The sequence below is a fragment of the Cupressus sempervirens genome, chromosome 2 (genome assembly GCF_028749045.1).
Source record: "Cupressus sempervirens isolate cs-2001-9-10 chromosome 2, ASM2874904v1, whole genome shotgun sequence".
Classification (NCBI taxonomy): Eukaryota; Viridiplantae; Streptophyta; class Pinopsida; order Cupressales; family Cupressaceae; genus Cupressus; species Cupressus sempervirens.
In genome coordinates, this window is record NC_143119.1 from 588165955 (window position 1) to 588454312 (window position 288358).

General features: G+C 36.8%; 1 protein-coding gene across 5 annotated transcripts; it reads right to left on the reverse strand.

Annotated features, from left to right (window-relative positions):
- Positions 1–12134: 12134 nt before the first annotated feature.
- LOC149574782 (uncharacterized) lies at positions 12135–218078 on the reverse strand. Of its 5 annotated transcripts, none has more exons than XM_089814609.1 (17): positions 217441–218075; positions 199231–199648; positions 198629–198745; positions 198048–198167; positions 197807–197926; positions 196908–197577; positions 182447–182487; positions 182276–182344; positions 182026–182126; positions 181059–181137; positions 180842–180940; positions 180665–180733; positions 84220–84269; positions 83960–84041; positions 41072–41166; positions 40839–40943; positions 12135–12322 (listed from the first exon to the last, which is right to left on the reverse strand). In XM_089814609.1, the coding sequence occupies exons 1-16, from the start codon at positions 217659–217661 to the stop codon at positions 40856–40858; spliced, it is 2439 nt and encodes an 812-aa protein (XP_089670735.1). In that variant the 5' UTR covers positions 217662–218075; the 3' UTR covers positions 12135–12322; positions 40839–40855. The 5 variants fall into 5 exon arrangements, 4 of the variants coding, with proteins under 4 accessions (XP_089670735.1, XP_089670737.1, XP_089670736.1 ...); XM_089814611.1 differs by lacking the exon at positions 12135–12322 and adding an exon at positions 40140–40753 and having other exon boundaries at positions 83960–84026; positions 217441–218078; XM_089814610.1 differs by lacking the exon at positions 12135–12322 and adding an exon at positions 40140–40753 and having other exon boundaries at positions 198644–198745; positions 217441–218076.
- Positions 218079–288358: the final 70280 nt, after the last annotated feature.

Genomic DNA, 288358 nt, shown 5'->3' on the forward strand with positions numbered 1-288358 from the left:
TACAGGGAAAGGACATGCTCTCTCTGCACGCACATTGTCCTCTCCAGCTTCTTGGATTCTTGATTTTGGACATATGAGTAAGCACTTTATTTGAGCACATGGTGTCTACAACATCTCTAAACGTGGGACACCTTGTCATACTTATCCTCTCATTGATGCACATATATTCATGCACAATGGAGGACATGTGCTTAGTTGTCATGCTTATCTCCTCGTTCATTCTAGAACCATTCTAGATGCATCTTAGAGGCCTTTATATACAGGCACTCCTAATGTGTATGTACATGTTTTGAAATATGCATTTTCATATTGATCATACTCTTTTGGTCTACTGTTGTGCTTGTGCTTGAGTCCCTTGATCTTGGGTGAATTTTGCCCTAAGGCAAAATCTTACATGGTATCAGAGCTATACCAAATTTTTATAAAAAAGCATCCCAAAAATAACCAATCGAAGACTCGAAATGGTTAAGTCAAATATGTCATAACATGACATCACCAAGAACAAACCATACCAAACAACTCAAACCTATAAAAGCGACTGGAAAGAAATCCAAATACAACTGATTGAAAACTCAAAAGTTACATTAGATAAGTCACACCTTTCACCTCAATTTCACAAGAGAACACTAAGAAGTAGTAACAATCAATAGATCAACACACATCATAGAGCATACCAGACACATTACCATAGTTGAGCATAAAAGATTAAAATCAAATAATCATAACATCACAAACACAGAACTCCCAAGCCTCTAGTAAACATACTAACTAGCCAAAGCTAAGACAAACCAAAAAATCCCAACACCAGTAAATCACACATCACATAAAGCACATACAAAACTGTATTTTATAATTTATTAAGTTTTGAAAACCCTAAAGTTCAATATTTACTAAAAATTTTCAGATTAAATCACAAACAATTCTATAATGAAAATTAATTTTCTCAAACAAGAGTTTCAACATAGAAAACTTCTAAAACCAGAAACACAACAGACACAAAGAAGATAAGAATTTGAAAAACGAGCAACTACCGCACAAACCCACACAATCTTACCTAAATATGATGCTAAAACAATGAACACACAAACATGCAAGAATCTTCTTTTTCCTTTGAAAATCCTCTTTTCGAAAATTGGCTCCTCCAAACCTGTGTATTTAGAAATGAGCTCTAATTTCTTTAATAAAGAGTTTTTCCCCTAAATCAAGACTTTGATCATTCAATCATGTGAAAACTCTTTAATTATTGTATTTTTAATTTTCATACAAACACTTTATGTAATTTAATTAAAATAAACTTTATTAAATTAAAAATTTCTCTCTCTTATTAATTTTTGAAGTGTTTTTAATAATATATTTATTAATTTAATTAATAATATTATTTAAAATTTATTATTAAAATAAAACTCCTAAATAATTATCATTAAATTAAATAAATATAATTACACCACAATTAGAACCATAACTTTATTTTTAAATTTTCATTCTTTTATTTAAATGAATTCATGAGACATTTTTTTTTACTAATATATTTATTAACACAATTAATAACAATATTTAAATTTTATTATTAAAATAAAACTACTAAATAATTATCATTAAATTAAATAAATATAAACATGTTTAAAAATAGAATTTTAATATAGCCTTTTATTCATGTACATTTAAAAAACTTTTAATTAAAATACTCTTTTATATTTTCTTTTCCTCCACTTTATTAATTAGCGCAAACACTATTTAAACCGTAGTTTATTATTTAAATTAATAAAAATAATTTACACTCATTATTTAAATGCAACTCTAATTTAATAATTATTAGTTAAATAATCACAATCAAACAATATCAAATCTTTAATTTTTTAATATTTTAATTATCTTTTATGTTTTCACGCATGCTTTTTGCGATATAAAATATCTTTATTAAATTTATTTGGTTTCTCTTTTAATTAATTTATTATATTTTAATTTCATGCATAAATTTTATGCAATTTCATTAAAATAAACTTTATTAAATAATTGCTTACTCTCTCTTATTAATTTCATGCATAACCTTGATGTTATTTAATTAAAATAAGCTTTATTAAATAATTGCTTACTCTCTCTTATTAATTTATTATATTTTAATTTCATGCATATGCTTTATGCAATTTAATTAAAATAAACTTTATAAATTTTATATTTTCTCTCTTTCGTTAATTACGAGATGTTTTAATAATATATTTATTAACTCAACTAATAATATTATTTAGATTTTATTATTAGAATAAAACTCCTAAATAATAATTATTAAATTAAATAAATATAAATACATCAAAATAGAACTTTAATATAATCTTTTAAATTTAATTTTTTATTTAATTAATTAAATATCAAATTTCTTTATAAAATTTTCATTAAATTAAATCATTAAATTATCTTTTAATTTGATATAGTTATAACAAAATTTCACCACATACTCACAAAACTAAAAATGACAACTCAATTGAAGGCAAAGAACATAATCAAACTCTAAGGTCAAAATCACAAATTCACGTCACTTGACGAATTTGGATGGGTAAACTAACTTAGATACTTGTCCTAATTTTCTAGGACAAATGAGTTTAAAGGTTAAGATTTGGACTTAAGAATTTATTTCCCCTCTTACCATTGAGATAACGCAATAGGGTACGCTCATCTTGGCAATTCAAGGAAGTCGATACCCAGTAGCTATAATCTACATAAAATCCATGCATATACAAACACATATATGCTAAACTTGTAATGTCCCCATTTTAGCAGTTGACCAAGTGTGTGCGCGTTAGCCTTGTTCTACATGGTCCCGAGGGCTAACGAAGGGTTTAATGGGATCTTGGAGTGTTTTGGCTTAGTCATTTCCAGTTTGGGCCAAAACGAAGTTGATTTACTCAGTTTCAGGCATACTTACTATTTTTAGTAAGTCGGCAGGACACAGTGCAGGTCAATTTTGGTGATTGGATTCGATACTCCTCGGTGAGAGCTTTCCGATGAGCTATCATTCGCATTATTCGGAGTCCGATTGCTAATACATTTTAATGCCTGAAGTTTTATTAAAGTAACGTCTAATTTAATTGTAAAATATTAAAGTGTTACTTTAATATTTATTTTATGGTGATGTGTACCCAAGGGAGACATAAGGGGTATTTTTTTATATAGTACACATCTTTTATCCCACATTGCCCATATGAGTTGAGCGGACCCTTGGAAATAGAATAAAAGGAAGCATTTGTGGCTTCATTAGGCAGGTTGAATATGAGAAGAAATTGGTGTGTGAGTTGCAACTTTGTTCTTGGCATTTGAGGACGTCTATCCTCTTTTGTAACATTCTAGACGTCATTCCCTTGGGGTTTGGCCTTTGGAATTCTTTCTTATTGGCTTCATTATCAGGCAGTTTAGTTGCATTTCCGGCTACAGGCAGATTTGATATTTTGCTCATATCTTCTTCACTACTTGTCCGACGCTTATGCCGCTTGGAGGGAATGGTATTATGAAGGTAGTGGACTGATTGGAGAACAAAGTATTGTAGCAGCAAGTTCGTAAGCATGGGCTAGAGTATTATGACAATATTGCTGAAGTAATTAGTGAGTTGATAAATCTGCCATGTATTTGGTTTTATGAATTCTGAAAATAACATTTTATTAGCAGCAGTTCATTTTCACTTTGCATATTATTGTAGTTTCTTTCTTGTTTATGTTGTATGATACCAATTCCATGCATGAAACACAACAAACAAATAAACGTTTGATTTCCGGAGTTATAAGGGGTTTTAAGAAGTTGAATGCAAATTGTTTGACATAATTCCTTTCAGCAATTTGGTTTAGTTTTTTGGGACATCCAGGGGTGCCCATTTCAGTGGTATCAGAGCTATAATTCCTGCCATCCTGTGGAGGTCTTATAGGGAATTTGGAACAGCCGGATAGAGGGAAAAAGTAAGTAAAAAACACAGGCTAAACATTTATGTTTGAGCATGCGACAGGGGTCTTATAATTTCTGCGATACCAGAGCAAGACAAAATAGGATTTCAGACTTGCAAAGCAAACAATCTAGTACATCCATGCAGGGGGACATTGAATTCAACCATACAGACACAGAGGAGATATTCTGTGATCAGGACAATAATATGGGTGATCGAGATGACAGGAATACAGGATTAGGCGGAGGCAGAAATGCTGGTCCAGATCAGGGGGAGGTACTGTTCCGACAGTTACTGGATACATTAGAGCAGGGGCAGCGTATGCAGCAGGAGCAGAATAGGCGAATGGACATGATGTTGCAGCTCATGGCTAGACAGATGGGTGTCAATATTAATCCAGATGATGCCAACAACAGAGACAATAACAACGGGGGAAACAATAACCATGAAGGCCAAGGCAACAACAATAGTCATGAGAATAACATTAACGGTAATAATGGACATGGCAACAATGGGAATGAGGCTGATAACTTTAGACACGTTGCATGCCCAGCACGGACTACGAGCTCAAGACCTCTTCTACCCACGTTTCCACCCAGAGATCCGGTTCATCCAGTAAACGAACCGCAGATTACCGAGTTACAGGATCAGTTCAGGAGGGACTGGGAGGCTAGTGGACCAGAGTTTCAGGCGGATATTTCTCTTAGAGATTATATGGACTTGAGGATGAGACACATGCCTAAAGCAGGAGGGAGGAATCAAAACTTTGAGCTGAGGAAGAAAGTTGGAAAACTTTCTTTACCTTATTATGATGCTTCAGGGAAGATGACTGCACGAGCTTGGGTGCAGAAGGTAGATACATACTTGCAGCTTAATCCTATGCCTGAGGAGGAGGCTATCAAGTATGCGGCTATGCACTTGGATGGCGTTGCACATGAATGGTGGCATCATGGCATGGTGACTTTGGGGCATAATCAGATTACATCCTATGAGGAATTCATCGAAACATTGATTGGGAGATTTGACACTAAGGATCCCGAGTTACATTTCAAGGAGCTAGCACAGTTAAAACAGTCAGGTTCTGTGGATGCTTACATTGCCGAGTTTCAGCGCTTGTCTGTACTTGTTATTGATATCTCTCCTAGGAGATTGGTGGTGTTATTTTGTGATGGTCTTGCTGATCCATTACGAGGTTGGGTGAAGGGACATGATCCACTCACGCTAGCTGAAGCAACTAAAAAGGCACGAGATTTAGGCCCTTCGGTATACAAAGGAAAAAACCATTCAACAGATTCTTCCTACCGCAAGGATAAAGACAAAAAATCATTTCAGAAAGAGTATAGCAATCCCAAAGAAGGATCAAAAGGACTAGACAATGAAACCTTGAATGAACTTCGAAAGAAGAAGCTGTGCTTCCATTGTAGAGAGCCTTGGGACTTATCTCATAAATGTTCTCTCAAGGCTAAGGCAAATCAAATAGAGTATTTTTCAACAGAAGAGTCAGAGTCAGAAGGGGAGGATCAGCACTCCGATTCAGATGAGGGTAACACTATAGAGGAGAGCAGCATTCCTAAGGATGATAGATCGTTGGCACGCTTGACAGGGGCCCAAAAGGCAATCACATTTAAGGTCAGGGGTACTATCCAAGGGCAGAAAGTGATATCTCTTATTGACACTTGGGCTACACATAACTTCATAGATGCACAGTTGGTAGCCAGGAGAGGGTTACAGATAGAGGAGCATGATGGGTTTAGAGTCATGGTGGCTAACGGTGATAAGTTATTATGCACTCGGAAGATATCTAATCTTCGCATCAGGTTTGGAGATGGCTACGAGTTGGAAGATGAGTTCTATGTTGTGGACATGGGAGATTATGATGTCATCCTCGGCATGACATGGATGGCTTCACTAGTTGAGTTCACACTCAATCTAGCAAAATTGGAGATCAGATTCCAGCATGAGGGGAGAACTGTGGTACTTAGAGGGCTTTCAGATGGAGGTTGCAGAATAGTGTCCTTGAGGAGAATGCAGAGACTTTTTCGTCATGATGACATAGAGTGGGCGGCAGAGTGCCACATTATGCCAACTTCACCAGAGCCACAAGAAAAGAGTCATCCACTAGATGTCCAGAAGATACTTGATAGACACGCTAAAGTATTTAGCGATATTCCTCATGGGGTTCCTCTTGACAGAGGGATGGAACATGTTATTGAGCTCGAGGAGGGAGCCAAACCAGTTATGATTACTCCCTATCGTCATCCTAAGAAACACAAGCATGAGATAGAGAAGGCGATTAAGGATTTGTTGGAGATGGGGCATATCAGGCCCAGTAAGAGCCCTTTTGCTTCAGCAGTAGTATTGGTAAAGAAGAAGGATGGGACAATGCGCATGTGCATCGATTACAGGGCACTGAATAAGAAAACAATTAAAAATAGGTATCCCATTCCTAGGATTGATGAGCTGATTGATGAGTTGCATGGGGCATGCTTCTTCACCAAAATTGATTTGCGATCCGGATACCATCAGATCAGGATGAGAGCAAAGGACATTGAGAAAACAGCCTTCCGATGTCACTATGGCCACTTTGAGTTCATGGTTATGCCATTTGGTCTAACCAATGCACCTGCTACATTTCAAAGTTGTATGAACCAGGTATTCAGGAAGCAGCTGAGGAGATTTGTCTTGATCTTCTTTGATGACATCTTGGTCTTCAGTAAGACCTGGGAGGAGCACTTACATCATCTGGAGGAGGTGTTATCTATTCTGGAGAGAGAGTCATTATATGCCAAGGAATCTAAATGTGAGTTTGGCATGACTGAGCTCCTTTACCTTGGGCATATCATTAGTGCAGATGGCGTTCGGGTTGATCTCGAAAAGATTAGAGCTATTGTAGAGTGGCCTACTCCCACAAACCTTACACAGCTTAAGGGATTCTTTGGTTTATGTGGTTTTTATAGAAGGTTTGTTAAGGGATTCTCACAGATTGCTACACCCTTGACAGATCTTACCAGGAAAGGAGCCTTCGTGTGGACAGGGGCAGCACAGAGGTGTTTTGAGCATTTCAAGCAGGTAATGTCTTCATGTCCAGTTCTAGCTCTACCGGATTTCACAAAGCCTTTTGAACTTCATTGTGATGCATCAGGTGATGGGATTGGAGCAGTATTGATGCAGGAGAAGCATCCCATTGCATTCGAGAGTAGGAAGCTCCGAGGAGTTGAGAAAAGTTATTCTGTCTATGACCGGGAGATGTTGGCCATAATGCATGCATTGGCCAAATTTCGATCATATTTGGTAGGTGGACGTTTTGTGATCAAGACTGATCACAACAGTATTAAATACTTCATGAGCCAGCGTGATCTTAATGACCGGCAACAAAAATGGGTGACTAAATTGCAGGCTTATGACTTTGACATAGAGTTTGTCAAAGGTAAGAAAAATGTGGTGGCTGATGCCTTATCTCGGAGACCTCACTTATGTGCTCTGGCAGAGATTTCAAGAGATTGGAGAGATCGGATTATAGCAGAGTATGTCGGAGATGCTTGGGCTTCTGGATTGATTTCAGGTACCATACAGGATGATCGCTATGAGGTGATAGATGGATTGATCAGAGTTCAGGACAGGGTTTATTTGATTCCGTCATCACATTTGAGAGAGGCGATATTGAAGGCATTTCATGATGCACCCACAGCAGGACATCCAGGGGTCTTCAAGACCTACAGGTAGATCCGAGAGCGGTTTTCATGGAAAGGGCTCAAGGATGATGTTCAGAGGTATGTCAGGGAGTGTATGGTTTGTCAACAGAATAAGGGAGAACACACATTTCCTGCAGGTTTATTACAGCCCTTGCCCATTCCTGATAGGAAATGGGAAAGTATTTCGATGGACTTCATCACTGGTTTACCACGAGTGCAGGGAAGGGATTGCATCTATGTGGTGGTGGACCGCTTGACGAAGTTTGCTCACTTCTTTGCTATTCTGTCCACTTACACAGCAGCACAGGTGGCAGATCTTTTCTTTAAAGAGATATTCAGGTTACATGGGCTGCCCAGATTCATTGTCAGCGACCGGGATAGTAAGTTTATGAGTGTTTTTTGGCAAGAGTTGTTTAGGTTGTGTGGTACAGATCTTACACCTAGCACTAGTTATCATCCACAAACAGATGGGCAAACAGAGATTGTGAATAAATGGGCGGAAGGATATTTGAGGAACTATGTAACTACACAACAAAAGGCTTGGATCAGATGGTTGCATATGGGAGAGTATTGTTATAACACCACTTATCATATGTCCATCAAGATGACTCCTTTCATGGCACTCTATGGTTATGAAGCACCTAGCTTCATCGATTTAGTTTTGGGGGACAGTAGAGTGCCCAAAGCCAAAAACTTATTGCAGGATAGTCAGGACATCCTGAAAGTGCTCAAAGAGAATATACAACAGGCCCAGAATCAACAGAAATTGTATGTTGATCAGCACCAAATAGAGCGTAGCTTCGAGGTAGGGGATATGGTTTACTTGAGGCTACAACCATATAGACAGTCATCGCTCAAGAAGAGCGGAGCTGAAAAGTTGAAACCTAGATTTTATGGTCCCTACAGGGTGATTCGCAAAGTGGGCAAAGTCGCCTATGAGCTTGAGCTTCCAGAGGGCAATCGAGTGCACAATGTGTTTCATGTGTCTAGGCTTAAGAAAGCCATTGGTCAGAGTGTAGTGCCTTCTGCAGATTTACCCCCTTTGGATGAGGAGGGGAAGCTTGTGTTAGTACCTGAGGCTATTGTGGATACCAGAGAGAGGAAGCTTAGAAACAGGATAGTGAAGGAGTATTTGGTCAAATGGAAAGACCTGCCGGAGGAAGATTCTACATGGGAGAGTGAGCAGGTTATTCAGCAAGCTGGACTGAGATTGCTTGAGGACAAGCAATTTCAAGGGGGGCGGACTGTAATGTCCCCATTTTAGCAGTTGACCAAGTGTGTGCGCGTTAGCCTTGTTCTACATGGTCTCAAGGGCTAACGAAGGGTTTAATGGGATCTTGGAGTGTTTTGGCCTAGTCATTTCCAGTTTGGGCCAAAACGAAGTTGATTTACTCAATTTCAGGCATACTTACTATTTTTAGTAAGTCGGCAGGACACAGTGCAGGTCAATTTTGGTGATTGGATTCGATACTCCTCGGTGAGAGCTTTCCGATGAGCTATCACTCGCATTATTCGGAGTCCGATTGCTAATACATTTTAATGCCTGAAGTTTTATTAAAGTAACGTCTAATTTAATTGTAAAATATTAAAGTGTTACTTTAATATTTATTTTATGGTGATGTGTACCCAAGGGAGACATAAGGGGTATTTTTTTATATAGTACACATCTTTTATCCCACATTGCCCATATGAGTTGAGCGGACCCTTGGAAATAGAATAAAAGGAAGCATTTGTGGCTTCATTAGGCAGGTTGAATATGAGAAGAAATTGGTGTGTGAGTTGCAACTTTGTTCTTGGCATTTGAGGACGTCTATCCTCTTTTGTAACATTCTAGACGTCATTCCCTTGGGGTTTGGCCTTTGGAATTCTTTCTTATTGGCTTCATTATCAGGCAGTTTAGTTGCATTTCCGGCTACAGGCAGATTTGATATTTTGCTCATATCTTCTTCACTACTTGTCCGACGCTTATGCCGCTTGGAGGGAATGGTATTATGAAGGTAGTGGACTGATTGGAGAACAAAGTATTGTAGCAGCAAGTTCGTAAGCATGGGCTAGAGTATTATGACAATATTGCTGAAGTAATTAGTGAGTTGATAAATCTGCCATGTATTTGGTTTTATGAATTCTGAAAATAACATTTTATTAGCAGCAGTTCATTTCCACTTTGCATATTATTGTAGTTTCTTTCTTGTTTATGTTGTATGATACCAATTTCATGCATGAAACACAACAAACAAATAAACGTTTGATTTCCGGAGTTATAAGGGGTTTTAAGAAGTTGAATGCAAACTGTTTGACATAATTCCTTTCAGCAATTTGGTTTAGTTTTTTGGGACATCCAGGGGTGCCCATTTCAAAACTAAACAAACAATGGTAGGAAGCGGTGTATCGTGTAGATCCAAACCAGTAGGTGACTATGACTCCCTTCCTTAACCACATCAAAAATGTCATACATCAAAAAAATATACACACACACCATACACATGCAGTATGGGGTAAGTATCCATAAGAAAATACATGATAATCCATCTAACTAGTCATCATCAATAACTGAAATCACTGTAATAATCATCATAAAATTAACTGAATATGAGACAATATCTAATAATATGAAAGATAGTGCTACTAATCAACAAGCATAAATTGGCCTAAAAGAGTTCGGCAATGATAACAAAATGCAAACTAGGGGCAGGCACTACAAGTGTTCTAGAGAGATCAGTAGGACTTGACACTGACAAACTGAAGTCTGGCAAGAGGAAAGATGTATGCTACAAGGAATTATCAAATAACACATAGCACCTACACTCAAAAGAAACTAGAAATTCTCAATTTGTAGTTTCTTTGCAACTTTAGAATTGAAGGGTGCTAGTTTTTGGCATGCTGACTCTCTTTCTGTATATGCTAAGGATGGTTTAAGCTTGACCTTTGTAAACTTGGGTTTTGGTTGGTTGAACATGAGGACTTGACTTCTCTGTGCACAAATAAATAATTGCAATAATAAATAGGAAAAGTAATCTTTCAAATAGACAAAGCAATGATACAATTTTACAATTTCAACCAAAACAATACTAGGGTTGTTGTGAATGAGCTTCCTAATAATATGTCCGTATCGAAAGATATATTTCTTCACAATAAATAAGATATGTGAACAAATAGTCTCTCAAATGACATAACAACTTTGAGAGCGACATATACGTAGTCTTTTCTGGAAAAAGGACTTGTGGAATATATAATCAAGAAATGTGCATGTTCAACAAATGTTTTCACGAGATTGAATCACAATGCAAGCATTTCAAAAGCACATTATCCCTAAGGTCAAATTGGCTTTTTAGAATATGGCTGAAAAGGCAGCTATTAAGTTGGTTCATAATTAGATTTGTGGAGTCCTCCCAAATGGTCCAAATGATTAGTACACACGTGAGCTACTTAAGAGTCTATTATAACCATATTAAAATCATAGGAAAGTTTTCCTACCTCATATTACCATTAGAAACACATCGCCTGAACTTGCAGGGATATAAAGCAATAATGTTCTTCAATGCATTGTTTCTATACCAATCAGGGAATTTACCAGAGTGAAGTCATTCTCCTATGGGGTGACACTTTCCAATGGACATGTCTCTCTAGAAGTGCTCCTACGATTGTTGCAAATGATCTTGATGCCAACTTTTTGGTACACACATCACTGAATTAATTGGATTCTAATATGCATGAAATCAAATGAGCCCACAGAAGTGTTGTAGAAGCGCTCCTAGAAACACAACAAAATGTTTGTTCTTTCCAAAATGAAGATTTTAAGTTGTTTATCTATGACATAAGACACACATGATTAAGATGTAATATTCATTTTTCTAACTTGAAAATGCATGTAGTCAACTTAGTAAATTGATGATCAACTTAATAAATTGTTCTAAGGGGTCAACTTAATCAATCGAATTGTGAAAGATGTAAAGAGAAGGGAATAATAGCATGTTAACCTTAATCATTCAAGAAGTGTGCATTCATTTTAAAGCCTAAATTGAAGTGTGAAATTTGCAATGTTCTTTGAAACTTTATGCATTCAAGATTGTGTGACTTCATTTTAGACCCAAATCGAAAATTCATTTTTTGGTTCATTCCCTTAATCATTACATATTGTGTGTATGTGAGAGCATGCATTGATCTTTTTAGTGCCCAAAATGAAATGTGAGTAAAATTTTAAGATTTAAAAAATTTAACTCCTGAAGCTTTGTTTAAATCTAAAATAAAAATTCCAACCTCCTAACAACATCACCAACCTATAAAAAAAATTCATCTACCAATGCCTTCATCTTCTCCTGAAAGAAGTTTTTAAAATAAAAAATCATGAAATTTTATAAATTGTCAAATATTGATCCAAAAGATTTGAATTTCTTATTGGAGGCGGCTGACATCAACATCAACTTGCAAAAAATAATCACTAGCTAATTCCTTACTTTTCTACCAATATAACTTTATTGTTAATCAAAACTCATGAAAACATTATAAATTGATACAAATTGATCTTAAAATTTTGATATTTTTACTGTAGGCTTCCAATATCAATATCAACCTACAAATTTTTTTCATCATCCAATTATTTTATTTGCTCTCAAAATGATTTATTTAAAAAAAATAATGCAAAAATATAATTATCATAAATTTATCAAAAATTTCTAAATCTTTTCACTGGTCTTCAGACATCAACCTACAAAAAAAATCATCCAATTTTTTTATTTGTTGACAAAATAACTTATTGTAATGAAATACTATGAAAAAAATATAAATTATCACAAACTGATCCAAAAAATATTTTTTTTACTATAACCTGCGAACATCATTAGAAACCTACAAAACAAATTTCACTAGACAATTCTTTTATTTTCTCAAAAAATGTTTTTTTTTTTATGAAGAATTGTGAAAAAATAATAAATTATGAAAATTTTATTATAATATTCTAATTTTTTTTGTAGGCTACAAATATCAACAACAACCTGCAACAAAAAAAAATCATCTAATTCTTTTATTGGCTTCCAAAATGAGTTTTTCTTATTGAAAAAAATATAAATTGTCAAAAATTGATTCGGAAGCTCTGAATTTTTTATTGTAGGCTTTTAATATCAACCTTGACCTACAAAACCCAAGACACTATATAAGGGAACTACAAAAATACAAAAATGCTAGATAATCCATTAGGCCTTTAACAAAGATAAACGAATTTTGGATCGCAAAATAACTCATTTGCAGGGTGCCACCAATGCATGCCAACATGTATGTTATAAAATTAGTGAGCTAAGAATTATGGGTAAAAGTACAAGTTGTGTCAACTTTCAGGCTAACTTATCAGAATGACTAAATTTGAGTATTTCTCTCTAAAAATCAATTTTGGTCAAACATATGATCAAGAAAAATAATTCTAGCTAAGTTATATATGGTCTCACACTTCTCCAATTGAAAATGTCTATTAAATGCATGTTTTATACTAGTTTATATCGAATTCCTAAAGAAATAAAATTATTTTTAAAAAATGATGTTTCAATAACTCTTACTATTCTTTAGGATTTTTTTTAAATAACATACAAACACAATTTTATAGAGTTCAAAGTCAAGAATATTCTCATATAGATTTTATAGTGTTTTAATTAGATATAGTATATTGCAATTAAAAAATTCTACAGGCACACATTTTAACACTCAGAAAGATGTCAATTTTGAGAAATATAAAAACACTAAATCATTTTTAAACATTAACACATATATTATGTTCTAGAGGAGAGAGCGCTCTTTCAGAATGTATAATTTTTCTTCTGATTAGAATAGATTTGTTTTGAAAAATGTTGTGGGAGATGAAAACTATTGATTTCAGGTGAGTTGAAATTCAAATCATTATAAAAGAGAAAATATAGGTCTAAAGCCAATTTTTATTTTCGATTGTTCTAGCTATATATGTTTATATAACATAGTCTAAGATCAAAGGGAAATAAGTTTATTCTCATATAGTTTTGTGGTGGGAACTAGACTCCTAATTTTCAACATTTTTCAGCAACTAAAAAATTATCTATAAAAATCAAGAAAATACATCAATTTTTAATCCAAATAATTATTAAAAATTATAATCCTAAACTTCTTCCATTTCTACACATTTCATTAATTTACTTCATTTTCAAATTCTAAATAACAATATCAGTTTTATGTCATTGAAGTTGAACAGTTATACTTTTGTTAGCCTTTTTCTTTACAAAAGAGTGACACAGGTTTGTGCTTACTAAGAATAAACCAAGCATTCACTGACTAATATTAAAACAACAAATAGATAAACTAATAAGGAAAACATAAACATAAAATTCAAATCTTGATATCTCAGTATAGCCTCCTTGATGTATAGATGTGTTCATGATTATGGATGTGTGCTCAATGGTGTTCTCAATGCTTTGCCAATGGATGGATTTGATAGATGGATGCATGAAAATATCAATATCATCAAATAATTCTTTTAAAGCAATTAGCTCTCAAAATAATATAATAATTTTACCCAAAAGATGGATAATTTTTGAGGAGCAAAGGGTTCAATTTATAAGCAATTGAGTGAGAAGAAGATAAGAATTGTTGATGGAGATAATTTAACTAAGTGAGAGGTGTGAGATAGGCTTGAGTTGACTAAGATAGGTGTAGGAGATGGACTTATGTGTCTAGAGGTGGATGGGGGATATGTGGCATAAGAGTGGACTTGAGCCTGAGTCAAAGGGAATAAATCATGTCTTAATTCATGCAGTGATATGAAGAGGGATTTTAGATATGGAAGATGATGTTATGTGTTTTAGTTAAGGTGGGTGAGGAGGCTTAGTTAACTGGATGATGTGGGAGGTGGATGGGTTTGTTAGAAAAAAAGGTTAGTGGGTGAGCTTAAATTAATAAATAATTATTTAATTAAAAGACAAATTAGTGGTGCATACTATTTAATTAAATAAATGAATTATTTAACTAAAACATGAATTATTGGCGAATGAGTTGAGTTTGGGTAATTGTTGGTTTAGATGATGAGTTTGTTGTTGGAGGCATTTAATTAATTAAATAGAGATGGGTTTTGGAGGTAAAATTAAATGAGTTTTGCATTTATTTAATTTAATAGAGGAAGGGGGATTTTACTAATAAATCAGATTATTGATTGTCTCTTAATTTATTAATTGGACTATAATTAATTAATTAAACTAATTATGTAGGGGATAGTGCTAAAATAATAAAATATAAAATATTTAATTAAAATATGTTTTAGAATATGACTAAATTAGATTATGAATTTATGTGATCATATTTAAGTGTTTGTGGTAGGTATAAATAAAGCCCATTTGATTTATCATGTACTAAAATCTAGATTTGTGAAAGAGGTATCTTCATATGAGCATGAAAATGGGAGATGGAATAAATCTACCATAATTTATTTTTGATTGGTAATATAATTTGATTATATTGATAGTAGAGAAAAAATCACAAAATTGGGATATAGAGATAATCCCGTCAGTTGATAAACAGAACCCCCCAATTGAAAGCACCCCCACCATAGAACAAACTAGCCCATACCTAGGATCATATCTTACATAGAAACAAACAAAATGACAAAACATTGATCTAACCTAAATGCCCAAGACACAAAGAAGAAGAACATAATCAAAACACCATGTTGCATTATTTGAGCTACTGAGTTGCATCTTCCTTGGAAAAGTTTGGAACTGCCCAATCAACAAGAGGGACCATGTCACGACCACCTACCCGAAGGCCACTGGAAGACTTAGCACATGAAAGGATCACTAGTATGTCCACACCCATGCTGATAAATAGGCTAATCGAGGGCCCCAACCTTACTTCATCAAAATATGTGGCTATCTAAAAACCACCTTGCTCCACATTGTCCACCACAGAAGCACCACGAGCCTCAACTTCCACCACCACCTTGCTCTACTTACTAGCCCTTTTCGAGATTTGGCATCGAATCAAAGGACATCCATGATCATCCATCGACGCATTGGATTTCACTAGTGTAGCTTTCCTCCAACTCACCAACCTGCCACCATTAAGTGCCCGCTCCATGTTGACTTTGTGAAGGAAGAGTAATAACTTGTGCCAACCCCACCTAGTCACCAAAAGGTGGGATTCAAGTGGGTCATTGGAGGCACACACCATTAGAGGCTGGAGTTCTCTGAGGCCACCACCAATCAAAAGCAATGACAATTGGCTCATGTGAATGCCCACACCCAACTCAACACGATGATCAATTCCTTCGAGGGCGCCACTCAATTTTGGTTCTAGGCATTCTCTAGCAACAAAAATCACCTGAGGCTTTCAATCTACAACCATCAATCTGATTGCCAAGAAGAGGGACCAGATTTCCAAGTTGGATCTAGGTCTCCAATCAGTCTCCTAGTAGTCCTCACCAAAAATGAATTTCAGAGCATCCCAAAAGAGACACTCATCTAGTTTCAAAACATGTTGGCAATCCACCTTCCTGTGTTCAGAAACAAGTTGGCCTCTATTTTTGCTCAAAGCTCTATTCAAACTAAAAAAACTTACTATTTTGTGCAACTGCAATGCCAAACTGATTATTTAAAAGTCTTTCAAAGCGTCAAGAAGAATCCATTATTATTGGATTGATTCCAATCTCTTAAGCATGTTAAGAGCACAAATAAAATTAAAGGCTTTGCAATCATCCCACCTCCAAATGCCTAAATTCAGTACAAATTAGGACCGATGTGATGGGAAGAGTTGTATGCCTGAACTTGAAAGACTGAGTATATACCACAACATCAATTACTTCTTACTACATTTGTGTGATCTCCCAGGCAATTGTGAAAAAGCCACCTATGTACTTTGAAATCATTGTTAGGATGAGAGTGGATAACTACCAACTAGCTACATGACTTTTGCATGTCATTTGGATTACTTGTGTAGTCAAATCAGCAAGCCTTGAATCACATGGCATTAATCATCAAAATTTGTGGGTAGAAGAAAGGTTTAGTCTTCAAGTAATTCAAATCCATTTTCAAGGGAGCCCACCACCCTGATATTAGAAAGTTTGTGAGCAATGGAGTTGGCACTTCTTCCAACATGGGATACTTTGAATTCCTCCATGTCGTCAAGCAAAATTCTAATTTTCTCAATATACGTGTCTAAACCATGAATTTGTACTTCCTTTGGCAACTCCATTGACCACAATCATAGAGTCGCCTTCCAAATGAAGTTTCAAGACACCTAGATCTACCCTAGGGGTGAATGTGTCTAGAGTAGCCTTGCATTTCTGTTGGTTGTTTGTTCCATCACCGATCCATTTTGCGTTCATAGACAAGATGCTATTGGCATTGAACAAATCGCTACCCTGATACCAGAACGACCCGAATTGACTTTGGATGGCTCGTCGAAGTTAATCTTTATCCACCTATGGTCAAGGGGAGACCAAGTAGTGGGTCTAGACTTTAGCAGAGAGTCAACTACCGAGAGCCCATTAACAAGAAAATCTACCACAAATATTGGTTAGAGGCACTTAGAGACTAAATAAAGATGTTGGACACATGATATATGGATCTCGTTGAGCTACTTAATGGAGGAAAGTCATTGAAGGAAAATGAGTATTTTAAAAACAAATAGAGCAAATGAAAAGTTGGAACAATATAAGGCTCACTAGTGGCAACAAGTTACAAGTTGAGGGATTGAATTTTTGTGATATTCTTTCCACTCGTGACTAAACTAAGCTCCATTAGATTCCATTTATCTAGTGTCATCGCTTTTCATTTAGAAGAAAGAATGTTGTTTACTTTCTTACATGGAGATCTTGATGAGAAAGTGTCTTTAATTTTATTGTAAAGGAACAAGAACACTTGGTTTGCAAGTTAAAGACATCTTTGTATGGTTTGGCAGAACAACTTGCAAGAATGTAGTATCAAAAATTTATTTAAGTTTATATTGAATTGTGAAGTTTTAGAAGTAAAGACCATTGTGTTATTTCAAATTAATTAATGACTAGTTAGTTAGTTTGCAAGTTAAAGACATCTTTGTATGGTTTGAAGCAACAACTAAGAATGTGGTAAATCAAAAATTCATGCAACTTTTCATTGAATTGTAACTTTTTTAGAAGTAAAGATCATTATTTTTATTTCACATTAAATAGTGACCAATTAGTAATCATTCTTATTCCTTTTTACATCCATGATATGTTATTTACAATAAACAATAAGGGGGTGATAAGGGAACTCAAAACTTTGTTATCTAGTACATTTGATATGAAAGATTTCAAAATTGAAAATATATCTTGGATATGGAAATCAAGAAGGATCAAGTTAACTTAGAATTATGGATAATCAAAAGTAAAATAATATTTTGTTGTGGTTCTCCACGCATAATTATAAACAAGTATTCATTTTCTAGTTAGCACATAACTATCTCTAAAACAATGTTAGTAAAATAGACAATAAACTTTAAATAAATAAATAAAGTTTTATAAGTTGATCATGTAGGAAGCATTATGTATACTATGGTTTCTACAACCTGATCTAAAATTCCCCAAACAATGAGAGTTCTTAGTAGGTCTATGGTAAATTTTGGTAAAGTACATAAGACTTATGTGAAAATGGTTTTCACATATTTACGTGGGACTTCAAATAATTGTGTTAGTTATTATGTGTCATACAATATAAATAGGTTGATTGATTTATAGAATTTTGTTTGTTTAGATTATGTTGGTGATCTAAATTATTGAAGATCCACAAGTGGCCACATCTTTACTTTCTATGGTGGTGGTGTTGGATGAGTAAAACAACATATAGTTGCATTGTCCACCATAGAAGTAGAGTGCATGACTACAATGTTTGTAAGGAGACAATGCAATAGAGAGATTGTGTTCACAGATTGGATTTTAGTGTAAATGAATAAAAATAAGATGTGGCAATCAAATTTTCATTTGCTTTGTTAAAAACCCAATGTATCATCTATGTTGAAAACCCAATGTATGCATCTATATATGTTTCAAATAAAAATTGGTTCCTCCTAGGTGTGCCATAAGGGCCAAGCCCACTAAAATCTTTCTAAGGTGAGAATAGTTATTCCAAGTGTTCAAGGTAAGATAAGGTAAAGATAAATATATTAATGTCCAATAAGAGACCATCTATGGGAATAAACGATACAAGAAGGAAGAATCAACTTAGTATTGGGAACCCCTTATATTTTTGGAGAATATAATTATATGAATTTGACATTATAATATGATTGATTTATGTGGTTTAGATATTTTCTTAAGAGTTCTTCTAATTATCAATTACTATTCATATCTATTATAGATAATGTTATATATTGCAAATTATGTTTGCTCATGTATTAACCATTTTATTGATTATATTACTAACATTTGTAATATCCCCCCTCCTAAAGTTATTTATTAATGAGATTAACCTACAAAGATTTGTTAGTAAAAACTATTAAATTCAATTATTATAATTAATATTTAGATATTCACTTATTTCTACATAATTATCAAGGATTCCTTCAAATCAAGCTTTCTAACCCTCAAGGAAGATCCCCCGTGTTCAAGAGAACAATCCTTGATTATTATATCGTCTTCCTTGAAACTGTTAATCAAGTCTAGCTTTATAACCCTCTAGGAGGACCCCATATGTTCTAAAACATGATCCTCAATTAGTTATCCATCTTTCTTGAAAGGTATTACTTAAGGTCTATAGGATTTTCCTATGAAATCCCCTACATTTCCCTTGAATGGGATCACATAAATCCATGTCCTTCCAAAATTTATTTGATTCTAAATATTGAAATGAAATGAATTGATATCATTCTCTCATATTTTATTTTCTCCCTTCGATACGATTCTCATCTTGTTTTTCCTTATTCAATGTTGATTTTATTTTCACAACCCTTCATAACCATAATCTTTTTGAAAAGTCACAATGCACCATAACCACAACCCATTCGAAGAGTCACATCCTTTCATCATTGCAACCCTTTTAACAAAAGCTCTAAAAGAGCTAGTGTCCTTGCCTTTTGCCAAAAAGCAATGATTTTTTTTTTCTTAATGATGATTTGCATAAAATAGAAACTATATTTATTTAATTAATTAATTTATATTAATATTTATTTTAAATTAGTTTATACTTTTCAAATCTATATTAATAATGCATATCACATACATAATATTCATAATATAAACTTAATTTGTATGACATTTATTCAGTTTATATGATATTTATTTTAGTTATACCATGTTGTTGCAACAATGACCATTCTAGTTTCAGCTCATATGACAGTTGAACACTGACAACATATTTAATATTATATTTTACCATTTAACAACTATTATATTCAATATAAAAAATTTACGTTGTCCAAAAAATATTGAAATGACAAAAAGTGGCGGAAGGAGATCTACAATAAGCTTATTGAATGTTGGTAGTTGAGATCCAATGCTTATAATAGAATGTATAGATCAAAAGCCCCAATTGCGAATCATGTTCTATATCAATAGTCAAATCTAACCATCCACTACTATCTATAATAGTAACAGAGACAATAGCACATGAAACAATGTTGCTTACCTTCTGCAATTGTTTCAAAAAACCTATTTGAATTAAGCTTTGTTTAATCCACTTTAATGGGAATGACACATGGTGTACAAGGATTAAGGGATTTGACTTTATTTTTCCCAATTTTTTGGCTGAAATAGATCTAGTTTTTCTTAATGTTGATGGGTTTTTCAGATTATTTCTGGATTTGGACATAATCGTGTTCAATTCACTTTAATATTAATTATGACTTGCTCTAGGGTTTAGGGAACTAAATTTTGCAGATAACTAATCCAATAGTTGCTTTAGCAGTAGCAATAGCTAAGGTACGTAGGTCCAACCTTCTGATCTCTTTCAAAGTCTGCAATGGAAAGTGATAATGTATCATTCTGCAAAAAATATTATTTGTTGGGCTGGCATGAAAACTAGTTTGGATGGGCCCGTAACCAAAGCGTTCAGGCATGATACCAAGCTCCTATATCTCTTTTGATAAATGTTGAGCTAAGAGTATCTGCAATAGTTATATTGTTGCTCCTGACAACACAGATAATTCAATCTAGAACTAATAAAGAGAGGGGGCCGACACCCCAATATGGCAAGAATAATTTGAATTGAGGCCAGGTGTTTGAGGTTAGCATACCTTCTCAGGGTTGCAACTCTTTGTCTCGACTGTGAAATCAATCTCGACCCTTCGAGATTTATTTAGGAAGTTGGCCAGCAATAGTTAGTTCATCGATCACTATAGGGATTGGGGGTATATATAGTGGTGAGAAGCAATAATATGCCCAACTTGGCGCCCACCTAGCAACCTATGCTATCCCTGCTCCCACTTGTTCAACCTAAGTGTATTGTTGGAACTAGATTGGAGGCTCAAGTAGCTCTCGATTAGGTAAGTGTAGCTATAGCCAAGCAAGGGGGAAAATTTGTCCAATGAGCAAACCAGAATAGATTAAGTTGAATTGATGGCCTGGCCTCTTCTCCCATAATGATACGGCATTATCACTCAGATGTGTTAATTGCAGTGTTGACATATGGTGTTAGTGATCGACGATGTAGGGGAGCGACGATCATAGAAATGCTGACGAGAAAGTGGCAGACTTGTGGGTGATTTTTCAGAGGTTGGACAAGGCTACAAACTCATTCTCAGATATTTTTCGCCAAAGACAAGGTGCACTTTAATAGGGAAAACTATGGCTACCCAATCATTTCCAATCGGTAGGTGCACGTATGTTCAAAAATCTCTTCATGTCAATGTGAAATTGCAACCATGTCAAAAATCTTGGAGGCTTCTTTAATTTCTCATAGAAAATATGTGATTGATGCCAGATTGGGTACGAAAGAAATGACATTAGAAGAAGCTTCCAGAAAATAAGCTTTGATTTAAAAAAGAAAATTACTCGTCTTATCTGTCTGTCTTTTTCTGTGTATTTTTACAATAAAAAAAGAAAATTATGCCTGGAAAAGATGCACTCAACCAATAGAAAATTAGATATTAGAACACAAAAAAGATTTTTTAAATGTTCAAGTTTATACTTTAGAAAACTATGTGCTAATTTAAACTAATAAGGTGCCACCACCGAAAATATTAGTTCTCCTTCCTTATTTCCTTCTCATTCATTTCATTTTTCATCAATCTTTCTTTTAACTCCTATTTTTACCTCTTCTTCCCCCTTTCCAACAAACTCTATTTAATTATAAGGTGTCACACCTCTTTAGACTTTTCATTGGATTTAGTAAATTTATATTATTCTATACTATATTTTATATTTACTAATTAATTATATTTATTATTAAATCTTTTTAAGAAAGCAACAATATTCTCACTTATAGTTAATTTTATTTATTTATTCATTTAATTTAATTTTAATTTTTATTACATTGATAATAGATTATATATACATTATTATTTATATAATAATAATAATAATTTATCATTATTTCTTTTTATATTCTAATTTTAGTATCATTATTTATGTAATAATCTTGTATTATCTAATTATTATTAAAATGATATCTTAAAATAGAGATACAATGTTACTTCACTTCTAAAGAAAAGTGACATTACAATCACAATAACTAATTGCTTTAAAGTCCAATTTTCTTGTTAAGCCAAGAGTGAGAACTTTATCTCCAAAAATAAAAATATATTCTCCTTTTTTAACAACTACACACTTCAATTACTCTCTTATTTTCTCATTTTTTTTAGAAATTAACATATAATTTCCTAAATGGCAAGTTAACCTATAGTTTCTTTTATACAATCCAAATTTGATTTTTTTTAAAAAAATTAATTTAATGTTTAATTTTTAAAATTAGTTTAGTCTTTAATTTTTATAATTATTTTTATTTATTTATTTTTCTCTTACCTTTATTTGTATTTTTTCATGTCATTTTTCTATTAATTTTTCATAATAGATTTTCTAAGTGAACCTATTTTTAGATAATCATTTAATTTATATATGATTAATTAAATATAAACAAATAATTTATTTAACTTATTTCAAATATTTATTTAACTTTTTGTTTTACTCAAATTGAAAATTAATTATAATTTAATTTATTTAAATTAAACTATATTTACAAAAACTTTACAAGTCCTAGTTAATTAGCAATATTAAAATCAAAAAGAAAATGGCGAGAGCGAAAAGCGCAAGAAAATTCTTTTCAAAAGTAGAATATCAATATTTTCACACTTATGGGAAGTCCAAAAATTTAGGGCTTTCAAAATTCGGCCCTGAATCACAACCAACCAAGAATGCAGATTCCATTCATAGAAGCAAGCAAGCTTTGAATCCTCGGGTTGAATATCACCAGAAATCTTAAAACTTTGAAGTAAAGTTGTCAAATTCGTTTAGCACTCTAGATTGCGTGCAGGACTTGGAGGTGAGTGATGCTTAGAATTGCAGATCTCAACCTCTAAGTAATGTTCCATTTCCGATTCACTCAACTATCAGCCTAGATAGGCAGATTTATAATTTTAATCATACTAAATATGCTTGTTCCAATCTTAAACCCTTATGCATCTAGCAGATAGATTTCACATTTAAACCTCCTTTTGCTACTATTCAGAAAACCCTTACGCCAGACCCTTTGAAACCCTATGTTCCATCTCATCGAAGGCCACCTCTTTTTGTTCCTTCTTTTCAGCCTTCTCTGGTTTCACCGTGGTCCTTCAGATTTGCGCCTTTAGTGCAAGATGATGAGATCTTGATCATCAGCAACCAAAATAGTGAGGATTGCTGGCAGGAATGCCAAGAAGTCAGTTTATTTGCTTTCTAGAATGACCTTAAAGCTGAGTTGCATAATGTTATTGGCTGGTTGGAAGACTTCTGTGGTCACTAGTGTGAGGCCTTGCCCCGACCCTTCGTAGCCTTAGTTGTTACACTATTATTTTGATACTCACGACTCGAGATGTCGAGACATTATCTGATGCTTAGAACATATTATATTGTTTCATGCTGTGTGATGTTACTTCCAGATATTTGATGTTCGTCATTTAAGGTTTTAGGTATAAGTATGTTGATGAATTAAGTAAAATGTAGGATTAACACATTGATTTTAGAATCTTTATGATTAAGGATATAAGTAGGATGAAAGAAACCCTGATTGATGTATGTTTCAATTTATGTGAATTTCGGATACGTATATATGTGTGTGTGTGTGTGTGTGTGTGTGTGTGTGTGTGTGTGTGTGTGTGTGTGCATGTGATTTTACGGGACTACTGATGTGTGCAATGAGTGTGCAGATATTTTAGCTGAGAAAACCAACGGAGGAACAAAACTGATCTCTATGTACTAATTTTGGAAACCTTGTTTGTAATTCAAGTATTTTAATTGTGAGATGTATGTATGTATCTTTCTGTGATCAGTAAATGTTAATGTTCGTAATTGTGTTCTTTTAGTATCGCTTGACACTCGTGAATTGTTTATGTTCTCAGTGTGCTAGTTAGGGTTAGCTGTGTAACCTTTGGACCTAAGTCAGATTAAGTTAGTGTCTTTTTGCTAATTTGGTTCTTAATTGAGTTTAGTCACCCTAATCCGGATTAGTGCTTAATCTACATTTCTAGTGTTGTTAGATGGTCCTAATTATTTTCTAGCTTTTGTTTGGTTCCAAACCTATTACTAAAGCTTTAAAACATGAAATATTTATAGCCAAGGGGTATGGGTATGGGCTGAGGGTCTTTTCACACCCCTAAGCCCCTTTTATTGACTTTTGAGGTCACTCAAAAAGTCTCTTTTTGCCTTTGTGCGAAAATTGACTATGGCTACCATGAGTTTCATCACCTCACCTCCACTTAGTGATTAACCGTAGCGTAGGTTGAGTTAGGAGCTTCTAGATTTGTAGGTGGGTGGGTGAAGTTATTGATCCTTTTGGTGGTTGAGTTTGAGGCTTATTTAGAGGCCCTTCTTGGAATAGTAGAGGTTGTTACCCAATCTCTACTTTTAGAGAGGAGTCTTGGAAAAGTGAAGGAAGGAAGGGAAAAGCTCTACTCAAATTGTTCATTTGCCATTACCTCTTTGTGAAGGTAGAAATTTTCATCTCTCTTGTTCAGATTTTCATGCTTGTTTCATGCTTATGCTACTCGTTGTTGTTTGGATGCTTGTATGTATGTTGGGTATGTTGGGAAGGATTGAAAACCATGTTCTTGAATGCTTTTCTTTCTTGTTTATGTTTGAATTTTGAAGTTTTCTTGTATGGATGTTTTGGTATTACTCACCCTTGGATAGGGCAGAAGTGACCAATTTTAGGAAAGGTCATTTTAGTTGGACTCCAACAGTGTAGAGTCTCTTCTCAGGACGAGAAGAGGGAGAGAGGGTAGGGTGTTATGGGCCCCTACTTGTTAACACAAACCACGTATGAGTTTTGGCATGTAAGAATGGAAGAACAAAAATTCTTGATTTATAGCCCCGATTGGGCACCTGGTTTGGTGTTGTGTCTGACATCTCCTATTGGAAAAATCCACCTTTCCCTAGTTTTTGATTCATTGTGAATCCTATTGTGAGAACCTAGTACGAATATGCATGCTTGATTTTGTCTCTTTGTCATGCTTGTTTGACACCTGATCAGATTTTGTTCCCTCCATGGTTCTTAGAAATGTGTTGCAGAAATTGATAGGGAACCCTTGATGAGGGTCATGAAGAAAATTCAATTACATTGTTGTAAATTTTGGGATTGGAATCCTATGTATTTTGTATTTCAAAACCTTGTTGTAATGGCAACGACGCCGGGTTTTCTTCCTGATTCTTTCCCAGGTGAGTCTTTGAATCAGGTTTGCCAATAAAAATGTTGATTGAGTATAATTTTTTATCATATGATTCAATCGTAATTTTAAATTAGATGGATGCACATCAAAATAAGATGTTTTGATGATGGTTTAATTGAGCAAAATTTTCAAGTTTCCTTATATGTTCAAAATGAAAATTATGTTAAGGAAAGAAAATAATGGCTAAGGTTGATATGTTTCAATTCAAGTTGTATAGGAGATCAAATAAATCTGGTGTTAATGTGACACAAACTATTGTATCAATGTTTAAATCTATTTTTTTTTAAAATACACCTTGAAAAAAAAAATACATTGCCTTGTAAATCTATACTTAGAAAAAAATTTCAAAAAAAAAAAAGTGTTTCAAGAGAGTAAAAAATCTGTCTTTTGTATGGGAGAAACAATTAAATGGTCTTGGGCAACAGAGAATCTTTTAAAGATTCCTTTTATATTCTGTTTGAAAATATAAATATAATTTAATCAATTTATAAATAGGCGTAAAAATTCCAAAATAGACTTTTAACATTTTAAAAATGTCCTAAATATCTATATTGTTACCTAATAAACTTTTTGTCTTAAATTCCTTCCCATCTTTCCCTTGGGCGTCCCTTTTGAAAATGCATTAAAAAAATGGTATTATGAAAAAGGTTTGTACGACAAAGTCAGAATGATCATGGGGGGTGATGTCACCCTGCCCCCATGTCCCATCCCCATCTCCCTCACTTTAGTGGGCGCTCAACTTGGAGGGGATATCATTAAATTTTTTATTTAAACTAAGTTTTGTGCAGACCAAGGTCTCCTTGTTCCCTTGCATTTCTTTGTTTGGTCGCCCACCTATCCAAGAGGTTTGTGTAAGTCTTGTTTGGGGCAGAGCGCTGTCCTCCTTGGGAAGCGCTGCCCATGGATGTAGGGTGGTGTGTAGGGGAGCTTAGGGATGGAAGAAAGTTAGTAGAGTAGGGTTTAATGTTAGTATAGGTTAGAGTTAGTTAGGTGTTAGGTTAGTGTGTAGGTTAGTTTAATATTAGAGTTTTTGATTGTAGTTTTGTTTTGTTTAATTGTAGTTAGTTTGTTTTAATCATATTAGTTTGTTAGTATTAGTGTTAGGATTAATTTATGTTATTTTATTTGTGTTTTGTTAATAGTTTTTACTTAGTTGTAACTTCATTTAGGTTTGTTTAATTTTGACATGTAAATTAATTTAGTTTTAATTTAAGTAAAGATAGTTATTTTAATTTAACTAAGTTTAGATTTTTGATTAATTTATATAATTAAGTTTAGAATTATAGCTAGTCGATTGTTTAGCTTTTTAGATTAATTTAGTTGTTTAATTAATTTTGAAAGCTTTAGTTTCATAATTAGTTAGAATTTAATTAGTTGTTAGTTGATTAAATTTAAATTTAGTAAGATTTTGATAGTTAATTAATATGTTAAAATAGTTGAAATGTTTTAAGTTAATAAATTTTATATATATATATATATATATATATATATATATATATATATATATATTCAGTTTTAATTCTAGTTAATTGTTTTCTTAAAGTGACTTTTTAATATCGGTTAAATTGTCAATCAATAATTGTCTAATAGATTTATAGTTGAACTTGATTAAATAGTTTCAATTAATTTTAAATCCGAATTCATTGACATTGTGATTTAAATAATTTTTAATATATTGTTGAAAAATTAATATAACGTGATTAATGATCGATATCAATCTTTTAACAAAAGTTTCAAAATCTTAATGATGTATTCCTTCACAAGTTTTTAAACTTAAGATGTAATGTAGAGAACCTATACTTAAACTGTTATCATAACCTTATCGAGCTTTGAGCATTCTAATTATTATATTATTTTTTTGAAAAAAAGTATGTGTTTTTTTACCTCATAGTTTGGGCATGACAACTAGGTAGGTAACTCTTATTATTCTGACAAATTAGTCTTTATTCATTGTAGTGAGGAGGATCCTTATCGAGCTTTGAGCATTCTAATTATTATATTATTTTTTTGAAAAAAAGTATGTGTTTTTTTAGCTCGTAGTTTGGGCATGACAACTAGGTAGGTAACTCTTATTATTCTGACAAATTAGTCTTTATTCATTGTAGTGAGGAGGATGTGAAAAAAGATTTTCTTGTCAATTCTGTCTTTTTTTTTCAAAGGTCATGCGGTTAAATTTTTTGATTGGATACCTAATTAAAATGAATAAAGCTTAGATTTCTCAATTCCAACTTGGTTTTCTTTAAACCCTATCCCTCCGAAATTAAAACAAATAGATATTATCAAAAGGATAGGACGTGCACTGGGAAATCTGATCAGATTAGATGCTTCTTTTGAAGTTTGTAATAACATCAAACTGCTAATCAATTGCAAAACAAACATTAGAATGCTCAAACCACTCAAAATTATCACCAATAGATCGGTGTAAATTTAACTTTCAGAAGTATGAAGGAAAACTCACAGAAATTATCAGACTTGATGATCAGAGGAAATTCTCCTACAAAATACAGCAAGCTAAATCAGATCTTAATGACTTCTTTCCCATGATCAGAACAAGGTATCAAGAATTGATGCAAGAGGAATGTCTGGCCAAGGAAGATATTTTAACAATCACTAGAGATAACCTAGATGGAAAATGGGCAGAAAAGTCAAAGAAGGTTATTGGAAAAAATAACAAAAGCTCAATACTCCAAACCATTGGAAATCAGAAGGAATGCACCAAGATATCACAAGGAAACAACAAAGAAAGGCTTTTACCAAAAAAATCCATTAGTTCATACAAGAACAAAGATAAAGAGTATTTACCAGAGGTGATGAAGCAAAAAGAACATAATCATAACACGAAGAAGTCCCTTTTGCCAAACAAGCAGTCGAAATTACAAAGTACAATAGTTAACAACAAGAAATCTAAAAAGAAAGGAAAGAGAGATAAAGAATGGAAAAATCCTACAAAGGTAATCAATAATCAGAGGAATTTGGAATCAGAAAATAATAAGGAAGATGAAAAGAGTACAAAGAACTTATTCAGAAGTCTTGAGGATATGGAACATTTAGCCTTATATGGAGGAGCTTCAGGTAATGTTAAACCTAAACATAATGAAGATAAAACAATGGTACAAAGGCAGAGGACTGAAGAACCTTCTTTGGTGATTGCAACTTTTGATAAAAAGACTCCGAAGTAGTTATCCAAATTCTGGTAGACGACCTCCACTAAGAGGGAGTTTCTTGGAGACAACCACATAAAAAAATTTTCAAAAAGAAAGACATCTAGAGATATCCCTGTGCTAGATTTTCAAGAATTCTTAAACAAGGAGGTGGAGGAGAACGAAAAAATTGAGGTAGAAGCTCTTAAAGAGGAAGATAAGGAAGCTATAGAAAGGCTCTTAGAGGAACCAATCTGAGTATTTGACTCCAAAAATAAAGAAAATTGCAGTAACTCACAAAAAGAGGAACTTATGCAGCAAGTATTAAAGTTGGGAGGAGATAACTATACTTTTGAAGACCTCAGAAGGGATCTTCTATCCTTTGAAGAAGAAAATAAGTCAAACAAAAAAACAGAGGACCTGGCTGCCAGACAGTCATGTGAGACTAAGGATAAAATCATCTCAGAACACCAAAGCATTACAAAACAAATTCTACAAGAGTTGGTTAATGAAGAAAAGGAGAATAGGGAGAGTAGTCAATCAGAAACAACTAAAGGAGCACAAGAAAATATGGAACAATTGGGCATAAGTATGAATCAAGAAGGGGTTAAATCGCCTAATTTTGGTAAAAGAAAATCCAAAAGAGGAAGGAAATCTCACAAGGAATTCAGAGTAGTAGAAGGAATGGCATGTGAACAACCAAAAATCAGTCAGATTTTAACACAAGGAAGGGGAAGATACTTCCCAAGGTCCAATGAAGATCACTACATGGAATGCTAGGGGCTTAAACGCCCCTAGCAAAAAAAGACTATTAAAACAAAATTTAAAATTATTTGAATCAGAAATCATCTTACTTTAGGAAACTAAATTAAATTATATAGAAGGAATCAAACTAAGTAAGAAGCTAGGCAATTGAAGTATCACTATGCAAGAATCTGTAGGAGCATCTGGAGCCCTAGGATTCATCTGGAATCATAGGAAAGTAACCTTAGATATCTTAAGCACAAATAATAATTGGATCAATGGTATAGTCAAAAGCCTGAAATCCAACCTCAACTTTATTTTAATAAACATTTATGGGCCTACCAACAATATAGAGAAAAACTTAGTATGGAAAGAAATCGGTCAATTTATGGAGTTCCATCGAAATATTCTAATTTTGTTAGGAGTTGATTTTAACACCATTTTAAACTTAGAAGAAAAAATAGGGGGCTCTCAACAAATTCCCCAATCTTCTAAAGATTTCAAACAATGGTGTGACCTCCATAATCTAATAGACATTCCATTTTAAAATGAGAATTTTACATGGAATAACAAACATAAGGATTTTGCATATATAGCTGAAAAACTAGATAGGTTCTTCATTAAAGGAAATCTAGATGAGGACAATTTAAATATCCAAACCACAATTCTACCGATTGTCGGTTCTGATCACTTTCTAGTCAGAATTGAATTTGTCGAGTCTCATAAACTGACTAGGAGTTCATTTAAATGTGAGAAAATGTGGTTTTTAGATTTCAATTTTTTAAACAACATAAAGAATTGGTGGACACAAAGTGATTTCAAAGGATCTAAGATGTTTATTTTTGTGTCTAAAATGAAGACACTCAAAGAAAAATTCTCAAACGGAACAAAGAACACTTCAACAATATCTTTAAAGAAAAATTGGACATTGAAAACAAATTAAAAGAATTAAATTTAGAAATCATTAAAAAAGGTATGAATAATGATAGCTATCTTTTAGAAAAAAAAATTGCTTGCCAAACAAGAGGATATACTATCTAAAGAGGAAATCTTCTAGAGACAAAAGTCTTGAAAAAGGTGGCTAGAAGAGGGAGATCAGAATACTAAATTCTTTCATAACTTGACTCTATAATAAAGCCAAAAGAAAAATATCGAGCATTAAAAATCAACTGGGTATTTCTACAGAAAAACCAAATGAAATCTTGGAAATCTTCGTGGATCATTTTCACAAAACACTTAATAACTTTGAAGGATCAAACAGAGAGGCTCAAACCAATTTGCTCGAGGTGATACCTAAACTAATTACAACAGAGGACAATAAAGCACTAAATAAACCAATCACATTAGAAGAAGTCAAAATGGTCATTTTAAACATGAATCCTAATAAATCACTAGGTCTAAATGGATTTCAGGCATTTTCCTATCAGAAATGTTGGGATATTATTGGCATAGATCACTGGAATGCCATTGAATCTTCGAGGAAGGGTGGATCCCTACTATCCAAAATTAACCACTCCTTTCTCACTTTGATTCCAAAAAAAACAGATTCAGAGGTCCCAAGAGACTTTAGGCCTATTGCACTTTGTAATACCATCTATAAAAAAAAATTCAAAGATTTTAGCAAATAGGCTAAAGTTAATCCTTCCAAATATCAGTTTAGAGGAACAAACAGGCTTCGTTCTAGGCATATCCATCTTGGATGGTATTCTCATCATTCAAGAAACTATTCATTCGACCCAAAAAAATAAAGAGGCAGGTATGTTTATGAAGCTTGATATCCAAAAAGCCTATGATATGGTGAATTGGTGTTTCCTCTATAAAACCCTCGAAGCATTTGGTTTTTCCCGTCAATGGATCAATCTTATTTATAAATGTATCTCTACTACCAAAATTTCAATCCTTGTCAACGGGTCCTCAAAAAGTTTTTTTGACATTTCAAGGGTATTAGGCAAGGTGACCCCTTATCTCCATTCTTGTACATTATCATGGCTAAAGCCTTCAGGAGATCTCTTTTGAGGACCTATAACAAATAGGATATTAGAGGTATCACCATCCCTAAGAATATCCCTAATATTACTCATCATCAATATGCAGATGATACTATTTTGTCAAGTGAGAGTTCAGTAAAAGAAGCGAGGGCAATAAAATCTATTATAGAAAGATACATGAATGCATTTGGTCAGAAAGTGAATGTCTCAAAATCTGAGATATATTTCATTAATACTGATCCTGAGGTGGAAAAATAGATCTACCACATTATGGGATATCAAAAAGGATCGTTTCCATGTAAGTATCGAGGCATTGAGTTAGAGAAAGGTGCGAAATCTAGTAAGGTTTGGAATAATACTCTAGAGAAATTGGAAGCTAAGATTAGATGTTGGAAAGACGAGTGGCTTACGAAAGCTGGTAATACCAAGATTAGATTAGTGTTATTAGCCATCCCAACGTATCTGCTTTCTTTCCTTTCTCTTCCTGGGTCTTTATTTCATAAGTTAGAATCCAAACTCAGAAATTCCTTATGGAATGATTGTGAGGAATCCAAAAAATTGCCCCTCATAAAATGGGACAATATCTCTAGACCTAAGGAGTGTGGAGGTTTAGGTATTAAGAATTTACAATGGAAAAACGAGGCTCTAGGGGCTAAACTCTAACGGAACCTCTATACAAAAAGAGAGCATAAATGAGCCAAGGTTATGTATAATAAATACCAAAAGGTAGAAGACCTAATATCGATTTTTAGGATGGAGACCCTTCCTAAAGGTTCGGAAAGCTGGAACTTCATGGTTAAATGTCGCCACCTTGTGGGTAAATACCTTACTTGGGATGTTGGCAAGGGTGATGAAGCCATTTTTTAGGAAGATTCTTGGAACGGGCATCCTCTGATAGACTGCAGCCAAATCCTAGGAGACCTTAAAGGAAAATTAACTAACCTTTTGGGGAAGCAGAGCATGTGATTACAAAATAAAGGTCACTTCAGAAGGATACTTGAGATGGATTTGGAAAACTCCAAAAGATAATGAGATAGACCCAAATGCTATAAAGGCATATGAAAAGATCATTCAAGATAGGAAAGTCAAACAGCTAGAAAGGAAAGACAAGCTCATCCGGACAACATCAAACAACGGTAAGTATAGTGTGAAAAATGGGTACAATGCACTATTAAATTCAAAGAGATGGGAAGAAGTGGAAATCCCACTCAAACTTTGTTGGGATCCTGCATGTTTGTCGAAGGCAGGATTCGTCTTATGGTTGTTATCTCAAAATAGGATAGTGACAGTAGATAGAATCTGTAAGCTAGGTTTCAAAGGTCCTTCGAGGTGTGTACTATGTAAGTATGACAGTGAAAATGTGGACCATCTACTCTACTACTGTCTATATTCACGCGTCTATTGAGATTGGTTGAGGGAAAGTGTAGGATGGAGTGTAGAAGTTGATGAAAGTCCACTTCATAGAGCGCCAAAATCACTTGCATGCAAATAACCTGTTGAAGAGAAACTGAAGAAGGAAGGAACAAGAGCTTGAAGTAACCAAAAAAAATTATATTGCAACAATGAGAAAATGAAATTGTTGTACAATATGACTTGAAAGATATGAAAATATAATAGGAGAGCTCGAATATAAAGGCCTCTAGGAAGCTTGTAGAACAAGCTAGAAGGTGCTAGGAGATAAGGTTGACAACTAAGCATACGCCCACAAAAAGTGGGATATCCTCGATCAAGGTGAGAAGATAAGTATGAATTAGATAGGAACAAACTCTCGTGTTGTCAACAACTCCTAGACTACAACTAATAAACAAATGCATTACCCTAAGTAAACTTAAGTAAAAGGGTAAATAATTATTATTTACTCTAACACCCCCCCTTAGTGCAACTTAGGGGAATGCACTTAAGCTTACAAAAAAAAAAGATGAAATGCAAAATGGGTCCCGTGAACTAGGCCATGTTTGGTACCCATGTGAAATGCAAAGAAATGCAACCTCTGAAAATGGGGAAAGAGGGAAAACCTCATGGGAAAAATCCTCCCCCAAAAAGAGGTAAGAGAAAACCTAGAGAAGGACTGAAGAAGCCTCCAACTAGAGGAATGTCCCAAAAAATAGGAACAAGAGAAGATCATGAAGAGCATCACTGAAGCATGAAGAAGTCACAAACTTTGTCAGAAAGAAATTGCTGATCTAAAGAACCTCCACAAAAATAGAAGGCATGAATTGAGAGTGTCTATACGGTAGATGATCCATCTCACTGAAATGCATAGGTAGCTAGCCACTACAATCGCCTAGTATATAGGATCAAATACTGAATACATAGCTCACACTATTGAACCATCAAACAAGGACGCATTAGAACAACAAAATAACCCCCCCTTAATGCAGACGAAGTGGGGTGACAGGTAACTGAAAAGGTGGGCAAAAATTCTCTGCAGAAAGAACCAAGAACAATGAGAGAGAGGAAGAGATACAAACACCTATAAAGGCATGTGTCACTGACACATCATGGAGCTAATGTCATGGAAGGGACACTCACTTGACAAAGGAAGAGGGCACAAAAATGGCAACAACTAACCCCCCCATGGTGCTTTATAAAATAGCGCAAGTAAAGTTGTCTCAAAACAATGTTTAGGATCTCGAAATGCAAGAGTGGCACTTTATCTCAGTGTGTTTGCATAAAAATGCTTACAAATGATATCAACAATGATCAAAAAGGGAAAAAAACTAATACAAAAGATAGTACAGCCCAAAACAAAAAAATCCCATACCATGAAAAGGATCCTCAGACCTAGAACACCCAACATATCCGCCATAGAGCAAAAATGTCAAAAACATGATAGAAAGAGCATGGGGCAGAATCTAAAGGAAATTAAAGCATTTCTAAAAAGTAGACAGAACTAGCTTTCCAAAAATATAACGTTTTTAAAAAACGGAGATGGGTCGCACAAGATAAGCTTGTTGGAGTGAAAAACAGAACATCCGACTTTAATTGCAAAAACAAGCAACAAAATTGCATCAAAACCACAAAATACCTGCACCAATGTCTCTGTCTTGGAACCAACTTTCCAACGCTTCTTTCAGATCGGAGAAACATCTCTGTATGCTCAAGTTATGGCCAAAAAGTCGTGAGTAGGTCAAAAAGGGACCTAGAGTGCTTGTAGGGGTGTTGATGTACTGCTGACATCAGCATTTTACGAGCTTAAAATTGACAATCGTCGTGGCAAAAAAGGACTGCCACGTGGCATCCACGTGGTAGTACGACAGTTGATGTCTGACATGGCACAGGCCACTGACAAAGGGCCACACCACCCTACCAACTCACAACCAAGAATGAAGACCAAGAGAAAATAAAATGCTTCCCAAAGAACACTTTTATTATACTTGAAAATCCAATAGCAATTACATTAACATTTTTGCAAGATCTCTCAAGATCTAATCCAAACCCAAGCTAGTCCAGATCCACACTCTGGTAGAAACCTCTGAGATCTCAACTTGTGCTCGCAAGCCACCAAGCAACCTCCTTGTTTCTAAACCGCAGTCACTAGCTCTTCTCCAACTTTATCCAAGATCCAAGTGTAAACTGCCTCACATTCGGCGCTCTGTCTACACACTCACAAGTCCATCACAATCCTGCTGTAAACTGCCTCACATTCGGTGCTCTGTCTACAGACTCAAGAAAACTTACTCTTCACTTCCTCCTTCTCTTTCACACCTTGAAACTTTCCAAGCTTTCCAAGCTTCCACTACTCAACTTTCTCCTTCTCGAGCTTCTACTTCTCAAGCTTCTCCTTGAGCTTCCACTTCTCAAGCTACTCCTTGAGCTTCTACTCCTCAAGCTTCCCCTTGAGCTTGATTAGAAATGCTTTTTTTCCAATTTTTTCTTATTTTCTTTTTTTTCAATAATTTTCCCATGCAAGATGCTCCTGCATCAACCACGTGGCAAGTGTCAAACTTACCAATAGTGTTGCAATGGTACTGGCGACAATGGTCACAATGGTTGCAAAAGTAGGCGGAGGTAGTTGCAGGGGCAGCAGCCGCTGGTGGCGGTGGCTGGTTGGTGGTCTGTCGGCGACGACCGGGCCCTAGCATCGCTGCGATGGCACGACTGGCTGCGGCGGCGCCCAAGCTGAGCACTGGTTGCGCGATGGTGGGGCCGCGGGGCAGCCTTGTAAAAAAATATTTTTATTTTTATTTTTTTCATCCATACAATCCTCCCGAGGGGGCAAACAAATTGCCAAATGCTAGGGAAGCTAGAAATAGAAAAATTTATATGAATCCTGACTGTAACGAACCTTTTGAACTCAATGGCAGAGTCTGTTCAGGCCCAAAGTGCTCCGAAAAAATGCTCTCCTTCTTGATTGAAGAAAAAATCACAAACAAACAAGGGTTTGTGTCTCCAAATCGCGGCTTCAAAAATCCTTCAGACTAGGAAGCAGCAGGGAGGCTCCGATACCATGTAGAAGTTGATGAAAGCGAACTTCACAGTGTGCCAAAATCACCTGCATGCAAATAACCTACTAAAGAGAAACCGAAGAAGGAAGGAACAAGAGCTTGAATCAACAAAAAGAAATTATATTGCAACAATGAGAAAATGAAATTGTTGTACAATATGACTTAAAAGATATGAAAATACAATAGGAGAGCCAGAATATAAAGGCCTCTAGGAAGCTTGTAGAACAAGCTAGAAGGTGCTAGAAGATAATGTTAACAACTAAGCATACATCCACAAAAGGTGGGATATCCTCGATCAAGGTGAGAAGATAAGTATAACTTAGATAGGAACAAACTTTCGTGTTGTCAACAACATGGAGTTCCCCACTACCTAGATCATTTTTTGACTTGCTTAGAGGTTGGCCTACAAATCTATGTAAGGGCATCTAAAACAAACTTTGGAATATTTTCCCTTCCATTCTAGTGTAGGAGATCTGGAAAATAAGGAACAGAAGAACTTTATGTTGTATTGAGTTGAAACCAGAAGAGCTAATCCATAAAATAGAAGCTAGCATAGTCGAAACAGCTAACGCCCATCTTAGGAAATCGAGAATAGAAGAGGGCTCCTCCTCTATCTGGGACAACCAGATTAAGAAGGTTTGGCCAAAGCTGATCAATCCTCCTCATGTCTATTTGAAGAAAAGCAAGGAGGCAAGAAAAAGGTGCAAATGGACTCCCCCTTCAAAGGAATGGGTTAAAGCTTAACTTTGATGGAGCTGATAGAGGTAATCCAAGAATTGCAGGAGTTGGATGTATCATCAATGATCATATAGGCAAATGGATAGCTAAAAAAGTGAAGTCTATTAGCCCTACGTCTAACAACCTGGCAGAGCTCGAACATTTGGAAGGTGGTCTGAAGCTTTGTCAATATTTGGGACTATCCAAAATTGTAGTCAAAGGTGATTCTTAGATTGTATTAAACACAATAAGGAACAGAGCAAAACTTCTAACTAGGTTCTTAACTCCAAATTAGAAGAAGTCATTAATTTATTGGATGGATTTGAAGAATTTAGGATTTGTCATATTTACTGAGAAGGTAACTAGAAGGCAGACCTTCTGGCTAACAAAGGAGCTGATGGTGTCAACCTATTGCTCTACAGAGATGATGATCTTTGTATTCCATTATCTCAATCTTTATATTATGATTATGTCTCATCTAATGTTTAGATGTATCTGGCATCTCTTTTAAATTTATAAAGGATAGCTAGATTAGATACCCATAGAAAGGATGGGTTTCAAAGGGCAATAATAAACTAAGACCGGATTTGTCTTTTTTAAACCTTTATTGGTTAATAAAGCATATAGGTGACAAAGGATTAGTTCCTTTTATAAAATCAAAAGAGACATCGTGGCACTTAAATCATCGGGGGGTTATTCTTAATATGTCTACAGGCTTTGGAGTAATAGTTCATTATGAGAACTTAGATGTTTTTTCGATTTCTGTCCTTCCATTGATGAATGCAGAGTCTTTTAGTAAAGAGTGTCTGCCTCATCATTCCACAGTGACGTCAAATTCTGCAGTAAGTGTGGGACACTCGTGAAGCTTCTAGAGTCTTCAGAGTGGTTTTATTTCTTCTCCTCAAAGCATTTTGATTTTGTCAAGCGGTCTTGTCTTCTCAGAGATGGATACGAACGTCTGTGTATTCCATATGATGAGACCCGCACCATGGCTTTTCGAGGTAATATTAGACCTGAAAGATGGAATCGTATCCTTTGTCGAGTGGATGGGATGACCCAAATAGTGGTCAATAGGGCTATTGGAGAAGGATTTTTTGATTATGCGTATACCTGGAGAACAAAAAATGACATAATTGGCACTCTTATTGGATGCTTAGCCAAAGCAAGGATTTCCAAATGGGCCATGGTAAGGCTTTGCTTAAACTTATTTGATTCTATTTGGTGCCAAGGTATTATTGAAGTCATTATGAGCTTGGATGAAGACCTTAGAGTGCCTCTTCCTGAGATGTACATGAACCACCCACCAAGAAGTTTGATTGTGGCTAATATCCTGAGGAGGCCTACCTTAATTGTTAGGGATTTGATAGCTTTCAATTTGGTGTGGCCTAAGATGGAGTCCTGTGTTCATTTCCTACTACTGTGGAGGAAGATTACGATGGGCATTGAAAATGTATGGTTGAGCAATTATCTTGGCATGTTCAAAGCTTATGTTCACCTGGGAGTGGATCTCGAGAATCCAGATTTGCTGGATTTTTGCACTCTGAATGTCGAGAAATCCAGTAGGGATGGGTCCTCGTTTGAATTCCCCCCATATTTTCGATCAGAAAATTCGAATGATATTTCGGAAGTAATTATGGTATTCTGGAAAAAGTCAAAGGGTGGTTTGGTACGACGACAAGTTTATGGCCCAACATCTCAATCAGGGTTTGAATGAATTTCGAAAGGTTTCCTTTTGATCTTAAAATGTCTATAGTTTATATGCTTACATATCTCGAATTTTACTATAATAGATAGGTTTTGGTTAAGCTATACTAAGGTTTTGAGGTAGTGATAACGGTTTAAAGGTCGATAATGTTATGCAGTCAGGGTAGGGTTATTATAGTTCTTGTTATTCGAGGATAAATGTAACTCTTTGCTCAATATGAATAGTTTATAAATATAGTTGGATTTTTCTTTTTCTCATTACGACTTTCGATATTTTGTGATACGGTCATCAGGATCTCAAATTTAATAAGAATTGTATTTCTGCTTAAATCATGCATTTCTGATCTGTATTCACAAAAATGGTTCTCTATTTTGCTATTTATAGATTACAAATGTTTTCAAACTATCTAGCATTTAGATAGGACAATTAACTGTATTCAGCAGGGCATATTGCGTTTGAAACCCTAAATTGAAAGAATCGAGGGCTTGGATCTCAGTTTTGTTATATTTCATTGTTTGATGCCCCGAGATTGGAATGTTGAAGAAAGGAGATGGTTTTAAGGTCTCCGTTGGTAATTATGGTCAACCTAGTTTTAGTCTGAGCTAACCCCTAGTTTTCTCTCTGTTCTGATTAAGAGATTAACTGAGATGTTAACGTAGATCAAGTAGTATCATGAGTCTTTTTTGAAATCGCTAGGATTCAATTTTTGTTTTTTTATCACTTTAGGTATTGTTATCAAATAGCCTAACATATTAGGCAAGGAATAGGATAATATTTTCTCAATTACAATTTTAATGATAATTTTCTTGACAGGGATTAAATTCTAATAATTGTATAGATTGTCTTTAGTCTGAAACAAGGCTTACTACTTCACTAATGTATTGGCAAATATACTGTGAATTCAAAAGGTATGATCAATAATTTATTCGATTCAAAATAGCCTCAATATTTTAAAAATTATTGTAGCAATATTATTAACCAATCTGAATGATAAGATAGCCAAGCAGGGATGAGCGTATCTTTCAGTAGTGGAAGGACGCAAGGATAAGTGAATGTAACGGTTCACTACAAGGACTCGACTGTAATTTGATATTACTTGATTAATTGTATCTTTTTGGAATAAAATCATTCTATGTAATAATAGCAATGTTGATAATTTGACTGGGGTATGCCCCTTTTATGATGTAATAATAAAGGACCATGGTCCTGGGCTAGACTGGAGGTTTTCTTCCTCGTTCATCAAGGCCTTGGCCGTTTACCAATAAAAAAAAGTATTAAAATCACAAAAACTTTACAAGTCCTAGTTAATTAGTAGTATTAAGACTAACTTTTATATATATAAAAGCTCTACTATCACTTGTGGTGCATAAAAGATATTATTATTTTTATATTTTTATGTGTATTGAATGGGGTTTCATCCCCTATATAGACAATCTTATATACTAATATATCTTTAATCATCTATATAATATATACTAAATAAATCATGTATTCTAATAATTACACTAAACCAAATAGATTCATTTTGTGCCCATAGCCAAACAAACATTTCAGTGATCTCCAAATCCAGAAACACCCACAAAAAGCGATGAAAATATAAAGATTTAACCATAATGAAAAACCTTACAACTAAGGTTTTAAGTTACTAAACCCACTACCAAACTTGAACTTACTGTATTTACAAAGGGGATGTCTCTTGTTCCAAACAAAACATGCTGCATCCCTCTTCTCGATTATAAATCCCAATTAAGAATAAAATCAAAGTGTAAGGACAAAGTCAGCTCATCTAAACATACCAAGCTACTTTCTAAACATTTCAATTTTTCCACTCCATCGAGACAATTGTGTCCACAAACGGTTGTGGAATTTGTAATTTCACTTCATGAAAGGTGTTTTATGTCGATACCAGTTGTCTAATCCTCCAAACACTCTTACTCATTTTCACACCTTCCAACAAACTTGAGACTACAGCAAAATTCATACCCTTTTGCAAATTTATTGACCAGCAAATCCTGTTTTAACACCTTTCAGCTATATAAAAGAATGCTGTGGCATTTGAAAATGTGACCGTGAATTCTCTTTTAACACCAATTCAGTTTAGTAGCTACCCACCTTCCCAATGCCTATCCTCCTCTAAAAATACAACCTCTCCACTTTGCCTAACAGACTTGTGCCACTATCTAGGTAATTATACAAAACCAAATTGATTTGAATCTTGTGCCCACTAGGAGTTGGTACAGGCATTTTATTACAAGACGGTGCCTGTATGGGGATAACCCTCAAAAAAGTGAAGATCAAATATATAAAGGTTTTCCCATTACAAAAACCTATTAACCTCTACTCAGACTGCAAAACGATAACAAACTAAAATCTATTTTATTTAATAAAGGGGTAACTTCTGTTCATAGCTTGTCTAATTAAAGCTTATTTGGATCAAAGTCCTAAACTAATTTAACATAAAGCCATACATCTCTCCATGCCATATTGAGAGCTCCTCCTCCTATCCATGCCCAAATTCTTGGGAACTCACGTAAATGAATAAATCCAAAATTTCATCACGCCTTAGTTTGACCTTCTATCCTTCAAGGACAAAATTTTCTTATATCAATTAGAACAGGAAATTTTCTTGATATCAATTAGAACAGGAGTTTTAGAGATAGTTTACCTTCTCTCTGAAAATAACTAGTCATCACCAAATGTATGTTCCAATCTTAATAATTCTTCCATCTTCTCAACTATATTATTGAAAGATGGTCGTTGCACAGGGTCACTGTAAAAAGAAGGTTAATATGACATATGAATCGTCAGAAACTTAACCATCAAATAAACATTTAAAGTGATTTATCTAACAAAATAACAAATATTAAATGCAAGAACTATTGAACAAATACAAATCACCTGTGCCAACAATCACAAATAAGTGCAGCAACTTTCGGATCTAATCCTTCGGGTATTTCTAATCGACAATCCTTGAATCCCACCATTCCAACCACCTAAGATTATCCAAAACTTTAGATTTTAAAGTATCTTGTAATAAAATAATAAAGAATAAAAAAAATTCATTAGAATCCATAGTCTATTCAAGGCTTAGTCGTATCTAATTGCACTTGTTTAAGCATTCATAAACCTTAACTTGAATCAAGAAAGTTTGCATTTTACTTTTTATTCCAATGGGATCTTTGAAATCTTCCACTAAAATGAAAAATAAAAAATTATTAAAATCCATGATTCAGCCTTATTTTATTTAATCATCTCTAATTGCACTTGACTAAGCATTCATAAACCTTAACTGGAATCCAGATAAATTATATTTGTACTTTAGTGTGAATATTTGAAATTATACATGGAATTGACCCACACTCAAACCAAAAAATTAGTGGATTTTTTTTTCCCCTGATAAAATTCATTCATAATAGAATCAGATTTTTAAATATATCTCCATTTTGAATGAAGACTACTCTTTGTATTAGTAAAGAAGAGTACTAGACATCTTAATATACGTTCTTGTCATGTTGATCTTGTGTGTGAATATATATCAAGAGTCAAAACCATTCAAACAAATCTCATGGTAAATGTTGGGAATCTAAAAAAGGAAGTTCATATATTTAGTCCTTGATCAAACAAACAAAAACGTGTATAGAACAAATGCCTCCACAATGTTATAAGACTGGAGAGTTTTAACGCAAATTATTGTTTAGCATAAGAGTATAGATGGAGTTTTAACCACAATTACTGTTTCTATTTGTAAGCTTTATCTAGGGACACGAAACATGAGACAATCATGAGAATGTTTTTGGAGTTGATGATGTGACTTTTAAGTCTTTATCCTCGACATTGAAATGATTCTCCCTTCTATGCTGGTCAAAGAGAGCTTTACATTTAACTCAATACTCTAAACATCTCATGTATGGTGACCTAGATAGTATGTCCGTGTCTAATTTTTAGTTATTTTCTTATATTGTGTGACCAAAAGGAATTGTTATTATAAGCCCATTTAATTCAAGTGACTCTTGTTTCAATTTACTTTGAAATAGTCGAGGCAAACTAATAATCAGTATGAGGAACAATTTCTTTGCTCAACAACTTCTTTTTCATAACCACATCAACATCACATACAACTCTTCACATGTGAGATGAGTCAAAATTATGCTATTAACCTATATTCTTTCATATGCTCTCTAGTGATACATCGTACGCTCAAAATGACCCCATCCTCTATAGGCCAAGTTACTGATTCAAGTGTGGGGATGGGTGCAAGTAAATGAACACGATAGGTGGGTGCCTAAAAAAATTACAAGGATTTGGGTGCGTAAGGGTACGTGTGTACAAAAAACAGAGAGATATATAGAATTGTAAAACTAAATCTATTGTTGTTGCTTTAGGTATCTAAGATGAATTCTTTGTTCAGCATATATGCAACTAAATAAAAATGCTTTGTATCTTTAATGCATCCCAATCAGAACTTTCGGTCTTTATGCCACCCACAATTTTCTTAGAAATTAATTGCACATAACAATCTTGTGATAATTTCACTCTCATAGCACAGGTATAGATTATTATTTTTCTCCAAAAATATTATTAACCCACAGGTCCCACACACTTCTCTCTTATTCAGGTTTATCAGGCCTCATTCTATAGAAGTTTCTCCTATCACATGATTATAATGAAGCTACAAATAAGTTTGTAACATCTAAACTAATTGTGCTAAATCATTTCCATTGGATATTATAATCATTAAAATATTGCACGATATAATTAATATGAACTAAAAAGAATCAGACAAAGCATTATTAAACTTTCCACCACCGATATTTATTAAGACTATTTGCTTATCATGCCAATTAAATAACTTCTTCTAAATGCCTTCTTTTTTATTCTGTTCTAGCAGTAACCAAAAACAAAATATTTAAAATATTTTTTATTAAGTCTTGGGCCCACTTTTAAAAAGTCAGCCCATGGGTGCGCCCGAGTTTGCATTGGGTGTGCACACAGCACTATGGGTGCACACACACACACCCAACACACCCATAAATGCACCTGAACTGGGTACGGGGCCTATTGGTATGAACCCTACAACATAGCTTATAGTAGACATTTCGAGGATGTGGATATGGGTAGAAAATATGCCCACCCCAAATGCTTTTACATATAAGTATTGTCAATTTTTTATTTTTCCCCTTAAATTTGAGAGCACTAACCGAGCATACCCATCAAGGTTCAGAGTCCAACAATTCTAGCAAACCTGGTGAGTTTAACTAAACTTATTAGGTTCCTTAGTCACGAGTACTTGAGCCCTAACTCAGCATACCCATCAAGGTTCACTGAGTCCAACAATTCTAGCAAACTTGGTGCATTTGACTAAACTCATTAGGTTCCTCAGTCAAGAGTACTTGAGCCTCAGTTTGGTCTAATTGGCTCAACTCGTCTTGGCACTCGCTGAGCGCTAAGGGGTTGGAACTAAAATAAACCTTGAAATAAAGATTAAAAAATTTCACGACTTCACAATCGATTAGTTATGAAGATTCATTTTTACTATTAATAATAAGGAATTTTCTCTTTAAAAAGAAACTTGATAAGAGTTATAGTAAATTAATAAAATATTTTCATAGTGGAGCTTATGAAGATACATGTACCAATTATGATAATGATGCTTTTGATGATGTAATGTCCCCACTACAACACAAACATTCGAATCTTTCACACCACTGAAGATGACGAGAATTTCTGGTTTGGTTTCTCATGTGTGTAGTTACTATTGGGTAAGTGCACCAAGTTGTGGTGCCAAAAAGATGACACCTTTTTTTTCTCTAGTTTTACAAAGCGCGTGCGCGCTATACTTGGGCTGCCCAAGCCATAGCACATATGCGCTATAAAAACAAAAAAAATTATAAATGGGCTGCAAACCCGCAACCCATTTCATTTTAACTTCATTTTGCAAGATTTCCTCCTCATAGCACGTACGCGAGTTGAAGGAATTGAAGATTTTCGCCACCCACCTCCTCAAAATGCCTCCTCGTCGCCGAAGTTTGAGATCGAGATCATGGCGTATGTTTTCTACCCTTGTTTTTGCATTGTTTTGTAGGTTTTTTTCAATTTTGCTTTAAATTTGTTTATTTACTTAGATTGCAATTGGTTTCTTATCAGGAAATGTAAATAATGAACCGGAAAATTCTCAACAAGATCAAAACCAAAACCCTCCACAAGATCCAAACGAAAACCCTCCACAAGATGAGAATCAAAACCCTCCACAACAAGAACAAGAAATTCCGTAACTAGCATCGATTGGAAGACCTCCTCCTGGCACACAAGACAACATAATAAATGAAATAGAAAGAGGGAAAAATGAATTAGAAGCACTCATTGGTAGGTTGAAAGCTTATGCACAAACCAATCCAATGAGAGCACAATTGGCATCCTCTCTCGAGTCCATTATGACCCATGTAGCTTATGTTAGTGATCAGTTGGATATTTGACATGTTAAAAGGGAGGAACAAAAAAGATATTATGCAAACAAATTATCATATCAAGACGTAAAAAAAAAAAAAGAAATACCAAAAGGTAGCATTTGTGCATTGTTTAGAAAGCCTAGTGAACAAAATACTGTTAGAAAGACAACTAAACGGTTCCCCGTCCATTGGTGTATACACGATGGTATTAGAAATCATTTTTGGGATAGATGGTGGATGGTCTTTAATACCCCTCCCTACAATAATCACGAAGTCCCAATGTATTTCTTAAGGAAATTGTATTGTGAATTTGTCCTTGGGGAGATCCTCAATTATTTTGATATATTAGAATCTCAGGGTAGAGGTGGGGGGTCATCATTTGAGAGGCCGGGGGCACGTCGTGACCCTAATGTAGTTAGGGCACCTGTTTTCAAGCCACAGGGTGAGCATGTGATTATTCTTTCAGTTGTGAAGGAACATGTAGAGACCGGCACTTTAGGGACTATTAATGCTTTGACGCAAACCCTCATTCATTGCACGAGTCCATTAGTTGAGAAGGAGCCTTTTGTGTGTCGCGGTCACATGTGCACATCATGTGGATCCTTATGCACATTTGGCAGTCATGCTGGAGATTGTATGGATGATGGGCTAGTGACTGATCAGTTCCTGAATGATACATTCGGCATTGACACACAGGTAAATTACAATAATAATAAACTAATTTGATCACATTTCATATGTATAGTGAATGACTAATTAATTAGCATGTATTGACATTGTTCAAAATTCAGGGTCAGAGTGTTAGCGGCCCTAGTAGAGATCCCCCAGCCCCATTTTTCGTCCCATCGACGAGTCCAGAGGTATGTATCGATTTAATCATTTAAATTAATACATATATTTATTAAGTAATCATATGAAGGATTGACAAAAAAATTTATGCATGTGCATTAGTTCTCTACTGGACCATCGACATTCACTAGGGACTCTGAGCCTAGGCATGATACGAGCTTCGTAGAGGTACATTTGTTTCATGTTAATTTAATTCATTTGATTATATTTGTTTTATGTTTTATGTTACATGTAACGTGTATTGTATAACATGCAGCTCTTGACATCTGAGACTCCTCATCTTCGGCAATCCATCGATCGTGGAGTTGCTATAGTGATGGCTAGTTCAGAGCCATTGACTGAGGTATGAAAGAATTTTTTTAGTTTTAGTTGTTTCTAATAGTTAGTATCGAAATTTCTAATGTTATTTATAAGTGATTATATTGATTGAATTGTTGTAGGGCCTTGTTACACCCAATTGTCCGTGAGCCTTTGAGGTGGACTTGCAAAATGACTATTTGATGGCAGTAAGAAAATAATTAATTTTGTGTGTACATATATTTCATTTCAATATATAATAATTATTGATTCATATCTACTTTGTTTGTATCAGCGCGAGTTAGAGAAGAGCCTAAACAAGAGGACGAGCGAGCGTGTGAGGAAAAACCCATCATCTCCCTCCACACGACGACCAAAGACCTCTAGGAATTTGTTTCTTTCCCCTCGTGGTAAGGAGAAGATATAGTTGATAGACACACATGCATAGGCATAGTGGACATATATGTTGGATTTTATGTCAGTGGACATATTCGATATACATTTGATGTATATATGACATTTTATATTTGATGTATGACATATATTTGATGCATGACATTATTAGACTTATGACATTATTGGTTAATATATGATATGTTTGTTCATGTATGACATAATTGGTTATCACAATATATTATGTGTTTGTTAATGTATGACATTATTGGTTATCATTTTATATTATATGTTTGTTCATGTATGACATTATTGGTTATCATAATATATTATATGTTTGTTCATGTATGACATTATTGGATATCATAATATATTATGAGGTTGCATGGGTACTTGTACCCACACCCCTGGTACTCGTACCCAAGTACCAGGTACTCTGTGGAGAGCATCATAGCTAAGGACCTTGATTGATATTTATGAATTTTTTTTTTGGTTTTTTGTGTATCAACTCGTCGTTTATCAAGCTTAATGCAATACCTAATCAGTTCAAATCTTTGACAGAATATTGATTAACAATAAACTTTATCACTGTTCACGCATAAGTTTATCATTTCCAATATGTCATGGTCATATAATTTATGATCTTATTCATGTTTAAATTTTTCCTTCTCTGTTATTTGTTTATCAAGCTTAATTCAATACCTAATCAGTTTGAAACTTTGATACAATATTGATCAACAATAAACTTTACAAGTGTTAAACCCAGAAATTTATCATTTGCAATATGTCATTGTCATATGATTTATGATCTTCTTGTTCATGTTTAAAGTCTGCCTTCTATGTTTTGCATCTAAACATTTATCATAAATTATTATTACAAACATATAACAAATCTGAAACTGAAAACAATACATTACATTTGCGAACTTTATCACTATTCTTGATTTGAAAAATCATTGTCATGACTCATAAATTCAGGTTTTCTATAAATATAAAAGTATAATTAAAAATAAAGTTTGACATACCCAAGTACCCCCGCCCCTATTATAAAAAATAGTTGTACCCATACCCCTACCCTAAGTACCCTCATCCCCGTGCAACCTTGTATATTATATGTTTGTTCATGTATGACATTATTGGTTATCATATGTTAGTGAACAGATTATCCTCCAAAGAAATAAATACAGATTAACTCTAAATGCCCAGATAGAAAGATTTTATCAGCATTAATAGTTGGATAGGTTGTCATTGAATTGATAACCTTCATCTAAATTTTATCGGATACAACTCTAGGTACATGATTTACAATGAATTAAATATGGATGCTTTTAACCAGAAAGCACAAAAGGTTTACAAACATCTACTCGTAAACATGAAATAGATGCGAAAACTAAGTGACTAAAAGAAAAGAACAGGAACTAACATAAAGTCTATTTGCCTGGATGTTGCATTACAAAACGAATGAAAATCCTGAGAAAGTGAAGAATCATATCTTTAAAGGTATCTTGAAATCAAATATATTCAGGAAATAGCGATACTAAATGCGTTTAGATAAAACTGAAAGTTATACCAAGATAACGATCAGTGGAAAGAGATCTGCCCAAACTCGAAGTTTTGGCATACAATTTTCTCCCAAATCTCCCTTCCCTAACATGTATAAGATTACACAGACCTCAACACATATTGCATCAGAATCACTATCTGAAATAAAACAGAATCTTCATTACACCTAAAATCAAAATTTCCTATTCTTACTAACACAAAGTTCAGAAAAGACAATAAAGATCAGCTCTCCCACAGTCCCAGAATCTATCGTCTCTCTTTCCTATTGTAGCACCCCAGTCTACCTCCGAGAAAGAAAAGTGGAACCCTCTACCTTTGGCTCTCTCTCTTTATATAAGTTTTCATCTTCTTGACGGGTCTTATCAGTTATAATAACTGATTCTTGAAAGAAAACCACCTCCCTCTGTTCTCTTATACTTCTATATGTGCATAATGCTTAATTCATAATTAAACATTTTATTATGATTCACTTTTAGCATTACATTTGCTTCTTTTGTATGGAATGGATAGCATCTTTAGATTTATATTTGGTTAGGAAATAAGTAATGACACTTGTTTAAAGGAATCTTTGTACTTTGTATATTAACCTCCACATGTCATTGTTTACCAACACCACATCTTCTTTTCACCACATTCTTCGGGTTCCCACAACTTCTGATTTGTGACAATCATCTTTTGATGAGGAATTCAAAGCTCAACTTTGGTGAGGGTGCTCCATAAATCGTGATTCCTTCGAATCTTTAATAACTTGACCTGTCATGAAAACTCTCGCCTTCTATCTGAATGCCACGGTTTTGAGTCTTCATGTGTTGGCTTGGGACGATGCTAACCATCTTAGTATCTCAATTACTTCCTTATCTACATCCTTCATCTCAGTATTTTGCGTCATTTTCTTGTGACAACAAGAGTGAGTATTTTGAATAATTTGTTTTCTGCTTATCCATATTAACAAATTTTGACAATGAATTATGATATTCTTGTCCATGTGAAGGTTTTCAATATTCTTTCTGAAGATGGCTTTTGATCATCAACCTTCTCTATAGCCATGTCTATGCCTATTCTAAAACATTCCTCCTCCCAAATCTGTATTAATGACTGAACCATTTTCACAGCCGGTCGAACTTGAGACAAAGGAAAATACATTAGTTGATGCTAGTTCAAAATTTCTTGTACACTCATATCTCCCTCAAGATCACAAGTGCTCTCTCGCTTATACAGTGGCTGTCTTCTATGGCTTGGAGAACCTTCCATGAAATCCAACACACGTTCTTTTTACTTTGCCCATGGGTCCTCCTAGGGTCGGATCATGTTCAATGCAAGTGCATAGGTGTTTTAACCAACACTTGATGGATGCAGGTTAAACTTCAATTTTCCTATTCAAGGCTCAATCCAATCCCATTAATGAAGAGTGTATGCTGCCGGTATTTGAAAGAAGAGTCATCATAATAAGTTCGATCTAATGATCTTTTTCTGCACTCGGGTCACTAGCTTTGTTTTTAAACCCACAGCCGAACTAGTGTAGAGCAAGGAGGGACAATTCTGTGGTGAGATTTCTGAATTCTCCCTAACAAAGTTTGCCTCTTCACGGTAGAAGATGAGCATCAGTCTCCTTTCTTTTATTTAAATCTGAGACTCCTCCTTGCCAAGGCTTCATGTTAAGTCCAACTTCTCAACTCGGGATGCACCAACAGAATGGTAAATATGAATTTACAATTCTTCACACTCGTGTTTCTACTTGTGAGTGTTTCGAACATGGAGATGATGGCGTTGAATCTAACCTTTTCATGTTAAATTATAAACTGTGACTTTCATTTGGGTGTTAAAAACCACCAAACCAATTTGTGCCTCTTAAAGGGGATCAAGGGTCCCAATTAGTCATCGTAGAATGACTTTTCTTTCTATTATATCTCCCCATACTTGGCAAGGCAACTACCCTGCATCTTTCATCTGAATGGTTTGGTGGAGATCAGGATACTAATCACCCTCGAGAAATTCCATCCATGAGATATTGTACCCGAGTCTCTATTCATTCTATTGAATCTCCACCAATATTCAAACAAACAAGTTATGATGAAGAAAGAGTGTATCTACATTGTTGTATCTAGCCATGGGAATCAAAAATGGGGAATAATCAATACATCCTAGAATAATGAGTGTCTCTTTTTGCAACCTGACATCATCATTCCTCGCATTTTTAGATTCATCTACTTTGTCTTTAAAACTGCACTGCTTGTTGAGTGAATGTATAAATGTTTTTGGTGCCTCTCATGATATTAATGGTAACCAATACACTTTATTCTCTTCTTCCAAACTGTGATAGTTCTGCATATTCTTTAAGTGCATTTTCCCAGCATACCTCATGAATTTGGTCTTCACAACTGGTACCATGAATCTTAAGAAAAGATCTTGAGTTTCTACTTTTAGTCTCTATAAGTTATCAATGCCCAATCATCTCATGATAGACAACTGTAATTGCCATTGCTTTGTATCTAAAGATTCAATGTCTTTCTTCTTCTTAACACTTAGCTCGAATCTCCCTCAACAACATCACACATGGAATTGAGAAAAACTGTGTATTTGATCTTTTGAACATTGACTCTTGAGCCTTTTGAATTCAGACTGAAACTAGAGGCTGAACTTCAATCTTGACAACAACTGAATTCTAGTGTTAAATCAAACGTGGATTCTGAACTTTTCTTGAACTGAACCTGCAAGATGCCTCTTTGAACCACTTCAAACTGCTTTGAACCTTAGTTCAAAGTGGTTCGAAACCATAAATTTAAAGTTTTTAAAACTGTGTCTATATTGGGTACCAACATCATAATATATATCTTGTTTTTATTGTTTACGTTTTAAGTACCCAGAGCTAACGGAACAGACAGTTCGTTCCCATGACGAAAGGTGAGAGATTTGGCAGTTGGCAACTTTGTACTGGCCAACACTACAAGTTTCAACATCACCCAAAATGGCATCGCAAAATCAAAACTAAGTAAGATCACCAAAAAGTGAGAGAGGTTATTGTAGGTCTCCGCAACATGGTCCTATAGCACCTAGAATCACATTCATATCTCGCACGAGCTTCGAGATATGCCCCGTCAAAGATCTCTGCCCTATGGCATTTAGTGACCCTTAGGGACGTTTCGGTTCGGCATGCCCGAGAACATTCGAGCGCTCAACGAGATGGGATGAGCTTGGGGCTAGAGTTTACCCCACCACCTAGAGCTAACGGAACAAAAAATTAAATCCCACAACAAACGGTGAGGGAGATTTGGCAGTTGGCAACTTTGTATTGGCCAACACTACGAGTTTCAGCATCACCAAAGATGGCGTCGCAAAATCAAAACGGAGTAAGATCTCCAAAAAGCAAGAGAGGTTATTGTAGGTCTCCACACACGATCCTATAGGACCTGGAATCGCATCCATACCTCACATAAGCTCTGAGATATGCCCCGTAAAAAATCATTGCCCTATCGCATTTAGTGACCCTTAGGGACATTTCAGTTCAGCGTGCCCGAGAACATTCGAGGGCTCAACGAGGCTAGACGAGCTTGGGCCTAGGGTTTACCTGGCCACTCGGAGCTAACGGAATAGATAGTTCAATCCCACAACGAATGGTGAGGGAGATTTGGCAGTTGAATTTGTACTAGCCAACACTATGAGTTTCAGCATCACCCGAGATGGCGTCGCAAAATCAAAACAGAGTAAGATCTACAAAAAGCGAGAGAGGCTATTGTAGGTCTCCGCAACACGGTCCTATAGCACTTGGAATTGTATCCATACCTCGTACAAGCTCCAAGATATACCTCGTCAAATATTGTTGCCCTATGACATTTAGCGACCCTTAGGGACGTTTCGGTTTGGCGTGCCCGAGAACATTCGAGCGCTCAATGGGACTAGACGAGCTTGAGGTTAGGGTTTACCCAACCACACAGAGCTAACGGAATAGATAGTTTGATCCCACAATGAACGGTGAGGGAGATTTGGCAGTTGGCAACTTTGTACTAGCCAACACTATGAGTTTCAGCATCACCCGAAATGGCGTTGTAAAATTAAAACGGAGTAAGATCTTCAAAAAGCGAGAAAGGTTACTGTAGGTCTCTGCAACACGATCAAATAGGAACTCGAATCGCATCCATACCTCGCATGAGCTCCGAGATATGCCCCGTCAAAGATCGTTGCGCTATGGCATTTAGTGACCCTTAGGGACGTTTCGGTTCGGCGTGCCTGAGAACGTTCGAGCGCTCAACGGGACTGGACGAGCTTGGGGCTAGGGTTTACCCGGCCACCGGGAGCTAACGGAATAGACAATTCGATCCCACGATGAACAGTGATGGAGATTTGGCAGTTGACAACTTTGTACTAGCCAACACTACGAGTTTCAACATCACCCGAGATGGTGTTGCAATATCAAAACGGAGTAAGATCTCCAAAAAGCGAGAGCTTATTGTAGGTCTCCGCAACACGGTCCTATAGGACCTAGAATCGCATCCATACCTCGCACGAGCTCCGAGATATGCCCTGTCAAAGATCACTACCCTATGGCCTTTAGTGACCCTTAGGGACGTCTCGGTTCGGTGTGCCCAAGAATGTTCGAGTGCTCAATGGGACAGGATGAGCTTGGGGCTACAGTTTAGCTAGCCACTTGGAGCTAACGGAACAGATAGTTCAATCCCACAACGAACGATGAGAGAGATATGAGCAAGATATGTATGCCTAGGCCACTTTGTGCAAGATATGAGCAAAAGTTGTTAATTAGGCCAAATTAAGTCTTTTTGAGTTTTTGGTCAAGATAGCCTAAGATTAGGTGTTTTTAGTTGTTTTTAAATAGTTTGGAACCTTTTCCAAGTCCTAGAAGTGAAATCTAGTGAACTTTGCATAAGTTGCACTTTTTGTGCAAAATTGCAAAAGTTGTAAAAGTTGCTTAAAAATGCAAATCTGAATGAAAACCTTCTAACCTTCAAAACAATGTTTCTCATGCTCATATACCCGACCATGGATAATTACAACTTCCCAAACTTCCATTTGCAACTTTTTTGCAAAAATTGCAAAAGTTGCTCAAGCAACTTTTTCAGCAACATTGCAACATTGCATTTACAGGACTTGGGAAGCCAAGATACTCAAGTTGGGCATGATCCCTCAAAGTTCTCATCAAAATATATTAATGATCTTAACAGAACAACAAAAAGCTCATTGCCACCTTTAAATGGAGACTTCAACTTAAATGGAGATTGTCAGTTCCCAAACATGTCCCAGTCAAGTAGATGATTGGTTGACAAAGCAACCAGTAGGAAACGGCATCGTGGAAATGAACTCAATGCTCAAAAAGGTTCGGCAACACTAAAATAGCTTATTTCCAAATGCTCACTCTTCACCAATTTCCAAACTCCTGCCATTCACAAATCAACACGCTACAAAAGATCACATCCTTCAAGGTACTTGACCTAGGGCTTGATTGGAAAAATCACAAAACACATCCTCTAGTCTTGAAACCCTGGAATCTTAAAAAGGACGAAATTTCAACCAAGGAAATTGTAGTTAGAGGCCCATTTTTGTTGTGTGCACCAAAATGCTGTCCTAAAAACCTAGATTCACTAATAATGCAATAACTTGAGTTAGAAAACACGTAGAACGATGAGACTAGAAGAAAAAAAAAGCTGATTCAAAGCTCTATCTCAAAAATCCATCACATCTAGTCTGAAAATCCGTGCATTTCGTGCAGCGTGCAAACAACAGTAAAAATGACTCGAAAACTAAATTTCTTTCTTTGCAACTTCTTCCAATCCATATATTAATGCCCTCTAGACCTCACAAATGAGGTATACATCTCCTATGTATATTTTAATGGTTAGAACCAATATTTTAATAGTTATAACCCTTTTCCCACTAAGTTGCAAATTTGAGCAACTTTTACAGCTTTCAACAATGCAACTTTGCACAAAAAGTGCAATTTTTACATTTTTGACTTGATTCCATTTCTAGGACTTGGAAAAGGTTCCAACATACCTAAAACCAACTAAAAACAACTTAGTCCTAGGATTTCTTGACCAAGAACACTAAAAATCCCGAATTTGCCTAATGAGCAACTTTTGCTTATAAATTGCATAAAGTGCCTTAAGCATACAAAATGGCATCTTTTCCTTGACAACCATGGACTTCTCATCCAAGGGTTGTTTATTCTAGCCTAAGTAGGTAGAAAAACATGAAAACCAAAATATAAACCAAGTAGCTTGGTGCTCTGCACCAAGAACATACCCCCAAACATGAATGAAAAGAGAACAATGACCATGGACACAGTGAGATTAGTGAAATGCAGCAATAAAACTCTTCGTGTTTGCAGGTTTGCAATAAATGGCATCCAATACCCATACTACCACACCTAGTTCCAATTTGAAGTTTTCATTTATTTAGATGAAGTGTTGTAGATAGTCATTTTCACATTGTTTTTGATGTAGAGCTTACAACCTTCTTTCACCAAAAGCTTCCTAAGTGCCTAGTAGCACCCAACCCACTCCAAGATGCCAATCAGGCTTACCAGCCTTTACCCAATGCTGACCATTGTCTCTCCAAGTGTACTCCACTTTTCTAAGGTCTTTCCCCTTCTCTAGGGCTCTTAGCAAACTTGGGTCAATTATAGGTTTTAGGGACACTAGCCCTCAACTAGGCCAAATAAGGCAAAATGTGAAATCTGGTTTCCAAACTCCAAACTTAGGCTAAGATCAACATCACTAGGCTCATACCTCAGAGATTAATGCACTTTTAGGGTTCTAACACCCCAAAAGACCAAATTCCCAAAATCAAGCCTAGAAATCCTAGTAGGTCAATTTTCAGTTTTCTATGGCTAACTTCCAAACTTTCCAAATGAGGTATCAAACAAATTACCTTTTTAAATACCCTTTACCAAGTTCTTGAAGACTCCAAAATATCTTGGGCTAAACCTACTCCAACATGTCCTAACTCCCCCTTGGTTCACAGACCTAATAGGCCTAATAAGGCTGGCTTTCCGGAGCAAGTGTTATTATATGGGTTCATAGAACCAGAAAAACTACATGGAACTCTTCCTCCCCATGCCACATATCCATTTCGCCCTTTTCCTGGGTCAGATCAATTCGTTTGGAAGTTTAATCACCACTTCTCCTACAAATCTGGGCTAAACACATAAGGGATGTTCAGCCTAGGGTCGGCTGGTAAAAATATGAAACCTTCTCCTCCAGGCCTAAAACTCTACCATATCAAAGTACACTCCCCTAACTTGCATCCCCGCAAGTGGCATCAAATTCCAACCGTGGGATTGCAAGTTAGAGGCACGTGTTTGCCAAAACCCTCGAATTCAGCCCCAAACAAAACTTGAATAAAAAATGCAATAACTTGAACAAATGTAAAGATAAATCCTTCAAACCAAAAGCAAATGAAGCCTAGTTGATCAGGCTATCCAACCATGTCAACTGATCCCTTCTCCCAATCCGTACAACACAGAAAAACAGTGAAAATGGCAGAAAATCAGAGTTTAATTCATGCAAATGTTCACCTGTCTGTACCATCATGTTGTCCTCTCCATGTACAACATATTTAAACATGTCCTCTGTGTCTTCAATGGTCATAACCATATTTCAAATGGTTATGCCAACGTACAACCATTTTTGCAACCATATTGCAAAGTTGTCAGCATTTTTGCAATTTTGCTTGACATTTTTTGCAATTTTTGACAATTTTTGACAACTAACTTCCTATACACCTAGGATTTGACCAAATGACCCTAAGAACCTTTAAAACCTTCTAAGGATCACAAAAATCCTATTTGCATTTAAAAACCACCAAAATTGTTTATTTTTGACCCATTGGTACAATTTGGCACTCTGGCTTATAGTGGCACCTAGAGCCAAATTGACCTTACATTTTGGTTTTATTACAACATTCTTATTAATGTTCCAAATCGAAAACTAGGACCACTATCCATTTTCCTTGGTGCCCTGCACCAATTTCCTTCAAGCAAAATTATGTAACCATCCCCTTTCTATTCTAACTATGACTTGGGGATGGATTATTAAAATGTATCATATGTAATTATACATACTACTGCAAGGAACAGTCAGAGGATGCAGATGATCATCCAACTAGACAAGTTTGGAGTGCTTGAGTGCATGAAAATGCATTAAATTTGATGCCATAAGTATAGCAGCGAGAGATCTACCTAAAGGAGGTCATGGTTTTATGTAAAACAGTCAAATTAATCATCATAAACATGGTGTAGGATCAACTAAAAGGTCCTGAAAGTGATTTCTTGATCAGATTTGAAGAGGCCCTAGTTTTTGGCCTTGTTTGATGAGGGTTTCATAAAAAGAACATATAGAGAGTTGATGGGTTCAATCCAATTGAAGAATCCTCACTTTAGGATCATATTAAGATACTTTACCAAGTTGTATGGTTGGGGGATAATTATTCCATATAGTTCTTTTGTAAATGGAGGGGTTTTATGCCTAAAAAGTGGTCCAATGTAACAACAGAGACTTGGTTCAAAACAACCATACCTCATCTTTTGATGTGTTATAGAGAATCCAAATGTGTATCCTAATCTTCAATTTATTTTCTTGATGTTATGGGAAAATGTAGAGAAAAATGCAAGAGGACAACATTTGAGGGCTAATTGGGGCTTGTAGGCCTAGTAGGCTGGGATGATTGGTTTACCTTAGAGATAGGCCTTAAGGTTGCATTCAGAAGCCTTTGGGAAAACACATTGTTCGGAGTATTTTCTCATAGAACTTGGAAGGACCCATCTTGCTCTGCATCACTTTGCCTACAAGTGTCTATAAAGAAGATATGTAATCATACCCTAAAGACTTGATTGCAAGTGTAGCAGAGATACAATATGTAATTGGGTCCTAGAGCTACATTACAAGTTGTAAGTTCAATACATGTTGATATGTACTCAAGTCTCAAATACTTAACTATGATTGTGTTAAGAGGGTGATATGCAATTATGTCTTCAAGATTAGATTGTAGGGATGCAAGACTTAACCCAATGACATATGAAGATGCTTAAAGAGCTTGCAATCAATTCCTAGAGACTTAATTACAATACCTGCCTATCAACATAGAAGGATGACTTATTGGTTGGGTCTTAAGGCCTGCCAACCACTTAGGCATGAGAAAACTTGCATGAGAAAACTTGAGAAGGTTTGTGAGACCCAATTGCATTTTGTTAATGCATGTAACTTATGACTTGTAATTGATGTCAAGGACCTTGACTACATATGAGAACTAAGACAAACTATTCACATGTTGAGATTCAAATATCGACCTATACACTAGTAACTATGAGGATAATGCAAGGGCATTCAAAGACATAAAAAGGGCCTAAGTGATGCAAGTGGTAGGGTACTAACAAGGTAGATTGGGAGAGTACAACCTACAAGAACAACCTAACAAGGTTTGACAGCCCAAACAAGGCTCAAGACCCCACACTTGCACCTTGACAACAAATATTGCTTAATACAAGAAACCTACACCAGACATGGAACCAAGAACTCAAACTCAAGAAATGATGTTCTTACATCAGCATAGGCATATAGACTAGAATTGAAGATCCCAAATTGAGAAAAGGACATAGTTCCTTCATTAACCTCTTGGATTCCTAGTAGCCCAAGGAATGAGACTTAGATCTGCAACTTGTACACTTAGCATGAAAAGAAAGACTAACACCAAGATTACTTCCTATTTCTGATGTAGTATCAGATTCCAAAGTGGAGAGATCCCATTAGCAAGCAAATTGTCAAAACCCGTAGGGACAGCATTTAGACACAAGGGCTAATTAAGCCACATTTACAAAGGAGGTACCATTTAAACACGTGTTAAAAAAATGAGACCAATTGGAGATGTTGAGGAATGATCCAAATATGCTGATTACCAAGTTAAAGACCATAATATGGAGTTTTGAGGCCTTAAAATGCTGGGACAGCAGGTTTGTGTATTGATGCATACAAGGTATATGCATCTAGGGCATCATGTTTCTTCCTTCTCCCTACATCTTATCACCAGAAACCAAAGGCATCTTAAACTGCATTAAAAATACAAGGATTCCACCAAAGGCCATAATTTTCCTATGGTGGAATCTCACATTATATCTTGATTTCAATCAAAACCCTTGAAACCCTTGAATTTCGGGCTGTCAGCACTAAAATAGGAATAACTTGAGTTCTACAGCGTTTCAAGACCTCAAACCAATTGCATTAGAAAGGTGATTCAAATATCTATCCAACCATACCAAGCACGGATCCCTAGGCATCCGTATACGACCGTACCATGCAGAAAAACAGCCCAGAATGCAGAAAACAAGCTTCTTTTTATTCATTTCAATGCCAAAAACGTACTTGTACCTTCCACCCGCCTGAAAGGACTATATGAAGGTCTTCCCCAACTGATCCAACCATATTTGAAAGGTTGTGACCGTTGGAGGAAAGATTAGAAGAATTTTTGCTTAGTTATGCAAAAAGTTGCAAAGTTGCATAGCAACTTTTGCACTTGTAATGTATTTTTTACATGTTACAGCCTAAAAGGAATTTTAACCATTCAATTGAGTCTAGATTGACCCAACACAACTACTAGACCCTAGATTATAAGTATATGCATTCAAATTACTTAAATTGTGCCCTCGTGACCTCATTGAGCAACAAGTTCATAATATACCCAAATTGCTAATGGGCCACACAAAAGGGTTAAAGGTGAACCTAAGAGGCCCAAACACCCTTATCTCATCATTCCATATGAGAGTGCTCCAGCACCAGTAAGGGACATGAGCCACAATGCAAATGGATTTTTGTGTAGATTTATACTTAATTCTTACAAAGCAAAAATCAAGAGCAACATATTGAAAGGTTATGTTAAACAAAAATAATGTTGATGATGACCTTCAATCTACCTTTGAACCCTTTTAAAGAAAGTCAGATCTCTATATACTTCATTATTTCAGATGAAAAAATATGTGCATTGTTCAATTCACTTGCTTCATATGTTCTTTACTCTTTTCTATCCCGGCCTATATAATTCAAACTTCTACTACATGCAAAATACTTTCTAACACTTCCAACTTGTTAAATGGGCTATCCCTTAGCAATTCCATGCTAGGGACCCTTCCCTAAGCTAGAGACTTATCCCTGAAGTTGCTCATTGCCCTATGATGAGGTATGCCTTGACTTTTAGGCCAATTAGTGACTCTTCCAAATACATTGTGACTTCCTACACCCTAGCTATCACATCTAGTTCTAATGACCCTTATTGATGTAGAGCACACAGCTTACTTTTGCCAATTGGTTCTTAAACCTCTAAGGGTACCCAAACCCACTTCAGGATGATGTCTTGGATACCAGCCTTTGCCAAATGATGACCTTTACTTATCCAAGTGGACTCCACTCTCCTACGGTCCTTCCCTTTTCCTAGGGCTCTTGGCAAACTTGGATCAAAATATGGCTTTAGGGACAATTGCCCTCAACTAGGCCAATTAAGGCAAAACAAGTAAAAAGGTTTCAAGACTTCAAACTTAGACTTGATTCAACATTTCTAGGACTAAACCACTAGGATTCATGCACTTTCAAGGCCCCAACACCTTCAAAGGATCAATATCCCTAACTTAGGCCTAGAAATCCAAGTAGGTCAAAATTTAGTTTTCCTTAGCAAACTTTCAAACTTTCCAAAGGACAAGGCCAACTTATCACCTTTTCAAATACCTTTTACCTAGTTCTTGAAGACTCCAAAGGATCAAGGGCTGACTCCATTCCAGCATACGCAAACTCCACTTTAGTCCATAGACCTAATAGGCCTAATTAGACTGGGTTTCCAAAGCAAGTGCTTGAAGATGGGTTCATAGAATCAACTCAACCCCATGGAACTCTTCCTCTCCTTCCTACAACTCCATTGCACCCTTCGCTTGGGTTCAGACAATCAGTTTGGAAGCCTAAATGCCACTTCTTCAATTCTTGGCTGAACACACAGGGATGTTCAACCTAGGGCCGGCTGGTAAAAATATCAAACCCATTCCTTCAGATCTGAAACTCTGCCATATCAAAGTACACTCCCCTAACTTGCATCCCCCAAAGAGGCATTGAATTACAACTGTGGGTTTGCAAGTTAGAGGCACATGTTTGCCAAAAACCTTGAATTCAGGCCCAAATAAGCAACCTTCACGAAAATTGCAATAACTTAAGCAAATGAAAAGATATAACCTTCAAACCAAATGCAAATGAGACCTAGTTCATCAGGCTATCCAACCATGATAGTTGATCTCCTTCTCCAATCCGTACAGGTTAGTACAACTCATAAAAATAGAGAAAAAGGCAAAAAATCAAAGTTTTATTCATGTAAATCTTCACCAATCTGTACAACTATGTTGTCCTCTCCATGTACAACATTTTTAAACATGTATTCCTTGCCTCCAACAGTCATAACCATCATTGAAATGGTTATACCAACATTCAACTTCATTTTCAATTATTTAGCAAGAAAGTTGTCATTTTGCATTTTTTTTGCATGACAACATTGACATTTTTGCTTTAATAACCTCCTAGACACCTAAATCTTTGCCCAAAGACCCCAAGGCATTTAAATCTATCTAAAGACCTACAAACTCCTTATTGATAAAATAACTCAAATTCCTCAAATTTGACCTTTGGTTCAATTTGATATCCTGGCTTATAATGACACCAAGGATCCAATTGACCACTCTTTCTCTCTCTCCCTCTCTCCCTATTCAATCTAATGAACCAACTGGATTTGCTCTACATTTTAACGTCTCAAGTATTGCCTCGTGGTCTGACTCACGAACTTTCCAAAGAGTCTTATTCTGTGGTTTTCCACCGTATTTTATCAAGTGGACATTTGATGCGACAACAAGGTTTGAATAATGAAGAATCTTCCTCTTTGTTTGCCAACCTTGAATAACCACAAGTCAGGGTTCTTCATAGAATATCGTCTAAGCCATGTGCCGGTTACAACCACCACACCGATATGGTACTCTAAACCTTCACCATCTATAACTGAGTAATCCAAAAAAAATTTGGCTTGGAGACAACAACACAAATAATAATATGTCCCTTCTTCATTGTCTTCAGGTGCAATAATAGCAAAAACATGGCCTGCAATGATAAATGTACAAAATGCAGTCATTAATTCAGAAAATACTTAGGTAAAAGTTATAAAGTTACATATTGAAATTACAAAGATATATATATATATATATATATATATATATATATATATATATATTACCAGGTTGCACTAGATCAGACAAGCGGTCAAAGTCAATAGACAAATCCATCTCTACCATTTCCAGTACTTGTGGGGGACGATAGGTGTCAATTGGGTCCAAAACCTGTATATCCCATTTGTCCATCCATTCAGTCGACTCACGGTCATCCCAATTTTCCTCTGCACATGATGGACAATAGCATGTCATTTTTCGTGTGTGGATACTCCATGAACTTGCATCAAAGCTTCTATAAGAGTACAACTCACTTGATCCTATTAGTGTGCAACAATTCTCATATGGTGCAATATTCGTATTATCTATCACCAAAAAAATTTACAAACCATAGACTCACCTTCCTTACCTGGACCCATTGTAGCATTACACCACTGGACGATAGATTTTGAATCTGTTGATATTGCTCCATCTTTGTACTTTAGTTCTTTACGAGCTAAGGCTCTTTTGATGCATGCGCCTGCACCATCGTGCTCTCCCTTTCCATGACCAACCTCTGTGAAATTCCACATATATTGAATTCTACACAACTTGTGCATCTTGCTCAACCAATAGAACATCCGTGCATTCTTGAATTGAGATACGCAATTGTCTGACCAAATAATGTGTTGACAATATGGTATGCCTCTGTTAGCCAAATCTCCATAAAATAGTTGAAAATAACCATGTACAAACTCCGTAGAATGTGATTGATCATCGCTGATGTAAAAATGGTACTCCCTCAAAATCTTCCTGTCATCCTCTGTACTTGTAGGTGAATGCATGAATGTTATGTGAACAAATATGGAAACCTATTAAGAAATATAATACTTTGCTTGCACCTCATTTTGTGGTTGTAGTGTGTAGTTCTCTGCAAAGTTTACAATTGAAACAATGGTATCCAGTGGAAACGTATCCTTACACAACTTGAATTGCAAATCTAGCCATCCAACTCTATGTGTATGCCTTGCATACTCGTAAATAATGTTTTCACGAAAGATCTTCATGAACACATACACTAGAATCTTTTCAATGACTAAATCACATCTTTTACCCTGTTTGCCATCTTTTAGAGCATATGTCACTGTCTTAAATTTTCCGTTACTATTTCATTTCCAAATGCATGTGTACTATCCATATGTTCACAAGTTGATAAAAGTTGCAAAGAACCACAAAATAAGCATGTACCATCCAAGCATGATGTCTTGTAAAATTGTTGGTCATCCCCTATTTCACATAAAATGTTGGATATGAATTCCCTTAAAGATCTCGGTGGCTCATTCGTGTCACAATCCTGCAAAACAAACTTAGAATGCAAAAACACACATATGCCTAAAAACATCAAAATGGTTAGAAAAGTCAATATGTATCCTACAACAAGATGTTGTGCATGTGTGATTTATCTTCACATAAAAAGGTTTACCCATCTCAAAAAGTCCGAATTTTTCGAATTTGAGGATACATACCAATAAATTTTGCAAAACATTGTCTAAGTCGAGTCCAAAAAAAGTTTCGCATGTGGGTTGCAATTTTGGCTACCAATCCTCATTCTTACAACATCTCTTTGATTAGGGGAAACACGTGTGTTATTTTTCCAAAAATCTTCGATCAATGATTTCAAAGCTTCACTAATTTCTTTATCATTTCGCGGTAGTCTACCACTAAATGTCCATAACTCATTTTTTGTCGGATCTTCCAATCTCTCACGCCTTAGCATCGCTCTCCTTAGAGTACCTCTACCAATTTTCAATGTTTTGTTTGTCTTTCTCATGAGTCAAACTTTCTTCATTTGGGTACTTACTATTGTCGATGTAAGTACTCATCTTGTGATATTAGTATCTTTGGTGCATGATTTAGAGCCCACTTTGTCATAAGCACTCATTAGATTCTTTACAATGCTTTTTTCATTTGAATCGTCCATCGTTCTTAGCCCAAGAATCTTCTTGATAGGCCTAAATTTCAAATTCCTCATCATTTCAACAAATACTTGGTATTGACTTATAATATTTAATTCTTCAAAGAATAATCTCCACATACGATTAACTTTTCTTTGACAAGTACGCTTGTTAATCTTGTCAGGCATTGATTTCAAAATGTTAGTATCAATATCAATAAAATATTTTGGTCTTCTAAAACGAATTCTAGAAGGTGTTATAATCTCTTCCATTCCCTCAACATTTTGAACATCAACATAAGGTTGAGTGTTTTGCGTACCTTGAACCAAAGATGATGTGCCTTGGCAATAAGATGCAAAAGATGGAATATCACCTACTTGATATGTTGATGTTGTGCTTTCAACATAACATGATGGAGTGTGTACATTGTTGGATCTACAAATTAGCGTTGTAATGACCCTCTCTATAAAGGCCACAGAAACCCTCAAACTGAACTTAGGAATTTTGTCAAACACTTGGCGTGTAACAGTAACAATATTCAGAATATGGTAATTTCAGATTTGATACTTTCAGAATATAATCACAGAATTACAATATATATAAAGCCATTGAACTATATTTCAATTACAATGCAATAAATTCTGAAATTATTTTATTACCAATTCTGGACTGATTATTACAATGACTGTATGACAGCAAATTTACCCAAAAATTGACATATATTTCAGAATGCAAGAACCTGGTTTGAAGAATTATGGAAGAACACCACGTTTTGCTGCAGATCGTTGATGAAGACCTCCAACCGCACCCCCAAACTGTCCTTAATTTGCTGCTGCTGCCCAAACTAGCAAGGCCGTACCAGGCCGTACCTGTACGGCTGCTGAAATAAAATAATATTAGGGTTTTGGGACCCCCAAATGCAAGGAAAATGGGCGCCTAGGGTTAGGTAGTAACCCTGTAAAACCATAAAAAATAACTCCAAGGGGTTGAGGAGATATGAGCAATTATGTGGTTCCGAACCCTGCTTTGCCAATTCTGAAAATGCACTTATTCTGTCTTCAAACTCTTGTCAAATGCTTCTCCAATGATAGGGCAAATCTGAAATCCTTATTCCAACCAAAAACAAACCCTAACAACGAATTCTCAATAAGCTCCAATGAGATGGCTGAATACCAACTCCAATTATGCAACAATTCAGGTGATATTTCACACCCTCAAAGTCGCCAATCCAAGGGAGTGATTCGTTCCCAAAGATCGAATAATTTGCAAATCCAAAGTCCACAAATGTCTTCACAATGAAGAAGTAGAAGAGTTCTCCAATCCAAGCATGTCCAAATGAGAGGCCCAGCCCTCTATTTATTCACTTTTCTAAGAAGTTGCTAGAACTTCTAGAAACATCCTTTATAAATCCTCATTATAATGCACTTTTTATAATAAAGTAATTTTATAAAATAAAAAGTGCAACTCAAATTAAAATTATAACATGTGGGCCCCAATATCACATAATGATAAAATATAACCTCTTAACACTTCTTCAAGAGCAAGATATGACTATCTGATCCGCAAAATTGACTCTCTTTCCACACCATTTGCCTACGAGAGTCTGGAATAGGCAAATCCATGATCAATGCCATGTCGAACTAAAGAGGGGACATTACAGTCCGCCCCTCCTGAAATTGCTTGGCCTCAAGCAATCTCAACGCCGGGTGCTGCAAAATAGCCTCCCCCTCCCAAGTAGCATCCTCAACAGGTAAATCTTTCCACTTAACCAAGTATTCTCTGATCACCCTTCTACGAAGCTGCTTTTCTCTGCTCTCCAGGATGGATTCTGGTACTAAAATCAATTTTCCCTCATCGTCTAAAGGAGGTAATACTGCAGAAGGCACCACATTCTGACCCAACGCCTTCTTGAGGCGTGACACATGAAACACATTGTGCACTCTGCTGTCTGCGGGAAGCTCCAACTCATAAGCCACTTCACCAACTCGCCTGATAATCCTGAATGGTCCATAATAGCGTGGCTTAAGTTTCTCTGCCCCACTCTTCTTAAGAGTAGATTGCCTGTATGGCTGCAACATGAGGTAAACCATATCATCTACCTCAAAAATACGCTCAGTTCTCTTCTGGTCTACATACTGCTTCTGCTGGTTCTAAGCTCTTGCAATATTGTCTTTGAGGGTAGCAACTATATCCTTACTCTCCTGTAATAATTCACCTGCACTGGGTACCCGGCTGTCGCTCAACAACAAATCCAAGAAACTAGGTGCTTCATAACCGTAAAGTGCCATGAAGGGTGTCATCTGTATAGTCATATGATATGTAGTATTGTAACAATACTCGCAGAAATATATCCATCTGACCCAAGCTCGCTGTTGAGCTGCCACATAATTCCTTAAATACCCTTCCACCCATTTGTTCACAATTTCTGTCTGACCATCGGTTTGTGGGTGATAGCTAGTGCTGGGTGTAAGCTCCGCGCCACATAACCGGAATACCTCCTGCCAAAAGTGACTCATGAAACGGCTATCCCTATCACTCACAATGTTTTGAGGCAAGCCGTGCAATTTGAAAACCTCCCGAAAGAAAACCTCTGCCACCTGAGCTGCTGAATGTGTAGTGGTGATAGGAAAGAAATGAGCATATTTCGTTAATCTATCTACCACCACATAAATACAATCTCGTCCTTGTACCTTGGGCAAACCTGTGATAAAGTCCATGGAGATGCATTCCCACTTCCTGTCGGGAATCGGAAGTGGCTGTAGGAGCCCTGCCGGATAGCTGTGTTCTTGTTTGTTTTGCTGGCAAACAAGACACTCTCGAACATACTTCAAAACATCAGCTTTCAGCCCTTTCCAAGTGAACCGCTCTCGAACTGACTTGTAAGTCTTGAAGTACCCGGGATGGCCTGCTGTCGGTGAGTCGTGAAGTGCTCTCATAATCAGTTGCTTAACCTTCGATCCTGGGACTAGGTAAATCCTGTTCTTGTAAATGATCAAATCATCCACAAGTGTGTATCTGGTATCAATCACTGTTCCCTCTACTATATCAGAGGCCCATGTATCCCTGGCATACTCTGCTATAATCAAGTGTCGCCAATCCTCTGATATCTGAACCATAAGAGTGAGGTGTGGCCTTCGAGATAGAGCGTCTGCAACAACATTCTGAGTTCCCTTGACATATGAGATGTCAAAATCATATGCCTGCAACTTACTTACCCACTTTTGTTGGCGATCATTCAGGTCCTGCTGTCCCAAGAAATGCCTCAGACTGTTATGATCAGTTTTAATACAAAACTTGCTACCCACAAGATATTGTCTGAATTTGGCCAAAGCATGCATGATGGCCAACATCTCCTTATCATATATACTGAATGAACGCTCAGGGCCTCTGAGCTTCCTGCTCTCATAAGCTATGGGGTGCTTATTCTGCATAAGTACAGCACCTACTCCCTCTCCAGATGCATCACATTGAAGCTCAAATGGCTTCGTGAAATCAGGTAATGCTAGAACTGGGCACGTAGTCATTATCTCCTTAAATCTCATAAAACAGTCCTGTGCCTTCTGAGTCCACACAAATTCCCCTTTTTCAGTAAATCTGTCATGGGAGCTGCATGTCATGAGTAGCCACTGACAAACCTGCGATAAAAACCACATAAACCAAGGAACCCCTTAACTGTGTAAGGTTCTCTGGTGGAGGCCAATCAACAATAGCGCGAATCTTTTCAGGATCCATCCGCACTCCTTCTGCACTAATGATGTGTCCTAAATATAACAGCTCGGTCATCCCTAAGTCACATTTGGACTCCTTTGCATACAAGGACTCCTTCTGTAGAATGCTCAACACCGTCTCCAAATGCTCTAGATGCTCCTGCCATGATCAAAATGTCATCAAAAAACACCAGCACGAATTTCCTCAACTGATGGTGGAAAACTCTGTTCATAGTGGACTGGAAAGTGGCAGGTGCATTGGTCAGGCCGAAAGGCATGACTACAAACTCAAAGTGCCCACAATGACATCTGAAAGCAGTTTTCTCAATATCCTGTTCACGGACTCTGATCTGGTGATATCCTGATCTCAAATCAATTTTCGTGAAATAACAGGCCCCATGCAATTCATCTATCAACTCATCAATGCGAGGAATAGGATACCTGTTCTTAATGGTTCTCTTATTTAATGCCCTGTAATCAATACACATCCGAAGCGTTCCATCCTTCTTTTTTACCAAAACAACAGAAGATGCAAAAGGTGACTTACTAGGTCGGATGTGCCCCATAGCTAGCAACTCCTCAATGGTCCTTTCGATCTCATCCTTGAGTCGCTTTGGATGTCGATATGGTGTGATCATGATAGGTTTAGCACCTTCCTCCAGTTCAATAATATGCTCAATACCTCTGTCCGATGGCCTGCCTGGTGGAATCTCACTGAATACCTTTTCGTACTTAATCCTCAACTTCTGAATATCAGGATGATATTCCCCCTTATGTTGCTCCTCCTGTGTAGGTATCAAAGTACAAACTGCTGCCCACTCTATATCATTATGCCTAGTTAATCTCTCCAGCCGCCTAAATGAGATAGTCCTGATGTCTCCATTACGGATAGCCTTTAGCACATGAATCCTACCATTTATTTCGAATTGTATCTCCATATCCTCTAATCTCAAGGTAACCACCTTCAATGAATGTAGCCACTGCATCCCAAGTACTATGTCCATGTCACCCATGTTGACCACATGATAATCCGCCTTAAACTCATAGTTGTTCAAGCGCAAAGGTAAGTCTCGTACCATCCTGTCACAACGAAGAGTGTATCCATCAGCTACCTTGACTCTTAGTCCTTCGAACTCCTCAGTAATGAGTCCATGCTTCTCTACAAATCGTGCATCAATGAAATTATGCGTGGCACCTGTGTCCAACAATGTAATAACCTTCTGTCTAGCCAAGACTCCCCGAAGTCTGAAAGATCCCTCTCTCTGGATACTAGATAGTCGTGCTTCCTGTAAATGTAGCTCTGTTTCCTGCCTTTGCCCTGCACTGTCTATCTCCTGCTCTCCCTCTGCTTCATCAGGATACTCATCATGATGTTCTGAACCATCTGAATCTGAGCCTTCGTAATAAGCCCACATTGCCCGGTTGGCCTTCCCTTTTGGCCTCATAGGACAGTCATGGCCGTACTCATACGGGCCTTTGCAATAGAAGCATAGCTTCTTCCTACGCAAGTCATTAAGTGTCTCCTTGTCCAGCCTCTTACTTTCTTCCTTAGGTAGCTGTGCCTCTCTATGAAAGGGTTTCCTGTCCTTATCTTTTCCTGAAGGGAAACTCTTTGCCTGAAATTTATTTTTAGAAGCTGAAGAGGAATCCATGTCACAAGCTTTCTTAATGGCTTCCTACAAAGTGGGAGGGTTGAGAGCTTTAATCCACCCTCTCAACGGATCAACTAACCCATCCATAAATAAAACCAATAGCCTTCGTTCAGATACATCTGTTACTAACACTGCAAGTTTCTGAAACTCTGAAATGTATGTTTCCAATGAGCCCCACTGTTTAAGTTGGGCTAATTCCTTGAAATGGAGTTCTGGATCTTTCTTATCAAAACGTTCAATCAGTCTCTCCGTAAACTCCACATATGAGGTAATGTGTGCATGACCCATAGTGATCATACCATGATGCCACCATTCGTGTGCTAACCCATCCAGGTGAATTGCTGCATACTTAATAGCTTCTTCCTCAGACATAGGATTCAATTGAAAGTATGTGTCAAGCTTTTGAACCAAAGCTCTTGCTGTAGACTTCCCCGAGCCATCATAATATGGTAACTGTAGTTTTCCTACTTTCTTTCGTAGCTCATAGTTCTGAGTCCTGTCTTGTCCACGAGGCATATGCTTCATCCGCACATCCATATACTCTCTAAAGGTGATTGCAGCTATAAAATCTGGTCCTCCTGCTTCCCAATCTCTCCTCAGCTGATCCTGTATGTCAGTGATCTGGGGTTCTGGTACCGGCTGCTCTGGAGCTCTAGGAAGGAACGTAGGAATCATAGGCCTCGTACTTACCGTCCGAGCTTGCTGGGGGGCATGACCGAAATTGTTCCCAATTTGTTCGCCTCCATTAATTCTCTCATCCTGATTATTCCCATTCTGATTGTGACCATTCTGATTATTTCCTCCACCTATGTTAGCGTTCAACCCCATTTGTCGAGCCATCATCTGCATCATAAGCTCCATTCTCTGATTCTGTTCTTGTGCTCTTTGTTCGGCTAATCGCTGTCCCTGTGCCAGGGTGTCTAATAACTGTAAAAATCTTTCCTCTTGCGGATCTGGACCGGCATTCCCGCCTCTATCCATATTGTAGTCGTAGTCTTGATCAAAAAATACCTCCCCTGTGTCTGTATGACTGGATTCTATGTCCACCTAGATAGATGAGCTAGACTGTTCGCTCTGCAGGTCAGAAATCCTATCTTGTCTTGCTTTGGTATTGCGGAAATTATAAGGCCTTTGTCGCATGCTCTGATTTTAGTGTTTTGACATTTCGTCAAACACTTTCCCTCCTATCCAGCTATTCCAAATTCCCTATAAGACCTCCACAGGATGGCAGGACTTATAGCTCTGATACCACTATAATGACCCTCTCTATAAAGGCCACAGAAACCCTCAAACTGAACTTAGGAATTTTGTCAAACACTTGGCGTGTAACAGTAACAATATTCAGAATATGGTAATTTCAGATTTGATACTTTCAGAATATAATCACAGAATTACAATATATATAAAGCCATTGAACTATATTTCAATTACAATGCAATAAATTCTGAAATTATTTTATTACCAATTCTGGACTGATTATTACAATGACTGTATGACAGCAAATTTACCCAAAAATTGACATATATTTCAGAATGCAAGAACCTGGTTTGAAGAACTATGGAAGAACACCACGTTTTGCTGCGTATCGTTGATGAAGACCTCCAACCGCACCCCCAAACTGTCCTTAATTTGCTGCTGCTGCCCAAACTAGCAAGGTCGTACCAGGCCGTACCTGTACGGCTGCTGAAATAAAATAATATTAAGGTTTTGGGACCCCCAAATGCAAGGAAAATGGGCGCCTAGGGTTAGGTAGTAACCCTGTAAAACCATAAAAAATAACTCCAAGGGGTTGAGGAGATATGAGCAATTATGTGGTTCCGAACCCTGCTTTGCCAATTCTGAAAATGCACTTATTCTGTCTTCAAACTCTTGTCAAATGCTTCTCCAATGATAGGGCAAATCTGAAATCCTTATTCCAACCAAAAACAAACCCTAACAACGAATTCTCAATAAGCTCCAATGAGATGGCTGAATACCAACTCCAATTATGCAACAATTCAGGTGATATTTCACACCCTCAAAGTCGCCAATCCAAGGGAGTGATTCGTTCCCAAAGATCGAATAATTTGCAGATCCAAAGTCCACAAATGTCTTCACAATGAAGAAGTAGAAGAGTTCTCCAATCCAAGCATGTCCAAATGAGAGGCCCAGCCCTCTATTTATTCACTTTTCTAAGAAGTTGCTAGAACTTCTAGAAACATCCTTTATAAATCCTCATTATAATGCACTTTTTATAATAAAGTAATTTTATAAAATAAAAAGTGCAACTCAAATTAAAATTATAACATGTGGGCCCCAATATCACATAATGATAAAATATAACCTCTTAACACTTCTTCAAGAGCAAGATATGACTATCTGATTCGCAGAATTGACTCTCTTTCCACACCATTTGCCTACGAGAGTCTGGAATAGGCAAATCCATAATCAATGCCATGTCGAACTAAAGAGGGGACATTACAAGCGTCTCTTCAACATGAGAGGATGATATGACTCCAACATTGAAAGATGGTGTAGCTTCACAATTCAATTGTCTTCTTAAGCGTAACAATCTCATTCGTTCTCTTTGTCTTTCCAATTCTTCCTCTTTGTTTCTTTGTATCAGTGGTTCTTGTTCCTCTTCGAAAGTCAATTCTTCATTATTGCTTTGCAATTTTCTTTGTTCACGTAGTAGTTTCATTTTATCTCTTTCAATTGCCAAATCTGTCTCTCTCTTTGTTTGAGTTTTTGGTTTCTTCCTTGGCAGCTGATCATTTCTATATGTCAAATTATTCAAACATCTGAATTACTTACAATTTGTAAATTACAAATCATTAAAATACATATAAAAATTACAATTATTTCAATGAATACACAATATATATTAAACAACTTGCCTAATTTCTAACCATTTTCAAATAACAATTCATTCAAACATACAAATTTCAATGAAATCACTATCTATTAAACATGTCAAATTATAATCAAATTTGTCTCTATATGTCAACAAACAATATTTAAAAAGGACTGCACTAACCTTTTCTATAGAAAGAATATTTAAAAAGCCTTCAAATAGCGTATCCAATGATTGAATTTGGTGTTTGCTAGCTTCAAAATGTCTTCAAATAGTGTTTGCTAACTTTCAACAGCTTGAAACCCGTGTTTTCTATTGGAACAACAGAATGTACAACAGACAAAGCAAAATATGGATCAGCAGGGACCCAAAAAATGGTGATTTCACATAGTGCGTATGCACTATAGCGCGTATGCACTATGTGAAAATAAATCTCTCCCTAGCTCACCATTCCCCATCCCCTACGCTCTCTCTCCCCCCCTCCCTACTCTCTCCTCTCCCATCCCCTACTCTCTCTCACTCTCTCTCTCATCCCCTACTCTCTCACTCTCTCTCCTCTCCCATCCCCTACTCTCTCCTCTCCTACTCTCTCGCTCTCTCTCCTCTCCCATCCCCTACTCTCGCTCTCTCTCCTCTCCCATCCCCTACTCTCTCTCTCTCGCTCTCCCTCTCCCAGTGCCTTCTCTCTCCCATCCCCTACTCTCTCTCTCTCTCTCTTACACACACTCATCCCCCCCTCTCTCTCTCCCTCCCTCACCACCTACTCTCTCTCTCTCCCCTCTCCCATCCCCTGCTCTCTAGATCTCTCACACACACTCCCATCCCCCCTCTCCCTCTTTCCTATCCCATCCCCTACTCTCTAGATCTCTCACACACACTCCCATTCCCCCCCTCCCACTCCCTCTCCCACCGCCTACTCTCTCACTCTCTCTCCCTCTCTACTCTCACTCTCTCTCACTCTCTCCCATCCCCTACTCTCTCTCTTACACACATTCCCATCCCCCCTCTCTCTATTTCTCCCTCTCCCACTCCCTCTCCCACCGCCTACTCTCTCTCCCATCCCCTACTCTCTCTCTCTCTCTCTCTCTCTCTCTCTCGGGCTACTCTCTCTCTCTCTCCCCTCTCCCATCCCCTACTCTCTTTCACACAGCCACACACTCCCATCCCCCCTCTCTCTCTCCTCTCTTATCCCCTACTCTCTAGATCCCTCACACACACTCCCATCCCCCCCTCTCTCTCCTCTCCCATCCCCTACTCTCTAGATCTCTCACACACACTCCCCTCCCCCCCTCTCTCCCTCTCCCACCGCCTACTGTCTCTTTCTCTCTCTCACTCTCTTCCTCTCTACTCTCTCTCTGCCACCCCTACTCTCTCACACTCTCCCATCCCTTTCTCTCTCACATCTCCTACTCTCTCTATCTCTCTCCCCTAGTCTCTCTTTCACACACACACACCCATCCCCCTCTCTTTCTCTCTCTCCTCTCCCATCCCCTACTCTCTCTCCCTCTCTCTCTTTGCCACCCCCTACTCTCTCTCTCTCTTACACACATTCCCATTCCCCCTCTCTCTCCCTCTCCCACTCCCTCTCCCATCGCCTACTCTCTCTCTCTCATCCCCTACTCTCTCTCCCCCCTCTCCCATCCCCCACTCTCTCTTTCACACACACTCCCATCCCCCCTCTCTCTCCTCTCCCATCCCCTACTCTCTCTCCCCTCTCCCATCCCCTACTCGCTCTCTCACTCGCACACTCTCATGATCCTCTCTCTCTCTCTCTCTCTCTCTCTCTCTCTCTCTCTCCCATCCCCTACTCTCTCTGCCACCCCCTACTCTCTCTCTCACTCTCACACTCTCTCCCATCCCCTCCTCTCACTCTCTCCCCCATACTGTACTCTCCCTCTACCACCCCTACTCTTTCTCTCCCATCCCCTACTCTCTCTCTTACACACACTCTCATCCCCCCCTCTGTCTCCCTCTCCCACTCCCTCTCCCACCACCTACTCTCTCTCTCCCATCCCCTACTCGCTCTCTCTCCCCTCTCCCATCCCCTACTCTCTAGATCTCTCACACACTCCCATCCCCCCCTCTCTCTCCCTCTCCCACTCCCTCTCCCACCACCTACTCTCTCTCTCACTCTCTATCTCCCTCTCTACTCTCTCTCTCTGCCACCCCTATTCTCTCTCACACTCTCTCATGCCCTACTCTCTCTCTTACACACTCTCATCCCCCCTCTCTCTCTGGCTACTCTCTCTCCCCTCTCCCATCCCCTACTCTCTCTCTTTCACACACACACACATCCCCTACTCTCTCTCTCTCTCTCTCTTGCTCTCCCTCTCCCACTCTGTCTCCCACCACCTACTCTGTCTCTCTCTCTTTGCCACCCCTACTCTCTCACACTTCCTCTCTCTCCTATCCTCTACTCTCTCTCCCCTCTCCCATCCCCTACTCTCTCTCTGCCACCCCTACTCTCTCTCACACTCTCACACTCTCCCATGCCCTACTCTCTCACACACACAGTCCCATCCTCCTCTCTCTCTCCCTCTCCCACTACCTTCTCTCTCTCTCTACCATCCCCTACTCTCAATCTCTCTCTCCCATCCTGTACTCTCTCTGCCACCCCTACTCTCTCTCTCACTTTCTCTCTCTCATCCCCTACTCTCAATCTCTCTCTGCCACCCTTGCTCTCTCTCTCACACTTCCTCTCTCTCCCATCCCGTACTTTCTCTCTGCCACCCCTACTCTCTCACTTCCTCTCTCTCCCATCCCCTACTCTCTCTCTCCCCTCTTCCATCCCCTACTCTCTCTCTCTCTACCTCTCTCCTTCCCTCTCTATGCACTATTTAGGTCTCAATAGCACGCACTATTAAGACTCAAATTTAAAAAACTTTAAATAGCATGTGTCTGCTCTATTCAAAGCTTTGCATTCTACCAAGCCTAAGGCTTGGTTTTGCCTTGGGGATCCAACCCAAAGGTTTGGAGTCTGTAAACTGATCTAAGATGTGTTTTGCTGCAAACATACAAAAAATGATTTATTTTTCTTGTGTGCTCTCCTTTAAGTTTCCTTGTGGTTGAGCATCGATAAAATAAAGTTACATGACATTATAGGTCTCTGTGTTAGCTATATAACCATATAATTTATTTTTTATTTGAACTATTTCAAGTCTTTCATCTATAATTTCTTTTGGATGTATGTCCATTTTTTGTCAAAAACCAACATGTACTAATGGGCTGTAGATTTTAGCGCGTTCGTCAAATTTTGCAACAACTTAGTTTTTTAGAAACTAGAGTCCATTCTACACACTTTGAAAAAAAGAAGTTTTGATTTTATATTAGTTTTCAATCATTTCCAGGGGGAGCACACAAATATTTCACGTTTTTGAGATGTGTCTAATTAAAAAAATCATTAAAAAAAAATACACTATAAAATTACCTAAAAAGTCAAGGATAAACTACATAGTGTTAGGTAACTTTTGACTAGAGAGATTAAAAAATTTCAAAAAAAAAGAGTTAAAATTTTAGGGTGGCCACACTTTGTACCATGTTATGTTTTTTGGAATAAACGGTACCACTTTCTGTGGCCCCCTTTTTTGAGGACCTAAACCTAAACCATTTTGGAAAAAAATTAGTAGTTTAGAAACTAAATTCAAAGGACTACTACTTTTGTTTTTGTCATATCTTAGAATTTTGAGCATAAATATCTTCAAATTATTGTTGAAGTTCAGAAATTGTTGTGATTTCAAAAAAAGGTGTCCACTTATACCCCCTTTTGGCACCACAACTTGGTGCACTTACCCTATTGTATGGCCTGAACAGATACCACCTCTCCTTAAAGTAAAATTGAACAGTCAACATTAGAGCCTCTTCCCACACCATGTACGACCAATACACCGTCATCAACTGTCATACGGTATTAGTGGTCATTGCCATATAGTACAGTGTTTCCTTATAGACTCTTCCTTGGCTATTGGTAAAAAAAACCCATCTACTTCATATAGACTTCCAACTATTGATCAAAATGATGTCTTTCCTGGCAATAAGCAGTCATACAATTTGATGTTTGTATGGGTTGTTATCACCATCGAGTGATAGTCTTTGGTTGTTAACTCTCGTACAATAGCAAGTCAGCCCCTCCCTTCACGTGGATACTTGTACAATAGAAAAAACAGACAATATGGAAGACCACACTAAGATATTAGGCAAGGTGTAAGGTAAATTATCTCGAACAAGAAAATCAACTTTCTCTAAATACGAAGAAATGAATGAAGATTCACACATGCAAGACATATTTTGATTAGTAATTATAGCACTTTAGATTACAAACCATAGATTCCTTCGCACATATCTACAACATCTTGATCAGATATGGTATTTATTACAAATATGTCTTCAAACATGAAGACCACAAAAATTTGTTTCCAATGGCAAACTAGGGTGGTGGTGAACCATCAAAACTACAACTACAAATTAGGGAGGATCTTCCACCTTCAAAACTGCGCATAAACCATCTTTACCCTCTAGTCTCTGCAAATGCATTCCATAAAGACTTACAATGCCCAACCATCACCTTATAAAGGCCTCCAAAGATTTAGAAAGTTACAATATGTACGGGCAGACAATATTAATTTATTTTATTATTTAGGCACCTTTATTTTATAATTAAATTAATTAATGAAATAAGTCATGATATTATTCTAATTTTTGGACTATTAATTAATTAACCCAATTAAGATGCTTACTAAAATTGGGGACATATATAATGTTCCCATTTTAAGATAGAATTTTAATAATGATTAAATAAGATAATATTATTAAACAAAGAACGATAATAAAATCACATATTAGAATTAGTATTAATATATAAAAAGTTAGAAATAATTTTCAATCAAAATATATAAAAAGTAAGAAATCGTGATAAAATATCATTACAAAATATTAAATATAAATAATAATATAATTTACTAGCAACAACATAGAATCTTTAAAAAAAAAATTATAATGGATGAATAAATAAATAAAATTGACTACAAGCAATAACGTTGTAGAAAGTAAATAAATAAATCAATATCATAATATAAAATAATATAAGTTAATTAAATCTTTAATGAAAAGTCAAGAGATATGTTATAAAGAGACAAGACTCGTCCAAAATAAGATATAAAAGAGGAATATTTTGTTCAAAAAGGAAGATACAAGAGGAGGAAAAGATAGGAGTAAAAGAAGGAATAATGGAAGAGGAAAATAATGAGAAGAAAATAGGGAAGTGATTTGCTCAAAAGGTATAATGATATTGAAAGGATGTGGCTCTTCAAAAGGGTCATAATTATGAATGGTTGTGACTCTTAAAAAATATTGTAACTGTAAATTATTGTGACTTTTTGAAAGGATAATCATTATGAAGGATTATGAATTGTTGAAAAGCAAGGTATTTTTTAGTGGCTAATATTTGTAAATTGGTTAATTTTAGAATTTTTTTGCTAGTAATTTGGCTAATAATTTAAGATTTAATGCAACCTAAATTGCCTCATTTTTATGAAATTTAGTTCTAAAATATTTAAAATCACTCAATAATCTATTTTATTAAAAAAATTCAACTCAAAGATTCAATAAATGATTATATTTGATTCACCTAAATATTATATATTATCAAAGAAATTAAAATTAATTCACCAATAATTATCATAATTATTAGTTACTTTAGGGATATATCACCAATATTTAGTTTTCAATATTGATTTAAAATACAATGTAATTATCCTCATAATTTCCATGAGATAAAACATGTTCAATTTTGATTTGTAATATTCTATGATGATTAGCGAACTTCCTATTATTATTGAGATTCACCAATATTTTCTACTCAAAAAGTATGATTCCAAAATAATCGTCAATGTAAATAATATTTAAAATTAAAAATTTGAGAGATTTGCCGATAAAAATAATTTGGTTTTTCAAAATAATGAAAGATTCACCAATATTTTATATCTTTTTATGGAGGGTACTTTCTTAAAATTTACCCTATCGAAAAGATTGTAAGTATAAAGGGTTGTGCCTTTTCACGTGGATGATAACTATTAAGGGATGTGACTTTTCGAATGGATTATGATTATAAAGGAGAATATAAATACAATGAGATTTCTTCAAAAGGAGGAAGAAATGAATAATCTCATATGATTAAGATATATTATATCTATATGATATACATGTATATATTAATAATAAGATTGTGTACAACATATGAAAATTAATGTTATGTGGAACGTTAAGATAATGCTATTAGTAAACAGGATAGGAACTCCTTGTGTGTAATATAGTAATGGGTAGGGTGCTTGGATAGGGGGAAGAGTAATTTGATCATGTTGAGGCATTTGAGTCCCAATACGGGTAAGAACCTTGAGGGAGCCTTGGATATAGATTGTTTCTTCCTTTGAGCACATAATTAGACACATTAGGGGAAGGGCCTTACTCAATATTACTAATGGGTATTATCTTTTAATACATTCCTTAAGATTAATAGCTAATTTTGGCTCTATTCCATATTACTAGGAGTAAGGGGACATCACACCAGTACAAATCCTTGTCACCCAATGATTACTTGCCCTCAAGAAATTCATCATCAAACAGTTTGTAGATGAAGCCCTAGGATCCAAAACCAAGCCCAAACATCAGTAGTAGTTTCTATTGAAATCTCCATACTACTTTAGGATCACATGCACGAGTAAACCACTATCAAGCTTACACTGCACCACTTGATATAAACATTGCCATGTCTAGAGTCACTAGGATCCCAAAGAAGCCAATCATAAAACACATTGATGCTCCAATCCAAAGCCTTCCTACCATCATACTTGTCAACCTTTTCATGAATCTCATAGCTCAAGTAGATCTTGTTGTTTGCATGAGGAAATCCCTCACACGGTGATGCAACCATGGATGGAGGGACCTCAAAGAAATAAGTCCAAGTGTGCAACAAAAGTAAACACATTGAAAACAACAATTTGGAATAGAGAGTGTGTGATCCACCCTTATGCAATAGGAAATCAAATTACATTCAATTGGCAACACACATCCCTCCATACATGCCAAGCTACACTAGGCTTGCTTGATTACACTCCTTAGTTGGAGATCTTAAATCTCATTTCTTCACTACTAGATGACCATCGCTCCAAAGATACATTGCATCAAATATATACGCATCGCGATATGTAGGTCAGCCTTGAGATCCATTACATTCCCAAGAACAAGACTCATATTACAACAAATAGGTGTGATCCTAAATCATAAGGAACTCATGACATAAACGTTTGAGAGCTTTCAGTTCCGAATTTAGGTCCTCATGTGATCCAAGAGCATAGCTAGATGTGTCGCTAAAGATCACAAGTCGTAGATCTCCATCGCAAATCCAAATTCCAAGATCAGGTCCTAGAACAAATAAGAACACACTACCCGAGACAAAAGAATTCGTAACTCAAGCAAATAGGTCCAAATATGTTATGAACCTAGGAATATGATCCAAGATAGGTCTTGAATATACTTTGATCATCGCAATTGCCACCTTGATGATAAGAAGAGCCATTGGATTAATATCCCAAACTATACAAACTAGCAAACTAGAAACAAAATATTTTTGGTTGATGCAAGATTGCTCCAAACCCAAGATGCTCCTACATCAGACACCCAAGGGTTGATAAGAAAGCAAGTCTCCCACTTAAATGCCTAAGAAGAATCAAAATGATGCAACTTGACTTGAGAAATCCATGAAGAACCTTCACCTAGTTTGTCCTTCCACTTGATTAGATACTTTTAATACTCTTTACCTCTTGTACTCCTTCCAACTCTGATATTCTATATTTTTTCTATCCTAACCAACTTCTTAAGATATTGTTGCTTCATGTTTGAATCATCTGCTTCATTATACTCAAACATATCTGCAACGTTGAATATAGGTGAAATGTCCATATTCTCAAGTAGCTTCACTTCATAAGCATTTACAAAATCAAACTTCTTCAAGATCTTACAAGGTCCAAACTTTCTTATCTTCAATTTGTTACAAGTCCCAACTAGAAATCTTCCTTCCTTCGAGTGAACCATAACTTCATCTCCTAATGAGAAACCCTTGTCTCCTAGTCCTTTGAGCCTTCTCCTTATACTTTTGATTCACACTTTCCAAATGATACTTAACTTCCTCACGTAAAGATTCATAAAATTTACAAATTCCTTTGATTTAGCACTCCTCTTATCCTCCTGCTTAAGATCCCTTAACTCTAGAACTCCTTTAGGACTCATGTCAGTAACTCCTTAATAGTGTTTTTCTTGTGCTCGTATTCAATGAATTGTTATATGCAAAATCTGCTTGTGCTAAGACTAAATCCCAATTACCAAGCTCATCTCCAAACAACCTCCACAACAAATTCCCTATACTCCTATCCACAACCTTTGTTTTTCCATGGATAAAAAGTTATAACAAAACTTCAAATTAGTATTCAACTTCCTCAAACGTATCCTCCTGAAATATCTACAAACTTGTTATTTGTATCTGAAACTATACTCCTCAGTAATCCATGCAATCTTACAATCTCGTTATAAATAAGTTAGCTAAATTTATTGCATCTAATGTCTTCTTACAAGGAATGAAATATGACATTTTAGAAAATCTATGCACCACCACACATATAAAATCATTACATCTTTGTGTCTTTGACAATCCAAAAAAACGTTTCATGCTAATATCCTCCCAAGGTCTACTAGGTACAAGTAATGGTGTATACAGACCTACACTTTGACAACTACCCTTAGCAACTTGACAAATTCTACAATTTTGAACAAAATTCCAAAAATCCTTATAAATTTGTGGCCAATAATACCTCACTTACCAAATTTGTTGTCTTGTCAACGCTAAAGTGTCCTGCAAGTCCTTCACTATGTTTCTCCTTAATCAGATTATCCCTCATTAATTATATCATCCTGAACGATATAATCGAAACACTTGCTTCGGTCAACAATAACACGTTCCTTACATTCATCCCATGCTTCTACAAAATTAGGGTTCCTTTTGTACAAGGTCTTCAATTCATCAAATCAAGTACTTCTATTCTCATCTCCGCCAACAAATCACTTCTACTCAATGCATCGACGACTCTATTTGACTATCTGCTCCTACGTTTCAACACAAAGTACAACTCTACAACTCAATACATCTCATGTGTCTCTTATTTAATTTTCCTTGACTACTCGGATATGCAATGCTTTATGATCAATATACAACACAAACTCCTTAGGAAACAAGTAATGTCTCCAATTCTTCAAAACTTGAACAACCACATAGAACTCCTGATCATATAGAATGAATATTTCCTCTTGGCATTATTCAAATTTTCACTGTAAAAAGCAACAGGTCTATCTTCTTGACTTACAACTGCTCCAATTGCATCACAGCCTGCTTGAAATACCTTGTTGAAATCCAGGGTGATTGTATGAGACTCTGGTTCAACCAAAGTATTACAATTAACTACTGGCTTAGGAGTTGTTATTATGTCAACCACTAAGTCACTAGTATTATTGTAGCAATAAGAGATTTTTGCAAAGTTGTAGTTTCTTGTGAATCATTTTTGAGAAAAGAGGAATAGATTGAGAGAATCAGCACGTCATATAATTTCATCTAAAATCATGTTGTAGGCACCTTTAGTAAAAAGGGAGCCTCCGCTATTGCTAAGAGGAGAGATTTATCTTACTTAACCATTGCTTAAAGTCGCAACTTTTAAGTTGTACTCTTAGTAACTAACAAAAAAAATAGCTAACAAGGCATGTCAGCTGCCTTCCTCAATTGGATGAGTTCCACCAATAGGACATAAACATCTTTAGGAGGCTTGAACCTTTCTTCAAACTTGGCTAAGAATAGCCAAGTTTGTCATAGTCTATGGTACAAGATGATAAAACCAGTCATTAGCCACACCTTGCAGAGTTTCCCCAAATAGCCTCACAAATTCCTCCTCATGTTCAACACTATGAACACCACATGCAATGTACAATGAAGTAATATGTTCATCAGGATGTTGTCTGTCACCAAAGAGCTTAGGAAACATATTTCTTGAGCTAGCAAGAAGAGCATGTAGAGGTAGAGTCAAATTCAACGGACCAAAAGCATTTTCCCAAGGACCTTGGGAATTTACAATTCTTGGTAAAAGCTTGAAAAACTACAAGAAATAAAAACACAATGAATAGGATGTTGGTATGCTTCAAACAAAAGTGTGAGGCTTTTGATTGCATATCGTGTCCCTAAGAAAGTCGCCAAAAACCATGGGATGAAATTTTTGTAATTGGCAGTTTTTAAGAATCAATTACAAAACAATGGTTCCAGCCACAGTGCGTGAGACACAATCTCTCCTAATTGTAAGAGAGGGCTCTCCCTTCTTGTTGCAACTAGAATCAACAAAACACTTAACTAATATTTACACTAAGCTAGATCAAGGCGGGACATTCAACCTATTTCTTATTTCAGAATAGATGTTACCATTATAGTACAATCTTTAAGCAATGGCATGTTTCACTTGCAAAGTTTTCACTGAAGCAATAATCCTAATAAATAGAAGATTAGACATAAGAATAATCTTTGGCGTACCAACAACTTTAAAAACTCGTGAAAGCTCAAAGTCTTTCCACTACTCATGATATTTTGAGAACAAGAATGAAACACATGTGAGCTCAAGGTCTCCAACATGTATTTCACCTTACATGCACAAATGAAGAAAACGAATGAGCACGAATGGAGCAGCACAAAGCCTGCAAGCTATTCCCTTGATTGAGTTTCCTATGTTAGTCTCACACTTGATAAGCAACTCAGGTCTAGAAAACCAAATTTAAGACCAAATTATAACTTTGAACGCAATATGCAACTCCAATCTGCAAGATTGAGTTCAACCCCCTTTTGAATGGAAGCACAAAACTCACAATCAATATCTAAACAATGTCATTACATTACACCTTGAATCAACCCAAAACTTCAAAGCAAGTTGCGTATTTTGTTAAAAGCAATTTAATTTACATCCAAGCTCAAAGTCTTAGACTGCATATACAAGCTTGCAAAGTTTTCATTGCCCAAATGATAAAACTACAAAGAGCACCCTCCTTTATTCAAAAGTGAGGGGCTGAGAGCAGAAAGTGGATAAACCCAACTAATCAAGACTTATTCAGCAACTACTACCTATAGTGGATGTCCTATAATGTGATTACATGTTATAACTTTGCAAGTGATACTATCACATGCAATTACATTTTGTTTTTACATTACACGTAATCTGTTGAAATAGTTATCTGGGGAAGATACTACATGGGAGAATGAGCAGATTTTAGAGCATCCTAATCTGAAATTACTTGTGCGCAAGCAGTCCCAAGAAAGGGAAACTGTCATGTCCCCTAATTAACAAGAACCAATAAAATGATTCACTAATAGACCATTTGATTCCCATCTGTCATTAAACTTCTTTTTTTTTGATAGGTGATGGGCCGAAGCCTAGATTATTTATTATTTATTTATTGTTTCTCATGGAAATTAGTTATTATTATTATGTGTTAAGCTCGAGTAGACTCGAACCTAAGACTTTCCATATGAGATGCTCGCAATTTGCCGTTATGGTGTAGGCTCTTGCCTTCCCCTAAAGATAAGGAAATTACCATTTTCTTTAATTAGAAGCCCGGTGAATTAAATTGGTTTTCATAAAGGCTACTTCTACTTAAATCCTCTCTCTCTTTGGGGGCTAGCTTGAATTCAAATAATGGAAAAGGCAATATCTATTGAAGCCCTTGAAGGAACTCGGAGGCATCAATATGTTTTCTTCATAATATATTTCAAGTCTTGGAATCAAGATTTCTTTGCTGTTTCAGTGGCTAATCACCACCCTGGTCTGCTGGGCATTTCACAATTTTCTTACATCTCCATAGGGAAACAAAACTGCAGTCACTTGGGGAAAATCTTGTAATAATAAGGATGATCGATGCTGAAAGACAAGATCACTGAGATTCAAGGTTTCACTCAGATCCAGGAGGACCAAATTACTAAAATTGCATATGTAGCATAGGCCAACTCATTCATAGCCATTCTAATCCTATTTGCAAGGACCTTAGTGTTGCTGCAATACATTTTCTAACAGCATTTACAAGAATTGCAGACCTGCAGTTCCCATATACAGATTCATTAGCATAGAGTGGCTGCAATCTTAGGATCATTGCATCATAGAAGCACTATACATCCACACCCCTGTACTAACTGTGTGATGCTTCTCTGTACGATTTTGGGCCTTTAATAATATAACTCTTACAGCTAGAGGAATGACTACCAGTCTACTGACAAAACCGCATAGATTCATGAAAATGATGTTATGATAAGAATCCCAGTAAGTTTCAGAGGCATCCAAACACAGAATCATCACCACCATACAGTCCTGATTGAAATGAGACACCATATACATAGAAATCAGGGATTAACGAGGACCAACCATTTCAATACAAGTGAGCTCCCTTCACTCCAAATTACATCGAGAGATTTAGTCCATGAATACATTGAATCATCATTTTAAGAGAAAGTTGCAAATTATTTACAGCCTACACATTGCTTGTACTCAGTTTCAGATTGAAATAAAAATCCAATTTTTGCTCAGATATTGTTCCAAACTGGTGTATTTGCTCACTGTTTGTTTTTGTTTTCTTTGAAATATTTGCATGCTGTTTTCTTTTGTTTTCATAGTTTTGACCTAAAGAATGGATCAAGTTGGCTAAATCAGGATTAACAATCATTTAGTTCCAAAGAAAATGTACACTAAGGACTAGTCTACACTGATTACTAGAGTGTGACAACAGGACAATTTTAAGCAATTGTATTAAAATTAAAAGCATCTGATGGTTTATGTCAATTAAATATATTAAGAAACTAAACACACCTGCAAAGCATTGAAATTTTTCCAAGGTATTTGGCTCATTGCTAGCTCCCATAGTATGACCCCAAAGCTGTACACATCAGACCTGTTACAAACAACCAATAAATGTTGATGATTTTGTGAACATTCTTCACAAAAGAACCAATTATGATGATTTGAACTTTTGAATCAACACATTTTAGGACCATTAATCTTTTACCCAAAAAATGAACGCAAAGCAGAAAAGTTCCACAAACAAAATAGTGAAGGAAATGATCAATTACTTCTTATTAGATGACTCATTACGCAGAACTTCAGGACTCATCCATTGTGGCTACAAAATAAAAGGACTTTTGGTCAAATCCTCAAGTACATAAGGCTAAATGTGTACAGGTATCAATACCTTTTCAGTGCCAAGACTAAAGAGAAATAAGTTCATCTTCCACCTGTAGTTGGATTACTGTTATACCTTTTGCATAGAAAAGCAACATGCATTGACTCAATGCTTCAACATAATCAATGAAAATTCCTAGTGATGTTCTCCTTGCTTCAATCCTTTCGTTATGGAAAAGTCATAATTTAGTTAATTTCTCATTAAATTGGCAATAGAGATGACATAAAAAGAAAAATTTATCATTACCAATATGGAAACATGGAAAAGATGTAAACTATCAAGTTGGGATTCTTATAGAAGAGAAAAAATAAAGTTAAATCCTATTCTGACAGCATTCAACCTGATTTAACATGCATGGTTATTAGGTCATAAAGAAATCGTACATGATGGCACCACATAGAAGCAATAGCTCAAAAAAAATCTTTAATATAACACCAAGATCTTGGACAAGCTTCAATAACTTCACATTTTTCCCAAAGTATTGAAGACCTCAACCCACCCACTGATTTCCTCATTAGTTATCTACAGTGTCACTCGTCATCTTGATGAAATGAAACGTGGGAATTATGATAATTTTGGATGAATCTAGACTACAAAAGGATAACGACCAATGGAATACCCTAAAAATAGGATTTAATGGCTTTCATTGGAGAAAATGCTATAAAGGATAATTTTGATAATTGTATAATGATAGAAAAGAGGCTTTTTACCTATGGCCTTAACCTTAACTAAATCACCGGATTTGTTGTCAATCATAATACTCTCATGTATTTAGGATAACAAATTAATAGAAGGGGTTGACTCTTGTGTGTGATGAATTGTCTTATTTTCTTTACTCCTTTCTTTTCTAAACTAGATCTAGTACATTTAAAATTATGACAAATCCTGAAGCTTTATTACTTCTATGATTCTATCTATTTCAAATTGTTGGAAACCTAGGGATTTTGAGGTGAGACTCAAATATGCTTAGAATTTCTAAAAGCTACTTTAACTGTAAGTCCTTAGTGATATTATGATACAGTCAAAATTCACATTATCTCATTTTGATGACTTCCACAGCTTGGGTGATTAAGAAATAATTATAATATAAGTTGTCTTAAAGAAGAAATATTAAAAGGAGCCTAAGTTCTTATTATTTATTAAAAGGTGATTAAAATCATGTCATCAAATAATGTCTAGGAACAAACGGGTCTTTTCATTTAATGAGTAATTATTTAATTTGAGAAAAGGACATTTTGGAGGAAAAAGGGGATATTATTATATTAAATGTTTCCTTCAGAGGAGGTTGAACTTGAGACCTCATTATTGAGGTTAGCCACATTATGGTATTTGCTTCTACATCTAAGAGAACTAGTGTTCATCTCTAATTTTTTTGTACATGAAAATCCTCTTGAAAATACTGGTTTTGGGGAGAAAAAAAACCCTAGCTAAGTTTGGTGATTTCACAAAGTCACAGCAGCACCTGCAATTGTATTTTATGTTGGATTCTTCGAGAATAGAGGCATTTGATGTGTTCTGATGAGTTGTTTGGATTTGCTAATGCTACTAGTGTTGTGTGGATTCATCATTGTTTGGAGTGCTGATGGAGAGGTTATTCCCTTCCTCATGCCAGTTGTACCAATTCTACAAACAGCTATTGCCAACTGTACCAAACTTCACCTATTTATCTTGTAGATCTATCCCATTTTGGTTGTAAAGTCCTGTATTTCTGGTGTGCTTGTTGGGCGATGAAATTTCATCAAGTTAAAAGGATCGTACATATTTGTCCAAGTTATACAGAATCTAGATGGGTATAAGAATTTTGCCCATGAATTGCTACCTCTATTTGTTGGAGTTGGCTTTTGGCCACCTTGGCCAGGTGATGTCATCCTTGAAACTTTGGTGTTATACTTTATATCTTTGCAAAGTATTTTTGTGGGTCCATACTGCCTCACTCCTGATTGTACCAGCAACATATACTCAGTTACAATCCCACTTGATAATTTATCGTTTCCAATGTGTTTTGGTTTCATAGTCTTTGAAATGTGTTTTCAGCAGTTTGCATATGGATGGTTTAGGTGTTGTTTCTAATCTACAGTTTACATTCTGCTATTAGTGCATTAAGTTTTGGTTTGACAGTTTATCAACAAACAAAGTGATATCAGACCTACAATCATTCTAATGTCATCAATCAAAGGTATTTCCTTTATGGGTGCATACTGTAATGTACCCTCTTCCAGTGTTAAGTATTATCTTGTTTTATGACAAGCCTTGATAGGTGAACCTAGACCGGTTAGAAGATACACATAAAACATGTTTATAGATAGATAGATAGATAGATAGCACAGTATCTATTTCCCACCTAATCCTTAGGGAGAGACCGCAATCAGGTTCTTAGTTCTCTTTGAAGGGTCTATTGGGACTCTAGTTGTCTTAATGGCCATCCCAGAATGGTCCTCGGGCTATTTCACTATCTCATAATGCCCTATCTCTCCCTAAGGTCTTATGGATGTTCAACACCTTGGTATACCCATTCCATCCTTATAGTCCTTGGGAGAGATTTTTTATCTTCCCCAGCCTTGTGGATACCCTATACTTTGGCATATCAATCCTCAGATATACATATGTCATTTGTCTAACTATGCCTTAATTCTGTACCAGGAATTTTAATACTCACTTAATTCAGAGTATCCTGAAATTGAATGCTAAGTACAAAGAAATATTTGTACAAATATATTCTGGCTGTTGTCTGAATTATTAGAGATTCTTATTCTTGTTCTGGTATACTATTAACTCCTTGTGGCCTTGACCGCAAGTCTTGTTGTTAATTCTCATATAAACTCTTTACTTGTAAATGCTAATTCCTCTAAATGGCTCCTAAGTAATATGTCCTGAACTCCTGCTTCCTTAATTCTGATTGTTTATTTTCTTGATATTTAACAGCTGCTTTTCCTTTGATGTTTTTCTGATCAAATAATTTGATGACCAACTATCAATATCTTTCTGTTTGTTCTATTTGAGTTCCAACTTTGATTTGTTGATACTGATCTGCAAATCTTATGTGTTGGCTCTGATAAGAATCCCTTATTTTATAATGATCTGAATTTGGAAGGAACTCCTATATGATGATATGCTAAAGGAGGAATAAAAGAAATATTTCCCCATTTTAAATCTCCTTAAGCTGAGTTCATTTGTCTGTTGTTATATTTCAGACATATGCTCTTCTAAGACTTATTATTCATGTCTTTCACTTGCACATCTCATATGTCTTCTATAAATTTATGAACTTCTGTACATACACGATGAACACCTTTCAACTACAATTCACAATCTCTATTTATATCTGCATTTCATCAATAAGACATGCCTCTTCAGGAAGAGTCTTCTCAAGGATTTCACACTCTTCTCTAATCTCCTCAACTCTTCTCAAATATCTCTCAATACACTTACATATATTTTTGCTCAATAATTTTCATGTCTTCGCATATCCATTTAGTATATTTCTATTCTCCTGTACTAAATCTGCTCTTATCGAAATTTGAATAATATTTAAATCCATTTACTCACTACTTCCACACAAATCTCATTTTTTTAATTTTATTCGTTTCTATATATTCTTTGAAACAACTCCGTCCTATTTCCTTACATTGAATGCTACTTTTAAATCTCAATGTCTTTAGAAGGGAAAATTTGGTTCAAAAGAAAGATGACTCTTCATATCAGAATAAACCGCAACTCCTTGTCAAATAAAATAGCACCCTCTTGTTTGTTACGCTGTTTTAAATTCATTGTCTTTCTTTGTACCTTTTCATTAATTGCCATTGAAAGTTTCAATTTCCAAAGGACTTTTTAGTCAACACAAATCAATTTGATAAGAATGATTGCCCAAACAGATATATATGACATCACTTCATGAGGACAGGCTGGAATAGGAATAAGACAAAAATACTTCTTTTTGAATATAGCAAATTTGTCTTATTATGGCGAGTGTTGATTGTATAAAATATTCATTTCTTTGTCAGACTGATAATTGTTTCTTACTCTTTATCATATTCACTGCACTTCCTTGATATTATTTGCTCTCAAACTCATCACTGCTAATTCAATATTAATTGCTGCGTATTATAATGTCTCCGCCAATTTGAATTGATGTGCTTTTAGTATATTTTTTCACTATCATACAATTTACCATTTTCTGTCCATATATTATTATTTTGTGATTAGATAACAAATTGAATAATTGATCATTGCCAATCGTATTTTTCTTTATTTTCTATTGACAAGTACTTCATGTCAGGAACTACTGGCAGCTTTTTCACATCATCTGTAATGTCCCTTGCTTGTGTGGCATGAAATCTCAAAACAACAATTCCAACTTCTCAGTTTTATTTTATCTAAATCTTGCACTTGGACTATGTAGTGGAGATTAGGCTCAATAGCAATCACTATTTCAGATTTAATCAACAGTTATAAATGTGACTGTAATGTCCCCTTTATGGGACATGGGACATCGAGAAAAGTAAGGTCAAACATATATAATATTAAATTTGGGTTTTAAGAGATTAATGTAGAATTAAAAAAAGGCCAACTTAATATTATTAAAGTGAGCTAAAAGATAACAAAAGGGGAATAAGACGAAAAGACAGGAGAAGGGGAGTTGAAGAGTCACACCTATGAGGATTAAAAGGAGGAAGCTTCATTCTTATGGGGATGCTTAGATTTCGATATTGTTTTCAGTTTTCCCTTTGAGGAAATGGAAGCTTGGCTTTCAGTTTCATGATCTTGAGGACAAACACCTTCATGCTCTTCTTGAGAATCAGACACAAACCTGGTTCAGCCTCGTGGTGGATTTGAGATGGAGTTCACACTGCGCATACAGGTTCCTGTTTGGTATTTCCAATCCGACTGTAATACTGTTTTTAAGATTGGATTTTATGCATGTTGTTGTATTTGCTGGTTTATAATACAATAACAATTCTAAACTTGTATTAAAACTTAGTACTGTGATGAGCATTTTGGTTCATTGTGTTATCCTATCTTTTGTCCCCACAAAATGTAGGTAATAGTACAATCAACTTAGTTGTAATGTCCCCATTTCCTAGATCGATTTTTATAGTAAAGTTAATATAAAATAAATAAATCAATAAATATAATTTATAATTATGATTTCATTGGTAGAGTAAAATAAACAAATATTATATATATATCATTTATTTTGATCCTATATCAAATGGATATAACATTATATCGATTGATAAAACATTAAATAAAAAGAAATAATAATAATTAAATATACAATAATAAAAATAATAATTTATTAAAATTAAGACTATACAATACAAGAGTACAAATGAATATAACTTAATAAGAAAATTAAAATGATAATAATCATAATAAATTAAATAGTTAATTTTAAATAATTATAATAATGAAATATATATTAGAAAATAATGGAAAATTCATGCAGATATTATAGAAACGGTGAAAATCGTCAAAGAAAGAAAAGTATGTTATAATATTCAGCAATAAAGGGAATAACAATATAACATTGAATACAAATTCCAGGGACATTGCAAAAAAGGGCCTGAATTTGTAAGAAAAGCTGAAATTATAGGAAGTTAGAATTGAGAAGAATTATTAGCCAAGAACACACAATATTCATAATATTAAAAGGTATGGGAATAAAGTATGAAAGCACACGACTTTTGGCAAGTTTAGTGTTTCATCCTATTAATAAGGGATCAAATCAAATATCATAGATATATGGGCATGGTTTAAAGGGAACACCATAAAATAGGAAAAAGACTCTTAATTATACTTCAACGTCAGACATAACTTAGCGTGGGAATCACCAAACGCAGTGGCATAGTACTCGGACAGAACTAATTGCACGGGCAGATAATCTTCAAACACGATCTGAACAGTCACTAGGAGAAAGCACGAAACACTTTCTTTCTTATTTTCGATTGATACCCGGACAACATTTAGAAAGGGAAATATAACTGGGAACAATAGACATGAGAAGCTAGAATTAATCATTTTCCAGAGTGCAGCCAGTGAATCCCAAATTGACATTATCTCAGTAAGGGATTTATATTCTATTAGAGATAAGAAGGAATTAAAGAATACAAGAACATTGGAATCTGGCAAGAGCCTGAGGAGCATATATATGTTGTAAGCATACGATAACAGATAAAAGACATTGCAACTGACAAATATATAAATATAAATACCCGTGAAGGATTGAGGGTTATCACCACTTATTTTTATTATCATTTCAGAAATCATATCAGAATTATAATTATTTCGAGATACTATTATAGAGATATTTTGTAGACTATTGGTCATCTATTTCCCCAAGCTGAGCACATGATCATAAAAAAAAAGAAAGGACTGTGATCTATAGTGATAAAAGATCTGAAAATATATCTAAGAATATTTGATCTATACATTCTTGATGCAGACCAGTCTTGCAAATTAAGTCCCTTTAACTCCTTTGGTGAAAACTCAAAGTTCATAAATAAAGATAGAGAAGATAAGAGAAAGAGAAGACAATCATTTGTCCTGTTATTCCAAGGGTTCGAAAAAAAGGGACATTACATTAGTTTCACATTTCTCTGAGATAATTCATCATTTAATTGGCCAACATTGATCAATCAATCAATCTCAATTTGCATAATGAATCCTTTTACTAAAAGTTTTCATGAAGTCCTTTTCGTTTTTCATTTTATTAAGCCCATGCTTAACTTTTGAAGCCTTCAACGTCCTTATTTGCATTTTTGAGTGAGTGTTTAGTTGCTTTTAGTGTTTTTGTTTCATGTTATCTCTTACATTCGGTTTTCCCTTCGATTCAATATATCTTAGGGCTTACTTGGACTTGGCAATCAAAAGACATGACCATTTAAGTGCCCAAAAAGTGGACTCTCCAGGTGCAATCGCATATTTCAAATATGAATGTTATATTTCATAGTTGAGATACACATTTTGAAAAATATAACATAAATTGAGTTCATGATATCTTTTTAAGTTACTTAATCACTTAAGTGACTATAGTGCACTTTATGTTATATTTTCATGTTGAGTTGCTTTTTAACTATTCTCTTAAATGATTTATCACTATTTAGTTCTAATTTATTTTTTAGTTTTACTCTAAGTTAAATATTACTTTCTGAATAAAATTTGTACATGATATATAAACTCTATAGAGTAAATATTATTTTTGACCCCTTCAAGTGATATTAACTCAAAAATCAGTTAGACATGCGCTTAATTGGTCATTTAAGTTGTGCGAACTCAATAACATGTCCTTTTATATGTTTACATGCAAATGCATATGGAGAGTTCGATTTTGACTTGAAAATGCATATTTTAAATATGTAATCGACTTGTAAGAGTCCATTTACATGAAAACTTCACTCTATATGCAAACAAATTTATATGTAATAGCCCTTTGAGAGTCCAATTTCCACTAGGAAAGCAATTTGTGGACTTAGGAAAATCAAAAAGTGAGTTTCTAAAACATGCAATCACCTTCCTAGAGTCTGATTTGCATGTAAATGGCTTTTCCAAGCCAACATGTGACATGCAATGCCTCCTCTAGAGTGTGATTTGCACTTAGAAGCAAAAATAACATATGCAATATCGCCCAAAGAGTATGATTTTGCATTGGGAGGAATGTGTTTGGCTTTAACTTGTAAATGCAAGGGAAAATAATTTATGTCATTGCATCTTGAGAGTCTGATTATGCATCTAGAGCCAAGACATTGGCATTTCAAGTTAAAGTAATACATGACTTTGCATTTGAAGAGTCCAACCATGCAAGGGAACTCATGCAAATGAAGTTGGAGACCAAGTTTTTTAGCATTTTCCACAAAAACGCCAAGGTTTGACAATCTAAGGGCACATTTTTGCTCAAAAAAAATCTAGAAAATGCATTTCCAGCTCAAATGATCCATCAACAAGGGCACTTTTTTGCATTTGGAAGCTCATTTTGGCATTTTGAGAATCGCGTTTTTCCCTTTCTTTTCGAAAACAGCCCATTTGGAAGAACTATTTTTGCATGCGAATGCATTTTAATGCATTTGATATCCACGTTTTTTGTCAAGAACATCAAAAACGACCCATATTGATGTATTTAGAAGGCACATTTTTACCCAAAAACATCCTTTTACATGCATTACATCAAAACGTTTTGGCATTACATGCTTTTGTCACTTGCATTTCACCATTACATGCAGTAACGCCCAAATATTTTTACATGAAGATTTGCATTGCAACTTTGAAATAGTCAAAAGCTATTGAATTGCTGCATGCAAAAACACTTGGACAGTTAGATTTTGGAGAAGACTTGTTCATTTCAACTTCTCTTTCCTCCACATTTGGCTCATTGAGCTCCAAGTAAGTAGACAATTTCAAATTTTCTTGTATTTCTTGCTTACTTTATTAGTATGTTGCACTATTTAGCTCATCTTTGTCCACTTGTTCAAAGGTATGCTATATCTTTTGCATGTTTTCTTTAAAAAAGATGAATTCTTCTCATTACAAATACTTGATAATTCTCCAAACTCCTAAAATGAAATTGCACGCAGAAGAACATCTTGATGTTTGTCATGTCCGAGTCAATAGCGAGAAGTATGTTTTTGTTTTGTGCTTAATTTTCTTGTTTGTTTGTTTGCTTGTTTTGGTTTCTTTTTTGGAAGAAAGTTGAGGAATCATATCCAAGAATGCAAGTGCATCCACATCCTTTCACCTTTGATTTTTTCATGCCAATGCATATTCCATCCATTTTCCCACACATGCAATTACATCCTTCCAACCCAATTACATGTTTACCTCAAGTAATTACTACATGTAATTACCACATGTAATTACCTCTAAAGAACCCAATTTTGGTAAAAGGTCACTCTTTTAAATACCAAAGTCGTCATTTGCACACATTCCTATGCGTCCAGCTTGTATTCTTGGTCATATAAACGAAAATCCATCATTACCCACATGCATTACAGCCTTGTAAGTCCCATTTTGGCCCTTTTAGTCCAAATGCATATGCTTTCCAGATCATTTCCAGCCATCACATGTGTTCCATGAGTATCTAATCAATACTCTAAATACCTTGTTCTTCATAGATCTGCCTTTGCCAATCAAAGTTAGTCTTCAAGGAGCCAATACCTTCAGATAATGTCTTTACTCTAGAATTTCCATGTTGTAGCACGACATGTTTGTGCCAACAAAATCCAAAGGGAAGATGAAATACCAGTATGATAAGGAGTTGGCTCATGCAACTGCATCACTTGTTTCATCTCCTCTAGATCAAGTATTAGATACAAAGATTGGGCATGTGGACATGACTGATTTCTTACAAAGTATCGAAGCCCCTGCTAGTAGAAAGATGAAATGTATCAAAAGAAGCAATAATCATCTTGTGTCTACTTTTCCCAAGGCTGCCCCAGAACTTGAGTTTGTCTTGAGATGTGCTCTTTCAGCCCTAAGACAAAAACAATCAAGAATGCAGATGGAAAGGACATCGGATCCAGACGTCATTGAGAAAATCTTCAAAGTTCCTTAGAATTCAGAATGTGTAGATTTCACTAAAGAAATGTCTTTACAACTTTGGAATCATACCAAATTGGATTATCAAAGGCAAATAAATGCATATTGGTTGGATAATAAGAAAACTAATTTCTCTAGGTGGCCAAGAACAGCAGATAGATCTCACTTCAAACCAAAAGTTAAGGATTTGATAACTCTTCTCAGAAGAGTTTGTGGCCTCAAGGAATCTTGTGATTTTGAACCATAGATGTTTAAGTTTATTCTTTGGATCTCTGATAACAAGGAACCCATCTACTGGGGAGAACATATAAGCACAATGCTATGTGAGCAGTTGCTTAATGTGGGAACATCAACACCTTTCTACATGAATTCGTACTTGGTATACATTGTTGCAACCATGGGAATGTTCTCAAGACTTTCCACCAAGAGGGATCGGACTCTAGTTCCTATCTAGGACTATTATGATCAAATTACATTGACACAAAGCAAATATCATTACATGAGCGTCCAAGATGCATATTTTGGATATTTCAGGTGTCAATTTGACAAAGAGATGGTAATCAAAAGAAAAATCTTTGGATGCATATTTTTGCAATTTCCAACTTTCACCTATTTAAGAGTTGGTTATTTTCAAGGTTAACCGTATACCTTACCAAGATATCCTATTGATAGGATTATTCTGATGGAATTGGTCAAATAGCTCATGGAGGTGCAATCGTACGAACACAGTGAGCACAGGTTGGGATTCGACATCACCACTGCTAAACCACTTGCAATTGGTCAATATAAGCTCAATTCGGTATACAAAGAAAAGGGAATGGAAGAAAAACTTTAGTTTATCACCTTGAAGAAATTCGAAGCTAGGTTCAACTTCGATTATTGAGGAATGCAATCAAGAATCAAATGGAGGATGTATGGATTGGTTTGCGCACAGAGGTGGACATCATCAAGATGGACTACTGTAGGCTCACGTTGCAGAAAATCATCAACCTCAACATGGTTGAGATTCCACCTAAGTTTACAAGTTGAAGATGATGGCATCATCCTAGTTCCAAAATATCACAAGGCTAGCTTTGACAAGAACTGTCCATTTCCTATTCAGTGGCAATAGAAGGAAGCAATTCAATCTTTGATAGATTCCAATCTATCTAAGTAAATAACAATAAGTGGCTGAAAATCCAAGGCCTCAAAAGAATACATCCAAAAATCTGGTTAGATTGCAATCATTTTGGACGTATTGGAAGAACATCTCAGGTGGAGATCTCAAGCAAGGATGGTTCATCCTCTTTGGTGTTGGGTAAAACTTTCAAATTCAAGCTCAAAGGTGGAAAAGGATCAAAACCACTTGTAGAATATTTTCAAGCACCCATACAGGGCCAAGGATCAGAGGAAGAATCTAATGAAGAAGCTGAAGGGGAAGAGGGAGAGAGAATGATTTTATCTCCCCCACGGCCAACAAGAAATCAGGATCCACCCATTCAAGAAAGACCCTTCTTGGATACCATAAACAACAATGTGGACTCATTCTCCACCATTTTTGCAGCTACAATTTCCGTCTCAAAAATGAACATGTCGGCACTTCCCATCTCTTCGGCAGCTCCTCCTATCCTCATAGCGGAGCAGTGTGAGAACTTTGGAAATGTGTTTGAAGATTTTCCAACTCCCACAGAAGATCAAGTTTCCCAACTTAATACCTCGGTTCATGAAAGAGACATCTCAGAGGACACCCATGGTTCCAGCCATGCAAATTGAAGCATGCACAGTCACAACAGATATACAATCAGGATCAATATCTATAGTAGCCACTAACCCTATTCCAACAAACAAAGGTTTCAGCTTGTCATGTCCCCGAATTTTAATGTAATAATTTAATTTAATTAATTAATTAACTGGTGCCAGAATTTAAATAATATAACAAAAGGACCTTTAATTAGTTACTTTAATTAATTAATATGGGGTCCAAGTTAATAATATTTGTATTTGTGATTCCGATTGATTTAGTATAATCTCGAACCCATTTTTATTTTAATTATTTAGACAGGTGTTGTCCTCGGCTATCTTTGTAAACCCTCGGGAGTTCCTCCGAAGGGTATTTAAGCATGATGTGTAGGTAGTAGTTGTTATGCGATTTGGATTATTTCTTTGTACTACAAATTCCTGTTGGAGTTCATTATTGTTCGTCATATCGGAAGTGAAAGATCTTCCCTACTTGGCTAATTCGGCTTTGGTGGGATTCAATCCTCACCCTGTTGCTTGTAATACTTTGCTCGAATCTGGCAATTTTGACCACCATATTTGTTTGCAAATACATATATCTATATATCTGTGATTGGATTTCAATATTTGTATTCGCATTAATTGGCATTTCTGGCAAATATAATCACTTTGTTCTATCATCTCAAAGTGCGGCTCCACTCATCACCCCGACAACCCTCTACAACTTCCATACCCATCCGCACAACTCCCAGACTTCCCCGTACGACTACATTTCAAACCGTACGGACACCTCAATCAATACCATACGGCTGCCTATGTCGCACACAAACCGTAAGGGTATTTGCATACCGTATGGCCATCTTGCTCCATACCGCACAACCATCTCCAACCAATCGTACGAACACCTCTCATCACCCTCAGGCCATATAGCCATATTGTCTTTCCAATCTAAACCGTATAGACTATCTGAAGCATAAAGAAACACTACCCGAAGCACTGAGGGAGAAATGCCTGAAGCATTGGCTAACCAAAGCATTGAGGAAGACTACTCGAAGCACTGAGGAAGACTACCTAAGCATAAAGAAAGACTACCCGAAGCACTGAGGGAGAATTGCCTGAAGCACTGGCTAATTGAAGCATTGAGGAAGACTACTCGAAGCACTGAGGAAGACTACGTGAAGCATAAAGAAAGACTACCCGAAGCACTAAGGAACACTAGCTGAAGCATAAAGAAAGACTACTTGAAGTACTAAGGGAGAACTACCTGAAGCACTGGCTACCCGAAGCATTAAGGAAGACTACTGAAGCATTGAAAAGGACTACCCGAAGCATTGAGGAAGACAACTTGAAACATAAAGAAAGACTACCCGAAGGACGGAGGAAGAACTACCTAAAGCATTGGCTACCCGAAGCATTGAGGAAGACTACCAAAGAATTGAAAAGGACTACCCGAAGCATAAAGAAAGACTACTCGAAGCACTAAGGAAGAACTACCTAAAGCATGGGCTACCCGAAGCATTGAGGGATACTACCTGGAGGACATGACAAGACTACCTGAAGCATACTACAAGATGTTGTTGGAAAGATGGAAAATAAAGTAACAAAGAAAACAACATGCAAAGGGCTACATATGGGACTTCATAAGGAAACTCTAGAATAGAACATTACAGTGGCCGTGTGGTTGGGAAAAATGAAAATTCACTATGAAGATAAGGAAGGTTGTAGTACCTCTTGACAATTTTCCTGTCAAAAAGACTGAGTATCTTCAAAAGTCAAGGTCGTTTCAAAGATTGTTGTTGATTCTGAAAAGACCAAGAATGTCGAGGTTGCGAAGCCTTTAGTAGAGAAACAAACTGAGGAGCTCAACCACTTAGATTCCAAGTTAACCAAAATTGAACTTGGTAAAGTCATAGCTAGGGCGTTTATAGGATGCCCAAGATGTACTCACCAATTTGTCAAAGAGAAATCACGAGCTTTGGGAGAAGAAGAATCAACTGAAGCAGAAGGTTGGTCATCTTAATGGGGTCATTCGTCAACAGTCTTCACACCCTGCAATCATCACACCTCAAATAGCTTAGGAGAATCAAAGAGTCGAAGTAGTAAAGGCTTGGTTCGAAGAAGTGACCTCTAAAAGAATTCAATCTATCAAGGATGCAGTCAAAGTTCTTGAACATATCAGAGGTGTTGAGGAGATACTAGATGACATGATTGCCTCTTTAAATCAAGAAACCAATACCTTGAAAGAAATTTTGAGTGTTTGGAATCAAATGGCAAACATTGACCTAGATACCTTGATTGCATGTTTCGTCATCCCATCTTCTGATATGTTCTATTGATATCAGGGACTCATGGGGCATAAGGAGGTACTTGGAAAACTTTTGACGAAGTTATAAGGAGCCTTAGAAGGTTATCAATCAATGGAAACAAATATCATGTGCGATCTGGAGCAAATGGGATGCAATGTCCTTACTGAACATGACAACCTATTCACAGAAGATGAAATGACCTCAGAAATATACTGACAAACAAAAATATACAAACAGAGTCAATGTTGATCTTGATTTTGAAGAATTCAGATCACACATGATGAACAAGTCCATTGCGTGCAAATCTATAGCAAAACACTTTGGGATTCTCTCTCAGAAACTACAAAGTTGTAAAATCAGCAGAGATCTTCCTACAATTCATGATTGTATTGTCAAATATAAGGCTTTTTAGAATAATCTTTAGGATTGATTCAACTTTTTCCATCTTCGTCTTTAATTTTTTAGTTCTTCATGTTTGTACTTGGAGAAGATGAATTGCATGCGATTTAATTACATGTAATCTGATTGCATGTCCTCCTGACATGTAATCCAATAATTCTTCTCACATAGTTTTACCGGGTCAAAGTGGTTGAGTTGCTCCTACTTTTTCCTCCTTTTTCTCGCTTCTCCTATAAAAGAAGTGCCCCCCTTATTGTAAAAATGATCTTTAATTATATGCAAGAAAGATTTGAAGAATTGTGCAAGTATAACTTTGAATGTGTTGTACTATTTTGATGAAAAGTGAATACAAAGAAGCAATTGGAGCTGAAACTTTGATCGAGTGCAATTGTGATAGTGCAAATTGGAAGCTTTTATTGTAGTTTGCATCTATTATCTTTGATTCATGTTATTGTTGTGTGTTTAAATAATCGAGTATAAAGAGTTACGAAGCAATCAGAGCCGAAGCTTTGACTGGGAGCGATTGCAGTATGCATAGACTAGAAGCTTTGACTATAGCTTGTATTACCTTCTCAATTCACAAAAATAGTTAGAATTCCCTATTTCTAGAAGTCTTTGTGCCCCAATGGTAGAGGTTATTATTATAGAATAAATTAAAACAAGACTTAGAGCCAAACTGGTACGCTTTCAATCAGCCTCTGAGTTGGTGTTGGTTTATTGGTATCCCGTTTCTAGCTATTAGATAGAAGTGTGCTTAGAGATTTTATCTTGCTCATTACTCGCTCCACAATTAAGTGGATTCTTTTCTAAAAGTTATGAGGAAAAAATATAGTAACACCCTTTCAAAATATCTCAACTTCTTGCTTAGCTTGAGTTGATCCACGGAACGGTGAGAAGGGGGAGCCTTCCCTTAAAGGTAGGAGAGACTTTGTCTCATGCACTATAGCTGGTCTACCTATTTTGCGATTGAATTCTAACAAACTGTCAATTGCAAAATATCCACCCACCGCATTGCTGGTTTTATTTGCAAAACATATATGTTGTTTTCTAGAAAATTATTTGAGTAAATTTAGAAAAATATCCATCAGGGATATTGCAATGGTATCTGAGTATTGAACATGCCATACTGTTGGGTATAGTCAGAGGTTCGATCAAAACTTAGTTGTAGTATACAAAAGGGTCTATCATTTTCAAAGCTGGAAATTATTTATCAAAAAAAATTAGCAAGGTCAAAATTATAGAAGTTATGTCAGAAACAAGATTTTATTAGTAAAAGTTTGATGATAAATAATAAAAGAAATAGTTTGAATGTGTGAATTTTTTTGTAGCTAATTGGTGGAAGTTGAAATCACTTATGGGAGAAAACCTCTAGTTAATGTTAGAATCAGATTTTTCTGCATATTCAAAGCTTCTTAAGGGCTATACTTGATTTAATCTGTGAGCCAAATTTATGCCTTTGAGAGTTATTTTTAATATTTGATATTGTTGTGGTGACTGTGAAATAATCGAAACTAGGCAACTAACGTTTTGTGTGTGGACTATAGAAAAAACAAAGGAAGTCTATTAGGGTGCAAATGATATTGTTAGAATTCCTCTTGCGGTAACAAGATTCATACTATAGAGTCCACACAAAGGAAGGAATTGATGTCTTTGGGTCTATTGTATCTCAGATATAATCGGGTCATATTAAGATGGGAGTTTGTTGTTCTTTAGAAGCAACCACTTTAATTGAATCTCAGAGCTCGTCTCTCTGTTATTGTCATTGCAGTGAAGTTCAAAGCAACCCATATTCAAAAATTGCAGCACTCATTCCTATAAAACTCCAGTGGAACGCATTAGTGCATTAGGGAGTCATCTACGAGTGTGTCGTGGTTATTTTCATGAGTAGCCGTCTGAGAATATATCATACACCATCTGAACACTGGAATTTTATTTTTATTTTTATAATAACGTTGCTTCTAATGTTGGGTGAAAACATTTATGCAAAGGCTTGGAATTTAAATCTTATATTCCCATAAATTTAAGCTATCCTTGTTGTAGCTATTGCAAAATTGTGTTTGGAATCATCTTATAATCTCTAATTAATGTTTCGGTAAATAAAGAAGGCCCAAAATTATTATATTTCAGCTGAAGTTACTGCATGCAATAAGTTGGGCGTCAATTACTTTGGGATATAGAATCAAATATTTCTTTGGTAAGAGACTATGGGGTTTAAATTATCATAAGTCGAAACCTTTATACGTATTTGGCCAAGGGTTATACAGCAGAATATTTGATCATTCTTGTCGCAATCGACAATAGTTTTTATGTTGTGAACAAGGAATTTGGTCTTGCCATGGGTCTCTAAAAGCAAACATTTGAAAATAGACTTCCACAAGATCTATTGAGTTGCATTTATGATTACTAGAATATACTCTGAAAATAGTGAATGAGTTTGAAAGAACGGTTACCAAGAAATAGTCTCTATGTAAAGTGGGAATAGATGGGAACAACTATTTGGCGTTGCAAGAAACAAACTTGCAGTAACAGTTAGGAATCAAAATCATTTTATGGAGCATAATCTTTCCATTGCCGTATGTTGATGTTTTTATTAAACTAGCAGCTACCACCGTCACAAGCAAGATATTGCACAAGCCATCAGAATCCAAGTTTGCAAGGAATATTTTACAGGAAGTTTATCTATTAGTTGAGCCTTTAGAGACCTTGAAATGTAACGCACCATTCATGTCGTTACCTAAATCAAACCGCAGAAGGGAGTATTAAAAAAACGAGTTATTACAATTACAAGAATTGAGGTTTAATAAATAACACAAATATCTGGATTCGTGGGTTTGTTGTTGTTGTCATTTTTATAGGGGCTCCCAGATAATTACTACTCTGAAATTGTGTTAGTTTAGTGGTATATAGATCATATGATGTTGTTCATATTGTTGTAAGGGCATAAAGTTAGAAGATTGTATGCAATAATCAAAAAGTGGAATTGAGTTGTCTATCAAGCTTCCAATAGCCACAAGAATCACACTGTTGACATTACACAGTTGTTGTTGTGCATAATTGGACGTCCAACAATTTATGGTGTTTCATCGTCTGGAGCTTGCCTAGAGGATATTATATGCCTATCGCACCAAATAACAATGTTTCTTGGATTTAGTGCAGAAAGAGAGCTGTTGGAATATAGAAACCTGACTCTAAAGATTATTTTTTGGTTTGTATGTTGGATAACCTCAACCAATTCATATTGATCACTATGACATTAGGAAGACCGCCGCAACTGGAATCACTGGTGATTACTAGGAAAAATATATTGGTGTTTTTCATGCAAAAGAGCACTCTGCAAACCTGAGACAAATAGATATAGATATTAAAGGAACTAAAATGGTGAAACATTAGGCAATATCACATGTAGGGTTCATTCTCAATTGTTTGCAAATGTTTGACTTAATGAATGTTCAGACTCCTCGTATCTTCTTTCAAAAAGTTCCTATCACTGAAAAACTCAAGCTTGGCATAAGAATCGAAGCTCTTAGATCTTTGTGCATACAATGAAACTCATGAAAGTGCAGACATAATATGATTTTGTTCATAGCCCGACTTCCTATAATCACGTATTAGAGTGGTATTTGTTGTGGCAAAGTAAAATGATAACTCAGTTATAATTGGTTATATGTGAAGTGGAATTGGTGAAGAAGTAAACCGGGGTGGACTCAGAGAATTTTGAGAATCGCAATGGCAACAAATAACAAGAGTTTAGCTAGACTGCTTTCTTAAACAAGTAACAAACTTGAACTAGAATTTATAAGTAGGAAAAAGGGTCTCAGCATATTGATCCAATTGGAAGGATGTTTAACCATGGTAGAGCAATCACCCCCTAATTTATTGCAGACAACTCTTGTTCCTACAATGTCAGGGTTGAATCAACACAAGTGGCTGAAACATTCAAATGACGAAATAAAACTACTAGTTGCTTATTGTCTAATGGAGGTCATAAGAATTTTAGCACCACAAGAACCTTATGAAGAAGATATCATGAAGGAGGTAGTACAACTTATTGTTGATAGTTTTCAAAATCTTGGGGATAGCAGTAGTCATCATTTCCCTAGAAGGGCCGCTATACTCAAGTCATTTGTAGAAATCAGATTATGCAATCTTATGCTTGACATGGAATTGTATGATTTAATACATACCATGTTCCATTATCTATTAGGCATAATCAGAAAAGAACACAATCCAGATGTTATTGCAGCCATGGAAAACATTATGTCTATGACACTTAATGAGAGTGATGCTCATTTTCAGCCATTTCTATAAATGTTGTTAGCAATTTCAAATAGAGAACAAAAGGCTTTGAAAACTACTTGTAAGTTGGTCAACAAGGTGCTAACGTAATGTAAGCCAAAATTTGAGAAGTACCAACAACAACGGGCTAAAGACGAACTAAATGCAAGGGAATTTGCAATAAACCTAATGAACATAATCTATTTAATTTACACCACTATTACTTTTGTCAATAGAAGCAATATAATTTAATACATAAATAATTCTTAACAAGTCCATATATATGTTTCAATTCCTCACCCATAAATTTATCAAGATATAAATAATATGTTCTCCTCAATTTTGACATCACAAAATTGAGGCAACCCTACGGAATTTTCTCATGGATTCGTAGGCACATCCTCTTTGTTTTAACACATTGATGAAGCATCATGAAAACAATTCATTATCTTCGAATTGTTCTTTGTGTAGGCTTGTCTACGTGTTCTTTTGAAGGTTTTCCGTCGAGATTATCCCCAATTGTTTGTAGGGAAGAGTTTTTCTTCTCCCTCTGCAAACACTTGATTTTTGGTTAACTTTCTCGTCTTTTCTATGTTTTTGTTTATGTTGTAAATAGTTTTTGCTCATTTTTTGCCTTAGGTGAATAGCCCTTGAAATTCTACTTGATTCGAGCTAACTTTAGGTCCAAAGTAGAGTTGTCTAACTCAAGTTATAAGGGAAAAATTGGGGTTTTTCAGGTCAACTGCATATTTTTATTAAAAATCTTATAAAAGTGAGTTTTTTATTGACAATTGCACGATATGAAGTTATATATAATATTTAAAGTGGATTTTGTGGTTAAAATTTCAACTCATTCTAAGTTGATTTGACCATAGTTTTTTTATGTTTTATAAAAATAGTTAATTTTAAGGTTATTTTTCATGTTACTTAAATAAAACTATAGTTAAATATTAAATATTATTACATGAGATGACTTAAGTGCATAACTGGGATTTCTATTTCATATTGCATATATCCATGAAAATCCACTTTCAATAAATTCCAAGTCCCAACATCATTAAAAGTGTGTCTTTTATATGCGATTGCATGTGATTGTGTTTAAAGTCTATTTTTAATAATTAGATGCATGTGTTTTTAATGATCATTTAAATTGGATTTTTGACAGCCATTTACATATAAGTGATTTTGGTCCCGAATACATATGCTTTTAATTAAAAAATGCATTTTCCTCAAAGAGCAAAAGTGGCGATTTTCTATCATTTTGCATGTGTTCTGTATATATGTGAATGTCTTCTAAAAACGCATTCAAGACTAAAGTGGTGATTTTCAACCATTTTACATGTTCAAAAGTCCATGTGTTTGCCTTCAAAAAGTGCGTTTTGGTCTTCATGACATATGGTGGCAATTTTTCTTGACTTTACCCGTCATTGCCCTTTGAAAATGTGTTTTCATTCATCAAGCCAAAAGTGGCGATTTCCAAAGGGTTTACATATATGTTAAGACATGTTAATGAACTCCAAAAGTGTCATTAACTAGAAGGGCAAAAGTGGCGATTTTTATTGCTATTACATGCATGTTTTTGCTCTCTAAAAATGTGTTTGAAGGCAGCATTTGAACAGGTCTACATATGGTGTTAATTTTTTGATGCTATTACATGTTTTTGGTATATGCATTTGCACTCAAAAAAACATGTTTTAATTTTCAGCGTCCTTTGAGAAGGTTTTTGGGCATATTGTGTTGTGTATTGGGTCTCGAAAAGTGTGTTTTAGTATCAACAACATATTGGCATATACATTTGCCCAAAAAAGACCCAATTTTAGTCCAAGTCGAGGCCTTTTTGGAGGCAGTTGAAAAGTAGCAATTTTTGAAGGAAATGTAAGTGTTATATAGCATTTGATAGAAAACAGCCCATCTAGGGCACGTTGTTGGTCAAAAACTTCGCATTTCTTCATAGATAATGTTTTCCAATCACTTCAAGAAGCATTCTAGGGTAATTATTTCAATTTCCAGCTTGTTCTTCATCATTTTGCAAGCTATTTTCTTGCCCTAGACATCATTTTTATATGTCTTTGCATTTGAAGTTGCTTAATCAAATTTTGTTCCCTTTTTTTGTGCATTGCTCTTCTCTAACCATATCCACATGTCCAAATTCGAATCATGTTATGAGGATTTCAAAATCTATTTAAGTTTTTGTTTTAAACAAATCCAAAATCCGAACATCTCTTGGATTTTCAGATTTGCTCAAGATTCAGACAAGGATTTTGTCTTTCTCATTTTTTATGGAGTTGAGTTGTAATGTTCCGTTCTAGAGTTGCCTTATGAAGTCCCGTAGTATGCCTCAAGTAGTCTGGTTGTCTGTTCTAGGTAAGTATCCCTTAATGCTTTGGGTGCCCAGTGCTTCAAGCAGTTCTCCCTCAGTGCTTCTTGTGGCCAATGCTTCAGGTACTTCTCCCTCAGTGCTTCAGGTGGCCAGTGCTTCAGGTCAGTGCTTCAAGTAGTTATCCCTCAGTTCTTCGGGTGGCTAGTGCTTTAGGTCAGTGCTTCAAGAAGTTCTCCCTCAGTGCTTCGGTCAGGTAGTTCTCCCTCAGTGCTTCAGGTGGCTGCTTCAAGTAGTTCTCCCTCAGTGCTTCGAGTAGCCAGTGCCTCAATTACATATGGTATTACCTTGATGGTCGTACGGTAGAGTGTATGGCCATTCAGTGTAGAGTGGAGGGTACAGAGTGAAGATCAAGTTGTGAAGCAGATGGTGTACGGGTTGTAGGAAAATGACTAGTAATGCAACTAGAATTTAAAGACCCAAATTCATCAATTAAAGCCAAAACATGAATGGAGATAGAACATATATAATCTTCAAATAATATTTTCCACAAGATGGTGCTTTGATTTGCCAAATCCAAGCGAAGTATTATAAATGACAGAATAGGGTGAGGGTTGAATCCCAACGAAATCGAAAAGCCAAGTAGGGAAGATCTTTCACTTCCGAAATGGCGAACAACAGAGAATCCCAACAAGAATTCGCAGTACAAAGAAATATAATCCAAATCACATACTTACGACTACCTACAAGCCGTGCATACAATACCCGTCGGGGAAAACCTTTCTGAGGGTGTACAAAGATAGCCGACAGTAAGATTCCTTGGTTCTTTTTCTAAGGCATTTGTATATATTTGTCTTGATTCTTGCAAATCTTTGTCATTTCCATTTTCAAAATTGCATTTCTTTTGTGTATATGAAGTTGTTTCTTCTATCTTTCGTCTTCTTCTCCAAAGTTGCATATGCAAGGTCTCATCTTATTTGCATATGCAGTCAGGTGTAAAATCTCGTTCATATATGGAAGCAAGTCCCTCTTTTCCCCTCATGAGAATATAGGTGCAAGTCCCACCTATATGCATTCCATGAACCTCCATATGGCTACCCTATGGTTGAAAAAGAATTTCCCACATGCTTGCCGGATACATAGCATGACCTTTGCCTATTAAAGTATGCTATGTTTCCAATTACACTTCACTCCTCATTTGCACATTTTAAAGTTCGCTGTCCACATATGCAATCCACTCCAAAAAACCCGTTTTTGGCTATTCTAGTCATTTTTGAGTCATTATGAGCTTGACCCATTTGGTCATTTTCTATCCTCAATCATTTCATCCATTCTCCCTATCCATACCTCGCCTAAAATCCATGTTTTTTACAACAAAATCTTGCCATGGACCCCTCACATGATGATGTTCTTACACTATGGAACCTTCATATAACAATTGCGCAGGCGCACCATTCGGCAATGTCAAGAGAAGTTACACCAGCACAAGAGAAACAGATTGTTGCTAGATTGAATGACATTCTCAAGTCACTCAACCATCAACTTGAGTTGCTAGACGAGGATCTTGGTGTCTAGAATAGCATGACAGTGATTGATTTGGATGTATTGTGTGAGTATGAAGTCATCGTGTTTGTTGAGATGTACCATGATTATGCACATGTGATGACCAACAAAGAGCAAGTTTTACAAAGATTTGTAAAAGATGCAAAGGCAGCAATTGCCAAGATAACTAATCAAGAAAGCACGATTAGAGAGGCCATCCGCTTACAGCTTGAAGTGGATGGCTTCAACATCAATGTGTTAGATACATTGGCAAGTTGGAAGTATTCATTGAAGAATCTGCAAAATCAAATGGATATTTGTAACAAAGAGATATCTAGAGTAGCAAGCATACTCAGGAAGGTTACAATGATCTCGCAACACACCAGTGAACTAGATGTTGCAGTTGTACACAAGTCCCTGCGGAAGTTTGGAGAGCTAGTTGATACCATGTGAATACTTCAAATCAGATTTTTATATGCTTTAAGTAGAATAGCAGTAGGAGAATTACATGTAAAGAGCATCTATGTTGTAAGTACAGGATAACATGCACCTGTACAACCAACTCATGTAATTAAGTTGCAATCACATTAGGCATGCAACTTTGAATAAAGTCAAAGTAGTTAGTTAGAGATAAGTCAAGGGGATTGAAACTGTTCCACTTTTTCCACCACCTTTTTCTCTCCTATTTTTCTATATAAAGGAGGGAGGTCATTGTAAATAATCATATTTTGGCAAGGCAAGTTAATTCTGCCAATTTGTATTGTGCACTCTAAGACTTTGTGCTTGGATGTAAATCTAAATTGTTATTAATAAAAGAGGCAACTTGTTTTCAAACTTTGTGTTGATTCAAGGTGTTATGTGATGACATTTTCTGAATATTGATTGTGAGTTTTGGAGCTTTGATCAAGAGGGATTTGAATTTAATCGTGCAAACTTTGAGCTACCTATTGCATTTAGAGCCAATTTGAATTTTTGAAGACTTTGTGTTGCAGGAGGACAAATTGTAATAGATAGTAGTAGCTGTAATCACTTAGAATTGAAGACTTTGGGCTTCAATTGTAAGTGTTGTTATTGAATTTGAGGGTATCCAGTAAGAGACTTTGTGCCTTACTAGTTATTTTGCTTGAATGTTCATTCGGGACAAGTGCAAGAGACTTTGGGTTCTTATTTTTGTTTCACAAAATATTAAAAGTAAACTGCTGCACCTAGTGTTATTCTTACGTCAATTTCAAGGTCACCAGTATTATCATAGGAATAAGACACTTTTTTAAAGTTGGAAAGTTAGAATTGTAGGCAAATCATTCTTGAAAAAAGAGGAATAGATCAAGAGAACTATCATTTTTGTGCTTTCGGTTAAGTTCCTATTGAAGCCATCTACGGTACAAAGGAAGTCTCCCCTATTGCTAAGAGGAGAGAGAAATCTCATGAAATGTTGTCTAAAGTCACAATTTTGTTAGTCATAGTCATTGATGTACAAAAGTTTTAGCCAACATAACATTACCCAATTATTAATATCCTTAATAAATAAATAAATATAATAAGCAATCACTATATTTTACAAATCTAATAGTATCAACTGCACATTATCAAAAACAAATACTATTTACTAATCTTTTAATAATATCAACTATAGTCACATTAATAATGTGACTTAATAATATTAACGTGTTAATAATATAACAAATAATATTTAAAAATACAATTAGTAGCAAAAAGCCAATTACATGGGGTCACACCATTTTAGGAAATGGATATTTAGATTAGGGAACATAAGCAGCAAAAGAGGGAACATTTTTCTATTCGAGAGAAATAAGGAAAGGCATAAGTTAAAAGTTAAAAAGGTTCCTCCTATATAAATGAAGAAGAATAAATAAGTATTAAATCCATTTCCACATTTTAAGGAGTAAAGTGAAGAGAGCATGGAGCACACAAGGAACACCTATAACATATGTACATTTATTCAATTCTACATAAAATTAATATTGTAAATACATATAAAAATATTAAATAGATATTATAATGGATATCTATTTCATTCTAAATTAAAAATATATTTTTCAAACAGTAAAGAATATTAAATGGGTATTAAATAAATATTAATTTTTATCGAACAAAGATGAAAGGGCTATTAAAAATCACATAATATATTTGAGAATGAATATGTGTGCATGTGTGTGTGAGCGCGCGCGCGCGTGAGAGAGAGAGAGAGAGACAACATTTACTTATTCTAAAATGATATTTCATTTATTCATTAAGGAAAGATTCTAAATTATAAGTAGATAATGTTTATTGAAATAAATTAATATTTCAAAAGGGACTTTATAGAGTTTCTTATGATGAAGGATCACAAACTTCTTATATCAGGGATGGAACTTCTCCTATTTGGCTGACAGTGGACACAATGAAGTAGACCACAAACTTCTTGTATCAGTATAAGAGATGGGTCTTCTCCCATTTCGCCGACATAATGAATTAGATTACAACCTCTTACTGATAGTATCAAAGATGGGTATAAAAACCTGTTTGGCAGACACAATGGAGATGAATGCATAGTATTGGTATTAAAGATGGGAATAATACCTGTTTGGCCAAATACTATTTAATCAAAACAAACTCTATAATGTTGGTATGCGAGAATTATCTCCATCTGACCAACATGCCTCAAGAAGTATAATGGTAAGAATATTTTGATTATGTCAACATATGCATATGTGAACCTTAAGGGGTGCCCTCTAGAGAAGATGGTTGAATAACTAAGGGTTAGGAAACCCGATCTAGGGACATCTTTAAGGTTGGAGTTAAGTTAGAAGGATAGAATAATATAAATGTATTTGTTATTATTATGATTCTAACATTTATTTTGCAGGTATTAATTGTCCCAAGCTAACCCTAAATAGTGGGGACATTACGAAATTACAAATTATAGGATCCCAGGAATTGAGCAACAACCAAATTTGGAAAGAGCGGATCTGTTTTACTTGCACACATTTTAGGTTAGTTGGTCACACTTGTAAGGATAACAAAGAGCAAGAATTAGCTCAAGAAGTGCAAATCAGCATTGGGGAAGTTGAGGATTTGTTAGTCCAACTTCAACATGATGAGGATCATGAGAAGGAAACTGCTATGGATGATGGTAAGAATGGTACTAGCATCTTATTTGCTGAATTGGGAGTGACTATTGACAATCATTTTCATGAGAGTGTCTATCTACAAAATATGTCAAAAAATGAAAATGAACATTTACATCAGAGTGAACTATTTGAAAACAATGGCATAATAGTTGATGAGACGATATATTTGAAGATAAATGAAAATTCTAAAAATGGTGTAGCTGAAAATAAGTCTAGTGTTCAAGAACTAGAGCAAGACGATGTTACTATAGGGGCCATTTTGAGGGACCAATCAGAAATTCCAATTCTAGATGATGATTTTGGAGTGTACAATTTGGAGAATAAGCTGAAAGTATCAAATGATATGGTCATTATAGCCTTAGTGCATTTTGACAATACCCATAAAAACATTGAAGAAACCATGTGGGAAGTTAACAGTGTTGAAAGGGAGAAGTGATAGTGAATGGAATTAGCAATACATTTCTTCACACTCTAAAAGGGGCATTGGAAAGGACGAAATCATATTATTAGAAGATGCTCAAAGAAAGGATTTGGGCATCAAACATGCAGAAATTTTTTTTAAAAGAGCATGAGCTTTGCCTTCAATTGAGTATGACACTACTCCTTATATCAAGCTGAAAATCAAATTTCTATGACAGCTACTCCCATGGAAGATGGTCTTAATTCCAAGAAAATCATTCAAATGGTGGAAGAGATTCATACCCTGGGTGTGGATGAAGGTGAACTTAGTATCCCCACTTCACCTTATCTCTATGAGGGTCATTATGTTCAAGAAGACTTTAAGGACCAGCAGTAAGTAAACCATGAGAATTTTGATTTTTATGACAGCAGTTGTATATCTTCACAATACCATGAGGATAAAGATGGATCAAGTGATTACGATTGGGAAATTGTGTGATGGGGACTTTTCATTGATGGAGATGTTGATTTGGTTGATAACACTTTTGGTGAACTTGAAATGGGGTTGTCTTCAATGCATACCAAAGGCCTCTACAGTCCAACTAGAGTTTTGACACCGAGTTGGTTTTATATGGCAGTTGTTAATCTATTGGTTGGAGATTTTTTCTTCATTAATGCTACAGTTATCAACGGTTTCCCTACTTGTTCTATCAATAAATTTTCCGATTTGGTTTGTCCTGCAAGAGTAAGTTGCGAGAAGATGAGTGCGGACAACAAACATTACGATATACTCCATATGAGGTGTTTACCCTTCCAATTCAGTGGCACAGTGATGATATTGTTGATATTCTTGTTGCTGATCCGTTGTATTGCAGTCACATCCTGGGACATGATAGGTTGGTTTCCTTGCATATCCTGAGACATGATAAGTTGGTTGATCTGTTGTATGGCAGTGACATCCTGGGACATGATAGGTTGGTTTCTTGCCGATCCTGAGACATGATAAGTTGGTTTCCTTGCATATGGGCAACGTGTTTAGCATCTATTTGTTCAGCTAGCCGATTCAAAAGGTTGTAGATTACCGATCATCTATTTCTCTTCCCAGGATCGTGCTATAGGTTGGTTTGGAATACAAGTGTTAGCAGGATGTGTGTTTTGCATTTTATGTATTAAGTTGTGATACTACACAGTTTGAGATTTGTGATCAGAGTTGCACAGCAGTACTTCACAGATTGACATGGGATCCAGCGATCATAGTGGTAGTGGGGTGCATTCTTATTTTGGGGACCTCAACATGACAAGTTCTAACTTTAGAGTTCCTAGTATGAGCTATGGAGTGGCTTGTAGACAGATATGGGACCCTGGTATTGGTTTGTGAACTTATGATTGCTTTGGGCAAGCAATCTCGAGGAGGGAGGACTATAATGTCCCCTTTATGGGACATTGAGAAAAGTACACCCAAACATATATAATATTAAATTTGATTTTTGAGAGCTTAATGTAGAATTACAAAAGGGCCAAAGCACAGTGAGCTAAAAGGTGACAAAAGGAAAATAAGATGAAAAGATGGGAGAAGGGGAGTTCAAGAGTCAAAGATACGAGAACTAAAGGAGGAAGTTTCATTCTTTTGGGGATGCTTAGATTTGGATGTTGCTTTCACTTTTTCCTTTGAGGAAGTGGAAGCTTGGCTTTCACTTTCATTATCATGAGGATGGGCACCTTCAAGCTCTTCTTGTGAATCAGACCCAAACTCGGTTCAGCCTTGTGGTGGATTCGAGATGGAGTTCACACTGCACATACAAGTTCCTTTTTAGTATTTCCAATCCGACTGTAATACTGTTTTTAAGATTGGATCTTATGCATGTTATTGTATTGTTGGTTTATAATACAATAACAATTATGAAGTTGTATTACAACTGAAGATTGTAACAAGCATTCTAGTTCATTGCTGGTTTATTCTACTGGTTTTATCTGCAAAAGATACATGTTGCTTTCTGAAAATTAGTTGCGAGTAAATTTGGGAAAATATCCATTGGGGGTAATACAGTGATATAGATCGTTGAATGGTCTAACTAATATGACAATATGGAATATGTTCTAAAGTATGGTCGTAATAATACTTATAGTGATAAAGATTAGCAGCTTAATCACGTACAATGATTATATTTCTGCTATAGGTACTATATGTATGTATATGTGATAGATGTTTATTGTTTCAGCAATTGGTTCTCCTAGGTCTGATATAATAATATAAATGGAGCAATATCACTTTAGGTGTTATTTCAGATATATTACTTGACTGCTTTTGGATCTAATTATACCACTGTTTTAGATTGTTCCTATTCATATGATCAGTGACTTTTCTGATCTGTAGAAGGCTAAAAGCATTTATTCCATTGGGCAGGTCTGATACGGATGGAATCAGATATATATTTTTCAATCTTTGAACTCACACAAATAATGTGTACTTAACATGCACATGGCTGAGAATGTATTGCTGGTGCACTGAAATGAAACTGATTTATAATTAATTTAACATAGATTATTGTCTCATGACCCTTGAATGATGTTTCAGATAATTTACAGTTTGTTAATGCCTACCATAGATGATGCCCTTAATACCAATTATCTATTTTTATCCCTTCTTGATGAAATGAATCTGATTTCCTTGGGTTAATATTTCTTAATTGTTGACTGTATGTTTACTGCAGACCTTGATGTATACAAATTGTTTGCTATTTGAATTCCAACTGCTACATTGAATTCAATTCCTTTTCTCCCGTTTGATGCTCCTGCTGATGATAATATTTGCTGACTATACACATAACTCCCCTTCTTATTGGTTCCTAATGTTTCTAGTCATTTTGTTTGAATCTTCTCTGTATTCCCCTTTTAATATATTGCAAATATAATACTCCTCTCCAGTATGCTGTATTTGCTGAATATTATGATGTTCCAATTCCCGTAATTGAAAGGGTTACTCCTCTGTATCCCAATTTCTTCAGTGTCAGGCGGTCAGCAGGTGTGTACGGAAGAGAGGGATCAAACTGGATGCTTGGAGGGAGCCGTACGATGGTGAAACAAGATGTCCTACAGTGAGGTGTGAGGATGGCCGTATGGGGGACTGAAGATGACTGTACGGGAGAGGGAAATCAAGGGAGATAGTGTCGTATGGTGACCATAAGGTAGGAGTCTATACAATAGGCAAAGCAAGCCGTACAAATGGTGGATTGCAGATATGGCCATACGATTGATGGTGTCGTACGGTATGATGGAGCACAAGGTTGTACGATATGATAGAGCACAGGGCCGTATAGTATGCTAGAGCACAGGGGTGTTCAATAGGGTATAGTTGCAGTACAGAATATACACTTCATAATGTGGAAGGTGGATGGTGCACGGACGGAGGAGGAATGCTCAGTCATGCTATCATAAACTTATAGATCGAATTCATCAGATAAAGCTACACAAGAATGGAGATTGAATACACATAACCTTCAATTAATATTTGCCAAAAGATGGTGCTCCGATTTACTGGATCCGAGCAAAGTATTACATGCAACGGAATAGGGTGAGGGCTGAATCCCACTGAAACCAAACAAGCCAAGTAGGGAAGATCTTTCACTTCCGAAATGGCAAACAGAGAATCCCAATGGAAATTCACAGTACAAGAAAATTAATTCAAATCGCAAACCTAACAACTACCTACATGCCATGCTTAAATACCCGTAGGTAAAACCTTCCAAGGGTGTACAAAGATAGCCAACAGCCCCATTACCTACGGAAACAATTAAATTGAAAATGGGTCCGAGATATATTAAATCAATCGGCCCATTAACAAGGTTTAATTAAATATATTTATTTTATGACGAGCACATTACAAATAATATTATGCTTCTTATCTATCTCTGACTATACATGCATGTCCTTGGCTCTATTTTTTTGTCTTTTTGTTCTTTATCCCCTCCTGTGGGAAGTGGGAAGCCACCTCTCTTGTGTATATTGAATGCCATTTCAATTACCTTTATCGATAGAATAGTTATAGGCTTCTTGTCTTTCCCACATTCAATTGTTTTTTTTGAGCATTATAGTCTTTTGCACACTCGAGGATGTAACGTCCCCAATTTAGCAGGTTGTTGGAGTTCAGTTTTGTTAGCTCATCATCGCAGCCCTCGTGAACTGACATTTGGATTTGGGGGTCTTTGTCAAGGAATTGCTATTTTCAAACTTACTATTTTTAGTAAGACACTTATGGCCAGTTACTATTTTTGGTTCAGCAGTTCAGGCTGGGTGATTGTCTAGCATTTGGATATTTGATCTCTCAATGGATTTTTTATAAAGTCATATTTATTTGGAAGTATGTTAGTTTTAATGAATATTAAATACACACTTAATTATTATTGTGTTTTATATTATAAAGTGTCAAGACTTATATTATAAAAGTTGCTTTTAAGTGAAAGGTGTGTGGGTGAAGCTAAATGGCCCAAATTGCATTATAAATATGGCTTTTTGAGAGAATGAGAAACATCTTGAATAATTTATTTTCTTTGCTCATATATTTTGGCTGAGGGTTTGAAGAATTTCTGAGATCTTCATTGGCAATTGTGCTGACGTAAATAATTTTCGGACTCTCCTACTGTAATTACTGTGGCTAAGGAGACTATTATTCTAAGGGAAGTTGACTACATTTGTGTTACGAAACTTAGCAATTGAATTAAATTTTGATTGGAAATATTACTGGTTGCGGTTTGCAATTCTGGAGCAATGTGTAGGATTGTCATCAATGTGGATGCCAAACAACATCGACATTGGGCTAGGTAATAACAATTGCAGGCATGGCACATTGAATTTAACCTTGTAATTGGTTTGTGCAATCAGCGATTCAAATTAAAGCTAGATGTCATTGCCATTCTACCTGCCATTAGCAATTGGAGCCATACCAATCGTTTCTAGAATTGTACGATTGAGTTTTTGGGTTGCATTGAAGTTGGAGATGGTGAATGTTGTGTAAAGAAGTTGCCTTTAATATGTTCTAGATTCTCCTCTCAACCGACAGCACAAACGGGTTATGCTACTAAAATATCAAGTTCCATTATTAATTAAATATTGGAATTTGGTTCATGATAATTTGTCAAATTCTATCTTTTCTTTCACCTATAATATTCTAAGCAATTCCAGAGTTGTTTAATCATAGTGTTTTCCTTGCACCCATTATATATTTAGAAAATTCAAAAAAAGATTATATTTAAAAAAAAAACACAAAAACATTGTTCATTGACATACATAAGTTCTGTAGAAGTATACATAGGGTTTTTACAGTGGTATCAGAGCAGTTTCCTACCAACCTACAGGAATTGGGCTCAGTTTGATCAAAAGTCGATTTCTGTTTGATTCTGTATTTTGAGATATGGATGGTGAATGAAGATTTGTGCCAGGTATGCACTATACCCAAAGGGGAGATAATTTGCCTCCTAGAGAAGGAGAGCCTGGGATTTAGTTTGGTTCAGTCAGTAGTCCGGGTGGTTTTGGTGGCATTGGACTACGGGCCACAGATGTTGAGGTTGATAGAGATGCCATGCAGACATTTAGGAATATTGCAACTAGGCAACAAAAAATGACAAGTGTACTACAACAGTTGTCTGACACCTTGTAGTAGTTAGCTTTGCCTCAGGACCAGGGTAGAGAGAGTTTGAGATATTTCAGTTCGTTCCCGCAAGTCACGAGTGGATGAGGGACCCAGGGCTGATGAAAGGCACAAGGTCGAAGATTGTATCAGGATGGATAATAAGGTGTATACAATAGGTTATATTCGTGCTCAAGACAAGCCACAAAGACCCACAAATCTGAGAGCAGAGCTAGATGCAATTAGTACCACTTCTGAGGCAGCCCCCTTTGCTGATGATGTTTTGACTCATTTCAATAAGTGGGATGCTCTTCCTCAGGCACTAAAGGATAATTTGAGTTTTGACAAATATCTGCCACAAAAGAGTGAGCATTCCAGGCGTAGGCCTACTATGATAGACAACGGCCTAGGCAGACTGAGCTACAACAAGTGGCTGGTAAGATGACACTAGCTCATTTTGATGGGAGTGGTAGAGTGACTGTTAGAGCTTGGGTCCACAAGCTCAACACCTACCTCGCTTTGCGTCCTATGACTAAGGAGAATGCCATCAGATTTGTTGTTTTACACCTTGATCGAGTTGCGCATGATTGGTGGTACCACGGCTTAGTATCTCTCCATCACGATCGGATCACATCATATCAGGAGTTTGTTGACAGGTTGATAGAGTGCTTTGACAAGAAGGATCCCGAGGTTTATTTTAGGGAGTTAGTTGCTTAGTTGCGATAGACAACTGGTTTGGAGGCATTTATCAGTGAGTTTTAGAGATTGTCAGTGATGGTATACGACATATCTGAGAGGAGGGTTATGTTTTTCATTGAGGGTCTTGTTGATCCACTCAGGGATTGGGTTAAGTCATTAGACCCCCCCCCCCGGTGCAAGAAGCTATGAAAAAGGCTCATAACTTAGAGGCTTCTAAACCTAGGGGCAATTTTGCCTCGAAGCCTGCTACATCTTCTTATGATAGGACAACTCCTCGAAGAGAGGAGAAACCTGAGGATAAGCATCCTACTGCAGCTCCTTTGGATCGGGAGACAATTAATGATTTGAGGAGGAGGAAGTTGTGTTTCTACTGCAGGGGTCCCTATGATGTTGACCATGACTATCCTATGAAGCCTAAGGGCAAAAATGGGATGATGGAGTGGTTTTATGACAAGGATGATAGTGTTGATTTTCAAGAGCAGTTTCGGAATTGTGATCAGGACCAGCATACGATTGATTATGATGAGGATGAGGTGGATGATTCCAACCTCAAGGTAGCTTACTTATCCAACATGAAGGAGGGAGCTTGCAGGATGCGCGGGCTCATAGCTAAACAAACTGTTATCGCATTATTTGATACCGGAGCTACTCATAATTTTATAGATGCTCGTTTGGTTATGAGGAGAGGTATGCAAACGGAGGATTTTGAGGGCCTACGGGTATAGGTGGCTGATGATTACACCTTGAGGTGTAACAAGATGATTCTAGACCTTCTGGTGAGACTTAATAGATATGCTTTCACCGTGGATTTTTATGTGGTAGATATGGGGGGAACAGATATAGTTCTTGGTATGGCTTGGTTACACACACTTAAGCATATCTACTTAAACACAAAGAAGATCAAGATGAGATTCATCAAGGACGGGCAGCCCTAGATTCTTAAAGAAATCCGTAATGAGGAGCTTAAGCAGATTTCCCTTCAGCACATGCAGCATTTGGTATGTCATGAGGATGTTATTGATTGGGCAGTGGAGTGCACGATTATGCCTACTCTAAAAGAGGGTTGAGGAGTCAGATTATCACCCAGAGATCCAGTAGTTGAGAGTCAAACACTCTAAAGTGTTTAATGATTTACCCTTGGTAGGACTCCGGATCGAGAGATTAAGAATATCATAGAGCTAGAGGAGGGCACCAAGCCCATTATGATCACACCCTATCGCCATCCGAAACGGCTCAAAGATGAGATTGAGAAGACCATCCAGGAGCTTCTTGACATGGGACATATTAGGCAGAGTAAGTCCCCTTTCGCTTCTTCAATTGTATGTCACCCTTCGGATGTGCATTGATTGCTGGATGTTGAATAAGAAGACTATTAAGAACCGGTATCCTATTCTACGGATTAATGAGTTGCATGGGGAAAAGTATTTCTCAAACATTGACTTGAGATCCGGATATCATCAAATTCGGGTTATAGAGAAAGATATAGAGAAGATAGTGTTCAGGTGTCACTATGGGCATTTTAAGTTTTTGGTCATGCCCTTTGGTCTTATCAATGCTACTGCCACTTTTTAGTCTACTTTGAATAGAGTGTTCCATAGTCAGCTCCATAGATTTGTGCTAGTATTTTTCGATGACATTCTAATTTATAGCAAGACGTGGGATGATCATGTTGTTCATTTGGATACAGTTCTGGGTATATTGGATCGGACTTTCGTGTATGCCAAGATGTCCAAGTGTGCTCTAGGTATGACAAAGTTACTTTATTTGGGGCATGTTATTGGTGTTGATGGAGTTCGCATGGATCCAGATAAGATCCATGCAATTGTGGAGTGGCCTACACCTAAGAACTTAACACAGTTGAGAAGGTCTATAGGTCTTTGTGCTTTTTATCGTAGATTTGTGGCAGGCTTTTCACGACATGCAGCCCCCCTTATAGATTTGACCCATAAGGGTGCTTTTCAATGGACGGCTCAGGCATAGGAGTGTTTTGAGAAGTTTAAGACTATCATGACTTCATGTTCGGTGTTCGCTTTACCTGATTTTTCTAGACCCTTTGATTTGCATTGTGACGCTTCCGGAGAGGATATTGGTACAATTTTGTCCCAGGATCGACATCCCATTGTTTTTGAGAGCAGGAAATTGTAGGGTCCAAAGAGATCTTTTAGTGTTTATGATAAGGAGATGTTGGCCATCATGCATGTTTTGGCCAAGTTTAGGTAGTATTTAGTGGGCAACAAGTTTTGCATTAAGACTGATCATAATAGCTTGAGGCATTTCCTTGGATAGAGGGATTTAAATGAGGGGCAGCAGAAGTGGGTCAGCAAGCTATAGTCTTACGATTTTGATATTTCCTATATCAAGGGGACTCAAAATGTTGTTGCGGATCCTCTTTCAAGGAGACCTCGTCTCTGCATAGTTACTGAGATTTCAGAGGATTGGAGACATCTAATTATAGTTAAATACGTCAGGGATTAGTGGGCTTCAAGTATTTTGGATGGCAGCATTTAAGATGTTAGATATTCGCTTTTAGGAGAAATGATTATCTACAAGGGAAGGATATATTTGGTTCCAAAGTCAAATGTGCGTGGGATTATCTTGCGAGCATTTCATGATTCGACTATGGCTGGTCACCTGGGGTTTTTCAAGACTTATAGACAAGTTTGGGAAAGATTCACATGGAAGGGGTTAAAGACTGATGTTCAACGCTATGTTCGAGAGTGTTCAATTTTTCAGCAGAACAAACATGAACACACGTATCCTGCAGGTTTATTATAGTCGCTTCCTATTCCTGAGAGGAAGTGGGAGGGTATTTCAATGGATTTTATTGTGGGCTTGCCTAAAGCTCAAGGACGAGATTGCATATATGTGATAGTAGACAAACTTACGAAGTGTGTCCATTTTTTCCCTATTACCACTACCTATTCAGTTGTGCAACTAGCTGAGTTATTTTTTAGGGAGATTTTCAGGTTGTATGGTCTACCCAAAACCATTGTGAGTAACTGTGATAGCAGGTTTGACTCATTTTTGGCAAGAGATTTTTAGATTATGTGGGACTGAGTTGACCCCTAGCACTTGTTATCACCCGTAGACAGATGGTCAGACGGAAATAGTGAACAAATTGGTTGAAGGATATCTACAGAACTATGTTTCTTCACAGCAGAAGGCTTGGGTGAAGTGGATTCACTTATGTGAGTATTGTTACAATTCTACTCATCATATGACCACTCAGATGTCACCCTTCAGGGTTTTATACGGGTACGATCCACTTAGTTTTATGGATTTGTTATGTAGCGACAATAGAGTGCCGAGTGTAGGAGAATTGTTACAGGATAGCCAGGATGTAGTGAGGTCTTTGAGAGACAACATAAAGAGAGCACATAATCAGCAAAAGCAGTATGCTGATCAATGGAGAACATCTCAGACTTTTCAGCTAAGTGACATAGTTTACTTGATGCTGCAGGTGTATTTCCAGTCCTCCATCAAAAAGATTGGTGTTGAGAAACTTAAGCCCCATTATTATGGTCCTTTTCATATTGTGTAGCGAATTGGTGAGGTAGCTTATGAGTTGCATTTGCCTAATGCTAGCAAGATTCATAATGTATTTCATGTTTCACGCCTCAAAAGGGCTTTGGGTCGACATGAGTTCCATCTCCTGTATTGCCTCCATTAGATGATGAAGGGAGATTGGAGTCGATTCCGGAGGCTATTATTGATACTAGAGAGAGGCAGTTGCAATGGAGGACCATCTGTGAGTTTCTGCTCAGTGGCAGGACCTACCGGATGAGGATGTTACCTGGGAGTCTGAGGATATTCTATAGCACCCAGGATTGAGATTGCTCAAGGACAAGCAATCTTGGGGAGGGAGGATTGTAATGTCCCTGATTTAATATGTTGTTGGAGTTTGGTTTTGTCAGCTCATCATCGCGACCCTCATGAGCTAACGTTTAGATTTGGGGGTTTTTGTTGAGGAATTGCTATTTTGGACTTACTATTTTTAGTAAGTCACTTATGGCCAATTACTATTTTTGGTTGAGCAGTTCAAGCTGGGTGATCGTCTAGCATTTGGATATTTGATCTCTCAATGGATTTTTGATGAAGTCATATTTATTTGGAAGTATGTTGGTTTTAATGAATATTAAATACACAATTATTATTGTGCTTTATATTATAAAGTGTCAAAACTTTATATTATAAAAGTTGCTTTTAAGTGAAAGGTGTGTGGGTGAAGCTAAATGGCACAAATTGCATTATAAATATTGCTTTTTGAGAGAATGAGAAACATCTTGAATAATTTATTTTCTTTGCTCATATATTCTGGTAGAGGGTTTGAAGAATTTTTGAGATCTTCATTGACAATTGTGTTGAGGTAAACGATTGTTGGATTCTCCTACTGTAATTACTGTGGCTAAGGAGACTATTATTATGAGGGAAGTTGACTGCATTTGTGTTATGAAACTTAGCAATTGAATTAAGTTTCGATTGGGAATATTATTGGCTGCGGTTTGCAATTCTGGAGCAATGTGTGGGATTGTCATCAGTGTCGACGCCAAACAACATTGACATTGGGTTGCGTAATAACAATCACAGGCATGGAACATTGAATTTAACCTTGTAATTGGTTTGTGCAATCAGCGATTCAAATTAAAGCTAGACGTCATTGCCATTCTGCCTGCCATTAGCAATTGGAGCCATATCAATTGTTTCCAAAATTGTACGATTGAGTTTTTGCGTTCCATTGAAGTTGGAGATGGTGAATGTTGTGTAAAGAAGATGCCTTTAATATGTTCTGGATTCTCCTCTCAACCAGCAGCACAAAGGGGTTATGCTATTGAAAAATCAGGTTCCATTGTTGATTAAATTATTGGAATTCGGTTCGTGATAATTTGTCAAATTCTATCTTTTCTTTCACCTATAATATTCTAAGCAATTCCGGAGTTGTTGTTTAGACATACTATTTTCCTTGCACCCATTACATATTTAGAAACTTCAAAAAAAGAATATATTTTTAAAAAAAGACACAAAAACATTGTTCACTGGCATACATAAGTTTTGTCTAAGTATACATAGGGTTTTTACAAACTACCAAATCGGTGCATTGCATGGTAGGATGGAAGGCAAATGCTTCAATTATCCCATTCTTCACTATTATCTTGGCCATGCTTGAATTGGGTTCACTTGTTATCCTTTGCTTTACTCGAATCATGTTGAGGGACCCTACGCAAGTATCTCCAATCTTCTTGTTTTTGGAGTGAAGAGGAACTTTAGCATCGTGTCCTCAGATTCATTCTTCACTTGGGTTTATTTTTCCTTTTTCAAAGTTGGAGCCTTGGTGCCTGACAAGCCTCATCTTGCCACTAAAAATCATAATTAGCCCTTATGGCATTAAACTTTAGTCAACATGCTAAGAACTAAACGCCTTTGTTATGTTCTATCTAACATGCACAGTATAAAATCGATGCACAATTTGTAGCTTCTCACAGTACGGAAACTTGCACAATTGTATTAGTATGCTAAGATATGAAAATGTTTCCTATTGTTTCTAATGGAGATCTCTTGTAATAACCCGACTGGCTCACACTATTGTAATGTTTGATAAGATTGCTTTTGTTTTGAAATGTCTTGCAATCTTGTATTTTTTTCATAATATAAATGTTTTGGTGTATATCAACTACTAGAATATGCAAGTAAATAACTCACAACTAATAATGCCAAATATCAAATTCTAAACAATCTTGCAATTAATGACTTGCAAATTTATTGCTTCACAAACTGAAAATTACAATTGAATATAAGGGGAACCTGAAATGTTTGATATAATTCCAATTTGCAGCAGACTGAACACATTCCACCTTGAGCTTTAAATGACACCAACCACAACCTGTATAACAAAGGCCCACATCCTTCAGTAGTCACCAACAATGCCAACAAAGGCTCCAGTACTACTGCCCTCTAAATGCCCAGATAATGTAATTAAAACCAGGCTACCGATAAGTTTCTAGACGCCCAGATTTGTGATTGCAGCAGCTTGGGAAAGCACCAATAAAGACGTTTGAAAGCTCAAATTTCCTTTACAAATTCAGCCAACTAAACCCTCTCCTTAGAAACAGTAGCAACAGTCAAGAGGAATGACAAATCGTATACCTCAGCACAATTTCCCAACCAATCTTGGAATAATTCTCGGAATTGAATCTACAATACTTCAGTTGTAGATCCCAAACCCTTATACTCCAGCAAGGGCACAAAATCAAAACTTCAAAAGTGTCACAAAGACAACAAAGAAAGATAAGATAATCAAATAATTGGATAACTTTACTCATCAAATGGGCTCATATTTATTATCTCCAAATGATCCAAAGTTTCCCAAATGCAACTTTACTTAAGAACCTTTCTCAACACAATATTAAAATATAACAAAGTGTCATATAATATAATTAATAATTACTTTTGCTTCCCAAAAATGACCTTTTCCACCATAACTTAATATTTTGACAATCAAGGCCACCATTTCTTGTGCCCATGATTTAAAAAATTTCATCCTGGTTCCAACGAGCTATGATACTAAGGTGACGAACATTAAACACCAACAAAAATAGCAACCTCAACATATTTAGATGAATAATAATAATAATTCACCCATCTTGCAAAAACGACTAAAGAAGCATCAGAATCAAAATCTGACAACACCAACATGATCCTGATGATGAAAGAAGATGAATGAACCTAACGAGGTGACTTACTATAAATAGACGCTCCCTCCAAGGTTCTTGGAGCCCAAACCGGAAGCCCAAAATGAAAACTGAGAGCATCACCCAACTCCTCTAACTCAACTGAGCTCATCGGAACCAACAGTTGGACTTACAATAAATAGTAAGTCCCTCAAACATAGCCAAACACACCATAGGCTGCTGGAAAGCCTATGACCACACACCTGAGACCCTCAAATCCCACTGTTATCTCACTAGGGTCGCGATGATCAACTGACCTAGCCAATTGTAGGAACCTGCTAAAAATGGGGACATTACAGTCCTCCCTCCCTAAGATTGTTTGTCCCCAAGCAATCCCGGAGCAAAATGAACATCACAATCCACCTGGATCCCAAAGATAGAACTATGTACTATCCCTGCTGTGTACAAGCAACTCCTGTAGCACCAACACCGAAATATTGAACATGGCATCAGAATCATCTGAAAACTAACCTGAGGGACTGATGAAGGCAACAACCCATCGGAATTGAACCCAACTTAAATACCAACTCTGTCAACACCTGAGTCCCATCAAACTGATACTCACACCCATTTGCAATGTGGAGATGGTAATAACCATAGGTATTTGAAACACTACCACCAACTCTAACCTTTGCCAAATTGTCTTGGGTGTGTAGATAGTGCAAGAGGTCTAATTTGCAACTATCAATCCCATCTGCAAAAGATGGTGCTGACCCATCCTACAGTGGATAGTATGAAACTGGAGCCAACACACACCGACATGAAACCAAATCCTCTACTTGTGGGTCAAAATAAAAGTGATGAGCACTCCTCATGGTGTAATGATGATAAAAACTCCCAATCTTTGTCAAGGGATCATTAGTATCAGTCTGCAAATCAGATGGTGGCTCCAATTTCTGACTCTAAACTACTGGTCAAGCAGGATCTTAGGAAATCCTCTCAACAACCCAACCTCGAAATCCCTGTGGGGAAGCATAGTAAAAAGAGTCTCTACAATCTTTCCCACCAACCTCCGAATGGCACGAGAACCTCAGATGAGAGTACCCTCAGACACTATATGAATCCTCCCACACATCCGAACTCTGCAAAAGATACTCCATGAAAGACTCTGTGCAATAGAAATTATAAGTTGAAGCATCAACCTACTCCCATGCGACCCACGGCTAATCCCTCTAAAAATGTGGCATTGCCAATTGTCCAATGCTATCAGTTGTATGAGATGATGAAATAAATTCGCTTTCGGCAAAAGGAAGCAAATCACCAAGCTCGTCTCTACTGATGCTCTCACCTCCTCTGTACCTATTGCACCCATGTGTTGGACAAATGTGTCGGTCACATTATCACGTCCATCATTCCCAACCATAGAAGCAAACTCACCACCAACCACAACATGTGACTGAACTGGATCTGGGGTTGGTGTAGTCCGAACATGCTCCAACTCCACGGTCACCTCATCCAATCGTGACTGTGACTCCTGAAGAGCCAACTGAGTATACTGAAGAGAGTTGTAATGCTCCGAACAGTTTCGGTAATGTTAGCAAAAGTTTTGGAGATACTCCTGAACGGTTTCGGCTTTGATACCACTATAATGTTCTGAATAGTTTCAGTAATGTTCTCGAAAGTTTCGGAGATGCTCCCGAAGGGTTTCAGCAGTGTTCCCGAAAGTTTCGGCTCTAATACCACTATAAAGTGTTGTTCTAGAGTTTCTCTATGAAGTCTCGTAGTATGCTTCAAGTAGTCTTGTCGTGTGCTTCAGGTAGTATGGTTGTGTGCTCCAAGTAGCATCCCTCAGTGCTTCAAGTGGCCAATGCTTTAGGTAGTTCTCCCTCAGTGCTTTGAGTGGCCAGTGCTTCAGGTCAGTGCTATAGGTCAGTGCTTCAGGTCAATGCTTCAAGTCAGTGCTTCGGGTGGCCAGTGCTTCAAGTCAGGGCTTCAGTCAATGCTTCGAGTGGCCAGTGCTTCAGTGGCTAGTGCTTCGAGTCAGTGCTTCGATGGCCAGTGCTTCGAGTCAATGCTTCAGGTGGCCAATGCTTTAGGTAGTTCCTCTAGGTGGTGATACACAATGGAGTGAGGTCGTATGGTAATGTTGGAGAACAAGGAGGCCGTACGACAAGAGCAGGCAGTGAGAGGCTATACAGTACAGGAACAGGTGACCGTACGGTGGTCTTCGGGTGACCATATGGTAGTGGATTGAAGGGTCATACAGTGGAGGTGGAGGGGCAATTGTGCGGGATGGAAATAATGAGGCCATACGATGGAAAGGACAATCATACGATCATAGGTATGGACAAGCTAGATGCCAAAGAGAGGAACAAAAAGATGGTGGTGTGTTGAGGCCGTACATCCATACAGTGATACAGAAGGAGGTTGTATGGTGAAGTAAAGGCAATTACAAAAAGGAGGAAAACAAAGAAGTTCAGCAATGTTGTTCACAATGCAAAATGCAATATATTAAACACAAACACCTTGCAGGAAACCAAAGACTAGCTAGATACACACATGGATCAATTAATAATGATATTTTGCATATAGACTCAAAAATGGAGATTAGAACACACATAACCTTCAATTAGATTTGCCAAAAGATGCTGCTTTGATTTGCCAGATCCAAGCGAAGTAGTACAAGCGATGGAATAGGGTGAGGGTTGAATCCCATCGAAACCGGAAATAGCCAAGTTGGGAAGGTCTTCCACTTCCAAAAAGGCCAACAACAGAGAATCCCAAAAGGAATTCGCAGTCTAAAGATATAATCCAAATTGAATACCTACAACTACCTACGAGCCGTGCTTAAATACCTGTCGGTGAAAACCTTTCTGAGGATGTACAAAGATAGCCGACAACAACACTTACCAATAGAAACTAAAATAAAAATAGGTCCAAGATATATTAAATCAACCGGAACCACAAATACAAATATTAACTTGGGCCCCATATTAATTAATTAAAGTAACTAATTAAAGGTTCTTTTATTATATTATTTTTATCTGAATTCTGGGACCAGTTAATTAATTAATTAAATTTAATTATTAGATTAAACTTTGGGGATATTACAAGAGTCCACAGTCATCTCAAGCTCTTGAGTGAGCTCAATCACGTCCTCTTTCTCTAACAATGTCTCATAACTGGTGCTACCCCACTCTAGAAGGTAATCCTTGTCAGCAACTAGCTGCGAATAGTTATGCTCCAAGATCCCGATAGCCTCTCGAAGCGCATGAACCTCTGTTAGAGCAAGAGTACTATCACCGTCCTCATCAGACATAGGAGCACCCCAACCATATGTAGCCAGCATTTGACGGATCGCATCATAATGCTCGAAAGCTGAAGAGATGTCACTTTCACTCATCTTCAACTAACTGGTCACCCGATGCCTCTGTAACCCCTACCTCCTATGCAAGCTCTCTGTCTCACTAATTGCACTATGATAGGAAACCAAATCAGAACTACCCACCACAAGATCACTCACTGCATGTGTGCTATTGACCTTGCATAACTCTGCATCCGAGATACAACTACTACGTACCTCAATCAACTCCTCATCCGAAGAAATGGAAGCCCTCACAATATCAATATCCCCGCATGTCTCAGCTTCCACCTCAAAAGATAGATCCTGTAAACATGATCCTAGGACCCATCTAAAACCTCCTCGAAGTCATCAGCTGATACCTGGCAAGCGATATCATACCTGGTGCAACTCATAGCATCATCAAATGTGTCCATACTATCTGCCTCTACATCTCCTAATAAAGCCTCAACTACTAACACTTGATTCTGCACACATGACTCAACGTCAACCTGTGAATCAATAATACTAGAGCATGAACCCACATCTACTAATTCCATTGTATCACCCAAATCACCAACATCACAACTGGGTGACTCCATACATACATCGGTCCCACCTAAGGAAGTAACTGCCTCCTGCACTGGAGCAACACTACGACAGCTCACATACAAATCTCCAATAATAATCCCCTCCTCGAAAGAGTGTTAAGTATCAGTAGTAACAACTGCATCAACTATCTCTACACTAACTACCTCAATAGCTCTGAGAGCCTCAACCTGCTGAAGCTCAGTGCCGCTATCCTCTGTTGCCACTAAGACAACCACATGTCCCTATGAAATAAGTCCATCATCAATACTGCGAATAGGACTAGCAAGTGTCATACTAAATATAGGTACATCTGCATCATGGACACCTGTCGGAGAAAACTCAAGCCTCCTCGCCGACCTTCTAAAGGCAAAAACCATATACCTTGCTGCCCTCTCGACTGTCTTTGGCTTTGACAAGCTCTGCGCCATCCTCTGTTGATGAAGCTTAAGTTTCTCTATACTCTCCTGCTAAGCATTCATTTTTGTGTTAACTAGAACTGCCAGTCCTCCTATGTGTTAATTCCATAACTTTAAATCATACTGATCTGTTCTTGCATCAAATCCCTTCTTAAGTCATTATATAATTGTCTTATCTTCTTAATAGGTATCGGCACCTATCTAGGACAACTAGTTTATAAACTAACTAATCCCCTTGGTTAGTTTAGGTACTAAACTAAATCTTGCTTGGAAAGTGACCAATTTTGAGAGATGAGTCAAAACCGACTTTGCAAGGGACATGTCCTTTGTAAGGACATGCCCCTTGGTTCTATATTTAATAGGGTGTGGTTGTAGTTAAAATACACACAAGAAGAACATACAGTCTGCTCCTTTAAGCAACTTTTCCCTATACAAATACTTGCAAAAATAAAACATTTCAAAATAATATAATATTATTGACATCTCTCCATACAAGTCTATAACAAGTAAGATCATCTTCAGCAAGCACTATAGAAGGTATTATCTAAGTTTGATTCACAATAATTTGTAGAAACTTTACATGGTATCAGAGCGCTGGTAGTCGAACCTAGGCTCTGCAAATTAAATAATCAGACTAGATATATATTTAGCATCATTCTTCCCTCTTCAATGGCATACACAATCAGACCCGAGGATAGGTTTGATGGGAAAGAAAACTTTGATGATTGGAAATTCAGAATCATGATGATTCTTCAAGAAAATGATGTAAAACAAATTGTTGATTCAGCTCTAAACAACCTACTGTTGAACCTAATAAAACTATCTGGAGTAAAGGAAATAGGAAAACTATGCAGATCATATTAGATGGAGTGAATAATGAAATAGTACCAGTGCTAACGAAACATCAAACAACATTTCATATGATGAATGTATTATTAAATGCATATGAGGTCAACAATGCAACTAGATTCCTCGCACTAAAAAGGCAACTAAATCATATACAGATAAAGAAAGGAGAATCGATGAATTCTTACTTCCTAAGGATTGTCAGTCTAAGAGATGAACTTGCAAGTATAGGAACCATAATTGATGACAAGATACTAACACTGATGGCTATAGATGGCTTACCAGATTCATGGGAAACATTTGCACAAGGAGTAAGTGCTAAAGATAATCTTCCTAATTTCAATAAACTTAGGGAGATTGTCCTCGAGAATAATCCAAAAAACTTAAGAAAGGGGAAAAGTTGAAAAATGAAGATGAAGAACTTCATGTTCTTAACACAAATTCCTATAAAGGTAAGAAAAAGCACTACAAGAAGAAGGGTAATCAAAAGAATGACAAACCTAAGAAAGATCTATCCAAAATAAAATGCTTCAAATGCCAAAAGTTTGGACACTACAGATCTAATTGCCCTAAGAATTCTAAGCAGCAAGTAAATTGTACAAACATTACTAGAAAAGAAGATAACTATGATCCTGAGAATCGTGTATTGTATTCGGCTCTATCGAATTAAGTCTCAAGTAAGGCATGGGTGATTGATAATGGATCATCTCAACATATTATAGGATACAAAGAAGCACTGGACTCTATATCAGAAGAGGTTAATGGCGAAGTCACAATCGGTGATAATTCAACACATTCCGTCAAAGGAATTGGAAATTGCACCTTGAAACTAAAATCAGGTAGTTCTCTACATCTCAAAGGAGTACTCTATGTACCACGAATAAAAAGGAATCTAATCTCGGTTACAGCACTTGAAGATGATGGACATAATGTTGCCTTCATGGACGGCAAAGTAATGACCTGGGCTAAGAACTCCTCATTTAAGAAGGCAAAATTGATTGGTCAAAGAAAGGGATACTTGTATGAATTAAATTCAAAACCTAATCAACCCATTCAAGCGTTAATTCATGAAGCTGCTGATATAAACGAAATATGGCACAGAAGGTTAGGACATCTAGATTTCAAAACCTTATCAACTATGGAGAAGATGGTTACTAGTTTACCTAAGTTAAATAAAGATCATTCAAGCATATGCAAAGGATGGGCTCTGGGTAAGAACACCAAAAGTCCATTTCATGATAAAATAAGAAGAACATACAGTCTGCTCCTTTAAGCAAGTTTGCCCTAATACTTGCAGAAATATAGCATTTCAGAATAATATAATATTATTGACATCTCTATATACAAGTCTGTAACAAGTAAGATAATCTTCAACAAGCACTATAGAAGGTATTCTCTATGTCTAATTCACAACAATTTGTAGAAACTTTACACTATGTTTGTCCATGGCATAAAATAAAATGCTACAAAATGCTAGAGTGTCGGTCCCTCCAAATATAATTGCAGATCTGAAATAAAATAAAAATTTCCTACCCCACAGGATGGCAGAAAACCACTCTGATACTACTGTAATAACCTGACTAGCTCACACAACTATAATGTTTGACAAGATTGTTTTTGTTTTGAAATGTCTTGCAATCTTGTGTTTTTTTCAGAATATATGAATGTTTTGGTGTATATCAAATACTGGAATATGCAAGTAAATAACTCACAACTAATAATGCCAAATATCAAATTCTAAACAATCTTGCAATTAATGACTTGCAAATTTATTGCTTCACAAATTGAAATTTACAATTGAATATAAGGGGAACCTGAAATGTTTGATATAATTCCAATTTGCAGCAGACTGAACACATTCCACCTTGAGCTTTAAATGACACCAATCACAATTTGTATAACAAAGGCCCACATCCTTTAGTAGTCACCAACAATGCCAACAAAGGCTCCAATACTGTAGCCTTCTAAATGCCCAGATAATGGCATTAAAACTAGACTTCTGATCAGTTTCTAGACACCCAGATTTGTGATTGCAGCAGCTTGGGAAAGTGCCAATAAAGACGTCTCAAAGCTCAAACTTCCTTCACAAATTCAGCCAGCTAAACCCTCTCCTTAGAAACAGTAGCAACAGTCGAGGAATGACAAATCGTACACCTCAACACAATTTGCCAATCAATCTTGGAATAATTCTCAGAATTGAATCTACAATACTTCAGCTGTAGATCCCAAACCCTTATACTTCAACAAGGGCACAAAATCAAAACTTCAGAAGTAACACAAAGACAACAAAGAAAGATAAGATAATCAAATAATTGGATGTTTTACTCATCAAATGGGCTCATATTATAATCTTCAAATGACCCAGAGTTTCCCAAATGCAACTTCACTTAAGAACCTTCCTCAACACAATTTTAAAATATAACAAAGTGTTGTATAATATAATTATTAATTACTTTTGGCTCCCCAAAATGACCTTTTCCACCATAACTTAATATTTAACACTCAAGGCCACTATTTCTTGTGCCCACGATTCGAAACTTTTCATCTTGGTTTCAACAAGCTATGATACTAAGGTGACCAACATTAAACACAAACAAAAATAGCAACCTCAACATATTTAGATGAATAATAATAATAATTCACCCGTCTTGCGAAAACAATTGAAGAACCATCAAAATCGAAATCCGACAACACCAAAGTGGTCATGATGATGAAAGACAGTGAATGAACCTGACGAGGTGACTTACTATAAATAGATGCTCCCTCCAAGATTCTTGGAGCCCAAACCGGAAGCCCGAAATAAAAACTGAGAGCATCACCCAACTCTTCTAGCTCAACTGCTCATCGAAACCAACAATTGGATTTATAATAAATAGTAAATCCCTCAAACGGAGCCAAACACACCATAGGCTGATGGAAAGCCTATAACCACACAACTGAGACCCTCGAATCCCACTGTCAGCTTACGAGGGTCGTGATGGTGAACTGACCTAGCCAACTGCAAGAACCTGCTAAAAATGGGGACATTACATCTCTCTTATTTGGACTTATAGCTCTCCAACCCCCCCTCTCATATTATTTCTATTGCTTCAAAGGAAGGACATAAATTTACAGTGAAGCTCATTGAACAAATTGTAACTAAGTCAATTTCTCTTCCTCTTTTATGCTTAGGTTGATTGAATTTAAATAGGCTCTAATCAGATTTCAAATTGGAATTACTTTTGGCCATTTTAAATTACTCCACCTTATTGTCTATCTTGGACACAATGTTTAACATTTCTGTTTCAGGAAGAATGGAAGTTATGAAACAAGAAAACTCAGGTCTCCATTTATGACCAAAGAAACAAAATCTAGATATTACAAACTTTTCCACTTACTTTACCAGCTTCCAAATCTGATCTTTGACCCCTATAGTGTCTCAATCCCACTGACCTGCTATTTCCCATGAGAAAATTTGCTGTTAAAGACAGGTTGTTTCTAGTCTGAGATGATCGCTGCTAAACGGAGAAGGTAAATCACTGCCAATATGAGCAAATTTGCTGCTATAATCAGAGGTAACGCTAGTAAAGACAGCCAATTTTGTTTTTGATTTGTTGTAAATGAAATGATCCAAGCCTCCCTTGTATAGAAAATGATCCAAGCCTCTCTTTTATAGGTGTCTTAGGGTCAAATGGACACGTCTTTCAAAGGGAGCCGACCTGTTCCTCTATCCAATACAAATTTAATTATATCTACTTCAAGAAAAACTATATTTAAATCTCATTAAAATATTGTGAAATTTAAAAATGGAGTTCTAAATCCATCTTACATGTAAATGACCTTTATTATGTCTTACAATTGCCAATAAAAGGCCCACTAATGAGAGATTTTAATTAAAGAACAAGACTATGCAGTTAGGTTGTAAAACCCCACAAAATACCTAATTCATTAATAACTTTTGATAGACAACTTTGACTGAGGCCTAAGATAGCTCAAAATGAGAGAAATTGAAAATGCCATCAATCTATGACAAAAAGAAAACCAAGAAAAAGAAACTAAGAAAACACCTTATAGAATTTATTCTACAAATTGTTTCTGTAGGGTTGCTCCAATTTCATAAATACAAAATTGACCACAATAACCATTAAGATTTAGTTATTTTTCATTTTGTTAAATCACTTCATTTCTTTCTCAAATGGCACAATATTTTGGAAGATCAACTGATGCTTCAAGAATAACAAAAAATGTTGATTGCTTTGTGGGGAATTGCAAGAGATGTTAAATGAGGTAGGTGAGGAGAATATGGTACCAATAGTCACAAACAATGAAGCAAAATATGTTGTTGCAAGTAGACTTCTTATGGAGAGGCATCCACCTTTTTGTGGACCTCTTGTAAATCTCCCCTTATCAAAACTTGTAAAAAGAATGCAAGAAATATTTGTATATACATATATAATCCTACTTGGGTCCTATTGGTTGATAGATTTATCATCTAACCCTATTTTCTGATGCCCAACATGGTGACAAACGTAACCGCAACTGAAGTGATCAAAAAATATCACATATCAATTCTTTGCCTATTTTCAAAGGTGGTGGCTACCTTCATATGATTTAAACTTAAAAAAACACTAACTTGAAGTTGCTTTTAACCTGAAAACAATAAGAGGGACTTTCGACCAGAAACCTTGCAATGGTATAAAATCCACACAAAGAAATACTAAACTAAAAGATTTAAACAATTTAAGATATTTCAAAGGAACTAGTTTATAGATAAGATTCCCATATTCCACACAAATGAAGGAAAGCTTCAACACATTTATCTACTGATATCTTCTCACATGAAAAGCAATTACACATTCTGATTCAAAGATCAAATATGTTAAACTTCAATGATAATTGCATTAAAGTCTTTTCCAACAGGCAAGAAAAATAGAACAAAATAAAAAATGCTCTTAAGAGTCAATCATAGCTCACCCAAAAGATCCTAAAAAAATCTTGGTAATCCAATTTTTAAAACACCACAAAATAACAGTTTCCAAGAACCGTTACTTTCACCAAGTCCTTTTAAAACTGAAAATAAAGTTTCTTCAAAACCTATTAAAAATAAAACTCATAAAGAGCTTTTAAGATTTCGTTGCTCCTGAACCTCGGACACTTGTTGCCTTGACCCCTATAGCTCCTTTCACCGCTTCCAATTCCCTGACTATCTGGCAATATTCGAGGTACCTGCAAGCATAAGTCATGATAATTCAGAATCACTGTGACCTGTAGCTTAATTCTCCACTGAGGAAACTCCTTTTCCACATCCCTAATTTCTTCAGGAATCTTTGTGTCCTCGAGCTTGAGGGTCTTTATGATTGTGTGCAAGTTGCTAACCTATCAAACATCTCTATATCACCATCTTGGACCTTCCCAATCTCCTCAGACAGCAACTCAACATATTGCCTCCTAATTTCCTCTAGTTAATTGATTTTCTCCCTAAAGTCATCAGTCAAGCCCACATCCAAAGAACAAAAATCACCTTTAATATAGATGAGATTATGAGAGTACTGATGAAGGACTTCATTAAGGTAATTGGTATATTATTTATATAGGGAAAGTTTCCAAGCAGTAGAATATAACCAGGAGGCTAGAATTCCCGTGGGGTTGTTTGCTATCTTCTCGGTTACCAATACCACAGGTTTCAGCTATAGTATATTCTCGATAGCTTTTCTCAATAATATAAACTACTATGTTCATCTCTCATCTTCTGCAGTTCTTGGATCTAAGCCCGCTTTTTATTGGTGATACTAATGTATAGGCTCTTGAGGGTGATAAGGTGTGTCATACCTCGGTCCCACATTTGTTCAACCCACTTGGCCAATACTTGCACTCTGCTAATGCCATCTTTGAATTCATCAAAGGCCTCTACCTCACAAAGAACTTGGGTAGAGCTAGAGGCTTCCCCCTGATAGAGGTGATGACAGAATGTAATGTTTCCAATCCCTAGGAGAGGTCACTGAGTTCGAACGGAGCTCAAAGATGTTGTACAGTGGAGGCAAGGATGTTGGACGTACAGACTGAGGAGGGGAAGGCGTACAAGATGGAGAAAATATTGGCGAACGGAATGGAGGAGAGATTGGCGTATGGATTGGAGAGGATAGCCGTATGGGCTGGAGAAGAAGTTTGCATACGAGCTTGAGAAGAGGTTGGCATACGGACTGGAGAGGATAGGCATACAGACTAGAGAAGAGGTTGGCCTATGGGCTGGAAGAGAGGTTGGTGTACGGATTAGAGAGGATAGACATCTGAACTAGAAAAGAGGTTGGTGTACGAACTGGAAGTTGTGTGGTTCTCGCCAGGAAGTATCCTGGTACCCGTCAGGAAGTTGCCTGGTTCGTGTCAACAAGTTGCTAGGCGTACAATATCTAAATTGGAGGTAGTTTATGTGGGGTGTTCATGTCGTAGGGAGCACATCAATATGGAATCTAATATCCTTCATTAACGAACCAGAGAAGACATCTAATTGCCAACACACAAACATACACCATCAAGTAGATACACAAGCGAGTCACAATTTATAAAGAGAATATAGTTGCAAATAATGATGGTACTCGGACTTGCCAAATCCAAGTAAGGTATTACAGAGAATAGAATAGGGTGAGGGAATCCCACCAAAACCGTTATAGCCAAGTAGGGAAGATCTTGCACTTCCAAAATGGCAAACAATACTGAACTCCAAGAGGAATTCACAATACAATAAACATAATCCAAATAACATACTAACAACTTCCTATGTGTCAAACATAAATACCCCTTCTGAGAAAAAGCCCGAGGGTTTACAAAAGAATGCTGACATGACAAACACCTACCTATAATAATAATAAATTAGGCCCTTTTATTAAATAATCAAAGGTCCAAATAATATTATTTAAATTTTGGGACCGTTAGTTATTTAAAGTATTTAACTAAAATTGGGGACATTACACAGAAGTCATGATGTTACATCCCAAATTTTGACCTAATTTAAAATATAGCCGTTGAGGTTCATATGAAGTCAGTTGGCAGAGTAATTTGTTATAATCTTGCGAAATGGTAAGATAGTTGGTCATTATAATTTCAAGTGAAGATAACAAGTTAGTTGATCAAATGGTTAACTGTTATGATTATTTATGATTAAGTACTTTATTCTAATAATATAATTTAATTACGGAGAATCTCCTTGCAAGAAACATGTCGAAGGGGTGGAAGCATTGTCAAAAAAGAATTAGGCAGGAGCATCACCATCACTGGGTAGATGGGTTGGGAACCTAGTGACTTGAAACAGGATACATCTGTGGGACCTGCATGAGCTATTTAAATAAATAATTTGAGAAACATAAATAATTGAGTTAAAATATAAAATGTACCTCTAAGAATTTAATATGATCTTTCACTTTATTATTATAATAGATATATTTATATACGTGCATATAAATATAAAGAGGATGGCACCATTATATTATAACAATTTAATAAAGCAATGTCACCCTATAAATATATTTACATGTACATTTATAAATATAAGATTATAATAATATTTGAGATATAATAGCATTTGAATTATAATGTTTGAATAATAATCTTCCAACTCTATTCTTTCCTTTTTAATATTCTTGCTTTAAACCAAATTAACACTTGGCATGATAAATCAATTTAATATTTGGCAATTCGAATTGTCTTCTAATCTTCCAACTTTATCTTCCAACCTTTTATTTATCTTTCCCTCTTTTGTTTTAATCGAATTAAACACTTGGGAATTCAAATGGGTTTCTTTCTTTTGTAACCGGTGGGAGCCAAGGAGTCGTATTTCACTCTCCTTTTAAGGAAGCTATGAGAGGAGTCGGGCACATATTCTTTCCTTCCGACTTCTTCCTGCTTTGCGTTTCAACTTCCTTGCTCCATACCCGTACTTATATTTCATAAGACAACTTCCTCTGCTGATACGAATCTGCATTCTTGTTTTCACAATTTCATACCAATTGGTTTTCCTACTGGAAATTTGTGTGTTATTTGGAGCCGAGTGTAGTAGATGGATACTATATTCACACCCAAACTCCTCTCTGATCAAACAACTCGTTGCATACACCCTACCGTATAAGTATTTCTGCCTATGAATAAAAGATCATTTGCATTATGGTAACATCTTCAAGCAATTGGAGAGTAACTAATTTCAATCAATTTGCAAGTTTTGAGAATTTCGAACACCCGGGACTCACTCGGCTGTGTAGCCAAGGAAATGGGTGATGAGGTGAGAAAAGAATTTGAATAACATGAAACAAAATCAGATATGACATAAAAAAGTTTATCATTTTAGTTGAATTATTTAATAGTTCATACATGATCCAATAAATTGTACCCTCCGGCTGTCAATTTGTATGGTGTGTCTAAAATACCAGGTTGCTCAAAAGATGACAGATATTCCAAGTCCAATTCTAGGTAGGGAGGGCCTTTCTCGTTAGAGATTGTGTGGGGATTAAGTTAAGGTTCGAGGTTGGATGGTAAAGCCCTTGACAATGTTTCACCTCTCCCCAAGTTGTTGGACGTACAACAGACAAAAATAAGTTGTACACTGAATTGTTGTCAGAAATAGGTATTATCACTTTTATGATGTATATGTGAGAAGGTAAGATTGATTGAGTTATTTCATCATTACAGTTATTTTACACCTAGATGCAAGAGATAGATTTATCGATTGTCTTACATTTATATGAATAATAAATATGAGCAAATTTTCTAATCTTAAGTTATTGCCACAGTTAAGCAATTGAAAGGAAAGGAATGATACAGTGGTATTTGAAGCCCTAATTGATTTCGTGGTATCTAAAGCCCTAATTTGATACAATGGTATCTGATGCCCTAAACGATCCAATGGAGATTGAAGCCCTAAGTGATACAGTGGTATTCGAAGCCCTAAGTGATTCAATGGTAATCGATGCCCTAATTGATATAGTGGTTTTTAATAGTAATTGTCATTTGATTTTGATATAGCAATATTAGATGGTAGTCATTATATGATTTTGTTATAGTGGTATTTGTGGACTAATCTGGGTAATTGCAAAAGCCTTCTTACAATGAATTATTGGTTCAAATTCTTTGGTATGTGGATTTAAATTCCAATAGTAAATTCCTTGATGGCGTTTTAAGTTCTAGCTAAGAAAATTTTGTCTAACTGATTTTAATGGTAAATCTCAATCACATGAAAATGACTGATATAACTATCTACCTATGAAATTGAAGTAATAGTTGTATTTCTCTGAGTATGTTAATTGTTAAATTAGACCCGAGAAAAGTGTATGTTACACATGAATTCTTTATAACTTGCACCAAATGTTCTTGTAACTCATGATTCTTGTTTTTCAGTTTCTTGGGCTTTTTCAATAAGGGCCTTGATATGGAAATCAGCAAGATAGCCCTCACTCTCTAGGTTAGAGGGTACCATATCTACACGGGAGATATTGTAATCAGCCTTTGTAATAGTGTCCATGTTTACATCCCTAACAGGTTTGGCTATCTCCAAGATGTTGTGTCTAGTACTAGAGTCAACAGCAACTCTACACATCCTCTTCACCCTCTTAGGCTTCCTAGAACTCTAAAAGTGCAAGGCACAAGTGTTAACCTCGTCAGTATTTGGAATCAATTTCCTTCTTTTCTTCTCCACTTCTTGTGTCAACCAAATTGGGGAAGTCAGGCTGGATCCAACATTGTTGGTATCATCTACTCGTGTTGAACCAATCAGGTGGAAGGGCTACAGGGGTAGGAGGAGTAGCAGAGGAGCGTATTTCCATTATTGATGTTATGGCACTGTCCTGCATGATACGCTGATATGCCATATTAGGATCCTCTTCAATTTCTTTCAGCTTCGCAGAAGTACCTTTATCATCACCCTCACATGTGCTTTTGACCTTAACTCGATCTTTATCAGGTTGCTTTTCAACGTATCCTTCTTTGTGGGACTAACAACTACACTCACATTGGTTGTCATAGAGCTAGCAGAGGTCTCTCCTTGGATTGAAGGGATGGCAGATTTCACCTCACTAGTAGGCGCACCTTTCTTCATCCACTTCCCTTCAAGCCAAACAATTGTTCTCTTAATCGCGGGAGTAGTCTAAACTACTAGGTAAAAGACTGCCTGCCTATTCCAATACGCCTTGGGGATTTTTTTGTAATGTCCCCATTTTTAGCAAGTTACTGCAATTGGCCAAGTCAGTTCACCATCGCGACCCTCGTGAGCTAACAGTGGGATTTGGGAGTCTCAGTTGTGTGGTTATAGGCTTTCCAGCAGCCTATGGTGTGTTTGGCTCTATTTGAGGGTCTTACTATTTATAGTAAGTCAATATGCTGGTTCCGATGAGCTCAGTTGAGTTAGTGGAGTTGGGTGATGCTCTCATTTTTTATTGCGGGCTTCCGGTTTGAGCTCCAAGAATCTTGGAGGGACAATCTATTTATAGTAAGTCACTGCGTCAAGTTTAAGTCACTGCGTCAAGTTCATTCATCATCACGATCACTTTGGTGTTGTCAGATTTAGATTTTGATGCTTCTTCAGTTGTTTTCACAAGATGGGTAAATTATTATTATTATTCATCTAAATACATTGAGGTTGTTATTTTTGTTGGTCACCTCAGTATCATAGCTCGTTGGAACCAGGACGAAAAGTTTTAAATCGTAGGAACAAGAAACAATGGCCTTACGTCTCAGAATATTAAATTATGGTGGAAAAGGTCATTTTTGCAGCCAAAAGCAATTGATAAATTAGATTATAATAGCACTTTATTATATTTTAATGTTGTGTGTGGGAAGCTTCTTAAGTGAAGTTCATTTGGGAAACTTTGTGCCATTTGGAGACTATAAATATGAGCTCATTTGATGAGTAAAGCATCCAATTGAATATTATTTTTCTCTTGTTGTCTTTGTGACACTTCTAAAGTTCTGAAATTCTATGCCCTTGTTGAAGTACAAGGGTTTGGAATCTACAATTGAAGTATTGTAGATTCAATTCTGAGTTTTCATTATGAGAATTGTATTTGCAATTGTGTTGAGGTATACAATTGCCTTTTTCTTCTATTGTATTAACTGTTGCTAAACAGAAGTTTAATTTTTCTTGCTACTGGAGATTGTTTTGGAATTTGTAAAGGCATTCGCTGGAATTGTTATATCAAATTGTGTGTTGGTTAATTTGGAGTTGGTTGGGCACCATTATATTTGTTGTTGGGCATTATTTTCTATCTACACTTTGGGAGCAACATATTTGCAGTTGCATTTGTTTGTTGGAGAATTATTTTGCCATTGCTAGTCTTCATTTCATAGGGTTTTCAAAGCATGTCTACATGTAAGTTCATAGACTGTAACTTCTAATTTTTCTGGGTATTGTTGATTTAAATAATAGGGCATATTTTATCAACTGGGTTGTTGATATTTTGTGAAAATACTGAATATCTAAATTGATATTAAAATCTGGAATTTTCAGCTGTATATTCCCTATGTAATTTCCAAATGTTTGAGTTCAAATTATTATTGCAATATCTTCTATTTTGCCGCTATATTGTTGTGCCAAAAATTGCAAAACATCAAAAACAAAAAAAGGAATCAATTCTGCATCACAAATTGTTTGCGAGCCAACAAGGCTCATTACAATGGTATGAAAGCTTGCTTGCAAAGTGTTTGACGAAATGTCAAACAACTAAATTATAAGAGAATTTGGTGTTTGTTGAAGTTACAACCGCTTGGGGTTATTACAGTGGTATCAAAGCGGTTTCCTGCCATCCTGTGGGGTAGGAAATTTATTTTATTTTCAGATATGTTATTGCATGCAGAGTGACCAACACTCTAGTTTTTTCCAGCTATGGACAGATACAAAAGGCCTAGTAGTTCCGAGAGCTGGTGGAGTAGTGAGAAAGATAGTAGGAAATTAAATTCCTTGAGAGAGAGTATGGAGAAACTTAAGCTTCATCAACAGGATGGCAGAAAGCTTGTCGAATCCAGACACGGTTGAGAGGGCAACGAGGTATATGGTTTTTGCCTTTAGAAGGTCGGTGGGAAGGAGGCTTGAGTTTTCCCTAACAGGTGTCCATGATGCAGATGGACCTATATTTAGTACGGCACTTGCTAGTCCTATCCATAGTGTCGATGATTGACTTATTTTACAAGGACATGTGGTTGTGTCAGTAGCAGAGGATAGCGGCATTGAGCTTCAACATATTGAGGCTCCTAGAGTTGTTGCTACAGTTAGTGTAGAGACAATTGATGCAGTTGTTACTACTAATACTTCACACTCTCTCGAGGAGGGGATTATTATTCGAGATTTGTATATGAGCTGTCATAGTGTTGCTCCTATGTAGGAGGCAGTTGCTTCCTCAGGTGGGACCGATGCATGTATGGAGTTACCCATCTTTGATGTTGGTGATTTGGGTGATACAATAGAGTTTGTAGATGTGGGTTCATACTCTAGCATTACTGATTCACAAGTTGACATTGAGTCATGTCTGCAGAGTCAAGTGTCAGTAGTTGAGGCTTTATTAGGAGATGTGGATGTAGATAGTATGGACACATCTGATGATACATTTGATGATGCTATGAGCTGCACCGGGTATGATATCCCTTGTCAAGTATCAACTAATGACTCCGAGGAGGTTTTGGATGGGTCCCAAGATCAGTGTTTACAAGATCTATCTTTTGAGGTGGAAGCTAAGACATGCGGGGATATTGATATTGCAAGGGCTTCCATTTCTTCAAATGAGGAGTTGATTGAGGTACATAGCAGTTGTATCTCGGATGCTGAGTTGTGCACACATGTAGTGAGTGATCTTGTGGTGTGTAGTTCTAATTCGGTTTCCTATCAAAGTGCAATTAGTGAGACAGAGAGCTTGCATAGGAGGCAGGGGTTACAGAGGCATCATGTGACCAGTCAGTTGAAGGTGAGTGGAAGTGACATCTCTTTAGCTTGTAAGCATTATGATGTGATCCGTCAAATGCTCACTATATCTAGTTGGTGTGCTCCTATGTCTGATGAGCACGGTGATGTACTCTTTCTCTAGCAGAGGTTCATGCGTGTCAAGAGGCTGTCAAGATCTTGAAGCATAACTATTTGCAGCTAGTAGTTGACATGGATTACCTTCTGGAGTGGAGTAGCACTTGTTATGAGACATTGTTAGAGAAAGTGGAAGTGGTTGAGCTCACCCAAGAGCTTGAGGTGACTGTGGACTCTCTTTAGTGTACTCAGTTGGCTCTTCAAGAGTCACAGTCACGATTGGATGAGGCGACCGTGGAGTTGAAGCATGTTCGAACCACACTAGCCCCAAATCTAGTTCAGTTGCATACTATGGTTGGTGTTGAGTTTACTTCTACAGTTGGGGATGATGGACGTGATAATGTGTCCGACACATTCGTCCAACATATGGGTGCAGTAGGTATAGAGGAGGTGAGAGCATCAATGGATATGAGCTCTCATGATAATCGCTTCCTTCTACCGGAAGCGAATCTATTTCTTCATTTCATACAACTGGCAACATTGGACAATTAGCAGTGCCACATTTGCAAAGGGATCAGTTGTGGGTTGCAGGGGAGCAGGTTGATGCTTCCACATATAATTTCTATTGCATAGTCGTTCATGGAGTATCTTTTCGAGAGTTTGGATGTGCGGGAGGATTCATATAGAGTGTTTGAGGGTACTCTCATCCGAGGTTCTCGTGCTATTTAGAGGTTGGTGAGAAAGATTGTAGAGACTTTGTCTACTATGCTTCCCCATAGGGATTTCGAGGTTAGGTTCGCTGAGAGGATTACCCAGGATCCTTCTCGAACGGTAGTTCGAAGTCGGAGATTGGAGTTATCTTCTGATTCTCAGTTTGATGATGATGAGCCCTTGACAAAGATTGGAAAATTTTATCGGCATTATACTGTGAGGAGTGCTCATCACTTCTCTTTTGACCCACAAGTAGAGGACTTTGTTTCACGTCAATATGGGTTGGCTCCAGTTTCATACCATCCATTATGGGATGGGTTAGCACCATCTTTTGCAAATGGGATTGACAACTGCAAGTTAGACCCTTGCAGTATCTATGCACCCATGACAATTTGGCAGAGGTTGGAGTTGGTGGTAGTGTTTCAGGTACCTATAGTTGTTACCATCTACACAGTGCAATTGGGTGTGAGTGTCAATTTGATAGGGATTCAAGTGTGGTTAGAATTGGTATTTTAGTTGGATTGAGTTCTGATGTGTTGTTGCCTTCCTCAACGCCTAGAGTCGGTTTTCAGATGATTCTGATGTTGATGTGTAAAAACCCTTCTTCTCTAATACTAAATTGTTGATTGAAAATGAGAAGTATATTTTGGAATTTTATGTCTTCTGGTATTTTTCGAATTTAAGGAATACAATGCCAACACTCCAATGTGAAATAACAGCACACTCAGCGATAGAAGATTAACCAAATTAGAATTCTCAAACAATTTTAATATAAGCATATAGAGTAGAACCTGGCAGCAAATTCTTGCATTAATAAAATTGGAATTATAGTAACATCACCATTCAGATTTATTAAGATGCCTCCAGATGAAATCATCCCACAAGACTGGCCTACTACCCGCCACCCAATTGAAGATGACTTCCAAATGACTGCAGCAATAAGTTGATCAAATCGCAGGTCTGAGATAGATGGCGGCTTGCCTGGCGGTATGAGTGGTGTTTGCTCACGATATCCCTGAATTGTTGTTGCATCTTCCAACACAATTAACAGCTCCCAAAGGATGTGAAGACCACCAACAAATGAGTGTCCAAACTCCAAGAAGGCTCCCACAATCACATATCAAATTGTCGGCCTGTATAATGCTAACGGCTTGCCCTAGTAATTTTGTTGCAGTCCCTATGAAGTGCTCAATATTCCTAACGGAAATAATTCTACTAGCCTTGTTCAACCGCAACTCTCCCACACTGATTTCCTTCCCCTTTCTACACATGTGACCTCCAATATGCCGATGCTTTTCCAATTCTGGAATGATTTGTTGATAGATTGGAGATGGCAGCTAATGAAATCACAGTGTGTGCCGTTAGGAAAATTCCCTTAATCCCATATCAATGCAGATGACCAACCAAATTGAGTCCTCTCCTTAGCCACAACTGTCAACAGTGGGAGAAATTACTGAATTGCTATACAACAACAGCAATTCAAAATGCCAACCTTTGGAACAATTCTCAAAACTTCAAGAAACCCTCACCAGACAATTAAGGGAGAAAATATGTATTCAAGATTATTCTCCTTAGCTACAGGAATACAGTAGGAGAATGTTGGCCAATTGTATACTTCAGCACAATTGCCAAGAAATTCTCAAACAAGACCCTTATACTTCAGCAAGGGCTCACAAATCAGAAAACAGGAGAAAGCCACAAAGGCACAAAAAGAAAATATAATTTCGAGTGTGTCTTTCCCAACGAAATGAGCTCTCATTTATAAGCATTCATTGGCAGAAGTTTCCATAAAACTTCACTTCAGAAATTGTGGGAGTTTTCTAAAAGAACTCAACACTAGAAATTTTCCAACCTCTTTTTTAGAAATATATCTTAAAGTCATTATTATAATAATGCAACTCAATGAATAATAAATAAATAAGAGTTTATGCAATTCTTAACTTAATTAACTATAGGTGACGACCAACTATTGAGCCACCCATTGCACTGCCAAATATAGCAACTACTAAAAATAGTAAATCCATAACTGAGACCCCCAAAACATCCTGTGAGCTCGCAAGGGTCGCTATGATGAGCTAACTCTATCAACCGCATAGACTGGCCAAAAAGGGGGACATTACATGATATCAGCTATTTGGGTACAGGTGCTACAAGAGTTGCTTTGTAATGTCCCTGCTAGAACTACTAACATTTTGAATCTATTCTCTTATAACTTTGGGTGCAAAAGACCCATTTTCTCACATACTCTAACAACACTTAGGAAGATGTTAATAATGTTGCTTAATTACAAGCAATATAATGATATTTTGTTTCAAAACCGTAATTGATGCTAATAAAGCTCGGGTTGTTGGATCGTAAGTGGATACATCTAATATGACAAGGGAAATACGTTTCAATCATTTATGGTGGTGAGGTATCTTATATAGACATATCAATTCATAGCATTTATTATTTAGTTCTTCACTCCATCAACAATTCTCCAATATTTCTTTAGAATATATTACTTCATTTGATCTAAAGTACTTAATTCTACTCCTTTGCTCTTTCCATGTATGCTCATTCCTTCAAATCGTAGAAATCTCATTTTGCATTAAATATTTATGAAATGATAGGAAAGATTCAAAGATTGTGAGGAATTGCTAGCTATATTCGTTCTATATCAAATGTTGACTATTTTTGTATAACTCTGATTGACTGGTCATCATTGATTGGGTGAAACTGTTATGACTACTACTCCCAATCAAACAGTCACTTTCTGTTACCATTTGACAGTAATGTCAGAATTGCAAGACATGGTAAATAATAGACGCCTCCAGTTCAAAAGTAGACTTTCTCCATTTATGGATTGCTTATTCTGATCACTGCCTACTCAAATGCTATTCACATGTCGGCTGGCTATCATTCCTATTTGAGATGGATTTGCAATTACGTTTTTAACAAGCTTATTATTTTATTTTTTTGACTTCCTTCCTTCGTAACAATGAAAACATCAGTGTATTGGATGAAGTCGTTGGTTTGGGTTCTTGCTTCTTCACATTCAAATCGTATCCCGTTCTCATCCCAGACACTTATTAGTATAGCCATCTGTACTATGTAGGATATTCTATTTCTAAGTTGTCCGCTAATATATTCTTGGATTGATTCAGAATAGTTTCTCCCGACAGTATTGACTTCTATTAATAATGGATGATCGTCTCCATGATGCCCGATGATGGTTAATTTGGCTGGTGTTTATGTTGACGGTATTGATCCGATTGGACTAACTCTTATTCCCTATCTTCGTTGGCAGACTAGGTGTGGATTTTCGTTACTTCGTTCGGCATCTACCCCATTTATTATGCTATCACGTGTCTTTGTTCCTTACTCTTCTCCATTATCTTTGGTATGCGCAAATGCACATCAATATGACTTAGATCTCCATACCAATTACTATGGATTGGAGTTTTACAGAATTCACTAGATTCCATTTTATATTTTAGTTGTTATTCAACTCGTAAATGGAAAACCAGCGGCTTATCTCTATCTCTTAGCTCGATTAATATAGGTCAAGTCTCTGAAATCTTCTATCTAATTCTCCTCCCTTCGTCCCCACTTTGAGCATGCTATTTTGATCCTCTTATATGGTAACGAAGAGGCACGACTTAGAAGGTTGCAGTCCCATTGAAGTTGCCGGCAAGGGAGACCAATGTATCATTTTCTCCTGTATTGTTTGTAAAAATGAATATTATAATATAATCTCAGTTTAATTATAGTTAATTATAATCATATTCTCTTATTTACTTAATGATGTTTCTTCTTTAATGTTATTAGAATAATAATACTTATATCTATATTATGTTCTCTTGTTTACTACTAGAACTAATAAATTATATTACAACTTATTATTTAATTGATTCATTTTTATTTTTTTATTTTATTTTTTTCTTATTAAATTCTACTGGAAAAATAAGGGACATGACATGCTTGTACACAGCAGGGATAGTACACAGTTCTATCTTTGGGATCCAGGTGGATTGTGATGTTCATTTTGCCCCAAGATTGCTTGAGGACAAGCAATCTTAGGGAGGGAGGATTGCAATGTCCCCATTTTTAGTAGGTTCCTGCAGTTGGCCAAGTCAATTCACCATCACGACCCTCATGAACCGACAGTGGGATTTGAGGGTCGCAATTGTGTGGTTATACGCTTTCCAACAGCCTATGGTGTGTTTGGCTCTGTTTGAGGGACTTACTATTTATAGTAAGTCAATCTGTTGATTCCAATGAGCTTAGTTGAGTTAGAGGAGTTAGAAGATGCTCTCAGTTTTTATTTTGAGCTTCCGGTTTGAGCTCCGAGAATCTGGGAGGGAGCGTCTATTTATAGTAGTCACTCCGTCAAGTTCATTCTTCATCAGGATCACTTTGGTGTTGTCAGATTTCGATTTTGATGTTTCTTCAATTGTTTTCGCAAGATGGGTGAGTTATTATTATTCATCTAAATACGTTGAGGTTCTTTTTCTTGGTGTTGTTTGTTGGTCACCTCAATATCATAGCGCATTGGAATTGGGAAGAAAAGTTTTAAATTGTGGGAACAAGAAATAGTGGCCTTACGTGTCAGAATATTAAGTTATGATGGAAAAGGTCATTTTCAGAGCCAAAAGCAAATAAATTAGATTATAATGGCACTTTATTATATTTTAATGTTGTGTGTGGGAAGTTTCTTAAGTGAAGTTCATTTGGGAAACTTTGTGCCATTTGGAGATTATAAGCTCATTTGATGAGTAAAGCATCCAATTGAATATGATTTTTCTCTTGTTGTCTTTGGGACACTTCTGAAGTTCTGAAATTTTGTGCCCTTGTTGAAGTATAAGGGTTTGGGAACTACAACTAAAGTATTGTAGATTCAATTCTGAGGATTGCATTTACAATTGTGCTAAGGTATATAATTGCCTTTTTCTCCTAGTGTATTAATTGTTGCTAAGGAGAAGTTTAATTTTTCTTGCTATTGGAGATTGTTTTGGAATTTGTGAAGGCATTCGTTGGAATTGTTATATCAAATTGTGTGCTGGTTAATCTGGAGTTGATTGGGCACAGTTTTTATCTATTGTCGAGCATTATTTTCTATCTCCACTTTGAGAGCAACATATCTGCAGCTTCATTTGTTTGTTGGAGAATTATTTTGCTACTGCTAATCTTCATTTCAAAGGGTTTTCAAAGCATGTCTACGTGTAAGTTCATCGGCTGTAACTTCTAATTTTTTTGGGTATTGTTAATTTAGATAATAGGGGATATTTTATCAACTGAGTTGTTGATACTTTTGTAATGCTCCATTCCCATATATGATTCACAAACAATCTTTTCTCCAGACAATTTGGCAATCAGATTGAATACATAATGTAATCTGGAGGCTAGTATAGCTGAGTTGAGATGGCGTATAGATGTCACTTTGCCAAGGTGTGGACAATGGGGACTCTGTATGGTACAGGATGCAGGGTATGGTGTGGGGCAGAAGATGTGTTGTACAGTGACACGAGTAAGGGTTGTACGATATACTTATGTTGGTCGTACAGTAGGCTATGGAGGTCGTACAGATGATTATGCAAGGCGTACGGTAGACTATGGTGTTGTACGAAAGGCTATGTATGCAGTACGGTGAACAATGAATGTAGTACGATGAGCAAGGGAGCCAGTACGAGGGACTAGGAGGCCAAATGGTGGTAGAATTGTAGTATGGAGGTACAATAAAGGTTGCCAGTCGCGGATGAAATATGGATGGGAGATAGTTATGCACACTAAACTATTAAGCCCAAATTTTATCATACGAAAACCAAACAAGAAGAAGATTTGAACATGAATATCTTCAATAATTATATGCCAAAAGATGATGCTTCGATTTGCCAGATTCAAGCAAAGTATTACAGGCAACAAAGTAGGGTGAGGGTTGAATCCTACTGAAACCGAACAAACCAAATAGGGAAGATCTTTCACTTCTGAAACGGAAAACAATAAAGAATCTCAACGGGAATTCGCAGTACAAAGAAATAATCCAAAAATTGCATACATAATGACTACCTACAAGCTGTGCTTAAATACTTGTCGGGGAAAACTTTCCGACGGTGTACAAAGATAGCCGACGGCAACACAAACTACGGAAACAAAACAAAAATGGGCTCGAGATATTTTAAATCAATCGGCCCATTAACAATAGTTTGATTAATGATTTCTTTTATAACAGGAATATTACAATCCTCCCATCCCAAATTTTGCTTGTCCTCAAGCAAATGCAATGCCAGGTGTTGAAGAATGTGCTCGCCTTCCCACATCACGTTGTCCAACTGCAAGTGTTTCCAACACACCAAATATTCCTTCACCGTGTGGTTCCGCAGGGTCTTCTCATGTACTTCGATGATCTCAGCTGGTTCCAATATGAGCGTCCCTTCTTCATTGAATGATGGAAGGTCTATGGCTATCGTGACGTTCTGCCCCACGGCTTTCTTCAAGCATGAAACATGAAAAACGTTGTGAATACAACTTCCCATACAGCTACCCTCTAGAAGTTCCAGCTCGTAGGCAACTTCACCAATGCGACGAACTACACGATAGGTGCCATAAAATCGTGGCTTCAATTTTTCCTTTTCCTTTTCCTTCAATGAGGATTGTCGATATGGCTGGAGCCTGAGATAGACCAAGTCCCCTACTTCGAAGCTCCTCTCCATTCGGTGTCTGTCGGCGTACATCTTCTGTTGTGCCCGTTGTAAGTTTTCCTTCAGGCATCTGAGGATGTCCTGTCCCTCCTGAAGCCAATCCCTTGCCCTCAGTGCGCGACTGTCACCCAGAACTGTGTCAATGAAGGAAAGGAGTTTGTTCCCGTATAGAGCTAAGTGGTGCCACTCCGATGGACATGTCGTACGTGTCGTCAGTAAATACTATATTAGGATGTATCACATTAGTGTATCAGGATACATGTCGTCAGTATCAGGATGGCGTGTGTGTGAGGATGTATGTCGTCAGGCCGACAAGGTGTGCATCGGAAAGGTTCTACTATTGTAGCTGACATATTGTATGTGGCCGACTGATACCTTCCGAAAGGTTCCTCGGATAGTATTTATATCCCCTTTCGGGATCGTTGTAATCATCATAGCATCAGAAGCATAATGTAATACCGTGGCATATGCGAATATAATAAAAGGAGTTATGATATTCTTATCTGTTGTTCTCATCTATTGTCTGTATGCATTATTTTCTTTACCCAGTACGATAAACATTTGGCACCGTTGCCCAATGGACCTGGAAAGGTAGGCGAATGAAGAGTAATGCCAAATCAGCTGAACAAGAATAAGAAAAAGCTGAAGGAAAAGGACAAAATACACACAGCACAAGGAAATCTAATTTTGGCACAGCAAGCCGAACGCAGGAGGTTCCAGAAGATTGCAGACGAACACAGAAGCGTGGAGGAATTGTTGGCAGAGACTCAACAGTGGGTGAAATTGGTGGAAGAAGCAAGGGAGGAGTTTTTGAATTTGTATTCGCCGAGGGAAGAGAATCCAGAGATGGCTCGGAGTACCGAGGGAGCAAGAGCGTGGAGTGACCTCTTTGTCCACGATACACTTCCAAAAGGAACAGATTCGCTTAACGGTGACCCTTCTTTACCAAACAGCACAGCTGTCGGGATACCAAGCGTCAGCGTCAAGATACCAAGCGTTGGTGTCGAGATGGTGGGATCAAAGGAGAAATTGCCTAAATTTGATGGTGATGGAGCAGCTGATCCCATCCGACATTGTAAAACTTGTGAAACGATTTGGAGAGCCAATGGCATAACAGATACAAACGAATGGATGAGGCAATTTCCGGCAACCCTATGGGGGGTGGCAATTGATTGGTTTACTGATACTGATCCACAAAAGTTAAACAGTTGGGATAACATTAAAAAGGAGTTTATCGCAGAATTTCAACTCTTGCGCGACGATAATGAAATTGTAGCGGAGATATTCAATACTAAGCAAGGGAAGAATGAAACAGTCTGAGTCTTCACGAGGAAGTTGAAGGACTTGATCAATAAGATGGAGAATAAGCCGGTTGATGGGTTACAGAAAAGATGGTTCATTGAAGGCCTCCAACCAAAGCTGCGAAAGAAGATGAAAATCGTGCCGCCATCGACATACACTAAAGCATACAACCGGGCAATGAACCTAGAAAGTGAACAGAAGACCAAAAAGAAAAAGAAGAATGGTTCATTCGATTCAAATGATGTCACGCCTTCAAGAGAAGAAAGTAGCGACGATGAAGGTAGTAGCAAGAAGGTTCGTGCCCTCCAAAACGACATGATTCGAATAATGGAGTTCAAGAACATGCACAAAAAGACTAAGGGCAATGAACTATGGTTCACGGAGTGCAAGAAAGAAAGCCATACGAAGGGATCCTGCCCGAAAGATCAATTTTGTGAAATTTGCCAGATTATGGGACATTCGATAAAGGAATGCCCTTTCAACCTGAAAACAAGAGCACCACAACAAGTGTTCATGACATAGGAGGCATCCGCATCAAGAGGGAGCGGGAACACCAGTACGGAAGGTGCCACGTCGGGAGGTTACAGAAATAATTGACGCAGTCAAAACAGCAACAGCAGCGGCAACAACAATAATGGCAGGAGGAGTCGAATTCAGTATGATGCGAACAGTCGGCCGATAGTTCAATGTTGCACATGCAATTTGTGGGGCCACTTCGCCCAAGAATGCACAACAGAAAACACCCTGAAACTGTTATGCAGATGGTGCGGACCCGACGATCATGAAGATGCTAAGTGCCCGAAGTCAGGAGTAAACTTGATCATCGTCGGGACGGACGAAGAAGAGATTCTGGCAATCACTCGGAAGCAAGCAAAAGTGTATCCCGACTCGACGGAGGAAAAGAAGAGACTGGAGGAAGCACGGGCTGAGATTCAGAAAGCAACGCAGGAAGAAACGACACACTTAAAGGAAAAGACTGGTACCTCTGCACCGAACTGCGCAAAACAAAACATCGTGCGGCAAATATTACAAACTAAGGTACCCATCAAGATAAATGATCTGTTGCTCACTATGCCTCAACTCTGTACGGCACTCACGAATATAGCTCCAATTGCTAAGCAACTAGCAGAGCAAGGAAGGGGGAAGGAAGGTGGCACAAGTGAGGAAGATCCGATGCTATTAGCTCTTTCATCCGAACGCCATCCGGCAGTTGTTGAAATGGGCATTCTCGGGACTGTATTGATGGACACAATTGTGAACGACGAGTCCGGTGTCAATGTGCTACCAAAGGATACCTGGAGAAGGTTGGGACAGCCAACATTGTGGCCACCTACATTCCAGCTGCTAACGGCTGATCAAGATGGAATCAAACCATTGGGAGTCCTGACGGCACAACCAGTCACTATCGGAACGCAACCGTTCCTGCTCGACTTTGTCCTGATTCCACTTAAGCGAAAAGGATATGATGTTATTCTGGGTCGGGGGTGGCTGATACAAGCCAAGGCGAAACACGATTGGAAGAAGAATACTTTATCACTTGAAAGCAAAGGGCGAAAATACGTCATTGATCTGCACACTCAAATGGTCAACGAAGAAGCTCTGTCATCGGACTCCGAAGGTGAAGAGGATGAAGTCACGCAACCTTTGAACCTAGATCAGGAGGGAGTCCTGTGATTGGAAGAGGGATCAACAGATGACGACTTGGATTCGGTGAGCGATCTCTACCACTGGCAAATGGAGGACTACAAGATGTTCCAGAGCTGCAACATCTTGACAATTGAGGAAGGACGAAACGCAGAAGAATTTCCAAAGAAATTCACCAAGATAAAGGAAGGAGATGCGCCATTGGATGTGACACCCACTTATAAGTTCATTGAAGGGGAACCCATCAAATATAATGAAGCCACGCTGCAGACCATAAATTTGGGAGACGAAGCCGAACCACGAAACATACTAATGGGAGACAACTGGGACCCAATACTGAAGGCAGCAACATTCAAGATATTTTTGGAGTATAAGGCTGTGTTTGCATGGACATACAAGGACCTAAAAGGAGTACACTCGGAGCTGTGTGTGCACTACATCTCGTTGATCGAAGGAGTAGTACCTGTACAAAAGCAGCCCTACAGGATGAACAAGAACTATGCGGCACGGGTTACAGAGAAAATCAACCGGATGCTGGAGGCCGACATTATATTCAAGTTGCAAACCAGTGAATGGGTGTCGCCCATAGTAATCTCACTAAAGGACCACTCAAATCCGGATATGCATCGATTTCAAATGCCTGAATGCAGTCACCATCAAGGATCCGTTTCCCATTCCATTCACCGACAACATCTTGGAGGAGGTAGCGGGACACGAGATCTACTCATTTATGGATGGCTTTTATGGATACAATTAGATCTCAATCGCAAAAGAGGACAAACTGAAGATGACATTTATCGTAGAAGATGGAGTATAAATATATAATCGGATGCCATTTAGCCTGTGCAATGCGCCTGCTACATTCCAACAGATCATACTGCACATCTTTGACAAGATGTTCGTCAGAAACTTCAAAGCATTTCTGGATGATTGGTCAGTATTCAGTGCTAAGGACAAACATCTAGCAGCACTGGGCGAATGTATGGAGAGATGCCAACGCGCGCGCCTAGCCCTAAACCCGAAGAAGTGCAGGTTTATGGTTCCACAGGGACGGTTGCTCGGACACATCGTCTGTAAGGAAGGATTGAAGACAGATCCGAATAAGATAAGAATCATATTGGAGATGCAACCGTCCACCAATGTAACGGAGGTAAAATCTTTCCTCAAACAAATAGGCTATTATAGACACTTCATCAAAGATTTTACCAAGGTAGCATACCCGCTGGACAAGTTAACGTGCAAGGGAGAATCGTTTTGATGGGAGAAGGAACAAGATGAAGCATTTGAAGGGCACAAAGTACGGTTGGCTACAGCACCCATCTTAGCGTATCCGGATTGGAGCAAAGAGTTTCATGTACATGTCGACACGTCCAACTATGCAATTGGAGCAATCCTGGCACAGACAGGTACCCACGGGTTGGATCACCCAATTTATTTTGTCAGTTAACTACTATCAAAAGCCGAGCAACATTACAGTACGACCGAACAAGAAGCTTTGGGAATAGTCTACGCCGTACAAAAATTTCATCATTACTTGCTGGCGACACCGTTCGTCTTCTATGTCGACCATCAAGCTCTACTGTATATGATCAATAAACTTGTTATTCAAGGGAGAATCAGCCGCTGGTTACTTCTATTGCAGGAGTTTACCTTCAAGACCATCGTACGATCGGGGAAGAAACATGTAAGCGCAAATCATCTGTCACACTTCAGAACAGGAGAGTCAGCAAATAGTGTGAATGATGACTTTCCTAATGCATGGCTATTCCAAATTGTTGTACTACCAAAGTGGTACACGAGCATCGGCGAGTACCTGTCAACAGGATAGTTTTCGAGTAGCATGTCACCGAATGAAAGACGAAAGTTGGTGTTACGGAGTCAAACATTTCAGCTGATTAATGGGCTATTATATAAAATGGGACTTGATCAGATCCTAAGGCGATGCGTCCTGGAGGAAGAGATTCCAAGGGTACTGAAGGAAGCACATCAAGGACTGACAGGACGACACATAGGGCCAGACACAACCGCACGGAAGATACTCCTGGTAGGACTATGGTGGCCGATGGTACATAACGACGCTAGGGAGTGAGTCGTTTCATGCGATACATGTCAGCAAGACAAGAAACCTTTGAAGAGAGACTTAACGCCTCTAAATCCCTCTCATGCTCAAGAACTCTTTGAACGATGGGGATTGGACTTCATCGGACCTCTGAAGGTGAGCAGAACCAAAAGGTGCCGATATATAGTCGTAGCGACAGAGTACCTAACCAAATGGGTGGAGGCACACGCACTACCAAATAACTCGACGGTAAGCACAGCAAAGTTTATTTATGAGCAAATTATTACTAGGTACAGGATTCCATTGCAGATAACAAGTGATAGGGGAGGACATTTTGTAAACCATGTTCTCCGCCTGCTCACCACGGAGTTTAAGATTTGTCATTCGTTATCAAGTCCGTATTACCCAAGAGCAAACGGACAGGCCAAGTCTACCAATAAAATCCTGGTATCGATTATATACAAATCCTGCATGGTCGAAGGCGAGGATTGGGAGGAAAAATTATCCTTTGCCCTTTGGGCTTACCGCATAGTGTATAAAGTCATAACGGGGCACACGTCGTTTCAATTGTTGTTCGGTCAGGAGGTTGTAGTACCAGCGGAATTCATGATACCGAGCCTGCGTATAGCATTGGAAAACAAGTTGGGCAATATGGAAAGCTTAAGGGAGCAGCTATACAAATTGAACAGGCTGGAAGAGAAGCAATTATTGGCGCAATAGGCAACTAAGGTAATGCAAAACAAGCGGAAGGCATGGCACGATAAGCACTTGAAACTGAACAGGTTTCAGCCCGAACAGTGGATGTTGAAGTACAATAGTCGGAATGAGATCAAGCCAAGCAAGTTCAAAGTTAAGTGGGTCGGGCCGTACCAGATCCGGGAGGTAGGCGACAATGGAGCGATCAAGTTATGGACGCTGGATGGACAGGAAGTTTCGGACACAGTAAACAGGTGCAAGCTAAAAATTTATCATGCGCTTAGTAAGCTGTCGCCATCCAAGACTAGTATTCTATAAAAAAATTGAAATAAAAAAAATAAAAATAAAAAAGAAAAGAAAAAATCAATTTAAAAAAAAAATTGAAAAAACAAAGAAAAAAGTAAAGAAAAAATCAGAAAAATTAAAAAGAGAAAAGAGAGAGCACTATACGGTCAGCGACCATACGGCATTTTGGAAAAGTAATGGGCTTCGTACGGTGTTAACTTAAAAACACCGTACGATAGAGACTTCCAATATCATGCTTGTACGACCCTTGCATTAAGCCATTCATTATTTGTCACAGAAGACATTGAAGGCATATGTTTGACTATGTTTGCACAATAAAATACCGTACGGCTTCCATTCTATCAAGTAAGTCAATTGTTCCTCAACATTGAAGCATTTGCCACCGTACGGATGCACAAGAGTACAAATTGTTACCGTACAATGTACCCAGCCACTCACCGTACGCCCTTTAAAATCAATGTCGCCGTACAGCATTGCTATATGTCACTGTATGGGTCTTGTGAAATTGATAAGTACAGTTTGTTGCCGTACGGATTCTCCACTCAAGCAAGTTGAACAACAAAACGCTTCTCGCTTCAACGTACGAACAGGAGCAGTCTTAGGGGATATGAAGGGAGAGATGAAGGGGTTAGGAATGGCATTCAGCATTCGTGATTGAAGGCGTGGGTTGCTAAAGGCATCAGTTGCAAGGAATCTTTGCACTGAACACATTGAACACGTTAAGCCCCTGGCACCACCATACAGCAGTTGTTAGAATAAGAAAGGCATTCACCGTACAGCAACGACAAGACATGGTGGTTGCATACGGCACATAAGTTGTAGAGGCATTGACTCCAAGTTTCAGGAAGACAGTAAGGAGGGCATCCAAATCAATTCCAGAGGCGTTCTAAGGCATTCTGATTGGCAGAGAGCATTCGATTGGAGGCGTCAAACTTGGCTTGAAGCATTAAGCACCATCACCGTACAGCATGCTATCTGCTTCACCAATTGTACGGACATAGTTGGAGATAAAGGGGTTATATATGGCACACAAATCTGGAGGCATTCAACATTCGTCTGGAGGGTTTTTGTGAACTAAATCATTGAGTTCGTATGCTTTTGTTTTCAGGCAACATTCACGTAACAACTTCAAACAAATAAATACTGTACGGCTAAGACATTGAGCATTCACTGAGCGGTCACTGAAGCATTCGTTCTAAGCGCCTGGACTTCTCCATTCAACAGGAATTGATAGAGTAGTCGTACAGTGTCCAAAGGAGGGAATCTCAGATGCAGGAGTACGGCATACCAAAGCACAGAAGTCGTACGATATTTATGAGCAGAGAAGCCCTACGATCGTACGGCATACAAGAGCACAGGTAAAAGGCTAGCATCCGTACACATGTCTGGAAGGGATTTTTGCAGCCGTACGAACAAATAACTGTCCTAACGACTTTATTTTCAGCAAATTCGTAAAGGCATAGTATGCAATCAGCTAGTAAGAGGGCTTGGAGGAAGCAACTGGAACAGGATTCAGCCATGAACCAAGCTACGTAGGCAAGACGCTCTCACGCACGGCCGAAGGGGAAGGATAAGGGCAAGCACAGGGCAAAAGTGCAAAATCCAAATGTGCAAACAACGCCACGGACTGTAGTTTTCGAAAGGTTGAATGGATGGGACTGTCGAAAATGGTGGGATGAACATCCGGATACTCACCTGGTTAAAGCAAGCATCGGAAAGGCGCAAGTGGAGTGGGCTATCCAGATGCCACTTTTCTGTATCCAAGATTTTGAAGGCGTCTTGCAGCCTATGATTGAGGCTTATGACAGGCATTCTCTAAAGTGTTCAATTCCGTATCTAAAGTATGACATAGTGGTATCATTTCGGCCAGCCGATTTTACGAGAGTATTTGGTATACCAGGAGCAGCACAAGGAGGAACCAAGACTGATGGTAAGCCCAAAAAGATGAGCAGGGAGACAAAGTTGCAGTTGATACGGATGGTGTGTAACGACGAGGTATAGCAGCAGATGGATACCCGTATGGACACTTCGAAGGGAAGAGGGCTATGGAAGTCTGATATTCAAGAGGGCCATTGGAAGTGCCTGATGGATATGGTAAAAAGTAGGCTTACAGGATCTAGCAAGGCATTCGACATTTCCTTTCCATTGGTCAGTATGATGAACGGGATCATGAATGGGAAGGTGTACGACTGGGCTTCTCTATTAGCCACACGCATGGATGAGTTCATGACCCTGCAGCACAAAACATTCTATATGCCGCACTACGCCATCGGACTCTTTCTGGAAGCCACAACAAGAACGATACCCCACGAGCAGCTGGAAATTAAGCCAAGTCCGGCGGTACCTGGCGAGCCTTCGGTAATGCAATGGAAGCATTTGGATTCACCTACAGGATAGAAAGGCGTCGGTTAGAAGAGGGCACGGTAGGAGATGGAGGAATCAGGCAACACGGATAGTGGCTACCAGGACACATCTTGCGAGGAGGATGACTCTGAGGATATGGAGGTGAAGCAGGATGAGGAGGAAGATGATGAGGAAGGCAGAGTAGTTTCAGCAGTCCCACTTCGCTTTCCACGTCAATTGACGGCTGCACCAATAACTACTACTTTTACTACTTCAGTTCAAGCAGTTCCAACACCACACATACACACCATGGTGGATGTCCACATCCCAGGATTCAGACAGTTTTGGCATCCAATGGTGATGACCTCGATCACTCTACATTCTAGATCACGGGCAGCAGTAGCGACAAGATCAATCTCACATTCAGCGACCGTCCAACCTAGAGTGAGCCAAAGGGCAGCATCACCAGCGGCCACAACTATGGGTAAGAGCTAGTGGGATTGTAGCTTCAGCTAGTGGTTCAGGAACCGACTCCCATACCTGTAGCAGAGAGTTTGCCTCAGCCACTTCCTATAGCGGAGCCAATAGCAGAGGGAGGAGTCAATCACGAAGGTGCACAGGAGCAGGTTCGTCTAGACTCGTGATTGAGTCAGATGCAATAGTCACCATAACAGACACTCTATTGGATGAGGATCAGGGTGCTCATTCTAGTATTCCGGAAGTGGAACCACAAGCGCCAACAGTAGTACCGACAAGCTTAGCGAGTTGGGCGAGTGAGTACTTGAGGCGATGGCTACTTGCCCCTGTCACTAGAAGTCCCTCCATTCAGTCTCCCATGAGAGAGCACACGCACTTGGAGGCCAATTGGTCAAACAGTGAGGTAGTTGAGATACCGGCATCACCAAGGGTGGAGGATCAGAGTGCAGCAGCAACAGAGAAAGTGGATGGAGGAATGTAGGTGTTAGACCCACTACCAGTAGCAGAGGAGGACAAGGATATCCATTCTCACCTGGCTGTCATCGCAAAGGAGAGCAAGTCCATAGCAAAGTTGGTGTTGATAGAGCGAAGAAGGGCAGCGGCTGGCAGAAAGCTCGGGAGATGGCGGAGAAGGCTCAGGAGGAGATGGTCGACCGACTTACCACCCAGTAGAATGCATGGGAAGCAAAGCGGACAGCCCTGTTAGCACAGCTTGAGGAGAGTACACAAGGGAAGTAGCAGGTAGAACAGCAATTAGCCATAGTGGAGCAGCAACTAGTAGCAACAGAGCAGCGGTTGGTAGCAGCAATTCAGAAGGACTTAGCGAAGCAAGCTCATGATCAAAAGGAAGCTGAGTGCCAGGAGGTTGCATTGATGCTAAAGAAAATGGTGGAGAACTCTTAGATTAGAGCTGATTTGCAGGTCCGGACAGATCAGGTGTATTAGCTTAGATGCAGCCGGTCTTCACAGTCAGAGACACAGCCTTCGGGTTCATGATGTATAAGTCCATGTTCTTTTTGTTGTTTTATGAATAATATAGTTAGTTGTTGGGTTTTTGTTGTGTCGTTGTCGGGAGATGACTTTTCTTTTTGGGGGGGATGATGTCAATAAATACTGTATCAGGATGTATCCCGTTAGTGTATCAAGATACATGTCGTCAGTATCAAGATGGTGTGTGTGTCAAGATGTATGTCGTCAGGGCGATAGGGTGTGTATCGGGATGTGTGTATCGGGAAGGTTCTACTATTGTAGCCGACATGTTGTATGTGGGCGACGGATACCTTTTGGAAGGTTCCTCGGATAGTATTTATATCCCCCTTCGAAATCGTTGTAATCATCATAGCATCAGAAGCATAATGTAATATCGTAGCGTATGCGAATATAATAAAAGGAGTTCTGCTATTCTTATCTGTTGTTCTCATCTATTGTCTGTATGCATTATTTTCTTTACCCAGTACGGTAAACAGTACGTGGTATTGTAACAATACTCCCCTAGGTGTATCCATTTGACCCACGCCCATTGTGCCAAAACGTAGTTCTGAAGGTAACCTTCAAGCCACTTGTTCACAATCTACATTTGTCCATCTGTCTGTGGATGGTAACTAGTACTTGGTAACAATTCTCTCCCTGCCATCCTAAACAGTTCTGTCCAAAAAATATTGATGAATCGCCCATCCCAATCACTGACAATGTTTCACAATAGCCCGTGCAGATGAAAGACTTCTCTAAAAAACAGATCAGCAACTTGTGCAGCCTAAAAATTTGAGGGAATGGCGAAGAAATGTCTGTACTTTGTCAATCTGTCAACCGCCACGAAGATACAATCTTTTCCGTTCACCTTGGGAAGTCCAGTTATGAAATCCATCGAGATACTTTCCCACTTATGTTCTGGAATTGGTAGAGGTTGCACTAACCCGACAAGTAGAGTATGTTCGGATTTGTTCTGCTGGCAAACTGCACACTCTCTTACATATTGCAATACGTCTCTTTTGAGTCCTTTCCATGAAAACCTCTCCTGAGACGTCTGTACATTTTGAGGAAGCCCGGGTGTCCTACCAAGGGTGAGTCATGTACCTCCTTCAAGATTTTCTACTTCAATTTGGATTCCAACACTAAAAATATCTGATTTTTATAGTAAATGATATCATCCACTACTTTGTACCGATCATCCTGAGTATTGCCATCCATTAGCTCACAGGCAAATGTGTTTTTGGAATATTCTACCAACAAATTTGCTTTCCGGTCGGCTGAAATCTGAGTTAGTAAGCAGATGGTGGGTTTTTTGGACAAAGCATCTGTAACCACATTGTTCTTTCCTTTCATATATTCAATGTCAAAATCAAAGGCTTGAACCTTGCTTACCCATTTCTGTTGTCTCTCATTCAAATCTCGTTGTTCCAGAAAATATCTCAAACTATTGTGATCCATATAGATGATAAATTTGACACCTACCAGATACAGTCAAAACTTGGTTAGTGCATGTACGATGACCAACATCTCTGTGTCGTAGATGGAATACAAGCGTTCTGTTTGTGTAAGCTTCCTGCTCTCATAGGCTATGGGGTGTTTATCTTGCATCAGTACTACGCCAATGCCTTCTTCGGATGCGTCGCACTCCATAATGAATGGTCGAGTGAAATTCGGTAAAGCTAGCACAGGACAAGTGCTCATTACTCCTTCAGCTTATCAAAAGTGAGTTGCGTCTTTTCATTCCACTGGAAGGACCCCTTTCTTGTCAGATTTGTTAGTGGTGCGCTGAGCTAAGAGAACCCCTTTACAAACCTTCAGTAATAACTGCACAGTCCAAAAAATCCTCGCATCTCCATGAGTGATTTTGGGGGAGGCCAATCAATGATAGCCTCAATCTTTATCTGATGAACTTGAACGCCATATTTACTAACATGTCCCAGGTACAATATTTTTGTCATACCGAATTCACACTTGGATTGCTTAGCGAACAAGGACTAATCCTTCATGATCCTTAGGACTTCATCCAGGTGCTTCAAGTGCTTTTCCCATTTCCTGCTATAAATAAGAATATCATCAAAAAATACTAGTGAGTACTTACGCAATTGTTTGTTGAAGATGCAATTCATGAATGATTGGAACGTAACAGGTGCATTCGTTAATCTAAACGGCATGACCAAGAACTCATAATGCTTGTAGTGACAACGAAGGGCCATCTTTTCCACATCTTCCTCCCTAATGCGGATTTGATGGTATCCGGAATGGAGATCTATTTTTGAGAAATAGATTGCGCCATGTAATTCATCCAACAACTCATCTATGCTTGGAATGGTATATCTATTCTTTATTGTCTTTTTGTTCACCGCACGATAGTCCACAGACATGAACAACGTCCCATCTTTTTTGACCAATACCACTGATGATGCGCTTCTCCAGCAGTTCCTAAATAATCTTTTTGATCTCGTAGTTGAATTTCTTGGGGTGGCAGTAGGGTATGGTTATGACCAGTTTGGCTCCAGCTTCCAAATCGATGGTATGTTCAAACCCTCAATGAGGTGGTATGCCGGGAGGAATGTCTATAAAAACTTTATCATGGTCGCTCAAAATCTTCTACAGATCATCATCCTGGGGAGGTGTCTGTTGCCCTTTTATAGGTTCTGTCGAAACAAAACAATGCGCAGCCCAAGCAACGTCATCACGCTAAAAAGTTGCCTCCATTTGATGTGCAAAAACTTCCTTCAAACCCTCATTTTCCATTCCGCGAAGAACCTTCTTTCCATCGACAACAAAAGTGAAATCCATCTATTTGAAGCTCTGAGTGTATTCACCCAGTGTCTCCATCCACTGTATGCCCAAAATAACCTCCATATCATCATGGTCCACTATGAAGAAATCCCTAGTCACCAAGTGATTTGCCATTGTGATACTTAGTTGAGGAACAAGGTGTGTGCAGGGCAGGAGAGTCCCTCTGGCAACCTTGACCTGAAATCGTACATGCATCTCCATAGGTAGACCTCTTTGTTTCACTAGAGAGGAGTTTATGAAGTTTAGAATAGCTCCGCTATCAAGCATTACCATAACCCTTTGTCCTTGAAGGGTTCCCCATACACGAAACATTGTGCACCTCGGGCTACCGGCTAGGGCAATAGTTCCTCCATGTCATACCAATGTTGCAATTCTTTCCGTATGGTTCAAACTAACCATCTTGGTGTCCTCATGGGGTTGGTTGTCTTCGGTGGGTGTATCATCTTGTTCGTCCTCATCATCGAACACGACCTTAATGTAGTGAATCTTTCCTTTCCCGAGGCATCTGTGTCCATGTTCCCATGGTCCTTTGTAGTTGAAACATAGTTTCTTTCTTCAGAGCTCTTGTCTGGTAGCTTCGTCCAACGATGGCTTCCTCAGCGAAGGTTTATTATCTTTGTCCCTCGGAAACATCGGCGATTTGGAATGTGAGTAACCCCAAGAGGATGATGCTGACAATGATGCCATACTCTGTGTTTTCTTAATGACCTCCGACAAGGTGGCAAGATTGAACCACTTTACCCAACCTTTCAATGGTTCTGTCAAACCATCCATGAAGAGTACTATCCGTCTTCTTTCAAAAATGTTTGTGACCAAAATAGATAGTTTCTGAAATTTTGCAATGTACAGGTCAATGGATCTAGTTTGCCTCAGTTGTGCCAAATCTTTGAAATTGAGTTCCGAATCTTTACCGCCAAATCGGTCTATCAATCTCTCAGTGAATTCCACATAGGTATTTATTTGATCATGCCACAGTGTGATGGTGTCGTAATGCCACCATTCATGCGCAACTCCATCCAAGTGTAACGTCGTGAATTTAATTGCTTCTTCTTCTGGCATAGAGTTCAGTTGGAAGTATCTGCCTTCATGACCCACGCTTGCGCAGATATGGATCCAGATCCGTCAAATGGAGACAAATTTACTTTACTCAACTTCCTCCTGAGATCATCGTTAAAATAGCCTTGGTTTCCGCCTCCAGAATATCTCATTCTTAGATCTGTATAGTCTTTGTAAGATATATCTTCCTCAAAATTTGCATTCTTCCAGTCCTCTCTCAATTGTTCTTGAACCTCCTCAAAAGTTGGTTGCTTCCAACCTTGTGGTGCCTCCGTCCATGGGGGAAAAGATGGCATGGAAGATCGTGACGTCCAGAATGAGGGTTTGCTTTATCCAACACACAGTTTGCACTGTGATTATTCTGTTCACTAGACACTTTATTGTCTACCAATTTTTTGAGAGTTTCTTCCATGAGTCGCTGAGTATCATTGATCTGTGCTTGATTCCTCGCAATCTCTCTTAGCAATGCCACGAGTTTTCCCACTGTGGGTTCCGCTTCTACCGTCATTCTATCAAATGAATGGGTTTTCCTTCTCTTCCAGCTATAAACTCTCATTCACTGTTCACAAACTGGTAGGATCAAAGCTCTAATACAACTGTAATGTTTTGTTCCCATTTACGATTCACAAACAATCTTTTCTCCAAACAATTTGGCAATCAGATGGAATACGTATAGTGATCTGGAGGCTAGTACAGCTGAGTTGAGATGGCGTACTGATGTCACTTTGTTGACGTGCGGACAATGGGGAGGCCGTACGATACAGGTCATACGGTATGGTGTGGGGCAAAAGATGTGTCGTACGGTGATACAAGTAAGGGTCGTACGGTATACTTATGTTGGTCGTACTGTAGGCTATGAAGGTCGTACAGAAGATTATGCAGGCCAAACAGTAGACTGTGTGTCGTACGCAAGGCTATGTATGCAGTACGGTGAACAAAAAATTGCAATATGGTGAGCAAGGGAGCCAGTACGGGGGACTAGGAGGCCATACGGTGGTAGAATTACAGTATGGAGTTACAATGAAGGTTGCCAGTCGTAAATGAAGTATGGATGGGAGATAGTTATGCACACTAAACTATTAAGCCCAAATTTTATCATACGAAAGCCAAACAAGAAGAAGATTTGAACATGAATATCTTCACTAATTATATGCCGAAAGATGATGCTCCGATTTGCCAAATCCGAGCTAAGTATTACAGGCGACAGAGTAAGGTGAGGGTTGAATCCAACTGAAACAGGACAAACCAAGTAGGGAAGATCTTTCACTTCCGAAATGGCAAACAACAGAGAATCCCAACAAGAATTCGCAGTACAAAAAAATAATCCAAAATTGCATACCTAATGACTACTTACAAATTGTGCTTAAATACTCATAGGGGAAAACTTTCCGAAGGTGTACAAAGATAGCCGACGGCGACACAAATTACGGAAACAAAACAAAAATGGCTCCGAGATATATTAAATCAATCAGCCCATTAACAATAGTTTGATTAATGATTTATTTTATAACGGGAATATTACAATTTTGTGAAAATACTCGATATCTAAATTGGTATTAAAATCTAGAATTTTCAGTTGTATATTTCCTATGTAATTTCCAAATATTTGAGTTCAAATTATTATTGCAATATCTTCTATTTTGCTACTATATTGTTGTATCAAATTGTAAAACATCAAAAACAAAAAAAGGAATCAATTCTTCATCACAAATTGTTTGAGAGCCAACAAAGCTCATTATAGTGGTATCAAAGCTTGCTTGCACAGTGTTTGACGAAATGTCAAACTACTGAATTATAAAAGAATTTGGTGTTTGTTGAAGTTATAACTAGTTGGGGTTATTACACTTTTATCTTTCAACTTGTGAAATTCAGGATCAATAAGAATATTGTCCTCTTGTGCTCCGGTGGGGATGCCCAAATGATTGGATTTTTTGCAGGGTGAGTCTCGTGAAATTCCTCTTAAACACTTTTGCCCCATCTATGCGATCCACCCATAAATCCTCCAATGTAGGTTTATGAATGTAGATTCAAGCTCCATATAGATTTTGCCTTGCAAAACCATTGCTGTCAAATTGAGTTATTTAAGGCAAATTTGACAACTGATAACCTTCCATAACTTTCTCGGCACTTTTGGCAGTATTTGGGGCTTTACACGAGTAGGGCATTGAAATAGGAAAAGTGAAACCCTTCTTCCCCATGCTTGAATACTTGACGTTTACCACAACCATCTGTCAGCACACTACTAAAAACACTGGGAAGTCTGAAGGGTATCTAGGAAGTCGCTAGGGTTCTTTGTCAAAGATCCCTATCCTCCTGTAAGTAAATTGTCTAAATTGAGTGAAAATACTACCAAACCCTAGCACAAAATTGGCATCTCCCTGTGATAATCTCATATTGGGTCACCCTTCTAACTCCCTAACCTCCCTCATGAGGAATGTATCATGCACCCAGATGAAATCTTGGTTACCCTTATTTATGGTGAGTTGGGGGAACATTTTGTATATAGGAGCTCAAAAAGGATGTATTTTTTGTATAGTCAAACCTTCCCAAAAACTTCTATGGCTAGCAACAAGATATTGCCTATTAAGGTGATAGCTCATAAGGTTGGCCCAATGTATGTAGTCTTTCTTCCCACAGACAATCAAAATAAACTTGCTCATCCAAAATTCAAAATCCTCAGAACTGGAGTTTCCCACCACCCTATGCAACAAAGTAATTACATCTTAATAGGATCTTTGAAATGAGATTTCTTTAATTTACTGGGCAACTTATCCTTACCTCCTCTTTCCAATTCGAACCGATTTTTGGCAATGTTGAGGCAAAATTCTTCGTGTGCCTTGAAATATTCATGCCCAACCTCCACGGAGAGCCTTTCCATTACTCTGTTGCTAGGTATGCCCAATGCCCGAGTAAAACTTTCAGAATTGATTTTTGTTGACTTTCTCGTCGGCTATTCGATTTTCCCGCTCAACAAGATCATAAAATTTTGCACATGTGACCAGCAACTCAAGGCATTGCATGCTTGAGGGAAAAACTCTTGTGTGTATCAGACCACTTCAGAGAAGTTGTTGCTCTCAAGGACTCAAATCTTTGCACTCATAATACTCTAGGAACTTATGAAAATCTTTGTGCTCTGTCTCGGTATCTTTCACCTTTGATAGCTAGCTTTGAATTATTAACTACATGTTGAGGAGTAAGTTTGAGCATGTAGCATACTAGAGGTGTTAGAAGAGTGACACTCAACAATGCGCCACCCAAGTGATATATTGATTTTTATGGGATGTTCATTAAATATAGCACCATCATTCTTCTTGGAAAATACACACATCTCATACCAACTTGCAAGTAGAGGAACAAAGGACTAGCATGGTGAAGGAAAGATGCCTATGCGGAGCTACAATAAGGATTAGGACCCACCGGTCACTCGATTGCACGTAAACCTAAACTCATAACTAGCAATTGGGCTTTTGGACTTCCTAGAAGCTTTGACTGAATGGCTAATTACACACATTTGGAGATCGATGACTAAAAGAGAACCCTGTTGTGAGGTTCGCACACCATCGCCCCAAAATTTTGGGGACCCCTTTTTTTTCCAATCGCCTTGGCAAATTTTTGAGTTGTCCAACAAAAAATTTTGATTTGATTAAGTGATAAGACACCTTCAAGGCTAGTGGGGAGAAGGTTAGATTTATTCTCACCTGCTTTCAATTTGATTTTCCAAAACAACCAATTTCATCCTTAGGCCAGACAAAATTTCAAAGAGCAACACTTAGTAGGATAAAATTGTAAATTTTGTACTTAGACAATTTCTTTTGAAAATTTGGATGTAATTGTATAAATTTAGATAATTTTCAAAAAGTGAAATTTTGTTAGATTTCAGTTTTTTTGGAAAATCTTGAATTTCTTTGGTGAGAAAAAAATTTCTTTTGTGAAGATGAAATCAAATTGCAAGATTGATTTTAGACTCTAGAAATGATTTTATTTTTGTCAAAAATTTAAATTGCTTGGCAAAATCAATTTGAATTGAATTGCAAAAATTGGCTTTAATGGATAAAAATTGCCCTGAAAATTTTTTGGCCTTTAATGAAATTGGCAATTTAATATTGAAAAAATGGCTTTTGGCTAGCCAAGATCCGATTTTAATGACATATTAATTGCTAAATCATCATTAAATGGAAACATTTAGCATCTCCAAGGCATTATTTACTTTATTTTTGCAATTTTGGTCTAATTAGCAATTTTAAAAAGTAAATTTCATCTTGGCAAAGTTAATTTTGGGGTAAGCATTTAATTGGGGGCTATGTCTTGTGTTCTAATTAATATTTTTTTTGCTCCCAAGGTCCCAGTCACCCAGCTAGGAAGGAGAGGAAAGTGGGGTATATGAGGAAGCTCCTCCCCCTTATTTCTTCATTCCTCACTCCTCTTCGGTGTTTAGGCGATTTTTGCTAAAGGCAGATTTTCTCTCCTTTGAGCAATTTTTCTAAGGCAGATTGGCACCCTTATGGGCGATTTTTTTTCAGCTAGAGCAGATTGGCATTATGTTGGCAAATTTTTAAAGATAGTTTGGAGCTGCTTCCCCATGTTTGGCGATTTTTAAAAGGCAGATCTGCACTTTTTCTTGGAAATTTTCAGTATCCAAAAGCATAAAGATCCATCATATTTAAGCACCTTCATTTTGGCCATTTTCCTAGGGAAAAATTCTCATGCATGGCGGCTTCTTTAGGGCAGATCTGAAACATCACTTTGCTAGGCGATTTTTGCAAATTCTGATTTTTGCCAAGGAGCTGTGATTTCTGCCCTAATTTGGGCGATTTTATCTAGAAGAGGTTATTGTGGTCAAAGGTTTGATTTTTTGGGGCAAATGGTGGACAATTCCAAGAGCACTAAATTCTGATATTTCCAGCTAGGGCCTCAAGATTTGCGAAGGGTTTGAAATTCTTTAAGTCTGATCCTAAATTCCAAAAGGAAGACCCGGCTATTGGTAAAGGTAACTTCAAATCATTTAGAGTTGAAAAGGGTCCTTGAGCTGATTTCTCTCTTTCGTTCTTGTCTAGATATTGTCTCCCTTGGTTCTTCTTGCATTCATCATCCACCACTTCATCATCCCATCATAAGTTGAAGTTTGGAGATCGATAAGTGTAGAATCCATGATAGGACATATGAAGAGGCAGAAATAAGCTAGACCACCCTAGGTATTGGAGAGGGAGATATAAGTGTAGTCCATCCTAAAGCAAAGGCGAGGCAGAAATAAGTGGTAGTCCCACCCCTAGGAAGAAGATTGGAGATGGATAAGTATAGTGATAGGGCATTTGGCGAGGCAGAAATAAGTGTAGAATCCATCGATAGAAAGAAGGTTGGAGATTGATAAGGGTAGTCCATATCACCTAGAACGAAGGGGCAGAAATAAGTGTTTAGGATGGTAGATGTTAGTGCAAACAAGAACCCTAAGGGAACAAACACTAAGAAAGACAAACAAGATATGATGCCCAAAACAATTTTCTTCTCGAAAATGAGACAAATAATGGATACCAATGTCCGAACAATAAATATGCTACAAGTAAAAGACAGACTAAAGGAAGGACAATCTCCCTTGGCAAAGAAGATATACAGGAGCAGAATTGTACACGCAACAACGTTTCCTCCCACATTGCCCTGCCCAGAATTAGTTATGGAATGCGCATCCAGGTTTGATCTGATCAGTAAATCCATCATTTTTTATGAAGGGAAGAGGGTGTTGGCCAATATTGGCGGACAAGCGATTGAAGAAGCATTTAACATTCCCCAGTACAAGAGCATGACGGTGGTGATGATGGATCAGGCAGCCAAATCATTTCAGGATAACTAAGAGGCCTATTTAACACATCTAAAACAGGATTCGCTACACGAGGGAAAGAAAGGCGTAACCAATTCATCAAAGCTTATAGTGGTGGACTTCAAATCAAAATATGGAGATCTTATTGTGCTTCTCAGCCGGATCATGGGCCTAGCTCAAAGTATGCAATTCGAAAACTGGATGTACTTTATTGATGAAATTGAAAAAGAAAAAAGAAGATTTGATTGGGCTAGGATCATAAGTGAGAATCTAGAGTTGCAACTCAGAATAGTACAAAACCAAAAGCAATTCTATATGGGATCCTATCTGTTTTACCTAATTGCTAGATTGTATAAAAATCTGAGGCTTAAGGCTTTAGGAGAAGTTGGCAATGGACCAGGGCAATATTTGGTGCATGAATGCTACCCACAACTTCATTTGCATAACAACAAAGACTATAAGATATTTTGTGATGCTTTTGCCATGAAGACAGTAAGGGTACTATAAGGGACACCTGCTAGGAGACTTTCACCGGAAGCAAAAGCAAATAGAAAGAAGTATGGGAGTTGGTTCATCCAATTTCTACAATTCACATACATTACAGTAGAAGGAAGCACAGTTTGTCCCAAGAGGCTTCCAAGATACCCTCCCAACAAGGTAGTTTTGATGGAATTAGCTAGGCAACTTGAGCACTATGATAGGATAATGAGAAACGAAGGTAAAATAGGGATTACCTTCTCATTCGGAATTGGCAATGATAGTTGCCCCAATCGTCCCACCTTTGTAACTGCGGAGAAGGAATTGGAGTGGTATCATCTAGGATGGTACAGAGCAAGGCAAGGATTCTATCCTAATGGTCTTATCGAGGTATCTCATGGAAATGTATTTAAGCATGTCCCCACTATAGAAGATTTTTGGGCCAATGCCAAGGATGACTTTCATGTGAGAAAGCTAGCTTTCTCAAGGTTGTCGGTGAACATGATGAGAGATATCAAATGGAGAGTCCTTGATATTCCCGATCAACTGGAAGATGATGGAAATGTGTTGGGAGAAGATTATGGTACAATAAAAGGAACAGAGTTGAATCCAGTAGATTGGGATGATCATCAGGATCCTTCCTTGGAGGCAGTTACAAGAGCAGTTGATTTGTATACCAAGTTGTGGTATAATGAAAGATTAAGGAAGCTACAAAGTCAAAGGATTCCCCTTACTTATGAGAAGATGAAGCCAAAAGAGGGTCCAACAGAATCAGTTGGACAGAAGGGTGAAGGAAGTAGTCGACAACAAGAAACAATTAGAAGCAAGAAGAGGGCTTTGGAGGTTGAGAAGAGCAAAGGATATCCAGAACCTCCAGCCAAGAGACAGCATACAACTCCATCAAGAAAAAGAATAATTGAGGCTATAGAAGCCAAGAGGTCAATTCAAGTGATAAATGGGCCGTGCTAGAGGTGAGCTCTGATTCAGAATCAAGTGGTTATAGTGACAGCACCGAGTACTCCCCTCTCTCTAAAAACCAACAAGGAGATGATATGGCAGTAACTAGTGGAGAAGAAGATGGATCGAATGACATTGAGGCAATAAGTCAGGCTCCCAAGGCCATTGGTGATGCTTTGTTAGTCGAACCAAATCCAGATTTGGGGAGATGCACCGCACCACTATGGTTAAGGCAAATGCTTATGCCAAAAGGCGAGGTAGTAACTGCCCGAACAGTGGAAGACATCCAAGGACTAATAGAAAAGAGTGATAGCGAGAACCAGAAACAAATGGCAAAGACGGTGGCAAAGGTAATCAAGAGCGACAATGATGGTCACCGAAAAGGTTCAAATTGCTATACCAACCGTTAATAAGGCAGTGAATGAGATTGCGGCCCAGGAATATGAGATAGTGGAACACAACTTGGGAAGAAAAACAGATGATATGGAATGTGAAGAGATCCAGGAGGGTATAGCTTCAATCAAAGAAAGGTTGAGGAAGGCAAATGAAAGGATCATCAAGTTGGAGGCCGAGAACAAATATTGGAGAGCTTGTCAGCCTATCCAACAGTTGCACTAGGCAGCCCTTCCTCAAAACAGCAGGAGCAACCTAGAATAAATCTCAGCTCAGCTACATGAAGTCAGGGATTGGATCCATGATACAATCCAAGATGGGCAAAATTTCTTGCCCTCCTTCATCTCGACATTCCGGTCATTGGTGACTAGTAGAAACAAGTTCAGAATATTTGAAGAGGAGTGGAAAGATTTCCTTCCAGTCAAGGATTTGGCTATTCCCAAGCTACAGGTGTTCGTCGAGCTACCAGAGGCATATTTGGAAAGGGCCAAGTTGGTCGATGAAAGAGGATTGAGTATGGTTGAGTCTTGGTTTGTCGCCTTGACTAACAGATTGAGAACACTTGAAGAGATACAGAATGTAGTTGCACAACACAGCCCAAGCGTCGACACTTCCATTTCTACCATGATGAGCGATGTTGGGGTGGCACTTGATTTTGAAGACATCAGAGAAGAAGACATTGATGAGACAAGACTTGGATCAAGATTGGATGAGTTAGGGAACATTGCTATCAAGAAGAAACATTTGGGCACCCTTTCCTCCCTCAATGCCTTTATCGGATTTGCAAAAGTGTATGAGAAGACACTACAAGCAGCAAGCAGCGTGATGAAATCAGAGGAGCTCAAAATAAAGCATACACTTTGTCCTCGCATGGAAGAAGTCAACAAAAGGCTAGCTAAGTTCATTGCCTAAGCTAAAAGAATGAAAGAAAAAAGGAGAGTTATATTAGAAGATCATTTGATGTAAGCCCAAGTGGCAATTTCTCTTTCTTCTAGGACAGGACAAGTGCCTAATTCTAATTGGCCACCATTTTGGTGCCTTCTCATTGTAATGTTCCAGCCCACGCAACGATTCCACTGCGATCTCTTCTATGATTCTAGAGGGCAATACGATGAGATGGGACGGATGTACGAGAGCCAACTGAAGACGTACGATGGCCACAGAGACTAGGTGGAGTATCCGTATGGATTAAGGAATGTGCAGTTCCATACGAAAGACAGGCCGTACGGCAGGAGGCAATTTAGGAGCCCGTACGGTGACCACGAGGAAGCCGTATGGTGTAGATAGGTTGCTCATACGATAGAACAAAGATGTCGTACAATAGGGGATATTCACAATCGTACTGATGGATATGGATGTCGTACGGTTCATAAAACTTGTCATACTAAGCCAACTCAAGCCGTACGGATGGTGAGAGGCACAGTTGATGACTGACTAAGCAAATTCAGGCTGTACGGATGGTGAGAAGCACAGTTGGTGACTGAAACAATGTTGTTCATACACAAGTACGGAATGTTGATGGAAGATTAGATGAGTAATAACAAGACTTTAACACACATTCTTCCGAATATGTTTGCCGAGAGAGAGCACTCCAATTTGCCAAATTCAAACAAGTAATACATGCAATGACGAAGTAGGGTGAGGGTTGAATCCCACCGAAACCGTACAAGCCAAATAGGAAAGATCTTTCACTTCCGAAATGGCGAACAATCCCGAACTCTAGCAGGAATCCATAGTACAGAGAAATATAATCCAAAGTATCCTACAGACTACCTACGAGTCGTGCTTAAATACCTGTCGAAAAAGCTTTCCGAGGGTGTACAAAGTTAGCCGACGATGACACAAACTACGAAAACAAAATAAAAATGGGTCCGAGATAAAATAAATCAATCGGCCCATTACAAAGATTAAATTATTATTTGTTTTATAATGGGAACATTACAGTCCTCCCGTCCCAAAATTTGCTTGTCCTCAAGCAAGTGCAATGCCGAGTGTTGGAAGATGTGCTCGCCTTCCCACGTTGCGTCGTCCAACAATAGGTGTCGCCAGCGTACCAAATATTCCCTCACAGTGCGGTTCCGTAGGGCCTTTTCATGCACTTCGAGAATCTCAACAGGTTCTAGAATGAGCTTCCCTTCCTCATTGAGTGGCGGATGGTCGATAGTGACTGTGACGTTCTACCCTATAGCCTTCTCCAGACAGGAAACATGGAAGACATTGTGAATGCGGCTACCCTCCGGAAGTTCCAGTTCATACGCAACCTCACCAATGCGACGAATTACGCGATAGGGACCATAAAAGTGTGGCTTCAATTTCTCCTTTCATGTTCCCTTTAATGAAGACTGTCAGTGTGACTGAAGCCGGAGATAGACCAGATCCCCCACTTCAAAACTCCTCTCTATTCCATGTCTGTCGGCGTACACGTTCTGTCGATTTTGTGCCTGCTGCAGGTTCTCTTTCAAGCTCCTCAGTATGTCCTGTCCCTCCTGAAGCTAATCCTTTGCCCTTGGAGCGCAACTATCACCCAGAACTATGACGATGAAGGAGAGGAGTTTGTGCCCGTACAGAGCTTTGAATGGCGCCATCCCGATAGACATGTGATACGTGCTATTGTAGCAATACTCCTCGAGATGGATCCATTTTACCCATGCTTGTTGTGCCAAGACATAGTTCCGAAGGTAGCCTTCGAGCCATATGTTCACAATCTCAGTTTGATCGTTTGCGGGTGGTAACTCGTGCTTGGTGATAATTTTGTCCCTACCATCCGAAACAATTTTGTCCAGAAAATACGGACGAATCGTCCATCCCTATCACTGACGATGTTTCAGGATAGCCCGTGCAAGTGAAAGACTTTTCTGAAAAATAGATCGGCAACTTGTGCAGCTGAAGGTCCAAGGGGATGGCGAAGAAGTGTGCATACTTTTTCAATCTGTCAACCACCACAAAGAAAGTCCTTTCCGTTCACCTTAGGGAGACCTATTATGAAGTCCATTGATATACTTTCCCACTTATGTTCGGGAATTGGCAAAAGCTATAACAACCCAACAGGAAGAGTGTCTTCGGACTTGTTCTGTTGGGATACCGTACATTCTCTTACATGCTGCAACACATCCCCTTTCAGTCCCTTCCATGAAAATCTCTCCCGAATACTTTTGTAAGTTTTAAGGAAGTCGAGATGTCCACCCAGAGGGGAGTCGTGCACTTCCTTCAGGATCTTCTGCTTCAGTTTGGATTCTGGCACTAGGTATATCCAGTCTTTATAGTAGATGATATCATCCACCACTCTGTGCCAATCATCGTGGATGTGGCCATCCATTATCTCACAAGCAAATGTATTCTTGGAATATTCTACTAACAGTTGCGTCTTCCAGTCAGCTGAGATTTGGTCTAGCGAGCAGATGGTGGGTTTTCCAGACAAGGCATCTGCAACAACATTGTTCTTCCCTTTTACATATTCAATGTCGAAATCAAAAGACTGAACTTTGCTTACCCATTTTTGTTGCCATTCATTCAAGTCCCACTGCTCCAAGAAATATCTCAGACTGTTGTGATCTGTATGGACAACAAACTTGGCACCTACCAAATACTACCAGAACTTGGTTAGTGCATGTACAATGGCCAACATTTCTTTGTCATAGATGGAAGAAAAGCATTCTACTGGTGTAAGCTTCCTACTCTCATAAGTGATGGGGTGTTTATCCTGCATCAGAACTGCTCCAATGCCTTCCCCGAACACGTCGCATTCCAAAATGAACGGTCGGGTGAATTCAGGCAGTGCAAGTACCAGGCAAGTGCTCATGGCCTCTTTTAGCTTATCAAAGGTGAGTTGTGCCTCTTCGTTCCACTAAAAAGCCCCCTTCTTCATCAGATCTGTTAAAGCTGCGCTAAGCTAAGAAAACCCTTTGACAAATCTCCTATAGTAACTGCATAGTCCGAAGAATCCTCGCAGATCCGTGAGTGATTTTGGGAGAGGCCAGTCGAGGATAGCCTAAATCTTCTCCTGATGCACTTGAACCCCATATTTACTAACAACATGCCCCAAGTACAATATCTCAGTCATACCAAACTCACATTTGGACTGCTTGGCGAACAAGGACTGTTCCTCCATTTCATTCAGATGCTTCAAGGGTTCCTCCCATGTCCTATTGTAAATAAGAAGATCATCAAAGAATACCAAGAGATACTTCTGCAACTGTTTGTTGAAGATGCAGTTCATGCATGATTGAAATGTAGCAAGTGCGTTGGTCAATCCGAACAGCATGACCAGGAACTCATAATGTCCGTAGTGGCAACAGAAAGCCGTTTTCTCCACATCTTCTTCCCTCATTTGAATCTGATGGTATCTGGAACAAAGATCTATTTTTGAAAAATAGACTGCACCATGCAGTTCATCCAACAACTCATCTATCCTTGGGATGGGATACCTATTCTTATTGTCCTTTTGTTCAGCGCGCAATAATCCACACACATGCGCATCGTTCTGTCCTTTTTGACCAACACCAAGGATGACGCGAACGGGCTAGAACTGGGACAAATCCATCCTTTCTCAAGCAATTCTTGAATCATCCGTTCGATCTCATCCTTGAATTTCTTGGGGTGGCGATACGGTGTGGTTATGACTGGTTTTTCCCCTGATTCCAACTCGATTGTGTGTTCAAACCCCCGGTGAGGTGGTATGCCAAGAGGAATATCCATTAAGACTTTTTCATGCCTACTTAAAACATCCTGGAGTTCATCATCCTGTAGAGGTGTTCGATGCCCCTTTATAGGTTCTGCCGAGATAAAGCAATGCGCAGCCCACACAACGTTATTGTGTCGCCAGATTGCCTCCATCCAATGCGCGGAAACTTCCTTCGGACCTTCATTTGCCATCCCTCAGAGGACAACCTTCTTTCCGTTAACCACAAAAGTGAAGTCCATCCGTTTGAAACTCTAAGTGTACTCATCAAGGGTCTCCATCCACTGTATGCCAAGAATGACTTCCATGTTAGCGAGGTCCACTATGAAAAAGTCCTCTGTCACCATGTGATTCGCCATTGTGATGCTCAGCTGAGGAATGAGGTGTGTGCAGGGCAGGAAAGTCCCTCTGGCAACCTTGACCTGAAAGCCTGCGTGTGCTTCCGTAGAGAGACTCCTTTGCTTTACCAAGGATGAGTTTATGAAATTCAAAGTAGCTTCGCTATCCAACATCACCATGACCCTTTGTCCTTGAAGGGTACCCTGTATACGGAAAACTATGCACCTCGGGCTGCCAGCCAATGCAGTGGATCCTCCGCGCTATACCAAGGCAGCAATCCTTTCCGTACGGTTTAAACTAGCCATGTTGGTGTCAATGTTAGGTTGGTCATGTTCAACCGGCATTTCTTCTTGTTCGTCTTTGTCCTCATCATCGGACACCACCTCAATATAATGGATCTTTCCCTTCCCGAGGCATTAGTGGCTAGGCTCCCAAGGGCCCTTGCAATTGAAACACAATTTCTTCCTTCGAAGTTCTTGTCGGGTGGCTTCGTCCAATGACGGCTTCTTGGGCGAAGGTTTGTCCCTCAGAAACGTCGGCAGTTTCGGATGTGAGTGACTTCGAGAGGATGAGGTTGATGCCGTCAACGATGCCATACTTCGTACCTTACTAATTGCTTCCGATAGGGTAGACGGATTGAATCCCTTCACCCAACCCTTCAATGGTTCTACCAGTCCATCCATAAAGAGCACAACCCGCCTTCTTTCGGAGATGTCTGTGACCAACACAGAAAGTCTTTGAAATTCTGCAATGAACTGATCTACCGATCCAGTTTGCCTCAGTTACGCCAGATCTTTGAAATTGAGCTCAGGGTCTCTCCCATCAAATCATTCTATTAATCCCTCCATAAATTCCTCATAGGTCTTTATTTGATCATGCCCTAATGTAATGGTGTCGTAGTGCCACCATTCGTGCACAACTCCCTCCATGTGCAACGCGGCAAATTTGATAGCTTCTTCTTCTAGCATAGGATTCAGCTGGAAGTAGGTATCAGCTTTCATCACCCACGCTTGTGCTGAAATAGAGTTTGATCCGTCAAATGGAGACAGATTCACCTTACTCAATTTTCTCCTAAGATCATCGTTAAAGTATCCTCCTCTGTTTTCGCCTCCTGAGTATCTCATTCTCAGATCTACGTAATCCTTGTAGGAAATGTCTTCTTCAAGGTTCGCATTCCTCCAGTCCTCTCTTATCTCTTTGAAAGTTGGTAATCTCTCTCCGTGATGTGCTTCTGTCCGTGGTGGGAAGGTCAGCATAGAAGGTCGAGAGCGTGCTGGCTAAGGGTGTGCTTTACCCGATATTGAATCCACACTATGACCATTTTGTTCTCCAGATATTTTGTTCTCTGCCAACTTCTTGAGAGTTTCTTCCATAAGTCACTGTGTATCAGTGATCTGTGCTTGATTCCAGGCAAGTTTCCTTAGAAGTGCCACAAGTTCGGCAACGGTTGGTTCCTGTTCGTCCGCCATTCAATCAACAAAATGTGTCCCTTTTTTCTATAAACTCTCATTCACAGTCCACAAGCTGGCAGGATTGAAGCGCTCTGATACCAGTCTAATGTTCCAGCCCACGCAACGATTCCACTACAATCTCTTCTGTGATTTTGGAGGGCAGTACGGTGAGATGGGATGGATGTACAGGAGCCAACTGAAGATGTACAGTGGACACAGAGACTAGGTGGAGTATCCATATGGATTAAGGAATGTGCAGTTCCGTACGGAAGACAGGCCGTACAGAAGGAGGCAATTTAGGAGCCCATACGGTGACCACAGGGAAGCCCTACAGTGCAAATAGGTTGGCCGTACAGTAGGACACAGATGTCATACGGTAGGGGATATTGACAGTCGTACGGATGGATATGGATGTTGTACGGTTCATAAAACTTGCCGTACTAAGCCAACTCGGGTCGTACGGATGGTGAGAAGCACAGTTGATCACTGACTCAGCAAATTCAGGCCATACGGATGGTGAGAAGCACAGTTGGTGACTGAAACAATATCGTTCATACACAAATATAGAATGTTGATGGAAGATTAGATGAATAATAGCAAGACTTGAACACACAAATTCTTCCGAATATGTTTTCCAAGAGAGAGCACTCCAATTTGCCAGATTCGAACAAGTAATACATGCAGTGATGGAGTAGGGTGAGGGTTGAATCCCACCAAAACCGTACAAGCCAAATAGGGAAGATCTTTCACTTCCAAAATGGCGAACAATCCCAAACTCTAGCAGGAATCTATAGTACAAAGAAATATAATCCAAAGCATCCTACAGAATACCTATGAGCCGTGCTTAAATACCTATCGGAAAAGCTTTTCGAGGGTGTACAAAGTTAGCCAACGGCGACAAAAACTACAAAACTAAATTAAAATGGGTTCGAGATAAAATAAATCAATCGGCCCGTTATAAAGATTAAATTATTATTTGTTTTATAACGAGATCATTACACTCATTGGTTGCCACTTTTCCACTTTTTTCATTGGTCCATTGACGAGGTGGCGTCTTCTCATTGGCCGATGGGGTGGCAACCCTAATTAGGGTTTCTAGGATTCAATTTGGATCGTCGGTTTTGCCTCTTTATCTCTACCGTCGATTGTACATTTTGGCCTCTATATAAGGCCATTTGCTCTTATTTGTAATGGTCGAAGAAAATTGTTGCAAAGATAATGCCAAAATTCGCTATTTCTTTCTCATTTTTGTGGCTTGCATTGTGATTAAGAGCCTTTGGTATTATTGCATGGTTTCTACTTCCAAATAGTTAGAGTAAAAAAAAAATTCAAGTTGTTAAAGTTGGTTGCATTTCAAGTTGTTAAGTAAGAGTAAAGTAGATGAATAGTTGCATGGTAGCGTTAGTAGATGTTTGATAGGGATCAATACTAGAGCACTAGCATCCTAGCGGCTTGTTGGGAAGCCTTGTGTGGAAAACTAGTTTATTTTTCCTTTGAATCATTGCATCCATGGAGGTGGAGCCGCTGGTTAACTTTCATTAGATTTGACCCCCATCCATTTGCTAATCTTCCATTCATAGGAGTAGGAGTAGGAGTAGGAGTTAGAAAGACACCATTCATAAGACCATTCAACCGCCATCACTATCACCCTCTCCATTAACATCATCTAGCATTCATACCAAATGACCATCACCATCATCCCATCAAAGCCCAAGTCATCCTCAAACAAACAGCGTAAGGATGCCTACGTGATTACCAGCAAATCACATCGATAAACTGAGTATCCACAGGGGTATGGAACGTTGGAGTTATTCTCATGTCCCATGAGTATTAACTTTTCAAGAGAGGAATTGTGTGTTTGATACTCCGTATCAGATATGCAATTGCTAATATGTTATGTGATATAAAAACTGACATCAACAAACTGTAACTCAGCAACAAGCCTATAAAAAACTTGGCAAGACCGACAGTTAGGGAAGGGCCTAAAAACAAAGAGAATTGACTAGACTTTGAGAAGGACCCTTTAAAAGGAAAGAAAATGGAAGTGCGACTAACGGGTCCTCAACCTTGAGGAATCTCACAAATAAGAAAGAGTTGGCTTATCTAGAAATTACCTAATTAGCAACCAATTTTAAATCTTTGCTTCAATCCAAGGCTAGTTTGAGACGCATTTTTGTGAAAAGTGGACTACATCATTATATGCAAAGACCATTGTAGTGTTAAGCCAAGGAGATTGTGTAGATAATTTTACATTGTATTTTTCCTCTCATTTCCATTTCATTCCTCATTTTTGTTCAAACATTTTATGATGATTGTTAAAAGTAAAGCTTAAATTTTCAATTTTCACAATGATCACAATTCATAGAGCCTTTAGTTGTTCTCCTAAGAGTTTCTAAAAGAGAGAAGCAATGGGCTACATATATGAAAGCATGGATAGGACGAAGGAGTCCATTAAATCTATTTATTCACGGAATGAGGCTAAGTACAGTCTTATTTGGGAGATCATTGATTGGCAATGGCACCATCAGCTTCACAAACTTCTACATGCAGCAGCCTACTAACTTAATCAGGCGTTCCAATTTTGCCCATATTTCAAGACCAATGGCAAGGTGTTGACTGGACTCTTCATAGTTATAGAGTAAATGTCACCTTGTTCATCAATTGGAGCACACATAGTTTGTGAGATAGAGATTTCTAGGATTACACATGGAGACTTCTTTGAACGAGATATATGCAAGTGAAATTGGACACAAAAGATTTCGGGAAAAAATCTGTTCAAGGCATCATTCAAAATTTAAATATCTATCAATTACCATTTTACATTGATAAACTCAAAGTTAGAGAATTAAATTTATTTTTATTTTTCTCAATTTAGATGCATGGTGGGAAATGTTCGATGGTAAGGTGCCAAATCTACAAGGATTGCAGTTTGTATCTTGAGCCAGCCATGTAGTGCTTTGGGATGTAAGCGTAATTGGAGTATGTTTGAGAACATACACTCCGAAAAGCAGAACAAGTTGATAATGTAGAGGTTGAATGCTCTTGTGTATGTTCCTCCACCACAAATAGATCTTGAGCAATAACACATCTCATATTAGAGGAGGTTGAGAGTGGAGCACTAAGATTGATGATCATATCTTCAGCAATAATGACTTGGCATAGGTTGATTAGGTGGATCTAGAAGCAGAGGCAGCAGTGATCAGAAAGGAGATGTTAGAGCACGAGGAGACCCATTGGAAGATCCCAAGGATTTGGATGTCCCTAAGACTAGCCCTTGAGACACAGACAGCTATCATAGATGCAACATCATCCAGGTATTTAAGGAGCGAATGTAGAAAGTTGGGGCATCGAGTAATATACGCTCCTCAAGGCACGGACTTCTAGCTTTTATTTAGATGTGTTTTGAACTTTCAATGCCATGGACTTCATATTCCATGAATTTTGTAGACACTTGATAATATTTATATTCCTAATGTGTTATTTAACTTCTTTTCTTCAACTAAATTTTGCACTAACACTGATGTGATCAATGTATACTTGTATATGTGTTCAAAGAAGCTTCTATTTCATGAGCTTATTGCATGTTTAAGGTTTATTTATTAGAGGATACATAAAACAAGTTCTAAAAATTTAAAATCTTTGAATTTCTTGGGTATTTCAACTTGTCAAGTCTTTGCCAAGTTTTTGTTGAGTTTGAGCACCAAATCCAAGTCAAATGTCAGCTTGTCAAGTCCGAGTGTTGTGACTTTTTTATACAATCACTTCTTGAACCTCTCGATTCCACAGCCTTGTAAGATCCACAATGATCCTCAACCTATACAGATTCTGCTACATGGTAGTGCTGATCTCAAAACATTTATCGATTTTTGTAGAGTTTTACTAGCTCAGGTTTTTCTTTCACATATTAATCCAACCAAAGCAATTATATTTTTGAGGTAATTACATTATAACCTAGTTTGAGATTGACCCCAGACACGGTTTCTCATTTGCTATAGGAAAGACCTAAAATAAATGTCTTTTACATTCTTCACTTAGCTATGATTCTCAAATTGAATCCCTTATTGCCCACTTCATGATCATTTTATTTTGGAAGGAAAGTAAAACCAGGAAGTTGATGGAGCACAAAGCTTGATAGAATGATGATGCAAAACATTATTAGATACCTGGTCGTACCAAGGTTTGATTTTGTTCCTACTCCAAAATAATCTTCAAGTATATTCAAGTCCCTCTTTAATCATCGCTAAATGTTGGCATATTATTTATGCTTATTCTCTCTATGCATTGTGGCTACAAATACAGTGAAGGAAATTCATATGGATATATTTGAATTCTTCATGGAGATCATAAAATCATTTCAATTAACTTTTATAAAATGCAAGTGATTTCTGTTAAAGAAGGATAAGTGTCTAAATTAAGCATATATTACCATTCCTTTTCCTGTAACTCTTGTCAAGCATGTAGCATTCTTTAATTTTGAAAGACCGAAGTCTCCAACCTATCCAATAAGGAACAAAGATTAATTTATGATATCTAACATAATCATTATATTTAAATTCAAGGGACTGCATGTTCAAATAATATTGCATCATTAAAGGAAACAAACCTTGACCATCCAATTTTCATCAACAAGTAGATTAGATGATTTCAGATCCTGATGTATAATTGGAGGATTCTGATGATGCAGATAATTCATTCCACGAGCCTAGAACCAATAAGAGTAAAATCCAAATGATCAAATTTTCATCAGTTGGATGCATAAAAAAGAACATTGATGCCAACCACACAAATACTGTGACAAATTGAATCCAAATACTACTTACGACGTCTAATGCCATTCTTAAGCGATGCTTCAACTCCAATTTGTGTGTATTATTATGCAATATTTTGAAGAGACTCCCCCTTGAAACAAATGATGAATATCAAGTTACAACTAGGATAAGGAAAAAAGGATCCACACTGCTAAACTGTCAAAAAAAAGGAAAATATAAAGTACAGCAATAAAACAGGCTGGAATGATGTGAAAATGCTACTATAATCTACACACAAAAATTGTTAAACCTCAATGCTAAAATCAACAAAGCCAATAAAAAGATGCAAGGGCTCAATTAGGCTGTGCACAATTTTCCTTTTGTTTTGCAATGTTGAACTGATAAATAGACTTTTCAAAATTGGGAGTGTAACTTCTGCAAAATATAATTTATTTCTATAAAAAATTAAAAAATTCTCTATAAAAATAAAATTTATTTCTATTAAAAATCTCCAAATCCTAAAGAATCAACTTTAGTCCTCTGTTGAATCACACTTTGTACATGTGTATATGTGAAGGGAGGTCCAAAAACCTAGTTCACAATACTGCTATTAATACCTAATATCCTGGCCCTCCTTCCCAATTAAAAAAAGGAACAGATTACTTGGTATTTATGTGAATGACATAAACACTTTATTAAAAGATAATATCACTAAGATATCAACTCAAAATTGTCTTTTCTTGTTCTCTCTCATGCCATTTTTTATTTGTAAATTCCAATTATTTAATGAGCACACATTCACTAATCATCAATGCTACAGAAACCAAACACATTTTAGATTTGTCAATATCAATAATCCAAGTAGAAAATCTCTGTTTATTACTCTGCATTTTATTTTTATTTTATCTAGGAGGAAGAGAAATCATAGCATATGCTGGTTTATGACAAATGAAATGTCATTAGCTTATATGGGTTATACAATAATTCAACAAGTCAAATCAATTTAAGAATAAACACTAAACTCAAAGTAATAAGATACCTTGGCAATAATTCTGTTACAATAGCAAAACGTTTAGGTGCATATACAGCTCCAATGAACACCACCACATTTGGATAACTCAATCTCTTCATTACAGATACCTAGAACAAACATATAAAAGGAGATAGACTTATCATATGCCTTAAATCTACAGCAAATTTTGTAGTAAAAGCCATGTAAAAATTTAGGGTTGAGCGGATCTTCTAAAGTGCATCAAGATATGCCAAACTTGTGTAATCTTTACACAAACCTCTTTGTCACAACCTTGTAAAATCTCATCAGAATAGTCATACCCACTAAAAGCTTTGATTGCAACATCCTGTTACAGTTTCGTTGTTAACTAAAAAAATTATATATACAGATGGTTTCAATTAAGCATTACCACATTATAATATGATATGATATGTAATTTGTTACATACCAAGCCATGCCATGATCCATTGTAGACAACACCACAAGAACCTGAAAAGTTTATTAACATTAAAACAAAATTAAGGATGTCTCCAGTATTTCTTATCAAAATGAAAAAGAAAGAAAAGATGACTAAATCTACCCTCAAAAAAACATTCTAAATAAACTTATTAAATTGAAAGATCCTTTAAAACATACCTAAATTAAACAACACAAAACAACAGAAGTGGAGGTTATCACTCACCCCAAACACCCAACTTTTTGGATCCAAGGCATGTTTATCATGTTGCATCATTGGACATCAAATCCTAGCCATCATTTACCCCATTGCATCATTCCAACAAACAAACAAAAACCTTTTTTAACAGTTCAACTAGCTTCTTATCCAAAATAGGATTGTTCTTATCTATCAAACAAGTGTTTGTACCTAACATGTGTATTTTAAGACAAGTGATCATATAGTCAGAATTAATTGCCCAACGTAGAGAACCTTTGCATGTATCAATGGTTAGTTTTGATTAATCATCTACAAAAGGACCCTCCATATATTGTAACTATTTCTCAGCTGTTGACTCCTTAGGGAGGGGCCCAACTACCTTCTGACTCCCACAAATCTTCTTTTGAATCTTGAATCTTCATGATGCTCCTGTGCCTTCTAAAAACTGAAAGGAAATGTGGATGACCAATTGAGAAAAGTAATGCCCAACAAGATACAAATTTCATACTATTGCAACAAAAAGAAAATCCATGGAACGCACAAATGTTAACAAAACATACCCTACCAAACCCTTTTGAGATTATCTATGTAAAGTTCCCTTGATGTTTCCAACCATAGTATTCTAGCAATTGCTTGAGTTGGTTAGTATAAGTACATTCATTGCTTTTCCAGAAATTTGCTATCTTATGGTTTTCACAGTTTACAACATTGCTTGTGTGCAAATAACAAAGCAATTAACAAAATAACTCTGGAAACACTAATTACTCCAACCATCAAGTGTTATATGATTATTGTACTTCTGCAGAGAATAATGATATCTTGTAATAACATACTCTGTGTATGAAAGTGTCTCTGATTTATCTCAGCGCACTCCAGCATTCCAGTATTCCAATATTGTCACTTCTGTAACTCCTTATGCAAATACTGATCAAAGTCTAGCAAATATAGAAAGCAACAACCGACAGTCCAGATATTATTGATACAATCTTCAGAAATAACCCCGATTTCAATCTTCGATTACGACATTCAAAACATATCTAAGTTTGCATTTCTTGACATTCACAGCAACTTGTCATACCTTTGAATTTTTTTTATTGAATAACCCAAAAAGTCTGACCCAATACCTCCTCCTGGGGACAATAGGTATCTTCTTTTTCACTGCAATGTCGTTTAGCAATTTGCCATTCCATCACTATCATCACCAAGAGAATTGTATCCATAACAATTTATCGCAATGCAAGTGGACTGATCTTGATATCAGTTCTTCAACAATAATTAGAATATTCCTTCCTTTCATTTGGACATTGAATAAAATGTCAATAGATTTCTCTATAGCCATGCCAAACAATACACCATCCCAAAATGATTTTTATAAGATAATACAATAAATAGTTGATGTTTTTATGATTTATCTCTTCAAACCCAATACAATTAAACCACGAAGAAATAATCTTTGACCAAGCAATAGTAGATCACTTGATATGGAAGAAACAAAGAATTTTGGCTAACCATTTTGGTGTCCTCGTGGGGATGGCTATCTTCGGTAGGTAGATCCTCCTGATCGTCCTCATCATCAGATACGACTTCAATGTAGTGTATTTTTCCTTTGCCGAGGCATTTGTTCCCAAGCTCCCATGGTCCCTTCCAATTGAAGCATAATTTCTTCCTTCGTAGCTCCTGTGTGGTGGCTTCATCCAACGAAGGTTTCTTTGGCAAAGGTTTGTTATCTTTGTCCTTGGGGAAAACTAGCGGGTTGGAGTGCATGTAACCTTGAGAGGATGATGTCAATGATGATGCCATGCTCCGTGCCTTCTTTATAGCTTTTGAAAGGGTAGCAGGATTGAAACCTTTTACCCAAACTTTCAATAGTTTCGTCAGTCCGTCCATGTAGTTTCGTCAATCCATCCATGAAGAGCACTATCCATCTCCTTTCGAAAATGTCCGTCACCAAAACGGAGAGTTCTGAAATTCCGTGATGCACTGGTTGACCAATCCAGTTTGCCTTAGTTGTGCCAATTCTTTGAAATTAAGTTTCGGATCTTTACAATCAAATCAATCTATCAATCTTTTAGTGAATTCCGCATAAGTATGTATTTGGTCCTGACCCAATGTGATGGTGTCGTGATACCACCATTCATGCACCACTCCCTCCAAGTGTAGCGCTACAAATTCGATTGCTTCTTCCTCTAGCATTGGATTAAGTTGAAACTAAGTATCGGCCTTCATTACCCATGCTTAGCAGATATGGATCCGGATCCATCAAATGCTAACAGATTTACCTTACTCAACTTTCTACTGAGATCATAGTTAAAATATCCTCGATTTCCAGCTTCGGAATATCTCATCCTCAATTCTACGTAATTTTTGTAGGATATATCCTCCTCCAAATTTGCATTCTTCCAGTCTTCTCTCAACTGTCCTTGAACTTCCTCAAAGGTTGTTTATTGTGGTATCTCCGTTCGTGGAGGGAAAGACGACATGGAAGGTCGAGATGCGTGTTGGATGAGATTTTGCCTTACCCGATGCCGAGTCCATGCTATGACCATTTTGTTCACCGAATAATTTACTATCTGTCAATTTCCTAAGAGTTTCTTCCATAATTCGTTGAGTGTCATTGATCTATGCCTGAGTCCTCAAAAGATCTCTTAGTAGCGCCAAGAGTCCGGTAGCAATGGGTTCTTGTTCCGCCATTCTATCAATCAAATGGGATCTTCTTCTCTTCCTACTATAAACTCTCATTCACTATCCACAAGCTGACAAGATGGTTAGCTCTGATACCATTGTAATGTTCCATTCCCCTATGTCTTCTCTGAAACAATCTTTCTCCCGTCCGTCACGGTCAATGGCAACCGATGGAGCAATTGAGGAAGCCATACAGTCTAGTAGGGAAGCAATACGGCTAGAATAGGATGTTGTATGGTATTTGAGGATGTACAGGTTGGCGAATTCCCGTACAAGAATGTCGTATAGTGTATTCAGGGTCGCCGTACGGTAGGGCCTAGGGAGGCCGTACGGTTGGTGCAGAGAGTCATACAGTGACTATGGAGGAGCTACGTAGAGACTGGAGTCCGTATAGTGGCTATGGGAGGAGCTATGCAACAGACTTGAGGCCATACGGAAGCTAAGGAGAGGGTGTACGGTGATGGATTGAAGCCAAAGGTAGACAGATACACACTTGCCCAAACACAAACAATGTTAGATGTTAAAGTAACCCGAACACAATATATTCCAGGAATTGTATAACTTGTAAATAATAAAGATGCTCCAATTTGCCAGATCCGAGCTAGGAAATACAGTGATGGAATAGGGTGAGGGTTGAGTCCCACCGAGACTACAAGAGCCAGATAGGGACAATCTTTCACTTGCAAAATTGCGAACAATCTAGAACCCCAACATGAATTCATAGTACAAAGAAATAAATCAAATTGCATCCCAAATACTACCTACATGTCGTGCTTAAATACCTATCGGAGAAACCTTTCCGAGGGTGTACAAAGATAGCCGACGGCCACACCTACCTATGGAAACAATTAAAAAAAAGGGCTCGAGATATACTAAATCAATCGACCCATTAACAAAGGTTTGATTAATAATTTATTTTATGATGGGAACATTACAAACAAGACCTTTAGTATCTATTCTTACAAATTACACTGCACAGTTGAAGGAAAAGCAATCAGAGCTTGAGACTAAATTGACTAAATTGGCTGAATTGGATCCACTAAACAATTAATTGATGGAACTACAAAAATGAGAGAACTAACATTCAAGGAAAGAAAATTGAAGGTGAAAGAAGATAGGATTAGGATGACTTTGCTAGAGTTGCAAGGTTTTCTCACTCCACACATGGATATTATACAAGCATATCTTAAGAAAGATGAAATATTGACAAGTACACCAGAGATGAGTACTATAGATAGTACGAAGGAATTTGCATCTGACCTGAATGGTCAACATATTGCATTAATAGCTTTGAAGGAGTTATGGGAGCAATTACTAACTAGTGCAAAAGAAAGATTAAAGTTTGTGTTTGAGAAACTGTAAGTAAGAATACCCTTGTATATAACATTTTTTATCAATTGACATTGTTGCCAAAAAGGGGGAGATATGTCTAGTGAATCACTAAAAAGGGGGAGATATGTAGATAGGGAGAGTGTTAGACATAAAAGGAATTAATAGTATATTATCAAAAGGTGATAAATGATATGTATAGTTCAATGTTATATATAGGGAGTACTATTTCACATGTTCTTGCCATGAATCCCAAAAGAGAAAATTGTTGATTGAAGAATCATAATAATGACATTGATTATGATCTGTTAGAGCATGGTTGTCATTGTTGGCAAACCATTGCATAGGTAGGATTGTTTTTGCATGAGTATGAAAAATTTAGTCAATCAGTGAACTGTTATATGTAATCAGTAAATAGATATACCCATCGGTGAAAGGAAGTTGTCAAGGCAAGCGGTGGATGAGATCGAACGATACAAGTCTAGCAATGAAGGTTTGAGCATAAAGGTAGACACGCTTTGAGCAGTGAACAAGAAAGCAAGCGATGAAGAGGAAAATGAGCAGTACACAGGAGAACTGTGATATTGCTACCAGGATTTAACTGTGTAGTTTTAAACTCATTAACCCATGTTTCATGAATAGTGATTCACACAAATCCATCTCTCATGAGAATAAATGGAACTCTTAGCACTCCTTGAATCAAGGTGATGCAATAAGAATAAACAGGAGAACTACCAGTACAAGTACAAGCGGTCAATATCACCAACCTGTATGAACAGGGAACGGGTAAAACATAACCAGATTTGATTAATTGACAAATCAATCATGGAGGAGTAAGATTCAACATATGAAACGTGTTACACCATTCGAGGAATCAAAAGAATCAATTCATAGGGAATTGTGAACGGATCTGGTTATGAATTCAAGGCAAATTTTAACAAATAAGAACAAGGAAATATTACACATTGGGAATGACAAATGCATTGAGATTTAGCTGACATAGTCAAGATTTCAAGTTTTTGCAAATCAGTTAAGTATTGTAAACAAGTTTGGAGGGAATCAAAACCCTAATTAGTTATTCATCTCAGAGGTAAAGAAAATTTATAAGGACTTGGCTGCTATAAAGAACAAGCTTGAGAAGAGTGAAAAAAGAGAATTGCAGCAGTTGATTGAATTGTGATGACAGAATGGGTTGTAGAGAGGCTACATGATTGTAATGGTCAATCACAGATCATAAAGGATCTGATCAGCATAGAGGAGTGCAAATTACAGGTCATTTACCCTTGTATTCCTAATAGTTTCATAAAGTTAAAAAATCCTTTAAGCAAGGTAGTCTTTGACATGACTTATTTGTAAATCCCTTGACAAGGTGAACATTGTATTAGTGGGATCAAAATCCTTTAACATGGTAGTTTGTAATTGGAAATTGGATACTTCTAACAAAGTATCAGTCACTCCTAACAAGGTGAGTCACCTCGAAAGTGACAATTGTAAGCTCTTAACCAAGCACTCTTTTCAACTGCAGTGAGAAGATAGTGGGTACCATCCGCACCACAGTTTTTGCCTCTAACCAAGGGTTTCTGCAAGACCAAATCAGAGTTATGTGTCTATGCATTGTCTATGTGTTTATTGTATTGTTACGTTACATTTCAGTTTCATGCATAACAATGAGGAAATTTTATTTTGCTGCGAGTTTATGGTTATCAGTTAAAGCTGGTGAATAGTTATAGTATTGATTAACCCCCTATCCCCCATATTATTTCCAACAACCCACTACATGTCCTGTTACATGTAATCAGAAGTTTAAGTACCAAAAAATTTTGCATATCCAGATTGTCCAAATCGGGGATTTTCACGCCAACTGCTTATTATGTTACATTCAATCTAATGCGTAATTCCACCCAAGAATCCTGACAATACCCAAATCTACCTATTTTGAAAAAGCAACTCCAACTGCAGTCAAGGGTTTTTGACCTGATTGCAACTTGAACTACATATGAAGCTACATGTGCAATCCTAAGTGCAATTGGTCCCAAAATCCCAAATCCACTTCAAACTTATGTTTTACCTTCTTGTAGAAACCATTTGGTCCATCTGCATAAACTATTGCAAGTTGAACTTCACTTGCACCTTAGGTTGCAGTGCATGCCAAAATCCCTAAATTGCAACTATGGCCCACCAAAAACAACTTTTTCACTTCAGTATTGGTTAACACCTAGTTTGCAAACACTATCTACCAAAATTCAAAATGAAAGCATGAACTTCATGGAGAATGATATGTAACTAACATCAGCGCATTCATACATTATAGTGTTTTAATCTTTAATCTCAATGCTATAGATGCTCATCCAAAGCCAAAAAGGCCGACTATAACACATGAGAAAAAGATGAAATTCAAGTTTTATAAATATTAGAATGGTTTCAAAAATGATTCCAAGCAAGTGAGAGCAGATCAATAAGAGGGATTGTGAACATTTTTCTGGTCATGAGTGAGAACGAACCAGTGATTTGTTGATGCCACCAAATGTAGAGGTCCATGTCTTATTTTCTGCAGATGTTTCCACCCGTGTACAAATTTGAAGATTTTCAGGACTTTGCAATTTGGTTGCAGAAAGACCTCTTTGCTAAAGGTTGATGTAATAGGAATCGTGTCTTGTCAAACAATTTATTTTCCATCGTGCACTTTGTGATGTAGTTTTGACAGGTTAAATGTAAAGTATAAAATTACAATTACTTATGCAATGTCACTTTAAAGCAAAAAAATTGTAAGTATACATCTCACTATATGGAATCACTTTTCATAGAACTGTAATGTTGAAAAAGTCAACCTTAGGTAGTTAGTTATCCATGCTTTTCTACCAACCTCTCTTCCATAAATACAAGAGGGATCATTGTAAATAATCATCTTTATGCATTGCAAGAAAACTCTAGTGAAATTGTGCAAAAACAACTTTTCTTTAATTTGTGCAATTTGATTTCTAAGCGAATAAGAAGCAAGTATTTTCAATGTTTGAATTGGGAAGACTTGTAGAATCTTTGTGTTCTTATGAGGAGAGCCTTAAATCCGATTTTGTATACACTTTGTGCTATAGTTGTCAATCTCAATTAATTAAGAGTAAATGCATAGACTTTGAGTTGTGCTTCATAGTGATATTAGAAATGGAAAAGAGGTTTCATGTGTTGAAATCTTTGTGCTTATCATATTGCTTCTTCATGGTTTAAAATCATTACAGGACAATGTATAAGTTTGTGACCTTATATATATTCCTTAGTCTATAGTCAACTAGTATGTTTAACAATAAATCTTTCGGTTAATTTTGAGATTATTAGTATTATTGCTCCAACTAATACTTAGAGGTGAAATAGTAAAAGTTCTTCAGTTTGTAGAGTGTGTCTTTATTAAAAGTGAAACCCTTCATAAAGAAAGAGGAAGTGATATGTGAGACATCCAATTTTAGATTAAATTTGAGTTTCTTGTAAAGTTTTAATTAAATTAGTAGCAATAAGAAGGGCCCCTCCCCTAAGTTGAGAGGAGAGATCGCTTCAAATACACTGTGTCTAAATATCCCATTTGTAAGTAATGTGTCTACGACGATTAACAAAATATTTAGCCAATAGATATATCTTTCCTAATAGTATATACTAGGTCCTTCATAGAATACTTGCTTCTCTTCCTTGATTTCTTTATAACATTTGATGTCAATATGTTCCTTGGGAATGTCCTTCGGAGCGATCTTAACTATCTACCTTAGTTCCTTTTAGGAGTTAATGAATCTCTATATTCTTCTTGATATTATTCCTCCTATATGTATAGTTTCATCATCGTTTGTAAGATAGCTGTTTAATGTATAACTTGGTACTATCATTGTATTTCTTGGATAAACTCCAAAGCTCAAATTTATTGATCCCTTTATTTGATGTAGATTGATAACTTAATAATGTTGAATAGAACAATTAATTGATCTGTTAATATGCACAGGGCTACAATAGTCCCTTGAGTTTGTTTAGGGATGGTAATTATGGGAAGGATTGTTTTGTAGAGAGTTCCTCTAAAGGTTTATTTGAGTTTTAATCCAAAACATATGCCAACAATTGGTATGAGATAATAAATCAAAGAGTTCAACAAGTATCATTACTTCCCTACGATTAACTTATGTTGTCTATGTCACAATTCATGTGAGTAGATGCTATTGTGGCATATAATAGATGACTGGATGCAATTTATGGTGTACTGCTAAGAGTTCCTAGTGTTTATGGATGCTAACCTATTTCTCCTAACACCTACTTTTTCTCTTCTTCATTGTCTAACTAGAATTATTTCGTGTCATTTTTTTGGTTCTCTTCTGTTTGAGTTGTCGTCTTCCCTATATACTGCAGATGGGGCAAGAGATATCACAACCAGTCTCTTGGTCATGACTTTTTTTATATTAATTATAATTAATCTGTGAGTCCAATACATTACAACATCATATAAGAGAGTTTACCAAATACCAACAGAATACATAACGATCTGTAGCTCAATCAAATCAGAATATTTAACCCATTCAAGGAGCCATTTTCAACAAAAAAATTTAAAAATGCAAAAAAACTAGAGCATCATATCAGGTTAGTTCTTTAATCTTGAATCAAGTAAACCAAGGGAGTGGACCATCTACCCACTTCAGTCAAAATCCCTCTTCTTGCATGATATTGTACGAGTTAGAGAACAAAGCTTCCCACAATAGCATTGGTGGAGGCAGTGGGGCACCCATAACTATGCATAGGGCAAGAGTGCTAGTGTTGGCAACTGCTAAAGAGCTCTCCTATGGATCTAGATCTAGTCTTCTTCTAGTAGAAATTTCCTGTACCTTCTTTTACATCTTAATTTGGTCCAAGAACTGCTTTAAAGTGCAGTCAAAATCAAATTCGACCTTGTCTTTGGTACTGAATTCAAAGGAGATGCCTTCTCTTCTAAATATGGAGGTGCATTCTTTAATGACTTTGGCTAGTTGATGATCTTTCACCTGCAAAGTCATAATCACCTACACAACAATGTTAAAATGAGTGAGTCTCCACAGAGACTCAATAAGAACTCTACGACTACCCTTGAAGATAGCTTCATTCCTTAATTTCCAGATGTGCCAAAGCATTAGAGGAGCAAAAATAGACTAGAAATGATTACATTTTCTATCAATTCCAGGAACAAAACTAGATATTACTTGAAAAATGGAATTAAATTGCCCACAAGGATGCTAAAAGACTCTCAAAAACCTTTGGCAAAGGGGCAATTGAAGAAAGCATGGGAAATAGTTTCAGGAAGCTGACAGACCGAACATATGGATGGTTCAACATTAAGTTTAAAGAAGGGAAGCCTGTACAAGAGAAGCCACCACATGAAGCATTGGATCTTGGGCTCAATGGGTAAATGCCAAAGGTTTCCTATGATTTTGGTACAATTCAAAGATCAAGGTTACAGGCCCACTTAGTGTTCAGGTGATCAAGGACAACAAGGGAGTCAGAAAGAAGGCAAAAAACATATTTGGCTTTGGTGGAGAACAAGGTGAATCCATCTGGCCATCTCAGATGGGAGAGCCTATCATCAACAATGTTATAGGCTCTTTGTAGATCATGTGCTACAAGCCTCTTTCAGAATGGATATGTCCTTTTGTGAGAGAGAGGAACATTATACTTAGAAATCACCTCTTGTCGATTGGTAAGAATACCTTAAGATATAATATCATCAAACTTGTTAATACCATTTATGGACCAATTCTTAGTAGAACATCCTTGAAGAAGGGCAAGTGGTTTGTCACTGCTTCTAAGATTCAACCAGATAGATTTCTCCCCATAGATTTTGTGATCTTGGTCAACCAGCCCATTTTCTTCTATTTGATGTCTTACCTACTCCCATTCCTTCCAGATAGTTTGAAATAGTAGGGAACATTCAACCTTGATATTCCATTTACCTAGGAGCAGATCATTGATGTGGAGACCCTTCCATGATTTAGCATCAATAGGAGTGCCCCTTGATCCATTATTCCAAATCATAATTTTCCAAGGTTCACTTCCTTAAAAAGCCTTAGCAACCCATTTGATTACAAGGGAAATGCCCAGCCACCTAAGATCCTCTAGCCCAAGACCCCCAACTCTTTCCTTCTAACACACTAGTTCCATCTAATAGCATGTCTTTACTTCTTGCCTTTGTCATCAAACCATTGGAAATTGCTTATAGTTTTTTGTGCATAGTTAATATGGGCTTGGTTAAAGAGCCATGTAGAAGAATAGTATATAGTATAGCTAATAGGACCTTTTGGCATGCCTGTAATCTCCATGCCAAGGATAGGTACCCATTGTTCCATTTCGACAACTTCTTATCAATCTTACCCTTGACCCATTCCCACGTTGAATTGAGGTTTGGATGAACCCAGAATGGGATACCAAGGTATCTTACCTAGTGCTTAGGGCCTTCCCAAGCAATACCAATTCTATCTTACCAAATTGGGGGATTGTCATTCCAACCTAGCATGATAGACCTGGTTAATGAGACTTTCTACCACAACTAGAAGAAAAGGTATCTAACTTGGCAACAACATTGTCAATGTTTTGTTTAGATAGTTAGATCTTCCTAGTTGGGAAGTAGAATCCCTTAGATCTTCCTAGTTGGGAAATACAATCCCTTTGACACTAGGTGACAACAAATCATCTCTCAATATATAGAATAGGGAATCCGCTTCTATAACAAACAAAGCATGGGCTTAATCAACACTCTGTCTCATCCTTAAGTTTCATCATCTTGTCATAATGCTCAAGTTGCCTAGCCAACTCCATCAAAACTATCTTGTCAGGTGGGTACCTTGGAAGTCTCTTGGGACAAACTGTACTTCCTACTACTCTGATATATGTGAATTGCAGAAATTGGATGAACCAACTCCCATACTTCTTAACTTTTACTTCTACTTCCGTTGAGAGCCTTCTAGCAAGTGTCCCTATCTTCATGGCAAAGGCATCGCAAAACATCTTATAGTCTTTGGTGTTATGCAAATGAAGCTGTGGATAGCACTCATGCACCAAACATTGCCCTGACACATTGCCAATCACTCCTAAGGCCTTAAGTCTAGGATTTTCATATAGTCTCGCAATCAGATAGAAAAGATAGGACCCCATGTAGAATTGCTTTTGAATTTGTATTGTCCTTAGTTGCAAATCTAAATTTTCACTTATAATTCTAGCCCAATCAAATTTTCTCTTTCCATTTTCAATTTCATCAATAAAGTAATACATCCAGTTCTCGAATTGCATACCTTGAGCCACGCCCATAATCTGGCTAAGAAGCACAATAAGGTCACCATACTCCGACTTGAAATCTGACTTGGTGAGCTTTGATAACTTGGGTAACTCCCTTCTTGCCTTCGTGTAACCAATTCTGCTTTAGATGAATGAAGTAGGCCCCCTGGTTACCCTGAAAGAACTTGGTTGTTTGATCCATCATTACCACTATCATGCCTCTATGTTGGGGAATATTGAATACTTCTTCAACCACTTGTCCACTGATGTTCGCCAACACTCTTCTCTTCATCAAAAATGGACTTGGTAACAATATCAAACCGGGATGCACACTCCATCACCAATTCCGGACAAGGCAAGGTAGGAGGGAAAGCCACCGCGTGTACAATTCCACTCTTGTAAATCTTCTTTGCCATGGGGGATTGTCCTTCCTTCAATCTATCCTTCAACTATACCATGTTCACCATGCCGATATTGGTGTCACTTATTCGCCTCACTTTCAAGAAGAAGGTGATCTTAAGCATCATGTCTTCCTTGTCTTTTTTGGTATTCATTCCCTTTCGGTTCTTGCTTGCACTAACATCTACCATTCTAAACACTTATTTATGCCCCTTCATTCTAAATGATATGGACTACACTTATCAATCTCCAACCTTCTTTCTATCGATGAAATCTAGCTTATTTCTACCTCTCTAAGTCCTATCTCAACATTTATCAATCTCCAAACTTCTTTCCTAGGGATGGGACTACCACTTATTTATGTCTCTTTGTTACCTTAGGATGGACTACACTTATCAATCTCCAAACTTCAATCCTAGGGTGGTCTAGCTTATTTCTACCTCTCTATGTGTCCTATCATGAAATCTACACTTATATCTCCCAACTTCAACCTATCAATGGAAATGATGAAGTGGTGGATGAAAAGTGCAAGAAGAATATAAGGGAAATGAACCAAGCAAGAAAAAGGAATAGAATCCGCCTTTAAAACCAATCTTCACCTCTAAAAATGAATGAGAATTTTACCTTAAATATGCCTTTACCAATAACCGGGTCTTTTCATTACCTTAGGATCCGATCTCAGAAATTTCAGTCCTCCTTGCAAATAATGACGCCCTGGCAAATGAATTGTTTGCAAAATCTGCTCATGCCACTGAATTTGACCTTAAATTGCCTTGCCAATTCACCAAATAAAATCGCCAAGCTGAAAAAGAAAATCGCAGCCCTTGGAGGGAAAATCAGACTTCAAAATTGTTGCCAATCTTGCAAAAATCAGGCCTCTTCACCACAAATTCAACCTAGGGCAGAAATTGCCCAACTTGCCAAAATTCAGATCTGCTCCTCCAAATCGCCCTAAGGTAGAAATCGCCCAACCAAGGAGGAAAAAATCGCTGCCAAATAAGGAAAAATCAGGCCCCAAAAATCACCTTAGAAGAAAATCGCTCCAACTTGCAAGAGGAGGTGGAAAGAATGAATGAGGAATAAGAGGGGGGAAGCCCCTCTCATACCAAACTTTTTGCCTCTCCAAGTGGGCAAACCTGCCTGGAGGGAAAACAAAATTAAGTTAGTCCCTATTTATATGCAACATTAAAATTACTTAACCCTATAGTGAAATTGGTCCATTTAATTGTCAATTTGATCCGAATTTGCAAAATAGAAACAAGGTAAGCCTAGGAGATGTCAAAATTTTCATTTAACAATGCTTTGGTAATTAAAATATCATTAAAATTGAATCTAGCGAGCCAAAATCAATTTTTAATTCCAAATTACCAATTTCTTTTTAACATTTCTAAAATCCTCTAGGCAAAATTTCAACCAAATTAATGAGATTTTGCAATTTAATCCAATTTCAATCTTGCAATGCAATTTCAATTTTTTAACAAAATAAATCCTTTTCTTGGTAGTCAAAATTCAAACTCCAATTTCAATTTCACTATTGAAAAAAATTTCCTTTCCACTGAAAAATTCAAGATTTTCCAAAACGACTAAATCTAACAAATTCATTTTGAAAATGCTCAAGCTTATACAATTATTTCAAATTTTCAAAAAAAAACCCATCTAAGTCCAAAATTTGCAAATTTATCCTGCCAGATATCATTTTAACCATCGAAAAAATGTTGTTGAATCCTGCTTGGCCTAAGGACAAAATTACATGTTTCAGAAAATCAAGTTTAGCACCGGGTGAAAACAAACCAAATCCCTTCCTGGGCCAAAGGCGTCCAAAGTGTAAAAATCATCAATTTGAAAACCTCTGGACAACTCCAAATCTTGCTAAAGCAACTGAAAAATTTCCAACACTGCGAAAATTGCCAAGGCTTGCCCGAAAAAAGGGGGTCCTCAAAAATTTTGGAGCAATGGTGTGAAAACCTCACAACAAGTGGTTTATTTTTCATTAAACTATATGGAAACATTTCCCCTTTCTGATACAATTTGGCCTCTCATTTGACTATTTTCTCTCCCCCATCTTTCTCAGATGCATGAGAGCAAGTTGTTTGTTTTTATCCTCTTTGTTGTGTGGTTTTCCTTTGCTTGTGTAGAAGGGTTAACTTAAATATGTGGTTGCAACATGTCTATCCATGTATACAGGTGTGTGTGTGTGGAGAGACTAGAGAGAGAGAGACTTGTACAATGTGATCCCTTATCTATACAGGGAAATGCACAAAATATTGTGCCAACTATCTTAAAAACAATATAATGACAATGATGATAATGGCATCTTTTAAAGTGCTTTGAACCAGATTAATTTGTAGGGCCTACAAAGCGTAGAGAGTAATTCAAGTATAGGACAAGATCATTCTCATATCATCTTAGTGCTCATTTTTTTTTTTCATTTCAATTTCAAAGATAACGAAAGACCTTGCATATTTATGGACTGTAGCAAGTTCTTGAGAAAGCAAGAAGGCATGTATTAAGATGCCCATACAAACATAAACAACGTAGTTTGATAATTAGACCAAATTGGAAGAATGTCATCAAATATTACCTTTTCCAATTGGTTTGCCCAGAAAAAGATCTTCCCATAATAATACAGAATCTGCAATAGAGTCCAGACCAACTTCCCCTCTTTCAAACAAAAACAGTCTGTTATTGCTGTCAGTGATATTCTGTGAAACTGGGGCTTCAGCTGCTTCAATATTATTCTGTGTAATGTTTTCTCTATTGTTTTTCTCAATGATCAACTTTTGAGCAGGTTGCTCAATCTCCTTGTTTATCTCCGATCTCTGTAATGGCCACTTGTCTCTTTGGATATTCTCACTAGAATGATCATCATACACCAGCCAATTCCTTCCCAAATGTTTCCTTGTAGATGAGGATTCTAGGATTCCATTCAAATGTTTATCCCATCCAAATCTTTTCCAATAATATTCATGATTGTTCCAGTCCTCAGGTATGGCTCTGTTCTTGGACATTTTCTCCAATCCCTTGTCTTCAAGTTCAATTTCGTTGCTGCTACTTTGAGGCAATATGATGGGAAATTGTCTGGAACTTATCTCAGCACTGTTCTTCAAACAGTTCGATGCAGTTTTCAATACACAGTGAAAGTCATTCTCTTGTGACTTTCTACTATGGAGAGTATCCTTTTCTACAAACCTTACATCATCCTCAAAATGGAGTTGTCCATCCTGTTTTGTTCTTAAATATATATTGGAATCCTGCAATCATTTGAAACAGAAATAATTGAGAATCCAATGACTACTGGAATAGGATTTTAACTGATGTCATCGTATTTTCAATCTGAGTAAATGAACAATGAAAGAAGGTGACAGATAATACTTAACACAAAGACTTAAATGCTAGAAAGAATAGCAGAAATCTTCTATGAGGCATTTCTGAAAGCTCCACTTTAGCTTTGATGCTTGTATTTTTGTTCAGAAGATGTACCTGATACGGAGATGGATTGACATGCTCAGATCCTCGACCTAATCTTTCTTGGACATAGCTTGCCCTACTCAGAGTGCTGTCTGTCCCTCCATAGAGGAACTTGGACAGCATTTTAGAATCCTGAACATATAAAACTATGTTGGGCACCAAATCGACATTCAATAAAATATGGCTGTTAAGTATCATTCACTAGATAAAGGATTAATCTTAAAGAAAATCAAGTACTGGAAAAGGAACCGACTTGTTTTGTTGGAATCCATGCATTGCCATTTACTCTATATGAGCCAAAATCATTTCTACACCTGGCTAGAATATTGCTGCTATTTACCCCCACGCAAATCTTGGATAATTTTTTCGCTGCCTGCATCAGAATCACAAAATATGCTACTCAGATAATTTTAAAAAAAAGGTTCAAGCAAAATGTAAGAGAGTTATGACAAAGCATTTTTGTCTATCATTACCTAACAAACTGTGAACATAAGATTACAAAAATACAATGAAGGGCATGAATGGATTCATTTCTCCTCCCAGAAGGCTTTTACTTACATTTTCTGAATCACTCCTAATCTCAAAAGACCAGCTTGAAGAAACATTATTTGTGCAAATATTTACAGGATACCATAATGTATATCATGATAATGGTTATTCATTAAAACAAAAAGAACCATTTATTCTTTATATGAATCATGATGCATATGTTCTGACTCTTTGTAAAAGGTTAAGAGGTAGCATGTGCGAGGTTTGGTTTCCACTTAACTTGGTTGACTTGGTAACAACCAAAACATGAACCAATTATATGAGCAATTTTGCAAAGTAAAGTACCGGTCTTGTTAACACCTCTGCTGGAACAAGTTCTCCCCATCCTCCATAATATTCATCAGCTGCATAAAGATCAACATTATTCTCCCCTGTGCCTATACATGCCAGCATCCTCTTTGCCTGCGAAGGAGCATGGAATATGGCATACGTCAATAGAACATTGTAGTAAGTATGATAATGTCTACAGAATTCTGATAAAATCATCTGAGCAGATTAGTTGTTTACAGAATGGCATATGGGGAGACATTTGGATGATTGGGAAAAGTTACAGATTATTATGGCATACAATCCAGTTAACCAGGGTTCAATTCCTGTGAACATTGAGGTGCACAGTTACTTTTGATGACATCGATCCTCTCTCACGCTAGGGGATTTGAGGCTTTTTAAGGAAACAGTTTAATAGTCACAGTAAAATTCAATTGTTTTCATAAAGATGTTAAGTCCTCCTTGATGTACACTCACAAATGTCTGCATTTGTAGCTTTCATAAAGAGAGATTTTGTATCTCTCTCTTATTAGATTGTTGTAATCCACTAAGTGATATAAGATGAATTCCTCAAAAAAGGACAATTTAAGACAATGCCAATGAGAAGAATTTATCCATACCAGCTTTGATATAGCTGATACTTTCCGCAAACGCAGTCTTTGTTCAAATGTTTGTTTGTCAAAATGATAAATTACTTGAAAGTTATCACTCATATTCTGAGTCTGACCAGCAAATGAATTGTAGCTTGAAACTCCAGTACTACTGATATCTCCATATGCGAAAGCATCACTTGTCACAGAAATCACACCCACAACTTCACCATTCTCATATAATGGTGTGTCAGTTATCATTGCTGTAAACACCCTCCCTGATTTCTTCATTAAAGGAAACAGTCCTGCCCATGCTTGGCCCATGCTTATCCTTCCAAGAATTGTTTCAGCAAGAGCATATTCACTTTTGGGAATAAGCAACTTAAGAGCATGCTTCCCAAGGACCTCATAGTCTTTCCATCCATATAGATCTTCTGCTGAGCGGTTCCTGAAAAATCAAATAAAGAGTCGAGACAAATGCTTCAAAACATAAAATTTCATGAGATAAATGCCAAATACATGTAGAAAGAAAACATACAATGAGAATAAACATCAGGAAGACCGAGTACATTCCAGCATCAGGTTGTGACAAAATATATAATTATTAATTGCATTCCGGATTTCACAAAAAAAGAAAAATAATTCCATGCAAAAGTAACTTGAACCTCAAATTATGCTGAAAGCAAAGAGACTTTTCTCTTTTCCATGTAATCCTAAGCAGATTTTTTTATATATTGTATGATCTAAAACATATCCTTAACAGGCAAATGTTTAAGGATGAAAGCTATGTCTCAGCTTTCCTTTCTTTGACAAGATATTGTAAAGTGCCTTGACAATTTTTGAAGTTTTATCCCTGTTTTTCTGCCTTAGGAATTTTGTCAAACACTTCCCTCGCAGCCTCAGTTTGCTGATGTTTGTTGTTTTGCTATGATTTTTGAATGCCAATGATATTGATGAATACAAATGATTGCAAAATAACTAATTGGAAATCAAAGTGATATGCAACTTTTTTTATTATTTTCCAAATGCAAGTACATGAAATTCTGATGTAAAATGCACACCTACAGCCAAGAGGCATTTTCACAAACACTTGGTATGCATCCTATGACTATGCAATGAGACGTTTTTACAAACATTTGGCATACAAATTGAACAGCTGAATTAAGTTGATTTCCCTTCAATACTTCAATGTTTACAATGACTGAATACTTTGGGAACAAAAAGACATATATTACTTGTCAAATGTATCCATCTACAATTGCCAAATGTAAATACCGAAAGAACTTGGAATAAGTAGCTGAGATGACATGCTTTTTGGCTTTGCTTTTTTTGGATTTGCTTTTTCGGATTGCTTTTTCGGATTTGCTTTTTCGGATTGCTTTTTCAGCTCTACTTTTTCGCTTTTCTTTTTCGGACTGCTTTTTCAGCTCTGCTTTTTCACTTTGCTTTTTCAAATCCGCTGCGAAAACTGAAATCTTTCTCCTTGCCAACTGATGTCAAAAATTAGATGCACAGGCTGAACAAAAATCACTGAATATTATCTCCCAATTAATCACAAATGAATTGGCTGAATATCAATTCCTCCACTCCCAACTAGGGTTGATATCTCACAACTGAAATTGGCACCTTAGAGTCTTCAAACCCTCAGGCAAGTATGCAAGCACTAAGGCTCTCAGCACAATAGATGAATATGCAACTCAAGAGGTGTAAAATGACCCCCCAAAGGCTCCTTATAAAGATTTCACAAGCAACTCCAAGAATCTTCTAGAGGAATCCAACACTTTATTCTTTTAAGTGACTTTTTGATATCTTATTATGTTAGTCACTTTAATATTAAATCAATTAAATATAAAGTTACTTTTTAATATTTCATTGTTTAGTAACCTTATAAGTAATTAATTTAATATATTTTTTCCCCCTTATTTCTTCCTTTTTAACCTCCGGGAAAAATAAAGGCTAAAATAAAATAAGTAGCTGGTGCCTGTCAAAAAGGGAACATTACAGATATGTTGCCAGGAATAATACACAGATTAAAAGGGAACTATAAGTAGTTTTATTGTAGGAATTTAGGGAAATAGAATAAGTTAAATGCACCCATAGGGATACATCTCACTTCCAAGTATATAAACTACGAAAATTCTAAAATCTATAGAATTTGGATCCGAATGTATAATTATCCTTTATAAGACAAGTAGATCTTGAACAAATATTATACTATCAGAAACAACATCATGTGAGGAAAGTGCATTGAGCATGAATCCAAATATAATTATCATCCTACAAACAAGAACTGCATAGCAAAGCTCTACTAAGCAGATGAACGAGAGGCCATTCTAAGGGAAAAGCCTAGCCCCTCCTTCCCCCTCATTATCACCACCATCTGAGAAGGCCTCATCAAGTTGAATTGAGTAGTGCATTAAGACATAACAAAGGTAAAACTGGACATGATAGTCAAAGTAACCTTGTAATTTCATCTATAAAGGTAAAACTGGACATGATAGTCAGAGTAACCTTGTAATTTCATCTAACTTCTTCAAAGATTATCATCCAGCTAACCTAGGCTACCAAGGGCACACATTGAAGCCAAACAGAAGGCTAAGGTAAACAGCCTAAAGTGGATCCAAAGAACATTTTGTAGTCATTTGGATTGTTTTGTTTAGTTAGTCAAGCAATAAGTCCAAATTGTGATTGGCATTTCCATTCTGGCATGTTATAAGCCAACATGTGCAAGTGACCAAATATGGACATTAGGTGGTAGTTTGGGTTGTTTTTGAGTCTTTTGGAGTGTCTTAGACATGTTGGCATTTAATCTTTCCTATTGAACTAAAAGTATTGTCATGTTGACAACTTTTCTTGCAAAATTGGAAAATTGCAGTTTTGTAACTTTGCAACTTTTTGGCAAAATTGTGCAGCTTGGAAGTCCAAAAGTCATTTCACTTGGACAAACATGGGAACTCAAGAGTCAAGTGTATTTTAAGTCTAAACAATTGATTAAGTCATAGGAGGTTAGTATGCATGAATTTTTGGTGTATGGAGAAGATTGAATGAATGAAATTATACAATAAATTTTTTTACAAAGACTTGCACAAATATGTATGGATTGGTCAGAGCCCAAGACCAATTGGAATAGTTAGTGGATTGAGTTAGCTTACTTATGCATCAAGTTTGAAGTTCCTATGTGCTATAATTGAGAGAAAATTGAGATTTTGTATCTTTAGGTCTGTTTTTGCATACTAAACTAGGGTTTCATAAAGATTTAACCCTGATGGTACTGTAGATAAGTACAAAGCTTGTTTAGTTGCAAAGGGTTTTTCTTAGCATCAGGGTATTGATTATAAGGAGGCCTTTGCTCCTACTGCAAAGATGAGCACCATCAAATTAGCCCTAGCCATGGCAACACAGTTTGGCTGGAAGGTTCATCAAATGGACGTCAAGAGTGCTTTTCTGAATGGTGATCTCCACGAAGAGGTCTACATGACGCAGCCTCCTAGTTTCAAGGTTGTTGGTAAAGACCATTAGGTTCATAGATTGGTGAAAGCTCATGATACATGAAAATTGATAAGTACCTCAGTGATCAAGGCTTCCAGAGGAGTTCTTCAGACTCAAATTTGTACATCAAAACTACTGACAGTGACATCATCCTTAAGATTATTATGCGGATGATGTTAAATTTTAAACAGTGATATTCATACTAGTCTGAGAGTGCAAACCGCACTTTAATCTTCTCCCCTTGTGTACCGTTCGAAAGCATTATATACTTTACTTTGTAAAATAAGAATGTTCAGCGATCCTTGACAATAACATTGTTTTGCACTAACTATAACTAATAGTTAGTTAATATATGTGTTATCTCCTTCTTAGGCGCCGATTTCTATAATTAAAGTATGGGCCGACCTAGATAGGGTCATGTCCCTTTAAGGGACATGCCCTTTGGTCATAGTATAATAGGTGGGTGTTATTGTAGTTTAAGAACACACAATACATTGAAGTTTGCTCCTTAAAACTACAGTCTGTAAATATTGTGTAGCCAACAGGGTGTTGTTGTTGGTAAAGATTTTGTAGCCGAGGGACCCCTTTGGGAAGGTTCGGCAGAAAGTATTTATACCCCGTCTGGGAACATTGTAAATCATCTTATGCTATGTATGTCATCTGTTGGCATATGCGAATAAAGGAGTATTGTTGTTGCTCGTATGCATTGTCTATGTGCATTAATATATTTACCCTATGTGGTAAACATTTGGCTAAACATTTGGCCTATACGAGTTATTGTAGAGACAAACAAGTTTCAGAATAGCATTAAATATTTTGAGAATTACCTTTTACATTTTGAAGAGGAAGAAGATCAAAACAGCAACAAATAATAAAGGTATTATCCCAGATCTGAACCTATAGAATTTGCAGAAACTTTACAGATGATTTGATCATCATTGGCAGTTTGGCATCTTTGATTGAGGGAATCAAACAGAATTTATGCCGGTCTTTTGATATGATTGACCTCGAGCTCAAGCATTATTGCCTAGGTGTTGAGGTTTGGCAACAATCTTCTGGTATATTCTTCTCTCAGTACAAATATGTTAGGGTTCTGTTAGACAGATTTTGTATGGAGGATTGCAAGCCTGCATCTACACCCATGGAGAAAGGTCTCAAGTTATCAGCCAAGTCTAATTCTCCTCTCATTGATTATACTACATACATGCAACTAGTAGGCAGCCTCATCTACCTCTCTGCTACTAGGCCTGACATCAGCTTCGCAATCAGTTACATCTCACGCTTAATGACAGCTCCCAAGGCTGATCACTGGATGGTTGCAAAGCGTGTGCTTCATTATGTGAAGGGCACTTCAAATTATGGACTTCTTTACTCTTGAAGTTTTAATCCTAAACTCAGTGGGTTCACAGATTCAGATTGGGCATGCGCTATTGACGATAAAAAGTCAACTTTTGGATATGTGTTCAATTTGGGATCCGGTGTTGTCACATGGATCAGTAAGAAGCAACAAGTAGTTTTTCTCTCCTCTATAAAGGCTGAATACAGAGGGACTGTTAAGGCAGGATGTGAAGTTGTTTGGCTTCATCAGATGCTTGAGAGTATGCAGATGTCACCAGCAGGACCGACTACTCTATTTGTTGATAACGAAGGCATTATCAAGTTAGCACAAAATCCAGTCTTCCATAAACGAACCAAGCATGTGGATGTTCACTGTCACTACATACGACAACTGGTTGAAGATGAAACAATAGACTTCTAGTATGTTCCTACCATAGATCAGACTGTAGACATTTTCACCAAGCCTCTTGGTCCTGATAAGTTTGTCAAATTCAGAGGACAGCTTAGTGTTGTGGATAGATTAACCATTAAGGGAGGGTATTACAATAATAGATAAACGTCTATTATTAGTTAATAGTAATCTATTGTAAATATTAGAATGTTTATAATATTTAGTTAGTTTGTAGTTATCAGTTAACTTTCTTTACCTTTCTTTTAGATAGAATAGATTGTTTCTATTCTTTACGATCGTTTCCTAAGGAAACATAGCTTTATTCTTTTGTATATATTGACCTCTCGATCTCTATTAATATCAAGCAAGTATTTTACCAATTACTTCGTAATATGGTAAAAGAGTCAATCCTCTAAATTTTTTCAATAATAATTATAATTTCTTGGTATAAATTATCTGCCTTCTATTTTCAAAATTATTACATGCATATTTGCTTCCAACTCTCTCTATAATCCGACTAGGGTTTCTAATCTGAGAGATCTGAATCCACCAAGTTCTAATTCGGTTCTACAACCCATTATTGTCCAAATCCGTCTGTTTTTTCTACACGGCCACTTTTTAAGGTTTTTTTGCCACTGGCCATTTTTGTTCAAAATCCTAATTTTCTATTCGATTTTCGAGCCAGTCAATTCAGAAACCAACAATATATTCTTCTGAATTTTTTGAGCTTTCTTTTGGAACACCCTTCAAATTTTTTGGGTCTCTACTTTTTGAGGATTGCATGTTTGTTGCATGTACTTGCATGTGTTGCTTTACCATGCACAGTCTCATGTTTTGCCTCCCTAAAAAATTTTGGTGGGTTTTCATAAAAAAAAAATTCTCAAAAAAAAAATTATGGGTTTTCATTTTTTCCCTAAAAAAAATTCTTATGGGTCTCTATACACTTTCCCTTAAAAATCTTTGATTCTGTAATTCACAAAGTTTTGTGGGATTTCACTATTGGGTTTGTAATTTTTTTCTCACAAATTATTTGTAGTGTTTTACCATTTTTCCTTAAAAAAATGAAGCTTTGTATTGTCAGGTTTTGATTGTTTTTTCACCTCAAAAATCATGTTGAGTTTTGATTGATTTTTCACTTCAAAAATCGTGTTGGGTTTTGATTAATTTTTCATCTCAAAAATCATGCTGGGTTTTAATCTTCCACCAGGGAAGAAACCCATTGGCTGCAAATGGGTTTACAAAATCAAATACAAATCTAATGGTACTTTGGATAAGTACAAAGCTCGTTTAGTTGCAAAGGGCTTTTCTCAGCATCAAGGCATTGATTATGAGGAGACCTTTGCTCCTACTGCAAAGATGAGCACCATTAGATTAGTCCTAGCCATGGCACCACAGTTTGGCTGGAACATCCATCAAATGGACGTCAAGAGTGCTTTCCTAAATGGCAATATCCATGAAGAGGTCTACATGATGCAGCCTCCTAGTTTCAAGGTTGCTGTTAAAGATCATCAAGTTCTCAAATTGGCGAAAGCTCTCTATGGCTTGAACCAGGCCCCTCAGGCATGGTACATGAAAATTGATAAGTACCTCAGTGATCAAGGCTTCCAGAGGAGTTCTTCAGACTCAAATTTGTACATCAAGACTACTGACAATGACATCATCCTTCTGGTTATTTAAGTGGATGATTTGATCATCACTGGCAGTTCGTCATCTTTGATTCAGGGAAACAAACAAAATTTATGCCAATCTTTTGATATGACTGACCTTGGGCTTATACATTATTGCCTAGGTGTTGCAGTTGGCAACAGTCTTCTGGTATATTCATCTCTCGGTACAAATATGCCAAGGCTCTATTAGACAAATTTTGTATGTAGGATTGTAAGCCTGCATCTACACCCATGGAGAAAGGTCTCAAGTTATCAGTCAAGTTTGATTCTCCTCTCGTTGATGATACTACATACAAGCAACTAGTACGCAGCCTCATCTACCTCTATGCTACTAGGCATGACATCAGCTTCGCAATCAGCGACATCTCATGCTTTATGACAACTCCCAAGGTTGATCATTGCATGGCCGCAAAGCGTGTGCTTCGTTATGTGAAGGGCACTTCAAATTATGGACTTCTTTACTCTCGAAGTTCTAATCCTAGACTCAATGGGTTCACAGATTCAAATTGGGCATGCTCTGTTGACGATAAAAAGTAAACTTTTGGATATGTGTTCAATTTGAGATCTGGTGTAGTCACATGGACTAGTAAGAAGCAGTAGGCAGTTTCTCTCCTCTACAAAGGCCAAGTACAGAGGGATTGTTAAGGTAGGATGTGAAGTTATTTGGCTTCGTCGGATGCTTGGGGATATGCAGATGTTACCAATAAGACCGACTACATTGTTTGTTGATAATGAACGTGTTATCAAGTTAGCATGAAATTCAATCTTCCATGAACAAACCAAGCATGTGGATGTTTACTGTCACTACATACGATAGTTGGTTGAAGACAAGACAATAGACTTGCAGTATGTTCCTACCACAGATCAGATTGCAAACATTGTCACTAAGCCTCTTGGTCCTAATAAGTTTGTCAAATCCAGACGACAACTTGGTGTTGTGGATAGATTAACCATTAGGAGAGGGTATTACAATAATAGATAAGCGTCTATTATTAGTTAATGGTAATTTAGTTATAATCTATTGTAAATATTAGAATGTTTCTAATATTTAGTTAATTTGTAGTTATCTGTTAGCTTTCTTTAGCTTTCTTTTAGCTAGAATAGAATGTTTCTATTCTTAACGATTGTTTCCTAAAGAAACATTGCTTTATTCTTTTGTATATATTGACCTCTTGGTCTCTGTTAATATCAACCAAGTGTTTTACCAATTACTTTGTAATAGAAACAAGCCTCAAGAGGCTCCCTAATGAAAAGGCCCGTTTTGGGAATCTTTTCCTCACTGAGCCTGAATTACTCTACCTTTCACAACTCCCTCTTCATTAGAAATATCGAAAAATCAAGTTGAATCTTGAACAATTTCTTATTTCTTCTTATTTAATCTTACCCTACAGGATGGCAAGATCATGCTCTGATACCACTTGTAATGTTCCTTCTCAGGGCTCACCCTTAATTCCCTTTCAAGTCCCAACTACGAATGTTGTGAATAATTTATAAATATGTTTAAGACTTCAATTTTATTATTGAGCACATACAAGGCCCATTTTATAGTACAACTTCCCTAAAAATATATATATATATATAAGTTCTCTAATTAAATAATATATATTATTTCCTATTTAATCACCATTTGATTTCCATATAATAATGGAAGCAATACTCTTTGCTATTTATGATACTTCATCTTCCTCCCTTTTATTGCAATTTATTTTCATGTACCTTACTCCCTTTTTATTTCATATAATATTATATATATAAAAACTTAGAGAAAGTTACTTTTTGTTCCCCTTCATCATTTATTGGCTACTCCTCATTATTAGATCCTTACATTCTTATTAGATTGTTTTCCACGTTGGTATATCTATTCAAAACTTCCACCTTATCATCTTAATCATATTACACACTTTATTTTATTACCTTATGTGTCTCCAAGTCACCTTTAATGCTGCATTGTATGTTTACAACTCTTGAATTTTTCGGTCACCTTTTTAATGTCCTTGTTTTCAATTTGCTCTTCTTTTCGTTTCTTTGCTATGCATGTTATTTAAACCTTTAGCTCTTTATTTTTCCCTAACTCTCCCGTGTGACTTGCTTATAAACTCTCATGTGATTTTATTTATAAACTTTATTGTGACTTTTTTAAGATAGATATCTTTCTTTATTTTACTCTCCTTTATCCATGTCGGCAAATGCATTCGCATCCTCTTAATTCCTTCATGTTCCTCTCGTTATTATTTTTCCCATCTTTTATATGTATCCTCCATTATGTGTAAGGCCGTGTATATGTGATCATGATTCGCCACCTCATTTTGTGCGGGTCCCCTGGTCAAAAAGGGACATTTTAGTTTAGTTTTATTAAATCGGTTATATTTGGTTTTTATATATTATTGCATATTTATTGAAGTAGGTATAGGTAAGAGGTATAAGTTATTGGCTAATAAAATATTAGATTCTATAAATATTTATATAGATTTTGTTAACCTTGAAGGCAAATTGTCTATTAGTGCAAATTACTAGGCAGAATTAGTCGATCATCACTACAACCAAACCACGATATAGGCCGAGCTATAATGTGAAGAACTGTATATATTCAGTATGTATTGAGCCATAGTAGTTGTTGAGCTATCCATAGTCGTCGAGCATTTCACTGGTTGCTGAGTGATTCAGGAGGCAACAAGTGTCGAGCAATTTAGAAGGTAAATTTGGTTTTGACCGAGTCAAGTTCATATTGAGAGACAACATAAAGAACAAGCATAGTCGAGCACCAAAAGACATATATGCAAAATTACACCATTTTTGTATTTGAGTCTAGTATGGCACATACTCATATGTAAACCGTTTTTGCCAAGATGGAAGAGTGTTTACAAGTTCGAGGAGAGAATCAAGGAGGTAATATGCTTCATTAATCCATATGTTATGTGATCAACCAATCAAAAAATAAGAATGACTAAGAGGCAAAAAAGGATGAATCCTAATTGTTGATCAAGATCTAGAAGTTTCTTTAGATAAAATTTCGTGTTGTTGAAGTTGTTAGAGAGAAAATTGTGAAGTTGAAGAAGAATCAGAGATTTAAGGACTAAGGAGACCAAGCAGTCCAGATAGGAGACATTACATATCACTCACATTGAGGTGATTACAATTTGGATAGAGAAAATTTGTCATCAGCAATCAAGTGCAAATAGAAGGATCACGGTACTGATTACATTCTAACCTATGTATCAAGTGAATCTCTTAACAAAGTGGTCCTAACAGGCCTATTGTAAATCTCCTAACAAACTGCTCACTTTATTGTGATATAAAAATGCTTTAATCAAAGGTAGACTTAACAATCTTATTAGCTTTTAACAGAGAAAACCTCTCACAAGGTAGATCATCATAAGTGATCAAAATTTGTAGCCCTAACAGACACACTTTATTGCTGCAATAGTGAAAATTTTGTGGGTGCCATCCCCACCGCAATTTCACCTTCTCATTGGAGGGTTTATTCGTTACCAAATCTTGTGTTATGTGTTGATCAATTGTTTGTGTTACATTCATGTTATTAGATGATAGATTTGATGTTACATGATAATGCATGGTTAAGGTTAAGGTTGAGATGTGTGGTGAATTAAGTTTGAATATGATTTATGTTTGAAGTGGTAAAAGTTTGAGAGATCTTAATTCACACCCCCCCCCCCCCAACATCTCACTTTACTATTAGATTTCAAACAATTGGTATCAGAGTTCAGTTCTCTAAGAAAGAAGTTTAACCACTTGAGAGTCAAAGATCTTGGAGATGGAAGCCTACAAACTGGGAAAGGTGGTTGAGAATCATAAGCTTGATGTGCAACTTGCATTAGAACAAGCTAAGGCTGCAAAGGAGGAACTGAGGAAATCCTTGAAAAGAAGGTAGGAGATGGCAATCCAGCAAACTGACACTCAATACCAAGAAGAAAGCATTGAGGACTTATTTGATGAAGGCAGATCCAGTGAAATTGATGCAGCAATAGCAGAACTATTGGAGAAAAATAGAATCTTGGATGAAGAAGTAAGAGCACTGAAAAGAGAACATGAAATACAATCAGTGAGACTTATGTCAAGTTACTGAGCAAAAGAAAAAGGTTGAAGAAGACAAGGTAATGGCTAAAAAAGTCAAAAGGCAAATGGCTACAAGTCTTGATGAGAGGATGTGTCAGTTTGACATGGTAAATCAGTTATTAGGTGGTAATCATGAGATTGCAAGGAAGGTGGCAGAGATTGCAAATCTGAGATCAGAGAACAATCAAATGTGAAATGAGTTGAGAACTGAAACGGAAGTCATTGAAAGAGTGAACAAATTTGGAGAGGTCATGAGACAACTTGATGAACAGTTGAAAGCACAAAGGAGACCTCATGACACTACTAGATTAAGTTATACCAAATACAAATTATCTACCGAGCAAGGAGAGTCATCAAAGCATGGAGAAGAAATGAATGTGTCTACAAAAGTATAATGTCCCCATTTTAGCAAGTTCCTGCAATTGGCCATGTTAGTTCACCATTGTGACCCTTGTGAGCTGACAATGGGATTTGAATGGGATTTGAAGGTCTCAATTGTGTGGTTATAGGCGTTCCAGCAACCTATGGTATGTTTGGCTTCGTTTGAGGGACTTACTATTTATAGTAAGTCAATCTGTTGGTTCCGATGAGCTCAATTGAGTTAAAGGAGTTGGGTGATGCTCTCAATTTTTATTTCGCACTTCCGGTTTGAGATTCAAGACTCTTGGAAGGAGCATCTATTTATAGTAAGTCACCCCGTTAGGTTATTCATCATCTTTCATCATCAGGATCACTTTGGTGTTGTCAAATTTCAATTGTGATGCTTCTTCAGTTGTTTTACCAAGATGGGTTAATTATTATTATTCATCTAAATACGCTGACATTGTTATTTTTGTTGGTGTTGTTTGTTCGTCACATCAGTATCATAACTCATTAGAATCTGGACGAAAAGTTTTAAATCGTGGGAACAAGAAATAGTGGCCTTACGTGTCAAAATATTAACTTATGGTGGAAAAGGTCATTTTCGGAGCCAAAAGCAATTATTCAATTAGATTATAATGGCACTTTATTATATTTTAATGTTGTGTGGGGAAAGATTCTTAAGTGAAGTTCATTTGGAAAGCTTTGTGCCATTTGCAAATTATAAATATGAGCCCATTTGATTGGTAAAGCATCCAGTTATTTGTTTATCTCTTTCTTGTTGTCTTTGTGACAATTCTAAGTCTGTGGTTTTGTGCTCTTGCTGAAGTATAAGGGTCTCTGAGTTTCTGAAGATTGTTTGAAGTCATTGTTGAGGTATAGGGGTTTCATTGGTTTAATCTCCTTACTATGATTACTTGTGACTAGGAGATTAAAATTATAATTCCAAGAATTCTGAGTTTGGTTGGGTTGCAAATTGTGCTGAGGATCTTGTTGTGAACAGAGCTTGCTGGGGGTAACAAATCCAGCATAATTAATTAAGGGTATTGCTCCCCTTATACATAGCAGACGTGGCTACATTTAGAGCTGGCCGGGATACAAAATTGATTGCTAATTGATCTCACAGGCCTGTCGTTAACCATTTAGGGGACATGTATTAAATCTGGAAAGCTGCGTTAGATTTCCAAGGCCCAGCATTGGTCATTTGGGCTGCAAATTCTGTCCAGACAAAGGGGGCAAATTATTACTGCATTGGCAGCAGTATGTAGGCAGATCATGGCCAGTTAAGGTCACATGGGGCTGCATATTCAGCCTGCATGAGAATTGGACCAGACCGGAGGTGTGCGTTTGGCATCGTAATTCAGAGGATTTCAAGAAACTCAGACTCCATTGGGTAATATATACATTGAAGTCTATACCAGGTTCTCCTCCATTTTGTGCTAAAAAATATTCGATGTTAGTTATTCCTGTTCCATTTCATAAAGTCTGAAATCAGTAGTGGAATTTTCAGTAGTTGTTATTTGTATGGCATGGGTAAAAGAGAAGTATATTTTCAGATTATACCGTCTCATAAGGTAATAATATATATCAGTGTCAAATATTTATCTATGCAAAATTCTTGAAGCTTGTAACGGTGAATAGCTCATAACTCATTCTAGCATTGTGTATTAAAATTAAGACATCGTATTACAGTGATAGCTGAACTGTTCACCAATTGTTTTGACAAAATGTCAAAATTCTGATTAGTTAAGGAAATTGATGTTGTTTAAACTAAATTATTAAGCTATAACCAAATGAGGGTTATTACAGTGGTATCTGAGCGGTTTCCTGCCATCTTGTCGGGTGGAAAAGTTATTTTATTTTCAGATTTGCTATTGCATTTGGAGTGACCAGCACTCTTAACTTTTTCTAGCCATGAACAGACATAGGAGGACTGGTATTTTTAGAAATAGGTGGAGTAATGAGGAAGTTAGCACGAAAATGAATGCTTTGCAGGAGAGTATGGAGAAACTTAAGCTTCATAAACAGAGGTTGGCGGAGAGCTTGTCGAATCCAGAGATAGTTGAGAGGGCAGCGAGGTATATGGTTTTTGCCTTTAGAAGGCCAACATCGAGGTTGCAGAGAAGGAAGCTTGAGTTTTCCCCGATGGGTGTTTATGATGCAAATGTACCTATATTTAGTACGGCACCTATTAGTCCTATATGCAGTGTTAATGATGGACTTATTTCACAGGGACATGTGGTTCTGTAAGTGGCAGCTGAGGATAGTGGCACTGAGCTTCAGTAGGTTGAGGCTCCCAGAGTTGTTGTTGTAGTTAGTGCGGAGACAGTTGATGCAATTATTACCACTGATACTTCTGGCTCTCTCGAGGAGGGGATTATTATTGGATATTTGTATGAGTTGTCATAGTGTTGCTCCAGTACAGGAGACAAGTGCTTTTTCAAGTGGGACCAATGCATGTATGGAGTCACCTAGCTATGATGCTAGTGATTTGGGTGTTACAGCAGAGTCAGTAGATGTGGGTTCATGCTCTAGCATTATTGAGTCACAGCTTGGAATAGAGTCATGTGTGCAGACTCAGGTGACGGCAGTTGAGGCTCTATTAGGTGGTGGGGATGCAAATAGTATGGACAACTCTAATGATTTGTTGGATAATGTTATGAGTTGCATCGGGTATGATACGCCTTGTTAGATTTTGGGTGATGATTTCGAGGAGGTTTTGGATGAGTCCCAAGATCGATGTTTAGAGGATCTTACTATTGAGGTGGAAGTTGAGACATGCGGGGAGATTGATATTGCAAGGGCTTCCATTTCTTTGGATGAGGAGTTGATTGAGGTACATAGTAGTTGTATCTCAAAGGCAAAGATGTGCGAGGACAATAGCACACGTATGAGTAATCTTGTGGTGGGCAATTCTGATTCAATTTCCTATCATAGTGCAGTTAGTGAAAGAAAGAACTTGCAAAGGAGTTGGGGGTTATAGAGGCATCATGTCACCAGTCAGCTAAAGGTGAGTGATAGTGACATTTCTTCAACTCTTGAGCATTATGATGCTATCTGTCAGATGCTAGCTACATTTGGTTGAGGTGTTCCTATGTCTAATGAGCATAGTGATAGTACTCTTTCTCTAGCAGAGATTCATGCTCTTTGAGAGGCTGTCAGGATCTTGAAGCACAACTATTCGCAGCTAGTTGCTGACAGAGATTACCTTTGGAGTGGGGTAGCAACTCTTATGAGACATTGTTAAACAAAGAGGAGGTGGTTGAGATCAGCTTGAGGTGACTGTGGACTCTCTTCAGTGTACTCGGCTCTTCAGGAGTTAGAGTCACGATTGGATAAGATGACCATGGAGTTGGAGCATGTACGGTCCACACCAGCCTCGGATCTTGTTCAGTTGCTTATTGTGGTTGGTGGTGAGTCTATTTCCACAGTTGCGGATGAGGGACGTGATGATGTGGTCGACACATTTGTCCAGGATATGGGTGCACTAGGTACGAATGAGGTAAGAGTATCAGTGGAGTCGAACTCTCATCATGATTTGCTTCCTTCTGCAACACCTACCTCATACCACTTGTCAACAGTGAACTTCGCCATTATATAAATTGCCAAACATTAACTCTTCATGAATCTTCCGTCAAACTAGTAACTATCATAATCATTACATAGATTCAACATAGCAACTTATGCCACTAGCTCCTTAATATTAGGACTTCCAAAGTGGGTTGAAAGAAACAAATAAAATAAAATAGCATATTTGGACTCAAAGTTTTTGACACCTTTATCCTAACATTCTCCCACTTGTCGAAGACCTATTAAGGGTCAAAATTTTGTCACCTACTCAAGGCTCCAAGGCCCAAAGAACCAATGCACCATTTGAACTTATCAATGCTCACTAGCTTTGTCAAAGCATCTGCAACATTTTCCAAAGTAACAATTTTCTCTAACTTCACCTTTCCATCTTCCACCATATCATGAACAAAATGATACCGTACATCAATATGCTTTGTTCTGGCATGGAAAGTAGCATTCTTTGTCAAACAAATAGCACTATGGTAGTCACAACAAATAGTAATTTGTAAATGCATCATGACCAACATCTGAGCATAGTCTCTTAAGCCAAATGGCCTCTTTAGAAGCATGAGTAGCTGCCATATACTCTACTTTTGTAGGGGACAAAGAAGCTACAGCCTGTCGCTTATTCATCCAACTAATTGCACCATCAAACATTGTGAAAGTATATCCACTAGTGGATCTTCTTCTATCATCGTCACCTACCCAATCTAAATTCACATGTCCACGAATGCAAACTCAATGTCGAAATCCACTAGGACTACCATGAAAACATAAGGAATACTCAGATGTGCCCCTCGAATACCCGAACATTCTCTTAATTGCATCCCAATGCACCCTTCCAAGATTAACCAAAAATACTCAGATGTGCCCCTCGAATACTCGAACATTCTGTTGAATGCATCCCAATGCACCCTTCCAGGATTAGCCATATACCGACTAAGGACTCCCACTGCTTAGACAATGTGTGGCCTCATACAAACCATAGCATACATCAAGCTACCAACAACACTCGCATAAGGTACTCTACACACGTCCTCCATCTTAGTAGGAGATTTTGGACAACCCTCCTTAGAAAGCTTCATTCCCTATAACATTGGAACAACTAACTACTTGCAAGTTGTCATGCTGAATTTCTCCAACACACAGTTAACATACTTCCTCTACCTCATCCAAAGATTTTTGCTAGCTCTATCTCTAATGATCTCAATTCCAAAAATATATCTAGTTGCACCTAGATCTTTCACTTCAAGTTGTACTATTAACTGAGACTTCAAATCTGAAATCATTCTTTTACCATTCCCAATTAACAACATATCATCCACATACAAGACTATGATAAGAATGTGACCATTTTTAGATTTAGAATATACAAAATGGTCAGATTTAGATCTCAAGAAACCCAAAGACAACACATAGGTGCCAAACTTTTGATACGACATTCTAGGAGACTATTTCAAACCATACAAAGATTTCTTCAACTTACAAACAAGGTTTCCTTTACCTTTCTCAACAAAATGATCTAGTTGTGACATAAATTTCCTCCTCCAAATCACCATGAAGGAATGTTGTCTTCACATCCATTTGCTCAACTTCAAAATCATAAGTTGTTGCAAGTGATAACATGAATCGAATGGATGTCAGCTTCACTGCAGGAGAGAATATTTTGCCATAGTCAATTCCCTCCACCTGTGAATACCCCTTTCGCAACCAATTGTGCCTTATACTTCTCAATATTGCCATCTGGACCCAGTTTCTTTTTAAAAACCCATTTACATCTAATGGGTTTCCATCCGTCAGGCAAAGATACCAGATCCCATGTGGCATTATGCTATCATCTCTTCATTCATGGCTTCCATCCAAGAATCTGCATCATTCATGCCCATAGCCTCTCTAAGAGTCCTAGGCTCATTAGTGTTAGCAATCAAAGCAAATATATTATTGGAGTCCAACATAGACTATCCAAACCTTTTAGGTGAATAATCATATCTATCAGGTCGTTGTATGTCACATGTAGACCTCCTCAAAGTTTGAGGTTGAGGTTCTTGATCTTCTTTAGAACTTCCAGAGTTGTTTGAGCTCTCCTTGTGATCAGGTCCAAGAAGAGCTCATAATTCTTCTTCCTTAAGGGTACAAAGAATATGAACCACTTCCTTTTTTGTTTCTCTTCCTTCTCTGGATGCAAATGAATTGTGGAAGGTTTCAGCCATAACGATCACCATTCCATATGCAACACCTACCTCACACCAGTTCACCACTTCTCAACAGTGACTCCACCATAAATATAAATTGTCAAACTTTAACTCTCCATGACTCTTTCACTGAACTAGTGACTGCCATAATCATTACATAAATTCAACATAACAACTTATGATACTAGCTCCTCAGTATTAGGACTCCCAAAGTGGATTAAATAAAATGAAATAGCATGTTTAGACTCAAAGAAAGGTTGAGACACCTTTATCCTAACACTATGTACCCCAACATGGTTTATAAATTTTTTACCAAAATGATTAATGTATCCTCTATCCAACGAGCACCTTGAGCATTGACGGTTTCCCTCTTCGACAAGCCATAAAGAATTGTTTTCTTCCATCCTGCATAAAATTCCAGTCTTTTCATTTGTTATCCTTTCATTGAATGTCCTTAGTGAAGTGCTTCTCCGTGTTCAGAATAAGATGGTCTGATTTTAAATACTTCAATCAAAGCTTTGCAAACAGATTGCATTAAATTTTCAAGACTTCTTCCATCTATCCAAACAAACAATTGCAAATAATTAAGCTAAACGTGCCACACGAAATAAGCAGTTCTTCCGCAAAGCGATTATGAACCTTGTTATCATCGGGAAATCTTAATCAGACGTGGTTTTTCTCTTCTATAAGCTAGACTTACGAGAAAAGCGTTGTTCTTTTGCATAAAAAAAGTACATAGAAAGCTCTTGTTCAGGATTGAGATAATTTAAAAGGGCGTTCACTAAAGGAAATCAAATAACCTTAAGAAAACTGTGCAAATTTATTACCGAGAGCTTTGAGTACATCCCTTACACAAATTATCTGAGCTACACTAGGACATTCTATGTACTAGTGACAACAATGGAATGAAAAAAAAAAAATAGGATTGTTAACAGCAGGTGAAGTATAACAGAAACGGAAACGATAATCCGGAAAAAGAAGCAGCGGAAAATTTTCTTGAAAAAAAACACTGCTAGATTAAGCTAAGAAATCTTTAACAGAGCTCATCTTATTTGTCGGCTGTCATTAAAAATATGCTAGACCACGCTTCTAGAACTCTATTCATTTTTCAACCAATATTTTAAAATCAAAGTGTTGTGATTAAGTACTGTGGGAGCACCAGAACATTAGTTCTCCAGTTGTTGGGGAGAAAACGAATACAGCATGACCCATCATCTGCAATATTCTGAGAAAGGGTGAGAGATTGTCGGAATGTTGATTGCTTATGTCTGCAACAGCGACCAGTTCCTGTTGCAGCTCAGCCTGAACGCTTTCCAAATCCTCTATTTTCTTCTCCACCTTCATATCCACATGACTCGTCAACCGTTTATATTGTGCCATCTTCACTCGAACCAGCTTCTCCTACCACACTTCAACCAGCGTCTCCTACTAACGCCTCCACAGTTATCTTTATCTGAAAGTTCCGCCGCCATCGCTCTTCTTCCCTTCTCAACCAAGCGTTGCCACGTAGGTATGACCCCATGCATTTGTCGAACACCAGCACGACACATTGAACTGGAGAGTGGTCTCAGCATCAAAATATAGACAGAAGTGCAGTACCTCTTCGAAATTTTAAAAGGTCGGGGTTTTGTTGACAGATGGATGCTCCGCGGGAGAGAGCTCCAAAGGCGGTCAAGTGGAAGCATGGAAATGCAATTCGTAATAGCTTTACAGTGCGATTTAAAACGTAAAGCATGAAAATGTCTGTAACATCTTTGCCACTAGTATGCTGCATTAATCTTGTACCTTGTACCTTTGTAGGGTGAGCAGTTACGTCATAATCTTATATATTTTAAACGATATCATTAAAGATTCCTTGTAATATCTATTTGAATAGTGTATTGGTTTTGTACACTTGGTTATTAGCTGTGATACCGCTATCCTGAAATTCTGCCACGATGGTATTTTAGGTGGCAATGTTTCATTCTAATCTAAATTTTCTAGTAACTTCTTTTTCTAAATATATTATTTTCTCTCAGTAGCTTGCTAAAAACTTATTACTCTTTTGTGATCTCTATTAACCTCGGCTCCATCTTTGTCATTAGTTGATCTCATTCCTCTACTTGAAGATGTCATTTTATTATCTATCTCTTGAGTAGCTTCTTTGATCATCACAATCTTTGGATCTTTCTACGAAACAATTTGTGGCGTATCTTTCTAAGTTTTTTTATATCATGTATGTGCACTCTTGTCTAGCTTTCTACGATTGTCCTTAGACATTTCTTTACATATGTTTAAATGTAATGGCACTATGGGAGATTGCTAGTTTATGCTAACTATCAATTATATTTTTGAGGATTAACTAAGAGAAAGTGAATAGTGTGTATATATTTGTTTCATGACTTTTATTGTGTATATATTTAGTCTATTTTAACTGAGCATGGTTGACTTCTCATTAATCAACTCATTTAGAAGAAATTTCTAGAAAAAAAAAGATTAAATACCATATCAACTATTTTAATATCATATTGCACTTAGTCCTCCTTTCACAAAGCCAATATGGAATGAAAACTTCTAGTATTCCATGAGATACCAGAGAGAGAAATCAGAATTGGTTGACCTTAAAATCATAGGATCTCTTCCTTTGTCTAAAATGCTCATCAATGAAGTAGACAAGCAATCTATATTACGTGTCCTATTGGATGAAGAGGAAAATGAGAAGGAGGGCCTAGAAGAATTTGAGGCTTAAATAGATGAATTACAAATGAGAAAGGAGAAAATTCTATGTGATAGAAGTTGTTTCTTCAGTGCCCTAGTAGATCAATTTGAAGGTTCTCAAAGTCAACACTTAAATTATTGTCGTACGATGGTGGACTACATATGAAGCATCATTGAGACTTTGAACCTTTTTTTCCAAGAAGATGTAATGACTTTTAAACAATTCTATGAAAAAATGACAAAAGATGGAACACATGGGCATACCCTTGTGAGCTTCATGCAACCTCAATGGTAACTCGCACCAACATTGATGTGCACCACCTAACGGGTCAAGTATCTGAGACATGCAAGTTTGATAACTGAGATACTCCCAAACTTCATCTCTCATATCATGATGGAAACCAATACAATAGTTTGTTTTTCATTAATGACAATGACAATGTTGCTCTTGTACCCATTCTTCTTAAGGAGGACAATAAAAGCACAATCCAATTTAACTAAGAGCATATGAAGTTTGTTGTAGATCAAATAGGGTTCAAAGATAATGGTAAAACTTGTGGAGAAATAATTTTGTAAAAAGGAGGGACAAGCCTCAAAGAAGGAAAAGTCTAACAAAATGTATTCCATAGGAACAAGGGAAGAAAAATGTGTAGGAACAAACAATAGTGATTTCAATGCAGTGGATACTAATGATTCTTAGCCTAACTCCCCGGAATAATAGTTCAAGTTGAAGCTTAGTTCTAGAGGTTCTTTATACAATGTGTGTGTATGTGTCAAAATGGATCTACACACACTTCAACATAGTCATTACATACTAGATTAATCTAAGAATGAACATGAGGTTGTTCATCTCGAAGGATCCAAGCAAATCGACGTGTTGCCTTCTATCTAGTCAAGGTTTGAATGTATGGTCTTAGAATCAAGAGCCCAATGGCCATGGACCGATTCTAGAATAGAGGATTTTGAAATCATGAAGATGAATGCAATAATAAATTATTTTTTGGGGTATTTTCTATGCAAATGGATAAGATTTAACCTATATGAAATGTAGATTTGATCTAAGAACAAGTAAGAAAATAGATCTAGAAACTAGAATGCATGCAAGATTAATCTAAGTTTTTTTTTTTAGATTTTTCAATGCAATAGAATGAGATCAAACTAGATGAACTATAAATCTAAGCTATGAAAACAAGGAACAAGCTAAGCTAGAATGTATGCAATATTGAACTAGAAATGAGAATACTAAGAAAATGTAACAAAAGCTTGAATGCACAAACTGTGAGTGCTCAATCTAACAGAGTTTCTTTACTAAAAAAGCGCATCCTAAAATGAGAGGTGAGAGCTCTCTATTTGTAGAGAAAGTGGGTCAAAAGTCCAAGGAGAAGAATGGAGGGAATATGACTATTATTGGGAGATTCCACTGCATTGGGATATGACATGTCTTCCTCCATGTCATTTGTCCCCCTTTTGAAGATTCTTTTCGAAAAGTGTCTCTTATTCGAATATTCCAAAAAGTGCCTCATATTTGAATATTTTAATTCAAATAAATGAATACGTGGAGACAACTTTATTTCAAATGATTTAATAAATCCCTTTGTCATGTATTATTCACCAAAGTGTATTAATTTAATAAAGTGTTAGAACTTTATATTAAATTAATTAATCAAAGAGGGTCAACTAGCCAATTTCAATCAATTGTTTAGGAATTTATTAAGGTTAAATGATTATTGTAAATTATTGGTTTTATGCAATTGATATTCAAATCGAGTAGAGACAATTAGGACTAGAAATGCATAGTAATTTTAGGACTCTATTGAGAAAATTGGTTTAGAAGACCAATTTTGGAGTATTATATTTGCCCCTTTGAGTTGATGTGTGAGCAACACATTAATTCAAAGAACAATATGATTCTGAAGCATAGAACAAGAATTGATATCAGTTTTGAACTTGATGATATGAAGACTAGTTGATAAGATAGAATTGATTCCAAACTTGGTTGGATGAAAGTCAATTCTCAAGATTTTAGTCGATGATGAGAAACTGAATACATGTCCTTTGAGATAAGTTTATGATTATCTCTAGAATGAAGAGCTTAACCCTAGGAGTCTAGATAGAACACCCAGATACATGTCCATTGAGAAGAGTTTAAAATTATCTCCAGAACAAAGCTTAACCCTCAAGAGTACCCTCAAGAGTTTAGATAGAACACCTAGATATCTATCCATTGAGAAGAGCTTAGGATTATCTCCAGAATGAAACTTAATCCTCAGGAGTCTAGATAGAACATTGAATTACATGTCCATTGAGAAGAGATTAGGATTATCTCCAGAACAAAGCTTAATCCTTAGGAGTCTAGATAGAACACCTAGATACCTTTCCATTGAAAAGATGACAAGACCTGTCATGAGTCATAGGATCATCCCCAGAACAAATCTTAATCCTCAAGAGTCCAGATAGAACACCTAGATACCTATTCATTGAGAGATGACAAGGACTATCATGAATTGAACAAGATAATTAATAGAAAGGAAATCACCTGATCGATGTATAAGACCATATTGGATTGAAGTGAGCTATTAGAATCTGATATGCCCCTAGAGATTCGAGATAGCCATGAGTAGATCGCAGGATACCTAGTTTGAAATGATATATAACTAAATATGCCCCTAGTGATGAGATGCCCCTAGCAGTGAGGACTTTTAGTTATGATTGGATTGGTTTGAAGTGAGATTTGATTTATGTAAGAGATGCATTCATCTTGCCCCCTCGGGAGCAAAATTGAAAAACATGACACATTAGGATGGTTATGCAGAGCAATTAATGTGAAGTGAAGATGCAATTGAAGATTCATAACAATGTAGAGCTCATTTGGTGATTTTTGGGTTTTGTTTGACCTTGGTTGACCAAAGTTGACTTTTTTTGTAAAAGTTGGTCATGTCGAGAAAATGTTGCTATGATGAGATTCTAGTATAAAATTATGTTCAAAAGATAGACTTATTTGTGTTAGAAAGATGGACTTTGCAAGCATTCAATCACATTGGTCCCAAAATTTAAAATCCCATTTTTTAGTTGTTTAGAGTGTCAGATTTCAATTTCGATCATGAAAATGAATCTAGGACCATCAAATTAGGAAAGGGGTGATTTTCACATCAATTAGAGCACTTCTAAAAATTAGGTCAAAACCTATATAAGATTCAAAAAGATCATGTTCAAATCATTTTCTAATTTGTCTTTTTATGATTTTGCTTTGAGACCATGGAGAGAATTCTTGTGATAGATCATTGTTTCAATCTCTAGAGAGGTTAGGCCCAGCCCACAGACTACCCACCACCAATAAGTCGATAATAGCCTCTTTTTTATTCAATTTTTGTAATTTTTCATTAATTAAAAAAAAAAAATCATGTTTTCAAGCTCATTACTTGTGTTTTTTGATATATAGCTTATTTAGGCTCGTACGAGCCTTCACAACACTTCTTTTCATGTCTCTACTCCTATGGCACAGTGAGAATACTCATGCAGGAGGCACCCATAATTTGTATGAGCAAACCCTAGTTTGGTCTTCCCTTATGTGGGTATGTGAGAATCCTTGTGCAAAGTCCACCACTCATATATCTTGGCTAGTACAAATCTACACAATAGTTTGTGTTGTCTCTGTTTACTCATACAAAAACATAGAGGTCTTTTTGCATGTTTAGGGCTAGAATTTTGTTGTTTTGATTTCTCTGATGGATTTTTTAGTTTGTTTAGCACTTGTGGATAGGTTCATTTTACATGTGTTTGACATGTTTAACATGATTTTATGAATGAGTACTAATGTTTGTGTGTTGTTCTTTTTTGTGTGGGTTGACTTGTCAATTATTGAGTTTATATCCACTTATTTGGCCACACTAGGCTCAGTGAAACAATTATCATAGATTGAGGTAGTACACCTTGATGTATTGGGTTTCTCCCATCTCCATGAGTTCCCCAACACTTGGGTGAAAAATGGACTATTTACATCATTGGTAGAGTGTTTCCATAGTGAAACAAACATATTTCACCTACTGATAGGGCAGATGACAATGACCCTAGAGGACATCTACAAGATATTACAATTTGCAATACATGGGGCCATAGTGTTGTATGATTCACATGTGTGGTCTAGTATCAAGGCAATGCAATGGGTCTTTGGGGACAAATATATAATAGATAGATTCATCCCATGGGATGAGTTGGTGTAGAGATACAGTGCTACTCATTGTCTAGTGTGTATACTAGCATGATTCATTGGGTGAATTTTGATGCTTGATAGAGTCTAGCGGGGTTTTTAGTGTAGTTGGGGGAGACAGGTGGAGGAGATACTTCAGATTCTAGCTACCTTTGGATGGGGTTAATGCATGTTGGTTCGTTGGCCCATGTCTACCATGAGATTCATGAGGTGGTCTATTGTAGGGCAAAGACTATGGCTATTGGAGTAATAGTATTACAGATACAGGCCAGGGAGCATCTTGTTATAGAAAGGTGAGTTTTTTAGGATTAGCACCAAGAGGGGGCATATATTATGTGGTATAGTGTGGAGATTACCCAGCCTTGGTTTCATCAGCTAGGATATTGGAGGAGAGCACTAGATGACTTGGCATCAATGATGTGGAGGCATGGAGGCAGACAGAGGCATAGGACAAGGGGAGGTCACAAGTGGGTTATATGTTAGTGTCCTAGCCTTTGATTGTTAGAAAGTAAGGTCCACCAAGATAACTAAGAGGGGGGCGGGGGGTGAATTAGTTATCCAACTAAGGAAATATTTATCAACCTTATTAATCCTTAACCATGTGAGTAATATGACCAACAACCATAAGAAGATACGCATACAACATAATACCTAATATGTTAACTAGGGAAACCCTTGATTAGAGGGAAAACCCTAGTGGGGATGGTACACACAAAATGATGTACTAATATAAAATCTCCTTGTGAGAGGATGGACTCTATCAGGAGCCAGTGAAATACATTCAGTATATATCAGTCCTTGTTAGGATACTTTGAATCCCTATTAGGATATTCCTACTATGTAGTTGTGCCAACCCTATAAGGAGTTGTAGAAGGCACGAGGACCATTGTGTAAATAGCTTCAGGGGAAAGACCACCGAACAAACTATCCAACTGATCTTTGTATTATTCCTTGCAAAATAATAGAAATGATCAACTTGAACTTCTCTATCCTCTTGGCTAAACAAAACCTCTTTCAAATCTCAATACTAGATCACCAACTCTACATCCAATAATCCCTTGGATCGCTTACACACATTTACCAAATTCACATGTCACTTTCTCACATGCAATTGAATTTTCACACTTTCCATACACACACTTTTCATACTTCATCACAAGGAAAATAACCTTCCTTTATACCATATCCTCAAAATAATTCCTTGAGTCAGCCTTGAGGATTTCCCAATCAATTATTATAGGGCCTCATTAAGATATTACAATTCATTGCATTTTTTTGCAATTACAATACATTATCGGCTCATAGTCTTTACAACTTCTTACCCATGCAACCTTTGACCTTGCGCACTCATTGATGTCATCATCAGGTTGTCTACTGTCACTATCTAATTATGCTCATCACAATTCTATCCCTATTTAGAGACATAATCCAAACATCAGAAACCACTTGTTAGGTATTATGTCTACACATTGTCCTCTATAATTCTTGAATAAATTTTACATGTCTTCAACTCTCTACACGCACACTTCTCCACTTCATCAGGACACACTGTAAAATATATCCCTGACTGTGTTTGACCTCATCATCAATATATAGTCTATAAGATCTTGTTCTTTGTCTGCTACTTTGCCAGTCTTTGCAAAAACAATACTATGTTGACATCAATGACAAACACAATCATGAATGCAACATGTCAATCATGCTAACCAACTCTTCAATGCTTAGGATACTTCCTGAAGGAATACCATTAATATTCATGCTAACAATACCCCCCTTTTGTATTGATGACACCATAGATGAAAAACATCTAAGCTCCAAGAATACCAAATCCAACTATGTTGCTTCTATTGTTTTCTTCTTTTCAAATTCTCTTCATCAATTAAATCTAAAATTCACAAGAATACTTCTCCATCTATGCTTCCTCATTCTTAGGAATGGCATCAATCATTTACACTCTAACTCACAAGAACAACTCTCCATTCTTATCTATTTTTACATGGATGGAAATTAATTGTTCACACTTCTCCCCCATTAACATAACTCAATGTTTCTCTCTATTGATATCAATCTACTCATGAAAAATTCTCCCCCACACATACATCTCCCACATATTATTAGAAGATGTTTTTCATGTACAATTCTCTCCCATTGACATCAATGACAAAGGCTTCATTATGTCAATCATCTGCTCCAAGTCTTCAACCAGCTCAAGTGTCCAAAGACATTATTCTATACCAACTACCAAGAGTCCTTGATGACTGCTCATCACAGATACTCCCTCATACAGGAAGTGTCAACATTCAGTCTAGATGAATAATAGTGCTTCATACCACTGGACTGATGCATTCTCTGCATAATCTACTCAAAATCAGGTAGTGGTATAACCCCAAGTATACCTCACAAATACTCAATTGAATCCTTAGGTAAAGGCTTCATAAAGATATCTACAATCTTCTCTTTTGTATTCACATATTCTAGTCTGTTCATTCTCTACAACTTTCTCTCTCAAAACATGATACTTAATGGATATATGCTTAGTCCTGTAATGCAACATAGGATTCTTAGACATACTTATTGTACTTGTATTATCACAATGTATGGTGACAGGTTCTGAAAACTCTATTCCAATGTCCTTCAACATCTACTTCATTCACATGATCTGATTACAATTGTTTGCTTCTGCTACATACTTTTCTTTTGTTGTACTCTGTGAGATACAATCTTTTTTTTTTCTTAGCCAAGAAACTAATATTCCTCCAAGGAAAAATGGTCCACCACTGGTGCTCTTTCTGTCATCCATACTACCTGACTAATCCGCATCAGCATATGCACAAAAAGTAAAGTCACTAGACTTGTCATACTACAGTCCAAAATCAGATGTACACTTCAAATATTTGAATATCTTCTTTATTGTTGCATAGTGTTCTTCTCTAGGATCTACTTGTAATATTGCTACTATACCAACTACATTTACTATATCTAGTCCAGCGTGAGTCAAATATTGCAAACCTCCAATCATGAATGCGTACTTCTTCTGCTCAATTGTAGGCATCCCATCTTTGCTAGATAACTTGTGACCAGTTACCATAGGTGTACCAATAGGTTTACAACTTTCCAAGCCAAATCTTTTCAACAAGTCTTTCAAATACTTAGTCTATAATAGGAATATACCATCACTATTTTGCACAATTTGTAGAACTAAAAAAAAATTCATCTCACCAATCATACTCATCTCAAATTCATTCTTCATTTCATCAGCAAATTTCTCACTTGCTTCATCATTCCCTCTAAAGATTATGTCTTCCACAAATATCACAATAATCAACAATCCATTCTCAATTTATTTCAAATACAAATCACTATGTATCATACCTTTAGAAAATCCCAACTTTGCCAAATATTTGTCCAATCTTGCATACCAGGTTTGAGGTGTTTTCTTTAGACCATACAATACTTTCTTCAATCTACATACCACATCCTTTTCTCTTGTCAATGGAAATCATTCAGGCTACAAAATGTAGACTTATTCTTCAAGTTCTCCATTCCAAAATCCCGACTTTACATCCATCTGATACACTTTGAACTTCTTACTTACTACATAAGCCAAGAACATTTTTACTACTTCAATTCTGGCAACATGGGAAAATATTTATTCATATGATATATCTTCTTGTTGTGAATATCCTTTGTATACCAATATTTATTTATTTCTCACAACCTCACCTTGTTCATTCATCATATTTTTGAAAACCCATTTAGTTCCTATAACATTCGTGTCTATAGGTCTAGTAACTAATTCACATGTCTCAGTCTTAACAATACGATCTAGTTCTTCCTTCATTGCTTGAATCCAATGGTCATCTTTGCATGCCTCATCTGCACTTTTTGGTTCAACCTGATAAATCAAACACAATTCTTCATGTACTATGTTTCTTGTCATAGCTCTTTTTTTTTGCTTCCAATAATCTAATTAGCAGGGTGATTCTTTTTCAAATTCCTACTAGGTATAGGCGTTACTATTTCAACTCTTACTTCTTCTCTGGGTTTAGATCTTGGTTCTTCTCTCTATTCAACAATTTGAACACCATTTTGCAAATTATTATTAGCCTAAAAAAAAACTTCAACATTTTCTATAATAGGTTTAGGATTAGCTTCTTCTCCATAATAATTATAATCCAACATTCTTTCTTTGACTCCAAACTTTTCATCCACTTTTACATTTCCGCACCCAACAATAGTCTTAGGTCTTTGATTAAAACATCTATAAGTTTTGCTTTTAAATGTATAACTAAGGTATATACCTTCATCACTTCCTGCAAAAAACTTACCAATATCATCATCTATCTTTATGTAACACTTACTTCCGAAAAATTTCAAACACTTCATTTATGGTGTATGTCCAAACTATAATTTATAGTGAGTTTCGTTTGTGTCTTTTCTAATCTCCACTATGTTCATTATGTATACTTCTGTATCGACTGAGCTTCTCTCCAAAATGTATTTGATATATCATTCTCAAACATCATGGCTCTCACTACTTCTATTACAGACCTATTTCTTCTTTCAACAATCTCATTTTGCTTAGGGGTCTTAGGTGTTGATAGTTGTCTCTTAATGTCATTCACTTCACAAAAGGTGTTAAACTTATTCGAGGTAAACTCTCCACCTCTATCTAATCTTAAACATTTTATCTTTACTCAAAATTCATTCTCAACTATATTCTTAAACAACTTAAACTTTTCAAATTCCTTGGACTTTTCTTTAAGAAATGCTACCCACATCATCCAAGTGAAATCATCAACAAAAATAATGAAGTACCTTTCACCATAGATTCCTCTTGTTTTAGTGGGATCACTCAAATATATATGAACAATATCCAATTTAGCTGTGGTAGTGAACTTCTTTCTAGGAAAGGAATCTTTCTTCTTCTTATCCATAACACATTCTTTGCACACAACATTAGTAGGCTTCAGAATTTTAGGTAAATCTTTGACAACAATTGTACTACTTACCTTCACAACATTATCAAAGTTTATATGATAAAATCTTCTATGTCATAACCAACTGTTATCCACCTTTGCAACCAAATATGTCATCTATGTAGGGTTCAATTGAAAAACATTACCTCTGGATCTTGTACTAGTGACAATCAACTTACCATATTTATCTTTGATAATGCATTTCTTCTCTTTGAATTGTAACTGATATCCTTTCTCAACCAATTTTACAACACTCAATAGGTTATGTTTTGATCCATCAACAAAGTAGACATAATTAGTGTTAGTCTTTCCATAAAGAGTAATAGATCATATTTCCTTGATATGACAAGATGCATTGTTACCAACTTTAAAAATCCCTCCATCATGACTATTAAAATTAACAAAATTATTCATGTCACAAGTCATAAGATGTGAACAACCACTATCTATAATCCAATCAACTTTATTTTCAACCTGTGAAACCAGGGCTTTCTCTTCTTTGATTTCTTTTTAAGGATTTTCTTCTTTTATAGCTACAAATCCTAACTCATCGTCACTTTCACTCTGAACTCTCTCATCAAATTCATCATCTTCATTTGCATATAGACAATCTCTAGATCTTCTACAATTGAAATTCATTTTATATATTTTCTCCCTTTTAGGACATTTAGAAGCATAGTGACCAAATGCATTGCAAGCCCAACAGTTAAATTTTTTCTTACTATCTGGTTCTCTCCTTACAAGCAAATCAACTCCTTCTTCAATTCTTCTATCCTCCTCAGATTTGGATTTGTTTTTGCTAGCATAGTCTCCACTAGTGTTTACACTTCTTAACAAGGAAGGGTGAACACTTAATGCATTAAAAGTTGTTTCCACTCTAGGAAAATGTCCAAATTGCTTCAAGCTCACTTTTGTTGCTTTTAATCTTCCAAGAAGAGTCTCTGTGATAAATTTCTCAGTGTAGGGTATCACTAATTCAAACATCTACAATGTCTTTTGGAATGGTGGTGTCAAAGTTTTCAAGATCTTCCAAATAATCTCATCTTAATTTCTTATCCGTTACAAGACTTAATTCCTGCAACAATTTCTGATATTCTACCAATATAGCTTCTTATATATTCATCTTCCATCATCTCAGCCTCTCAAAACAAACATACCCAATTCTATAATATGATTCTTTTAGCATGCACATCACCTTCAAATGTAGATTCTAAAGTTTTCCAATTTTCATGAGATGTCTCCAAAGATTTTATCTAACTATATTCATTTTAAAGAAGAGCTGACAATGATACTTCCTTGGTAAATATATTGCACATAAAGAGATATTTTTCCACTTCACTACAATCCTCAAGTTTTCTTTCTTTCATAATCTTCTTTCCATTCTTTTTCATCAACCAATACCCTAGACCGATACATAGAAAATGAGTCATCATATTCTCCTTCTAACTATCATAATTAACTCCATTGAATCTAGGACTTTCTTTTCTAGAGTGACCCACCATTGATCTCGTTAAGTTGTTAAGATTTTCCTTCAAGGACCTGATGCTCTAATACCAATTATTAGAAAGAAAAGTCCACCAAGATAAATGAGAGGGAGGGGGTGAATCAATTATCCAACTAATAAAACATTTATCAACCTTATTAATCCTTAACCACGTGAGCAATATAACTAGCAAGCATAAGAAGATACACACACAATGACACTAGATGTGTTAACTAGGGAAACCCTTGATTAGAGGGAAAACCCCGGTGGGGACAATACCCACAAAATGATGTAATAATATAAAATTTCCTTGTAAGAGGATGGACCTTGTTAGGAGCTAGCAAAATACATTTAGTACATATCAATCCCTATTAGGAGACTTTGAATCCCTATTAGGATATTACAATCCTGTCAGGAGTTGTGTCAACCCTGTTAGGAGTTATAGAAGGCAGAAGGACCCACTATCCAAACAACTTCAAGGGAAAGATCACCGAACACATTGTCCAACTAGTCTTTGTATTATTCCTTGCAAATAATAAAAATTATTAACTTAAACTTCTGCGTCCTCTTGACTAGACCAAATCTCTTTCAAATCTCAATACCAGATCACTAACTCCACATCTAATAGTCCCTTGGATTACTTACACACAATTACCAACTTCACATATCACTTGCTCACATACAATTGAGTTTACAGACTTTTTATACACACATTTCTCATACTTCATCAAAAGGAAAATAACCTTCCTTTATACCATATCCTCAAAATAACTCCTTGATTTGGATTTGAGGCTTTCTCAATTAATTATAATAGGACCTCATTAAGATATTATAATTTATTACATATTTTCACAATTGCAAAATATTGTGGGCTCACAATCTTTACAACTTCTTACATATGCGACCTTTAACATTGCGCACTCATTAACATCATCATTAGGGTGTCTACTGCCATTTTCTAACCATTCTCATCACGATTCTATTTGTATTAAAAGATACAATCCAAACATCAAAAATCACTTGTCAAGTATTCTGTCTACACATTATCCTTTGTAATTCTTGAATAACTTTTACATGTCTTCAACTCTTTGCACATGCACTTGTCCACTTCATCAGGGCACAATGTAAAATATATCCTAAACTGTGCCTAACCTCATCATCAATATAAAACCCACACAATCTCGATCTATGTCTACTACATCAATGAAAATAATAATCATGACTGCAAAATGTCAATCATGTTAACCAATTGTTCAATGCTTAGGATACTCCCCGAAGGAATACCATCAACATTCATGCTAGCACTAATAGGTCGATCCCCACAACATCTAGAGAGATTCCCCATCTCATGGATATGGCATGTGTTTGGGAGGATACAAGACCTTTCCATGGACTATACCAAATATGTCTGCTTTGATGATGAGGTGAAGAAGGGTTGGTCTTCATAGCTTAACATTGCTCTATTAAAAGATGATATGAGAGGTATAGTGATGAGTCGATGGGAGTATCTCCCAGAGGTTAGAGATACAGGGATCACCCCTAGATATAGAGAGTAGATTATGAGTCATCCCTATCTTGAGTTCATATATCCATCCAGGATGGGTCCATAGGTGCGGGCAATCCCAACAACATAGCCACAACAAGTATCGGTAGCATAAATGACACAATAACAAGGAGCAAGATCTAGAATCACTCAAGTGTAGATCCCATCACATGTCATAGTGGTGGACCCAAGAATAGGAATCAGTGGTATAATAGGGAGGGAAACACAACATAAGCCTTGAGGGGATGGGGATCATTGGGAGGATTTGGGTAGTGGGGTCACTCTGGGTGAGCATGCTACGCGTCATGCACATAGACAATGGGTATAACCACCACCTAAGTAGTAGGCACAAGTAGAGGATCAACCTCAGCCAAAGATGGGTAGTGGAGGTTATGAGGAGATGTAGGACCAACTTGTGCAAGGACCTACACCGGAGACTTCTTATTTCAGATGTAGGAGGCATTGAGGAGGGCAAAGGAGAGATCTTGAATGACAATGAGATAGGTCATAGATCTATAGATCCTAGTAGTCATCTAAGATACCAAGCTGATAGATAAAGACATGTGGATTATTAAGAGAGATCAAGAGATCATCAGTCTGAGAGGAGAGATTGCAAAGTTATAGAGATAACTTGAGGTAGTGCAAGAGGAGGCTCGTTAGTAGGGAGCCCAAGAAGCTTGTTATTATGTCACATATGTAGTAGCAGATCTTGTTGAGAGTTACCTTGCTAGATATTCAGATTATCTCAGAGCCTCTAATGGAGTGGCCCCTTCACCATAAGTAGATGCACCACCTCCTCCTCCACCTTTAGGAGATGAGGGAGAGGGATGTACTTAGATCATCTCATTTTTTTTGTGTTGACTAATTAGATCATATGTTTATAGCATCAATGTTTTGTACTATTATGAAATTGATAGTTCTAGAGTAGTATAAAGTTTGTATCATCACCCTTTTCATTACTCTCAATATATATATACATGTACATATATGTGTATATTACATGTATATATACACACATATATGTATGTATATATGTGTGTATGTGTGTGTGTGTGTGTGTGTGTGTATGTATTGATTGGCTGCTCATCTTTTGATATCCTTGAATTTTCCTCCATGTTCCATGATGTGTACATGAGATGTATCCTATACATTAGATTTTCTTTCCTATATGGTATGTAAATGTGATGAATGTATTAAGTTCTAACTTATATGACTTCATATGTATATATATTCATTAGATGCAATAGTTGTGATGCAAATGTATGATGTCTTTTCATTGTATGTGAAATGTATAAATGATGAAACACTTTACTTTTTTCAATGCAGATGTGAGATGTAGATGCATATGTAGATGTTTTTTGTCATGCACATGCTTGTATGTATGGATGATTATGATAAATGTTATTAACATCTCGTGTAGATGTTTATTTGTTGTTTATGACATATTTCTGAGAAAGTACCAAAAGATAGGGTGTGTGATCAATCTATGTAGTCAAGATGAAGATGTGACACATATAGGGAATTCTTTATCTCTCATTATGCCAGATATGAAGGAGTGAGCAAGTGAAACCATGTTGAAATGAAAATCTTGGAAGATGAAATGCAACCCTAAGACTTAGTCTTGAACCATCATGATATAGTTTTCATCATGAATGGTTAATTTTTACAAGGCCATGGGGTGTCATACAACTCTCAATGATATTGCTATCATGAGGATATGAATGTGACATTAGTCAAAGTTTTTTCAAAGTTAGATGTAAGCATTAAGGCACAAGAAGCCATAATGACCAGAACATTTTTTCCTATTGATTTAGGAAGTGAACATAAGCATCAGGGTATAAGCACTAGGATGGCCAAAATATTTATTTCATACAAGAACACCAGATATGCAAGAGTTCCTTCTCATGATAAGTAACCATAATTATTCTATTTGAAATGACCCTTTATCATTTGTGACCTAAGATAGAAGTTCACTAGATATACTCACCATGACCCTCACTTCACAGGATGAGTATAAGTATTTACTATATCATAGAGAATTCACTCAAACAAACAAGAAGAGAAAACCTCAACGAAGTGTCTATATAAAATAAGTCAATGTACACATGGTCATCCAACATGAGATAGAAGCTCTTATAGTGGATACCCCTTTTATTTGGACCTTTTGGATCATTGGAACTAAACCAACAAATAGACAAAAAAGAAAACATTATACCCCCATTCATTTCTCCTCTAGTCGAGATAGACATCCCATATTTTCTTAAAAGGGAATGATAAATGAAAAGAAAAGTAGGCAAAGAAAAGGCTTAACACATCTCAAACAATTTTAGTTTCTAGTTGTCATTTTAGTGGATTAATGTCAAGTTTGGAGTTTAAAGTATGTGTGAGGAATCTTGTCAGTAGTAGAGAGATAGTAGGACAAACTCAACTAGGAAAGCTAGTGATTGATGCACAATAGACTCTCTGAAAGTATAGGATGTTGCCCCCTAGTATAGATAGGTTGCCCCTAGACTTATGACTAATTTCAATCCTTGAAGGCACGAGTACTATCTCAAAGTAATTTTGGAGCTTATGTACGAGCGAGAGAAGAAAACTAAAGTAGGAAATTGTGGAAAGTAAAGCATTCAAATAAGGAAAGCAAAAAAAAAGAACAATTGTACATGAGCTAGGAGGTGTGCTCGTAGATGGAGATTGTTTAACAAGAGGCACCTATTTACCAAGTTTTTACCATCTTGGTAGAGATTCTATTTTTTCTACCATGATGCTTGTTTGCCAGGCTTTTATCAATGACATTTTTTCTTCTTTTTCATTTTTTTTGTTCTTTTTTCATTTTTCATTTTTTTTTTGTATTTTTCAATTTTTTTGTATTATCAAGGTGTGTATTACTAGGTTTTCACTAGGATAATAGATTTTTTCAAGACTTTTTTCAAATTTTAGTACTTTTTCATGACATTTAGCTATGTACAAAGAGCTTGAATAGGATGTCAACTATAGAATCTTTTGAGCTGAAGGGTGTTGATTGAATCCTTGAGTGGTTCTCCTTTAGTAGTAGAAAGTTGATATGCATATAATCCAAATGTTACAGTTATGATGTATGGACTAAGCCAGTTAGGCTCAAGCAAGTACCCTTTTGTACCTAGTGGTGTTGGTTCTTTGGTTTCTCCTCTAGGATGAGATTACTCACTTAGAAGTCTCGTGGTTTAACTTTCTTGTTCTAGATCTTGGACATCCTCTTTTGGTTAGCTATTAAGTGATCAAATGCCACACACCAATGCTCATCCAGTAGTTCTAGCTCGTGCAACCAAGATATATGTTAATCACCATCACAAATGAGGCCTCTCATAGAAACCTACAGGGTGGGATTCTCTACCTCAATAGGAAGCACAACATCCACTCTGTATACCAAAGCAAAGGGCGTATCCCTAGTAGGTGTTCTAATGTTGGTATAGTAAGCCCAAAGAGTTGGATTGATTTGAAGTTGCTAGTACCTTCCAGATTTGCATTCTTTGTGGTGTAGAATTTTTAGAATAGCCTTATTAGATACTTCCACTTGTCTGTTACCCTAGGGGTAGTAGATGGAAGACCAATTTTGCAAGATTTTGAATTTGGCACAAAGCTCTTTCATATCCTTGTTTTTGACTTTCCCTCCATTGTTAGTGATTATTGAGGAGGGTACACCATATCTAGAGATGATGTAATTTAGAATGAACATAGCTAAATTTTTCCCAGTGGCTTCAATAAGAGGTACTACCTCTACCCATTTGGTAAAATAGTTTGTAGCAGCAATGATGAATTTATGTCCATTTGAAGAAGGATGAATTTTTCTAACTAGGTCGAAGGCCTATTGTTGAAATGACTACAGTGTGGTAAATGGAATCAACCATTTGGCTGGAGTTTGGACAAGATTACCATGAAGTTGGCATTGTTTTCAAGATTTAGCATACTAAATAACTTCCTTTTCCATTCTAGCTATTAGTAAGGTCAACTCTAATAATTTTGTGAGCAAGTGTTAAGCCATTTGAGTGGGATCCATAAATTCCCTCATGTAGCCTAGCTAAAACATTCTTGGACTCATCAAGTTCAAGAAACCTAAGGAGGGTATCATTTAGACCTCTTTTATATAAGTCATTTTCTATGTGACGCATTTTGGATAAGGTGACATTTTTTTATTATAGGTTAGATTATTCAGAATAGAGTGGTCATGCAAGTGGGAATAGACATTGTGGTAGCATGATGAGTCTTATCCTATAAAAAAATAGATCAAAAAAGATTCAAAGGATTCATAAGGAGGGTAGTATAATGTCTCCATCGTGAACTTGTGTCAAAATTTATTCTCTATCATTTGAAGCATGGAAGCTAGAGTAGCCATGGCATCACCTACTTTATTGTTTGCTCAAGGAATTTGCTAAAAAGTGACATATGAAAATTACTTCTTCAAGTCATCTACCATTTTTTTAGGGCATCAGTTTCTCATCGTTGTTTGGTAAATGTCATTGACTTGATCAATCACTAGGTTTGAGCCTCCAAAGATATTCAGTTCACATACGCTCCATTCAATGGCAATTTTCATCTCATTGATTAAGGCTTCATATTCAATAATATTATTATACAAGGAAATATGAGCTTGTACACCTTAGGTAGAGAATATTTCTGAGGGGTGATGAATAGTGCTCTACACCATATCCCTTTTGGGTGAATGAATCATCAAAGAACATTTTCTTGGTTTTTTGTGTTAGCAGTAGCATAGACTTGTCAAGAAATTTGATGTTCATAGGGTGTTGAGCTTGCAATGTTGCCTCTACTAATTGAACAACAATATCTTTCCCTTTGATATCTTTACTTTTCATATATTCGGTATCTAATTCACTTATTATTGTTACCCATTTTTCTAACCTTCTTATCATAGTTTCTTTTCTCAACAAGTACTTCAATGGATCAATCTTTGCAACTAGTTTTGTAGAGTGAGCAAGCATGTAGTGTCTAATCTTATGGGAAGCAAAGCCAATTTCCAAGTAAGCCTTCTCAATGATATTGTGGTTCATTTCATAGGATACTAGTGTTCTACTAGTGTAATAGATTTCTTTATCTTCCTTGTCTTGATCTTCTTGAGCCAATAGAATGTCCAAAGACGTGTTTGCTATTGAAATGTACAAGATGAGATGATTTCCTTCAATAGGAGGCATCAATATAGGTTGTTAGATTATTGAGAGGGGGGGTAAGGGGTTAATCAATTATATTTGGTTATCCTATAGTCCTTTCAAACTTTTTAGTAGCAATAGAATTTCATAAACATCAAAACAATAACTCGGTGATATCATCCAACTTCACAATTCAATCTTGTAATTAGTTTACACCTAAGTATTAACTCACTATTTATGCTATTACTGAGTATCAAAAACATAAATTAGCTTTTTGTTACTTTCATCTAGTTGTTACCAAGTTGCAGTATAAAGTAAATATCATAAAAATCAACTTGCAACATAACAACATTCACAAATTTGACACCATAATTTAACGTGGAAACCTTGTAAAGGGAAAAACCACCTAGGACTAGCAATCCAAATAATTTCACTCTTCTGAAGTGAGCCCTACTAGGAGCCAACCTTGTTAAAGGTTTACATACACATTTTTAGTGTGAGTTGGTTAGACCTTATCACTCCTTGATCATTTCTAAAGAGTGACCTTCTTTAAAGGACTTAAAAACATCACTAATCAATGTTACAATACAAGATTTCATAGTCTTGTTAGGTCCAATTGGTTAAAATATTTTTTCTATAATGGTAAGAAAGTAACAATCAAATGATCTATAAAATTAGCACTACCTTTCCTGTTCAGATCTTTATTTTCTCTATCTTCTTCTTCTCCGATCTTAGCTTGATCTATGTTTGGCTAATTCACTTCCTCACACTTTCACTTTTCTTTTTCTTCCTTTTGCTTTGATTGGTTCACCTTGCTTCCTTGTTTATTCTTGCTTCACACAAATATCTAATTTAACAATATCGATCAACAACCAAAAACTTGTTTTAACTTCTCCTTAAATAGTAAACTCTATGCTTCTAGATTTTGCCACTTAAGCACATCTGTGGATCTTAGATCCATACCAAATACAAAGAATCTAGACACTAAAAAATGAAACTTTCATCAAACATTGTGCTCATCCTTATCATGTTTCAATCTCCATCACCAGATCATCATTATGTTTTTCTAGTTGTTGATCTTGTAACAAACTTTGACTCACACCTTTTAACTTCTTGAACATTCTTTATTTTCACCAAAATTTGGCCGAAGATTCCAAGTTTCTTAACATGTTCTTCTAGCTCATACTCAGACAACATTACATTTCACTCGGGTAATACATCATTCGGTTAATATTGTAGTAGTTTAGGAAATACTTTACTCCTTCTTTTACCTTGTCACTTGGTGTAGCTTGTATAGCTCGGTGGATACATAAAATTCATCATTAAAAAATTACATGATTGTAAAACAATCAAACCAACATTATAATATCTAGACAACTAAGACTTTGACATCAAAGACAACATAACAACTAATATGACTCTTTCACAAGCATTCATAATATTCTTTGTTACATTGTTAATTGGGGCTAACAGGGTTAGCAAGATATTGTTTTATCTAAGTCAATTCTACCACATTCCTCTTTCCATTTATATGTTACACCTTTATGAAAAGTCTTGGTTAATGGTTGTTTTATCTATGATCTAGGTGATAAACCTACCAATATACTTGAGTATTCCTTGTAATCCTCACATATAATTGATATTTTGAGGTGGAGGCATTTCCATAATAGCTTGAGATTTCCCGAGATCCACCTCAATGCCTTTAGCCAAAACAATGCACCTTAGAATTTTACCCAATGTGACTCTAAATGTGAATTTCTTAGGGTTTTAGTCTAAGAATAAATTATTCCATATGTTCCAAGAGTGGGCCCAAGTCTTTGATATGAGTTCTTATATCTTGTCCAGTGTGTCATTGACATAATCTTCCATTATTTTATGCATCATGTTCTGAAAGATTATTATTACAACTCATTGATATGTGGCTTCAACACTCTTCAAGATAAATGGAATTACATTCAAGTAGAAGGTACCCCAAGCACATGTGAAATCTATTTTTTTTTTTTTTTTTGGGGTAATTTTGATATGATTATATCTAGAGAAACCATTCATCAATGAATACATTTCATATCCTATTGTCATATCCACTATCATTTTAATGTTAGGTAGTGGAAAGTCATCCTTTGTGCATGATTTGTTTATGTCTCAAAAATCAGTGCATACCCTTATATATTTTTCATCCGTAGAATCTAACACAATGTTAGAGATCCATTTAATATAGTCAATGACTCAAATAAATCTATATTTCAGTAGTTTCTCCATTTTAGCTTTTATCAAGAGTGCCACATGTGGATGCATTTTTTAGGTTTTTTGTTTCACGAACTTCACACTTGGTGCATAATGAAAAAAGAGTCTCGACTTAACATATCAAAGTATGAACATGTAGAGTTTATTTTCTTTCCCAAAAGAAAGTGGTGAATTGTTGTTTCTCTTCAGCGAACAATGATTGTACAAAATGTATGATCTGTGGATTCTCCTTGGTTCCCAAGTTCACAGGTTGTGTTGGTTCGATCACCATAGATGAGCTTTCTTGGAAATGACTTAGAAGTGCATCAAATATCCCATATTTGGGAACCTCAAAGAGGTTTTCACCCTTAGATGCATCTTTTTTTTTTACACTTTTAGGCTCTGACATTGCCACAATGTGGTTTTCACCATTAGAACACCTTTTCTTTTTCTTTTTAGTTGTATGAATGAGATATTCAATGTCAAATTTGGTCATGCTCACACTTTTTTTTCTGGTAGAAGACATCAAAGGTTTGACAACATTTAGGTAATAGGAAAGACCATAGTCATTTGTAATATGGGGACTTCCCTAGATGTAGAATTATAGTTCCAATCTATGAGCTCAAGATAGATGAGTGAAAGAGATTTCACTAGTTCTAATGCATTCACAACATAGTTATCAAAATCATGCACTAATAAGTCAAGGGGAAGTATGAGCTCATCTAGAGGCATGCTTAAATCTCTCTAATCCCTAATGATGTTAGAAAAGGATAGGTTAACATCAGTAGAATCTGACTCGTCAAACCTAACCCTAAAATCCTTTCGTACTTTGAGTTGATCTTCATAGGTGTGAACCATGTCTACGTCCATATCAATAGTAGTGTTAGATAGAGAATTGAACTCATACTCATGAGAAATAGTGCTATATGGAGGTAGATTTAAGTATTCCCCTATAGTCATGGGTATCCACTCTCCACTTTCATTGTCTCTATGATCTTGTTCAACTTTTTCAATAGTGAGAGCCTTACTAGATTCACCTTGTTCAAGATGTGGAAGTTTATAAAGTTCACCCTAATATTTAGGATTTTTAGTTTGGATTTCCCTTAAGTTAGTATTGTTTCATAGGAGTGACAAAACTAGTTTCATTAGATTCACTGTTAGTTTCAATAGTATTGACTCATGAGACAAAGTCATTAGGTTATGTCAGTAGTGTAACAAGTTCTACATGAATGGAAAAAGGAAAAGTATCCTTCCTATCTGAAATTTCTTTCTGGTTCTCAAGTTCTAAATGAACTTCAAGTTTAGGTGGACTAGCAGGTTCTGGCATGAACTTGTTGATTCCTAAGTGAAATGATACTTTCTTGAAGCCTAGATGTGTTGTATCTCAAGGTCTTCTAAATTTATCTTCAATTGTGTCTAGCAAGCCTTTTTTATTTTCTACAAGAGGACCATTTCCTTTATAGCCTAGTTTTTCATGAGTTTAAGACCTCATCCATATCTCTTAGGAGTTATTTCATAATTTTAGATTTCAGTCTCAATAGTGTCTTCTCCCCTATATATATCCAGGATGAAATACCTCTATCCTCATCCTCATATTCTAGAGGTAGATTTGACTAAACAAATGTACCATTATGAACAGTCTTAGGTAGTCTAGTAGAAGGTTTCATTGCTTCATAAGGTCTCCCATAGTATCAGGGAGATGGAGGTAATGATGTCAAAGATAGAACAAGTTCTATCTTGTATTCCCTCATGCCAATATCTTCCAATTGGAGGGAATTTCCTACATCTTCCAACTTTTATTCATAGTATTCAATAGCCTTGTAGTTGGTTGGTACAATACTATCAAAAAAGTGCACAAGAGTGTTACAAATATAACTAACATTGGATAGGGAATTTTATGCATTGGTGGTATGTGAAAGGAACTATTTGCATCTCATGTATCCAAAGTCTACCTAGCAGTATATTGTATTCTAGTGGTATGTCAAGGACCTAGCTTATGACATATATCTCTACATGTCCCAGTCTGATAGGTAGCACAACAAGTCCCTTGGTTTTTCTTTCTTCTTCATCATATGCTTTGATGTTAACTCTACCAAAAGGATCAATAGACTCCTCATTATAACCCAATTGAGTTAATAGTCTTGAAGAATAGATGTTAATAACAATACCTCCATCTATCAAAACACAAAAAACACATGTCTTACATATCATGACTTCTATATGTAGTGGTTGGTTATGAGGATGACTATGAGACTGATGCTTCTCCTCGGAGAAGGTAAGATAGTGTGGTGAAGTCAGGTGACCCACCATCGATTGAAATTCACCAATAAATCCTTAGGTACAGTAGACTCAACAATGTATTTGTAAAGGATCTTCCTATGAGCAGGTGAGATTTTAGTAGTTCAAAGATTGTGATCTATGTGTTGGTTCTTTTTAGTTGATCTAAGATGTTATAGTTTGCATTGCTAGATGAGGTTATTGGTTTTGTGTTCTTGCTGGCAGTACAATAGTAGGTTTGTCTTTGGTCTATTCTAAGTTAGATGTAGAAGGCGTAGGAACTTGGATCATTATTTTTGCATGAGATCATTTGGAAAAAATTACATAGATTTGGAATTTTCCTTGATCAACATCAGGAGATGTAACTCCTTTAAGGACATATCAAGTTTTGGGTTTTGTTGTGTTATCATTTTTCCCTTTTATCATGATAATATTACAATATTTATATTCCAAAGGTTCAACCATATTGATTACATTGTCATCATTGGTGTATGTATAGTTGACCTTGAAAGTGTTCTTTGGTTTAGATGTCTCTCCCTTTTCATATGGGGGAAATGGTTCTTTAAATTCTTTGTGATTAAAATTTTTGTTCTATCCACAAACAACTACATCACCATCATCAATTAGGTTTTGAATCTTGTGTCTTAGTTGTATGTAGTTTTTTTATTCTACAACCCTTGTTACAATGGTATTCATAGTAGTCGTCATCATTCCATCATTTGGGTCAAGATTTTCTATCATATGGTTGATAATTTTCTAAAGGACTAATTATTTTATTTTGGAGGAGTGTTGGTGCAAGAGCACCTAAGGATTTCCTAGGAAATATAAGGTTTCATATTTTTGTTGTGTAAGTGTGAGCCTTAGGGAATTTTGGATGTGGGATATAAGTTCATGTTGACCATAGTAGGAGTACATTAGAGAGTTTTATTCATAGGATATTAGGGCCTTTTACTAGGTGCAATTAGGGGCTAGCAAGTTGTGAAGTCCTCTGATTAACACAAGGCATGGTGATGAAATCATCATGAGGTCAATAGGTTCTAGGGAGAGTTAGGGTGTGGTTAATACCTTAGAAAAGGTTTGTGGTTAAGTTTTAGAAGATTTGAAGGTCATTTGACCAAATTGGAGAAAAAGTTGCTAAAAATATAAAAGTTGCATTTTGCAACTTTGCAACTTTTAAAAGTTGCTTGAGAAAATTTTGGCAAGAAAGTTGAAAAGAATTGGAGAGAAGTCCTAAGGAGTGAATAACCACCCAAACACCCTATATAAGGCATGAGCAGGGTTGGAAGTCCATTGTACATATTGTGTGTTTTTGCAATCAACATCTTGAAGCATTTTGTAAGCAATTTCCTTGTTTTCAATGACAGTAGGTAGTTAGGAGCTCAAGATTTAGAATGTCACGTATGCATCCTTATTTTGACATGTTTACTTAATCTTTTGTGTTGATATATATTAATTTTGAATAGTTTAAAAATCAATTTGCTTCTACATTATTATGGTTTTGTCCAAGCAGTCATCGAAGATGGAGCTCTAACTCACTTTCCCATAGTTCAATATGTACAAACTCTTAGGAATAGTGAGTAGACTCCATTTACACAATATGGATAGAATCTAGGCCCCTCAAATTTAGAGCGACTATTTTTAAGGTCTTGGCCTAGGTGAGCCTGGCTAGGGAAGACCATATAGAAACCAACATATCTTGTAGAGGAGGAAATATAGAGTCCAAATTCCTTTTCGGAATGGAATAAGGAAGTATTACCATCATCCCATGAAGGAGAGAGGTTCATACCAATCCTATAACAATCCAAAAATAATCTTGTTTGTGGAGGTAGTCAATTAAGCATAAAAAGCCCAATTTTCATCTAATTTGGGTTAGGGTAATGAATGGAAGGGTATGACCCCAAGACCCAAAAAATATCTAAGGGGATGGAAAATGAACCAAGAAACATAAAATATATTTTAGGTTTCATTTGCATGAAATAGGATAAAATCCCTATTTTCTTGCTATAAGAGACCTAATTGGGGCTATTAGCCTTTTAGGACTATTTGTGAAGAATTGAAGAAATAGGATGGGAAGATGGAATTGATGGGACTTTTAACTCACTTAATTGGATGAGTTGAATTTTTTTACAGTACCTCCATACCTATGCAAGGTTTGGTACAATAGTTGGAGGTTGACAACCTTTATATTATTGTAAAGGCTAGGGAGAATGAAGGTACAAAGCATCAAGTTTTGCATTGATTGAGCAATCTTTATTGATAGTTGGGTTGGCTAGGGAAACCAGGAAATCCTTAGGTATTTAAGGTCCTATTGGTTTCAAGTGGTGTGAAAGAGACACCCTTAGGGTCTTAAAGAAGATCAAGAGCATGAATCAGCAAGTGACTCATCCAACCTCCCTATCAGAGTGGTATTAGGGCCCCAAAAGTTTTGGCTTGTGGATAGACATTTCAAACTTAAAAATTAGTAATAGAAACCACAATGGTGACCAATAAAGAATTGGTAAAGAAGATGAATGAGAAAGAGGAAGAAAAAAATCTCTTAGAGAGAGATTAGCCCAACTAGAGGATAAGTTGGATCCGGTGGAAGAAAAGATTGATGAAGTCAAGTACAAGGTTGATGGGAAAAAAACTAGAAGTTGTTATAGAGGATGAAGTTCCTACACTAGAACCTAGTCTCATAGAGGAGCTTTTCTTTAAGGAAATGAAGGCTATGAGTGGGAAGGTACTTGATGGCATTTCATTGTTTAGTGGAAAGATAAATGCAAATCCAATCATGGATTGGATAGAAGGGACGAAAAACCATTTTGAGTGTGATGGCATTACAGAGGCTCAGAAAGTCAAGATGGAAAAATCAAGATTGAGAAGCTCTTCTCTAACACGGTGAAAATTCATTCAGGCAAAGAGGGAGAAAGAAGGTAAGAAACCAATCTCATCATGGAAAGGGATAATTTTTAAGGTGAGAGAAGCATATATGCTAGAGGATTATGACATTTAGTAACACCAAAAGAGGCAAAATCTAAAGGAAATAGATCTTGATGTCAGTTCCTACACTGAGGAGTTTCAAAGTCTTTGTATGAGGTCAAATGTGGTAGAAGATGAAAACCTTAAAGTAGCTAGATACCTTAGTGGCCTAAAGTGGAACATTCAAGAAGAGATGACTCTTCTTAGTCCTAAGATAGTGCACCAATGCTATCAAATGGCTATGAAGATTAAAGAGAAGAATAAAAGAAAGCATGAAAAATCCTCCAAAGGTAGAGGTAGAGGAAGAGATCAGAGAGGTCATAGAAGTGGTTACCAAGGTAGAGGAACTGAATCAAGGAACCAAGGGGAGTCCAAAGCTACAGAGCATGGGAATGAAACCACTCCAAGAGGAGGCCATGGAAGATGTAGAGGATCTCAAAGAGGTTCTAACAAAGGAAGGAGTTTAGGTAGGAGTAATTCCTACTTTGCTAACATGGAATGCTATAGTTTTGGATAGTTGGGTCATCCTTCTTATAGGTGTCCTGAGAAGGCATCCTCTTCTAATAGTGAGAAAATGATTGGATATGCTCAAGAAGATACATAAAGTGTCGAGTCACCTGAGATCAACTATATTGAATCAAAAATTAGGGAGAACTTAATGTTTAGGAGGGTTTTGGTTAGACAACCTGTGAAGGAGGAACCAAAGCAAAGGAGAGCCTTATTCAGAATAAGGTGCAAAATACTTAGTAAAGTGTGCAAGGTTATTGTGGATTTAGGGTCCACAAATAACATAATCTCTAAAGAGGTAGTGAAGAAGCTCAAACTTGGGAAGATACCCCATACCAAACCATACAAGGTGACATGGTTGAACAAATAATCCTTATCAAAACTTGTTGGGACTCAAAATTGAAGCCCTGATTTTGAGTACCATCCTAAGATTTTGAGCCCTTATGAGTGCATTTAATGCACATGTATTTGGCTATCCTTTTGAGGCATAAGATGTGTTTAATGTTTCTAATACCTTGCATTCAATATATGCATATGTCTTGTATTGATAAATTTTCATTTCGAGTCATTTGGTGAAGTTCCATTTTGAATAATGTTCAAATTTGTATTTTTGACTGTGTCAAACAGTGATAGGAAGCCTGGTTTGCATTTGAATATCTCGCACTTGGTAATGTTTCATTACACACTACTTTGAGAGTGCTTATTATGCATATTATAGAATCTATGTTTCAATTTTCAAGTCATTTCAATATGTTTCGACTAGGTTTTGAATCCCTCAAAGTTAGTTGATTATTGTTGTCATGCTGATGCTAATTGTTCAGAATTCTTGGAGACCTTGTTTGACCAGTTGTAACTTTGACCAGTTGACTAAAATGAGAAATTTCCTTTTACATTGATTTTAGGGGTCAAACACTTGCTATGCTCTAGATTTGAGCCTATGATGAATCCATTTGACTAGTTTTAAAACATGATTCCAAATGCAATTTGTGATGTGTTACTGGTGTCAAGAAATGCAGATTGATTGGTATCCCTAATCAGGATGTCATAACTTTGAATCTGTGATAGGTGAGATCAAATGGATTGTACCACTTTTTTCTACTCTAAAAATTCTTTTAAGTGTGTGAGTTTGCAAGTCTTGATGAATCCATCTCCACACTTTCCTAGGTCCACTTTGTTTGCAAAAATCACTTTTTTGCCATTGTTCACAATTCCACAAATCCAAGTATCCCACTTTGACCGCTCACCAAATTTGTTGAGTTATTCATCATGAGCCCAAATAATAGATTATAATCTACTAATGATAGTCAACTAATGCCCCAGTTTTTGTGTCTCCAAGTGTCAATTTGACCTTTTTTCGAAGCTAAAACCAAACACACTTTATGGTTTCTAACATGTTTTCTTGCAAGCAGTTTTGGGAAGACAAATTTGACGGTCAATATCTTTTGACCCAGGTGTCTTCATGACATCAGATCTAATAGGGTAAGAGAAGGTGGAATAGAGAATCAATATTTCTAATTTTTGGGCTCAATTAGGTGTTTTGGTCAGTTTTTAAGGCCACTTAGAGGACCCTTGGCATGAAATTGGCAGTTTGGAAAAGGTTAAAAATTGAGTTTAAAATGATGGTTTAGTGGTCAAATTTGTTTTTAATTAGTATGATGGGTTCATTGGATCAGTTTGAGGGGTCAATAATTTTAATTCAATTTTTTTTTAGCTGGACCCACTTTGGTGCTTGACCAAAGTCATCTGATGGCTAAGATAATGGGGATTGAAAAGGTTCAATATATATGATCATAACATTTCAAGAAATTATAAAGTTTCAGAATGGTCATCTCATTATTGAGATCAAGTGGGATATTAGAAATGAGTGTACAAATGTGGTTACTCCAACCAAGTTAGTGTTAAATCTATATATGTTGATGTAGTGAAAGTACTAAGGAAATTATCTCAATTGGGGAATAATGTGCAGAAAATAAAAGTGGAGAGTGAGATTTGAATTTGTTTTAATGTGATACTTGTTGGATTGTGGGCAAAGTTTTTCGTGATTTGTGACCTTAGAGATGCTAAATGTCTCACATGGTCAATGTTGGTGTAGATGGGTTGACTTGAAGTTTTCTTTTAAACTATCAAACTCAAAATTAAATGCAAAGGGATACTAAGTATAGTAGATATTCTTTGTTGACCTTAGATTGGTTTTGATAAGTGAGTGTCAACACACTTATTTTATTTACTTAGTTCATGCCGAGCACAACATGTATATATTAGACAATGTTGAGTTCATAGTGAGTGCTGAGCCACTCATGTGCCGAGTCACTTAAGTGCTAAGAAAATAGTATATGCTGAGTGATTCAAGAGCCAAGTGAATAATGGATGTCGAGTGATACAGATATTGAGTCATAGTATAAATATTAGTGTATGTTGAGCATCAGAGACTTCAGATGCCGAGAGAGACAGTTTTGACATATTTGTTTGTCATGACACAAATAATTATGTAAACCATTTTTGAGCTAACTTAAGGATGAATTATGATATTTTGGAGATAAGGATGAATCTCAAGTTGGATTGTCCATGCAATTACATGCAACCAATCAGAAAATGGGAAGGATTAAGCAAAAAAATGGATGAATCTTAGCCATAGATTCATACCTAACCCTAATTCAACCAAGTCTTCTTAAGGAGGACAAACCCTAAACTCTCTATGAGCATGTGTATAAGGTGTTGAAGGAGAAAAGAGAGAAGTTTGCATGTGCAAATAAGCATTCATGGTGGCTAAGGATTTATGAAGTGAGACAACATTACAGAATTAGTTAGAATAGAATAGAGGAAAGGAAACATATACAAAAAGGAGAGATATGATGAATAAGGATCAAGAAGACAATTGTTTAGAGGTGATATGTTATCAAGAAATCAAGTGCTAACCACAGGATCGATGCTGAGACATTCTAATAAGTGACTTTATTCAAAATCTCATAATAGAGTAGTCATAACAAGCTATATTGAAATCCTTTAGTAGGGTGCTTACTTAGTTGTAAGTTAAAGTCCTTTTGCAAGACACACTTCTAACAAGGTGTTGAAATCCTCTAACAAGGTGAGACCTAATAGTCTTTGTAAGTCTTTAATAGGGCAGACCTTTCACAGGGTAAATCATGTCTCATGATCAAAATATTGTAACCTTCATTGGATACACTTTATAACTACAGTAGTGAAGATTTGTGGTTTTCATCCCCACCCCAGTTTTACCTTCTCACTTGGAGGGTTTTTGGGTAATCATATTTGGTGTTGTGTGTGTGTGTGTGAATGTTTACTTGATTACATGTTTTAGATGTATATGCTTTACATGTCATTTCAGTATATACATTGAATGCATGAGATGGATGTATGGTGAAAGTTTTATGGGTCAAAGTTTAAACTACCGACTCACCCCCCCCACCCTTAGAAATTTATCTTTCCTATTGTGACTCCAGTAGTTCTTTTGAATCAAAAGGGATGTGAGATATCATGTGGGAGATTCTAGATTCAAAACCAAAAGTAAGGAAGTGATGTTATTACACAATGTCATTTAAGAATACATTTGAAGTGTTTTGTAAAATGCCAATGTGCAAACAATTAATGTGAAGACGTTGAAAATAGAGGAAGCCACAACTATAGGGTAAGTAGCCTTTTTCTATTTGTGTGGTTGGAGATTATTTAGAGTAAAAGCATGTGCATGGATATTGGATTAAGGTCAAAGATGAAGACCAAGGGAATCATCTTTCCATGGTGAGTCATATATTTTTGAAATGTGGTGACTACAACAGAGTTGGAGCATTTATCACAAAACTAGATGGTTGCTTCAAACTCCTCTAGAAATTGTCAATAGTGCATCAAATGACACCATAAAAGGTAGTGTGGCAATCAAGATCATGTTTTTTTCTACCTATGAATTCATCCTCAATATCCATCTTTTGGGGATATCCCCCACGGGCTAAATAGGGGAGCAGTGGTTGCCAACAAGACTAGAACCTTTCATACTATGAAACTTTCAATAGGATTGGGTCCACTGCGGTCTATTTTATATGGCCTTTGCAAGAATCTTTCCTACTTACTCTCGTAAGTGACATTTATCCGTGCAAGAAGATAGAGGGGTTCCAATTCGTAGCAAAGGAAAGAATGTAGAAGGCAAAGTGACACCATCAGTGTAGTCACATTGGAAGGGGGGGTGCTCAAACAGGTCTCCACCAAAAACACATGCGACTAAGTATGTAGAGCAGTGAATGGAGGACACCATTCTGCATCTAACACCTCCAACATTGAATAAGGTATGAAGGGACAACAAATAAAATGGCAGGGACCCTTTTTCCTCCCCAATTCGCACCTGCAAAACACATATATTGGGATAGAAATGGAGTGCATGGTCAAAGAAATTGCTAGCAAAGGAAAGAATAGTAAAAGGAATTATCCTACATTCATTGGGCATGGGTGTTTTGAGATATTTAAATACAAAAGCACTTTATTATTCAATATATCAAAGATGTGAAGCTTTTGTAAGCCACAAAGCAACGCATGGTAGGACTCGTTGACTTAGAGACCTTTAGAAAATTTTGAACAAATGTGCTAACATCAGCCATGATGTGGAATTCTAGACCAAATAGGGAGTGACAAGTGGTAGCATGTGGACCATTAATAGAACAACACGTGGAAAATGCTTTTGAGCTTGGCATGCTTCCTGAGGTGCTGATGTGGTAGGTAGGATAGGTGTCACATTCTCACAAGAGATGTGGCAGAAGGATGACTAGGATGTGACAAAGCGACATCATGACACATGGTAGGGGAGATGAAGTTCAATTGATGATGTGGCATGCATAATGAGGCATGGTGACATGGAAAGAAAGACATGTGGTGTGATGTCGCATTCTCACAAAATATGTGGCAGTTGTTGACTGTGAATGCGAGAATGCAACATGTTGACACATGGCACTGGGTGATGATGTGACAGAGTGCTCAACAAAGAGGTGACATGATAGATGATGGTGTAAAACCTGACCAATCATGTGGTGACACATGTCAGGGCCAGCCAAACTAGTTTGACTCTGATTGGAAAGTTAGAGGGAAAATTACAAAGGCATAAGTAATTTTTTTTTATTGTTTCTCATCTAAATCACGTGCAAGTTTTTTAAATCATAAAAGGTTATATCATAAAGTTTTGACTTTAGGGAATTTTAAATTTTTTGCATAAAATATTTGTGAAGAGATGCAAACTTGTAGGCAATTTCAAAACCTAATCTTCAACTGGACATCCTAGGTGTTTTGGATAAGCCCACATAGGATTGTCATATACCATTGGAAAGACCTCAAAGTGATATTTCTAGATTTGGGATTTGATTTTTCATAGGAAACAATATGTTTGAGATATTTAGAGTTTTGTCCTAGGTACTCATATTTCAACAACATTTTGTTATGGTAGTTCATACTTGTTTTTTGATGAAATGGTGAATTGGGTGTCCACCAGAGGTAGTAAGGATGTAGTTATTGATGGTTTCTTCACTCTCACATTAGTTTAGTAGAATATTTTATCAGCATATCAAATGCATACCTGATGCTTTTGTCAGAATAAGGTTTTTCATCAGTTAGAGGAGATATTTTGGGTTTTTTGGAGAATAATAATAAGATTCCTTTCAAATTTTGGTTGTAGAGAGAAGAGAGATTCTTTACAACAAAAATGGATGGATATTCAAGTAAATATCTATCACTTCTAGATTAGATCCAGTTTCTTCTTCCTTTCCTATATCTCTCTCTTTCTCTCTCATTGTAAGGGTTGGATCCAGTTAGTCTGTGATACCACAAGGTTGGATCCAGTTAGTCTATTATACCACAAGGTTGAATCCAATTAGTTTGTGATACTACAAGTTGGTTCCAGTATGTCTATGATACCAAAGGGTTGGATCCTGAGTTGTGATTCCACCATTTCTTCAACATTTCTTTCTATTATGAACAACAATATAATAGTTTATTGTAAGCAACTAGTTAACACAGTCATTTTTTGTGCATATTCCAAGTTTTGGCATATACCATGATGTATTGATTTCAAGGAAATTAATAAGAAAGCCTCATAGAAATTTTCAGTCTGAAATTTGTTCTCTATCTTCATGGGTTTGTAATTTTCTATTGATATATGCATAAGGTGCATATTGTCTAGTTGTAGCTTGGCTTTGAAATTGTATGCCATTGTATGTTTATCTATTGGGTCGAGGATTTGAGTAAATTGCTTGATATACATTGACAAAATTGCAAGGATCATGCGAGGATATGGTAAGCATGAATTTTATTTTGAAGATAGATGTCTATTACAAGTTAGATAGATATATCTGATATCTAAATATATGAGTATATTTTGGGTTTCGATGTGTATGTTATGACTTAGTTAATGCCCACTAGATAAGGGACTGATCAACTTAGGTCTTGCATGTTTGTATTGTTCATACCTAATTTCTGTTGATATTCAACATCATTTATCAAATCTTTTCCCTTTCATGTTGAAAGAGCTAAAAGATTTACCCTCACTTGTCTTATCTAGTTCATAGGTTTTGTTATTAGCTATTCCATGCCTATGTTGTTTGTATAAGCATTAGAAGATTAAGGGTTTTATATGCTTTGTTTAGACTCAATTATATGCTTTTAATACTACTACCATATGAAGAATTTGTAGGTCCACCTACCTAGGTTTTGCAGAGCCTGAAGTAGAAGAAGGTTCTAGCCTTATAGTTGGCATGGTGTTTGAAAAGGTATGTTGTAGATGGGAAGTAGCTGTCCTTAGATGTATTATTTTATCATTGGGATATTTGAAACATAATGTTTTAAAACACCAACATACCCCATACCAACCCATACAAGGTGACATGGTTGAACAAAGGGCAAAGTGTCCTGGTGAATGAACAAGCATGGGTGACATTCTCTATAGGTGGATACAAGGATAAGTTGATTTGTGATATCTTTCCTATGGATTCTTGCCATCTTCTGTTGGGAAGACCATGGTATTATGACAGAGGTGTCATCTATTATGGGAAGGAGAATACTATTTATTTTAAGAAGGATGGTAGGAAAATCAAGATACAGTTTTGATGGAGGATGAAGAACCACAATAAAAGACCCCCAGTATTTTGTTGAGTAGTGGCAAGGATTTTGTTAACATCCTATAATAAGATGGTGAAGGATATGCTATCATGGTACAACCTAAGGAAGAAGAGAAGATCATACCAGTACCTACACCAGATGAGGTGCAAAATTTTCTTGGTAAGTTCAAAGGCTTAATTAGTGGTATGGAACACCTACAAAACTACCTCCTAAAAGGGCTATTAGTCATCAAATTGACTTTCTCCTAGGAGCCTTATTACCTAACAAGGAAAACTACAAGCCCACTCTAGAGAAGAATCAAGAAGTGGTTAGACAAGTGCATGAGTTGCTAGACCAGGGATTGATAAAGAAGATAATTAGTCATTGTGTAGTACCTATATGTGTGAATTGTGGGCCTCTTATTCTCACACACATTTCAACATAGTCTTTACTTGAGAGATCATCTTGAAATGAACATTGAATTGTCCATCCGAGAAATCCAACAGAGCAACTTGTTGCTTTCTAACTAGAAGAATTTTTCCTTGCTTTCAGACTGAGAAGTGGGCAACCAAACCTTTTAGTACGAAGGATTTATGCAGCTAAATGATAATGCAATAAATCTATATTAGATGCAATTATAATTTAATAACAAGGAAAGCAAATTAAACTATATGAGTGCATCTTTAATCTATATGATATTAATGCTAAGTAAATATGACAACTATGAAAGCATTAAGCAATTGAGTATATAATTCGACAATAATTTGATGCAATTCCAATTCCCCACCTCTGTAATGAGGAATTAGAAGCTCCTTAAATAGAATTCTTGAAATCAATTAGTGGTTGAGATCAACTCATATCAATGGTTAGGATTGAAGATGAGATCCAGTTAGGATGGAAAATTCCCAATGTAGGTGAGGTTAACTAACTCAGATCTTGAGTGTGATGGAGAGGTAATTGAAATTCACTTGAGTGTGAGAATAAGTGGATTAAGCCAATTCCAATTTGAGAGATAGATCACTTGGAATTCCCATTCCTAAACTGAAGAGAAGAAATTAAAAGGTTATTTAATTTAATAAAAATGAGACATGCCCTCATAAACATATATTTTAATTAATTGAATAATTACATTCAATAATTAAAATGAGAGCATTATTAAATTAAATACATTTAATTCCCTAGTACATTAGCTTAAAGAGATAATTTAATTTAATTAAAGTATAAACACTTATAATTAAACTAAAGCTAATCAAGAGGTTTAATGTAGCTAATTCAAGTCTATACTTTAGGAATTAAACAAATAACATGATTAATGCAGATTAGGGTTTTCTGCATCTGAAAATTAAGTCAAGTAGCAAGAACTGGAATGAGAATTGCCTAGTGACATAGGACTTTAGGGTTGATCAAATAGACCAGAATTGGTTGTCATGGCAATGAGCCAATTTTGGGGTATTACATTTGCCCCTCTTTGAAAGAATGTGCAAGCAGTACGTTTGATTCAAAGAAAATTAGAAGCATGATGCGAGGATCAAGAAATGAGATTGGTTTTGAATTTGATGATATATAGACCAATTGATTAGCTTTTAAAATGTTATCTCTAGACTAAGCTTAACTTAGGGGATCTAGATAGAACACATAGATACTGCAATTGATAAGCTTTTAAAGATTATCTCTAGAACAAAGCTTAACCTTAAGGAATCTAGATAGAACACCTAGATACCAAAATTGATAAGCTTTTAAAGATTATCTCAAGAATGGAGCTTAATCTTAAGGGATCCAGATAGAACATCTAGATACTTAGATTGATAAGCTTTTAAAGATTGTCTCTAGCACAGATCTTAACCTTTAGGAATCCAGATAAAACACCTAGATACCTAGATTGATAAGCTTTTAAAGATTATCTCCAGAATGTAGCTTAACCTTAAAGAACCTAGATAGAACATCTAGATACCTAAGTTGACAAGATTTTTAAGATTATCTCCAGAATGGAGTTTAATCTTAAGGAATCCAGATAGAACACCTAGATACCTAGATTGACAAGCTTTTAAAGATTATCTCCAGAATGAAGCTTAACCTTAAGGGATCTAGATAGAATACCTAAATACCAAGATGATAAAAGATAACAAGATTCAACCATGAGTCATAGAATCATCCCTAGAATGAGGCTTGATCCTCAGGAGTCAGGGTTTAGACTATTCTGATACGTATCCATCAAACTCTGATAAAGACTGCTATAAGATGTGATCAGCTGATGAAAAGATGGGATAGATGACAAATGATGCGAGATAGAGGGGAACAAGATGCCCCTAGTGATGAGATGCCCCAAGTGATGAGGACATAAGATTTAGATTGAGTTGAAATTTAGATTCTATGATGTAATCATCCTTCCCTCTTAGGAGGAAAATCAAAAGATGACACACTAGAAATATGATGTAGAGTAGTATATAAAGAGATATAGAAGTAATATGTTATTTAGAAGAATATAGAAGAGATCATAATGATGAGAAGAAAATTTGGAGTCAATTCGGAGTGATTTGAGGTCTATAAGACCAAGTTTGAACAAAGGTTGACCAGAGTTGACATGAGTTGACTTTTTCTAGAAATTTTGAAAAATTTGAATGAAATGTGATTTGAAAAGATTCCAGGATTCACAAAGTATTAGAAAAATGGGCTACATAGGTGTTCAATCTATCCCAAAAGTTTAAAATATGATTTTGAGATGTGCAAGTGTGCCAAATTTCAAATTTGATCCCAAAAATGGATTCAGAACAGTCAAATTAGCCAGGGGGTGATTTTTACGCCAATCGAAGCACTTTGAAAAATTAGGTCAAAACCTATATAAGGGTCCACAAGGTCATTTTCAAATCATTTTCACTTTTGTCTTTAGTGAAGAAGAGAGCTCTAAGGTGAAGATGGTGATCTCGTTTTCTACACATTGATTCAAGCACTCTCGATGACACAACCAATTGATAGACTATGGACCTCCGATGAGTGTTTGATAACCATACTCGACATTAATATTTTCACACTTTATGATGTATTTTAGTATATTTTTAAGGCTTGTTAAGTTTTTCTATTGGTTCTCATGTGAGGATGTCTCTCCTTGTACAAAGCTGATCTCTTCTCATGCAAAGAAGTACCAAGCTTGTACTTCTTCACCCAATTTAGTGGGTGTTCTTGCATGGGAGATGTCCACATATCATGTGAGAAGCCCTAGTTTTTTGGGGTTTTTTCACTGGTAGTTTAGTCACTCTTTTTGTGAATAGTTGCTTCCTCACGCAAAGATGTACAATCTCGAGTAAGGATTTGTGATTTCATGTGAAATCCTGGTATCCTTTGCAAGTTTTAAAATAGAAAATTTTATTTTTCATTGCAATTTTTGTGCTTATTTTTGTTGTACTCATTTTTTGAGTAGAGACAAATTGTTTATATGTTGTATTTTTTCATGTGTTCAGGTTATCTTTGATGATATCGTATTTTAATCCCATTACTCGCCATATGGAGCTTTGTTGTGGTAGCTCAATGATGCAGATATGGTGCATATCAAAAAATTGGGTTTATCATATCTATGTTGGATTCCACCAGTGTTGGTGAATCACAACCTGCTTACAACACTAGTGGAGTGTTTCCATTCAGAGATGAACACTTTCCACTTGCCCCAAGGGGAGATGACAGTGACACCAGAGGATATCTACAAGATTCTCCACATACCATTCCATGGGCCGAGAGTGGTCTACAACACAGTTCCAAGAGTGGGTATAGAGGCACTGCAAGCCATTTTTAGTAGGACTTGACCATAGGTAGAACGATCACATGGGATGAGCTTGTGCATACTTATGGTCCTACTCACATTTTAGCATCAGTTTTGGGGATCTTTATCAACTATTTCTTGATGCTTAATAGAGGCTAGCATGGATTAGAGTGTGGGTGGGGCAAGATGCTCTAGATGATGTTGGAGACCCTAGAGAGATATGTGTGGGGATAGTGCATGCTCACACATATGTACCATGAGATGCATGAGATAGTGTATCCTGAGCAAAAGAGTATGGCCGTCGGGGTCTATGTTCTTCAGATTTGGGAATGGGAGCATTTGCTTGTTATAAGACCCATTTTTGAGGATGAGAGGCAACCAATGGAGCCCTATATTTGTAGATATAAAGGCTAGCTTACCCAGACAGCTCTGGAGAAGATTGAGTAGTGGAGGGCATGTCTCGATGATCTAGCATCCATAACATGGTGGCCCTAGAGAGAGACTGAGGATTGGGATGATGCTCCGCAGGAGCTAAGTCATATGTTTGCTTCACGACCACTGATAGGTCATTTTGTATAGATAGTAGAGATATTTCCACTTACTCGCATGTGGCATTAGTATGGGTGTCCTTAGGACATCTCCTAGGAGTACTATTTGTATGCATGACTAACAAGCAATTTGGACCATGAGTTGTCGAGAGGTTAGATCTCGAGAGGTCTATGATTGATGTGCGCATCTTGGTTGTGGCACAATGGGACTACTTACTAGCAGTGGTGGACAAAGGGATGATGTTAGCTTACTAAGCATATTTCACGACTCATCCCTTCCCACACTTATAGATCCAATGGGGATGGGGGCTCCCAGATAGCTAATGCAGGCTCCCTAGGCACCACCATAGCAACCACAACAGGGGATGGTGAGACATAAGACACATTAGGTGCAGATTCCTTTGCAATAGTTTGGAGCAGACCCTAATGTTGGTAGGAGTGGGATAGGTAAGAGGCGATGATAAAGGCCTCAGATAAAGTAGCAGCAACCAATTGAGTAGTCAGCTGAGTAGGGAGATAAGGAGATGTAGGATCAGCCTATTATGGGAGCCCAGGATGGAGATCCCCTAACACAAATACATGATGCTTTGAGGAGAGTGAGAGAGTAGATACAAACTACATAGCAACAACTAGGAGATCTTCACATATAGGTTGTTGTTAGAGATATTGAGATAGTAGAGCGAGATCGAGAGATCCATGATTTGTGGGGATAGCTAGAGCTAGTGGCTTAGAGGGTAGAGTAGAGATCTGAGTAGCAACAGGATGAGATCTGACTGTAGTTAGCTAGAGCTACATATTACTTTGTAGCTTATGTTGTAGTTATACCAAATGAGGCTGAGTAGGTGCCTCAATTTTCACATTATGTACGAGAGTCAGGAGGTGCACAACTGGCCGCAAGACCTAAAATGCCTCCTACTCCTCCTCCACTGGGAGGTGAGGGGGAAGGAGAGAGTTAGATATTTTTTTATTTTGATTTTGATTTGGCTCTATATCTGTTGGTGTGCCAACACCATTTTTTGATTGACAGTGCTCAAGTAGCATATAGTTTTGCATCGATGTACTCTTTTAGATATATATATATATATATATATATATATATATTTGAGTCAAGTATTATTTGCATGTGTGACTTTCTATCTTTTAATTTGATGTAGATGAGATGTTTTATGTTATGATAATGGAATGTAAATATGATGTGATGTATGAAATGAAAATTGTAAATGGACTGACATCTCATGTAGTGTTCCATGTTTTTGTTGATAGTGATAGGTATCCATTAAGGAGTGAGAGGACAAACCAAAGAACCAAATGCTTGTGCAGCCGTGAAGAAACGTGGTACTTTTGAAGAATTCAACAATCCCTCATCATAAAGTATGTAAGTTAATTAGCAATCAAACCATGTACTTATGCAAGGCATGTTGATACTAGATGCAATTCCTAGACTAGATGCAACCGTAGGTTTGGTTACCAAGCTTTGACAATTATCATCACTGAGTATTTAGATAGATCCCATGTGTCATACAATTCCCACTGACATTGCAATCATGAGAATATGAATATGACACATGTTCTAGTTTTGTCAAGATGAAATGTAAGCATTTGAGGCACAAGAAACCAAAATAACTAGAACACTTGTTCCTTTTAATGTAGCAAGTTAACATAAGCATCAAAGCATAAATGCTAGGATGACCAAAATGCTTCTTGCTTGTAGATACACTAAACACATGAGAGATCCTTCTTATACTAAGTAATCAGTAAGTATTCTGCCCGCAATGACCCTTGCATTCATAAGATGAGACAGAAGTGTGCTAGATATATTTGCAGTGATTGAAACATTCACTTAGTAGGATGAGTATTAGTATTTACTGTAGCATAAAGAATTCACTCCAACAAGTTAGGAAAAGAACCAACCTCAAAGAAGAATCCATATAAAAGGAGTCGAGGTACACATGACCATCCAATATAAGATGGAGGGTCTTATAGTGGACACGCCACTTATAGGAATGCTCTAGATCATTGGAACTAAACTACAAATAGAAAAAAAAGAAAAGAACATGCCCCTAGTCCTTGCTTCTCTAGTCGAAAGAGACATCATCGAGTTGCTTGAAGAGACATAATAAAGAGAAAACCAAACAAACAAAGAAAATCTTAACGTATCGAAACAAGTTTATCATTTTGAGTTCATTTTCTATGTATAGGATTGATATCAAGTGTCAATGTCCAAAAAATGGATGAATGAAATCTCTTCAGTAGGGTGACAATAGTAGAAAGACATAGTTAGAACAATTGGTGACTGAAGTCAAAGAGGAATCTTTAGTAAGAAGAATCTTAGTAGGAAACTGAGTGACAGTAGACAGACATAGTTAAGGCAACTGGTGACTGACATGAGAGAGATCTTCCTTGAGAGGAATCTCAAAAAGTAACACTAGTGAAAGTAGGTAGATGCAGTTAGAACAACTCGTGACTATCAAAAAAGAGATTATCCATGAGAGGATTTTTGAAAAGTGACACTAGCGATAGTAGGCAGACACAATTAGAATAATTGGTGGCTATCAAAAAATAGATTATCCATGAGAGGAATCTCAAAAAGTGACACTAGTGACAGTAGGCAAACATAGTTAGAACAACTGGTGACTGTTGTGAAAGAGATTATCCTATGACACTATAGGGTGTTGCCCCCAAGTTATGACAAGATTTGATCCATGGATACATGAGCAAAAGCAAGAAAGCAACTATACATGAGCCAGAAGATGCGCTGCAAGATGTAGCATTGGGAACAAGAGGTGCCTATTTACTAGGTTTTTACCCTTTTGGCAGAGATTCTTTTTTTTGCTACCATGATGCATGTTTGTTAGGTTTTCATCAATGACACCTTTTTCCTTTTTCAATTTTTTTTTATCTTTATCTTTATTTTATTTTTTTTTATTTTTGAGTTTTTAAATTTTTTTTGGTATTACCAATGTGCCTATTGCTAGGTTTTCACCAAGGTAATGATTTTTTTTAGGACTTTTTGCAAATTTTAGATTTTTTTCAGGACATTTAGATATATATACAGAGAGCTTTTAAAACTAGATTAGCTATAGAACTCCTTCAGGTGGAGATTGTTGATGGCCTCCTTGAGCACCTCTTCCTTGGCTATAAAATGTTGGTAAGCACTAGATCTGAACACTGCAATAATTATGTAAGGACCAAGCTAGTTGGGTTCAAACTTCCCATTTTGTACGTGTTATTGCTGATTCTTAGGGTTTTCTCTAAGAATGAGATCACCTGTTGGAAGTTAGGTGGCTTAACTTTCTTATTGTAGCTTTTGGACATACGTTGCTGATAAGGTCAAAGATGATCACACACCACTTGACAAAGTTCATCTAACAATACTAGCTCTTGAAGCTATGATATTCTATTATCATCATCAGTAATGAGGACCTTCATTAAGATTCTCAAAGTAGGGATCTCAACCTCAATTGGTAGCACAACATCCACTCCATAGACCAAAGCAAAGGGCATTGTACTTGTTGGAGTTTTGATACTTGTTTTGTATGCCCATAAAGCTGGATTAATCTGAAAGTGCCAATCCCTTCCAAATTTTCTGACTGTGTGATACAAGATCTTAAGGATCACCTTGTTGGATGCCTCTGCTTGACCATTACCCTAGGGGTAATAGATAGAAGACCAGTGTTGCATGATTCTGAACGTTTTGCATAGCTCTTTAAGATCTTTATTTTTTAAACTATCCTCCATTGTCAATAATAATGGAGGAAGGTACCCCATACTTGCATATGATGTAATTCATTATAAATAAAGCTATAGTTTTTCCATTTTCTATAGAGAGGGGGACTGCCTCCACCCACTTAGTGAAGTAGTTTGTAGCTATAATAAATGAACTTGTGTCCATTTGAAGAAGATGGGTGAATTTGACCCACAAGATTGAAGGCCCATTGTTGGAATGGCCACAGTGTGATAGATGGAATTAGCTCCCTAGTTGGAACATGAGTTAGATTCCCATAGAGCTGGCATTGTTTGTAGGACTTGGCATATTTGATTGCATCTTGCTCCATATTTAGCCAATAGTAACCAACTCTAATAAGTTTACGAGCTAGTGTCAAGCCATTTGAGTGAGATCCACAAATGCCCTTGTGGACTTTGATTAAAGTACATTTGGACTCATTAGGTTTTAGACACCTAAGGAGTGTTTCGTCGAGACCTCTCCTAAACAAGTCATTAGACATAATGACATACCATGAAGCAATGTGGATAAGGTGACATTTTTTATTGTAGGTTGGACTATCCATAATAGTTTGGTCATGTAGATAGGAGTAGATGTGGTGGTAGTAGGATGAATCATGTCCTACAATAGAACAGATCATCTAAGATTTAGGGGTATCATAGGTAGGGTAGAGTAATGTTTCCACTAGGAACTTGTGTCGAAGATCATGCTCTGGCATCTAAAATAAGGAAGCAAGAGTAGCCATGGCATCAGCTCCTTTGTTGTTTGCTCAAGGAACCTATTGAAAAGTGATATGAGAAAAATATTTCTTTAGGTCATCCACCATGCAGTTGTAAGGGATCAATTTCTCATCTTTTCTCTGATATTCATCATTGACCTAGTTGATTGTGAGTTGTGAATCACCAAAGATGTTCAAGTAATCAACTCTCCATTCAACTACAATCTTCATGTCATTAATGAGAGCTTCATATTCTATAATATTGTTCGTACAATGAAACATAATCTTGTACACCTTAAGAAGTGCATACCTCTATGGTGTTATGAATAGTAACCCAACACTGAATCTTTGTTGTGTGAAGGAACCATCAAAGAACATCACCCAAGTTTGATGTGTGAGTGTTAGAATTTATTCATCATAAAAATCAATGTTTAGTGGGAGAGGACTCTGCATTGGTGCTTCTACTAGCTGATCAATTATCACTTGTCCCTTGATAACCTTTCATTCAACATACTAAATGTCAAACTCGCTTAGTATCATGACCCACATAGCCAACCTTCCTGTTAGGGCTACTTTGCCGAGTTAGTACTTCAGTGGATAAATTTTAGCAACCAATCCTGTAGCATAGGAAAGCATGTAGTGTCTCAACTTTTGGGAAGCAAAGACAACCTCCAAGCAAGCCTTCTCAATGATACTGTAATTATTTTCATAGGAGATCAGTGTGTAACTCAAATAGTAAATGACACTTTCTTTGTTATTGTTGTCTTCTTGAGCTAGCAAAATACCCAAAGATGTATCTGTTGCTAAGATGTATAGAATAAGAGGCTTCCCATGAATAGGAGGCATCAAGATTAGTGGATTAGCAAGGTATTGCTTTATCTGTGTTAGACTCCGATTGCAATCTTGGCTCCAGTTATATTTGACACCTTTATGTAGAGTCTTTGTAAAAGGTTGTGACCTATCTGCTAGTTGTGAGATGAATTTGCGAATGGATTGGAGTCTTCCTTATAAGCCCCTCATTTGACTAATATTACAAGGTGGAGGCATATCCATGATTTCTTGAACTTTCTCAGGATCAACCTCGATTCCTTTTGGAGACACAATGTAGCCTAGTAGTTTCCCTGATGTTATGCCAAATGCACATTTCTTGGGATTGAGTCTGAGATTGAATTTTTCCATGCTTTCTAGGATAGGTCCCAAATCTTGAAGGTGAGTGTGACATTTTGTGCTCTTAACTAGAGTATCATCAACATAGTCCTCCATTGTTTTATGCATCATGTCATGAAAAAATTGTAGTGACTACCCTCTGATATATAGCACTAGCATTTTTTAGACCAAATGGCATCATGTTCCAACAAAATTTCCCCATGCAAAAGTCAAAGTAGTCTTTTCTTGATCTTTTGGTGTAATTTTGATTTGATTATAACCAAAAAAACCATCCATGAGTGAGTACATCTCATATCCTACCATCATGTCCACTATCATATCAATGTTAGGGAGTGGAAAATCATCCTTCGAACATCTTGAGATTAGATCTCAGAAAAGTGTATAAATTCTAATAGATTTGTTATGCTTAGAGACTGGGATGATGTTTGATATCCATTTAGTGTAGTCAATAGCACAGATGAAACCAACTTTCAAAAGCTTCTCTATTTCAACTTTGACAAGCAATGCAACATAAGGATGCATTTTTCTAAGCTTCTATTTGAGTGGTTTAATCCTAGAGTAATAGACAAGTGATGCATAATGAGATCACGATCTAATCCAAGCATGTCTGAGTATGTCCACGCAAAGTTTATCTTATTCTCTTGGAAGAAAGCAACGAATTCCTCTTTTTCCTCTAGAGATAGTGACTATGCAAGATTCATCATGTGAGGTTGTTCCTCTATTCCTAAGTTGATTAGCTATGTTGGCTCTATCAACACTGATGATCTTTTGTAAAAATAACTAGGAAGTGCATCAAATATCTCATCCTTAGACACCTCAGAGAGGTTTTCACCCTTGGATACATCTTTTATTTTTACTTTTTAAGGTTCTGACACTGCCACAGTGTGGTTTTCACCATCAAACCTTTTATTTCTTTTCTTTTCGATTGTATATATGAGATATTTGATGTCAGCTTTAGTCATGTTGATGCTTTTTTCGGTGGTAGAAGACGATACTAGTTTGATAATGTTTAAGTAGGAGGCAAGAGCATAGTCATTCTAGAATGTGAGGAATTCACTAGATGCATTGGAATTCTAGTCTATGAGCTTGGGATAGGTGAGTGAAAGAGATGTGGTGAGTTCAAGTACATTCACAGTATAATCGTTAAATGCTTGGACAAGCAATTTGAGGCCTAGAGTGACTTCATCCACAAGTGTGTTCAAATGCCTCTAAGCACTAACATCGTCAATCAAAAACTCAAGGACACTAGTTGTATAAGACTCATTTGACCTAACCCTAGATGATTCACCTACTTTGAGGAGGTTTTCATAGACATGAACTTGATCCATGTCTTTTTTTGTAGTTTCTTTAGAGAGAGAGTCAAATTCATACTCTTGAGAATCTGTACTGCATGGAGATAGATTGTAAAATTCCCCAACAGTGATGGGAACAAACTCTCCTTCATCATCTAGATTTTTGCAAAGGTACTCAATGCGCAAAGCATGACTAGACTCTCCTTAGCCTGGTTGAGTATGATGTGAGCCAACAATATCCTTAGAAGAATCACTATCACCATCCATGGCATTGACATGTGGTAAAAAGTCATTTGGTTCTACAAAGAATTTAGTGAGATCATCAAGAATTGGACAAGGATAAGGATCCTCATCGTCGACATTGTCTTCATGATCATCAGACTCAGGTTGTGACTCATGTTTAGATGAACTCTCAATTTTTGGTATGAATTTTTTACTCCCTAGATGGAAGGGAATCTTCTTGAGGCCTAGGCCAGATGTGTCTCGATTCCTTCTAGTTATCACTTTGAAAGGATCAATCAGACCATTTGTGTTGCATCCAATAAGACCAGTTGCCTTGTAGCCAAAGCATTTCATAAGTCTAAGACCTGGACCATAGTTCTTAGGAGTGATCTCATGAGCCTATTCGGTGATATCAACTAAAGTTTCCTCTTTGTAGATCCATGCAATGATGGCTCTATTTTCATCTTCCTCCTCAAGAGAAATAGTAGCTTTGACTAAAGTACCATCAAAATTAGTTTGAGGTGTCAACATGAAAGGTTTCTTTGTTTCAGACAATCTCCCATAATGACGAGGAGACTCAGGAATAGATGTCAGAGACATAACTAGTTCCATGTGATATTCACCCATTTTGGTTTCCTTAAGCTTGAGTGACTACTCAATTTGCTTCATCTTGTTATCATGATGGTTCATAGATTCTATATTAGTAGGCACAAAGTTTTCAACAAATTTTACTATGTTATAGGTATAGCTAGTTCTTACAAGTATGGTGACTTCAGAGCCATGAAATGAGAATTTTACACATTGATGGTATGTAGATGGCACAACGATCATCTGATGTATCCATAGTCTTTTGAGAAAAATATTGTAAGCCAAGGGAATGTCGAGAACCTAACAAGTGACATCCCTTTCTATAGGATCAACACAGAGAGGTGAGATCTAAAAACCTTCATTCAACTTTTTCATACACTTTGATAGTGATCTTGTGATGGGGATGAATGGACTCTTCAGAATAGTCTAGTTGTCTAACCAAAGTAGCAGAGATAATGTATAAACTAGTTCTATTATCGATGAGCACATGATAGACCCATTTTTGGTGTATCATAACCTTAATGTGTAGAGGTTGATTATGTGGGTGACTCAGTGAATTGTCATACTCCTCAGAGAAGGACATATAGTAAGGTGAGGTCAAAACCTACCATAGATTGGAATCTCTCAAGATCAAGATTTTGAAGTATGTTTTCCTTGGTGAGGGCTTTATTGAGAATCTTCCTATGAGTAGGCGAGATTTGGAGTAGCTCAAAGATTGTGATTTGAGAGTTAGTTCGCTATAATTGATCAAGGATACTATAGCTAGTAGCTATAGAAGTTGTTGCAAGTTTTACACCTTTTCTAGATGGACCAACAAGTGGTTTGTCTTTATTTTGTTCAAGATTAGGAGTAGAATGCATAGGGCCTTTGAGTACCAACTTGGCATGAGAACGTGTGACAATGTTGGCCCAAGATTATGATGATTCATTATCAAATGTGTTGGAAGTAGGGCCTCTTAAGACAAATGGTGCCTTAATTTTATTGTTATCTTGCTTTCCCTTGATGGTAATAATGTCACAGTACTCAAAATCGACAAGTTCAACCACGTTGATCACATTTTCATCATTAGAGTATGTATAATTGACCTTGTTGTTAGGTTTTGGTTTTGATCTCTCTCCTTTTTTGTAAGACGGGAATGGCTCCTTAAAATTCTTGTAATCCAAGTTCTTTTTATGTCCATCCACAACAATGTCACCATAATCAATCAAGTCTTGGACTTTATGAGACAATTTTATGTAGATGCTAGTTTTGTGACCCTTGTTTTGGTTATATTCACAAAATGCGGTTTCATTCCACCATAGTGGTTGTGGTTGCAGATTGTAAGGTTGAGGGTTATCTAATGGAGAAATGAGATTTTTTTGTAGCAAGGTCTTGTAGACCACATCCAAAGGTTCACTAAGAGGTGTATACTCTCATTTTGGGCGTGAGACCCAAGAGTTCCTCGATTTGTTTTCAGGAACCTTATTGTCAAAAAGAGATTTCTCAACATTCTTGGATGCTTTGAGATTATCTATGAGATTAAAGGCTACCTTAACAAGTTTAGGAGTGATGTTTTCAACAACCCCATCATGTACAACCTCTCAATTTTTGTTCACATACTTGGATTGGTCCTTTTTTTGTGTCCTTTTGAAGGTTAAGTTCACCCTTTTTGACCATGAATTCCTCTATATAGATAGCTTGTGTGACCATGTCTTCGAAGGTGTGTGGACCTTAAAGTTGAACTCTGTACCCAAAATTAGATAGAAGGTTATCAGTGAAGATATCAAGATTTTCCATTTCAAAAATCTTTCATGAATATTTGGTGTAAAGTTGTCTTCATCTTTGAAGGAATGTGAGGAAAGTTCCCCAACTCTTTGTTTAAGATTACACAAGTCTCAGATGTTAACTGGGTGTTGTATGTTGTGAGAGTACTATTGAAAAAATAGGTTAGCAATCTTATCAAATGTTTTGATACCAGGAGGCAAGTGTGAAAACCACTCCATAGCCTGACCACCTAGATTTCTTAGGAATAGATGCATGAGATATGTTTGATCATGCATTAATTCCATAGACAAGACCTCAAATTTCCACAAGTGATCTTGGGGATCAATAGTTCCAAAGTATTTTTCATACTTAGGTAACTCAACTCCTCTTGGAAAAGGAGGCATGTCTATACTCTTGTCAAATGGGAATGGACAAAGAGCTTTTAAGGTGTATGTTTTTGTAGGTTTGTCTTTCTTGCGTGTCATTTGGGCTAGTTGGTCTTGCATGATCTTCAACTATCTTTGTAATTTGGAAGTTTTAGTTTTCTCTTTAGGTGTAATGATAGTTTCTACGTTAAAGTGATGAGGTAGCTTAGCTCCCTCTTGGGAAAGTATTTCTCTTTCTGTTTGTTAAGCAGGATTTCCATGACCCTCTGGTAGTTTTTTTATTTACGACACTTTTCAATGTGTTCAAGAAATATTTCCACCTCTTCCTCATTTTCATAAGTGAAGGGGTCTTTATGCTTCTCATTCCTAGGTTGATCTTGGTCTCTACTATGTTCACCATGTTCGGGCTCATGATTAGCCATTATAGGAATGTGAACAGTTTCAGTATGTTTTGACTGGAAAGGTCTTCTGAATAAGAATTCAGCTATGTTGTTTGGAGATGTAGGACCTTTTCTAGTTTCAAGATCCTCTTGATATAAGGGGTTCTTGGTTTGTTGTAAGTTGATAGAGAACATTCTCTGGACACGAGGTGAAGGAGATTGTGAAGACTCCTCACTAGATGAATTGGACATAGACCATGTATGAACTAGAAAGCAACCTTTGCCACAATTTTGGCCCCTAGCTCTACCTTGTATAAGTCTAAGTGGATAAAAAACATGTTTGCTTCTTGTTTCCATAGTCATAGACAAGGGCAAAAAGCAAAAAAAACTAGATAAGGACCACACTAGAACGTAGTCTCAAAGAAACAAGATAAGAGTGCTATATACTAAGGTACGAGTAGTCTGAGTAATGGCTAGAAAAACCAAAGATTATGACTATCATGACATGGAGTATGACAAGTACGAAAGGATAAGAACAAGATAATTGATAGATAAGACTAGCTGAAGTGTAGGTCACAAGTCATTAGCTAAGCAAGATGCCACTATTTGAGAGTATTTGTAGACAAAAAAGATGTAACAAGTTGCAAGTATAGACCAGACTTAAAGTTCAAATAGCTCTAACAGATGGTTTTGAAAAATTCAAGGCAAGATCCCATGTGAGGATTCCTAGGGAACTGTGTGAGAAAGCACAAAGAACCTGGTGAAGACTTGAAACAACAAATTCAGACCAAGTTTCTCATGTGAGGACTTGTTTAAAGCTGCATGAGGATGTGTTCAATTGATAAGAAAACAAGATTCTAACAAAAATTACAAGGTTAAAAGATCTTGCATGGAGATTTGCATAGGGCCACATGAAAACCTAGATAGGCTAGCATGAAGAAGTGCCGAGCAAAAAGGTCTTTGCATGAAATCTTGGAAAATTAGGTGTGAAAATTGGGAACAGACTTACAACAGAAACTAAATTTTGAAGAGATTTTAAAGGTTTCAGACTGTTCTAGAAAAATTGTTGGTTGCTTGGATAGATTTCAAATAGAAAACAAGGTTGGTTTTCAAATTTTTAGACAAAATTTGGTTTTAAACAAGACAAGTTATTTTTAGAAAGACATGAGAATCAAGTAGTAGTCTAATGTAATCCAACCGAGGACAAAGCAACTCGGAGGGATGGGGGAGTCTTGAATTTTAGTTTGTTTAGATAGTTTGGATAAGTTTAAGAATCAATAAAAAAAATGCTTTATCCCTAAAACTAAAAATGGTAAAGGAAGCAAAGCCTTTGTCCCACAACTTATGTGCATGTGTTCACCTCACACAACCTTGTCACCCCACTAGAGGGTGCCCGTGTTTTTGGTGTATTCCAAGGGCTCAATAACATATATGCTGAATGAACACCCTTGTGGTAGGGGTCAAGTGCATATACCACCTTCCAACACCAAGGTACATGCCTATGGTGAGTTCTATAGGAGAGATTCTTCCCCCTCCTTACACAAAGATTATGCCCCCTTTTAGAGGAGAACTGGGTAGTACCTAACTAAAAGGTTTTTACTTGGCTTCTATTCATATTAGTCCCTGGTGGCTCTGCAAGTGGAGTTGAGACCAACAACCCACACTATCATTTGAAAGTGCACATACTTGACTAGTAATACTGGGGCCAGTGCTGGCTAGTGCATTAGACAGAGCCTCTTCTTGATATGTGATATTAGAATAAAGAAGAGGAAATTAATATGGCTTTGGAGTCTTTCACTCTATAAAGCTTCTTTATTATAGTGAGTTGGAATCTTTGGTGAAAGGAGTGCGCTCATTTGGGTCATTCTCAGAGGTTGGATTGCTTCGGCAGGCCATCTAAGGGTTGACTCAGACTGGTGGTATAGATCTAAGGGTCCAAGTTTTTGATTTCCCTTAAAGGGAAAGAGCACACTCCTCTACCTCATCGCCTCACCCAAACACACAAAACATGTTAACCACCAAGTTAGCTTAATTGATCTAGACTTATCCTTTATCAAGAGTCTGATTCCCTAAAAGGAAATCATCATCCCTTCATAGAAGAGGACTCACACTAGAGAACCACTAACTTTCTTACCTCCCTCAGATGCCATTTTTCAAAGGCGTCTAGGTTTCTAATTTACCCTTCGTCATGACCTCCAAGTGGTAAAGAACATACTCCCCTATTCCCCTATCTTGAACCCTACAAAGTTCACAAGCCCTAATTATACTATGTGTGGAAAGAAAGAAAAAGACATGATGTTTAGAGTGGGTTTAAAATTGGTCTTCGACATGCGTTTCTTTCATAGTATCCTACAATCACATAGTTAATTCATGTTTGGAGTGTTTGGATTAAAGGTGTCTTTGTCAAAATGTCCTGCAAACCACCATTATACTATAGAAAAGAAAAAATCATAAAGAAAATGCTTCAGAGAAAATGCATTAGTCAAATGAAATGATAAACTAAATTCTAGAAAAATTGCATTTTTGCATTGCTATTGCAAAACTTCACCAAAATCTTGCACAGGCCTATGCAAGATAACTTTGTGCACCCCTCAAAAAATCGTGCAATTATGCACTTTTTCGCATGAGGAAGTGTAAAGAAAGAGGTGAAATCTTTAGATCTTCATGTGAAAATTGAATTTCTTGTGCAAAAATCTGGAAATTTGTATAGACATGTGCGATAACATTAAAATAAGGGAGAATAAAGCAGATGAGGCCAAAAAATTTGATTCTCTCTTGTCCCATGGTGGGCACTAGAAATGTAAGTGTGAATTATAGGTCTCTTATTCTCACACACACTTCAACACACTCTTTACCTCAGAGATCATCCCAAAATGAACATTGAATTGTCCATTCGAGAAATCCAATAGAGTGACCTTTTGCCTTCTAACTAGAAGAATTTTTCCTTTCTCTCAGACTGAGAAGTGGGCAACCAGACCTTTTAGTATGAAGGATTTATGTAGCTAAATGATAATGCAATTAATCTAAATGAGATGCAATTCTAATTTTATAACAAGGAAAGCAGATTAAACTATATGAGTGCATCTTTAATCTATATGAATTTAATGCTAAGAAAATATGATAGCTATGAAAGTATTAAGAAATCGAGTATATAATTCAATAGTATTTTGATGCAATTCAAATTCCCCACCTCTATAATGAGGAATTAGAAGATCCTTAAATAGAATTCCCAGAATCAATCAACGGTTGAGATCAACGGTTAGGATTGAAGATGAGATCCAGTTAGGATGGGAAATTCCCAATGTAGGTGAGGTTAACTAACTCAGATCTTGAGTGTGATGGAGAGTTAACTAAAATTCACCTGAGTGTGAGAATAAGTGGATTAAGCCAATTCCAATTTGAGAGATAGATCACTTGGAATTCTCATTCCTAAACTGAAGAGAAGAAATTAGAAGGTTATTTAATTTAATAAAAATGAGATATGACCTCATAAATGTATATTTAAATTAATTGAATAATTACATTCAATAATTAAAATGAGGGCATTATTATATTAAATAAATTTAATTCCCTAGTACATTAGCTTAAAGAGATAATTTAATTTAATTAAAGTATAAACACTTATAATTAAATTAAACCTAACCAATAGGTTTAATGTAGCTAATTCAAGTCTATACTTTAGGAATTAAATAAATAGTGTGATTAATGCAGATTAGGGTTTTCTACATCTAACAATTAAGTCAAGTAGTAAGAACTAGAATTAGAATTGCCTAGTGACATATGACTTTAGGGTTGATAAAATAGACCAAAATTGGTTTTCATAGCAATGATCCAATTTTGGGGTATTATAGTACCAGTGGTATTAGCATCCAAGAAGGGTGGTAAGTAGAGACTTTGTACTAATTCTAGGGCTATTAATATGATCAAAATAAGATATAAGTTTCCCATACTTAGGATTGCAAATTTGATGGATTGTATAGGAGGATCTAGGTACTTCACTGAGTTGGATTTAAAAAGTGGCTACCATCAAATTAGGATTCAAGAAGGAGATTAATGGAACACAACATTCAAGACCACTAAAGGGTTGTATGAGTGGGGAGTTATTCAATTTGTGATTAAAAATTCCCCTAGCACATTCACAAGGTTAATAAATGAAGTGCTTAAGGACTACATTGGTAGGTTTGTGGTTGTGTATCCAGATGACATACTCATCTTTAGAAACACTAAAGAGAAACATATGAAGCACTTGGAGATTGTACTCAAAAGATTGCAGGAGGAGAAGTTGTCTATGAACTTGGAAAAGTGTGACTTCTTCAAGCAAGAAATGATATACCTAGGGTCTTTTGTATCACAAGGTTCATTGAAGATGCACCCAAGCAAGGTGGAGGCTATTTTGAATTGGCCAACACCAACCATAGGGAAAGAGGTAAGGAGTTTCCATGGGTTAGCTCAATTTTATAGAAATTTTATCAAGAACTTTAGTCGTATTTGTGCACCAGTGTTGGATACCATCAAAGGTGGATTGAAGAAAAAATTCAAATGAACTCTTGAGGAAGGAAGAGCCTTTGAAAGGATGAAGCAAGAAGTAGCTGCCCAACCTATCCTATTGTTACCTAGTTTTGATAAATTATTCAGATTGGAGCATGATGCAAGTGGAATTGTAGTAGGGGGAGTATTGAGTCAAGAAGATATGTCCATAGCTTTCTTTAGTGAGCAGCTTAATGAGGCCAAGAAAAAGTATTCTTCTTATGACTTGGAGTTATATGCTTTAGTGCAATCATTAAGGAAGTGGAGACATTACTTCCTCTATAAATAATTTGTGGCATTTACTGATAATCAGACACTTAGCTACATTACTACTCACCATTAAGCACATGAAGGGACAACTAACCAAGATGGAAGATTCACTAAGTAAAATAATGTTAACAGTACACGAGGTGTAATTGCAGAGCATTGGCATAGAAAGTTTCAAGGATCTCTACAAGGATGATGAACATTTCTTTGAAGCAAATAAAGGTATGTGTTGATTTCCAAAAATATTTTCATAGTTAGTTCCCTAAATATACTCTACAAAGAGGCTCGTTGTTTAAGGGGAATAATTATGTGTTCCTCAAGGTTCAAGGAGAGAGAACCTTATTCAAGAGAAGCATAATGGTAGTCTTAGTGGATATTTTGGTGTTAATAAAATATTGGAGTTGGTTAAAAGGTTCTACTATTGTTCCAAGTTGCCAAGAGATGTCAGAAGGTATGTAGAGCATCGTGTGGTGTGCATGAAAGAAAAAGGGGGAACTAGTAATGTAAGATTGTACCAACCCCTACCTATACCTAATAGGCCATGGCAGTGCATTAGCATGGAATTTGTGGTAGGTCTTCCTAAGAATAATATAGGGTTGGATAGTATCTATGTGGTGGTACATAGGTTCAACAAGATGAGTCATTTCATCCCTTGTAAAAACACTCATGATGCTAGCTACATTGATAATTTTTAAAGAGATTGTAAGAATCCATGGATGTCCCATAAGCATAGTCTCTGACATAGATGTGAAGTTCATGAGTCATTTTTTGGAAGACTCTATGGAGCAACCTAGGGACTAACCTATCATTTGGTTCAACTTACCATCCTCAAACTGGTGGTCAATCTGAGGTGGTCAATAGAGTGCTAGGGAATCTTCTTAGATGCCTAACCAAGGAGTATGGATAGACATGAGATTTATCATCCATCAAGATGAACATGCCTACAATGATAGTGTGAATAGGATAAAAGGGATAAGTCCTTTTGAGATTGTGTATGGTATTCACCCAAGGGGAGTGTGTGAACTCAAAGATCTAGGAGCTATGGAGCATAGAAGTGGCCATACATAAGACTTCTCTTAGACTATGAAAGATATACAAGAGCAAGTGAAAAATACTATAATAGAGGCTACTCAACAATTGAAGACCAAGGTGGAAATGTCAAGGAAGGATATATATTTTGAAGTGCGAGAGTAAGTCATGGTCCACTTAAACAAATATAGATTAAAAAAAGGAGTTCCAACAAAGTTGCAGATGAAAAGAGTGGGTCTATTGGGTCTTGATTTAATAGTGATTTCAACCACCTTTTACAAAGTTTGAAAACCTAGGAATTAGCTAGAGACCATATTGGGTGTTCTGGAAAAAAAAAAAAAGGACCAACTAATAAGACCTTAAAATCTTTTCCACTTTGAATTAATAAGATTCAAGCAGGTTTACTTATATATTCCCTTTTGAAATCTTACATTGAAATCAAATTTTGATTCATTTGGGTTCTTCTTTATATTATTGAACTAATTTAACATAAAAACTTGCATTAGTGTTATCACCATACTATTCCTTGAAAAGATTCTCTAAATCATCCCAAGAACCAATACTGTTATTAGGAAGTCTTCTAAACCAATCCCTTGCATCTTCAATGAGTGAACAAATAGTTTCACAACAACATCTTCATGCTCTACTTTATAGTTATTTAACATGTCAATAAATTTTCTACGATGCTTCACCATTTATAACATTGTTTTTTGAAAACTTAATGACTTTGTCTCTCAAATCATTTGAGATGGGATGAGGAAAACCAGGTATGCCTATGAAAGACATCTGCTTATATTTTTCCATGTAGACATACCTCTTCTAGAAAACCTAGAATATTTGAATTGCTTGGTCCCACCCCTTGAGCCTGCATAAGGATTTGAGTTTCTTCAATAACATATATTTGGCTAGTAGTAGTTGTGGAAGAGGACGCATGTGCTGACTGTGATAAATTTTGGTTAGTCACTACAGGTCCACAAATTGGAATTGAAGACATGGCTTGTGAGGGCCAGTTTGGCCATGATGCTAGGGAAGAGGTGGACTTGAGAAAGTATATTTTTCTTCTCATCTATGTGAGTTGAGCCTCATTTTCATCCTTTTCAAGTTCTTTATCCAAATATTCCCTTTCTTTCTTTGCTTTCTCTAAATCCAAATCAAATTTTGACATGATAGGATTTTTAGAGGGAGCTTGGGGTTAATTAATTTGTATCCCTACCACCTTCTTTTCCTTTATCAGGACTTTTTATAGTCAAATCTATGATATATGCTTCAATAGGCTTGTAAGGTTGGATTTGAGAAATAAAATGTCCTTCCTTCTCTTTTAGAAGGTGCTCTTGATCTTGAATTTTGGACCTCAATTCCTCCACATCTCCAAAAACATATGAATGAAATTTAGAAGATCTTTCTTCCAACTTCCTATTTTGTTCCTTCAGATCCTCTATCCTTCTAAGAAAATATTCTCTTTCTATAAGAGCATTCATGGTGATACCTTCTTTTTCTTTCTCCAAATGAATGCATTTGGAATCCTCCTCTACAACCCTTCTCCCAAGGTTTTCAATCTCTGAAAACAGTTCATCATGATCTATAGTCTTTGAATCAACTGGATCATTTAAATCGACGAGGTTTCTTTCAATAAATGGAACTTGTTGGGGATTTGGTCTAGCATCGAGGGTATGTTTATATCCCCACCTATGGTTTACTTCTTTAACCATATTAGGTCTACAAGAGATGTCTCCTACATAAGAGACAATTTTATCCTAGTAAATCCTCTCTTCTAGTAGTGGGGTAGTGAATAGTTCTCCAAGAAGTCCAATAGTCTTAGATTGAAAATTTAAAGGAGATAATTCTCTTTCTATCACTAGTTGATATTGTGAATAAATTGAGGCATTTTCTCTAGGCTTCCATGTGTGGTTAGGATCCCCTTTATTTTTTTCTTAGTTCTTCCTACCCATATAGGTAATTAGGTGTATAAAGGCACTTCTAGATTAGCTTTTGTGAAGGCTCTTGTATTTTTCCTTATTTTTCCTTTTGTCTACCATTTTGAAAAGATCACTTCAAAAGTATAACACTAGTTACAAAACCCTTGACTGAGTCACCACCCAATGAAGGGAAATAATACTTTTAAAATGGCTTAGAGATAGGAATGATATCATGAGAAAAAAACACTCTTAAAAATAGATCTGACATGCCTAACCCATAAAAGAAACTTAAATATGGTGTACTTTGGGAAGTGTAAAATCTATATTGCAGATAAGGCAATGTTCAAATACATCTCATGTCATGTACTATCTATTGTATTAGAATTTTTAGATTCTCAAGGTATGTCACTATAAAAAGAATAATACAAACATGGGCCAAACGCAACCGAAGAGAGACTGTGGATGTACAAATTATAATAGAGACTGTAGTATTCTCAAACAATAGATTTTCATTAAACAAATCCGCAATAGAGTCACCATTTTATTGTTTCCTAATTTAACAGTGATTTCAACTACCTTTTACAAAGTCTAAAAACCTAGGAATTAGCTAGAGACTATATTGGATTTTCTAAAAATAAAAATAAAAGCACCAACTGACAAGACCTTAAAATCTTCTCCACTTTGAATTCTACAAGATTCAGGTGGGTTTACTTTAGGAATTCAATCTTATTTTTTAAAAAATCAATGTTTCACAACATGAACTCCAAACATAATAGATTACTTAGCCTTCTTTCTTCTAATTCAATAGTAATAAAGAGATGATAATTAGCTATTTTACCAAACCATAGACACCACGAATCAAGTACAGGTTGAAATTTTACTCTTGAACATCATAACATTAAAAGATTGATTGATTAAAGATTTCTGCATTATGTAAATTATTCCAATTAGATCAACTTATAAGGGTGGCGAATGCTTTATCCATTGGGCTATAATTCATATAGATCACACACCTACTTCTAGATCTTATTTTGACACATTGTGCAAAGATTTATCAATTCTCATTTCTAGATCTCATACTTATCAAATCTTTGCTTAAAACCATAATGTTCTTTCAACTTACATTAAGTTGTAGGACCTAGAAAATGGGCTAATGTCTAACATACTATGAGCAAATCACAAACTCAATAATCATATATTAACACCCTCTAGTCTACCATGAAATCCAAATGAATCAAAAGAAGAAAAAAAATATTCAAAACTCCCTCTTTCACCTATAGCTCCCATGTCCTTCTTTCTTCTCCATATGGTGTAGCATAACGAATATCTGCACTTCCTTATCACACCTAGATTAATTATGGTTATATGCTTTCATTCTATGCATTTTGTTATCTTTTTGTCCTAGGGTGCACTCTGCTTTGTCAGGGCACACTTGGGACCCCTAGGAGGAAGTTTTAGGGGCCTATGAGACACCATAACCCCTGTTTTCTATTTCTAACTTACCAACTGCACCCAGAAACTACCAACTATGTCCTTTTGAGCCCCAACTACACCATGGGCATAGTGTACACTATCTAATTGCACTTGGGCGTATAAGTTTCAAAATTTTTAGTTTCTGGGTCTTGCTTAGGCACCATTTCCCCAAAACTTATCACTGACCTCCCAACTGCACCCAAAAAATACCAACTATTCCCTTCTGAGCCCCAAGTGCACCATGGGCATAGTTAGCACTATCTAAGCACACTTGGGGGCATTCTGAGCCATTCTAGCCTTTTGGGGTGTAGTTTGCTCTACCAGAGTGCACTTGGTTCATAGAAAGCACATTTTTCAATTAGAATCTGCATTTGGCACTTTTATTTCTTTCTAGAACCTAGGGTAGGTTTTTTTGTGTTATTGATGGTCTATTTGCAACATGTGGTGATCATTGGATGAAGATATGATCATAACAAACTACTAATGCTTGTTTGCAAGATGTTGTCAAAGAACCTATGTGTTTGTCAAAACCATGTGTGTGGATTTCTTAGGTTAAATAACACTTTGTTTGGTGCTTAAAATGAACTTTTTCTTTTCTACTTGGCATGTGTACAATGTTTAAATCCTTAGGATTTGCATGGACGTATCCTCTCCCCTCATCATTTGTGGATCTTAGGTGTAAGAGATATCTGTGTAACTTCTATAGTGAAGCTTGCCTTGGACCAAGATATCTGATATTTGGTATGCCAGGGGACGACTTCAGAGTGGTAACGGGCCAAAGCCAAGTCAATTTTCTAGCTGCTATATAAAACTTGATTATGGTGAAAGCCCTGTCATTGTTATTGCTGTGTGATAGCTCTCTTCTAGTACCCTTGTGGTGCATCAAACCCCAATTCTTGGGGCTTGGAGACCTTCTGCGAAAGTTTATCATTCACTTGCTAAACAGAATGCCCTTACTGAAGACCTTGTTTTAGCAGCCAAAATCCTTTCTATCCATTGGCTCAAGGGGTCACCCATGTCTGTGAAGACATCCTACATTCTCATGGTCCTTAGTAGAGACAACAGTCCCTTGGGAAGTCATGCCCGTTGGGAAGTGGATCTTGGTAGCCCCAAGAAGTGAGTGCACTACAAGGGGGAGTCTATGGTGCCAAGATCCTAAGTTATCCACCCTGGATAAGTGTGGCTAAACTTCAGTTGAAGTAGGAATTCAGTGGATACAGTCCTAAAGCCTAGGTTGTGGTGTGTTTATTCACTTTTAACAACAACTATTCTTATCTTAATGTGTCTTGCTTGTGTGTAAAACATTAATCAAGATAAAAGCCAAAATTCAAATTTACACCTTGTCAAAATATCAAACACTATCAAAACATTGCAACTCTTGTCAAAACTTTGTAAACTTGGGTCCAATACATTCAAAATTTGGGAAACATGGAATACTACATCCCGAGAAGTGTTTGGCATACCTTAGGTTTCATATTTGCATAGAATCCACTTGCATTCACCCTAGTTTGAGAATCATACTTGCATTATCTAGGCTTCATCTTGCATCTTTTAGTCCTCATTGTGCATCCCTCATCTTTCACATTGCATTCATTAGGGTTTATTTTACATCCTTATTCTTTGCATTTTAACCTCAAAATTAGCACTTTGCATCTTCCATCTTACATATTTGCATACCCAAACCTCATCTTGAACACTTTAACCATCATTCTGGGTGTCATACACATCATTTTGAACCTTACTTCTAGTCTTAGCATTGTCCTCTACTATCTAGCTCACTGTGACATCAATCTGGAAACCATAGCACCTAAAATTGCCTTAGTTTCAGCCTAGCTTCCCAACTGCTCTCTGAAACTACCAACTGCATCCAAAATAGCCCCAACTACACCATAGGTGTAGCTGGTACTATCTAAACACACTTGGTAGTCTGAGAACCCAATTTGGGCTTCCAAATGGCATTTAGAGGCTTTAGGGGTGTTTATAGGTACCTAGATAGGTCCCCTTGCATTAGCATGCCTTGATCTACATTTTGTACCCCATAATCTTCCTTGTCTTCAATTAAGAAACCATTCCCTACATTGTAACTTTCATTCTACATCTCCTAATCCATCACAACATCAACCCCAACATCCTAGCTTCCTGGCATAACAACTTGACAACCACCCCACTCAAATTCAATAGACATTCAACCCAGCTTCCCAACTGTGCCATGAAACTACCAATTGTTCCCAAACTAGCCCCAACAAACCATAGGTGGATTTGGTACTATTTGAGCACACTTGGTGTTGTCAGGGCATAGTTGGGCACCTGTATGACCATTTTGGGCCTCCAAATTGCATTTAGAAGCCTATGTACATCCTCATTTTGCATTTGACCCAAAATGACATCTAGCACCCAAAGCATCATTTGGCATCTTAGAACATGTCCATATTGCATATCCAATCAATATAACGACCATTTTGAGTCACATAAAGATCATTTTGAACCCAAAACCTTTGAATCTAGTCAAAAATTTGAACAAAGTATGAGTCCTATAGTATCTCCTAGTGTTGATGGATGATGGATCTTGACTAGTCTTTCTATCTTTTCTTATCATTTTCTTTGGTCAAACTTTGTCTATGTCTTGATAGATTTGACCTTGTCATCTTTATTAGTTTGATCTTCTTTTTTTTTTTTTGTCTTTTATCACTTTTTGGTCAAGATCCAAAGTCCATTATCACAAGGTTAAACTCCTAGACAAAGTACTTTCGAAAGATTTAACCTAAGTTCAAAACCTTGCATATACCCTTATCATTAGAATAATCATTTCCCTAGTATCCCTAAACATCATTTTGAATTTCCCTAGTGGTATATCCCCCTCATCTTGCATTGTTCAAAATCTTAGCATCATTTCTACTATCAAACCCTATCAACTTGTCTATCAACCAAATTGTCTCCTTGATCACTTATCCTCACTTTGCATAATCCAAACATCACTATCAAACATAACACATCATCCATTTCTTAGTCCCCCTTGCATAAATCAACCTCTAGCATCATTACCAGGTCCAAAATCCAACACTAACCTTCATTTTTCATACTATAGGGTTATTTTCATCTCCTTTAATCAACCTCCAAAACGTCACTTTGTGTTTGCACTTACATAGTTTCCCTAGGATATTTGCATCTTGCATGTTAAAACCCTAGTTCATTTGGCATTTTCCTAGGTTTCATAACATCCCTAAACACCTAAAAATCCAAAAAAAACTCATATCTTGCATACCCACATCCTAAGTATCAAGTTTTGACCTATTTTACCAACTGCACCCCTGTTTTACCAACTACACACTTTAGGTGCATAGTTGGTAGTTTTAGAGTGCACTTGGTAGTTTTAGAGTGTACTTGGTAATTAGGGTAGTCATTCTACATTCTAGAACCCTAATCTTCACTTCCACATCTTTCATTACATCCTTAAACCTTGCAAAACACTCTAAAACACTCAAATTATTCACATTTTGCATTTTAGGCACCCTAACACCTCTGTTTACCCATTGCATACCTCTTACTTACCAAATGATTAACTTCAAGGCCCCAAGTATACCACAGGTGCAGTTGGTACTATTTGAGCATAGTTAGTGGTTTAGATGTGTACTTGGGAGGCAGGGAGTCCATTTAGGTTTTCTTCCACTTCATCTGCATCCTTAGGTATCATGCCAGCACTCACTAGGACACAATCAACTCAGAGAGCTGAAAACCTTTCTCAACCTTTATTTTTTGAGGTGCCAACACAACCAAAACCTCATTCAAGACAAAAGAAGAGCAAGAAAACCCAACAAACCTTTGATGAAGGCCAAATCGAGGCATCCCAACTGTTACTTTCAGATCCCTTAAACATGTATCTACAAGATCACTATAACCAAGAGATGATGCAACAAACCCTAAACAACACACCCACCATGTGTTTTCCCTTAAACACTTCCCCTATATGTGGGATGGTTCAATGGAGCCCTAACTTTGAACCTATATTTGTGCCGATACCACCCAGAGGTGGAAGTGTACCAACCAAACTTGAGGATGAACAAACATGTTCCTTTGAATTCAGAAAACTCGATGCAAGTATCTTCAACTATAATACATCAAACACACAACAAGATATTGTACATCTAAGTGATTACTTTGACATTGACTATGGCATCACTGATGAAGAAATGGCTAGGGCATGTCAAGACCAAAATTTTTGCAAGAATTTCAAACTTTTGGCAGCCCAAGAAATTTTCAAGTTTAATCTACACTTGGAGGGACATAAGTCCAAACATCAAACCAACACAACAATTGAAAACATACAACCCATGATCAATTTGGACTTAGATAAGGGAAAACAACCTTTGGAGTTTTCAAATACAATAATGGTGCCTATAAGGTCCCATCAAGAATCAACCATCAAAATCCTCCAAAGTACATTTGAACACATCAACATTAATCCCTTGTTTGATGAACCACAACCAATGAAGGGAAACAAGACTCTTCCTAAGTATCCTAAAAGGACATTAAGACTTGATATCAATAACATGGTGCAACAACAAGATGTTCCTATAGGGACTTGTGCTCTAGGGATGCCTAAAATACCTCCTTTGGAGGAAAATTAAAAAAGTTCACCTTTGCTCCTAACTCTACCAAGTGTTATGACATCAAGTGTTATGGAGCCTCCCACAAGTACACCATGTGAAATGTGAACTACAATAATCCCTATTGATGCACAAAGGAAAAGTCTTATTAATATTACACCTATTCCCAAAAGGAACGTACCTCATTGTAAAATCAACATGATGTCCCAAGGAGAAACCTCTAACACATAAAGGTGCCAAAATAACAATACCAACATGGTGATCAATTCTCAAGGACATAACCAACTATGTTGACAACATCAACCTGCAATAGTCCAAGGACTTAATGTTTCCAACACACATTCAACATATCAACAACAACATTGACCACAACAACAACAACCTCAAGTGGTACAAGCATCAAACATCCCTAACACACAATCCAATGTAAACCCACTTGACTTCCATGCAATGTATCAACAACAATTCCAACAACAACAAGCCATGTTTTCTAAACAACAAGAGCAACTCAAACAATAGTTGGAATACCAAAGATGTCTTGAGCAACAAATTACATACCAGCAACATTTTTTACAATAGCAACATGTGCCACAACAACCCCAATTGATACCTCTACAAAAACAATCACATACATGGTCTCACATACAACCAATAGAGGTATCCCAATAACAACCACAACAAAGGGCACAACAACACATGGTACATCAATCACAGTCGATACTACAACAAGTGCCACATAAAATACCACAACAAGTACCCCAAAATGTGTCACAATAAGGACCCTTTTGTCTTCGAGGTACTAACATACCTCCACCACCTAGTGACACATCACCAGACTCATCAGACAGAAATGTCAGAACCGAGTAGACATAGCTCCCGCCATAGCAAATGGTCTACTCATAGGCACAAAAGACTTGAAGGGAAATCTATCATGAAAAACCCTAATGAAGAGCTATTGCAACAATTCAAACAACTTTCCAAACAAGTCCAGGCATTGGGAGTCCAAAAGAAATAGGTTCTATATATAGAAAGGGACTTACATCCTAATCCATTTGAAAAAAGTCTGTATATGCCTCCATTTTTTAAACACTTTGAGGCTCCAAGGTTTGAAAAATACCGAGGAAAAGGCAACCCTATTGATCACATTCAAGAATTCTATGCCTCTTGTACCAAACTCAGTGATGAGCCCACTTACCTCATGAGATTGTTCCCTCGTTCTCTAGGTGGTCCCACACTTGAATGGTACTCTAAACTTCCTGGTAATATCAAATCTTGGTAAGAGCTAGTAGACAAGTTCATCTCCCACTTTTCCTTTAACATTACAAATGAGGTGACACTTTTCAATCTGTGCTCAACTAAGCAAAAGATGGGATAACCATTCATCACGTTCTTACTACGTGGGAGAATCTTAGTCAGTCAATGCTCACTAGACATTCCTTAAGAACAACAAGTTAACTTGTGCATTGAAAACTTAGTCCCTGACTTAGTGTATGAACTCAAAATAAAAAATCCAAGCACCATTTCTAAATTAATGAAAAAAGGGGCTAGTATTGAAGATGCTCTTAATCATATGGGAATCCTCAAGATGAACAAGGAAAACACAAACACCAACTCATCTAGTGACAAGGAAATTTTTTTCTCCAAAAAAAAGAATGTGACTAATGATGGCATTGTTGATGCCTGTAAAATTAGCACAAGACAACCTCAACTGACTTTGAAAGGTGTAAACCCTATGAATTCACAAACTCCCAATCAAACATCACCTCCACAATAGAAAACTGAAACTTCCATGTAGGATGGACCTTAGAGACATCCTAGAACAAAATATAGAAAATTCACACCATTGGGGATATCTCTTGAAACTACACTTCAACAATTGCTCAATAATAACTTCCTATAGTTACCCCTAATTAAAGATGAGCCACTAAAGCTTCTTGATGGACAAAAAATTTTGTGATGACCATCACACTAAAGGACATAAAACCTCATCATGTTTCCAACTAAAGCATGCAATACAAGACCTCATTGATGATGGTGTAATGACAGTTGATCCATAATTGATAGCATCCAAATTTGACTATACTATCTTCAAAGATCCTTTGGGTAATCACGACAAAGAGAAACCCTCCAGTTCAAACTCAAACTCACAAGGTAATGTGAATTACATGTGTACTGGATATGACTACACTATCAACTATTTCAATGAGTCTGATTCCCACATATCCACATTCACCTTAAAGGTTGAAGACCCTCATTGTGCTATAACTACATGTCATACCAAGATTGCTCTACTTGGAGCCCCATCTACACCTACTACTTATACTAGACCTGCACCCCCTAGTAGACCTACTACTCCTACTTCATCTAACTATAGCCTTGTTGAATAGCTCAACAAGACCCCTGCACAAATATCCATCTTGGACCTATGACATGCATCTCCCCTACATCAAGTGATCTTGGATCAGGCCCTTAAAGAGTCAGTAGTCCTAGATAACATCAATGTTTCCTAGTTCCAAGCGATGGTGGGGAACCTATCTACATCACAACATATCACCTTTTCCCCTCGGGATATTCCTAAAGATAGACCAAACCAAAATGATCCCCTTCACCTTGAAGTTTTTGTCCACAATGTTAAAGTCAAACATGTCTTGATATATGGAGGAGTAGGGTTGAATATCTGTACACTTAAAGTAGTCAAAGGTTTGGGTTATTTTTAAAATGATGTGGATTGCTCTCACAAAATCTAAATCAAAGCCTATGATGATGGTGAACGCTTCTCTATAGGGGTCATCATCTTACCTATTAGAGTTGGTCTAGCTATTAAGAACACTTTATTCTAGGTCCTAGATATAGAAATGAACTGCAACATGATACTAGACTACCCATGGATCCATGCTATGAAAGAAGTGCCTTCTACATAGCGCTAGTGCTTAAACTTTTCCTATAATAATGTAGAGGTCACCATTCCTAGTGATCCAAATCCCTTCCAATTCTATGCCAGTCTTATAGGAACCACAACATACTAGGTCCTGATAAACCATGCAACAGAGCCACTTGAGTCCTCCAAGTATGTTGATCCTTCCACACTCACACCCACATTTAAAGGAAAGCTCAAAATCCAAGACCAAGGTTGTGGTGAGTACTCCATGTCACATGCCTTTCACATTGGGAAACTTCCTTTATCTCCCAAGTCATATGGTAAACCTCAGCTTATATAGAACAAGCCTAGTTTGCATTTCAAAAGAAACCTTCTGTAGGTTTCACTAGTGGAGGCAAAACTACATGAAGAACATGTCTATGAAAATAACTTTACATGGATTGAAAAGGCTAAAGCAAAAAAAAAACTTACTCCTATATCCCCTAACAAGTATGAACCTAGATTCACCATCATGCAGAAAAAGGGATATGATAGATATAGTGGCCTGGGACCTCAAAAGCAAGGCATTGTTCAACCTATCACTACATCAGGATGACCTCGTAGCTTGGGACTTGGATTCAAACCATTTGTTTTGGGTCTTCCTAATACCGAGTCATCCTTATCTAAGGATGTGAATGCTTCAAATGATAACAAGGCATTTGAGAACACCCAACCTAAACCTACCCAATTCGTATCCAACATTGATGATCTTGATACCTCCCTCGATCTTGATCATATGTTTTTTGATCCCAATAGCCTACCTATGGAAGATAAACATGTAAATCCACCTATCACTCAAACTAATTCTTCACCTTGGATCAAAACATTCTGGGACCCAAGCCCTCCTGCTTCTGAACATGATCTCAATGATATCACTAAAGCAGACATCCATATATATATGCCTTTGAACAAAACTTATTCAACATTGATGATGGCATTTCCATAGTTTTCCTTGAACTTATTGATTGGGACCAACAAGGACCACCAACGTTTGACCAGTTTGAAAATGACAATGCCATTGCAGAATTCTTTGAGCTTTGTGAAGAATTACCACAAGGCGATCACAAGTCTAGATTTTCCATTGATCTATATGTCATGAAATATTTCAAGGATTAAACTCCATCTTCCAATCACAAAATTGAGAAAATAACAAAAAAAGACAATAGTAGGTCTCTTGGTGAAAACTGAAAGGCACCATTAGACAATGAAAAAGTAAAAATAAAGGATGTATTCGAGGGTGAAAACCTCTTTGAGGTGCCCAAGGATGGAATATTGGACAAACCCCCATTAAAGGAAAGATCAACATTACTTGTGGAAATGATAGAAGAGATTAATCTGGGAACTCTTAACAACCCCAAGTTCATACACCTTGCAGCCTCATTATCACCCAAGGAAAAGGATGAATTTGTCAGATTCTTTCTAGAGAGGTAGATCAAGTTTGCATGGTCTTATGCAAACATGCCTGAATTAGATCCTAAACTAGTCCTTCACCACTTACCATTAAAGCCAATTAAAGCCAAGAATGAAACTAGTAAAGCAAAAGTTGAGAAAAATGCATCCTCAAGTTGCCCTCCTTGTCAAAGCTGAATTGAAGAAATTATTGGATGTTGACTTCATAAGACCCATTGATTATGGTGAGTGGATATCTTATCTAGTACCAATAAGTAAACACTCTGGGGGCATCCAAATATGCACTAACTTCCATTATCTTAACAAGGCATGCCCCAAGGATGATTTTCCTTTACCAAATATAGATATTATTGTAGACATGATAGCCAGGTATGAGATGTTATCACTGATGGATGGCTTTTCTAGCTACAATCAGATAAGAATAGCCCCTGAAGATTAACAAAAGATATCTTTTACATGCCCTTGGGGAACATACTATTGGAATGTTATGCCATTTGGTCTTTAAAATGTTGGAGCAACATATCAAAGAGCAATGACTACCATCTTCCATGATTTCATGCACATCCTAATGGAAGACTATGTCGATGACTTACTTTGCAAATCTCATAAAAGAAAAGATCATTTGGGCATCCTAGATTAGATATTCAATAGAATGGAAAGCTATAAGCTCCATCTAAATCCAAAATAGTGTGTATTTGGGGTTGTTTCTGGAAAGCTCCTAGGATACATTGTTTCTCAACGAGGCATCAAAGTGGATCCTGAGAAAGTAAAAGAAATACTTGACATGCCTCCTCCAAAAAATCTAAAAACCTTAAGAGGACTACAAGGAAGATTACAGTCTATTCATAGATTCAGTGCACAACTGGAAGATAAGTGTCACTCCTTTTAACACCTCTTACATAAGGGAGTATCCTTTCAATGGAACAAGTAGTGTTGAGAATCTTTTCAACAGCTCAAGGAGAATTTTTTACATCCACCCATTTTAATGGCTCCTATTCCAGGCAAGCCATTCATTCTATACATATCTACTATAGATACATCATTAGGAGCTCTCTTAGCACAAAATGATGAACAAGGAAGAGAGCGAGCCATATATTACATTAGTAGAACACTTGTGGACTATGAACTAAACTATTCACTCATTGAATGAGCTTGCCTTGCTGTCATCTTTGTAGCCCAAATGCTAAGACATTACATGCTCCATTAGAAAACAATGCTCATCTCCAAGATTGACCCACTAAAGTATCTCCTTAGTAGGGGTGCTCTCATAGGATGCTTAGCCAAATGGGTCATGATCCTTAGTGAATTGACATTGAATATATAGCCAGAAAGGAAATCAAAGGACAAGTGATAGCATATTAGTTAGTAGAAGCACCTAGGATAGATGATCATCCTATGTTGATGGATTTTCTAGATGAAGCCATATTTAACATGGATATAGCTAATGAATGGAAGCTTTACTTTGATGGATCACATACATGAAATGGTTCAAGAGCTAGAATTATGTTTATCACTCCCCAAGTAGACATAATCCCCAAGTCACATAGGATAACATTCCATTGTACAAAAAACATAGTAGAATATGAGGCACTGATCACAAGACTCAAGATAGCTATCCAATGGAACATTCAACATTTACAAGTCTTTGGTGATTCCCAGTTGGTCATCCACCAAGTCAATGATGACTAAGAAACCAAATATGATAAGTTAATGCCTTACAAGAAAATGGCAGACTTCCTTAAGTGTAAATATGTCACTATCTCTTTTCATCAGCTACCAAGAATACAGAACAAGCAAGTTGATGCTATAGATACCATTGCTTCTATGATTGACATGCTTCAAAATGTGGAATGCTATGAATTTCTTGTGGAGCAACTTTTGATTCCATCATTCAAGATCCTTCAATCTAAGTTCATGTGCAAACTTGTTGGTCCCAATTCTCCTTGGTATCAAGACATTTATGATTACCTACACACCCAAATCCTACCACCCAACTTATCCAAAAATGACCGTCGAGCCTTTATCCATCAAGCCACTAGATACATCATCATCAGTGACACCCTTTACAAGAGATCCTTTGACCAAACCCTTCTTAGATGCCTTAACTCACAAGAAGTTGAAACTGCCTTGCACAAGGTTAATGAAGGTATATGTGGAGTTCATTTCAATGGTCTGAGTCTAGCCAAGAAAATTCTTAGAGCTGGATATTATTGGCCAACCATGGAACAAGATGCCCATGATTTTTCCAAAACATGTCATAAATGTTAGTACATAGCAATCTGATCCATGCACCAGCACAAGAATTGCAGCCAATCATATCACCATTACCCTTTTCACAATGGGCATTTGATCTTATTGGAGCTATTTCTCCTCTATCCTTTGATGGTCATAATTTCATTATCACAACAAAAAACTATTTTACCAAGTGGGTTGAAGATGTTCCTTTGACCTTCACCATTGGCAAATAGATTTGAAGGTTTATTCTATACTACATCATATGTTGGTATGGAGTCCCCTTGGCTATTATTACTGACCATGGTAGTTCATTTCAAAACAAAGATGTAGACAATCTCTATGAGAAGTACAACATTTACGATGGATATTCTAGTATTTACCATCCATAGGGCAATGGCCAAGAAAAAGTATCCAATAAGACCAGTGTTAAGATTCTCCAAAAGATTATCAATGATTATGGTCGAGACTGGAACCTACAACTAAATTTAGCTCTTTGGGCCTATCGAACAAGTTTGCATGCTCCTACTAGTGTAACACCATACTCTCTTGTCTATGGCATTGAGGCCATACTTACCATTGTAGTTAAAATTCCATCATTGAGAGTATCCCTACAAGATGTTATTGATGATGAAAACTACTGTATAACTAGACTCCATGAATTGGAAATGCTGGATGAATGAAGATGAGCTACCTTGACACATCTCTAAGCTTACCAAAACTGACTCAAATAGAGCTATAAAAAGAAAGTCTGAGGCCATCATTTTAGATCAATGATCTAGTACTGAAGATGAACTACAAGACTTAGTAGCATAGAGAAAAACAAGGCAAATTTGAACCAAACTGGGAAGGACCTTATGTAGTTATTGTATCATTTGGGTCAAAAGTATATCAGCTTGCAACTCTAGAGGGTGAACCACTGCCCATGTCCATCAATAGCATGCATCTTCACAAGTACTACACTTGATTCTATCTAAAATTCCTTAAAAAAATATCAAAAAAATTTGAAAAAAGTCATGAAAAAAAAGAAGTGAAAAAAGTCATGAAAAAATGGATGCCTTGATGAAAACCTGGCAAACAGGTATCTTGGCATGAAAATTTAAGTCAAGAGAAAAAATCCATCCAAAAGTAAAAACCTAGAAAATAGGCACTATGGGCAAGTACCATGGTGAAAACTTGGCAAACAGATGCCATGTGTAATAAGTTATTGCTCCTTTATCTATCAGGAATCCATTTGTTTTTTTCCCCTTTTGTCATTCCTTGATCATATCCTTCATATTGCAAGACATCCCTGGTCCCTTGTCATGGCCTATGAATTAGTTAATGTCCATTATTATCTTACCTAAAGTATCACCAGTCTATACATACTCTGTCATTACCCTTTGTACATAGTTTATGTCTTGTCTGGGGGCATATTACCTACATGGTGCACGGGTTTGAACTTGAACCGGGGGCATATCCCTAAGAAATTTTTATACATTAGACCTATCACATAATAGATTGGAGCTAACACTTGTATATGCTTTTACAATCTTGAAAAAATCCTAAACATTCAAATATGATCTTGAAAAAATTCTAAAAACCATAAAATGTCTTGAAAAAATCACTAAAAATCATAAAATGTCCTAAAAAAATCACTAAAAATCATAAAATGTTCTAAAGAAACCAGTCACACCAAAAACATCAAATATCCCCCAAAAACCCTAAAAATTACAAAAAAAACCATAAAAAATTTGTAATAAACCTTGTACATAATCACCCCTTTTGCATAAACACTTGCACTTTTGTAGATTGAAACTCAAAGCACTACACTTCAATGAAAATTACACTATTTGAGCAATGTGAACCAATAATCAATCCAACACATCACCATGAACTTATCAACTGAATCAACAATCAAACCTATCACATGATCAACTTATCAAACACTATCTGCTAACCTCAAACACTAAAAAGAAAGTAATAATGGACAAGAATAGCTGTTGGCTCACGATGTTTAGTGAGTGATTTATTTTTGCTTTATTTTCTTTGATCATGTTCCTATGCTACTTGATGATATAAACTAATCTATGAGAGTGGCTGGGA

Bases quoted from the DNA above. Each gene is read 5' to 3' on its own strand.
- LOC149574782 (XM_089814609.1), bottom strand. From the start codon at position 217,661: ATGGCACAATATAAACGGTTGACGAGTCATGTGGATATGAAGGTGGAG. The intron at 182,488-196,907 runs GTAATATTTGAT...TAAACTTTTCAG, and splicing joins GGGCAAACCAATTGGAAAAG to GTTCTTGTGGTGTTGTCTAC. The intron at 84,270-180,664 runs GTAATATATGCT...TTTATTTTGTAG, and splicing joins GAGTTACAGGAAAAGGAATG to CCACAATGGATGAGTCCTGA.